Here is a 288,358-nt window from a genome sequence, read left to right as displayed (position 1 = left end):
GGCAAATCCTTCAGCAGCAGATCCTACCTCACTGTTCATAAGAGGATACATAATGGGGAAAAACCCTATGGATGCAACGACTGTGGGAAAACCTTCAATAATCCCTCAGACTGCATGTGAGAACTCACACTGGAGAAAACCCCTATTCATGTAACCAGTGTTTTCATGTTTTCCGCACCAGATGTATCCTCAAAAGGCACAAGAGAATTCATACAAGGGAGAATCATTATGAATGTAATCAGTGTGGAAAGCCTTCAGCATGAGGTCCTCCCTTACTGGGTACAATAGGATCCATATGGGGGAGAAATTTATGAATGCAGTGATTGTGGGAAAACTTTTAGGAAGAGCTCACATCTGACGCAGCATGTGAGAACTCATACTGGAGAAAAACCCTGTGAATTTAATGATTGTGGAAAATCCTGCAGCAGTAGCTTTTCTCTTACCGTGCACAAGAGAACACATAATAGAGAGAAACCCTATAAATATAGTGACTGTGGGAAAACCTTTAATAATCTCTCATCTGTTAAGAAACACATGAGAACTCGCACTGGAGAAAAACCCTATGGATGTAATCATTGTGGGAAATCTTTCAGTAGTAACTCCTACCTTTCTGTGCACAAGAGAATCCATAATAGGTAGATATGAATGCAGTGGCTCTGGGAAAGCGTTTGCTGACCTCTTATTCCTCAGACATCTTGGGAACTCTTGCTGGATGTGTAAATTATCTGTTGTGTAACAAATGAGCCCCCAAACTCATTGGTTTAAAACAACAGACATAATCTCACAATTTATGTAGGCCAGAAGTTCAGAAACAGATTAGCTATGTAGCTCTAGCTCAGGCTCCCTCATGAAGTTGCAGTCAAGATGCAGCCAGGGGACTTCCCTGGTGGCACAGTGGTTAAGAATCCTCCTGCCAATGCAGGGGATGTGGGTTTGATCCCTGGTCCGGGACAATCCTACATGCCGCGGAGCAACTAAGCCTGCACGCCACAACTACTGAAGCCCACGTGCCTAGAGCCTGTGCTCCACAACAAGAGAAGCCACCACAATGAGAAGCCCGCACACCACAACAAAGAGTAGTCTCTGCTCGCCACAACTAGAGAAAGCCCGCACGTATCAATGAAGACCCAACACAGCCATAAATAAATAAACAAACAAAAAGATACAGCCAGAACTAGAGAAAGCCCGCATGCATCAATGAAGACCCAACACAGCCATAAATAAATAAAACAAATAAAAAGATGCAGCCAGATGGAGGTCAGCAGGAAACATAAAACATGAGTAAATATAAATAAATATTGACCATATAAAACAACCCTGTGTGGTTTTATAACTTCTTTGGAAATCTAAAATTTTTTAAAAGAATGTTCTAAAAACTCATTGAACCGACCCCCCAAAACTAGGGGTGTTGGAGGAGACACAGCAAGTGACCCCCCAGCTCACCCTCTAAGACTAGAGCTTATAGGAAGCCCACAAGGTGATGCTCAAAGTCTGCATCCAACTCTGGAGCTGACAGAAGCCCTATGAAGTGACCACCCATCCCCTCCCAACACTAGAGGCAACAGGATCTCAGGTAGCAATCCCCCAGTCAACCCAAGCACAAAAGACAGGGTCCTAACAAGCAACACCTCTATTCCTTCAAAATGAGAGATGTTGGGAATTCCAACAAGCACCCCCTAGTCACTTCAAATTCTAGAAATGACAACAGCCCCAGAAGGGACTCCTTCAGCTTCCTGCATCACTAGAGAATGGGCAACTCACTCCAGTAACCCACCCAACCTATACCAACAATACAGACAAGGGGAGTCCCAGAGAGTGACTCTTTCAGCCCCCCAACCAGAGATAAGTGGAGCCCCATCTAATGCCCCCAAACCTGTCCCCAAACTAGAGACAAGAGAATCTCCAGCCAGTAACTGTGTCAAGTCCACCCAACACTAGAAAAGATAAGAGCACCAAGCAATAACCACCTCCCCCCCCCCAGATCTCCAGACCAGAAATGGCAGGAGCCTCAGCCTATGACACCCCACCCCCACTTATCCCAACATTAGAGACAGAAGAACTTCATCAAATGATCCATATCCATCCAAAGTAAATGATGATGGAAACCCCCAAAAGGAACAACCAACCCCCTACACACCAAAGAAAAAAGGACACCCAGGAAACACCACACCATCCTCACGCAACTCACACCCCAGCCTGCTTCTCTTGTCTTCCCAAGACAAGATATGAGTATCCCCAGCAATGATCAGAATCTCAACAAGTGTTCAAGAGGCAACCCACCAGGTTCTCCAACCTAAGTGACAAACAGAGTCCCAGAATACTTCCTCTCTTTGTCCCAAAATAAGAATTGGTAGAAACACCAGCAACCAACACCCTCAACCAAACAAGAAGCCACAAGTTAAAAAGTAATAAATTTGTGTTCATTAAAACAAACCAAAAAGACCCCACATGGCAAAGACAAAAGACAGAGGGAAATGCAACTCATCACAAAGGCTAATTTATTAATATTAAAGAACTCCTACCAAGCAATAAGAAAAAGACCAAGAATCCATGAGAGAAAAGGGCAAATTTTAAGAACACACAGTTCACCAAAAAATTCAAATGGCTCTCGTAAAAAGAAAACTATAAAGTGAAACACCAAAATTCCTTTCATCATTTATCAATGAGAATTTTTTTTAAGTTTAATAAGATCATGTAATGGCCAAGATGTGGGGAAAATGGCAATCACATACCATAATGAGGGGGAAGTGAATTAATCCAGTTCCCCTCCACATGGACCTTTCCCTGGGGCTGCTTGAGTATCTTCATGGTATGGTGGATGGCTTCGAGAAAGGCAGCAACTTAAGAGACCAAAGAGTAAGCTTCAGTGTTGTAATAGGGAAGAACCTTTGTATTCTATTACAAAGGGATGTTGCCTATAAGCTTAAATTATACATAATGGCCCATCTCTGGGAACCCTGCTTCCCAGGTGAAGAGCACGAAGCTAAACTATTATACCTCTTTTTTTAGCTCACAGGAAACCTCCTGACCAGTCCCACCTGTGAATGGCTGGAGGAAGGAAGAAATTAACACATCCCCTCAAGAATCTGGCCAGAACCAAGAAATATTGATATTTGCAACAACTTACTGCCTTTTTTACTTTACCTCCTCACCTCCCACTCTTTGTTCTATAAAACAAACTAGCATCCAAACCTGGGCAAGATGGTTCTTTGGGACCTAGTCCACCATCTTCTCGGTCTGCTGGCTTTCTGAATAAAGTCGCTATTCCTTGACCCAACAACTCATCTCTCGATATTTTGGCCTGCCGTGCAGCGAGCAGTACGAGCTTGGACTCGGTAACACAAGAAATGAGCCAGGGGAATAACTACCCCACCCTCCCTCTCCCCACTCTCCACCCTTCCAGGTCTCCACCTTGACAATGAAGAGCAATGTTACTGTCAGAACCCACTGAAGCCAGAGGGCAAGGGTGCCTGTTGCAGTCCACATAGGTCGGCCTTTGTGGGCAGAGAACATGGTGAAATAGCATGGAGAGTGGTCCTGGAGAGGGACGAACAGAAGCCATCAGCTTAGCATTTGATCCAAATCCAAACTCCCTTCCTGATAAACAGTGAATAAAATAGGAATTTGCACTACTTCCCCAATGTGATAGAAAAGCATATAAATTCACACTTCAATCACCAGGCATTGTGCTAAGGGCTTTCAGGTATTAACTCATTTAACCCTCTCAGCATCCCTATAAGGAAGATATCATTATCCCTGTTTTCAGCCGTCATGCGCTGCTCAGATCTCCCTTTTTGAGAACCTGTCATGGGGATACAATAACTTGACCACCTCCAGCTGCTGCACCTTCAGACTTGCTTCAGGGTTCACACCAAAGCCACGTTGTCCCTGGTCTGCTCCCAACTAATACCTGAGCCTGATGGATGGGAGGACCAGAGCCAGGTCATTTCTGCCCAATGCAGGACCCCTCTGACAGGCACTCTTTGCCCTGGGGCACCCCATTGGCCTTACAGAGACTTTCTCAGCACTGGGCTGAGAGCTCCTTTGCCCATTTATCCACACATCTGGGTCTGTTTTCGTGTCTGCTTTTCAGAGAACCTGAGTTATGATGCAATTTTTCAGATGAGGAAACTGAGACAGGGAGGCACAGAGGGATTAAATGACTTGCCCAAGGTCACGCAGCTCCTAAGAGATTAAAAATCTGACAATCTCACTCCAGAATCAGTACTCTTAAGCATTCTGCTACGAGAGACAGAGAGAGAAAGAGAAAGAGAGAGAGAAACAGAAGAGAAGCAAAACATCTGAAAGGATCCTTATCATCATGATTTTGTAATCTCTCTAGCCCATTTGAATTAGAATTTTCTGCTACTTTGATCCATTTTTCCAAAGGCTAAAAACAAAAACACCTGTAGAACCCCCTTCTTTTTAATTCCCAAATATGCCCTGAAGATGGCAGTGTTTCACCACTCTAAACCCACAAACCAAAATGTTTCTAGAACCAAGGGTAGTAACCAGTGAGGCAATACTTTGTTTTGTAAACTGTAGACACTGATTGTAGAGTACACATTGGTTAACTAATCCAGAAAGGAGTTTCTTTTTCTTTCAGCATATGTATCAACAAATCAGAGGACCCAAACCCAAAATAGCAACAAAGTAAAAGCAAGAAATGGGAATGCTCTCTATAGTCATCAGTATGAGAGACGTTAATTCACATTTGTTTTGGTAACAGGTGGTCCCCATGGACATGGGGTGACTAAAAAGAAACTGGGATCCTAGTATGGTGTCAAACAGCCTGGTTACAATGTATGAGAAGCATCTACATTTCAGGCTCATTTCTTTGTTCACAACCCAAATAACAGAGCAAAAACAGTTAATGATTGCAGTGAACTGTCTGTTGGCGCTGGCCAGCAGAATCATCTTTTCATCTCTTTGTGGCTTCAAGCTCTTGTTAAAATGCCTCCCCTGATGACTAACTAAAATGCCTCGCCTGATGACCATCCTCTGAAACCCACCATCACCAATTAGACATTTAAGTCAATTAGCGCTTGATTTCTCTCATCCTCCCATTAAGAACCATAAATCGATCTTCTAGAATCCAACTACAAAATGATTCACTCAGAACAAGGGAAGTTTCTTAAACATGATAGCCATGACATTTGTGAAAATCATGATCACTTGCCCAACAGTCACTGTTTCTGTGGTCATCTTATTTAAAACGGAAACCCCTCAGCCCCCCTGTGACGGACTGAATGTCTGTGTCCCCCCAGAATTCATATGTTGAAGCCCTAACCCCCAGTGTGGCTGTATTTGGAGATGGTGCTTCTAAGGAAGTAATTAAAGTTAAATGAAGTCAGCAGGGGCCAAATCCAGTAGGATTTGTTTCCTTATAAGAGGAGACACAAGATAGCTCACTCTCTTTCCCACTGAAAGGCCATGTGAGGATGCAACAAGAAAGCAGCCGTCTGCAAGCCAGAAAGAAAGCTCTCCCCAGGATCTGAATCAGCCAGCATCTGGATCTGGGACCTTCAGCCTCCAACACTGTGAGAAAAAAGATTTCTGTGGTTTAAACCACCCAGTCTGTGGTATTTTGTTACGGCAGCCCTAGCAAACTAATACACTCCATACCCACTTTCTCTGTATTTTCCTCCTAGAACAGATCACTTCTAACATACTGTATATAACTTTCTTATTTCTGTTTTCATAGTCAGAAATGTACAAACTGAGGTGCCTACAATTGAAAAGAAAAATAAAAGCTGAAAACAAATGAGACCAATATCCAGCTTAAGAAATTATAAACAGAACAACACAATAAACAAGTAGAATGAGGGCAATAATAAAGACGACAAAGCAAAAAATTTAAAACAGAGATACAGGGAGGGATAAATTAGGAGTTTGGGATTAACATATACACACCACTATATATAAAATAGGTAGACAACAAGGACCTACTGTAGAGCACAGTGGACTATATATATATATATATATATATATATATATATTTTTTTTTTTTTTTTTTTGGCGATTCACGGGCCTCTCACTGTTGTGGCCTCTCCCGTTGCGGCGCACAGGCTCCGGATGCACAGGCTCAGTGGCCATGGCTCACGGGCCCAGCCGCTCCGTGGCACGTGGGATCTTCCCGGACCGGGGCACTAACCCGTGTCCCCTACATCGGCAGGCGGACTCTCAACCACTGCGCCACCAGGGAAGCCCCTCAATATTTTTTAATAACCTATAAAGGGGTGGGGGTGGGTGAAATGAGTGAAGGGGGTCAAAAGGTACGGACTTATGGCTATAAAATAAATAATTCCTGGGGATGTAATGTACAGCATGGTGATACAGTTAATGATACTCTTGTATATTTGAACGTTGCTAAGACAGGAGATCTTAAAAGTCCTCATCACAAGAAAAAAAAATGTAACTATGTATGGTGACAGATGTTAACTAAATTTATCGTGGTGATAATTTCATAGTATATATAAACAAAGACTGACACATGAGGATGCCTTCTGCCAGGAGCATCTTGACAATATCAACGCTGGTGATGAGTATTAGCTAACACTTAGCAAGGACCCTCTATGCCCCATACACAAAATAACTCTTAATCTACACGATACCTCGAATCGGGTAACTCTGCTATTGTATTAGTTTTCTACTTTTTTTTCTCATGAAAAATTTTTAAAATTTTTATTGAAATAGAGTTGATTTACAATGTTGTGTCAGTTTCAGGTGTACAGCAAAGTAATTCAGATAGATAGATAATAGATAGATAGATTCTTTTTAGACTCTCTTTCACTATAGGTTATTAGAAGATATTGAGTATATTTCCCTGTGCTATACAGTAGGTCCTTGTTGGTTATCTATTTTATATAGAATAGTATGTATCTATGTATACACACTAGGAGTTAATCCCAAACTCCTAATTTGTATTAGTTTTCTATTGCTATGTAACAAATTTAACAACTTGAAACAACACACACATTTATTGTTACACAATTTCTGTGGACCAGGCAGGAGTCTGGGCACCCCTTAGCTAGGTCTCATTGTCTCTCAAAACTGCAATCAAGGTGTCCACCAGGCTGCATCCTCATATGGAGACTCGACTGGGGAAGAATGGGCTCCCAGGTGCATTCAGACTGTTGGTAGAGTTCATTACCTCCAGGTTTGGGGACAGATGACACCAGCTTTGTACCAGCTATTCGTTGGAGGCCACTCTAAGGTCCTGGGGCTGCCACAGTTCCTTACAAGTAGTCCTTTTCATAGCCTTTTCAAGGCCACCAGTAAAATCTCTCTCTCCGACTTGCTAAGATTGGACTCATACAATGTTCCATAAACATGAGAGAGACATCTCATCATTTTTCCCACAGTTAATTAGTCATATATCCTGCCCATCCTCAGTGGGAGGAGATTATACAAACTGTGGATACCAGAAAGTGGGAATTATTGATCAGAGGTCACCTTAAAGTGTGTCCATCACAGCTATAATCCCCAACGTGACAGGACACAGAAAAGGGGTGTCCTGGTGATGCTCCTTCAACTCTCTGAGGCTGGGGTCCCCCATCTGTGGAACACAGAGTTGTCCTGAGCATTCCACCATGGGCGGTTCATGCAATAACACCACACACCATGGTACTCGTTCCCTGAGGCTTGAAAGTGTGTATTTGTCAATGATAAAAATGTTCTTAAGGCCTTTTCAGTCTTATACAATTTAATCTCACAACAACCCTACAGTGGAGGTTCTATGATGACCTCCTTTTAAAACATGAGGAAACTGGGGCTGAGAGAGGTATAATGAGTTGTCTAAGATCACCTGGTGAAAAAACCAGGCAATTCACAGATCTCTAAGTTTAAAGACTTGTGGTGAACCAGTTCATACCCCTGTGATACCCTTAACCATGGGAACCCTTCCTTTCCCTTCCTCTACGGGTTACTGTTCAGCATTCTGGAATTTCCAGGACCTCCAGGGAGGGGTTATGTCAGAAATCTCACAAGGGTATCTCTTTGTCTCTCCCAATGCTGGAATGCCACGTTTACCCATAGGTGTATCAAACAGCCTAGTGTGAGACAGAGTAACTTGCTCTGTGACCTTTGGGAGTTCACTCTCCCTCTCTGTTTCAATTCCTGAATCTGCCAATGAGAAGAAGCTCCTTGAGGTCCCAACACCTCTGGTTGTGGTAGACTGGGTTCTCCGAGAAAAAGACTCTGAGATCTTTCAGCCTGCCATCATCTGACAGATGGGTGAACCAACTCAAATCATTCACCCAGCCAAGCCATCAGCTGACCCAAGAGATCACACACGGCAGCCTGGACTAAAAGAACTGCTTGGCTGGCTCATGGAGTAGTGATGAATAATCACTGTTGTTTGTTTTAAGTCACTAAGTATTGGAGTATTTGTTACACAGCAATAAACAGAGGTTTACATGGAGGTTTGTCTGGGATAACTTGGGATCAACATAAGTAAGGGGAGTAAGTCTGAATGAGGGAAAGATTAAACTTCAAAGCAGCTGCAACCAGCACCTTACCCGATCCCCTGCGGAGCATTAAAATGGCGGTGATTCATCACAGTCGTCCCACACTGTATTAGTTTACCAGAGCTGCTGTAACAAAGCTCCACAGACCGGGGGACTTAACAGACATTTATTCTCTCACAGTTCTGGAGGCAGGAAGTCCGAGATCAAGGTGTCTGCAGGGTTGGTCCCTTCTGAGGGCTGTGAGAGGGAATTTGTTCCTTGCTTCTCTCCTAGCTTGTGACTTTTTGCTGGCAATCTTTAGCATTCCTTGGCTTGCAGACCCATTACCCCAATCTCTGCCTTCATTTTCACATGGTGTTCTCCCCGTGTGCATGTCTGTGTCCAAATTCCCCCTTTCATAAGGACGCCACTAATATCAGATTAGGGGCCCAGCCCGCTCCAGGTCCACCTCACCTTAACCAAATGAATTACATCTGCAATGTAATTTCCCAATAAGGTCACATTCTTTTTTTTTAATTCATTTTTATTGGAGCATAGTTTCTTTACAATGTTGTGTTAGTTTCTACTGTACAGCAAAGTGAATCAGCTATACATATACATACACATGTATCCCCTCTTCTTTGGATTTCCTTCCCATTTAGGTCACACAGTGCATTTAGTTCCCTGTGCTATACAGTAGGTTCCCATCAGTTGTCTATTTTATACATAGTATCAGTAGTGTATATGTGTCAATCCCAATCTCCCAGTTCCTCCCACCTCTTTCCCCCTTGGTATCCATACATTTGTTCTCTACGTCTGTGTCTCTATTTCTGCTTTGTAGATAAGATCATCATTCTGAGGTACTAGGGATTAGGACTTAAATGTATCTTTTTTGTGGGGTGGGGGGAGCAATTGAACCCATAACATGCATTTAGGCACAGGGGTCAGGCATTTGTACCCCTGGCCGGTTGTCAGATGTGGCTGCCCCTAGGGAGGGGACATAACCTTGGACCAAGCAGCTCCCTTAAGCTGAGGAAAGTTCTGGCAAAAAGGACTCGGTTGTGAGCCCCCAGCAGACAACCTCCCTGGTAGCTGGAAGAGTGAGCCCCTGGGTTCCAAAGAGGTGGCATGGGTGGTACAGCATGGCATCAACTCCTGTGAGTCTCTGATCATAACGAGGACTCCTATTGAAGATTCTGGGTGAGTCACCTTGAGGACCCAATCCCAGGCAGAACAGTCAGCTTCATGGGGTGGGGGGCGGGGTGAAACCATGCCCCAGGGGTTTGGGTCACCAGCAGTCAAGGAGGTTGGAGATCAACAGCTAGAATACTTGGATCTCATCACATCTCAGAGTCTAGACCACCCGCCAACCCTGTTATCCCTGATAAGAGTATCACTTCTCTCTTCTGTTGAGTACTTCAGAGATACCAAAGCTTCCATGTGCTTCCTTTTGCTTGTATACTAAGCTGGTGACAACTGTCTCATCTGTCATGCTGCTCACACTTGAGTCGGAGCCAGGGCCAGGGCCCCAGGGACCCTAAGCTGCATTGTCATCACTTGGCCACAAGTTTGAGGAGTCTGCATGGCCCACCTGGGCAAAGAGACCACCCACCCACCTGCACACCTGAGGCTGAAGCATCCTTGAGATTCTTTCCTGAGGAGGAAAGCATTTTCCCTTTTCCACAAGGCTTCTATTGAATTTCACAAGCCCAGGGAGGCACAATTCAGGCTACCACCTAGCAGTGGCATCAATTTTTTGGAGGATGGGGAACCTGGAGGGATATGGGGGTGTGGGAAGGACACCCTGGAGGGAGCATTGAGGATAAACGTTACCTCACTTTATCCTCACTATGGTCATATGACGGAAGGTCTCTCATCCTCAATCATAGAAGGGTAAAGTGAGACATGTGGGCAATTGTTGCAGGATTGACTCAGTTCATTCAGGCTTCCCCCACCTCCCCGAATGTAAACCCTCAGGCAGTCCTCCACTCCCCCCATGCTGACTCTGGGGTCATCTACGTGACTTCCTTTGGGCAACGGGACAGTAGCAAACACTGCACTGACCACTCACCCTGGGGAGCAGGTCCATGTTCCCAGGATGACATATACAACGCCTTAGTATCTAAGTCTCCAGCATGGTGCAATGGAGCAGTGTCTTGGGGGTCCCCTTGTATTCTTGTAGTGAACTGCTTAGTATTTGGATCCTGGGGAGGTCTGGGGTCCTTGAGGTAGCAGTAACTTACCAAATAGTATAGAAATAGTTCAATATTTAAAGCATTGGTTCAGCTCTACGGGTATGTGTCAGTGGATCATCAGCCCTGCTGCTAACAATATTTAACCTCCTGCTTCACTGTTATGAAGAACCTGGAGGTTTGTTCCCTCTCAAAACAGATACCCACAACATCCCGGGAGATTTCCCTTCACCCGCCCCATAGTCACAACCCCACCCAGTTCATAGGTCCTCGCTTGGACACCACACAGAAACAAGAGTATTCTGAGATAATTTATTCTGAATTTTCATATAAACAGGTAATTATCCCATAGTTTACATGCAGAGCAATTTTGATATTCCAAGAAACAAACAAACAAAAAAAGGCAAATTCTGTACATGGTGCCACTTGGCTCTTGTAGGAAAACATTGAAAAAATAAGAATTGATCTCTTGGTGGGTTTTGCGTCTCCGAGTTGGTTTCTGCATAAGCCGAGGCACATTTGATCCTGCGTGGCTGACGTTGGATGGGAGGTGTCTGCCGCTCACACGCAGGGCCTGGGACCCCCAGGCCCACAAGGTAGAGAGTAAATAAGCCATTCCTGAATGTGTGTGTGGACACACACGCTTTGGGTTGGGGGAGGCAGTTCCTTTCTTCTCAAATGGGACCAAGAGCCCCAGATCCCTGGTCTGAGTTTGAACAAGGATTTTTAGGGCCCACATCCAGATTAAAACGTGGCTGGAGGCTGGTTCTGGACCTTGACTGGTATGAGAAGTTGACAGTGAGCTCAAAAAGTCATTGTTTCCCTCTGTTTCTGGGAGACCCCTAAGGAAACATTCACTTCCAGGCGCAGCCTCTGAATGTCCATTGCATTCTCTCATGTCTTTGAAAGAACAAATGCCCATCTGTTCTTTCTATCCAACCTCAACTCTGGTATAAATCAATATTCTGAAGAACATTCCAGAAGATTTTCTGAAGGGACACCATTCTACAGGTATCATTTATATACAATCAGCATGTCCATGTTCCCCACTCCCAACAAAACCATCATTTCTGAATCGCCTATGGTGCCAAGTGGCATCCGAACCTCAAACTTCCACCCACCACAAAGTAGGAAAAGATTGTCGTTTGGGGGACTACAGCACATCCCATCATGTACCCAGATGGCGAGCATGGGTTCCTGCCCACTGACCAATGTTATGACGGCTACAAATAAACACCTCCCAACCCAACAAACACATTCCATGGCAGACCATCCACTCTGGTTGGAGAGAGTGGAAGATCTGTCCATCAGTTAGAGGCAGTCTCCAATGGTCTCGGCGTTGTTGGTGCAGATCTTTGCACCAATTCCCACATTTTCTTTCAGTTGTGCTCAACGTCTATCCAGAGAACCAGCAGCATTTCTTGCTTCTTACTAGCTTAAAAGGACAGAAAATCACCCAGAACAGCTCCCAGAATACAAACATTTCCAGACGTGTGTTTGACATCACTGGTCCAGAGAGAAACAACTATGTGGATTTTGCCACATAAATAAAAAGGGGTCTTAAAATACTGAGACACCTTTCAAAACAAACAACAAAAAGTGTCATCCAAAGCTGGCTTTGTTGCTTTTTTTGTAACCCATCACTACAATCCTCCAGGACATCCATTTCTAGGACTAAAGTTCTGTTGTGACAGAGTCAACATTATCTGATGCAAAAGGAGGCTGTGACCCAAGCCTGCTTCCTCTTTCACTGCAGCAGCAGAGACAGCTAAATGAAGTTAGGGAACTCCAGTTTACAAAGGGCGGGGCCAGCACTCTACAGTACCTCTCCAGGGAAAGTGGAAGAAAGGAGACTCTGCAGGGGTGGTGCCTATATGTATGGGAAGGGCAGCGAGGTTTGGTGAGTGCGACACCACTCCTGCTGGCCCTGCCCAGACTTACACACGGGTTATCAAAGTGCCCCAAGGTCAAACAGCTTGAGGTCAACTGAACCAAGATACAGGGGGTCCAAGGTTTTGTTGCTAAAAGATGTGTTCAGCATCTTGGTGGGTTTGGGGTTGAGATTTCTCAACATGCTCCCTTCCCACTCAGGAAATAAAAAGAGACTCTGCATTGGGTGTTTGTGTGTGAGGTGCCCATGACAGTGTTTTTTTCCACCCCCAACCCCCCAAAAAAGCATCTCAATCTGAAAGGAGTGGAAATAAACCATGGAGAGCCCAGGGCACCTAGGTGCTCACACCAGGGGGATGCCATGGGACAATGGGGATGTTGGCTCTGTACCAAAGCCTGTCTTTGCCCCAACAGGGGAACTTCCCTCACCAAAGAAGGGTAACTCAGGACTGGATGCCCCCCATACATCAGATACATCGTGATGGCCTGAAACTTGGTTCATTTCAAGGGCCACGGTATCAATGGATGGAGGATCAAAAAAAAAAAAAAAAAAAGGAAGATTAAATTCAGAGGAGCATATTATCAGCCAGAAGAAGGATCTATGCTCACATGAAAGCCATACTTCAGCCCAACTCCCTCCCTCAAAATTCTTACTGGTCCCTGGCATTCAGAATCAGCTGATACAAATTTTCCCTGATTCAGATCGGATCCAGGAAGAATTCTGAAGTCTCAAAGATGTCCATTATTGAATCACATCCTAACAATACACTGAGGTAGATTGTGCTGGGAAAAAAAAAAATCATTACCCCACATTCACCTGTTTATTTTTCTTTGAAAAAAAAATTTACATGCACTCCATTTCTTATGAAAGTGATTTTTTACAGTGATTTTTATATATTAAAATAAATAATTTTCCCCTAATATAAGAAAACCTTTCTGAATTAGAAAAATGTGAAAATTGCTGCTAGCGTAGTATACGGCCACTACAAATTTACTACGAAAAGAACAAAATACCTAGATCTACGTGTTTTGTCTTTTTAATTTACGTACAGACCCTCTTTTATGTACAAAATAAATTTGGCGAAAATAATTTCTGTGCTCCTTGTACCCAATCACTGAGGCTCCCCAGAAATATTTTGACATGCTGTCATTTCTCAAATCATATAAATAAGATAGCCAGAGGCAACTAGGATGTGTGTCTACCTGTGTTCTTCATCAAGAATTGAGAAGGTTCGGAGGTCACCATGGCATCTCTATCCTGTTCTTAAGCCCACAACTCTTTAAGAGGAGAAGAGAAGAAGGAAGCAATCAAAAACTTGTGAGAAAATGCACTCAAGGGATAACCCATGAGTGATGATTTGGATGAACCAAAGTGATGAATTCACCGTGTTCTTTATTTGAGCAGCTGTAGTTCTTTCCCCAAAGGGAAGCAACTGTGGCATCATGCTCCTTCACAAGTTCTTGGTAGCGTGAAGGTCCTTAGCGGTTTCTCCTCCGGACTGTACTCTCTTAGGGACTGCAAGGTCGTGAAGTACCTGAGAACTCAGCTCAGGCCCCACACCTGGCCCAGCTGAGGTCACTGGGCGCAAAGCAGCTTCTGGGAAGTCAGCTCTGAGGACAGACGGATGCCCTGAGGGCGGAGGGGACCAACAGGCACGTCTTCATATGGCTAGTGTTCTCAAAGTCCACCTGTGCTGTCCCACTTTGGGATGTGATTGTGCTGTGTTTGTACAATCCCTGTAGGACGTGCGCACACAGCTGAGGAAGCTCCAGAGGTACATACAGGAGGGCCACAAGTGTGTTCGAAGGCAGGGCTCAGCTTACCAGAAACCAAACTATCCATCAAACACCATCACCCACATGCTCAGTGTGGCCTGATCACGACGTCCAGAAGGGTTAGCAGCTAACGTGGCTTTAGTCCCAGAAAAATGGATGCCTTGAAGACCAAGGAGAGAGGCCATTGGTGCCTGGGTCCCCCTCCCCACACACAGGCAGACAGACCCCCATGCCCTACCCGCCCCCCCGGGAAATGGTCAATAACTTATGAGGCTGACGCTGGAGATTTTTCTTTTAAATTAAATATGTTACAAATATATTCTCAAAACTCTTCATCGTCTCAGTTCTTCTTTTTTTTTTTTTTTTTTTTTTTTTTTAATGTCCTGGCTTTGTTTGGTCTTGAAAAGATCCATTATCACTCCAAACTACTCCCATGGCTCCTGGAAAACATTTTTCACCAAAGTTAAGGGAGAGAAGACTCCTGAGGCTAAACTTGGGACTGAAGGAGACTCTTGAGGGCACGGTGTCCCAGTAGATAAGAAGGAAGGGAGGTGGGGGGAGCAGATCAGGGGCTCACACACTCCAGAAGGGCAGAACCTTCATGGGCTGATCCCCAAAGCGACCACTCAGCACGCATGATTTGCACACACACACGCACGCACGAGTACACACGTGAGCCACACCCCAGGACTGCAAAACTATATCCCAAATGCAAAAGCAGCAGCCATTGGTCAATTTGAGGAACTGATTTTGTGAAGGAAAAAAAAAACATCCTTCTGGATGAAAAAAACTTTCCTGAAGCCCACTCTGCAAAGTTTGGAATTCTACTAGGACAAGATTTTGTTTTTTTCTTTCTTTCTAACTTTTGTTCCACAAACAAGATTTATGTTTTACACTGTAGCTCAGACACCAGCAAAAAAAAAAAAAAAAAAAAAAAAACAAACCACTTTGTAAAAACAGGTGCTTTCTTTCAATCTGCTAGGAAAAAAAACAAAAAGTAACATCCGGGCTTGAAACCTCGGTGGTCCAAAAGGACAGCAGCCGTGGAAACCCCTTTCCCATCTAGGTTCACAGTTAAGCTCTCAGATGACTAGTCAAATTGGCAATCAAACCAATGTGTTTTAAGTCAGAAGAGGAACAGAAATGGATAGTCATGATCTCTGAGCTCCATTTGACACTGTGGCTGAGTCGTGTGAAAATCCTGAGTTTTCTGAAGGCCTTCAAACCAGAGGAAAGCGAAGACAGGAACCATTCCCCCGAGCAGGGGCCGTTAGGAAGGATTAGACCGGGGCAGAGTCAGAATGCGTCCGTTTTTCTTGCCCCCGTTCATGTGGGTGTAGGGGATGTGTTCCTGATAGTTTCTCTTTAGCCCCAGTGCGGACCCTCCATCCCGGCCCCCGGCCTCCTCCCTCTGCACATGTGAGGACCGGTCCAGGGGGACACTCTCCATGTCCTCAAATTCCATCTCCAGCTCCTCGCTCTCGGGCACCTTGTTCTCCTCGCTGTGGAAGAAGGAAACTTCGGGAAAACTGGGGTGCAGCTCGTCCTTGAGCAGGTCGACAATTTCCAGGAAGGTCGGCCGCATCTTGGGGTTGAACTGCCAACACATGCGCATCAGGTCGGTGCTGCAGGACAGAGGGCACGTGGAGAGTGAGGCGCGTGCCGCCCCGCCAATCGGCCCCTCCCCACCCCTCGCCTGTGGCCCACACCCACGGGGACAAGTGCCGACACCGCAAAGGCGACAGTCAAGCAGAAACAGCGATTCTAGGGGCGCTGAAAGGTGGTTTTATAAAGAGCGTCAAGGGGGCTGTCTCCTCCCCAAACCAGATCCAGAAGGGCCTCTCCTGATGTTGCTACGTGCTGAAGACCATGGTTCACCGTTTTTTTTCTTTTAGCTCTTTAATTTGTATTATTTATTTATTTTTATGTTTTTGGTCGCGCCACCCGGCTTGCAGGATCTTTGTTCCCCAACCGGGAATCGAACCCATGCCGCCTGCAGTGGAAGCGTGGAGTCCTAACCACTGGACCGCCAGGGAAGTCCCCATCGTTTTTTAAAATATTGAAGTATGGTTGATTTACAATGATGTGTTAGTTTCAGGTGTACAGCAAAGTGATTCCGTTATATATATATATGTATATATATACACACACACACACACACATATATATATATTCTTTTATATATAAAAGAATATATATCTTCTTTTTAAGATTATTTTCCCTTATAGATTATTACAAAATATTGAGTATAGTTCCCTGTGCTATACAGTAGGTCCTTGTTGTTTATCTATTTTATATATGGTAGTGTGTGTCTGTTAATCCCAACCTCCTAATTTATCCCTCCTCCCCCTTTCCCCTTTGGTAACTGTAAGTTTGTTTTCTATGTCTGTGGTTCTATTTTCTCTCGGTTCCTCACTCTATATGTACATCCCTGCACCTGATGAGGGCAGCTGGGTGGACTGACCCTAGAGGGCTAGTTCTGAGTGGCTGTCCTGCAGGCCCAGCCCCCGCTCTCTGGAGGGTGCGGGGTGGCGGGCAGGTGGAGACTATGACTTTACCTAGGACAGGCCCAGAGGGCTTGGGATTTCCATTTTACCTCGTCCTTTCCCCACTGTAACTCTTCTAGGGCAGGGGTTGGCAAACTTCAGCCCTGGACCAAATATGGCCCCGAGTGTTTTTGTAAAAAAAGTTTTATTGGCACGCAGCCACACCCATCCAATTATGCGTCATCCACGGCTGCTTCCAGCTACACGGCAGAGAGCCACCCAGCCCACAAAGCTGAATATATCTACACTATGGCCCTTTAGAGAAAAAGTTTGCAGGCTCCCACGCTAGGGTCTACATTTAATTTCCCTGGTCCTGGAACTACACCTAGCTGCTAATTGGCTTGGCAAGGAAAGGCCCTTCATGAGGAGATGTTTAAAAATATTTTACTCAGAGTTTCTAAGTAACTCTGCTTCATATTTTTTTTTTTTTTTTTTGCATATGATGTTTCTTCAAACTACGTTTTCTAAAGAGCTACCTTATTCTTTTGAGGATGAAGCATCAAAATGGCCTCCCTCCATGGATTTTTTTTCAGGAGGGCAAAGTTTTTTCTTAAGAAACACTGATAAGGGAATTTATATGTAGTAAATGCTTATTGTAGAAAGTTAGAAAACACCCCAAAATATGGAGAAAATACAGCTTGCACACAACTCTCCTTCAGATATAACCTCTTGTCTTTTCTATCTGGATACATTTGGAAATGCAATTTACACACATTTATTACACTTATTTTAACATAAGCTAATCCATTGAGTTATAAAATATATCATAAGCATCATCTGAGATGTCAATTTCTGTTTCATATTATTTTATCAATTTACTTGGCAATTCTCATATTGGTGGGTGTTTTGATCATTTTCTTTTTTGAGATTTAAATAACATTGCTGTGAGTAGCTATGACAACAGGGTGATAAGAAAGATTATCTAACCATACCATTGACAGAATTGAATATTAAAACTCTCCCTTCTTTCCTCCCTCCCTCCCTCCCTCCCTCCTTCCCTTCCTTCCTTTCTTCCTTCCTTCTATTGCTAGTTTAGGAAGATAGTACTTTCTTTATTTTACTTTACATTTATTGGGCTATTATGACACTGGATAATTTGGTAAGTGTTTAATGATGTGCATTTGGTGTTTGTGTTGTCCAGTTGTTCCTACCACAAAAATTTAAGACAAATATTGGGAGAGGAATATGTCATACATACCCCTGACAATTTTTTTTTTTTAGTGTTTATGCTCAGCAATTTCTTTTTTCCACTTTTAATGAGATATAATTGACATATGCCATTGTATTATTTTCCTGACAAAAATGTTAAGTGTATAAAGAATAGATAGTTAAACCTAAGCCTCCACTCCAGCTCCCCAGTTTCCTTCCCAAAGTAACAGCTGCTGTGCAATTTCCTATACAACCTTCCAAAAATATGAAACGCAATAGAGCACACATCTAAAGATATAATACACAAACACAAGCATGTATGTAGACACAATATGCAAACACAAATGTGCATGCAAAGAAGAAATCTGCAAACACAAAGACATGTAGACATACGATACATACACAAACGTGAGTATCCCGGCAAAGGGCATAGACGTTTGAATGAGCACCTCACACACTGTACCCCGTTTCTACACTTACACTCTCTCAGGACAGTTGTCGGGTTGATCCAGAAACCCTCCATCCATGACAAATTTTAACACCTGCTCGTTTGATAGGCCTTGGTAAGGCTGTTCTGCCAAGCTGGTAATTTCCCAAAGGACCACGCCAAAGGACCTGCCAATGACAGTCGGGAATAGTAACAAAGAAGCCGTTAAAATACACACAACGCACACACACACACCCCTTCTTGTTTTACTAGAACCTGGTTGGCCAGTTCACTAAACAATTCATGCTGCATCTCAGAAATGCCTATAAGATTAGTGTCCATTGGAATGTCACAGTGGCTGTGCAAGGGTCCCCAGACATGCCATCCCTTCTTTTTCTAGATGGAGAAGCCCTGAGGAAGGCAGTTTTCAAGTGACCCCTCTCACACTGGTCATACTAGCAGAGCAACCTGGAATCCAAGTGCAGTGTTCTGTCCACCAACCCACACATGACTCACCACATGTCCGAAGAAGTGGTAAAGACCCCGTCCTTCAGCGATTCGGGTGCCATCCACCTCACGGGGAGCAGACCCTTTCCCCCTTTCCGGTAGTAATCCGTTTCGTAGATGTCTCTGGTCATTCCAAAGTCTGACAACAAACAGTAGTTCACATGCTCTTAGCCTTCAACCTGTGGCCAGCTGTCTGCCATCTTTTCTGCCCCACCCCTGGTAGAGCCCTCAGATGAAGGCACCTGCCCCAGGTGTGAGCTCACCTGCCTCAGGTGTGTGCTCACCTGGGTCACAGCCAAATCCAGTGAGAATGGATTCTGAGGGTACTCATGGGGATGTGGAGGGAGAGGATGGGCCACCATTTAAAGGGAAAGAAAAAGAACCACCAAGTAGCAAAGAAGTGATGTTCTGACCTGGAGCTTGGGAATCTCACCCTCAGCAATGCTTCCTTCCAACCCCTACCTCTCAGGCATCCCAAACTGAACTTTTCATGCTCTGCAACCAACCTACTATTTGCCACTGGATCTGGTCCCACCACCCACCCAGCTGCCCAGCCAGAAACCCAGTGCTGGGTCTTCCCTTGGCCACCCCCTTTCCTCACACCCCACAGAAAAGACAGTGGCGAGTCCTGCCCCCTCGACCTCCACATCCCTCTCTAGTCTGTTCCTCTCCACAGCCCTGGATGTCCCCAGGCCCGCCACCATCTCTCACCTACAGGACCCTCCCTCCGTCCTGACCCTGACAGCCCACTGCCCAAGAGAAGCTACATAAATAGGATCATGTCAATTCCTGCTTCACACTGGCTACGTAGAATAACATCGAGATGACCCACCATGACCGACAAGGACCTTCCCAGCCTGGTTCCTGCTTCTCTCCTCAACCTCACATCTCACACTGCTCTGCTCCCCTCTACGTTCACCTTATTCACACCACATCAGCCATCCTTCCAACCTCACAGCCTCTGCACGTGCTGTAGCTCCCCCTGAGACGCCATCTCTCAGGTCAACTTCTAACCCTGCAAGTCTTGGTTAAAACGTCGCCTCCTTATGGAGAGAGAGGCCTTTCCTCTCCATCATGGAACTGAACTCTTTACTTCCTTCAGCGCTCTCTTCCCAGTCTCCATCATCTTATTTACATGTCAACTATTTTACTGTTCATCTGGAACAGCTCTGCCCAGTAGAACTTTCTGTGATGATGAACGTGGTCTATACCACACTGTCTAATATTGTTCAAGGTTCCCAGTTCGACTGATGGACTTAATATTTTATTTTATTTTACTGAATTTATTTTATTTTATTTTACTGAATTTAAATTAATGTAAATTAGTTCACTGAATTTCAGTCATTTTATTTTACTTTACTGAATTTATTTATTTATTTTACTTAATTTCATTTTATTTTACTATGTATGGAATCTAAAAGAAAAAATTGTTCCGAAGAACCTAGGGGGCAGGAAAGGAATAAAGATGCAGACGTAAAGAATGGACTTGAGGACACGGGGAGGGGGAAGGTTAAGCTGGGACGAAGTGAGAAAGTGGCATGGACTTATATACACTACCAAATGTAAAATAGATAGCTAGTGGGAAGCAGCCACATAGCACAGGGAGATCGCTCGGTGCTTTGTGACCACCTAGAGGGGTGGGATAGGGAGGGTGGGAGGGAGACTCGAGAGGGAGGAGATATGGGGATATATGTATATGTATAGATGATTCACATTGTTATACAGCAGAAACTAACACACCATTATAAAGCAATTATGCTCCAATAAAGATGTTAAAAAAATTAATTTAAATTATTTTACTGAATTCAAATTAATCTAAATTAGTTTACTGAATTTAAATCATTTTATTTATTTTTACTTAATTTCATTTTATTTTACTGAATTTAAACTAATTTAAATTAGTTTACTACATTTTAATTATTTTATTTTACTGAATTTAAATTAGTTTAAATCAGTTTACTGAATTTATTTTATTTTATTTTACTGAATTTACATTAAACGCAGTGGCCAGTGGCTGCTGTGCTGGGTGGTGCAGATACAAATTGCAATGTGCAAATAATAACTGCAAGCTACACAAGAGCAGAAGAATCACGGCGACTCATTCAACCTCACCCCTGTAACACCTCCTGCAGCGGCCGGCACAAATACTACTTAAAGAAGTGAATGAGTGAATTAATGAACAAATGCAATTAAACTACAGCACAAGGACTAGGTCCCTGTCCAAACCCTGCCCCTTCCCAATATTAGAAAAGACTGAAGCACTTGCTATAGACAACTCCTTCTGAAATCAGAAGGCCTGGCCCATACATTTCAAAGCAGAAAGCCAGACGCACCTCCAATTTTGACGGTAAAATCGTGGGCGACCATGCAGTTTCGAGCTGCGAGGTCCCGGTGTACAAACTTCTTGGCGTTCAGGTATGCCATCCCGTCGGCTATCTCCGCAGCCATCTGAATCATCTCTTGCAGGGTAGGGGGAGGGCGGCCGGGGTTATTCTAAAGTCGAAACATGGGGTTGTGTTCAGCGACACCAGTGCCGGAGGCCGGGAGCGGGCACCCCACCGGGTACCTGGAGGCAGCTCACCTCGGCCTCAGGCCGCAGGGAACGGAGGTAGCTCTTCAAGTCCCCATGAGCCATCAACTCCATCACCACCAGCGTTGGCTGGCCTTTGGATACCACCCCCAGGAGGCGGACCTGTGGAACAAACATGGGGGAGGGGGCAGGGGGGCAGTTCTTGGATGAGGGTCTGTGGGAAGATGTCCACTCACCCGGGTCTCCCTGTCTGGTACCTACATCACACACAGCACCCTGCTCCTGACTGGACTGTGGAAAGCCCTGGTCTGCCTGGCTGAAACACCAAGGTCAATGTCTTGTTGGGTTGGGGAGTGGGAGAATTCAGAACTCACAGTCTGGTGGGAGGGGGGAAGCAGACAGACCTGCCCCCACACAGCAACATGTCAAGGCAAACCCTCGTATCTCTGAACACAAAGGCCCACTTCCAGGCCTCTGCATAGCTGTTCCCACTGCCTAACCCTCTGTCCCCTCGCCTGAGCTGACTGTCCTCAGCTGAGCTGTCCACACAGCTCGGTCCCTACACTCTGAAGTCTTTGCTCAAATGTACCTTTGCCACTGCTGCATTCCCAGTTCCCCAACTCTGCCCTCCTCTCCCTGTTGCCATAGCATCGTCTCCTTGTGGACAACATCATTAATCTACTGGGTTTAGATTCTGTCTCCACCCGCGGGATTGAGGGCTCCAGGAGGACAGACATCTGCTGCATCCCAGAGAGGAGAATGGAGCTCAGTACAGAGCACGTGCTCCTTGAATATGTGTGGGGCAAGGATGAAAGGACACAGGCTCAAGGAGAAATTAAGGGGCCATGGTGGGAACAGAAAGGCAGGGAGAGTCTGTGCTGACTTGGGGGAGCAGGGAAGGGGTGGACCACTGTGTTTAAAGGTTGCAAAGGAGCCAGGAAGAGGGAAGAGATGGAAGATTCTGGAAAGCAATGGTACAGTGAAAAGGGTATTGCTCTGAGTGAGGTGGGAGAGGATGGGATTTGAGAAATGAGAAGGGAAGGGCCACCTTTATTTGGATGTTCAGCAGAGTCGGGGCTGGGCAGGAGGTCCACACCCAGCATCCTCACTGCTCTATGCAATAGGAGGAAGGACAGGTATTACAGGAAGACTTTTTCTGCTCCTGGAGCCAACTCGGGACTCACCACGTGGTGGCAGGTGAAGCCCTTCATGACTGAGGCCTCGTTGAGAAATTCGATCCGCTCTCGCAGGCTGGCAGACTCGTTCACTGTCTTCACCGCCACTCGGGTCTCCGCCTCGCCCTTGACAATGTCCCTGGCGTTGCCCTCGTACACCATGCCGAAGGAGCCCTGCCCCAGTTCTCGCAGGAGTGTGATCTTCTCTCGAGGCACCTCCCACTCATCCGGCACGTACACAGAGCAGGGAAACACTACACCTCACTTATCTACACAGCACCCTTGGAGGATCCCTCAGGGGTCCCTGGCCATCTCCCACCTGAGCTCCCCCTCCCAAACGTTCACTGACTCCTGTGGTCCAGACCCTGTGCCAGGCAGTGGGCACAGAGCCAGGAACAGGACAGGCAGAGACTGGGGAAGGAGTCCAGGGTTCTGGCCAGTAAATGCTGAGCTGAGCCTGCATCCCCATCCTTTCTGTCTGATTTCAGAGCCCTGTTACCAAAGGATGCTAATTCCCAACTGAGCCTGTTATTTCTGCAAAGTACCAAGGGGGTAGGGGATGACCCTATCTGACAGGTGAGTGAGCTCACCCAAGAACACCCAGTGCCAGTGGATCTGCAGATGGGATGCAGCCACATAAGTGAGAACAGAAGAACCCAGGTGGCGAACCCACCAAATGGTGTTTGTTTTAAGCCACTAAGTTTGGGGTGGTTTGTTACGCAGCAAATAATCTGCAGACAAATACACATAGTCCTCATAAGAAAAGCCAAGATGTTTTCTGCCCTCCTCTGCACCTGTTATGGGCTGAATTGTGTCCTTAGCAAATTTATTTGTTGACATCCTAACCCTGGTATCTCAGAATGTGACTGTATTTGGAGATGGAGTCTTTACAGAGGTGATCAAGGTAAAATGAGGTCATTAGGGTGGCCCTAATCCAGTCTGACTGGTGTCCTTGAAGAGGAGATCAGGACACAGACACACACAGAGGGAAGACCATGTGAGGACACAGGGAGAAGATGGCTGTCTACAAGCCAAGGAGAGAGGCCTCAGGAGAAACCAACCCTGCTGACCCCTTGATCTCAGACTTCCAGCCTCCAGGACTGTGAAGAAATCAAACTGTTTACTAAGCCACCCAGTCTGATCACAGCAGTCTGAGCAACACGATACGGTCACCAATGGCTCTTTCAAGGACATTGGATCAGACAAGCGTTCTGCACCCAAATGAACTCACAGATGCTCACTGGGGGGCCCCTCAGGCTTCTGAGCTTGGATCTTTCCCTGTGTGTATCCCTTGGCCCAGAACTTCCTGGCCTTAAAGACCCATGAGCCCCAATTTCTAGCTTTCACTTAGTACCCCTGTGCTCTCAGCCATTGCTGCATCCCCGGAAGGAAACAGGACAGTAGGGTGGAGAGGTGGTCCTGAGGTTCAGCTTCCCCATCTCTGATACGGTTAACAATGCCATTCTCAAACAGGCAGAGGATGCTCTGGATTAACATTCACCCACTCCTGCTCCTGGGCTCTGTGTATATTCCCACTTGGAATAAACTCCTTGTCTAGCTTCTCTATTCTGATGCTTTGAGGTCTTGCTGAACCTGCCAGGACTGCCCACCCCAGGGGTGGCCAATTCCTACCGACAGTAAATGACGTGCCTGTGAGTCCGCTTTTCATATGCAGACCAACCAATCCACAGCCCACACCCCAATCCCCTCCGTGATCATGCTCTCACACTCTGGGCCACTATCCCCCTGCCCTGATCACCCCAGGGCCAGTTTGCAGACAACCAAGGACAGCCCCTATGCCCCAGACCCTGCTGAAACAGTTCAAACTAGCTCATCCTATGTCTTACCCTGCCTGACTTCTCCTTTCCCATGGAAAAGACAATAAAGCCTCTTGCCGACATTTTTCCATCACTCCCTCTGCCTCCTGGCCGACCCTGGTGCTTCCCCATGTGGCCCTGCCTCCTGTTTCTCCGGACTCTGTGAGTCTAAACTTCTTCCTCATGATAGTCACTTGCAGGTCTGCACGTCTCACCAGACTTATTTAAAACAAATCCCGGGTACCCTTAGAAACACCATCCCTGTACCCCAAGGCAGCATCCTGTCAGGCAACGGTGTGCATGCCTTGAAAGTCGCTTTCTGAATTTGCTGCACGAAGCATTTTAGAAACTTGTAAGTGCAACAGCTGCGTTCACATCTGAAGGAACAGCCACGCCTTTTCTTCAGGGGTCACTCACTGCCTTTTGGAACAATCCAGGGGAATATGGCCATTGATCCTGCCATATCAGCGTCAGCATCACACCCATGGTCAGCTGACAGCAATAGCAGATGTGCCCCTGGTACACACCCAGCTTCCCACCTTCCCCATCTTGTCCTTGCTTCTTGTCTGCCCCATCCCTGATCCCCAGTCTCTCACCTTGGCTTCTGATTCCCACCTCCGAGCCTGGATGGCCAGTTTGGTCACCACTTTCTGGCTCTGACCCTCGGCACTCTCTCTGGCACAGGATCCAAGCTCTATACCCCCACAGCTGGGGCACCAAGTTCATGGCCTCTCAGCCAAGCCCACGCATGGGTCCCAGACCAGCTAGATCAGCCCATTCCAACAAGTGCCAGACAGCAGGTGTCCGACTGCTCCCGGTAACAGGGTTTCTGCAGCAAGGGGCAGGTCTGCAGACTCAACTGAACGAAAGGACTCTTCTCAGCCCCCCAGGGTATCAACTCTTGACTGTCACTTGACAGTGATGGCAAAGGAAACTGAACAGCGGGATTCTGGTCACCCACAAGGGAGGGGATCATACTCACCATCGCTGGCACTGAGGTACTCGGGGTTTGAAGAAGCATACAGCGGTCCCAGTGGCCCATCCGGCTGCCTGGATGAGAAAAATGGAGACATTCCATCTTGATATCCTCACAGAACTCTGTGGGTCATTAGCGGGAGGTTACAGCCTCCCCAGTGCAAACAGCCACCCTTATTAGCGGCATGCACGTAATCCTGGATACAGTTTGGGGTGAGGATGGGGGACCCTTATTTTTTTAGCAGAAGCCCATCAGATGGCCACTTAAGTGCATCACCATGGAACCGCTCACTCATAAGCTACAATTTATGGTTGTCAATATAACATCTAAAAACTGCTCATCTACTCCTGCTCCGGAACCATCTCATTCCAGCTCATAAGAAACAACTGTTGAATTTTCAGGAAATTTGCAAGCCAGTTGTTAAATACAACCACCATTTAAAATTAAATTACACAGGCTTACAGCTAAATACATTAGATTCAAAGCAAAGGTAATGAATATTCAAAACCAATTATCATGCTACCTCTTACTTTGATGGACTGGACACTCTTCAGCCCTTCTGTATTGCCTTATTTATTTATATGATTGCATCCACATGGCAGAAATACTACATATCTGTGATTGACTGCATATCTCTTCCCAACTCTGCATTCAGTGACGTCGTGTCTGTAGCTTGAAACTGGCCACAGTGGGAATATTCACAGCGGGTGTAAATAGGCAGATGCTACATACCAAGACCGATTTATTGTTCTGTTGTACATCCAGGCTTGAGAAAGTGATGGCAAAAATGTCAGTAATGCGGATTAAGCTTAAATGTGTGTCATCTCTGTAGCCATGACATTGCCAATGGCAGAAAAATTGAGAAAATATGCTTTCAGTATTTAAAAATTATTATCTGATTCTGCAAAAGTCATTCCTATTGTCGATGAACATATATGCCTTATTTCATTTTTATCTTGCTCTTAAATGTAAACAAAATATCAATCAAGATTCATCTTGGAACTACAGCCGTTCTTCAGTTGCACTCATAGGTTGGTTATAGATACAAAGGTTCAGGGGAGAAAAAATTGACAAAAACATTTGGTGAGGATCAACTGGCTGTAGGGAATTTATGATAGCGAGTACTGTATATTGTATTATGATAATTATCTGTAAATTGCATGCTATGCATCCTTTAGATCAGTAAGATTTACAGTAAATTTATTTATTTTAAAAATATTTACTTATTTTGTTGCGCTGGGTCTTAGTTGAGGCAGGCAGGCTCCTTAGTTGTGGCATGTGAACGCTTAGTTGCGGCATGCATGTGGGATCTAGTTCCCTGACCAGGGATCGAACCGGGGCCCCCTGCATTGGGAGCATGGAGTCTTATCCGCTAGTGCCACCAGGGAAGTCCCTACAGGAAATTTAGATATAACGCTATCTACACGTAGGCATACTTTTCCCCGAGAGAGCTGGTTGTTAACCATTTACCAGAACACCTCTGTGCTCACCTCTTTCTCAGGAATAGATAAATACTTCCGATCACGACACTGAAGAGAAAGACAAAGATGAGGGGGCCGATGATAATTTTTGCAATATTTGACGGCACGTCTACTGAAATAGAATAAGAAAATATAAGTTTCACATCAAAATGTGTTCACATCAAAGGTCACACCGGAAAACACATCTACATGTCCAACGGGCCACACACACTTGTCCCCCTTCTCTAGTCCCTGAACCTCTCCTGCGGTGACCCCAGACTACTGCCCATCACCAGCTTTTCTCCCTTCACCATCGAAGGCCACCTTCACGGGCACGCAACCCAAGCCATCAGGCAGGTCCGCACACTCAGAAGGTTCTGCTCTCTTGTTTAACGCTCTATTGTCCCTGTCTGGAAAGTCTTAATAATTTTTAAAGAAGGAGCCCTGCATTTTCACTCTGCACTGGACCCTGCAAATTAAATAGCTTATTTTAATCCCAACAGCACCTCTGGCAGATGAAAAATTCACCAGAAGTGCCCTGTGTTTGCTGGGGGTCGCGTCCCAAAAAACGAAACCAACGGAAGACATGCTATGTAGCCTTAATTCTTTTTAATTCACACACAAGGCTGAGTTGTCTATAATTACAAATGCATCCACGTATTCAGATTCTTCCAAGCCAAGGAAGAAAGTGAGTTCTGGGAAGCCAGAGAAGGAACCTAGTCCTTCAGGTCTTTAATAATAGTAGCTTACTGAACACTTAGGAACACGCCAGGCACTGTTTGAAGTGCTTTGCCTGGGAGATCTTAATTAATCATCCCATAAGCCAAGGCGGGAGGTGCTATGATCAATGCCAGTTAACAGATTGGGAAACAGAGGCTCAGAGAGGTGAGGGGTCATGCCCAAGTCCAAGAGCTGATCCACGGTGGAGCAGGGATTTGAACTCGGGCCATCTGAGCAAGTTCTTGACCACCATTCCATGCTGCCTTTTGTGGCCATCTCTATCCAGAGACATCTCATCCTCCTGGACCTCCCTGAATTGACAGCAAACTTCCTCCTTCTACCTCTGGTGGCTCCTGGCATGGAGAAAGCCTCCCTAAATATTTGCTGATTGAATGGGACATGAAAAATGGAAACCGTCTGGTCACGTGCCGTGGTCGGCAATGTCTCTCTTCCCTATCCTTTGGCAGGGGAAGCTGGAGGCTACTGATTGCTCAGAACCCAACACATCTCACGGTAGAATCTGAGATCCATGCTGCCTGCCCCACCCCGTCTCTGTGTCCCAGATCCCACAGTCCTCAGATTCCAGTGGCCACCAGAACTAGGGTGTGGGAAGGGAAGCACCCAGAGTGCAAAATTTGAGAGGAACTCGTGCGCTTGGCCATGCCAGGGCAGAGTCAACCCCTGAGGGTGAGTCCCTCTTTAAATTTTGCACCCTAGGTGCCTTGCTTGCCTCCTCGTTATTTAAGAAAGAATTTTTTAAAGTAATCTAATGTGTCAAACATTTAATTCTCCAGCTGTTTTGCTATTGTTAGTAAGCAGTGCTGGATTTCCTTGAACATTTATCTTTTCTGGACATCTCTGGTCATTTCCTTAGGATGAATGTCTAGAGCCAGCACTGCTGGCTGAAACAGTAAAAGCCTTCGTAAGCTTTTTTGATACATACTATTAAAGGACTACATTTTAGGACTTGTCTACCATGAAACAGAATGTCCGTGTGTCTGCACTCTTGGACAACACTAAGTACATACTTAAAAAACAGAAACAAACAAAAACCTTGCAAATTTGATAAGTTAACAATTCTATCTCACTTTGACTCGCTTTTCTTTCTTTTGGTGTGGTTTTGAGTGAGGCTGGACCTTTTCTTCCTTACATATTCTATTTTTTCTATTTCTTTTTAAATAGGTTATTTATATCCTTTGCTTATTTTGTGTGAGGACATATGTCTTTAACTCATAGGAGACATATATACGTACTCATTTTGTATGAAAGATATAACTCTTTGTCAATGATGTTACAAATGTTTTTCCCACTTTGATATTTTCCTTTGAATTTTATTCATGGTGTCCCTCCAAATCCTTGAAAAATCCTGAGTCTTAGGAGTGTCTTTGTTATTGATGATCCCCTTGGAACATACCTGAGTTTATGCTAAGACATGAGATGGTTCGGGATGGGGGCTGGTCACCAGAAAACCAAGTGTGTGATTAGAGGGGTGGGGTGGCCTCCAGACAGGGGGAGGGGCTGGAGGTGGAGTTCAATCATGTGGGCAGTGCTTCAACCAATCACATCTGTGTAGTGAAACCCCAATAAAAACTCAGTTCACCAGAGCTCAGAGGAGCTTCCTGGCTGGTGAACACATCAGTATACCAGGAGGTGATGTGATGTGTCCTGATTCCATGGGGAGAAGACACAGGAGCCGTGTCCAGGACCCTCCTAGCCTCCACCTTATGTGGCTCTTCATTTGGGCGGTCCTGAATTACATCCTTTGTAATAAAACTGTCATTGTCATATAGCACTTTCCTGAGATCTGTGAGCCATTCTAGCAAATGATCAAATCTGATGGGGCTGTGATCACACCCAAATTTGTAGCCAGTCAATCAGAAGTGCAGGTGGCCTGGAGAACCCCCAAAACTTGCATCTGGCATCTGAGGTGAGGGCAGTCTTGGTGGGAACAATGCTCTTTTTAATTTGTAGAGTCTGTGCTAACTCCAGTGGAAAGCATCAGAATTGTGGTGCTATATGTCAGAACACTGACACCACCCAAGTTCCCACTCCTCCTGGGCTAGAATCTCCCTTCCTTCCAAGTGTCTGGGTTCCTACCACATGTCGGGCTGAACATCTTCTGCCCCAACTCATACATTCTTCCAGTTTCCGCCAAGATATCACCACTTCCAGGAAGCACTCCCTAACCAGCTCAGCTCTCCCCACCTGTCCTCACCCTACTGTCCACAGTGTATCCAGCTCACCCCATGGCAGCACTTCCTGCCTCCAGGCCAAGAGCACACCCAAGGCCGAGCAGATAAGCGCCCACATCCTCCCTTGGAGGGCATGGCCTATCTAAAAACAAAGATGAAGACACCAGTAACCGGAGCTAATGTGTTTATCGGATATGCCCTGTGCCAGCCACTTGACATTCGTGATGTCATTGAAACGTCCCTTCACCTCCAGGGGTGGTCCTAGTATTATATCCATGATCAGATGGAGAAGTGCAGGCTCAGAGAGGGCATGCCTCTTGCCCTGGTCACACAGCAGCAGCCGTTGGACCCAGGAGTCAAGACAGAGCCAGTACCCACAGCCTCCATGCTTCCCCAACCATCCTTTGAAACGTTCTGCTGTGTGCAGCACCAAGCACAGACCCTACCAGTCGAAGTGGCCGTGCAGACTTACAATAGTCTGTGACGTAGAAATAGGTAGCTTCCGTCCAGGAGCCATTGCCCGCCAGGGAGGTGGCCCGAACTCGCACACTGTAGTTCCCGGGTGGCAGACCACGCAGCCTGCAGCCCCGCTCCAGAGCAAAATGCCTGCGGGAGACGCAGAGGTGCAGCTCCTAGAAAACAAGGATCCCACTCAGAAATGACACGGACGGAGTTAGCCACAAACGCTGCAACGGGCAAGCGACTTTGAGACTCGAGGAATTACAGAACCTTAGCTCTATGGATAAGGCACAGACAGAGAGGTTATCATTGATACATGATAACAGCCAATCTTCCTAAACCACAGCCAAGCCTGTGGCTCAGATCACGTCATTTAATTCTTATAACCACCTCATGCTTAGCCTCATGTTAGAAACAGGAAAACTGAGGCTTGGGGTGGAGGTCTGGCAAACGTTTGCTGTAAAGGGCCAGAGAGTAAATATTTTTGGCTTCAAGGGGGCCAGACGGTCACTGTCACCGACTCAACCCGGCCATCATAGCTGAAAAGCAGCCAGAGATGGATCCTGAATCCTGAATCTATAACATCCGTAAACAACTGAACGTGGCTGTGTGCCCACAAAACACGGTGGATGCTGAAAGCTGAACTTCATAGAAATGTACACATGTCAAGAGATGCTATTCTCCTTTGGATTCTTTTCAAACATTTGAAGATGTGGAAGAGATTCTTAGCTCACGAGCTGCACAAAAACAGGTTTTACATAAACAGCTTGCCCTCCCCTGGTTGGGGAGCTGAAATGATTTGTCCCAGATCTCATAGCTGATAAGTGGCAGGGAAGCCCTTGAACCCAGAACTGTCTGGCTCCAAACCTCTCCTTGAAACCACCATGGGGCATTTTCACCAGGACTCCAGAAGGTCAGGAAAAAAGGGACCCAGATCACCTAAATCACCTAAGAACCAACCGGTTACATGGGCTTAATGTCTTAAGGACAAATTTTAAAACACCTTCCTTTCCTTTTGATTTATTTTACCACCATTAAAAGAGTTGCGATCTACTTAAACGTCTGGCAAGAAGAGAGGAGATAACTAAAGCATACATGCCCCAGCAATAAACATGTAAAAAGAAAGAAACCCAGAGCTTATTAGGAAAGGCGTGAGGCTTACTGGGAAATACGACCACGAAACTTGCAAACATCGGCCAAATTTTGAAAACTTTCCAAAACAGCTCCAGGCTAATAGTGCATGCAGAGAACTGGACTGGAAATTTTCAGGAAGGAGTGGAGAGAGAGAGAAACATAAAAACTCCCGTGCTTATCATGTGACAATAACAGCAAGAAAACAGATCGGGCTGGCGGCAGGGGTGGGGAAGTCTAGTCCAAAGGTTCTTCCAAGTAGGATGAGTCACCAAGTGGAAAGGGACAAATAAGCAAATATAGAAACCAAAGGTAGCTGCTATCCGGGATAAAGGGGAAATACATCCTACAGTGCTGGCCATGTACCTCGAGGGGTGGGGATGGAGAAGGGAGCATGTTGGAAGGAACTAGAGGCAGCTCTCTCCATAGACACCAAAAAAGCAAAACAAAAAAAAAGCAAACCTGATGAAGAGTGACGAAGCCAATTATAGAAGTTTGTGCAAACAAGAGAAAAAAAAAACAGCTAAAACTGCAAAAACGTACTGCAGCAAAGGATATAAGTGCACAAAAACTGAAAATCGATGCTCTTTTCAGGATGGGGTGGTCCCTGGTACCAGGGTCCCCCAAGGTGGGAAGGGAAGTGGTGAGGGGAAAAATGACTCTAATGCAACGTTCAAGGAGAGGCAGAATCAAAAACAATGCAGCTAGAGGTGATTTTGGCTGTTAAACTAGCAAATAAGGGGAAAAAATGACCTCCCACCAAATGCTGGAGAGAATTTTGTAAAACTAGCAAAATCATATCCCAACAGCACAAACGGTATAAAAATAGCTTTTTAATATTACTTTTTACTTTATCAAAGCGATACTAGACAATTATGGAAAATGGAGATAATCGCCCAGTTTTGCTTATAAGTTTTTTTTTCTTTTAACGTATTGTAACCTCTCACTCCTAATTTTCCCTCTATCCCTCAGTTCCCCTAAAGAGCAAATAGGGCTCGTCTGTCTAGGATCAGGGTCCATGCAGGTCCCAGGGCTATGCAGGGCAGAGGTTATGGTGGAGATTGGTGGTGAGAATTCCTACTGGCAACACCTGGGCTCCAGGAATGAGAGAGACAGGCCATTGAAGGCGGCTGCGAGAAGTTAGGGTTGGGTCCAATGCCAGTAGGGTAACAACTGTCCCAGTTTACCCAGATTATCTCGGGATGCAGGACTTCAATGCTCAAACCTGGGAAATTCCAGGCAAATGGGGATGAGTTGGCCTCAGTAGCAGAGACCTGTCTCCATGGAGACAGAAGGCAGATTAGCGATTGCCAGGGGCTGGAGGAGGAGGGAGCAGGGAAGATTGGGGGTTGATGGCTAAGGAGGTGGGCTTTCTTTGCTGGGTGACGAAAATATTCTGAAATTGTGGTGATGGTTGCACAGCTGTGACTATATTAAAAATCATTGAATTGTATGTGTTAAATGGGTATATTTTATGGTATGTGAAGGTACCTCAATTAAGCTGTTATTTTAAAACCCTCATGCCTGAGCCAATCAGCACACAGCACTGTCATGGTCATACGATTGGGTGTCACGTGACCTCAGCATGGCTGGAAATGCTGGGACACAGACTCTCTCTCCCTCTAGGCTTGGCACTGAGAGGATATGAAGATTGGAACCACTAAAATCACAGGACGATCAGGAGCTGCTGGGATCACTGCAAGGACCCCTTGAGGTGAAACAGATCCAAAGGAATTCTGGATCCAGATGCGCCTGATCTCCTTCGACTGTTCAGTTACGTCAGTCGTAAGCTACTGACTTTTGTCATAAGCTACTTTGGATGGGGTGGGGGGCGTGTTTCTTGGCTGCTGGTGGAAGATGAAGAATAACAGCTTGGAAGATCTGAAATCCAGAGCCTGTAATCTCAACCTCTACATTATACTGGACAGTGGTCACCCCCAACATCATTGTAAAGGGCTGTACATCCACGAGTTTTATGGATATACCATCCTCTATGTATCCATTCTCCAATGGACAGACATCTAGTGGCTTGTACTTTTTGCTAGTGGTGAAAATCTTATGCAGAAAGCTTTACCGCCACCCCAAATTTGAATTATTTCCTTAGAACAGGGATTGGGATAAGATATTAAATCAACTCTGCAATAACGGCTCCCTATGAATCATGCCTCTCTTTATACGCCCCTGAGGGCTCCCCTCCTATACTGATGCTGGGCTTGGCCCCTGGACTCACGCTGGTGCACAGTTTTCCTTGTTTCTTTTGACAATGCTCTGCAGGACATATAAAAACAGGCCGAGGGTCAGATTTGGCCCACAGACGATAGTTTGCAGATTTCAGTTCTAAATCATCATCAAAGCTGAATATTCGGACATCAAGAGATGTGGTCCCAGGAAGGATCAACAGAGAGAGGTCCATCTGTCCTCTCTGGCTTGCGGAAGCCAAGCTCTGCCCACCTGGTTACAGGATGACTCTCCCTCAAAGTTCCAAGAAGTCGGACAGTTTTGCTACAACTTCTGTTAGGGGTTGGCAAACTAGGGCCCGCAGGCTGAATCCGGTCCACTGCTTGATTTTGTAAATAAAGTTTTATTAGCACACAACTACTCCCATTCATTGTTGTATTGTCTGTGTCTGCTTTGGAGCTCTAACAGCAGAGTTGAGCAGTTGATCCAAGACTGTATGGTTCCCAAAGCTGAAAATATTAACTCCTTGGCCCCTTATAGAAAATGACCTCTGATCCACCTAATCACCCTTAATTGCCGATGTCAGGCGTCAGAGCCCAAGGATCTGGGTTTGAGTGTTGGGTGTATGACCTTGAGAAAGTCTATTCAGCTCCCCAAATTTCCATTCTCTCAGCCATAAATGGAGACACTAGCAGATTTTCCCTTAGAGGGTCATTGTGAGGTATAAATGGATCATTGCAAAGGGCTCAATTGATGGCAGGGTACACCCTCCGGGTCAAACTCAGGCAGGTAACTTGACATCTGCCTGAAGTCACCCAGTAAAGGGGAGAAATATCCTTAATCAGGTCCACACCCCAGCAGTGCCTCTCTTGACAGGTGTAGACCCCAAGCCCTTTCTGGGGATAGAGACCTGCCCCACAGTGGTTACAGGCTTAAGAGTAGGGACCAGCAAATCCCAGCCTGCTTGCTGCCTGTTTTTGCAAATAAAGTTTTATTGGCACACAACCATACCCCTTCATTTACGTATTGTCTACACGGCAGCTTACACGATGCAAAGGCAGAGTTGAGTATCAGACACCATCTCACCACAAAGCCAAACATGTTTCCTATCTGGCCCTTTACAGAAAAGAATTGCCAACCCCTGGATTAGAACATCAGATAGTCTTGGGTTTGAATCCTGACTCTATTCTTATAAACCTTGGATGCCTCATGTTTAAATTCTGGATGCTTCAGTCAGTACCAAGCTCATTTGGGTTATTCTGAGGATTTATTGCACGTCATTGGTCCCGAGAGACATATTATTTTCACATTTTGACACTTCTGAAATTGCAACGCATCTTACAATTAGAATTGGCAACGGCTCTTCCTCTCTTAGCGTTCTATAAGAATAACAGGGCCTCTTATCACGTCTTAGATATGGTGGAAATAGGATAAATGAGATACCGTGTGTTAAGCGTTTAGGATAAATGAGATACCATGTGTTAAGCATTTAGCATGCATAGGGCACACGGTAAGTCCTGGGGATAGTTTAGCTACAATAAAATTTGTAAGCTGGCATTTCTGACCCATCTCCCTGGAAAGTCATATATCAAGGCTTTGAGTCCTCATGACAAAGCACCCTAATGAGAGAAGCACTAGAGCCAGAATTTAAGAAGAAGAAGGAGGTACCAATGACAGCCTTGAAGGCACATCCCCAGGCGTCAAGGATCTTACCTCTTCGCCGTATCGTCGATAACTCACTTCGTACAGCACGATCAGACCGTTGGGTTCCTTGGGCTCCTGCCACATCAAGTGAACGACGTTGTTCTCGAAGATTTCGTGGGTCACGGGGCCAACGATATCATCTGCCTTGGCTGTAAGGGGCAGTGGTTAGAGGCAGGGACCCGGCCCCTGGATCACATCCCACCCCCACCACTTAGCAGCTGAGTGACCTTAAACTGGGCACGTAACTTTCTTGTGTTCCATTTCCCATATTGGAGAATGGACATATAGAGCTCGTCTCATGGGATTCTCTACATATTTATGTCTGTCTGTCTATCAATCGATTGATCTATGTCACCTCCTGTTGAAATGGAGCAGGTGCCCTATGGTCTGTGTCCCCCATGTCCTCCGCCTGCCTTTTGTCTGTGGAAAAACTGTAGCCAAAGAATAAGTTTAATCAGAGAAGGGAGAAAATGCAGAAACAAAGGAAAACAGTCAAAGGAGACCAAATAATAAGAATTTAGTCATTAAGCAAGGTCAAGGACCTTGAGTTCCTTCTCAAGGGCTACAGATAATATGCTGAGCCGTATCCTGTGAGCTGTCTTATAGATACTGAAACCCTCGCCAGGTGGACACGTTAACTACATGATGACCAGACTGTACCCATGACATAAGCCGCCACAATTCCAAGAATTGGCCTCAAAGTAATGGAAACAAACCAACCCTGGAACTAAAAACTAACCATACTTAAAACAATCTAGATGACGCTGGTCAGACCACTGATGACCAACTTCAAGATGACGGTCAGAGCTGGCTGTGCTGTTTCTGCATGTAGCCCCCTCCCTCCGTCTAGAAAAGCTCTTGCTTACTGACTGTCGTTGGGAGGGAGTTGGCCTTTGGACAAGTGTCCGCCCTCCCCTCACCCCCCAGTTGCCACCATCCAAAATAAAGCAAATTTTCCTTTCCACCAACCTTGCCCCTTTATTGGCTTTTGAGCAGCAAGCAGCCGGACCCCACTTTCAGTTACACTGTTGGTTCTGTTTCTCTGGAGAACCCTAATACACTGTATAAGTATTCCTTAATTTTACTTTATTTTTCTTATGGCTTGTGTGTACTTTCTAAAGTTTATATAATGGCTATGATGACTCATATAATTACAAAATAATATAGGTTAACATGGATGGACCTTGAGGGCATTATGTTAAGGGAAAAAAGCCAGACAGAGAAAGACTCATAGTGTATGATCTAACTTATATGTGGATGATAAAAAAGCTGAACTCATAGAAACAGAGAGTAGAATGGTGGTTCCCAGGGGCGGGGGGAGGGTGAGGGAAATGGGGGGATGTTGGTCAAAGGGTACAAACTTCCATTGATAAGCTGAATAAGTTCTGAGGATCTAATGTACAGCATGGTGGTTATAGTTAACAATATTCTGTTGTATACTTGAAAGCTGCTAAGAGAGTAGATCTTAAATGTTCTCACCACAAAAAAGAAATGGTAATTATGTGCCCTGACGGAGACGTTAGCTAACGCTACTGCGGTAATGCTTTTGCAATATGTGAGTGTAGCAAACCGACACATTGTACACCTTAAATTTACACAATGTTATACATCAATTACATCTCAATAAAGCTGGGGGAAAATGAAAAATGATTAAGGCAAATAAGTTAAAATCACATATACGCTGCCTAGAGGGTGGAAGGCTTTTCCTTGGTCAGCCTGGGGCTCTTGTCCCCATGATGTGAGCTGACCCACCTTCGGGCATGGTCCTGGCACTGACATATGCAGCCACACTGCACCTCTCCTCGGGGGAATCTTGGTTGCAAGCCTGCAGCTCAATGCGATAGCCAGTAAAGTGGCGCAGGCCAGAGATGACCAGAGACTCCTTGTTCACCACTTTCTCGAACGGTCTGTGCTCCTCTGAGCTCGTAGGTGCGCTGGTTGAGGACGTATTGGGGAATCCCGGAATGGTGGGCACGGCCGCTGTCACATTCCCCACATCACCAAGGGCCCTGCGTTTCCTCGACGGCCTGTCACGAGAGTAGGACACACCCGGTCAGGCAATCACCATCTTTTAAAAAACGTTGCCGGAGAATAAAAGGCTTGAAACCAAAGACTGCGGTGCAGTGAGATTCCAGGGGGAGTGTGGATTACAATGTTAATTTCCAGGAATTACAACCCAGAGCAGTTTTCAGGATGCCCTCATAGGCATCATGTCAGGCAGGTGCACCCCAAGAGGGGAGTAGGGGGGGAAAGGGCTCCAGGACCATCCATAGGAGACACACCAATATTCCCCTCAACATGCTTGATTTCAGATTATCATTTTGCAGGTTAATAGCCCAGCCAGGGTCAGTGTTAAAAATAAGATGCCGAAAGCGTGTAAGAGCCTAGCTTTTCAGGAAGCCCTGCCAAATCGTCCAAGCTACTTGACAACATCGCCAGTTTAATCAGGAGAAATGCTTCTGATCCTATGACCCTTTAGGACACCTGCATAATCTAAGTGATTATACTTCAGTTCTTGGTAAAAGAATCTTATCACTCAGGTTGCTAACGGTAGCTCAAAAAATGTCTATGCGATTGGCACATTTTCCCCCTTAAAAAGATAGATGAAGAGAAATGTTAATAGCCTAAAAAATATATAAATCCAAAAAAAACGGTATAAAGAAAGTTTGAATTTACTCATTATTCTGCTGGTCACTGTGTCCTTTGGGCAATTTTTTTTATTATGTATGGGTATGATGGGGACCAAGCTAGTTTTATAATCCACTTTGCTCACTTGTATTAGAAGCATTCTCAAATATTTCCCTGAAAACATAATGTTTGAAGTAGGACAGAATTTACATTTTTTCTTTTTCAATGTAAAGGTTTTCCCTCCTTGTTATGAAAGTACCACGTGCTCATTGCAGAAAACCTGGAAAACTGTAGAATATTCCATTTCATACGTGAGCCATAATTTACTTCGCCGTCGTCTTATTTTTTAATGTAAGCATATTCTTAATTTTTTGTTATGATAAATATTAATTTGATCACCATCTGATTGTCTGATTAGTTCCTAGAAGTAGATTCTGAGACGAGCAATTACTAGCTTATGCCTCTTTGCACGTACGGCTAAACTTCTATCCTCCAGACCCTTTGTACTGACTGTGGTCTCACCAGTGACGCACGAAACTACACATCAGGATGATCTCGGCAACGTTGAGGGTTAAAAGGAGTTTTTGTTTTGTTTTGATTTTTCTTTTTCATAGTTTCAACCTCAGGAGAGAAATTTTTTAAGCATTACTCTACTGCTTTATTTGCACCTCTGTGTCCTGCTGAGTGTAAAGTCTTCTGTCCTTCATTGATTCTTTTGTGTTTCACTAAGGATCTGTCCACCCTTTGCCCATCCTTTCTATGAAGTTCTAGGGCCTTCCTCATTCCTATTCCTGAGCTGTTCATTCACAAAGGACATTAATCCTTTATCGATTCACCCTGGTTTGCTGTGTGCCAGTGAGTTTTCTTGAAATGATTTGAAAGAATCTTTCACATTTATCTATGTAAGTTTATATCTCAGCAATTTAAATAATTTTTTTTTCCTTTACAGCTAATTTTAGATGGGATTACTAAGGTTTTAGGGCAATCATGAAAGGGACCTTTCCCCTGATTTATGTTTTAATTGTTGCTAGTATATCTACTGCGTTTTTGTTTCTTTCTATTGTACCTACTTTCCCAAACTCTCATTCTAAGAGTTTCAGGGTTGATTTTCTTAGGTTTTCAAGGAACATACTTGAAAAAGGGTCAGCAAACTTTTCCCATACGTGCTAGATAGTAAATATTTAGGGTTTTGCGGGACATGTGATTTTTGTCACAACTATTCAACTTCCAATGGCTTTCAAGCCATGGCAGCTTGAAAACAGCCATTGACACAATGTAGACAAATGGGCGTGGCTACATTCCGATAAAACTCATTGACAAAAACAGGTAGTCTGCTTACCCTTGCACTAGAATACCTGAAAATATCAATGATTTTATTTCCCACAATCCATTCCTTACAATTCTAATTTCTGTATTACTGCATTGGCTAGATACCCAGAGAAATGTTCCTTAGTAATGATGAGATTGGCTTCCTTCCAAAGCTAACAGGAATAGTTTTAAGAAAGATGTTAGCTCAGCTGTTGGTTTCATCTAGGTAATATTTATCTTGTTGCAGAAGTTTTCTATTCCTAGTTTTATAAAAGGCCTCTCCACCTCCCTTTCTCTAAATTAATAATTTTTAATAAATGTTATTGAATGATATTATTGTGATTTTCCTCACTGGACCTCTTAATGAATTAGATTCTATTAGCAGAATGCCTGATCTCGAACCATCCTTGCATTGTGAGATAAATGATATTGCCAGCACAGTGTTTTATTTAGGACATGTGGATCTAAAATCCCATATTAGCTGGTTCTGGGTTTTCTTTCAACATAGCATCTTTGTCAGGTTCTGCTAAGGGGTTCTATGTTAGTTTTATCAAATGAACTGGGAAGATTTTCCATAGATTTCTATGCTCTGGAAAAGTTTCTGTATTACAGAAAATAGTTGCTCTTTGAGAGTGTGAAAGAACTCAACTAGAAAACTCTCCAAGCCTGAGGTCTTGTTTTTTTTTTTTTTGAAGAAATTAATTGACACTTTTTTTTAAAGTCTTTTCCCAAGGTTATTAGGATATCTTTCTGCTGCTTCTTGCATTAGCTTGGACAAGTTAAAATTTCTCAACTCTCTGAAAGTTTCAAATCTAATAGCTCATGATTATCCATAGACTGCAACATAGTAAAATCTTTGTCAGACTTCAGTTTTACATCACCTTCTTCTAGTTATTTGTGGGTATCTCCCTTTGATTACATTTACCACAAGTTAAGCTATATTGATTTTCCCCTCCCTTCCTAATACATTATATCTTACATTTTAAAGCTTTTTCTTAATTTACCATTTAAGTCTACTAATTTGCAACAAAGTCCAGCTTTGGCAATATTCTACAAGTGAAGGTATGTGATGTTCACGTCTCCGTTATTTTCCAAACGGTTTTTAATGAAAGTTTCCATTTCGACTTTCACCCAGCAGAAGTCTAAGTGATCCACTTTTAATCACCAGGAAGTAGAGTTTTCTGTTCAATCTTTTGAAGTTTACCTTTAGTTTTTATTGCGCTGTAGTCAGAAATCAAACCCTACTTCGGGAGTACTCACTAAGGTTTTCTTTGTGGTCTTTTTTGTGTGAAAAGACCAATGACATTCTTGAACGGAAACCAAAGCTATTGAACCAAAGATGCACGCATATTAGCAAGGTTCAGAACATTTCTGTGCAAGCACAGATGGGCCTTCCAAATATGACAGAGACACTGGGGCCTCATGAATAACCACTGAGAAGTTGATATCTGAACAAAGGGAAACATAAATGGCCTCGAACAGGCTAAATATGCATACACTAGAAGGATTATACCCAAAAAGACCACGTGGTCATGGAAGACACCCCCATGACAAAGCATCAACTGACTTCTCTCTCTCCCTACATACACAGCACTTTATCATCCCACAATCTCACAGTAGACCAGTGGTTCCCAACCAGGAGTGACTCTGCTCATAGTCCTACCACCAAGGGGACATTTGGCCTGTCTGGAGACAGTTTTGGTTGTCACTGTTTGGGGTATGGTGTGACACTGGCTTCAAAGCGGTAGAGACCAAGGATACAGCTCATGATTCTACAATACACAGGGCAGTCCCCCCAACTGAGAATGATCTGGCCCCAAATGTCAAAAGGTCTGACACTGATAAACTCTCGTCTGGATCAAGGCCTCAAATTTCTAGACCTTTCTTTGCTACAGATTATATTCCTAATGACCACTAGAGGGCAGATCGGGACCGCACACGGCCTAAAAATAAATAAATAAACCCTCTGCTGGAAGAATAAAGTCCCTCCGCATGGCCCCTATCCTGCCTTTCCAGTCTCCCCTGTTCTTCCCAAGAGTCCAGGATTCTTTCCACCGACTTGCCTTTCCCCAAGTTCTCTCTGCCTGTACTCTCCTCCAGGACACGCCTCCTGCTTAATTCTTTTTTTCTTTTCTTTTCTTTTTTTTTTTAATATTGAAGCATAGTTGATTCTTTAAGACACACGTCAAAGGCGAGCATCCTTGACTATCCTCAGTGGAATTGAGGGACTCGGCACACCTCTGCTCACTCACACCTGTCATCCCGCACTTGTCACCCCCAATAAAAATGTTCCGCTCCCGGGTCAGCCTTCCCCACTACCTGTCGCTAAGTGGTTTCGACTCTGGGCACCGGGCACAGTTCTGCAGCTAGATAAATAAATGTGTAGTTAGTAAATGCATGGAGGAAAAAATGGGCGGCACCTAGGAGGTGCCCAGAAAGTACGCCCTCGATTCTATGTTTTAGTAAGAGTGTGTTAGTTAGGATTTTTCCCCCCACATTCACGCCCAGATCCCATTTCGGGGTGAAGGCACTTAACGTGTGAATTTGTGAAGCGCCTGGTCGCGGCAGAGCTGAGCGATGCATGCATCAAACCACAGAAGCCCCCTGGGGTCTCAAAGGGGCACAACATGATTCCTGACCCGTTGGCCCACTGGCCCCGCGCTGTGCAGCCACCACGGGCCACGCCTACGTCCCACAGGTGAGTCGTACCTAGTGTCCTCGGCAACAGGGCCTGAAGAGGATTTTCTGTGAAAACAAAACCAGCCGCTTTGAGGACAGCCCTGGACCATGGACCACTTGTTCCCATCACTTGAACCACACCTTCCCCAGCAGATGTGGAGAACACAGCTAGGGGCTGGGGGGCAGCGGGGAAGCAGAGAAAACACCCCCCCCCCCGAGACCTGGTCATCTGGGATTCCCATGGGATGTCAAACTTAACACCACTTTTAAACCTCACAACTGACTCAGCCATTATCCTAAAGTCTGGCAGTGTTTTAACAGGTAAAACAGTAACTGCCTCCAGGCCTGGGCTGTGCCATTTAGTGGTCTTTTGGACTCAGGGCCAGATAAGAATGCAAGAAAGAGAAAAGAAGAAATGTTATATATTGATGGTTCTGGGGAAACCTCTCCCAGGAGCATTGCTGGGCCTTTGAAGAGACGCATTTTAGAATCTTGTTTTATCCTGATGTAAATGTGGTGGTGGTGGGGGGTGTCGATATACTTTGGAAATGGCCAATTGTATTGGACATTTCTGAGTAGCCTTCTGGTGAAGTCCATGGCGGGAGGGGGAGGTCAAGTGTGGAGAGGGAGGGGCAGCTGAAAGCCCTCAGCACACATTTGATTAAAAACCTGGGCAGGGCTTCCCTGGTGGCGCAGTGGTTGGGAGTCCGCCTGCCGATGCAGGGGGCGCAGGTTCGTGCCCCGGTCCGGGAGGGTCCCACGTGCCGCGGGGCGGCTGGGCCAGTGAGCCATGGCTGCTGAGCCTGCGCGTCCGGAGCCTGTGCTCCGCAGCGGGAGAGGCCACAGCAGTGAGCGGCCCGCGTACCACAAAAAAACAAACAAACAAAAAAACCTGGGCAGAGTCATTCATAAGCAAAAAACAAACAAAACCACAGGCTTTGGACCCCTAAAAAGGAGATGGCAAGTGCTTCAGTGGGTTACTGTAAAAATTCATGAACTCATAAGATGCAGTGCTACTGCCATCTAGTGGGTGGAGGCCAGGGATGCTGCTCAACATCCTACAACGCACAGGATGGTCCCACCCCAGAGAATGATCTGGCTCCAAATGTCAATAGCGCCAAGGTTGAGAATCCCCATATCACTCGTATAATCTCACAATCCTAAAAAACAGGAACTACTTTTCTCTCCACTCCTCAGATGAATAAACTGAGGAACCGAGAGAGGTAAACTAACCCGTGACCCACAGAAATTTGCATTCTACCTAAGTGTCTCTGCTTGCAGGAAAGGTAAAGAAGTATGAAAAAAACAGAATCATTTTTAAGGCAAGCCCTCTCTGTAGATCAGAAGTACATCAGCAAGCAAGCCCCTTCACTCACTAAAGGAAAAATATTTAAATAGGAGAAGCTCCGGAGTTTTTAAGAGGTCATGGAAAGTTCTGGAAGGGTAAGAAGGTTACACAGATTTTAAAAAGAGAATGCACTGAGCTTGAGACTCATCCACAAATCAAGCATGGGGCCAGGCAGGCACTTCTCGGTCATATAATCTAATAATTGAATCTATCGATTATTGATTATTATCTATAATCATCTATTAGATAATAATCAATTGTTGGTAATCTAATGGAGATCGTTTCAGAACTCAGAATGAGGCCAGAGGCTGGGGTAAAGAGTTCATGAGACATCAGAAAGCAATGTCTTCAGGGACTTCCCTGGCGGTCCAGTGGTAAAGAATCCGCTTTACAATGCAGGGGACACGGGTTCGATCCCTAGTCAGGGAACTAAGATCCCACATGCCGTGGCACAACTAAGCCCGTGCACCACAACTACTGAGCTCACGCGCCTCAACTAGAGAGCCCGCTTGCCACAAACTACAGAGCCCACGTGCTCTGGACCCCGTGCACCATAACTGCAGAGCCCACACGCCCTGGAGCCTGCATGCTACAACTACAGAGAAGCCCGCATGCCTCAACAAAGATCCCATGTGCTGCAACTAAGACCCAACGCAGCCAAAAATAAATGAAAGAAAGCAAAGATTGAGTTTTTTAAAACACACCCCCCTCCACCTTTTTTGGCGATTATTCACTCTTCCTGGTACGGTAGCTGTTGAAATCGCAAGATCTCTCCCTCCCTCCAGGGAAGTGGCTCAGCGTGGACTCTGCCCACCCTCTGCGTCTGCACTTCATCTTGTTCCCTAAATAAGGACCCCAGACCCCAAGCCAATGACAAATGCTGACCTGGGGATGAAGACGACATTGTGCAGGTAATCTTCGAATGTTTTCCTGAATGAGGACTCCTCCAACTCCTTGAGGATCTGAGAGTCGGTCTTCGGGCAGGAACAGCATTCACCGGCAGACTCTTCGTACTCACTCTGATTGTGCTTCTGGGACCCCTCAGACTCGAACGGTGGAGACCAGGTCCGGGAGGGCAGCTTCAACCCTGGAGAAAGCCAGAGCGGGGCTCAAGTTCCACCCCACTACACACATACATACACGCAGAGCAAAGGGGGCCTTCTCAGAGCTGCTGGGCACAGGGGACAGAGCTCGGGGCCAGGGTCTTGGTTCAAGGTCTACTGGGAAAAATAAGATCTCTCACTGGAGGGTCCTGACAACTGAGAAGGTGCCTGTGGATGTGCAGCAGGAAAATGTCAGACACCACAACCCCATAGGGCTAGATGCTGAAGGTGACGAGGCATGTCCCTGCCCTCACAGAACCTACATTCCAGTGGATGAGGTACGTGGCGGTGGGAGGAATACACAATAAACTAATAAATACATATGCCATGGGTCCGATGGTGGGGTGAAAGGACAGAGGGTGTCGGGGGGGGGGGAATGTCTCCGAGAAAGTGACCACTAAGCAGTCCCCAAGGAAATAAAAGAATGAGCCATGCACATATCTTGGTGTAAAGCAATTCAGACAGCAAAGAGCGAGTGCAAAGGCCCCGAGGTAGGAATTTCCTTGGCATGCCAGAAGACGCCAAGGACCCAGTGTAGCTGGAAGGGGATAAGGGAGAGAATGATGGGAGGTGGCATTAGAAAAGGACTGGGGACCAAGTCACAGTTGAATGAATGAATCATCAATCAACCAGGTAACTATAAAGGGATAAGAGGACAGAGCAGAATTCCAATGGAATTCTAAGGGGTCAGACTTACAGACCCAGTGTTTATACTGAGCAACCAAACTTTGCAGCACAAATGAAAGAATCTACAATTCGTTCAGGAAAACGGAAGTCAGAGCAGAGCAGTGGTTCTCACCAGGGCAGGGGTGATTCAGCACTGCCCCCCACCCCCCTCTGCAGGACAACGGGCACGGTCTGGTGACATTTTGGTGTTCACCAGGGATGCCGCTCAACATCTTACCTGACACAAGACAGCCCCCACCTCAAAGAATTATCTGGCCCCCAATGTCAACAGTGATGGATGAAAGACATGAAAGGAAATTGGGGGAAGAACTTTTTCCAAGAAGCACAGAAAAGAGAATTTTTTAAAAAGGGAAAAAAGAACAACTTCTCAAGGTCATGCTCTTAAAAATACCACACTGTTTTTTTAAGTATCACAGCTGGTGTGTCTTGACCCCTGAGGTCCAGTCCCGGGGATGCCTGCTGCCTGTCACTTCTGGTACAACCTGGAGGATGTATGTTACTCCTTAAGGGCAAAAAGCATGCCCCTGATCCTGGGTGCCTACTCGTGTCTATTGAGCAAGGGAAATTCCATCTCTTCCTCTCCCTTTCAATGGCTCTGCTAGACAATGAGTTCAAAGTATCTTCCTGTGAATGGTGAGTACCTACTCGGAAGCTTTGCAAAATCCTTAAAAAATACTTCTTCTTAACGTTTATTAATAGACATGGAATAACCTGTGTGGGTTAGCTGTTAGAGGGGCTATTGATGGCAATATGGATAAAAAATTAAAAAAAAAAAAAACACTTCAGATTTCCTTAGTAAAAGGTTGGGGGGGGTCCTGATTTTTTTCTGGGGAGGAAGGGACTTTTGATCAGGCATGGACATAGCTCCTGACACCTGTCACCCCTTCTGCATGACACTTGGTGCCCCATGGATTTTCTGTGACTAAAGTACAGTGAGGTATCTAGGACAGTCAAATGCATAGAGACAAAGTAGAAAGGCGGGCACCAGGGGATGGGGGAGGGGGTGGGGAGTCAGTGTTTCATGGGGACAAAGTTTGCAGTTTGGGAAAACAAGAAAGTTCTGGAGACGGATGCTGGGGATGGTTGCACGACAGTGTGAATGTATTTAATGCCGCTGAACTGTGCACTTAAAAGTAGTTCAAATGGTATATTTTATGTTATATATATTCCACAATAAAAAGCCGTATAGTTGATAAGACTGTACTGTATAAATGAAATAAACAATTCGATATCAGAGGAGAAGCTAAAAATTCTCACCAAAAAAAGAGATAAATATGTCAGGTGATAGATGTATTAATTAACTAGATGGGAAGAATCCTTTCAAAATGTGTATGTATATAAAATCATCACAATTTACACTTTAAATACCTTGCCATTTACTTATCAAGTACACCTCAATAAAGCTGGAAAAAAAAAAACCACTTGTGATACTAAAGGAAGCTACTACTGAGCACGGTTAGTAAATTATTGATCTTGTGTGTGTTAGAAAGCTTATTAATTTGTGTGTGTATTTGGGTTTTTTAATTGTGGCAAAATATACATGACAAAAAAGTTACCATCCTAATCATTTTTAAGCGCACATCTCAGTGGCATTAAGGACATTCACATTCTTGTGCAACCATCCCCACCATCCATTTCCAGAACGTTCTCATCTTCCCAAACTGAAACTCTGTCCCCATGAAACACTCACTCCCCAACCCCTCCCCCAGCCCCTGGCACCCACCATCCGGCTTCCTGTCTCTGTGGATTTGACTCCTCTAGGGACCTCCTAAGAGTTGCATCATACGATATCCATCCTTGGTTAAGTTTATTTTTTAATTACATAAACTTTGGCATCATTACAAATAAAACCATGTCAAATTGTCATATTGTAATGAGAGATGCAGACTTCCAGAATAAAAGTTGTTGCTCTAAAAAAGAAAGAAAGAAAGAGAAAAAGAAAACATTGCCTATCCTGATGCTGCTGGCAGTTCTAGCTGGCGGTTTCTGTTACAGCTGACAGCTGAGCCAATGACTTTGCTTGCTCTCAAGTTATATAAAGCATCCAAGGAGATAAATCACGTTTGCAACCCTCTGCTCAGGCGGGGGATGAGGTCACAGGCATACATATAGCACATGATCTTAGAGCTGGGACAGCGTCCAGAGATTATCTGGCCTCCCGCCCCTTCTCCCCCAAAAGGAGGCAGCCAGTGACAAGCTCAGTGACTTGCCCAAAGCCCTACAGTAGGTCAGAGAAGACCTCAGGCTCCCGACCTCAGCCACGTCTCATCAGCGGCCCCAAGATCTGAGGATACCGGTAGCTCAAAACATCTAAAGAAAAATAAATACAGGCCAACCAATCAACAACAACAAGACAACTAAGGGATAAATCAGGAGCTTGGGATGAACATACACACACTATTGTATATAAGATCGATAACCAACAAGGATCTACCGTGTAGCACAGGGAATTGTACTCAGTACCCTCTGATAACCTATATGAGAAAAGACTCTGAGAAAGAATGAATCTAGGTGTACGTCTAACTAAATCCCTTTGCCGTACACCTGAAACTAACACAACATTGTAAATCAACTCTACTCCAATGAAATTTTTTAAAAATACAAAAGAGTCTAGGGATTGGGGGAAAAGTACTTTATATAGACTCAAACAAAACAAAATAACTAAAGAAAAAAAAAGACTTCAGTTTCTCCAGTTTGATGGGCTTTTTTAAAACCCACTTTTAAAATAATCTTAAACTAATTTATGCACACTAGTTTGAGGCTTCAAATATTTTTCCCTTTTCCTGTAGATGGATGGAAGCCCATTAAGTAAATGAGATTAAAGACTGGAAAAAAATGTGTCATTAGTATAAATTTTGAATGGAAAGCCCAGGAGGGAAGAGATGATCACTCTTTGCTTTCTCTGGTCCTTACAACTTAAGGGTCTAAAATTAGGGGCGAAAATTCTTCCCTGACTTTGCCAATCACCACTCCACACATCGGCTGTGTTTCTAGCTTCGGAGGGAAGTCTTGCGTGGGTTAACACAGCTACACCCCTACCAGGGGAGGTGGATAAGGAAGGGAAGGGGGAGAAAATTCCAGAGGGAAATGATGCCAAGACACGGGGAGTGTCTGTTTTTGACAGAAGTCTTCAGAGCGTGTCCTCACGCTGTGATGTTTAGAAATGCGAACAGGCAGGCAGACCTCCTCCTCTTATTGTGTTTTTCTTACAAATCGAAAGTTTGTGGCAACCCTGCGTTAAACAAGTCTATTAGTGCCATTTTCCCAACAGCGTTTGCTCACTTCGTATGTCTGTGTCACGCTTTGGTAATTCTCACAATATTCCAAACTTCTTCATTTTTATTATGTTTGTTATGGTGATCTGTGATCAGTGATCTTGGATGTTACTATTGTAATTGGGCTTTTTCTTTTTTAGCAATAAAGTATTCTTTAATTAAGGTATGTGCATTGTTTGGGTTTTTTTTTTTTTAGTCTAGATTTCTTCTTTGTTAAATTTTTATTGAAATAGAGTTGATTTACAATGTTGTGTCAGTTTCAGGTGTACAGCAAACTGATTCAGTATTTTCTTTTCAGATTCTTTTCCATTGTAGGTTATTACAAGATAATACTATATCTTGTAATAACTATACTCAGTTATAGTTATAGTATAGTTCCCTGTGCTATACACTAGGTCCTTGTTGGTTACGTTACCTATTTTATATACAGCAGTCTGTATATTTTTAATCATTTTTTAATTGGTGTATAATTGCTTTACAAAGTTGTGTTAGCTTCTGCTGTACAATTAAGTGAATCAGCTATATGTATATCTATATCCCCTCCCTCTTGGACCTCCCTCCCACCCTCCCCGCCATCCCACCCACCTAGGTCATCACAGGGCATGAGCTTCCTATGCTTCACAGCACGTTCCCACGAGCTATCTATTTCATGCATGGTAGTGTATATATGTCAATCTTAATCTCCCAATTCGTCCCACTCTCCGCTTCCCCTCTGTGTCCGCATGTCTGTTCTCTACGTCTACATCTCTATTCCTGCCCTGCAAATAGGTTCATCTGCATCATTTTTCTAGATTCCACATATAGGCCAGAAAGAGAAATACAGTAATATGTATATTTTAAGTATATTTTTTCTTAAACATTATGCTATCGCACACTTACAGTATAGTGTGGACATAACTTTTATAGGCACTGGAAACCGAAAAAAACCTCACGTGACTCAATTTATTGCAATATTCGCCTCCTTGCGGGAGTCTGGAACCGAACCCGCAGTATCTCTGAGGTCTGCCTGTATGTGTGTTTTCGTCAGAGATAAAATGGAGTGTGTGTACCCATATGCACATGCTGGGAAGCAGAAGGGGAGAGATGCTTCCCCAAAAGAAGAACAAAGTGGATCAGATGTTATACACACTACTATGTATAAAATAGATAACAAGAACCTACTGTAGAGCACAGGGAACTCCACTCAACATTTTGTAATAACCTATAAGGGAAAAGAATCTGAAAAAGAATATATATGTATAACGGAATCACTGCGTTATACACCTGAAACTAACACAACAGTTTAAATCAACTATACTTCAATTTAAAAAAATGTAAAAAAAAACTTGAAAAAGAAACAGGCCCCTCCCCCGCCTCTGCCTGCACTCACCTTTGAGGCAATAATCTAATTCATACAGTTCACCGTCTTCCTCCTGTCTCTCCCAGAATACCAAGTAGTGTGTGATGTTGCCATTGGGGTCAGAGGGAGGCTTCCACTTCAGAATAATCTGAGACGAAGAATTAGACACCGAGATGGGATCCAGGGGGACAGAAGGATCTGCCAAGGAGAAAGGAGACAGGTCCACTGTGAGGAGGAGGAGGAGGGTACAAGCCATCGGGTGGGCATGAGGGGGAAAACCCAAGTTCGAGAAATCATGAGGATGTTCTCTGCAGTGTTATTTAACATCAGAGAAAACTGGCAACACGTGGAATGCTTGCCCAGTGAAAGCATGGGTTACAAAATTACAATCCATGGGTAGCACAGACTATGTAGATTCCATGTTCCACCATTTTTGCAACAAACATTTACGGCAGCAGTCCCCCACCTTTTTGACACCAGGGATCAGTTTCATTGGAGACAATTTTTCCACGGACTGGAGGCGGGGATGGTTTCAGGATGATTCAAGCACATTACATTTATTGCGCACTTTATTTCTATTATTATTACATTGTAATATATAATGAAATAATTATACAACTCACCAGAATGCAGAAACAGTGGGAGCCCTGAGCTTGTTTTCCTGCAACTAGATGGTCCCATCTGGGGGTGATGGGAGACAGTGACACCCGACGTGTGTTGCTTATGTCCAGTCTACTCTGTAAAATGCAGCTTAAGTGTCACTTGCCACTCGCTGATAGAGTTTTGATAGGAGTCTGCAAGCAGTTGATTTATTATGGTCTCTGTGCAGTCAGACCTCTCTGCTAATGATAATCTGTATTTGCAGCTGCTCCCCAGCTCTAGCATCACCGCCTCAGCTCCACCTCAGATCATGAGGCATTAGATTCTCATAAGGAGCGTGCAACCCAGATCCCTCGAGTGCACAGTTCAGAGTAGGGCTCATGCTCGTATGAGAATCTAATGCCACCGCTGATCTGACAGGAGGCGGAGCTCAGGTGGTAATGTGAGGGATGGGGAGCGGCTGTAAATACAGATGAAGCTTTGCTCGCTTGCCGCTCACCTCCTGCTGTGAGGCCTGGTTCCTAACAGGTGGCAGACTGGTACCAGTCTGTGGCCCAGAGGTCGGGGACCCCTGATTTACAGAGCTCCAACGACGTGCCAAGCTTTCTCTGTTCTGGGCACTGAAAAGGCGCTGGGGAAAAGGAGGATCGTGGGAATAGACAAAGCCACATCTGCTGGTTAACATTAGCCCCAACTGAACCCAGTCCTGGGGCAAATTTCGGCAGTGGGATGCCATTCAATCTTATCCCTGAGCTGGCAGCCCATCTAACATTCCCCCCAAAGGCACCACCTTTGGGCTCCACAAAAGCTTCCCCTCGAGAACGGAGGTGGCTGAGGGAGTCGGTGAGGGGTGGGAGTGGGGTGTTTCAAGGCAGAGGACACAGTGTGTACAAAAGCCTGGAAGCTGGAAGTTTCCAGAAACTATAAGTCCTGCTGGAGGTATTGCTGGAGGATACAGGATGAGAGGGCAGTAGTCAATAAAGTTGGGGCTGGTTCATAAAGTTTGGACTCGATCCTACGGGACAGGATTTCTCAACTACTGACTTGCGGGGGCTAGATAATTCTTTGCCGGCGGGGGGGGCTGTCCTGTGCATGTGATACGTTGAGCAGCATCCCTGGTCCCCAACCCCACCTCCCCAGTCATGCCAACCAAAAATATCTCCAGGTATCACCAAATGTCTCCTATCCCAGTGGTTGGATAGGGCTTATGCTTTATGAAAATACAACTAAATTGCTATGAAATACTCGTCAAAAAATGGAGATGGGGGAAAAGGCATAGTGATGAAACAAAAATGGCAAAATATTGATCACTGTTGAAGCTGAGAGATGGTTACAAGGTGGCGGTGGGGGGAATCTTTTTTTTTTTTTTCCTACTTTTGTAAATATTTGAAAATTTTCCATAATGGGAAGAAGAAATGTATGTTCCCCTCCGATGTCTTGTTGCTACTGCCTGATCTTCTGAAATTATAAACCTCAGTGCCCGGCTCTTTTAGAAGCCAATAACCATGCAAAAAAAAAAAAAAAAAAAAAAAGGCATTTCATAGGACATCACCAGGTCAGCCTGTTAAATGCAAGACGTCTGATTCACGCACAAATTCATATCCACAAGAAATGCTTACTAGTGGCATCCGTCTGGACATAGATGATGTCGCTCTTGGCCCCGTATGTGCGGCGTTCATCAGAAAAGGTGACCAAGGTCTTGACAAAGATGGCGTACTGGGTCCAGGGCTTGAGACCACGCATTAGCCACCCGGGGTGGTTCTGTGACTTGGGGTCGTTGGACCTCATAGGCGGGTCAATATCCACCACGGTCCAGCTGTTGGAGCCACATGCATCCTGCCCATCAAACTCCGTCACGTTCTGATAAGGGCTTTCAAGACGAAATAGGAAAAGTTGATTACCATTTCTCAACTATAGCTCTAAAGACCAAAGAGATGTGGCTGGGCGAAGTTACCTCCTATAGGCTTGCACCCTGTTCACCAATAATCTTCTACCACAAGGAAAAAAAACACAGGAATAGCCAAAGAGAAAGGGGCCGCTTCCCTTATGCCTCAGTTTCCCAACAATAATAATAACAGTGATCAGGATGATGATACTAACTACCAGAGTTATTGATAAGATTACACAAGAGGATGTGTGTTGACTTCTCCACACACAGCCTGACACATAGCAAATTTTGAGGGATGGGGACTTCCCTGGTGGTCCAGTGGTTCAGAATCCTCCTTCCAATGCAGAGGACACGGGTTCAATCCCTGGTTGGGGAACTAAGATCCCACATGCCGCGGGGCAACTGAGCCCACACACTCTACAGCCTGTGGGCCACAACTAGGGAGCCTGGGCACCGCAACTAGAGAGAATCCCATGTGCCACAACTAAGACCCTATGTAGGCGAATAAATAAATAAGTAGATAAATATTTTTAAAAATCTTGAGGGATGGAACAATTATTCCTATTAACACAATCACCACTTCCATTGTCTTCCTTTTAAATTTCAGCACAGTCAGATACTCAAAACGACTAGGTGTTATTGAAAGGCGACAGAGTTTCAGTGTGAGACGATGAATAAACTGTGGAGAGGGATGGTGATGATGGTCACACAATGTCATGAATGTACTTAATGTCACTGAGCGGTACACTTAAACGTCATTAAGATGGTCAATTTCATGTATGTTTTACCACCATTCTTCAAATGTTGGAAAAAATACAAAATAGATAAAAAATAAACTTTAAGACGCCTACTAAGTAGACTAAGTGACTTTTTGTTGAGGATGTCTGGCGAGATGTACATATAAGAAGCAAAACGGAATATTGCCCAATCGGGACCTCCAAAAGAAACCTGCCTGCTTCGGTTTCTGGCTTTTGACAATAGGGAACGTTATTGACGTCATACACCATCAACTGGTGAGATCTGACCAAGGAACCTGTGATATTTATTCCACAAGTAAGGAGATAGACAGGAACCTCAGAGGGGAGCCTCTGAGAACATACACAACAAACACACCTCTTTATCCTTCTACTTACGCCTCTTTGTAGAAGAGCATGAATCCCAGAAGGTCTCGGAAGTCGGGGGGCCAATACGGCTCCCATTTCAGCAAGATCTTGTCATAAGATGTCCGAATGTAAGAAAATTTAAGTAATTCATTTTCACCTAGAAAGGTTAAAAAAAAAAAAAAAAACAGTATCAGAATTAAATAATGTATTTCAACCCAAAGCAAATGATCCCATATTTTCAAGAGTATCCACGAGAAGGAAGATGGCAACATGCTGTCCCTCTGAGAGGTCTTATTTCCGCATGCCTCTCCTGTGTTCAGAGTCAAGAACAGGTCATGCAAGTTGGCCCTGACCGCAAGTCAGGTACTTGGCCAGATGTGCTCAACCAAAGAACCACGGTCGGCACCAACAGAAGGACAAGTGGCTAATCGCTACTGGAAAAAGGGACTTTCAAGAATAGCATTTATCCTGACACAATTCTGCCTTGCATGTGGATTTTCATGCCCGACATGTCAGAACACATAACTCCAGTGCAAATGGACACATTTAAGCCAAGTGGGTTTAGGGAGCGTACAGATCGTTATACCTTGGAGTGACAATTCCTTGGAAGGGCAATGCCTTGGAGAGAGTAATTCCCTCTGCCTAGATTGCAAGCCCTCCTTAAGCTCCACCCCTTAAGTTCCAACCTTGCTCTCTCTCTCCCCTGAATTCTCACAGCTTCTGCCATGAGGAACCAACTTCGCATGAGGGCATTATGGAAGCCTTGACACCTCAATGCTTCAAGAGAAAACCTGTCAGAGGAGGGCAGTCAGCTGACAGTCTCCAGCTGTAGCAACTGTAGACTCTGCTAAAGCATTTGAGCCAAGGCCACATGTAAGAGAAGTGACATTCATTCATTCATTCATTCAATGTTTATGTGGCATCTTCCAGTATCAGGCACTGTGTTTAATATTTGGCAAAGAGATAACATGTACATTCTTCCTCAGTATTTCAGAGAGCCTATCACACACATTGTTGTTTTAGCTCATTGGGGGGAAGTGACACTCCCCCGGGGGCCAGTGTGGTGGGGGAGGGGGAGGGCAGCCACGTTATCTGGTCCGTGGAAGGACAAGGGCATCACCACTTACAGGACGCCTGGTCCCCATTGGTCTTCAGGGCAATGTCGTTTCTCTCCTGGCGCCCCTTGGTTCCTGAAACTTCCTCCATCTTGTGAATTTCTGACAAGCAGAGTTTGGGATTATAGTGGAAGAAGAGTTTCCCCTGAGTGATGGTGAGGTTGTGTTTGCTCCAGTCCCACAGCTGCCTTAGGTTCTGGTTGTCCAAGGCATAGAAAGAGTAGTTCCTATGGAAACACACACATGCCTAATCATTCATCAGCTTGTCGTCTCCAACTCCAAGATGGCGGGGCCATGGCTGGAGTTGATCTTGTTCAGTGCTCCGTCCCCAGTCCTAACCACTTGCTTGACACATACTCATTACATGTTGAAAGGAGGGTTAGAGGGACAGGGGAAGTTGAGGAAGTCTTCAGGGCCAGGAAAGTATGTGAGATCAGTCTTGTGGGGAAGGAGGGTAAGACTGTGATGGATTGAGATATGGGTTTTGAAAAGGGGAAAGACTGAAGACACAGAGGCACGTGAACTGGGCCCAGGGAAGAGCAAAGTGGCCTGTTCTGGCCAACAGGTGACGGGCAAGACCAAAGAGATGCCATGGGCCAAATCCTCTAGTATACTGCATACCAGACTGAGACCAAGAATATGTGACCTTCCTTGGTAGGCAGAGGGGGACCACTGAAGGTTTTATAACAACTCAGTAACTCAATTAGACCTGTGCCTTAGAACTATGAGTGGGCCACCAGTACATGATGAATGGGAAAAGGGCAGCACCTAGATCTGTGTTATCCAACACTGAAACAACCAGCCACATCTGGCTATTAAGCACCTGAAATTTGGCCATTCTGAACTGTACCAGAAGTAAAAAACCACAGATTTCAATGACTTTGCATTAAAAAAAAGGATGTAAAAGATCTTCTTTATAATTTTTTGTATTGAGTCCATGTCAAAATAACAGCTTCAATGTAATGGGTTCAGTAAAATACATTATTAAAATTCATTTCACCTATGTCTTTTAAAGTGTTTTAAATGTGGCTACTGGAACATTTTAAGTCTCATATGTGACCTGTATTATATTTCTGTTGGATGGCCCTGGTAGTTCTAGAACCAGCAAGAAAGTCACTGGAATAATCCAAATGAACAATCCAAATGAAAGATTCGGCAAAAAGATAGTTTTATGGCAAAATAATATTCCACTGTATATATATATGTATACACACACACACACACACACACACACACACACATATACACCACATTTCCTTTATCCATGCAACCATCAGTGGACACTTAAGTTGTTTTCATGTCTTGGCAAAAAAACCTAAGTTTCTCTACAATAACTCACAAACTTCCTAACGAGCCCACAGATACAGCAGCAGGCCCACATACCCGATTTCCAAGGTCTCCCCTCGAATCAGACGTAACTTCCGGAAGAAGGAAAGTGACACGAGGGCATATGATCGGCGGATTTTCAGATACCCTGAAATTTCTTCAATGAGTCCAAGGTTGGCCTCTAGCTCAGCTGCCAGGTTGTCTAAGGAAAGGAGAGAATGAATATCCAGTGGGCTTCTACCAAAATATTTTAACCTTTCCAGAATTCCCCAGAGTGAAGAGTTAACCTTCAGGCTGAAAATGATTTTCACGAGCCCTGCTCAAAATACATCTACAAGGCAGAGTAGTTATGACAGAGATTGTCCTGCCTGCAAATCTGAATATATTTATTACATTAAGATGCCAACCCTTGCTCCCTCCATCACCCTGCTTTGCTTGCCTTCATAGCAGGAACCCCTGCCTGGGTTTACATTATACGTTAATTTGTTTATTTGCAATATCCACCATGCACGGACTTTGCCTTGTTCACTGTGAGTATTCAATAAATGTTCGCTAAATAAGTAAACAGAGAAATGCCTTTTTGCCTGTGACAGAATTTCTGGAGACATGGTCCCCAGACCTGCAAAAGAGGGCATGTTGCCTGCTTGTTAAAAATGCAAATTCTTGATGTCCCAACTCCCAGCTTTGAAAATCAGAATCTCGGGGGGAGTGAGGCCAGGACTGAGCTGTGAACTCCACCAGGTTTGGAAACAGATTCCTTGCATGAGTCTCTGGACTGTTTTCCTTCTGTGCTCGCAGGGAGAGTGGATCCCAGCAGACAGCAACCCCTCCCCCCAGAGCACTCACTGCCCCCTCGAATGTTGATGATCAAGCTTCCGTTAATGATGGTGCAGCCTCGGAGCTCCTGGGCAGATGTCACTGAGTCAATGGTCTTCTCGCCTTCCAGGAGGTGGCACACCTTGGGACAGGGGCCCAGGCATGGAGTACACATCAAGCTGCAGAAAGAGTGGAGAGAGAGAGAGGTCAGGGCACACAGGAACACACACACACACACACACACACACACACACAGAGCAGACAGTGTGTTGCACAGGGTCCCAAGTGACCATAAGGCAGGATGCTTTATCCACAGAGCTGGTGACATTTGGGACCGGAGAACTCTCTGTTGTGGGAGGCTGTCCAAACATTGTCCCCTGGGGGATGGAAGGGCAAATCACCCCCAGGTAAGAACAACTGCCTAAAGTGATAGGCTTAGGGTGTTTCTCCAGGGTGGCAGGTCCTACAGCATTACCCCAAGGTCAGGAGACTCATGCTTTTACTCCAAAATGATGGGGCTCCTGCCTTACCCCAAAGTGATAGGATTCACACTGTACCCCATGGAGAATCACCTTCTACCCTGTGGAGACAGGACTCATGCCATTACATGGAACTGATGGGACTCCCGGCATTACCATGGTGACGGGAATGATGCAGAGCTGATGGGCCTTACGTAGGACTCATTTTGCCGCTATTCGAAAGTGGCTGAGCTGATGCTGCTACCCCAACTGGTGGAACTTAGGCTGCTACTGCAAGGTGATGGGATGTTTGCTGTTCTGTGTGGGGTCTGACGTGACCAGACAACTATATAGGACGTGACGACACAACCTACGGGCTACAGCACAACCTCACATTTGATAGTGGGTAACTGGAGGCAGACTTTGGTTTTGCCTTCCTGCAGCCTGATGTCCTCAAATTTATAGCCCCCAGGAGTCCTTTGGGAATCAGCCCTCCCTTACGCAGTGCCTCTGAGGTCAGTTCTTGGCTGGCACAGCCCTCCTAGGTCCAAGCAGGACACAGGATCCAGGGCAGGCTGAGCACAATCTTCCATCCCGCTGGGAATTCAGAGGTGGGCACACCCCCAAGCCAACCCAGTGAGGGTTTTGCTAGAACTTTCTGGAAGGAAAAATTGTCTTCCTTCTGCAGTATCTAAGAGGGTATGGCTATATTGCTAGCATGGAGCAAGGGACAAGGGAGAGGCTGCTGCCTGAGACCAAAACTAACAGAGACAGAAATAAAGCTGAGGATGGAAAGAAATAGATCATATACATCCCTTGAGCTCCTGGATACAGCTGTACCTAAAGCGATTCCCTGAACTTTTTGGTTACAGTCATCAATAAACTCCTTTAATCTTGCTTGAGCCAGTTTGAATTGGGGTTCTGTCGTATGAAACCTCAAGATTCCCAACTGTTACGTTCTCAAGATCTGTGTCCTCATCTGTGAAACGGAGGCAATCTTCACGGGGCAGGTAGTGATAAGGACTGAATGATATATACCACCTAAAGCACTCAGCACATAGAAACTAAAAATCGTTGGTCCATTGCTATGATGATCACTTTTTATTAGTGGTATCATTGTTGCTACTGTTGTAAATAACAACAGTAATTGTTGTTACCACACCCCTGCATATTTGATTCTTCAGAAAGATCTTGGTCACCGGTGACCACCTAGAGGGGTGGGATAGGGAGGGTGGGAGGGAGATGCAAGAGGGAGGAGATATGGGGATATATGTATATGTATAGCTGATTCACTTTGTTATACAGCAGAAAGTAACACACCATTGTAAAGCAATTATATTCCAATAAAGATGTTAAAAAAGAAAAAGAAAGAAAATTGAAAGGACAGAAAAAAAAAAAAAACAACACATCTGGTCTTTGTCCCAGGTCCTGGTGCAGAGCTTCAAAAGTCCTTGGAATTTCCTGAGTTATAGGAGCATCTTTGTTGTGCTAATGAGGTGACTTGGAGGGGCTGGTCACCAGAAAGACCAAATATGTGATTTGGAGGGTTGCATCAGCCACTTGACCTCCAGAGAGAGAAGCGGGGCTGGAGATGGAGTTCAAACCCACGGCCAATGATTCAACCAATCACACCTATGTAGTAAAACCCAAAGGAAAACTCTGGACACCAACTCAGTCCATTTTTCTGGCTGGTGAACACACAGCTATGCTGGAAGGGTGATATCTCTGATTCCATGAGGGGATAGGAGCCCTGCGTCTGGAACTCTCCCAGCCTCTGTTCATCCATAATAATAAAGCTGTAATTGTAATTGTAATTGCAATTGTAAGCCTGACATGAAGCTTTCTGACAGCTGAGGCATCTATTTCAAAAGACATCTGTCAGGCTTCCTTGGTGGCGCAGTGGTTAAGAATCTGCCTGCCGATGCAGGGGACACGGGTTCGTGCCCTGGTCCGGGAGGATCCCACATGCCGCAGAGCGGCTGGGCCCGTGAGCCATGGCCGCTGAGCCTGCGCGTCCGGAGCCTGTGCTCCGCAACGGGAGAGGCCACAACAGTGAGAGGCCCACGTACCGCAAAAAAAAAAAAAAAAAAAAGACATCTGTCTTGAGTAAATGTAACACCGGGTCTATGACCCAGCCACTAGCAAAACAACCAGATAAGGAATTAGGCTGCCCCCACCCATGAAGGGGGCTCTTTCAGAAAGCCTTGGGGAACCTAGATAACTGACCACTTGACTGACCCTGCTTCCCCCTTCCTGTGCCCTAATTCCTGCTCTTAAACTTTAAATTCACCATAGAGTGAACCCATAAAACCCTAGACACCCCACCCTCATACCCTAATAAAAGCAGAACCCCCCTCCTCTCTCTCTCTCCCTTCCTCCCTCCCACTCTTTTTCTCCCCTCTCTCCCTCTCCCCACCCCTGCTCCCCACGACTCTACTGTGTGGCCCTCCAGGACCTGTGAGTAAAAAATCTTGTTCTTTGAGGTTCCCTGATGGTTTCTCACTGAAGTGCATCCTGGGATCATAATAGGAACCTCAGAGCTGGTCCAGCCATAAATAGGGGCCCCCATGGGAGAGTGTCTGTAGAGCTCGCTATGAGTGATACATGCCCAGGTAAGCGCTGCAAGCATCCCTAACCCAAGGTGCTACCATCAATAGGCTTGGACCAACAGAATAGTATAGACTTTTTTTTTTTCAGCTCTGTGAGTTGTCCTAGCAAATTATTGAACCCAGGGGGTTTGTGGGAGCCTCAAAATTTATAGCCAGCCAATCAGAAGTGTGGGTGACCTGGGGACTCCCAAATTGTGGCTGGCATTGTGAAGTAAAGTTGGTCTGATGGAGAACCAAGGCTTTAACCTGTGGGTCTGATGCTAAGCCAGGTGGTTGAGGTTGAGCTCTACTGCAGTACACCCAGTTGGTGTCAGAGCAGATGGGGTGGAAACAGAATAATGACCAAATGTTTGGGTTCTTTTGTTGGTTCTACAAATATCCACTGAGCATTTATCATGTGATAGATGATGCTCTAAGCCAAAGGTAAGCAAACTACAGCCCACAGGTCAACTCCAGCTGGCCACTGGTTTTTGTAAATAGAGCTATATTGGAACACACCCACAGCCGCTGGGTTGAATATCATCAATGGCTGCTATCACTCTATAAGGCCGGAGTAGAGTAGCTGCAACCACACAGACCTCAGAGCTGAAAATAGTTACTATCCGGCCCCTTGCCAATGGCAGTTATAAACCACAGGCACACAGGCGTGAACAAACAACCTATTTTCCCTGTGGGAAATCCACACGATCTTTCCAGCCCTTCCCACCAAGAAGTGGAGTCTGCCTTCTCGCCCATGGAATCTGGGCTTGGCCATATGAATTGCTCTGGCCAATGGGAGGTTAGCAAACGTGATACAGCAGTGGCTTAAGAAGTACTTACCCAGTAAAGCATGCCCTTCCTGGCTACACATGGAGAGAGGTCCCAACTGCCCATGCAGGATATGAGAGGTTAGCTTGTACCATCTCATCAGAGCTGACCCAGCCCAAGCCAGACAAACCTCCAGTCAATGCACAGACTCATTAGAAATCATAAATGAGTGTTGTTTTAAGTCACTAAGTGCTGGGGTGGTTTGTTACACAGCATAAGCTAGCTGATACACTTGTGAAGCGTATGGTCTCGTTGGGGAAAATTAATAAATTGACAATTAAAATATCAGCTAGTGGTAAATAGCATGAAAAGAGTTAAAATGGAGTGTTGTGCCCAAGAGCAACCAGATGGCTAGTTCAGAAAGAAGGTCATACGGGGAAGGAGTCTCAAAAGAAGTGACGTTTAAGCCTGTGACCTGGATGACAACGAGAAACCAGCCATGCGAAGATCAAGAGGCAGAGAATTCTCCACACCCTTAACATGCACCCCAAATATCTAATCCTCCTCATCTCACTAAAGAGCACCCCACCAGGTATCTGGGAACGACCATAGACGGTGACGCCTCTTAATGAACCCACATGGGTTCCCAGACCTCTGCTCTAATAATATCAAGAACTACTTCCCAGGGACTTCCCTGGCAGTCCAGTGGTTGGGACTCCACGCTCCCAGTGCAGGGGGTCTGGGTTTGATCCCTCGCCAAGGAACTAGATCCCGCATGATGCAACTAAAAGAGCCGCATGCCACAGCGAAGATCCCGTGTGCCGCAACTGAAGGATCCCGCATGCCGCAACTAAGACCCAGTGCAGCCAAATAAGTAAATAAATAAATACATATTAAAAGAAAAAAAAAAAAAAGAACTAGTTCCCAGATAAGCCAAAAGAATGGAAGAAAACATATCTGGCCCTTTTTAATAACAAACCACATTAGAAAACACGACAGCACTGAAGTCTTTCACAAAATAAAATAAAAGCTTCAGAAGGAAAACAAAAATTTTTTTAGCCTACAAAGTAAAATACTGCCATGATGGGTCATAATTAACATCCCTCACTATCCCCTCTTTCACTCAGTAAACGTCCCAAGCATCACAGGACAAGCTGTCAATTTCCTGGGGCTTCAATCCTGGGGTCACCGGCATCAGCAAAACATCAAAGGAAGCTGTTCTATTTTTCAGATCTTTGTTATGATCAAAAAAAAAAAAAACAAAAAACTTTAAAGCCAGCGTCTTTAGTTTAGTGGAAGATGTTAATATCCATGCTTTATCTCAAACGTGAAAAAAAAAAAACCAAATAAATCAAGAGGAATATGATAATTTTCCCAATCTTACTGATAAACTGGCCCCAAAGAAGAAAAAATAGCTCTGTCTGGCATGCAAAGGTGATTTATAGAAGCCTATTTTTGGTCAACAAAGCCACTTGATAGGTTTTATCAAAAATGAGTAAAACAAAACATACTGTACTTGCAGGTTTCACAAACACTCAAAGAGAGGCTCCTAGGAACCGGAATAAAGATTGTTTTCCTTCCCACCCTCCCCACTCAGGGAAATAAAATTTCCCACCAGAACCTGCTCACTTGGCTCATTTTCAAGTCTCAAGAGGAAGGTTTTTTACGTATGCAGGTCAGCTCAAGGCCCTTAGACGTACGTCTGTTTCTGATTTGTTTTTGTGTTGTTTGGTTTGTTTTTTTCAGACCCTCAACATAAAAATCAGGAAACAGATTTTTAAAACTCAGTTACAGCCCTGAGACACCAAAATAGCTCATCTGAGAAGCTAACAGCATGAACAAAAAGTCTGAGATGTGGGTAGGAAATCTGACTCACCGTCGGGGAGAGAAAACCTTGCTTTTTCTCACCTAAATAGTAGGAAATGGTTTGATGGCATTGTCCTTCAAAAGACAACAAAGCCTTGAGAACAATCTAGAATTGAATCCTTCTTCCTGGCACTCCAGGTTAATCTCAGGACACCACCCAGATCCAGCTTGGAGAAAACATTTAAAATATCTGAGTTCTGATCTTGGTTGTGAGAGTCGGGCAGCTACATCAGTGGGAACAATCGGACCATCTAAAGGGCTGTATACAAAACCAAAACTTCTATTTTCTTTTTTTTTTTAATTGTATTTATTTGTTGTTTCTGGCTGCGTTAGGTCTTTGTTGCTGCACACGGGCTTTTCTCTGGTTGCGGTGAGCGGGCGCTACTCTTCGTTGTGGTGCGCGGGCTTCTCACTGCGGTGGCTTCTCTTGCTGCGGAGCACGGGCTCTAGGCACACGGGCTTCAGTAACTGTGGCACGCGGGCTTCAGTAGTTGTGGCTCGCGGGCTCAGTAGTGGTGGCTCACGGGCTCTAGAGCGCAGGCTCAGTAGTTGTGGCGCACGGGCTTAGCTGCTCCGCAGCCTGTGGGATCTTCCCGGACCGGGGCTCGAACCCGTGTCCCCTGCATTGGCAGGCGGATTCTCAACCACTGCGCCACCAGGGAAGCCCAAGACTTCTATTTTCAATGCTAAGCATAGAAAGCTTTACATTTTCGGTATGCAAGATGCAGAAAATATTTACCCTCTGGCCCTTTGCAAGAGAAAGTTTGTTGACTCCTGTTCCAAAGGCCAGCACCAAAACCAGGAAGCAGGGATGGCATCCGGGAGACCCACGCGTGTCACTGATCACCAGCAGCTTCCTCGCTCAGTCAGTTAACTCTAGTTTTCCACACAGTTTTAATAGGGCAGCATCACCAACGCCAACCCCCTGCCCCTTCCCCTCTTTACCGCCTGCCCCCAACCCCGGAACCCGTACCCAGGACTCACTCGCTGGAATTCATCGTGTACCCGGAGGGGCACTCAGGGATGCACTTGTTATTGTGAATGACATACTGGTGGCAGCCCTGCCTCCGAGAGTTCTTGCATTTGTTGTGCAGGTCCTGGCAGAAGCTGAAGTTCACACAGCGCCAGTCTTGGAAGTGGTAGTAGGGGGGCGGGCAGGTCTCCACGCACCTGCCATCCAGGTAGAAGTTGCGACAGGCCACACACTTGGTGGGGTCGTCAGGCTCAGAGCAGTTGCCCAAGCACTCACTGTGGCAACAGAGACCCTCAGCGGTGCAGCCGTGAGACTTACAGACGGTCGGACACACTGGAGAGAGAAAGAAAACAGCTGGTCAGTGGCTTTGCCCAATTCCTGTCTGCACAACAGCGAATCTGGATGAGGAAGTGTAAGCCAAACAAAATAATAACAGTAACAGCTCACTTCTACAGCATTTGCTACGTACCAGGCACAACTATTAACTCATTTCAGCCCCCAAGCCAGTGACGTGCTTGTAGATGCTTGACAGCTTCTTCAGGGAGCGGGGCAGAGATGCTCTGCTTTATAGCGTTTGCCAATTTCTATGGTGTAAATACTCCCACCATGGTTCTTTTCAAGCTACCCCACCTATAGTTACTGAACGTGGAGCCAGTAAGAGATACATAGTATCACAGCATTAAATAGTACATCTATTGTATACATCCAATAGTAGCAAATAACCTCAAAAGCATAAATCGTAGGAAAATGTAGTGAGATGATTAGGAAGTGGTGAGTTTGGAGTATTTATTACCTTTGTTTTAAACATAATTTGTTTAATTGTAAGTTGACGTCATTTAAATTTTAACAACAGCTTGTTTAAGAACCAGATTTCCTGAAAATCACACAATTGGCTTTAGCAAGCCAGCTCCGGCACACAGCTGCAGTACTGGTGTAAATAGATATATCTGGGGCTTCCCTGGTGGCGCAGTGGTTAAGAATCCGCCTGCCAATGCAGGGGACACGGGTTTGAGCCCTGGTCCGGGAAGATCCCACATGCCGCGGAGCAACTAAGCCCGTGAGCCACAACTACTGAGCCTGCGCTCTAGAGCCCGCGCTCCACAACAAGAGAAGCTGTGACAATGAGAAAACTGCGCACCGCAATGAAGAGTAGCCCTGGCTCGCCGCAACTAGAGAAAGCCCACGCACAGCAACGAAGACCCAATGCAGCCAAAAATGACTTAATTAAAAAAAAATTTTTTTAAGATAAGAACGCTTTAAAATAAATAAATAGATAATGATCTCCATTTTCTCCATTTTACAAATGGGGAAACTGAGGCGCAAGGTGGTTAAGCAAATGGCCCAAAGGTCATTCATTGCTTCAACACACATTTGCTTGCACTGATCTAGATATTACAGCTGCTGCAGGAACATGGTGGCCGCAGACCCTGCCTTTGGGACCACATGGTCCAATGGAGGAGACATATTCATTATTTAAAAGCATAACTGCATAAACAGCAAGCACCGTGCTGGAAGTAAGGGGAGGTGGCATTTCTGCTGTGACCTGCAGGAGATCATGAATGGGAAAGGAGGGGGCTCTGCGGATGGCGGGCAGAGGCTGTGCATGGATTTTGCGGCTGGAGTTTCTTATTTGATGCAACCGAACATGTCCACTGAAGACTGGACTCTTCCCTGGCTTCCTGCAGCAGCTTGGAACACATCCCCTCTCTCCCGATGTCTCACTACTCATGACTTCCTGATTCCCCTTAATATTGGTCCCTCAGCATCTGACCTGGGCTTCCATGACCAGCCCTCCCTTTCCAGGCTGCCAGCAAATTTGTCCCTGGACCGATGGCTTCCCTGAGGCTGGAAAGACCTCGGCCACAGCAGAGCCTGTTCCCTGGATGCCTTCTTTGCTCACTCCGTGCACACCTTGGAACGTGGTTTGGAAGCTGGGGAGTGTTCTTCACTCCAAATCCTCAGGCCCTTTGATTGCTGCAATGAACATTCCGGCCCACGTGGACCCCACCAACCAGACCCAGGGAACTGAAGGGGCTTCTGAAGCCACACTCCCACATGAGCATTGCTGTTGGATGGAACTTTCTGTGATGATGGAAATGGTCTCCACTGGCACTGTCCAACACGGTAGCCACTTCCCCGTGGAGTGTGGTTAGTGCAACAAGGAACCAATTACTTTTTAATTGCAGCAAAATAGGCGTAAAACTGACCATCTTAACCATTTTTAAGCGCACAGCTCAGTGGCATTAAGGACATTCACATTGTCGTGCAACCATGCCCACGGTCCATCTCCAGAACTTTCTCATCTTCCCAAACTGAAATTCTGTCCCCGTGAAACACTGACTCCCCAGCCCCTCCCCCAGCCCCTGGCCCCCACCATCTACTTCCTGTCTCTATGGATTTGACTCTTCTAGGGACCTGCTATGAGTGGAATCAGATCGTGTTTGTCCTTTCATGTCTGGCTTATTTCACTGAGCATCATGTCCTCAAGGTTCATCCATGTTGCAGCATGTGTCAGAAGTTCCTTCCTTTTTAACAAAGGCAGAATTCTTGTTGACAACATCACCAGTGGGTGCTCGACTATATCTTGATAAGGAGGAAAACATCTATACACAGTAAGATGAGCTAGCTTGAATAGCTGTAGCTGCTTACGTTTATACAATGAAAGTCAATCATGTATGTCAAAAAGGGGAGAATCCAAGCTTTGTATAGGTTCTTAGGCAAAATTTTCTGGAATTTTAATTCTCTCCAAGCTTGTCAGGATCCAAAGGTGCCGGGGGAAAAAAGAGTCATTGAATAAGAGATGTGGAATGTGCAAATCATGATTAATAAATAGAGCTGGTTTTGCCATAAAAAATAAAAGCTTCCTTCCTTTTTAAGGGTAATACTATTTCATTGTGTGTATATACCACATTTTGTTTATCCATTCATCTGTCAATTGACTCTAGGGTTACTTAGACCTTTTGCTCACTGTGAGTCATGCTGCTGTGATAATGGGTGTACAAATATCTCTTCAAGACTCTACTTTCAGTTCTTTTATGTATATACCCAGAAGTGAATTGTTGAATCATGTGGTACTTTTATTTTTAATGTTTTTATTGAAGTATAGTTGATTCACAATGTTGTGTTAGTTCCAGGTGTACAGCACAGTGATTCAGTTCTATATATATATATACTTCTATTCTTTTTCAGATACTTTTCCTTTTAGGTTATTACAAAATATTGACGTAAACCACAGCAATATCTTTTTGGATCCGTCTCCTAGAGTAATGAAACAAAAATAAACAAATGGGACCTAATTACACTTAAAAGCTTTTGCACAGCAAAGGAAACCATAAAGAAAATGAACACACAACCTACAGAATGGGAGAAAATATTTGCAAACAATGTGACTGACAAGGGATTAATTTCCAAAATACTTTTAATTTTTTGAGGAACCACCATACTACTTTGCACAGCGGCTGCACCATTTTACATTCCCACCAAGAGTACACAGTAGAAGGTTCCAGCTTCTACTGAGGAACCAAACTTTTCATTGCATTTCAATTTTAATTTTAAAATTGGGGGGGCTACTGGCTCTTGTATTGGACAGCAGAGGCTTAGCGAAAGAAACTCCTTGCCAAAGCATACGGGTCTCATGTGGTCTAGTGCCTGCAGTCTCTCTGAGTCCTTCTCCCAAACCCAGGCAGTCGCCACTCCAGCATCCTTCCTGCCCCTCACACACCCAGGCTCAGCCCTACCACAGGACCTTTGCATCTGCTGCTCTGGCTGCAGCATCCTCCCCTTATCCTCCCATAACTAGCTCCTTCTCAACCTTCAGGTCTCAACCCTTAGAAAGACCTTCCCTGACCTCCCCTCTGGAAGTCACTTTCTCCTTCTTGAACCACGCTCTAACACATGATCCTATGACATTTTTCTTACAGCACTTATCACTCTCGAAAATTATCTTGGGTGCTTGTTGACTGTCTGTCTGGAGGGGAGCTTAGGGGGCAGGGCCACTCCTGCTCCATTCAGTGCACTGGATCCCACGACACCCACTCCTAGGACAGGGCCTTGCACCCAACAGGAGCTCAGCAGACCCAGGTCTGAAAAGACAGAAAGGAGGCAAAAGAAAGGCCTTTGGAGCAGTTCTAAGCCCCCAGTTTTTAGCCAGTGGCTCAGGAATTCATCCAAGAACTCCGAGTTGCAGGAGCTTCACAAAACACCATGAAAAATTACATGGAAAATTTGAAGCATCCATGCCTAGGTGCATAGTCTGATTTTCTACATGGATCAAGAAACAATTAAGAAGCTGTAATAGGAACAGGATGGAGTTAACCCCACCACTGTCTGTGTAGGATTTTCGGCGTTTACATACACCCCCCCATTGGATTCTTACTTAATTCTAACAAAGACCCCGGGAGGGAGCGGGGTAAGTAACATTGTCTCCATCTCACAGAGGAGAGAAGACTTGCTCAGCTGAGATGCAGCATGAACCCGACATTCCTGGGTCTCAAGAAGGACACGGCCATCCACAGGGTCCACCCAGTCAGGGGGAGGAGTGACACGCATACGGCTCTCCACCCAGAGGCATGCCACAAAGCTTTCTCTAAAGAATCCATGACAGCCTCAGTTTTCTTGTCTGTCAAATGGGGATGATAAACCCTTAACTCCTTCTCACTCTTAAAAGAGGGGATGCAGGTAAGGAACTGGATTCTTTGATAGACACAGTGTAGGCTGGATATCAGTTAGCTACTCTGGGCATTATTATTATTTCCATTGTCATTAATAATCTGTCTACGAGGACCCAAGGAACTCCATGGCAGGAAGCAATATAGAAAGCAGACAACTATTTAGGACCCACAAAGACTCCACCCTCCGGGAAAGCACATGTGTGAGCAGGAAAGGGCCTGTTTCCTGGGCTGGGGCTGCATCTGAGGGTCAGCCCTTAAGTTCAAAAGAGGTGTCAGCAAAGACCTCACAAAAACTTCCCAAACACATAAGCTTTCCGGCCTAGACAATGCTAAGAAAAACGATCCAACACTCACAAACAAGGCCAGAGGGTAACCACAGGGCTATTCAATCTTCCTCTGGAGCCCTGCCTAAGAGGCCCATGTGAGAACAACTTCATTCTCCAGCAAAGGAGCTGGCAACATTTTCCCATGGAGGGTCACAAAGCATATGTTCGGGGCTTATGTTCGGTGTCACAGCTAGTCCACTCTGCCGCTGTGGCGTGAAAACGGCCCAAAGAAGGCTTATGGGGACAAATGCATTGTGTCCAATAAAACTTTATTTACAAAAGCAAGCAATGGGCTGGATCATTTGCCAACCCAGGCAAATGATCACAGGTAAGTTTCAATACAGTGAAACTTACCTGTGATTGATTTACTTTTTTTTTTTAAGTATTTATTTATTTATTTGGTTGTGCTGGGTCTTATTTGCAGCAGGCAGGCTCCTTAGTTGAAGCTCGAGGGCTCCTTAGTTGCAGCATGCAAACTCTTGTTGTGGCACGCATGTGGGATCTAGTTCCCTGACCAGGGATTGAACCTGGGCCCCCTGCCTTGGGAACGCGGAGTCTTAACCACTGCGCTACCAGGGAAGTCCCTGATTCACTATTTCTATTAGCGCCTCAACTCCAGGAAGCCAGATGTCAACTTATAGATGGATACGTTGTAAATCATTTTTTATCCCATAGAAGAAATAACCTCCAAAAATGACAGGTTTATTGCCCCTGGGACATTAAGTGTCCCCATATCTAACTTTGCAATCCTAGTTCAGTGACTATACATGCTTTGGCTTTACCATCCAGCCGGTGCCCTCACTAAAGGGTTAAAAGTGTTGACAGGTGCTTTTTTTGTGCTTTTTTTTTTTCTTTGCATACGAGTTGTGTATTTTAACTTTTGAAGACTATACTTCGATAATGATAAGTCTGCTCTGGGTGTCTCCCATTCCGTTTCCAAGTACTTTATCTTATTTAATAGAAATGCCACTGCGGGTGTCCCCCACCCAAGTTGAATTATGAAAACCACACATCTGGCAAGAAGAAAATGGAGGAGGCGTCTGACTCGCCTCTCCCTGTGCACCTTGCCCTGCCCTTTTATAGACACCAAATGAGCCACAGCCACAGTCCCAGCAGCCCTGTCTCAGAGGGCCACCACACCCAGGCTGTTTCTGCCAGAGACGATGGCAGCCTTCTCAAGAAAATGCCCAGCAGTCCGGGAGCTATGGACCTTCCCAGGACAGGTACATGATGTGTGTGTATGCCACATCCACACGCCCAGACCTCCCTCCTCCAAACACACAAGTTCCTTGTTCGTCCCTCTCCCATCCCCCACCCCCCACCCAAGCTGCCGTGGGCTGCTGGCCTCAATTTCCTTCCAATTCTCCCCTAAAGTTTCCAAAAGCCCCTGGTCTCCAGTTCCACTAGCAGAAGCAGCCACTACCCTCCTGAAACTCTCACCTCAAGTGGCTTTTTCACTACACCCCGCTGAGAAGATTGAAAACTGAACTCTAAGCAGACCGGCAGAGCGGGAAGGAGGGAGCAGAGTCAGCATCCTCTGGTTGGACCCTCTGAAATAAGTGGAAGGTTCTTCACCAAACGATGCTTTCCCCAGAGAGAGATCTACAGAAATGCCAACTGGTTTAAGAGATGTGGTATAAAGCAAAGGAGACAGGTGCTATTTGACCTTGGTATTTCTACTGCTACGAATTATCCTGCAGACAAGGACCATATGTGCACTTAGACACCTAGACAAGGATATTCTTTACCCTACAGGACATTAACCATTGGGGTTTATAACTGCAAAAGCCTGTAAACAATGTAAAAGTCCAAAGCAGGAGACTGTGTAAATAAATTAATGTGGATCAAGGAAGTAGAATAGTACGCAGCTGTGAAAATGGAAGTGGCTCTATGTATTTTGATGTTGGAGTCACTTCCAAGATAGCATTAAGGGGAAAAAAGTGTCTAAAGAACATAGCTCGTTCGTGGAAAAAGGAAAGAGATGTACATTGTGGGAATACAAAATGGACAGCTAGTGTGGGAGACAGTTTGGTCGTTTCTTATAACGTTAAACATATACTTCTGATCCTTACCACAGAACCTAGGGGTTTACCCGGGTGAAGTGAAGAACAAAACACTTATGTACACACAAAGACCTGTATTTGAATGTTTATAGTGGCTACATTTGTAATCACCCCAAACTAGAAACAAACTAAATATCCCTCAACTGGGGAATGGATAAACATTGTCTCTCCATGCAACAAACTCTAGGGAGCCGTCAAAATAGAATGAAGTGCCGATTTCCACAACACAGGGATGAATTTCAAATGCAGGGTATTGAGTGTAAGAAGCCGGTCTCCAAAGCTACACATTCTAGGATCCCATTTTATATGACATCCTGGAAAAAGCAAAACTATAGGGACAGTGAACACATTAGCGGTAACCAGGGGCTGGAACTGCAAATGACACACAGAAATTTGGAAGATGATGGAACGATTCCATATCTTGACTGTGGAAGTGGTTACATGACTATATAATCAGTCAAAACTCACAGAACATTACACCAAAACGGGTGAACTCTGCTGTACGGAAATTACATCTTAAAATGAGGGGGAAAGAAAAGGACAAATAGGTCATATGTCCGTCTGGAAGGGACACAAGAAATGTGCCCCGTGACTGCCTGTGGGGAGGGGAATGTGGATGAAGTGGAGGGTGGGTAGCAACATCCTTGCATATCAGCACAAGTTTTTTTATTTTTTCCTATGTATGTGTACGCCCTTCTAAAACTGACCTCTATTTAAAAATACATTTTTAATATAACTGAATCACTTTGCTGTACACTTGAAACTAACACAACACTGTAAATAACTATACTTCAATAAAAATTTGAAAACTAAAAATACATTTTCAGAAACTCTGCTAGATGATTAAGAAATATTTTTGATCCATTATACCATTCTACCCCCAAATATTCCTGTAGTGACTGTGTCAGAATAGCCACCAGGCATCAACGAGAGCTTTACAAAGTTTCTCTTAAGATCTTTTTTTGCCTTAGTACAAAATCAACAGTCAAAGCAACTAAACACCAAGTGTGCTCCGAGGTTGGAATCTGGACCAGGTAGAAGTATTATTGATGATAGACAACACTGGGACAACAGATGAGATTTATATAACAGACTGTGGATTCAAATACTGCGTCAGTGTTAATGCCCTGATTTTAAGTATCATACGGAGGTCGTGTAAGAGCATTTTCTTGTTCTTAGAAAATACCCCCGAAGAATTAAAGGCAAAGGAACATCAGATGCGTGCATCTGACTCTCCGATGATTCAGGGGGGAAAAATTAATATGTATATTATGTGTACATAAATATATCAGAGAGATAATAAAACAAATGGGGTAAAACTAGTGAATTTAGATACAATTCTTGCCAGTTTTCTGTCAACTTGCAAACTACATCAAAATTAAACGTTACCAATTTCTAACCAAGCAAGGTTAAAAGCTGCAATACTGGGAGAAAACAAAGGCCCTGCGGTAAATAACATGCTTATAAAAATACAGCCACTTTTGGTTTCTTTGCCTTTTTAAGTTCAAATCAATTTGGTTTTTCTCAGTTAAGTAGATATATGGTAAAAACAAAACAAAAACTTTTTTTTAAAAACCCCTTTTAAATGTTTCCATAGCACGACATATGTTAATAACATCTTGCTACATTCCTTTCCAAAGCCCGTGGTTAAAAAAAAAAAAGATTTATTATTCCAAAAATTACTGCTTTCCAGAAATTTCCAAACGGAACAGTTGCGTCATGGGCCTGCAGACACATTAACCACAGGGCCTCGTGGCTCTCCCTGAAAGTGTGAATATTATAAACTCCATAACGTAATTTACTTTGTTTCCATCCGAAGCCTTTCTCTCCCGCGCCCGCCCCAGACCGTGACAGACGAGGTTCGAATCCCCGGAGCCCCGGGGCGCGGGCAGCACTTAGTCGGGAAATTCCTCCCCTTGGAATCTAGTTGATTTAATGGTGGGATTGGGCGGGGGGAGCGCTAGGTGAACTTTTGACGGCTGGGTGGTCAACTAAACGCCCTTTCGGGTATGCGCTCACTGAGAAGCGGCGACCGCAGGAGGTCGCGTCCTTGAAGCTAGGAAGCTCCCCCTTTCCTCCCCAGACAATGCCACCCCCGCGGGCGCGAGTAGATTCGCTTCCCAGATGCGTTTGGACTCGAGTGGCGGAGCTCTTCGGAGAAATACGGCGTATGCAGGCCAGAAAGGAGGCGGAGCCCCGACGGGGTGGGGGCCTCCCCGCTAAGGCAGCCTCAGGATTGGTTGGTTCCAGGCATCTATGTGTGTGTTCAGGAGGGGCGGACGCTGGGCAGGAGAAGCCCCGCCCCCGCGAGCTAGTGGCGGCCGCGAAGCACAAAGCCCGAGGCGCACTCCGCTCCTGGGAATCCAGGCCAGGCAGTGACGGCGGCCGCAGCACCGCCCTCGCGCTCAACCAATGGGCGTGCGTGCTGCCGGGGCGCTGGCCCCGCCCCCGGGCGCTCGGGGCTCCGCTCGTCCGACTGGCGCTCCGGCAGGGACCGCCGCCGGGCGGTCCGCGCTGGGGGCTCCGGGAGGGCCTCTCGAGGGTGCAGACCTTGAAGGGCGGGTCTGCAGAGGATGGAACTTCGGATAAAGTTAAAGAAAAGGTGAAACAGAGTGTGCGGGCCGCCGCAAGCAGCCACCGGGTGGCTTGGGCTGCGCGCGGAGCTGGGCTTGTGCCCGGGAGATCGGGTCACCGCGTGGCAGGCAGCGCCTGGGATGGCCGAGGGGGGCCCTGGCCCCAGGCCTCACTCGAGTGGGGCCCAGAGAGGGGCAGCGGCTCGCCAGGGGTCGCACAGCACAGTCTCCCAAATTGGGGGTGAGGGGGGCGTGGCAAGGGGAGAGTCCCACTCTGTCGGACCCTACCCACAAGGTTTCGACCCCTCACTCGCCCAGAATACCAAGGACCATACTCATAAATCACATTCTTAATAAAACTTACAAGGTTTCTTTTCGGGGTGCCCTCCGGCCACTGTTCCCCCAGCATTTGAAGATGTCCACCTATACTTGCAATTCCAGGAGACCGAAGCAGCAAATGGGCATTCACGAACGCCCCCCAACCCATTCCACGTGAATACACTTTAAAATGTGTATTCCGTTTGCAGAATACAACATTCAACCCATATCGGTTAATAAGCTTTTATTAACCCTATTACTCAAACAACCATCTCCATTACAGACGGAGAAACTTAAGCACAGAAGGCGGCTTTGCTAATGCCAGCTCAGCTAGCAAGCAGCAGGGTCAAACTGGAACCCAGCTCTCTCTCCCAGGGAGACTGGGACGGCGTGTGGCATCAGGGACTTGTGACACTGGGGGTTTAATTCACAGTGTTTCCCACTCTGACCCACCTGGATTTGGCACCTTCCTGGCATTGGGATTCAGAAAGGGATGGTGACCTTGACTCTACTCTCCCAGGATGCACAAAAGAGACAGACAGGTAGGGCCCATGAAGGGGAGGCTTATTACTGCGTCTGTCTTCTTACTGCATCCCAGTGCCAGGCACACACAGCAGGAGCACAGTGAAGCCCATAGCCGGGGTGGGGGGGGGAGTGGAGGGAATCAGGTGACTGGCTTTATCCCAGCAGGAGAGGGACAGTACATGCAAATGTGTGAATCATCAGGGCTGCCTTTAACTATAAGCAGTTCAGAGTTGATGAAGGGCAAAGTACAGAGGAAAAGGTATGGGACATCAGGCCAGGCAGGACGGTTAGGGAGCCGAGGGGCTTGGACTTTGCATCACAGGAGGAGCCGAAGAAGGGCTTCAACCAGAAAAGACACCACCAGATCCACATTTGGGGCCAATTTTCTGGCTCTCTGGTGGGTGGCTGAAGAAGGCAAGAGGGAACAGGGAGGAATAGGCTGGCTTCTGAAGCCATCAGGGAGGTGGAGTCATCAGGACTTATCACATGGATGACTCCCAAGTTTCCACCTTGGGCAAGTGCACAAGACTCACAAGATGAACTAAGAAGAAAAACTAGGTGCTCAAACTTGGACCATCTGGGTTTGAGGTGTGGAGTCCAGGATGTCAGGGCTTCTGCAAATGATTGATTGTTTGCAGTTGCTAAGTCACACCTCAAACAACCCCAGCCTGCTCCTGAAAACCACTCTTGCTAAAGTGCCCGGGCCCTTGTTTGTTGTGGACATTTTAGAACTTCCCCCTCACTTATGTATGTAATACATACGCATTTTAGGCAATTAACTGTAGCAGTGACTTTTTAAAAGTTGTTGGGTTTTAAGGGCTTCCCTGGTGGCACAGTGGTTGGGAATCTGCCTGCCAATACAGGGGACACGGGTTCGAGCCCTGGTCCGGGAAGATCCCACATGCCACAGAGCAACAAGCCCATGCACCACAACTACTGAGCCTGCACTCTAGAGCCCACGAGCCACAACTACTGAGCCCACATGCCACAACTACTGAAGCCCACGTGCCTAGAGCTCATGCTCTGCAACAAAGAGAAGCCACCACAATGAGAAGCCTGCACACCGCAACAAAGAGTAGACCCCGCTCACCGCAACTAGAGAAAGCCCACGTGCAGCAATGAAGACCCAACGCAGCCAATAATTAATTAATTAATTTTTTTAAAAATTGCTAATTTTTTTTTAAAAGTTGTTAAGTTTTAGCCTACTTGTGTTTTCTACTTCTTGAGCCAATGTAACTTATACAGGATTTAGAAATTAATGGCAAGAGAGCACAACTTATGAGATGTGGGCATAGCTGTTCTCAGGGGCAAATTCAGAGCCTTAATTTCTTGCAAAAGGAAATGATTAACCTAAATAAAATAAGCACTTAAACCAGTAAATGAAGTTATTTTAATAATATTCCCCCAATTATTTATTACCAGAGCTGGCTTTATAATTTTTTCATGGATTTTAAATTCCATTTCCCTTCTTTATTTTATGTACTTGTTCTTCCCACATCCTATTTTTTTCTTAGTTACACTATATATATAGTATATTCAGAGTCTTCCTGCTAAAACAGCACTGTCCAATAAACAGTCTGCATTGACAGAAAAGTTCTGTATCTGTGCCGTGCAGATTGTAGTCGCTAGCCACATGAAGACACTGGGTGTCGGAAATTGGCTAGTGTGACTGAGAAACTGAATTAATTTTCCTGTGGCTAATGGCTACCCTATTGCACATTGCAGCTCTAAAAGATCCAGCTCTTGAACTTGTCAGTTCTGTTTGTTTTCTAATCAGTTAGTCCCTGCTAATTTATTATTTCCTTCTTCCTGTGTAGATTTGTTTCATGATTCGTAGTCTCATTTTTGTGATTTCTCTATATAATTATTTAAGTCTGCATTCACATCTCCCCAGTCTTCTGAAGCATCTATCCTTGCAGTGCTGAGATCCACCTTTGACCAAAGTTAAGAGTTGTGTTTTGTTTTTAATTATCACATGGTGGGAGTTTGTCTTGCATGCTTGTTTGGTTAAGCTTTTAAAAGTTAATTTCCAGTTACTTGCAGCCAGAGATTAGGCAGTTCAACGTCTGCTTTTTGGAATGCGTTGGGTTTCATTTTTTTTGTTTTTGTTTTTATTTGAGATTTAACAGATGACTAGTTTTTCTAAATATTCCAAGAGCACTTTAAAACGTGTATTGTTTGCAGAATACAAAGTTCAGCCCATATCTTTTACCACGATCTTATTAACTGTATTATTCAAACTCCTTGTTGCCTAATTGAGGTTTATCTACATAATCAAGGCTATGTTTGTGACTCCCCTGAGGTTTCTTTTTTTTTTTTTTTTTTTAATTTATTTTTGGTTGCATTGGGTCTTCGTTGCTGTGTGCGGGCTTTCTCTAGTTGTGGCGGGCAAGGTCTACTCTTCATTGCGGTGCGCAGTCTTCTCATTGTGGTGGCTTCTCTTCATTGCGGTGCGCGGGCTTCTCATGGTGGTGGCTTCTCTCTTGTGGAGCACAGGCTCTAGGCACACGGGCTCAGTAGTTGTGGCACATGGGCTCAGTAGTTGTGGCGCACGGGCTTAGTTGCTCCGCTGCATGTGGGATCTTCCCAGACCAGGGTTCGAACCTGTGTCCCCTGCATTGGCAGGCGGATTCTTAACCACTGCACCACCAGGGAAGTCCCTCCCCTGAGGTTTCTTAATTCTCCTTGTATTTCCTACAATTTGTTCTCTAAAGTTGGTTCTATGAATACTCTACCCTCATTAAAGACTGTCCCTTCACCAGTGGAAAACCTCTCTCCCCTTTCCTCCCGGATAATGCCTGCTGCCTTGAATTCTCTGCATATTTTCCTCATTCATATTTGCCCACAGGTTTAAATTTTCTGTGTCATTTTTGGAATTAGATATAACCATTTTCTTTTTTTCTTAATTGAAGTATAGTTGATTTACAATGTTGTGTTAATAGGTATAACCATATTCTAGTGGGGAGAGTTGAGAGAGAGAGAGAGAAAGAACCACAGCCTCCATGGGAACAAGGGAGTGGGAATGGGAAATGTCAGAGTCTGAAATCTGTCTCTGTGGAAGGTCTGAATTGCAAGAAGGGTTTCGCTGGGGACAATCTCAACCATAAAAAGGTCCACTCACATGACTGATGGCTTCTCATAACAAGTACACGGTGGTCTTGAACAGTGTACAGGTCGACAGAAGCCAGTTTCCCTGGAGCTGCTACACCCACGGGCTGGCAGAGTTTAGGCACAGTGACAGGGAATGGAGAAAATGTCCTCAACTCCTAAAGGACAAAAATAAACAGTAGAATATACTGCCTTTCTGTGGAGACACCATGAAATGGAATCATCAGGATGAAAAAAACACCTATTTTAAATTCCATCGTGACCAAAAAGAGACAACGTTCGGCTTATTTCCTTATTGAGTTGGTTCCTAAAGCCAGCCTGGCTGCTTTCTTTTTCCATCTAGGAGAAATGAGAAGCTTGGTGTGGCGTGTCCATTCCAGGAGCCCCGTGGCTGTTCTTGGGACACTCCAGTGTGTACACTTCAGACACTGCTATTCTACTAGAAAAAGATGGAGTTCTCTGATGGGGGTGGGGGTACCCATTTGCTGCCCATGTTTATTTCGACTTAAGAAAAGAATGTGTTTGTCCCTTTGCCACTGGATCCTCAGACTTTTACTGGGTCTTTGGCTCCACTTTGCAGCCCTCCGTCTACCTGAGTAAACACCCTGTACACCTGGAACTTCCTGGCTTTGCTTCTATCTACGATGCCAAGCCCCAGCACACACTTGGGAGAAATGCATGAAGGAAATTAAAGCTGTGCAAATGCTTTTCCCTCCGACTGAATGCAAGGTATCATCTAAGAAAGTTCTAAGAAAGATGGATAGCATTTCAACTCCCAAACCAAGTCACCTGATGGCGAGAAAGCTTACTGGTAAAAAACGCCTCTCTGGGCTTCCCTGGTGGCGCAGTGGTTGAGAGTCCGCCTGCCGATGCAGGGGACACGGGTTCGTGCCCCGGTCCGGGAGGATCCCACATGCCGCGGAGCGGCTGGCCCCGTGAGCCATGGCCGCTGAGCCTGCGCGTCCGGAGCCTGTGCTCCGCAACGGGAGAGGCCACAACAGTGAGAGGCCCGCGTACCGCAAAAAAAAAAAAAAAGCCTCTTTTACATGCATACTACGACCATGGAGGAATTTTCTTTCCCCACCGGGATCCACAATAGCCACTCCCTCACTCTCCCGTCAGTATTTATTCACAGGTGGATTGTCTTCTGCACCATGGAGGTGCCCTAGAAACCCTTTTGACCCCTACAGACAGGTTCTCTGACTACTAACTTTTAGTTTCTTAATTAAAACGTTGACTAGGCAGCAAAACACACCCTGTTGCCAATCCCATCACCATCTTCCTTCTATGTCCCTCAGTCAACAGCTCTGAGCTCCTACTGAGTGGCAGGCACCACCCTGGGTGCTGAACACAAACTGGTGAATAGAACAGACACAGTTCGACCGCCTCCTGGGGAGACAGAAATCAGTGCACCAGCACAAGAACATTTTGTTACAAATCATACTCCAAGCAAGTTCACAGGGGGGCTGTAACAGGCCTAACCTGTTCATTTCCTCAGATGGTTATTCTGTAAAAGCTAAAAGAGTTTCTTTCTAGCCTTGAACAGCCAGAGAGCCAAATGCCATCTACTGGCTGAACCCTCTGCCTTACCTTAGTCACGCCAGTTTCCCCCTCCATCTTTGCCGTGTGATCAAGTTGATGGACAGATGGACAGTCAACCATGCTTCCCAGTCCCTCGGCCTCCAGGCCTGGGATGGAGAAGGTGTGATGGGCTCAGATCGTCCAAATGGGCTCTCTCGAGGCTCACCCGTCACACCTGGGATCCACAGCTTCAAATCGCTCACGGGTGGAGCGCAAAGAATTATGAAGCCAGGCAGACCTGGGCTTGGAGTGGATGCAGCCATTTCCTCATCACATGACTCCACTTTTTGTGCCTTGGTTTCCCCACGTGTACACGGGGACAGTAATAGTACCTTGGGCTGTCCTGAGCATCAGATGGGATAATGCCTGAAATGTGCCCGGCACAGCATCTGGCCCCTTGCAGGGTTTGCAAAGGTGTCGTCAGCACCAGCAGCAATTTCAGACATCTCCTCTCTCAGTCTCCTCCATAAAACAGCGATAACAGTGTCCAACATCCTATGGGGAAGTGTGCGGTACGCGGGCCTCTCACTGCTGTGGCCTCTCCCGTTGCGGAGCACAGGCTCCGGACGCGCAGGCTCAGCGGCCATGGCTCACGGGCCCAGCCGCTCCGCGGCGTGTGGGATCTTCCCGGACCGGGGCACGAACCCGTGTCCCCTGCATCGGCAGGCGGACCCTCAACCACTGCACCACCACGGAAGCCCTAAATGACCAAATTTAAAGCGTGCCCCCAGAAACATTTGTTTCCTTCCCCTTGAGGCATTCTTGGGGAAAATGTGTTCATCCTCACTTTTGCATGTCGTTCCACAAATCTGCCAGGTATGGGAGGAGGGACAGACCGAGACATGGTTTCGCTGGTGACCCTGGACTGACGGCTGATCCTGCAAATCCAGCTCGTCGCTGTGCTCCATCCAATTCAACAAATGCAAATATATACCTGTTCTGTGCCAGGCATGGGAGGCAGCAACGAATGGGCTGTCCCTGCCCTCCAGGACTCCCACGACTGAGCACAGAAAGGTCCCAGCTGGACACTTCTGTATGTCCGTCGGGACCTGAACCCACAGTCTCTGCACATTCCCATCAACCCCACACCGCCCTCTTCCTCAAAAGGAAATAGCCTAAAAGAAGTGCACAGGGGGACTTCTCTGGTGGTGCAGTGGTTGAGAATCCGCCTGCCAATGCAGGGGACAGGGGTTCAAGCCCTGGTCAGGGAAGATCCCACATGCCGCGGAGCAACAAAGCCCGTGCGCCACAGCTACTGAGCCTGCGCTCTAGACCTAACGAGCCACAACTACTGAAGCCCACGTGCCACAACTACTGAGGCCCTCGCGCCTAGAGCCCGTGCTCGGCAACACGAGAAGCCACCGCAATGAGAAGCCCGCACACCTCAGCGAAGAGCAGCCCCCGCTCAGCACAACTAGAAGAAACCCGCGCGCAGCAGCGAAGACCCAACACAGCCAAAAATAAATAAATAAATACATGTTTTAAAAAAAGAAGTGCCCAGGGCTCTAAATAAAACACACTGCATGCTCTTTCTGAAGCCCAGCTATGCCGTAAAATAACTGCACTTCCCAATGATATCGCAATGGCCTCTGAAACCACTTGGAAGTTTCTAGAAGGGCTCTCCCACAGTAGCAGAACACTGGGACTGAAAGGGAAAACACAAGATGCCCAATTTTCCTCTCAGAAATCAAGATTTAATAGCCTCCTAAGGAAACCATAATTGGAGGGCTATGGGGTGCATTCCTCCCCGAGGCCTGTGATTATGGAATGCCAGGAAAGGTTGGGAATTTGGACCGAGAGCAACTTTGGGCTCAAACTAAAATGAGTCTGACCCAAAGCAAGAGGTGTAGCTAAGTCCCTTCACGCACACACACAGACACTGAAAGAGAGCTGGATGGGGCACAAAGAGATTGGAAAGAAATTCTCATGCAGAGAAACAAAGCTACAGTCAATTAAAATATGGGTCCGGGGTGGGGGATGGCCAAGATAAGGACTGATCCATTGGTGCCAGAGTCAGCCACCCCTCCAAGAGAAAGCCAGGAGGCAGATGCTAAGCTGAGGGAGGGTGGTCCCATGGAGGGATGTGAGACAGGTGGTCCTTACACCCCACTTGGTATTTTATTTAGGGTAGGGTGTGCCAGTGGTTAGAAACTAAGGCCAGAGAATAAGATCCAAGGTGGGCTCTGCCGTTCCCTGATTCTGGGCTCTTGGGTAAGTGTCTTAGCTTCTCCAAACCTTGTTTGCAACCTCAGGGCCTTTGCACATGCTGTCCTGACCACCTAGAATTCACTCTGCCCCCCCCACCCCACCCCGTGCCGCCCATGACAACTTCCCCTTCATCCTTCTGGTCTAAGCTCAAACCTTAGCCTCAGAGGGGCTCCCTCAACCTCTTTATCTAAAAGAGACCCCTCTCACCTCACCCCATCTTGTCACCCTGACGTAATTGCTTCCAGGATTTACTGCCACCTGAATATTGTCTTGTCCATCTCTCTGTGAACATGTTTACTGCTGCCCGGCCCACTGGAACCTGGGCTACAGGAGAGCAGACCCCCTTGCATTTTTTTAATTCACTGCCAGACCCCAGAGCCCAGCAGAGAGGGGGAGCCGCACAAACAGTAGCTGCTGCTTTTAATAACGTCCTCGTGTGGGCTAAGGATTCTGCCAGCCCACGGTAAACACGGGGGCCAGCCACAGACCTGAAGGGCGACAAAACCGAGGCTTCCCTAGCGATGGGTTGGGCCCCGGGACAATGCCACACCTCAGCTCCCTGTTACTATCTGAGAAGTGAACTACAGCCTTTTCTGCTCACCGTATTTATCGGGAAAATGGGGTTAGGTCCACAGCAGTCAAGCACATCGTCAGTGGCACGTAACAAAACAAGAATCTAATCTTAAAAAAAGAGTAACAGTTCTACACATGTTAAACGGTTAAGAAGTACACAATCACGGCAAGATATAAGACGCTTGATCTTGAAAGAGCCTGAAGTTTGCTTGTACGGAAGTGGGTGTCAGAGGGTTGTAGCCTGTGAGTGATGGTGAAAAGATGGAGAGGGAGGGTTGTCTGAAATCGGATGCAAAGTCAGAACCTCAGATGCAGATGGTGGCGGCTCGTAACCCATGAGGAGCGCTGAGGGGGCTGGTGGGTGTTTGAGGTGCGTGCCCGCGTTTTGTGTCACCTGGGTGGAGTTTTCAGAGTTCAGCTCCCCTGGTGTTTCTCGGAGATGAGATCGCACAGAAGCAAACTCAAAAAAAATTTTTTTGTTTTAATGTCTTTAATGGAGTATAATTGCTTTACAATGGTGTGTTAGTTTCTGCTGTACAACAAAGTGAATCAGCTATACATGTACATATGTCCTCGTATCTCTTCCCTCTTGCCTCTCCCTCCCTCCCACCCTCCCTATCCCACCCCTCCAGGCGGTCACAAAGCACCGAGCTGATCTCCCTGTGCTATGCGGCTGCTTCCCACTAGCTATCTACCTTACGTTTGGTAGTGTATATATGTCCATGCCACTCTCTCACTTTGTCCCAGCTTACCCTTCCCCCTCCCCGTATCCCAAGTCCATTCTCTAGTAGGTCTGTGTCTTTATTCCTGTCTTGCCCCTAGGTTCTTCATGACCTTTATTTTTTTTTTTAAGATTCCATATATATGTGTTAGCATATGGTATTTGTCTTTCTCTTTCTGACTTACTTCACTCTGTACGACAGACTCTAGGTCCATCCACCTCATTACAAATAGCTCAATTTCGTTTCTTTTTATGGCTGAGTAATATTCCATTGTATATATGTGCCACATCTTCTTTATCCATTCATCTGTTGATGGACACTTAGGTTGCTTCCTGTCCTGGCTATTGTAAATAGAGCTGCAATGAACATTGTGGTACATGACTCTTTTTGAATTATGGTTTTCTCAGGGTATATGCCCAGTAGTGGGATTGCTGGGTCATATGGTAGTTCTATTTGTAGTTTTTTAAGGAACCTCCATACTGTTCTCCATAGTGGCTGTATCAATTTACATTCCCACCAACAGTGCAGAAGGGTTCCCTTTTCTCCACACCCTCTCCAGCATTTATTGTTTGTAGATTTTTTGATGATGGCCATTCTGACCGGTGTGAGATGATACCTCATTGTAGTTTTGATTTGCATTTCTCTAATGATTAACGATGGCAAACTCAAAATTTGCATCACGCTCAAATTGGTCCTGTATAGTGTTGGAATAAATTCAAGTCTTCAAATCGAGCCTTAGAGCAGGGCTGACCGTACAGCCTTGGAAACAACACAGACCAGGTGGGAGCGTCCAGTGTAATGTCACCCACACTGGAGCCTGGATGCATGACCCACCTGAGGCCAGTGTGGGTCTCAGCACAAGCCTGGCATCGCCATCATAATTAAGGCTTAATTCCTCCAAGCACGCCTTGCAGAGAGCCGTGAATGTACAACACACCTCCCTCCCCTGGGCAGCCTGCAGAGGCTAGACATTTATTTGGAATCTCCAGCTTACGCTCTTAAATGTGTGCACACATTGAGATCGACTCTGCAGAAGTCATGCATTTGACGGCATAAAAGAGCTGTGTGGGTTTGAGGATAAAAATCACACGCGAATAATTTGCAGGTTAAAATCCAGACTGTTCTGCATCACCCCCATCTTTGAATACGAATTCACCTGCACACCTTCCAGTGCCAGAGCAAGGTCTGGGATGCCGTCAGCATCCCCCAAACAAAAAATGCTGTACCTTTCAAGGAGGAGGATACTCAGCAGCTTCACCATTGATAATAACAAAGGGCTGGAAATGTCCATGGATTGTGGGTTGATTAAATACATCACTAAGGACCGTGGTCACAGAAGAAAAAGATTCTGACAACTTCCAGGAACTGCTGTTAACGGAGAAAGCCGAGCCACAGAGCAACAGGGAAAAAAGGGTATTTGTGTAAAAGGGGGGCAGGCAGATGTGTGTAACAGCCACACACGTGTACACATAAAATTCCACGGGGTGAACAAGAAATGTCTGGGGAGAGAGTGGACGAGGAAAGGCCTTACTTACTTTTTCTTGTAAACCTCTTTAAAATGGGTTTGACCATTGCATTTTTAAAATTGAATGGAGGGAAGGGAAGGGGCAATATAGGGGTAGGGGATTAAGAGGTACAAAGTACTGTGTATAAACTAAGCTACAAGGATATATTGTACCACACGGGAAATATAGCCAATAGTTTATAATAACTATAAATGGAGTATGACCTTTAAAAATTGTGGATCACTATAATGTACACCAGTAACTTATGGAATATTGTACATCAACTATACTTCAATAAAATTTTAAAAAAGAAAAAAAATAGTGCATTAATATACTGAGGGGGGAGCTTCCCTGGTGGCGCAGTGGTTAAGAATCCGCCTGCCAGTGCAGGGGACACGGGTTGGAGCCCTGGTCCGGGAAGATCCCACATGCCGCGGAGCAACTAAGCCCGTGCGCCACAACTGCTGAGCCTGCGCTCTAGAGCCCCTGAGCCACAACTACTGAAGCCCGCACGCCTACAGCCCGTGCTCCGCAACAAGAGAAGCCACCACCATCATAAGCCTGTACACCACAACAAAGAGTAGCCCCCACTCGCCACAACTAGAGAAAGCCCGCGCACAGCAACGAAGATCCAACGCAGCCAAAAATAAAAAATATTTTTTTTAATTAAAAAAAAAAAATACTGAGGGGTTTGGTGTTTTTGTTTGTTTGTTTTGGTGCTGCTTTATGTTTTGTGCTCCACAGTCCTCATCCAGAGACTTCAGTCAAACTGCCCTTGAAACAACCAGGTAATTCTAGAAAAATTGACCCCTTTGGGGTCAAGTTGTTGCTTTATTTAGCAATAAGCTAAATTCCATTTTCAGGAGCTGATGCTGCCAGCCCTTCCATTCCAGGGAAGGATTTTATTCCACCCTCTGATTTTTCCAAAGCCAGCCTTTAAGAAGGATGTGCATGCCAAGCTTCCTCAATGAGCGACCTGGGGCATCAGGACCAGGTCAGTTCCGGGTTTTATTATTAGCAACAAATTAAATTAACTAACGACGAAAGCAAAGCACACAACCCAGTGACCCTCTGAACCAAAACATGCACAAGCACATTTACACAGGGGCCAGAGTTATAAGCGGAGCAGCTGTGTCCTCTCCCACGGATGGAGAGCTATGGGGTGGGCAGTCATGGGGTAGGACGCTGTGCCCATCGAAACAAACTGGACCAATCCACAGAGCTTATTGAGGGAGGTGGCCTGGGCAAGAGGCAGCAAACACACCTTCTGCCCAACAGGACTTTGGAGGGGATATTGGGTAATGGAGGCAGGGCAGGACGCCACTACCACCCCTTCCTTTATCCTTGCCAGTTTCACACCTGGTAACTCCGGGGTACTTTCCCAAGTCACCAACTTGGACCAAGAAAGATCTCAGACTGAGCATGCCATCTCTGTGGTCTTAGAGTACGGTTTCTCAACTGTTGACATCTGGGGCCAGAGCGTTCTCTGTGATGGGGGACTGTCCTGGGCACTACGGGGTGTGGGGCAGCATCCCCGGTCCCCACCTACTAGATGCCAGGAAACGCCGCGTCGCCCCCAGTTGTCACAACCACAGATGTCCCACAGATGCCAGAATCACCCTCGGGTGAGAACCACTGCCTTGGAGCGTCACCCGTGGCAAAGACAGAGGGTAATCATAAAAGCAGATGGGGCTGAAATGTCCACCTCGCCCTGACTTACAGCTTCAGAGGCTCCAGCACCCCTCCCCCAGGCCCCCCTGCAGGTCACTCCCCAGTTTCTGGTCATCCCCACACTCCACTTCTTGCAATGCCAGCTCAGCTCCCAACTTGCACACATGCGTGGAAGCACCATCCACCTGTCGGAATTTTGCTGAGAGCCAGCCAGGCGCCAGGCCATGGGTGTCCTGTGGCCACGGCCCTCGTGATGTTTCCAGCCTAGCAGGCAGCGAGGCAGAGTTAGAGAGAAGTTCCTACTTGCTTCTCGGCCGCCCGCTGCCAGCCTCCAGCAGCCCCAGTCCCTCAGTGACTTCCTACAGCAGAGGGGGACCCCAAGCCAGCAGTGAGGGTCCTTTCTCAGCTCCATTTAAAATATAAGCCTTGGAACTAATGCTGAGGATTTCCTCAAACCACTATAGGGCACTGCAAGAACCCACCCTCGATGAAGTATGCAAAGAATTATTACTAAAGATCCATTTTCCTTTTGTTTCTCTCACCGGGGAATACTCAGGCTAAATTCTCCTTTCTGGGTTTTTAATACCTGGAGACAAAGAGTGTCTCAGGACGATTTCAGAAGCAAAGGTTGCAAGTCATTTGCCCACCTTTAGAGTGGAGAAGATAATAAAGAAGAAGTAATAATAAAGAAGAAAAGGACACCATCCGCAACCCAACTCCAGCGGGGAAAGGCTTCTAACAGAAAAAGTTAAATAGAACCGCTCGATGTGAGAAGGAAGTAGACTCTTGGGGGTCCACGTTTGTTGGACATTTCTGAGCAATTCCGAGTGTCTTGTTTCATTCCATTCCCCAAGGTCATCTTGTAAAATGGGTTGGGTTTTCTCATTTCTCCTAGAGACTTGACTGAGGGCACACACAGCCAGGGGGTGGAAAAGCAGGGCTTTATCCTGTACTTACTTGCATGTGGTGGAAAATCCACTAGCCGCCCACAGCCTGGGTACACGTGTGCGAGATGTCAGTGCAGAGTTGGGTTTTAAAACCCAAGGAGCACCATTGACCCATGACTGGATAAACCCAGTGTGGTCCATCCATGCCATGGATTATTATTCAGCCTTAAAAAGGAGGGAGGTTCTGACATCTGCTCCAACATGGATGAACCCTGAGGACATGAAACTCAGTGAAAGAAGCCAATCACAAAAGGACAAGTACTGTCTGATTCTACTTATACGAGGTCCCTAGAGGACTCAGATCCATAAAGACATAAGGTAGGATGGCGGGTGCCAGGGGCTGGGGGAGGGGGTGGGGAGTCAGTGTTTCATGGGGACAGAGTTTCATTTTGGGGAGATGAGAAAGTTCTGGAGATGGATGGTGGGGATGTTTGCAAAACTGTGTAAATGGACTTAATGACAGTGAACTGTACACTTAAAAATGGTTAAAATGATAAATTTCACATTATGTATATATTACCACGAAAAAGGGGGGAAAAAAACAACTCAAGAAGCAATAATGGTAGGCAGCCCTATGCCAGGCATTGTAGTAGGGGACTCCGCATTCTCCCATTCACCAACCACATCAGGTCCAAAATTATCCTCATTTTGTAAATAAGGGAACAGAAGGTTCGGTCATTTGCTCAAGGTCACACATCAAAGTCGTGGTGGATATGGAGCCAGGATTTGAACCCAGGCAGTCTGGCTCCAGAGCTGTAACTTTTTTTTTTTTTTTTTTGCGTTACGCGGGCCTCTCACTGTTGTGGCCTCTCCCGTTGCGGAGCACAGGCTCCGGACGCGCAGGCTCAGCGGCCATGGCTCACGGGCCCAGCTGCTCCACGGCATGTGGAATCTTCCCGGACCGGGGCACGAACCCGCGTCCCCTGCATCGGCAGGCGGACTCTCAAACACTGCGCCACCAGGGAAGCCCCAGAGCTGTAACTTTTTAATGTCCACATTGTACAGTCTTCAAACTCAGGCTTTCTGACTCTTCACATCCACCAATACCCCCTGCCTTCCAGTAAATTCCTTGCACTTCCTCCCATGAATCTCCCATAGCTGCCTTTTTGCCCATGACCATCTCGACAACACGTGAGAATTGTGACGATCACAGGACCCCCAGCCAGACCACACTTGCTCTTTCTCTAGTTTGACTGGCCTTGAGCTGGGCCCTGGTGAAACACAGGGGGACAAGGGGCTCCCAGTCCAGTGGGGAGCAGGACAGAACTGATACCAAGTAGAGCTCGGAGCTCAGACTCTGAGGTCAGGCAGATACGTGTTCAATAACCAACTCTACCTGCCCGTATGTGAGGTCCTGCAAATTCTTGGGCCTCAGTTTCCCCATCTGTAAAACAGAGGTAATGAATAACCCTCCCTCCATAGCAACTGGTTAGAAAATGAAACACGTGTAACCACGGAAAGCCACTAGTCCAGGTCCTAGAAAAACCAGAAACCCGTGATCAACAGAAGATGCTACTGTTGTATATCATATTACAAAATTAAAAATCTCTAACGATCCTAGTTATGGTCAAACAGGACCCAGAGTAAAGAGACGGAATTCTCTATGTCTGAGAAGGCATCCTGGAGGAGATACATGGGAATACGGGTTTTTTAAGGAAACAATGGCTAATACATAGGACAGAGGCACTTGCACTTCCTAAGACCCAGGCCAGTCGGCTATTAACATCCTCGCCGAACATTCTACGAATCAGCTCCTTTTAAGGATGGTAACTTGGTGAAAGGGTTTTCTCACTGTGATTAAACTACGTGCTCATCCGAAGGGGGAAATTCAGTCTAAGGAGCAAACCAGGTAGGAGAGGAAACATTTTCCCTGAAGGGAGGAGGTGACCTCCTTTCCTACCGCAGCCCCTAAACTCATTCCTTCCAAGGCCTTGTCATTTACGTCCACCGCAGCGCCTGAGAAAGCAAGGCCTGGGTCAAATTTCCCCCTGTGCCCGCCTTCCATACACGTTTACTGAACAAATAAACAAATGGGTTGGAGGTGACAGAAACCTCAAGACGATGGGTCATCAGCTGTCTGACTGGAGGGAACCAGTTGTATGCACTCAAGTTAAAAGTTAAAAGACTTCCCCGAGGTCACGGAGCTGGGACTCTAACCTGGCCTGAGGTCTTTGTCCCTCTCTGCTGGGCTTACCCAGGTTAGACCATGACTTTCTTTGCAGGTGGGCAAACGTTTGGAGGTTTTAAACCTACCATAGCTAAAGCCCAGGGAGACAGAACAGAGGCCAGCTTCACGCCGGGCACTGTGTTAGGGAATTTGCAAACACTGTCTCATGAAATCCACCCAACAACCATACACATCACATGATATTATTTATCCCAATTTTTTTTTTTTTTTGCGGTACATGGGCCTCTCACTGTTGCGGCCTCTCCCGTTGCGGAGCACAGGCTCCGGATGCGCAGGCTCAGCGGCCATGGCTCACGGGCCCAGCCGCTCCACGGCATGTGGGATCTTCCCAGACCGGGGCACGAACCCATGTCCCCTGCATCGGCAGGCGGACTCTCAGCCACTGCGCCACCAGGGAAGCCCTATCCCAATTTTATAGATGCGGAAACAGAGGTGTTAAGGAAGTCCCAGGGTCACACAGCAAAGGAGTGGTCAAACCTGGATTTGAACCCAGGACTAGGGCTCCTGTCCACGTATGTTAATGTCATCACCAGTCAGCTCGGGCACCCTCTCTTCCAGAGTGTCGAAAGCTTCTAACCAGGATGCAAAGGAACCCGCTCCACGTCATCACGCCTCCAAAGACAGAGAAAAACTCAAAGCGCGACACTTTGCACAAATGGTCAGCAAGTCAGAAAATACTGAGCCTCCTTTGCTGAGGACATTTCCCCTTTCTGCTTCCCCGCTCTTCCTCCAATGCCACGTTCACACCACGAGACACAGCTCCGTTGGGAATTAGGATGCAAACTGAAAGAGGTTTTTTGAGCCTCATCTTAGGGGAACATGGTGAAGAAGAAAACATAGCCCTGTGCCGGCACGTGGTAAACACCCAAGAAAGAGTCATGGTTCTTCTGCATGACACCATTTGCGAGAGGCTGCATTGGAGTCTGGGTGGGTTGAAGGAGGGAGGACACACAGAGACCACGTCCTCAATAAGCCAGCAGCATGCCCGGTGGTCCACTGAACAGCACTGGGAAAGGAGGAAAGATGGCAGAGGCGCTAGGAAGGAGAAGGGACTCTTAACCAACATCTGACCCAGCTTGACCCTTTGGGCTGCAGCCTCCACGGAGATCCCTGGCCTCCGATGACCTTGAGCGGTCTTGGCCCTGAATCCTAGCCCTGAACCTGTTTCCTATTTACTCTGCTAAGTCCTGACACTTGACACAGGCGACTTCGCTAGTGGATGATGATTATGCCCTCCCCTCGCTCTTGCAGGGAGGCAGCTCCAATCCTTGGGGAGAGCCAGGCTGGAGGAATTGTGCTACAAGGAAACCTGACCACGCCAGGGACGTGGTGCCAGCTCCCACACAGGGCAAAGAGGAAGGTCAATGTACAACACTGACTAAAACCCCAGGGGTTACTGTGTGCCGGATGCTTTGCTTAGGTCATCGTAAGCATTAATTACCTCATTTAATTCTCACCCAAACCAAGGGATGGAACCGTCTAGAGAAAGAAGCCCAGCATGAAGATACGAGGGGGCCTTTGGGGTGATGACCATTGTTGGGGATGAGTCAAAGAGAATTCAACAGGTCTCCGGGCTCTGGTGTAAGAGTCTGCTGCTGGGTGAAACCTAGGGTGACCACCTATTCCGGTTTGCCTGGGATTGATGGGTTTCCCAAGAAGCAGGGCTCTTAGTACTAAAACTAAGAAAGTCCTAGGCAAACCAGGACAATTTGGTCACTCTAGTGACTTAATTCTGGCTTCTAGGTATTGGCCTCTGGCCAGCTTTAAGAGGAACAGGAGGCTGAAGTCAGTACAGGATGTGCTTCTTCTTCATCAAACTCCTATTCACCCTTCAAAACCCAGTGCAGAAGGACCCTTCCTCTATAAGGCAGAGTATAGCAGGAAAAGCTGAGGTTCTGAAGCCATACCCTCGGTTCAAATCCTAGGTCCATGAAAAGATCGTTATGAGGTCCGTGTACCTGGTAGATGGTGCTTAATAAATACTGGCTTGTGGATGTTCCCAGGTGCTTCAGAGCCCTTAATCCGCTGTATCTGTTTCCTGTCCTTGTCCTCCATTGGACCCAGAGTTCCCCATCTTCCCTTGCCTGAACCACCGGAACAAACTAGCACAGACACACACACACACACACACACACACACACACACACACACGCACACACAAGATAAAATCTCCTAACGTGCAAACCAGTTAATGCAAATCTCCACTGCAGTCTTTCCCCCTCACCCTCAAGCCCCGACACCAAGCAGGGCTGTTTTTCACTTGGTTTTTCCTCTCCCAGTGACTTCACAAGAGCCCACAGAGAGGCGTGCAGCGAAGTAAACAAGAGAAGCTCTGAAAACCCATTCATGGGCAGCTCAAAGGTGTCGGGCAGCCCAAGAGTGCCGCCGCCGAGTCTTCAGCTGTGGGGACAGAGGCTCCGTGAAGCTGAGGAGACTTGTCAACGGTCCCACCCCGGGCAACCAAGCCACATCGGGACCAGAGGAACAAGAATGCACAAAGAAAGACACTGTCGCGGCCGGAGGATACAGGTCTTAGGCAGTACCCAGGGAGGGGCAGAGAAAGCAGAAAGACGTGCAGTCCCAAGGAAACGCACTGTGGCTCGATATAGCGGGGAGTGTTTTGATGAAGATCATGTATGAAAGTGGAGATGGTCCGGGCTAACCAATCACCGGTGGGCTTTTGCACAAATAAACCAGGGCCTTTTACACAGGGGCCTGGGGACCGTGCAGAAGATTCTAAACTCCATGAAATATCCAGGTTACACTTATCTCTAAGTTGGCTGGCTGAAAAAGGTCTTCGGCCAAACTGCACCAGAGGAGTGGGGAGAGAAGGAGAAACAGCAAGGTTAAGGGGCAAAAGGGGGTGGTGGGGAGGTCACAGCTGACTGAGGAGAGACAAGAAGACCATGGAGAGACAGGTGACTGTCCCATCAGGGCAGCATGAGAAAGGAGAGTCTGCCTAACGCTCGGACAGCGCTTCCTACCTGCCAAGCACTGTTCCGATGGCTAACCATTTATTCCTCCCAACAACCTTAGGCACTACTGTTATCTCCATTTAACAGATGAGAAGAGAGGCACAGAGAGGTTAAGTCACTGCCCATGGTCACAAAGCTAGTGAGTGGCCGGGCCTGAGTCGGACAATCCAGTGTTGCCGTGAGCCAGTTGCCATCGTGGGTATGAGATGATTCTTTTGTGTTCCGCCCTACTGTGTGTGATGTACTCAGGGGAAAATGCTGAAAGTCCCCTTCCCTGACTCTTCCTCCAGATCAGTTTAGGGGTGCTCAAGTTCCCAGCAACCACCCTGAACCAAATAAACTTAACTGGCATCCTGGACTTTTCTAGTCTCCGATGTCACTGATCCAAGGCGGGGGGGGGGGGGCATCTGCCTGTTTGCTCCCCGCTTCTGTGTCCTCCTTGTCTCCTCGTACAGCACCTGGGAAATCCATAAACCCACCCGCACTGGATTGTAATCACATTTCCTCAGATTCCTTGGTCCCCCAAGGGTGGAGATGTGGTTTTTGTCAGCAGGCAGCACTGTGATGCCAAACCACTGATTCTACACACACGTGGCTGACAACTGGGCCCTGGTTTCCATTTTGCCGTGAAAAGGAATAGAAAACAACTGCAGAGTGCCCTCCCTCCCCCGCATTCCATCATCCTCGTCCAGTGGTCCTCAAACGGGGGTGAGTCTGCACCCCCCACAAGGGACATTGGTGATGTCTGGAGACGTTTGTGGTTTTCACAACTGGGGCGATGGGTGCTTCTGGCATCGAGAGGGTGGAAACAACCCGCACGCAGGGCACAGGACAGTCTCCAACATGGAGAATTATCCCTCCTTGAACGTCGTTAAGCGCCAAGGCAGAGAAATTCTGTCCCAGAGTGAGAAAATGCCCTCTCAATGGCATGAAAGCCAAGGTCTCGATGTTTCCAATTCTGAAACAAGCTAAGGGGAAAAGTATGTCTTTCAAATGGCTGGCTGCAACACTTTTTTTTAAAAATGCCCCAAAGCGGAGGTAAATCCCAGAAACCAGCCCAATTTTACCCCTGCTCCTAACAGGTTTCCAAATTGCAAAAACACTGATAAAAAAAAAAAATCCCTTAAGCTGACAGGATGCCGCCCCCCACCCCGCCTTCTGCTACTCTTAAGCAACATCTCAGCAATTCCACTAGGACACTGGAAATATATGCCAGAGGAGACTTATTACGCTAATTTCCTTTAGTAAACAGTTCAAATCTTACCTTGGAAACCCATGAAACAAGGAAAGCCAGCCCCAGGGCCATGCAGGATCCTTTCCTCTCAATGCTAAGCATCAGACTTTCTGTAACTTTTGCTCTTGAGGTGGTAAATATGGATGTTTCAAGAATGGCATGAGTTTCCCAGCATATGTATTTTTTTTTCATTTATTTTCAAGAGGCTTTGGTGTGAAAGATTAGATGACCAGGAAAAAAGTGACGGAGACAATTAGAAAATTAATACATTCACTGTTGGCTGCTGGAGAGCCCCTCTGGGACAAAGTGAGCTGCGTGTTAAATAACCACTTCAAAATCGAGGGAAAACTTGCATTCCTGCCTATGAATCGCTTGTGTTTTCCAAAGCACTTCGAGTTTACTATCGATTCTAGCTGGCTCAGAACCATTCCTGACATCAGTCTCCCCTTTCACCAAGAGGACTGCTGTTCTTACACGTTCTCTTGCAAGTTACACAACAGTTTCTCCACTGAGCCACACAGGATTATGGATTAGAAAAGCAGTCCACCTCCGTGATAACTGTACCAGCAGCATGACTGTTTCGGTTTTGTTGGGGTTTTTTTTTCCTGAAAACCATCATTTATCGCCAACTATTAACGTAACATCCTGAAAGGTGTTTTTCTGTTTCTTAATATACCTGGAACATGGTAGTCTGACACCTATACCTTCACACGAAGATCCTATTTCAACACAGGAATTAGGGTGGCATCACCTAGAAGAACCACTGGCAAACCTGGACCAGACTGTCCCAAAGCTGGGGCCTCTCTCAGGGCATAAGAAACAGCTACAAAAGGACCCAATAAGTCCTGCGCACAAAGGCAGTTTTTCTCTGACCACCACTGTGTAGGGCAGCTCAGAAACTTACCCATGGGGTCTCAAGAGTTCCCAGGTCTGGAGCCCACCAGGACCCCCACTCCATGGGAAGCTGCCCCAGAAATGATTTGGCCATTTGGACTCTACTTGAAAACCGGGCTTGGGTCTTAAAGGCTATTTTAACAGCTTAACGCATTGAATCTGCTGTCCTCACAAATGGACAAATGCCATCTGTATGTCTCGGATATATGAGACAGTCAAGAGTTCCTGATTGCATCCCATTTACTAAGAGAGGCTCAAAACAGGAAGGTCAAGAGTCTTAACCATTATATAATTATCCTCTGAAGTAAAACAATTGAAGCATTCCACTAAGGCTCCTGCCCTAACGAGGTTAATTAACATCCGTAAGCGACATAATTATTGGTAAAGGGCAGCAAATCGTCGCTATCTGCTATCTGCAGGTGCTATGATTATAGCGTTGGAAAATTGAAGGGAACCGACCGCACGGCTTTTAGAATTAGCAAGCACTTAATAAAGTAGCAGTGAAATGAGAAAACACAATCCCTGTCCCATATTCTGAAAAATTACCACTTTCGATGCTTTTTTGGGGGGATAGGGGGATGAAAACTGATTTTTTTAAGTACAGTTGAGTTACACTGCTGTGTGAGTTTCAGTACACAGCAAAGTGAATCAGTTATATATATTCTTTTTCAGATTCTTTTCCATTATAGGCTGTTCCAAGATATTGAGTAGAGCTCCCTGTGCTACACAGTAGGTCCTTGTTGTCTATCTACTTTATATAGAGTAGTGTGTATCTGTTAATCCCAAACTCCTAATTTATCCCTCTGCCCCCCATCCCCTTTTGTAACCATAAGTTCATTATCTATGTCTGTGAGTCTGTTTCTGTTTTGTAAATAGGTTCGTTTGTATCATTTTTATTAGATTCCACATATTAGTGATATATGAGATTTGTCTTTCTCTGTCTGACTTCATTTAGTGTGCTAATTTCTAGGTCCATCCATGTTGCTGCAAATGGCATTATTTCATTGAGTGCTTTTTTTAAAATCTCTGTCACATTAGATAGACAGAGAGAGAGAGAGAGAGATAATAGATGGATAGTTAGATAAATAGATGATAGATACATAGATACATAGATAATAGATAAAGTAGGTAGATGGATGTCTAGATGAAAGAATGGGCGGGTAACGGCTGGATGAGTAGGTGAGTCGATAGACAGATGGATGGGTAGGCAGAAAGCCAGCCAACCTACCATTCTATTCTATTCTAAGAATAGAATTATTTTATGATTTTTCTTCAGACAGAATCTAATTCTTATGTGCGTCATTTGTAGGTTGGCTGGCTTTCTACCTATCCATCCATCCGTCCATCGACACACCTACTCATCCACCAAAAGAACCCTTGGGAAACAGAGATACAAGAAAATATTATCAAGATGTCACTTCCCTCCAAATCAATTTATAGGTTTAACATCCCACAAGAAAACTCTCCAAGAGTCTCTGGGTTTTCTCTTTTTCTTTTACTTTCTCTCCTTTTTCTTTCTTGACGCTTGGCTACATTTTTTTACATTTTAAGAAGAATAAACAAAGCTAGGGTGCTTTCCAAAAATGGGAAGGAAGAATTACCTGGAAGATCCTTTTAGGATCATTTTACAGTCATTTCCATTAGGACATGAAGGCCAAAAGGAATGCGAAGATGGATGGTTTAGCATACATGGCTCTAAAAACAAATTTCTGCTATGTACGTACGCCACCCACCCCCAAAATAAATAAAGGAAATGTGAGTCACCTGCCCATGAGGTGGACCATAGCTGTACAAATTTATGTCACATTCTCACCTCTAAGCAAAGGTGTAATAGACCCCAGATGCTTCATATACAGGGTACAAGGAAAACTTTTCAGAATAGAAGCGATGGTGACATCACAGATTGGGGGGTTGACAGGAGTACCCAAGTCCAAATTTAGGAGACTTAAGAGATAGGAATGTAATGGAATATTACTTGGCCATAAAAAGAAAAAATAATGCCATTTGCAGCAACATGGACGTACCTAGAGGTTATCAGGCTGAGTGAAGTAAGTCAGACAGAGAAAGACAAATATCATATTGCTTATATGTGGAATTTTTTTTAAATGGTACGAATGAACTTAGTTACAAAATAGAAATACAGTCACAGATGTAGAAAACAAACTTATGGTTATGGGTTGGAGGGGGGAGGGATAAATTGGGAGACTGGGATTGACATATACACACTGCTATATATAAAATAGATAACTGGGGACTTCCCTGGCGGTCCGGCAGTAAAGACTCTGCCCTCCCAATGCAGGGGCACAGGTTCGATCCCTGGTCAGGGAACGAAGATCCCGCATGGCATGTGGCATGGCCAAAAAAATAATAAAAATAAAAAAGGAGGGACTTCACCTTCCAATGCAGGGGGTGCGGGTTTGATCCCTGGTCAGGGAGCTAAGATCCCACATGCCTCGTGGCCAAAAAACCAAAACATAAAACAGAAGCAGTATTGTAACAAATTCAATAAAGACTTTACAACTGGTCCACAACAAAAATAAATAAATAAATAAAAATTAAAAAAAAAATAAAAGAGCGGATATATGTACAACTGATTCACTTTGCTGTACAGCAGAAACTAATACAACATTGTGAACCAACTATACGTCAATAAAAATTAAACACACACACAAAAGAGACAGGAGTGTAAACCCCAGACCCTGATCGCATGAACTGTATTGAGGTTTCCAACCCACTTCTTCTCAGAGATAGAGCCTGTATCCATTTGCTAAGGCTACTGTAACAAAGTACCACAGATGAAGCGGGTCAAACATCATAAATTTACCATCTTATAGCTCTGGAGACCAGAAGTCCGAAATCAAGGTGTCAGCAGAGTTGGTTCCTATTGTGGGACTGAGGAAAGGATCTGTTCTAAGCCTCTGTCCTTCACTTAGAGATGACTGTCGTTCCTCTATCCCTTGTCACATCATCTTCCTGTACACGTTCGTCTCTGTGTCCAAATTTTCTTTTCTTATAAGGACAGCAGTCGTATTGGATTGGGGCCCACCCTAATGACCGCATTTTGACTTGGTTGCCTCTCTAAAGAATCTATTTCCAAATAAGGTCACACTCTGAGCTCCTGGGGGTTAGGAATCCAACATATCTTTTTGGGGGGCACACAATCCAACCCAGAACAGAGCCCTTCTGGGCCACAGTGGTGGGTGGGATCCCAGGATGTGGTGCACGCCCCCTCCAGACCACAGCAAGCCCACCAGGGATGGAACACAGAACCCACCTCTCTCCTCCACTTTCCAGTCCCCCCTTGCCCTGAACACACTTAACAGTGCCTACTTCTTTCCCCAAACAGACCCAAATTCCTCATTCCTTCATCCACTGAGTGTCACTGCTGATTGCCATGTTGCAGCCACCAAGGAAATGCCGGAGACGCAAAAGACGAAAAGGGCACAGAGCTCTCCAAGTGAGACAAGATACTTGCAAGCCTGCCACAGGCTTCCTGGGCTTCATGACCCACTGGAATGAAATCCCAGCTTTTCCCTGAGGCCTACGGCATTTTTTTTCTTTCTTTCTTTCCTTTTTCTTTCTTTCTTTCTTTCTTTCTTTCTTTCTTTCTTTCTTTCTTTTCTTTTCTTTTCTTCCTTTCTTCCTTTCTTAATTTATTTTTTAAACTGTGATGAAATATACAGAATGTAACATTGACCATTTCAACCTTTTTTTTTTTTTTTGCGGTACGCGAGCCTCTCACTGTTGTGGCCTCTCCCGTTGCGGAGCACAGGCTCCGGTCGCGCAGGCTCAGCGGCCATGGCTCACGGGCCCAGCCGCTCCACGGCATGTGGGATCTTCCCGGACCGGGGCACGAACCCGTGTCCCCTGCAATCGGCAGGCGGACTCTCAACCACTGTGCCTCCAGGGAAGCCCTCAACCATTTTTAAGTGTAGAGTTCCGTAGCATTAAGTACATTTATGAGGTTGGGCAACCATCACCACGTCCATTTCCAGAGCTTTTTCATCTTCCCAAACTGAAACTCTGTCCCCATTAAACACTCACTCCCCATCCCCTCCCCAAACCCTTGGAACCCACCATCCTACTTTCTGTCTCTATCAATGTGACTACTTATGAATGGAATCATACAGTATTTGTGTCTTTTTTGTGACGGGCTTATTAGCATGAAGTCCTCATTTGTACCATATGTCGCAATTTCCTTCCTTTTCAAGGCTAGATCATATTCTATTGTAAGGATATACCACATTTTCCTTATCCATTCATCCAACGATAGACATTTGGGTTGCCTCCACCTTTCAGCAATTGTGAATAATGCTGCTATGAACATGAGTGTACAAATGTCTTTCCAAGTCTCAGCTTTCAAAGGTTTGGGGTATATCCTCAGAAGTGAAATTGCTGGATCAGATGGTAAACCTATGTTTAATTATTTGAGGGACCACCATATTGTTTTCCACTGAGGCTGCATCGTTTTACATTCACGCCAGCAGCGCGCAAGGGTTCCAGTTTCTCCACACCCTCACCAACACTTGTTATGTTCTGTGTTTTTGATAGTAGCCATCCTAGTGGCTGTGAAGTGATAGCTCATTGGCCTACAGCTAATCAAGGGCATCTATCGCTTCCCCAAGGGAACGTCAGCCTCGTGAGGGCAGGAACTCTGATCTCTACTGTTTCCAGCTACACCCTCAGGGCCTAAAACAGTAACTGGCACTTGGTAGGTAGATTGAAAGCCAAAGTCAACTAAAGAGCCACTTGGACAGGGAAGACGGATTTGAAGGATATTTAAGGAGTTAAAGAGACAGGCTTCCCTGACTGATCAGGTAAAAGGATAAGGAGAGAAGGGTTTCCAGCTCCAGACCCAGGTTGGGCTGTGAAGGGGAGGGGCGGGGGGAGTGCGGTGGAGCTGTATCTTAGGGGCGGAGCTACCCATCTTGGTAGCAGCTGGGTCTCCTTAAGCGTGGTCCTGTTTTCTCTCTGAGCCTCAATTTCTTCCTCTATAAAAGGGGAATGATGATGGTGTCCACCTCACTGGGTCACCAAAGAGTTGGTGAGATAATTCACGCAAAGGGTTTGGCTTACAGCGGCACACTGCCTTCCATCCACGTTAGCTCATGGTCTCCCCTAGGAGAGATTAAATCAGGCCCTTCCTCACACAGTGAGCCTCTCCAGCACGCCCAAGAACCCCAGAGGTCTGTGCAGAAGAGAAACTATCTAGGGAATGTGTTTTCAACAAAGTGAACGCCAAAGGAACACGTGTCTATAGCCGGAGCTATGGCCTTTAAAAGCCTCCAGCTTCCCTGCCTGGCTCGGGGCACTCACTCCCTTGGCTGGTCCAAGACCTTGGGCGGCCTCCGGAACGAGAGCCAGGAGCCGCGAGGCGCACCAGCCTGCTGAATTGCAGAAACTCAGAATTGCCCACTTAATGTGCACAGCCTGCGCCCGAGGAAACTGAAGAATCTCCGTGGAACATTCTAGCTGTTCAGTTGTTTACGGTGGTGGTTACACTTGTTAAAATTCACTGAGCACTTAAGATCTGTGCATTTTATTATATGTTACATGTCTCGGCCGTTAAAATTAACTAAAAGGGATTACAAAACAGCAACAATATGACTACAGTTTATAAGTTCAATATGAGTGAAATGATAGCAACAAGGTAACTGCAGTTTATAATTACAATATAGTACAGTAATAACAATGTAACTATACTGTCTATCATTCCTGCACTATCTCATTTGGTCCTTACAACCACGTGATGTATTTCTGCAACAGTCCCCCCCTTACCCATGGGGGACACCTTCCAAGACCCCCAATGGATGCCTGAAACCAAGGAGAGTACCAAACCCTATACATACTATATTTTTCCTACACATACATACCTACGATAATGTTCAGCTTATTAATTAGGCACAGAAGAGAATATCCCAATGGCCAGCATCACTAATCTTATGCTTCGGACCCATTATTACATAAAATAAGAGTTACCTGACACAAGCACTGGGATACCATGACAGCCAATCTGATAGCTGAGATGGCTACTAGGTGACTCATGGGCAGGCAGTATATGTGGATATGCTGGACAAAGGGATGATTTCTGTCCTGGGTGGGACAGAGTGGCAAGATTTCATCACGCCAACTCAGAACTGCATGCACTTTAAAACTTATGTCACAGCAAGATCCTTTTTGACCCACCCCCTAGAGAAATGGAAATAAAAATAAACACATGGGACCTAATGAAACTTAAAAGCTTTTGCACAGCAAAGGAAACCATAAACAAGACGAAAAGACAACCCTCAGAATGGGAGAAAATCATTGTAAATGAAGCAACAGACGAAGGATTAATCTCCAAAATATATACGCAGCTCATGCAGCTCAATAACAAAAAAACAAACAACCCAATCCAAAAATGGGCAGAAGACCTAAACAGACATTTCTCCAAAGAAGATATACAGACTGCCAACAAACACATGAAAGAATTCTCAACGTCATTAATCATTAGAGAAAAGCAAATCAACACTACAATGAGATATCATCTCACACCAGTCAGAATGGCCATCATCACAAAATCTACAAAAAATAAATGCTGGAGAGGGTGTGGAGAAAAGGGAACACTTGTGCACTGTTGGTGGGAATGTAAATTGAAACAGCCACTATGGAGAACAGTATGGAGGTTCCTTAAAAAGCTAAAAATAGAACTACCATATGACCCAGCAATCCCACTACTGGGCATATACCCTGAGAAAACCATAATTCAAAAAGAGTCATGTACCACAATGTTCATTGCAGCTCTATTTACAACAGCCAGGACATGGAAGCAACCTAAGTGTCCATCAACAGATAGATGGATAAAGAAGATGTGGCACATATATACAAAGGAATATTACTCAGCCAGAAAAAGAAACGAAATTGAGTTATTTGTAGTGAGGTGGATGAACCTAGAGTCTGTCATACAGAGTGAAGTCAGAAAGAGAAAAACAAATACTGTATGCTAACACATATATATGGAATTTAAAAAAAAAAAAGGTCATGAAGAACCTAGGGGCAGGATGGGAATAAAGTCTCAGACCTACTAGAGAATGGACTTGAGGACACAGGGAGGGGGAAGGGTAAGTTGTGACAAAGTGAGAGAGTGGCATGGACATATATACACTAGCAAATGCAAAATAGATAGCTAGTGGGAAGCAGCCGCAAAGCACAGGGAGATCGGCTTGGTGCTTTGTGACCACCTAGAGGGGTGGGATAGGGAGGGTGGGAGGGAGGGAGACACAAGAGGGAAGAGATATGGGGATATATGTATATGTATAACTGATTCACTTTGTTATAAAGCAGAAACTAACACACCATCGTAAAGCAATTATACTCCAATAAAGATGTTTAAAAATAAATAAATAAATAAAACTTATGAATTGTTTATTCTGGAATTTTCCATTTACTATTTTCAGACCTCAGATGACCACAGATAACCAAAACCATGAGCTGTGAAACCACGGATTGGGGGGATGGGGGGGACTAGTGTATTCCCATTTTACAGATGAGAAAACTGAGGTACCCCCAAGAGAATTCCAGTAACTTGACTGGGATCCCACAGCTAGTAAGTGGCAGTCCCAGTTTACAAATCATAGTAGCTTCCTGTGTCCCCTGGCGTGTGCTAGGTAGGGGTATTAAAAAATTAAAACATGACTACACGTTTCAAGAAATGTCCCCACTAAAGCCCTGAAGCCAAGTGCTCTGAGCCACTGCCAATGACAGAACATCACCAACAAAGATAGAAACTCCATCTCACACACACACACACACACACACACACACACAGCCCACTGAACTTCCCTGTCATCCTTGACATTCAATACCTTCATACCAAGGCTGTCCAGTCCCTGCAAATTTGAACAGCCCAGGAAAGCTATCTTTTATTTTTTTTCTCCCAACTATTAAAAGATCTATTTATTCTGACTCTTAGCAAAGTGCACCGTTGGAAGGAATGTAAATTGATGCAGCCACTATGGAGAACAGTACGGAGGTTCCTCAAAAAACTAAAAGTAGAGTTACCATATGATCCAGCAATCCCACTCCTGGGCATAGATCCAGACAAAACTCTAATTCAAAAAGATACGTGTACCCCAATGTTCACTGCAGCACTATTTACGATAGCCAAGACATGGAAGCAACCTAAATGTCCATCGACAGAGGAATGGATACAGAGTATACATTTCTGTATGTGTGTACGTGGTGTTTTGTTTTTAACAAAACAAATTAGACAACCATTTTTTAAAGCATGGTTGATAGACGACTGCTTTCTCCTTCACACGCCTTAATCTGAACTGTGGTATCATAAATGACTGCTTACTATGTGCTACATATTTTATGCGTGTTACCATGCAACTCCATGAGGAGTTTTATCTTTTACAGGTGGGAAAGCAAAGGCCCCAAAAGGATAAACAGAGTTGTTGTCAGTTAACAATGGGCTGAGATTTAAACTCATCTGAGCCCTTCATCACAAGGACAAAGTATTTCCTTGAACCTGACATCTGAGTTGTTTTATCTAAAACAAATTAAATTTGACAATTTGATGTTTGTGGACACAACCCTGTTGATGGAAACTTCTGAACAGCTTTAAAAATACAGCCTGGGGTGGGAGGTAAACTGGGAGATTGGGATTGACATATACATACTGCTATAATATAAATAGATAACTATAATATACTATGGTATAAAATAGATAACTGATAAGAACCTACTGTATAGCACACGTAACTCTACTCAATACTCTGTAATGACCTATATGGGAAAAGAATCTAAAAAAGAGTGGATATATGTAAAATTGAATCACTTTGCTGTACACCTGAAACTAACACAACACTGTAAATCAACTATACTCCAATAAAAATTAATCTAAAAAAATGCAGCCTTGGGCTTCCCTGGTGGCGCAGTGGTTGAGAGTCCGCCTGCCGATGCAGGGGACACGGGTTCGTGCCCCGGTCCGGGAAGATCCCACATGCCGCGGAGCGGCTGGGCCCGTGAGCCATGGCCGCTGAGCCTGCGCGTCCGGAGCCTGTGCTCCGCAACGGGAGAGGCCACAGCAGTGAGAGGCCCGCGTATCACAAAAAAAAAAAAAAAAAAATGCAGCCTTGGATACATGAAAAGATGCTCAGTATCACTAATCATCAGATAAATGTAAGTTAAAACCACAATCGGACATCACCTCACACCTGTCAGAATGGCTATTATCAAGCACGGCACAGGGAGAGCAGCTCGGTGCTTTGTGACCACCTAGAGGGGCGGGATAGGGAGGCTGGGAGGGAGGGAGATGCAAGAGGGAAGAGATATGGGGATATATGTGTATGTATAGCTGATTCACTTTGTTATAAAGCAGAAACTAACACACCATGGTAAAGCAATTATACTCCAATAAAGATGTTAATAATAATAATAAACAGGAAAAAACAAAATGGTAGCTTCTTAAAAAAAATCGGATTTTGAATGAGATATTAAAAAATCATGCATCATTAAACATATGAAAAAAAAGAACACAAATAACAAATGTTGGCAAGGATGTGAAGACAAGGGAACCTTCGTGAACTGTTGGCAGGAATGTCAATTGGTGCAGCCACTGTGGAAAACAGTATGGAGGTTTCTCTAAAAATCAAAAATAGAGTTACCATATGATCCAGCAGTTCCACTCCTGGGCATTTACCCAAAGAAAATGAAAACACTAATTCAAAAAGATCCATGCACCCCAATGTTCATAGCAGCTCTATTTACAATAGCCAAGACATGGAAGCAACCTAAGTGTCCATTGACAGATGAATGGATAGAGAAGATGTTGTGTATAGACACAATGGAATACTACCAATGAAATAATGCCATTTGCAGAAACATGGATGGATGTAGAGCTTAACATACTAAGTGAAGTAAGTCAGACAGAGAAAGACAAACACCATGTGATATCACTTATTTGTGGAATCTAACAAAAAATTATACAAATGAGCTTATTTACAAAACAGAAACAGACTCACAGACATAGAAAATGAATTTATGGTTACCAAAGGGGAAAGGGAGGGATAAATTAAGAGTCTGAGACTAACAGATACACACTACTATGTATAAAATAGATAAACAACAAGGACCTACTGTAGAGCACAGGGAACTCTACTCAGTATCTTGTAATAACCTCTAGTGGAAAAGAATCTGAAAAAGAATGAATATATGTATAACTGAATCTCTTTGCTGTACACCTGAAACTAACACAATATTGTAAATGAACTATACTTCAATAAAAACAAATTTTGTTAAGAGCATGAGGGAACTTTTGAGGGTGATGGAAACATTCTGTATCTTGATTGTGGTGGTGGTTACATGGTGTGCACTTTTGTCAAAACTCATCCATGAAAACCAACTAGTGTGTGTGTGCGTGTGTGTGCGTGTGTGTGTGTGCGTGTGTGTGTGTGCGGTGTGTGTGTGTGTGCGTATGTGTGTGTGTATATGGTGTGCACTTTTGTCAAAACTCATCCATGAAAACCAACTAGTGTGCGTGTGTGTGTGTGTGTGTGTGTGTGTGTGTGTGTGTGTGTGTGTGTGTGTGTATTAGTTAGCTAGGGCTGCCATAACAGACTACCACAGATTGGGTGGCTTGAACAACAGAAATGTGTTTTCTTATGATTCTGGAGCCTATAAGTCCAAGCTCAAGGTGTTGGCAGGGTTAGCCTCTTTGCATGGCTTACAGATGGTCGTCTTCTCCCTCTGTCTTCACATGGCTATCTCTCCGTGCACACGCAGGTCTGTGTCCAAATTCCCTTTTCTTAGAAGGACACCAGTCATACTGGAATCCAAATGACCTCATTTTAACTTAATTACTTCTTCAAAGATCCCATCTCTAAATATGGTCATATTTTGAGATACTAGGTGGGGCTTGGGACTTGAACATATGAATTCTGGGAGGACACAATTCATCCCATAAACATAAAATATGTGTAATATTTTTCCAAATTAACTTTGAAAAACAAATATCCAAAATTTTAAAAACCAAGATCTAAATAAAGGTGAGCTTTATTTGCACCCCAAAATCACAGGTTCCAGAGGACAGTCAACCCACCTTCCACGTGTGTATCCCCTACCTCTCAGCCTTGGACTGGACACAGGGCAGGGCTGGAATAAAGACGTGTCTCTCGATTGTTCATCCTGATACCTTGGTATATGAGACTGTCACCTGCAACGTTATGAGCTGAATGCTTGTGTGCCCCCCAAATTCACATGTGGAAGCCATACCCCGCAACGTGACGGTATTTAGAGATGGGGCCTTTAGAAAGTAATAAGGGTTAGATGAGGCCATGAGGGTGGGGGGCTCATGATAGGATTAGTGGAAGAAGTGTGTGATCCGGAGCAAGCTACTTAATCTCTCTGTGCTCGGTTTTCCCATCTGTAGAATGTGGATAACAGCAGCATCGATTTGGGGTCATCGAGAAGATGAAATGTATCAATATGCATACAGGCATACCTTGTCTTATTGTTCTTTGCTTTCTTCCACTTTGCTTTATTGCGTTTTTTACGAATCGAAGGTTTGTGGCAACCCTGCCTCAAGCAAGTGTATTGGTGCCATTTTTCCAACAGCATTGGCTCACTTCGTGTCTCTGTGTCACATTCTGGTAATGCCTGCAATATTTCAAACTTTGTCATTTTCATTAAATTTATTAGGGTGACCTGTGATCAGTGATCTTTGATGTTGCTACTGCAAAAAGATTATGAAGGCTCAGATGATGGCTAGCATTTTGTAGCAATAAAGGATTCTTTAATTAAGTTATGTATGTTGTGGAAATTCCCTGGCGTTCCAGTGGCTAGGACTCGGTGCTTTCACTGCAGTGGCCGGGGTTCAATCCCTGATCGGGGAACTAAAATCCCGCAAGCCGAGGGGGATAGCCAAAAAAAAAGTTATGTGCATTTCTTTTTTTTAGACATAATGCTATTGCACGCTTAAGAGACTACAGTATAGAGCAAACATAACTTTTGTATGCACTGGGAAACCAAAAAATCCATGTGACTGGCTTTATTGGGATATTCACTTTATTGCAGGGGCCTGGAACTCGACCAACAGTATCTCCGAGGTCTGCCTGCAAAGCTCTAAGGATAGCGTCAGGCACAGAGTAAGCCCCCAGGAAATGTGGGCTGCAGAATGAGGCAGCTTTTGTATCCAGATCTGATTCCAACCGGAAGAAAATGAAAGCCTCTGAAAACCTATGTGGAGGGACCAACATGATGTGTCGTACATTGAGGAAGAGAGTCTGGAAATGTAGGTGATGCGTCAGAGGGAGAGTGGGGCCCACGTGAGTGATGAGGGGTGTCTGTGCACAGCAAGACTGCAGACAAGGGGTATGCTTGAGGACAAGCCAAGTTTGTCTGAAGTGGGGAACTGCCAGGGTGGGAGCACAAGAGAACTTCCAGGGGTGATGGGGAGAATCTCTCTTGAACAGGGTGGTAGTTACACGGGTATATAATTTTGTCAAAACTCTTTGAACAATACTCTTCAAATGTGTGCATCTTATTGTTTGTCAGTTATGTCTCAATCAAGCTGCGGAAAAACAGAACTTGAAAACAATCAGAAAAGTAGACGAAAATAAGTACACAAATCTTTGCCACAGCATTCTCCCATGCCAATGATAAACTGTAAACAACCTCAAAATGTCCACCAACGCAGGAATTAAAAGTGTGACATAGGGACTTCCCTGGTGGCACTGTGTTAAGAACCCAGTTAAGCCAATGCAGGGGACACGGGTTTGAGCCCCGGTCCGGGAAGATCCCACATGCCGCGGAGCCACAAAGCCCGTGAGCCATAACTACAGAGCCTGCGCTCTAGAGTCCGCGAGCCACAACTACCAAGCCCACGTGCCACAACTACTGAAGCCTGCGCGCCTAGAGCCCATGCTCCGCAACAAGAAAAGCCGCCGCAATGAGACGCCTGCGCACCACAACGAAGAGTAGCCCCCGCTCGCCACAACTAGAGAAAGCCCACGCGCAGCAACGAAGACTCAATGCAGCCAAAAATAAATAAATTTATTTTTAAAACATGTGGCATAGATTCATATTTACATGGAAAGAGCCTTAATAGATGTAAGAGGGGGAAAAAAACAGGCAACATTGGTATCATATGGCATCATATCATCTCATTTTCTTTAATGCATAATAGGATTCCAATTGACACATAAATGTTCGCAGAGAAAATTATGGAAAATCTTGCATCAAAATTAAGAAGTCATAGCTCTTGGACAGTGGATATTAGGGCAACCTGATACCTTTATCTATATTTTTCTGAAATAAACATAGATAACTTATGAAATACAGATTATGCATTTTAAAAAAGACATAATAAAAGGTTTTGAAACGGGCAAGAATAAACCATAGAATGTAGGGATGCCCTTCGGTTGGTACAACTATACAGAAATGCAAGGCAGTGCTTACTGTAAGTCAGGACACTTGTTGCTTTGGGAGACATGAAACGGACTGGGGTGGACATGGCCCATAGAGCGGATTAAGTGGGAACTGGCAAAAAGAAACAAGGTTCCTGAACTGGGTGAAGGTTATTTGCTTGAGAGCAGTAGTTCTCAACCAGGGGACATTCGGCAATGATGTCTGGAGACATTTTGGATTGTCACCACTTGGTGGGGTGCTACTGGCATCTAGTGGGTGGAGGCCAGGGATGCTGTTCACCATCCTACAATACACAGGATGGTCCCACCATGACAAAGAATTATTCAGGTCAAAACATCAGTAGTGTTGAGGTTGAAAAACCCTGCCTAAACTCATTACATTTAAAAAAGAAAAAATAGGGCTTCCCTGGTGGCTCAGTGGTTGAGAGTCCGCCTGCCGATGCAGGGGACACGGGTTCGTGCCCCGGTCCGGGAAGGTCCCACATGCCACGGAGCGGCTGGGCCTGTGAGCCATGGCCGCTGAGCCTGCGCGTCCGGATCCTGTGCTCCACAACGGGAGAGGCCACAACGGTGAGAGGCCCGCGTACCGCAAAAAAAAAATAATAAAATGTTTTGGTTTAAAAAGAAAAAGAAAATAAATACAAGGGAGGACTCCTTTAGGATCAGCAACCCACCCTCAGTCTCTGGCTGCAGCCAAGACAGAGAAAATGACGTTTTGGATAACAGACCTAATCCTCTGGGTGGATGTTAAGTCTATGGCCAAACCCACCCTCCCCAACACCACTCTTAGTCATGAACAATAAAAACGTGTAAGAAACACAGATTCCAGATGGCAGATTAAAACCTCTATTCGATTTCAAATGAAAACTCCTACTGTAATATTTTGAACGTGACACACAGTCCCATTAAAAATAAAGATGAATCACAAGCCATTTTAAAGGAAAGGTTTGACTGCATTACGTCACAGCAAGTCACACTGACTCTCAACGTCCTCACGCTGAGAGCAAGACCCAGAAATAGAAATGAGGGCCAAACGGCAGGTCAGCCCACAGGTCAGGTTCAGCCCTGGCCCAGCCCTCACACTTCTGAGCCAGCATCACAAAACCCTACGCACCTGATGAGGCAAGGAGAGAGAAAGCGTGTCTGGAAAAACTAGTTCCAGATGTCTTGAGAGGCAAGGCAGCTGGGATAACAGAGGGAGCATGGAATAAGAACTCTGCAGAAACAATTCCTAACTCTCGTAGGGCAGAGACATTTTGCCAGTGAAGTTAAGCCTCTATTTTCACACTCCACATGCACGTGGGTCCCAGGGGAATGTTTCCTTGTGGCATTGTAGATTCTGAGCTTTGATTCTAAGTTCACTGACTCTTCCAGTTTGTGTACAACAATTACAGAAGCCAGAGTAAACAGACACTCAGCTACCAAGAAGCCACAAGCAATTATAAAATGCAGAAACTCGACAGGTCACAACAAGTTAAATTTTTTTTTAAACCCTATCAACTGGAAATTGAGACAACCCATTAAAATGAACAGTTAATTGTTTTTAAAACCCTAACTCACTCAACTGGAGAGGCAGTGTAGCATAGTCAAAAAGGCCCGTGGTTTAGAAATAAGACCATGAACTAAATTCCAGTCCTACCCTACCCACATCCCATTATCTGTATGACCCTGGGCAAGTCACTTTACCACTTCTGGAGCTAAGCCAGGCTGTAAAACAAGGGCTATTCTTAGGATGCCTATGAAGACAGAATGAGATAATTTATATAAAGTGATTAAAAGATAGTAAACAGGGGCTTCCCTGGTGGCGCAGCGGTTGGGAGTCCGCCTGCCGATGCAGGGGACGTGGGTTCGTGCCCCCGGTCCGGGAGGATCCCGCATGCCGTGGAGCGGCTGGGCCCGTGGGCCGTGGCCGCTGGGCCTGCGTGTCCGGAGCCTGTGCTCCGCGACGGGAGAGGCCACAACAGTGAGAGGCTCGCGTACCGCAAAAAAAAAAAAAAAAAAAAAAAAAAAAAAAAGATAGTAAGCAGCTTTCATGATAATGATTATCAAAAATAACAAATCAAAATTAACTTCACAAACTCTTTCGAAAACAAAAATGTTATATAGCCAAAATCTGTGAAGGCAGCCAAAGCCATGTTCAGGGGTGGATTCATGGCCTTAAGAGCTTTAATTGTATTAAAAGTACTAGCTCTTTCCATGTGAAAGAATTCTCCTTATTTAAATAAAAAAAAGTATGGTATTAAATTCTTCACTCATTCATTCCCCAATTTATTCCAAAAAGGATTTAGGTGCCTGCTGAGTCATCTAAACATTTCACACCAGAGGGGAAAAAAGAAGCAAAATCATGACTCAGAATAATCTAAAAATGAAAAGAATTCAGATTATAACAGTAACTAATGAATGTGAGAAAAGAGAATTGATAAATAAATCCAAGATCTGCTTTGCTGAAGAAAAAAAAAAGAGCAAAACTGGCAAATCTAAATAGATGTAAAGGAGAATATGCCAACGAGATATTTAATAACATGCTATTAAATCTGAACATTTCAATGAAATGATCCCTAATAAAATACAAATCACAAAAGTTGACTCAAAAAGATCTCACCAGAGGTTAAAAAAAATTTTAGACTGAATTCTCTAACAAGCTGGTATACAAATTTTTTAAGTTACTAAAGAATTGTTTCCTCAAAAGTTTATTGCACCATGTGATTTCTCTAACAAATAATCGGTTTTTCAAGGAAGTGTTAGTCCTGATGCCATAATTCTAAAACATTTAAAATGGAAACTTGTCTCGTTCATTTTATGTGGCTAGGATATCAGATAACAAAACCTGATGAAGAGATTGCAGAATAAAACAGACCAAAAACATAACACAGTTTATCTCGTGATCACAGGTGGCAAAGATCCATAAAAACAAAACAAAGCAAACCTAGCAAATCAAATTCCACATTATATTAAAAGCATAATTCATCACAACCAAGTAGGGCTTACCACACAGGAAAGCAGGGGGTGATTTTATACTAGGAAATCTATTAAACATGATTGTCAGATAATACCATTGTTAAATATTTAATATTAGTCTTGAAGCCCTGGTCAGTAGAATAAGATTTAAAATGAAATGAGAGGTACAACATTTAGACGAGATTTTTTTTTTAATTGTAGAGAATAAAATTGCACACAATGAATAAAAATATTTAAAACCTACGAATCAATTTCACTAAAGGATCTGTATTCAGGAGAAATATGCTTATTCACAGTAGCAACAACTAACAACCAAAACTCCGTGTTACAGGAATCAGAAATCATCACAGCAAGAAATATATGGGATAAATATTTTTAAAAGCACCATATGAAAAGATTTGAAAAAACAGAGACACTGATCACATACCTGCATGGAAAGGAAAAATATTAAGGTATCAATTTCTCAAGTTAATTTATAGATTTACAGATTAATGCAATTTTTTAATCAAAATTTCGGTGGATTTCATGTGTACTGGAGGAGGTAGATTTGGAGATTCTTAAATTCAACAAGAAGAAGAAACACTTTGAAAAAGTGTAATAGGAAAGAAACCTGAATCTACCATCAATAAAACATGTTCTAAATCTAGAGTAATAAAACCAGCATATGGTACTGAAGAGGCACAGGTGAATGAAACAGAATTGATATCTCTGAAGCAGATCCTGGTTTTTTTATTGCACTTAATAAAAGATAAAGAAAACATCAAAAGTCTTTAGGAAAGGAATTGATTATTCAACAACTGGAATCCGGGAAATTAAATAACTACTAGGGAAAATCATTTTAGATTCTCAGTTATGCCATACGCAGTCTTGGGTGTTTGATCAAGCTCTAAGTCCTGGCTAAAATGTTTCATGAGTCCCATTGTTGTTTCCCACCCTGGGATTTTGTGGCCAAAAAAAAAAAAAAAAAAAAAGGTCACAAATGCTTCCCCTCCAATCCACAGGTGCCATCTATATCCACCCTCTTCCTTCAAGCTTGTCTTAGCCATGTTACTTGCTGTGACCAACGGAACATTAGCATACGTGATGCAAAAAGAGATTTGAAAAGCACTTGAGGGCTGGGCATTGATCTCTTGCTGCTCTTGGAAGCTGGAGACCATCATAGGATCCAAACCCAAGCTAGGGAGGGAGAAAACATTGATGTCTTTTCTGCAGGGAGAAAAAACAAAGCATCCCAGCTGACAGCCAGCCCTGAATTTGGTGCTCAATGCTGAGCCAGGAAGACAAACTCAGGGTGAGGTTCCCTCCCTCATTCCCTTATCCATCCTGAGTCTACTTCCTCTCTACCCACACCCATTCTATTCTGCTTACACCGAAAGCACTCTGTTCCCTGCTCCCCAGAGAAAGAGGAGAAGCCGAGAAGGAGCTGACACATTCCTCACTCTTGGTGACCCATAGACATGATGACACTCTCACCCCCAGTCGACACACCTAACCCTTCCTTGTTCCTTTTGCTCAGATGTCCCTATAATGGCCTCTTTGTTACGTTCAACTTTCCTAAGACACTCCTTCCTCTATTCCAGAGACTCTCAAGGGCTTACAAAGGTCGAAAAAAAATTCATTGTTATACCTTATCTTTAAGGGGGAAAAAAAATCAAACTCAAAGTAGAGAAGAGGAATGGGATTTTTAAATTTTTATCAAAAGAAGAGGTATCAGAGCTTCCCTGGTGGTGCAGTGGTTGAGAGTCCGCCTGCCGATGCAAGGGACACGGGTTCGTGCCCCGGTCCGGGAAGATCCCACGTACCGCGGAGTGGCTGGGCCCGTGAGCCACGGCCGCTGAGCCTGCGCATCCGGAGCCTGTGCTCCGCAACGGGAGAGGCCACAACAGTGAGAGGACCACGTACCGCAAAAAAAAAAAAAGAAGAGGTATCAGTTAAAAGTAAGGAAAAAACTTTGAGGCCGGTTCCCTTACCATTTCCTCATTACAGATGAGGAAACAGAGGCTGAGAAGAGCAAGTCCAAGGTCACACAATAGACTCAAGATTCAAAACCAGGTTTGTCTGACTCTGGAGCTATCTTTAACCATGAAATGAAATGCTTCAGAGCAGTGCTACCCAATAGAACTCTCTGTGGTGATGGAAATGTCCTACGTCTGTGTTGTCCAAATGTGGTGAGTATCACCAAGGGAGAAATGCTTCATTTTTATTTCATTTTAATTCATTTTCACTTAGCCACGTGTGGCTATTGGGGCTACCTTATTGGACAGCACAGCTCTAGAATGCCACCAAGTTGGTTCCACGCCACCATCAAAGGTGGGACCCTCAACATCCTTACCCTCCCTGAATCCCATTCACCCACCCAGGAGCAGTGGCAACTGAAAGATGATAAGACCTTAAGGGGAAAAGAGCATGAGGGTTATGACCAAGCCTAGCAAAGCCCTCCAAACTGGAATGCCCAGTCAAACGTCCTCTAAAATAAAACAAATAGACAATTTGTTACCCGAAAACTGGGTTCCCCTCTGGGTAGGTGTTGAACCAATGGACACAACCAAGCCAAAGATCGGGAGAAGAAAGAATTTATTATTACTTGCTCCAAGTAAGGAGAACACCGGGGATCTTTCCCAAAGCAGTGTCTCCCCAAACAGCAAAATTGGGGAAGTTTTAAGCTAAGGGTACATGCATATCTATGAGGGGACTTGAGCAGAGGAGAATTCAGGATAGAATTGGGCCAAAGGTTGACAGAGTCCAAGCTTTAGTTGGCTGAAGTCGGGACATCATCCTTCCATCCTCCACCTGGGTGGGGGCTTTAGTTCCTGCAGAACTCTAAGGTATATTATTATGTATATAATACATATACGTATGTATATTATGAGGAACCAGGACCCTGCCCTAAGGCTGCACTATTGTTTCTTGACTGTTCCTCCCTTGTTTCTGCATTCCCTCCCTTAAGATCATTAATTGCTGGGTGTTCCCTGGTGGTCTAGTGACTAGGATTCCAGGCTTTCACTGCTGTGGCCCGGGTTCAATCCCCGGTCGGGGGAACTGAGATACCGCAAGCTGAGCGGCCAAAAAAAAAAAATTATTAATTACTGAGACCTATTCAAGGTAAGCATTACAGCTGGGCTTAAATCCAAAAGGGCTTAGGCCAAAATGGGTTCTCTTGTGTCAAGAGAGCCATCCCTGGCTCTCTTTGTCCAGGGACCCCCTACCCTATCTGCTTACAAAACAATGCCATGCTACACTTATTCAGTTAGCAAGAACATGTTCTGAAGAACTGACTAACATTGTCCACTCCCGGCTGGCTAGACCCCTTCCTAGAGCTACTTCATGGAGTCAGGAAAAACTTAGACATTCGTTTACCTCTGTATAGGCAACATTTGCATTTTTCATCAAGAGGGAAAGAATTGATGTCATTTTCGGACTTCTTTGATTCTGAATTTGTAACTCTTATGAACTGGGTCTATGTTAGCTTCCTTCCTCCTTCCTTCCAAGACCTTGGGGCCAACATATCCTTCACTTTAGGTCCCGCATCTCCTATTTTTCATTCTACCAAATGCCCACTGCTGTTATTAGCATTCCCCAATAGGAGACACTATCGCATAAATATAACCCTCCCAATGGCCAGGAGTCCTCAAATCAAGTCAGGCAGTGCACCAGGCTTGTGGGTCACAAAGACATCCTTTCGAAACTGTGAAAATCCGTGAAGAATTACGCCCTCACCTGAACCACACGGGCCTCTTTAAGACAATTCTCCAGCTTTTTCTCCATCAAACTCATCCCTACATGGGACATCTTTCCTTTCGCAGATTCACCTACTGCTTTACTTCTGACATGTCTCTCAAGGTCTTCTGACTATGCTGTCTTCTGTACAACCACGAATTCTGAGGTCAACTTCTTGGGTTTTTTTTTTTTTCTCGCCCTTGTAAAATTCCTCTGCAAATAACCTTCATACCTCCCTCGCTTATAAAAATAATTTTCTTAGCAAAACTTGCCTTGGTAAAGAACACAGAGTTTTGTTACAAAGTTCAGTCTGTGCCTTGTTTATCACAAACTGAAAAAGGGAGGCCAGTGAGTACTATTCGACTACATAACAAGATTTTCAGATTTTTGAAAAAGAAAAAAATAATGATTGAAGAGCACACCATCACCCATAGCCATGCTCCAGAGAAGAAGTGGCCGAAATGATCACCTCTCAAAATGGTCTGTCGCAAATAGTGCTGGGGTGGGGGTGGGGCAGGTGTTAAATAAAGTCCACTGAAGGAATAGAACCTGAGTCTGACCCTGGTTCTGGGTCCAGAGGACAGAGGACCATGCCGAACTCTGCCATGAGAGAGCAGTCAGCAACATTCGCACTGGGGGACATGCCCCAGATGGAACGCCCAGTTCTCCAACAGGAAGAAGGGAAAGAAAAGAAAGGGATGGAGGGGGAACCTGTAGACAAGGGTTTTCACCCTCAGCACTAAGACATTTGGCCCTGGATCATTCTAGGTGGTGAGGGCTTTCTCTGCATTGTAGGGTTTGAGCGGCATCCCTGGCCTCCACCCACTCGATGCCAGTAGTACCCAACCCCCAAAACTTGCGACATCCAAAAATATCTCTAGACATTGCAAATGTCCCCTGGGGTGGGGGTGGGGGGCAAAATCACCAAGGGAATCACTGCTGTAGGCCCAAAGAGATATATCCGTTTTTTTTAATGGTGAAGACTAAACTATATTGTCTAGAGAGTCACACTCGAGTGATAAAACTATACAGAAAGAAAGAAATGACCAGTAGAAAAGACAGGACAGTGACCATTTTAGGGAGAGAGAGGGGGCTGTGTCTGGGATGGGAACCATGGTAGGGCCTCTGGAGACAGGATTGCTGGCAAAGTACTACTGCTCAGCTGGGGGAGGTGAGTTATAAGGTTGTTTGCTTTAAAGAAATTCATTAGGCTGTACATTTGGTTTGTGCGGTTTTCTGAATCTGTGTGTTCTTTGATAATCAAATGTTTATTTATTTATTTAGTTGCACCGGGTCTTAGTTGCAGCACGTGGGATCTTGGTTGCCGAGTGCAGGATCTTTAGTTGCGGCATGCAAACTCTTAGTTGTGGCATGCAGGATCTAGTTCCCTGACCAGGGATTGAACCCGGGCCCCCTGCATTGGGAGCATGGACCACCAGGGAAGTCCCTAAAATGATTTTTTTAAAAAAAATAAAACCAAAAGAAAAAAAAAAAAGGAAGAAAGGAAAAGAAAGAAACCTTGACTCTATACAAGGACATAGAACATACTTAAACATAGCACTACCAAATGACCCAGAAATTCTGCTCCTAAATATATCCCCCCAAGAGAATTGAAAAGAAGTATTCAAACAAAAGCTTGTACACAAATGTTCGTAGCAGCCCTATTCACAATAGCCAAAAGGTGGAAATAACTCAAATGTCTGTCAGTCGGTAAATGGATAAACAAGACATGGTTTATCCATACAGTAGAGTATTGCTCAGCAAGAAAAAGGCATAAAGTCCTGGTATATGCTACAATGTGGCAAAAGCTCCAAACCACAGGTAGTGAAAGACACAAGATGTAAAAGGCCACATGTTGTATGATTCCATTTATATGAAACATGCAGAACAGGTAAATCCACAGAGACAGAAAGAAGATTAACGGTTGCCAGGGGCTGGTGGGAGGGGGAATGGGGGTGACTGCTAAAAGCACAGAGTTTCTTTGTGGGGGTGATGGAAAGTTCTGGAACTAGATAGTGGTGATGATTGCACAGCACGGCTTATGTGCTAAATGTCACTAATACTAAATCTTATGTGTATTTTACTACAGTGAAAAAGATTGTTTTTAAAGAAAAGAAATCTTGAATGCTTCAGGTCAAGCCTGCTTTGCACATCTCCTGCTATGATATCCGATTTCTCTGCACACATGAAAACCTTAACCTTGTCACCACTAATGAGATACCTGTGTCAAGAGTCCTGTTTGCTTGCGGACAAGCGTTGCAAGTAGTCGATAAACAATGCTGGTGCTTCACACACTGGGTGCCAATGTGACTAGGTGCCAGGGCTTGAAACCCTGTCCTTATAAGATCTTCCAAAGAAAACAGTTTCTTCCACAGGCGAGCACTTGGAAACACTCCATAGGTATAGCCTGTCCATCAAACCCCCTTCCTAGACTGCAGCCATCATTCAAGACCCAAGACCCTCCTTGATGGGACAAAAAAGAAGCAAAAAAAATTGTATAATATAAAGGTCAAATGATCCTTTACCCAAAACCCTCCAGGCATTTGACAGCTGTGGGTTTTATCGACCAGCTGCCCCTCCAGAGCCAATTTGATGACCATACTTCAACCTGTGCCTCTGTGTCCTGTGACTCGAGTCTGGGTTGGGAGACCTCAATCCACTTTCCTAAACCTGGAATTGGAGGAAAGTGGCCCAATGTACTGCTACTCAGATGGCCCCACCCATGACAGACAGCAGGGTCCCAGAGGAAAGCAATTATTTTTGTTTGTTTGTTTCCCACTCTTGACATTATTTATCTCTAAGTGTAAGCAGACCTTTAGCCTGAGCTAGCAAAGACTCTAAGTCCAAGACAAAGAGAGGGGAGAGGGGGAAGGGGAGGTGGGGAGATTGAGTGGAGAGGGGAGATGGAGACAGGGGAGAGGAGATAAAGGATACAATTTTCAAACCCCACCACCCACATCAGTTCTCTTTTACTGGGAAAGGGAATGTTCTATCAGGCACAGATGTGTGGAGAGAGAAGTACTGACCACAAAGAGCATCTGGGCTCCCAGCCTGACAGGAGCTGAGGTCCACAGGACCTCCCTGGGGCATTTCAGGTGTTCAGCCACAAAGAACAGATTTTAATTCTGACAAAGGGTCTGGTGTCACAGTGGGAAATAACTGGTCAATGAATTTCATCAAGTAGGAGGGAGAAAAAGAAAAACTCGTCAGACCAGTTACCAAGTTACCAGACAGCCACATTTCCATAATTATTTAACCCCACCCTACCTTCTTCCAAAGGATTGGGTCGATTTATTTCTCTAAGTGAAAAGGTAGCTAAATGGGTATCCCTATGCCTCCTCCAGGAAGCCAAGCACTTGTTAGAATTGTAAGTCTGTACCTTCACTAATAAATTGTAGGATAGTACTGTCCCCAAGATGCCAGGTGACTATGAGTCTAACTGGTCTACCATTCTTCAGCGCATTCATGAGCCTACTGAAACACTTTCTGCCTACCTAGCTTATCTCCTTGTAGTTATTTCTTTGACTTTGTCCCAGGCTCAGCGAGGACTCTGGGGTCCCAGCAACATACCTGGCTCAGCACGGCTGTCCACTCAATATCAGTGGAAACAACACATCCTGAATATAGCCCCAAATGTAACCTCTGTGATCACTCCATCACACCTGCAGGTAAACTTCTGGCACTCAGAGCACACGAGGGCACAAGCCTCTCTTCACAGCATGAGGCCACCTCCTTACTCTTGCCCACAAGACCTCTGTGCTTTTGTCACCGCCCTTCCACCCATCTGGAACGCCCTTCCACCCATCTGGAACACCCTTCCCCCTTACCCTCTTTCTAAGCATCATTTACCACCCAAACCAAACCACGTCTCTTCAACCACTCCAATCTGAGACAATCTCTCTCCTTCTACAGATGCCCGTGACAACTTACCATCAATCTCGGGGAAGGTAGGGGAGGCTCAGAAACATAGTCTCTAGAGCTCTTGTTCTTTCCTGCTATACAAAATCTAATCATCTCCAAAAATAAAGTTCATTTAAAAACTTCCAGGGACTTCCCTGGTGGCGCAGTGGTTGAGAATCCGCCTGCCAATGCAGGGGACACAGGTTCGAGCCCTGGTCCGGGAAGATCCCGCGTGCCGCGGAGCAACTAAGCCCGTGTGCCACAACTACTGAGCCCACGTGCCGCAACTACTGAAGCCCGCGCGCCTAGAGCCTGTGCTCCGCAACAAGAGAAGCCACCACAATGAGAAGCCCGCGCACCGCAATGAAGAGTAGCCCCCGCTCACCGCAACTAGAGAAAGCCCACGCACAGCAACGAAGACCCAATGCAGCCAAAAATAAATAAATAAATTTTAAAAATATATATTATATGATATTGCTTATATGTGGAATCTAAAAAAATGCTACAAATGAACCTATTTACAAAACAGAAATAGAGTCACAAATGTAGAAAACTTAAGTTTACCAAGGGGTAGGGGTGGGAGGGATAAATTGGGAGATTAGGATTGACATATACACACTACTATATATAAAACAGATAACTAATAAGAACTACTGTGTAGCCCAGGGAACTCCACTCAGTACTCTGTAATGACCTCTATGGGAATAGAATCTAGAAAAGAGTGGATATACGTGGATATCGTATCGTATAAGTGGATATATGTATAACTGATTCACTTTGCTATACAGCAAATAGAATAGAATAGAATCTAGAAAAGAGTGGATATACGTGGATATCGTATCGTATAAGTGGATATATGTATAACTGATTCACTTTGCTGTACAGCAGAAACTAACACAACATGGTAAATCAACTAGACTCCAATAAAAATTAATTTTAAAAAAAGAAAAGAAAAAGAGGGGATGAGAAGGGCTATAGGAAAAAGCAGCCAGAATGTCGGCAGGGGCAAATTCTAGGGCATCTCCCCACCCCAGCTTTCTTTGTTCTCTGCAGTTCCCCAACTTTTCACAATGAGCTAGGAAAGCACAACGGTTAAGGGCTCAGATTCTGAGCCAGAATACCTGGGTTTTGGGTTCAAATCCCAGCTCTACTACTTACTAGCGATGTGACCCTGGGCAAGTGGCTTAATCTCCTGGGGCCTCCAGGACCTCATCTGTAAGGAGGAATTGCTGGGAGAACTTGCTGCAGTATGGTAAGCAAAGCGCTTAGAACAGTGTCTGGCACAAAACAAGCCTTCACTGTCGAGAAGATTCCGATTATTACAGTACCAAAGGCAAAGTTAAAAAAAAGAAAAATGGAAGAAGGGGAGAACAGTTGTAAGCTGAAGCTCAAACCTCTGTCTAAAAGCAAACCCTTCGGGCTTCCCTGGTGGCGCAGTGGTTAAGAATCCGCCTGCCAACGCAGGGTACACGGGTTCGAGCTCTGGTCCGGGAAGATCCCACGTGCCGTGGAGCAACTAAGCCCGTGCGCCACAACTGCTGAGCCTGCGCTCTGGAGCCCGTGAGCCACAACTACTGAGCCCGTGTGCCACAACTACTGAAGCCCACATACCTAAAACCCGTGCTCCGCAACAAGAGAAGCCACCGCAATGAGAAGCCCGCGCACCACAATGAAGAGTAGCCCCCGCTCGCCGCAACTAGAGAAAGCCCCGCACAGCAACGAAGACCCAACGCAGCCAAAAATAAATAATAAATAAAATTAATTTTAAAAATAAATAAACAAATAAAAGCAAACCGTTCAAGAGAGAATGTACATGCACTTAAATAGGTAGTGTTTAATATAAATAGAGCACCTCAGCTTTCAGAGACTCTGAAACATGGATGGAAACTCAAACTCAGGAAGGAGAGACTCGCCTCCCTTTGCCTCCTGCTCCTGCCGTATGTGGCATCGACGCCCAGTTTCCTGGCATCCATCGTGCCCCAGACTCACCCACCCCTCTAACTGGCAGCAAGCAGCTGGGGTGGCCTTCCAGGAAAAAAAAAAAAAATGCCAGTGGGTTTTCCTGGGGCAGCTGGTCAAGCAAGTCCTGTGGTTTCTGTTCCCCGCCCCCCCACCGAAAGCCCAGAGCTTGGGGTCCCCAGAGCCTCAGAAGCTGAGGCACCAGGTAAGCACAGTGATCTTCCCTCTGGGGCCACAGGTCCGAGCACCCAGCTCGCATCAGCAGGTCACACGGTGGGCTTTCCTCTGCCTGCCCCAAGACCAAAGTCAGAAATGGAGCCAAGCTTTGGCAGACACTTACCCAGTGGCTGGTCTGCCCAGAAAGGGTAGTGGACTCATGGCGTCTAGGAGAAGCTTCCAGAAAATTCACAAAGTGTCAAGGGCTGGGATAAGTGTACCCCGTGCATCATTTCATTTAGCCCCCAAAACTGCAACCCTGACAAGCAGGTGCCATAATTATCCTCACTCTTCAGATGGGGAAACACTGGTTTGGTCCAGCTCATGAGCCATGACCGGCAAAATAGGACTCCAAACAATTCTCGTAACCACTTGGAAACGGGTCCAGTGAGGCTGACCTTCGGGTCTTTATGACACACCTATGTGGGGGGAGGGGAGATATTTTCTGAAGACTAGTTTAGGGCTCCATCCCATGCTTTCACCCACAGATCCCCCTCTTGTAACTCTTCCTACAAGTGCATTCAGTCACATATTCAGTGTCTATATTTGCCATCAGAAGGTCCTCTCCAAGGATGCAGGGGCTTGTCCCTACTGTGGCCCTGAGGACCCCAATACCTGGCACATAGTAGGTTCACAATAAACATTTTGTGACCCAGCTCAAAAGACTCCATCTCCACTCTGCCCATCCAAGGCTCCTTGCATTTGGCCTCCGTTGGCATCTCCACCCCAAATATGTAGACAGAGTGATGGAGAAGAAGCATCTCAAGACATACACCACGGTGACTTTCCTTTTAAATACTTTCACCACTGAGAACCTTCTTTTTCTCTCTCTGCCAAAAGTAGCATTGTTTTGGGATCAGGTGGAAAAAGGGACATTTTAGAGAATGTTTAAACTGGGTTCAGAGGACAACCCAACACCTTCATCCCAAATGCTGACCAGACCTTAGATGTTTCCAGAACCTGGCAATCATGCAAGAAAATGGCTCAAGGAGGTGTTGGAGAGGATTCTAGGGAAATTGAGGACTTGCCAGATAGTTTTCACAGGTCTGTGTCTGTTGCCTAAGACAGGGAGGTATCTTCTAAAGGCTCATTTCGGTCCATTTAGATTTCAAAAATCCCATGAAATGGTGTGTAAGCCACAGCAACAAAGAAACAAGCATTTAAAGAAACATAAGCATTTTAAAAGCCAGAAATGTACTCCCAGGTTCATAGCAGCATTATTCACGATAACCAAAATGGGGAAACAACCCAAGTGTCCGTTGATAGAAGAATGGATAAACAAAATGTGGTCCATCCATACAATGGCATATTATTCGGCCCTAAAAAGGAAGGAAATTCTGACACCTGCTACGACATGGATGAACCATGAGAACATTATATTCAGTGAAATAAGCCAGACACAAAAGGACAAATACTACATGATTCCACTTATACGAGGTCCCTAGAGAAGTCAAATCCATAGAGACGGGAAGTAGATGGTGGGGGCCAGGGGCTGGGGGAGGAGATGGGGAGTCAGTGTTTCATGGGGACAGAGTTTCAGTTTGGGAAGATGAGAAAGTTCTGGAGATGATGGTGGGGATGGTTGCACGACAGTATGAATGTACTTAATACCACTGAGCTGTGTATTTCAAATGGTTAAGATGGTAAACGATATGTTATGTGTATTTTACCACAATTAAAGAAATTGAAAGGGAAAAAAGCCTGAGCTGAGTTATACTTGATAGACAAGAGTGTAGGTTCAAAAAACAATCATTTCTTGACATCTGTGACCAGGACAGGACAACGCTTCCCCTAGGGGACACCACCACTGATTACAAACCAGGAGCAAACATCGATGCCAGATGCCAGGAACAGGTATCTGGCAGGTCTCCGCCACAGCCGTACGTGCAGAACCACACCTTCTTCAGTGATGAAACCCCCAGTGCTGGCAAAACAAGTCCTGCTCTCAAAAGCACAAGATAAAAAATTTTTAAACCAAAAAAACCTGCTCAAAACATCAGGGACATTTTTGCAGATAATACCATCCTGGATATTTTGACTAAAATGAGTACAGAAATAAATCCACAGAGGAATGTCTTAAATTATATCTCAAGATATGTAAGCCTGGAGCATTTCAAACAAGCACCTGAATTTGGAAAACGGAGCATTGAGATAAAAGACTATTCACTGTTTTCCCTGGTACCCCAGCTAGAAGTAGCTCACCCGTCTTTAAACAGAGGGGGCCACCCACTCACACAACACCACACACCCACACACACACACACACACACACACACAATTTTTGTGTCTCAGATGCGGTGCAAACCCCAGCCATCTTTTGTTAGCTGTGTGGCCTTAGGCAAGTTAAGTAACCTCTCTGGTCTCTAAAACAAAGATAACGGGGCTCCCCTTGCAGCTGTGTGTCCTTGTAACATGGTAGGTCCTACACAGTCTCTCCTCCCCTCACCATCAGAGAACACCACCCCCTCACCTCCAAATTCATCTGAATGGTCTCTCCCACCCAACTTATTCACCCACACCCCGACCCCCACCCCCACCTCGAAGTCTCCCTGTTCTATGAAATTCCAAACCCACGGGTGGTCCTCTACTTCAGCCAAGACTCTGCCCCAGCTTTGATCCTTCTTCTTGGTCATAGCTTGGCTTCTCTGCGTCCCTGACCTACCGACGTTCTCAAGATTTTTCCACAATATAATAATCATCGTTCCCTCCTATATCTACAAACCACCAGATTCTCTTTTCCTTCACCAACCGCCCTCTCAAAAGAGAGGTCTCCACTCTCTCACCTCCTGTTTCCTCCCTTCCAGCATTCACAGAATGGAAGGACTCCCTGGGGCTCGAAGGAGTCCTCCCTGCTGAGTCTATAGATTCTACTCAGGACTCACCCTGTGTGGCTTCCCCATAGCTTTGGGCTCAGGTGAGAAGACCCTCCTTTCTCCCTTCCCTTATCTTTTGTGATACAACCCTTAAGCCCCGCCCCTCCCTCCCCTCCCCCCCCCCCCCCCCCCCCCCGCTCACTTTCTCCATCTCACATTTGCTAAGTCTTCCCAGGGAATTTCACAACGTGTGAAAAGAGTCAATAAAACAATAAACAAGTAACGAGTGTGTGTGTGGAACTAGACTTCCTGGATATCAAAACATTATAAAACTATACGTATTAGAAAAGTAACAGCCACGGTGCAAGGAAGGGCAGACATATTTATGGATACCCAGAAACAGACCCCAAATCGATGACGAACAGGTAAATTTCTGCAATACCTGGGGTTGAGACCCCAACTAGTTATTTTGGGGGAAATGGATACCCTTTTGAATCATGCACACAAAAAGGTCCCAAATGCCCAGGACAAAAAATTTTTTTAATGATAATATTAAAGTTAAGATAGAAAATTTGGAGGAAAAAAGCATTCATTTTATGGATAGAAAGGGACTTTCTAAGCATAAAATAATGAGAGGCATGCAAAAACCCAGCTCTGAACTCCATAAACATTTTAAGCTTCTCTGGCAACTGACAGCCAGAGTATATTCGTCAAAAACACCTGAACAGAAACACCTGAAAACATAACTGGTAAAGAGTTAAGAGTCTTCGCTGTGAAAACAACATGCAGATTAACACTTCAAAAACCACTAAGGTACTAAAAGATAAATGGACAAAGGATATGAACAGGAAGAGAAAACCCAAATGATAAATAAACATGTTTTAAAAGGTTCAACCCTGATAGCAATCAAAGAAATGCAAATAGAAACAATGACAACACACCAGCTCCTCCTTCCAGTAAATTATGAAAGATTTTTCAAACAACACTCAAAGCTAGCCAAGGTGTTCCCTCTCAGCCAGTGCTAGGAGGAGTGCCCATTGGTACGTTTCCGGAAAGCCATTTGGCAATCGGTATCAAGAAACTTTGACCCAGAAATTTCACTTCTGGAAGAGCAAAACCCGAAGAAAAAAAAAAAATGTTCGATAAAGCTTCGACACCAAAACGTTCATCCCTCTTTGTGGAAACTAGAAATAATCTAAATGCCCAACGACAGAGAAAGTTAACTAAATTCAGACACAACAGAGCCACTAGCAGGAAGTATCCCCCCAAAACTGTGAAATAACGGTGTTTTGCTTTTATCCTTTACACAGTTCTTTTTCCAAATGTCTACCCCAAGCAGTCATACTTCTAGAATCAGATAAGAAATACATTTGTTTTTGTTTTGTTTTGTTTTTGACAGTAAAGCCCATTCTCATCTGGTCTCTCAAGCAAGAGGAACATTCAACCATCTAGCTCAGGAGTTGGCAAAATCCGGCCCAACAATTGGTTTTGTAAATAAAGTTTTATTGAAACAGCCACTCCCACTTGTTTATTGCGCCTCCTTGCAGGGTGGCTACTTTCCCGCTCCAATGACAGGGCTGAGTAGTTGCAACAGAGACCATACAGACCGCAAAGTTTAAAGTATTTAACATCTGAGTCTTTGCAAAAACGGTTTGCCACCACCTGAGCTAGTGAATGTCTCCAGCTTCTTTCTAATGAACAAGCCACGAGAAATGGCTTAGAACCCCCAAAACCTCAACGTACCTTTCTGGCAGTGGCTGTGCGTCCAACACCGCTCCACAAATTGCCCATTGATGACGGTGGCAGGGCAGTTGGTCTTGCCCTTCGCAGCGCCTGGACAAATGTCCCCACACTCCTCATTGTCGTCTTTGTTCAGCACGATGTAATTATCCTCCACGGAATCCAGGATGCGAGACCAGTCGATAGTGGCCAGGTAGCAGAGTTCATTGTTCTTCTCGATGCGAACGGAGCCCCGGGTAATGTTCATCAAGTTGTAGAGGCCAAGCTCCTTCAGGTGAACCATCTCGAAGATGACCAGCGCGTAGTTAAAGAAGAGGCGGGAGCCCCGGATGACCGTGAGGTTGGGGAACAGGTCCTTCAGGCTCTCCAGCCCATAGACCCGGAAGAGCAGCAAGTAATCAGTGATCATGATGAGCTTGGGGAAACTGAGGTCTCGGAAGTCCTCAGGTCTCGTTTTGAACATCAATAGGATCTGCAAATGTCCTTCGATGACCGAGCAGTTGGCCAGCTCGTGCAGCCGGGTGAGGTTATTCCGGATATCCATGCCGGGGCACACTAGAAGGGCAAACAAGCAGAGAGCAAGACAGGTGAACAAACACCCCACGGATGGTTTATAAGAATTAGTGGCAGGGCCAGCCACATGGGCATGTGACCTGGGTCCCACACCCGCTCAGAAGGGCCCTGCCCTTGGCTTAATGCTCTTCCGTCTTGAAATCCTTAATTATTTTTGAGTGAGGGGTCCCAAGGTTTCATTCTGAACTGCACCCTGTAAATTCTACAGCCAGCCCAGTTCAGTGGCTTTCTCTGTAAGGTGTCTGTGCCTAAGTGATTACTCCTGAAAGGCAGATCATCATCATCATAATTCCTTTGGCAGTACCCATTAGAAGCCTTAAAAGCGTCGCATCAAATATGATGCAATGAAGACATTGGGATTACAGGGGATTGAGTAATGCAGCAGGTGTGGAAGGGGAAAGGGGAGCCGTCCCCAGTGAGTTGGTGTGGAAGATCTTCAGGAAATGGATTTATGGGGATAAAGGTGCCCACATCAGAAATGGGGCAAGGAGGGCTTCCCTGGTGGCGCAGTGGTTGAGAGTCCGCCTGCCGATGCAGGGGACGCGGGTTCGTGCCCCGGTCCGGGAAGATCCCACATGCCGCGGAGCAGCTGGGCCCGTGAGCCATGGCCGCTGAGCCTGCGAGTCCGGAGCCTGTGCTCCACAGCGGGAGAGGCCACAATAGTGAGAGGCCCAAGTACCGCAAAAAAAAAAAAAACAGAAATGGGGCAAGGAGAGCTGACTTTGTTTTGTCAATTCTCCCACTTTCCTAACACTCCTTCCCAACCCGCCCTCCTGGCAGGCAGCCAAGGTCTAATTACCTTTTACCTGGGTGTGGCAAGGGCTTCCCAGAGACTCTGATCTCCCCTGCACAAACACCCTGCACACCCATTCTCCTGCAGGTGGTCCCTCCCTTGCTCTGACACCCTCTATGTCTCCCCATGACCCTGCACTTTCCCCTCGCGGCCCTCAAGGTTCTGCCCCACCACCCCCTGCACCATGTGAAACAGGCCTGCCCACTACTCTCCAATTCCAAGGGGGCCTTCCCAAGTCTTCCCTATAACATGACCTATGAAGAGGAATAAGTGAAATAATGCAGGCACCCAAGCAGTGGCTGGCACACAGTACGTGCTCAATTAATGTCAGCTATTTTGTTGTTGTTTATTTCTCCCAAACATATCACGGTGTCACCTCTAGGCTCCGTGCCTTCATTCCCCTAGACCAGGGTGGGAAAATATTTTCTATAAGGGCTCAGAGAGTGAATATGTTCAGCTTTGCAGTCAGTCTCTGTGTAGACTACTCCACTCCGCCATTATAGCTCAAAAGCAGCCAGAGACAGTGAGTGGATATGGCTGTGTTCCAATAAAACTTTATTATAAAAGCAGGCTGTGGGTTGGTGTTTCCCCCTGGGGTGGTAGTTTGGTGACCCTTGCCTTAGTCCGACAAAGTCCAACAGAACTTCTGCAATGATAGAGATGTTCTATATATGCACTGGCCACTATGGAAGCCACCAGCCATTTGCGGCTGTCTAGCACTTGAAATGCGACTGATATAAGACTGAGGAACTGAATATTTGATTTTACTTTAGATAGTGTAAACAGAAATAGACACATGTAGCTAGTGGCTACTGGACTAAACAGGGTAGCCCTAGCCCCTTTGACTGTCAAAGTCCTTTATACCTTAGCTCCCTATTTGGAAATCCAGCTCATCATCCTTCAAGATCCAGTTCAAATGTCACCTCCTCCAGGAAGTCTTCTCTGATTTCCTTTCCTCCATATACTTATTTGGATCTTTCCCTCCTCCTGTGTTCCTTATATTGGAGTTAACATTCAGTAGAACTGAATTCTTTAGACAGCCTCTCCTTGCCAAAACGCAAACACACACACATACACTCACTCACTCAGAAATTGGGAGGCAGCTTCAAGGGGACCAGGACGGCAGTTCCAGCCCCACACACTCATGCCACCCAAGGCTGAGGCTCCCAGCTTCAGTCACATCAACAGCATCTACATACAGAGGTCTGGACAGGTACCACACCACTGACACCTCCCAACAAGCTTCATCCGCACCCCACAGAAGGGAAAACTGGATCTCTAGGAGGCAAAGCCAATCAGCCAAGGACATACGACCCACCAGTAACATTCAGGGTTGCCAGATTTAGCAAATAAAAAAGCAGGACGCCCAGTTAACCATGAATTTCAGATGAGCAGCAAGTACATTTTAGGATAAGTATATCCCATGCAATGTTTGAGACATACTTATCCTTAAAAATTACTCATTGTTTATGTTAAATTCAAATTTAACTTGGTGTCCTGTATTATATCTGGCAGTATACAGCTTAGACTCAGCCACAGGTCTGGGCTTCTCAAGCCTGAGCCTCACACTCTATGTTTTACACACACACGCACACGAAATTTTGAAATTGATACAGCTACAAAGAACACCAGCCCACCATCCTCCCCAAGTTGTGTCAGAACCAAAATCAGATATGAATATGCATTCAAAGATTAACCAGCTGTTGGACATCCAGGAAATGTAAATCCAAACCACAATGATACCACTTCACTCCTACCAGGATGGCTAAAATTAAAAAGACAGACAATAACAAGTGTTGACGAGGATGTGGAGAAATCAGAACCCTCCTACATTACTGGTGGGAATGGAAAATGGTACAGCTGCTGTTGTGGAAAATAGACTAGCAGTCCCTCAAAAGGTTAAGCAAAGAGTTACCATATAACCCAGCAACTTCACTCCCAGGTAGATACCCAAGAGAAATGAAACCATAGGTCCACACAGAAATGTGTGTACAAATGCCCAGAGCATCATTATTCATGATAGCCAAAAAGTGGAAACAAGCCAAATGTCCATGAACTGACAAATGAATAAACAAAATGTGGCATGTCCATACAAAGGAAGATAATTCAGCAATAACAGGGGAGAAGCACTGACACCTGCTACAACAGGGATGAACCTTGAAAACATCAGGCTCAGTAAAAGAAGCCAGTCACAAAAGACCACCTGTGGCATGATTCCATTTACATGAAATGTCCAGAATAGGCAAATCCCTAGAAAGTAGATTAGTGGTTTCAAGGGGCTTTGAGAGGGGAAAATGAGGAGTGACAGCTAAGGAGTATGTGATTTCTCTGGGGGGTGATGAAAATGTTCTAAAATTGATTGTAGTGATGGTTACCCAACTCTGTGAATGTACTAAGAACCACTAAATTTAAACTTTAAATGGGTGAATTGTATGGTATTGAATTAGATCTCAATAAAGTTGTTATTAAAAAATTAAACAACTATAACTGTAGTGGACAACAAAGAACTGCTTTTTTTTTTTAAATCTCCAATGACTCTAACTCAACTCATTAAAGCTGTATGTGTCCCTATTAGTCTAAGACAACAGAGCAATTTACTGCGTGAACAGAAAATACCCAGAGGATGTTAGAGATGGTGCCAGCAATAGATGTCAGACCTTGTACTGGCTTTTAATAACTCTGGGTGGGAACTGAAAGATGCTTCAGGTCCTCAGTAAGTGACACCTGGTTAATCACCACTCTACACACAGGAAGGGAAGGACTCTGAGGACCGGGGGAGGATGGGGGGGTCCTGGTGACAGCTAATAACAATTACCATGTAAAGCACTTGGCCATGTTCAGGCAGGCACATTCTCTTGATGAATTCTCAGAATAATCCCAGAGGAGGTGGGTAAACGAAACGTGGTCCATGCCCATTTTTGTGATGAGCAAATCGAACTCACACAGGCTGAGTTTTAAGGGGTAATGCTAGGATTTCAACCCAGCAATTAAATGCAAAGTTTATGCTTGAACTATGTTACAGTTTCTCCGTCTTTGTTCTTTAAAAACATACCAAATTAAGAAGCAGGTGAATCCGACTTAAATAAGGAAACAATGAAATGATGTTCATGCAGTGACAACCTGGAGGAAGCTTGTTAAAGACAGTTTCTTTCGTTCACTCCTTCAGCAACCATCTGCTGAGGACCTGTTTCTGCTGTTCCAAGGACTGGAAGTGCTTCAAGGAATAGGACAAGAGGGATAGGACGATAGGATAGGGAGATACATGTATACATATAGCTGATTCACTTTGTTATACAGCAGAAACTAACACAACATTGTAAAGCAATCATACTCCAATAAAGATGTTAAAAAAAATAAATAAAAGGAATAAGACAGAGTCTGCCCTGGATCTCACAGACTACTAGTTGCTCTTAACTACCCAAATCAACTGAAAGTATAACTGAGGAGGAGATCTCAGTTATTCAAGGACAGCTTCAGGAGCTAGAAGAGATAATGAAAATGAGCTATTTGACTAAGTCCAGGACAATCAAGGAGGGCTTCCCGGAGGAGGTAACACCAGAACTAAAACCTACACAAGCAGTGCAATAAGTTCTGCCTACTTCACTGGAAGGTCAAGAGCTGTAGCCTGTCGCTGTAGGTCACAAGGGTGTATAGGGCCTAGAGCAGCCTTATCCAATAGAAACATGATGCGAGCCACACAGAATTTAAAATTTTCTCTATAAAGGTAAAAAAGAAACAGTGAAATTAAATATTCTTAATTTAACCCAATGTATCCCAAAACTTCACTTCATCATGTAAGCAATACAAAAAAAAATCTATGGGATTTTTTTCACACTATGCCTCCCCAGCGCCACATGTTTTATACACTTGCACCAGGTCTCAATTCAGATGCTACATTTTTATCAGAAATACTCAATCTGTATATGCAGATTTCACAAAATGAATCACTGAAAAGGTAGGTTCTTTGTATCCCCAAGTTGTTCCAAGCAAAAGAGTTGTTCAATAACAGAATCAAGCATTGATTTTTTTGACATTTCAATCAACTAATGTTAAATGAGACTTTACATTCACATTTTTTACATTTAAATGAATTAAAGTTAAATAAAAGTAAAAATTTAGCTGCCCTGGCCACAATTTCAAGAGCACCATGTAGATAGTGGCCGCCATATTGGATGGCACAGCTATAGACCATTTCCATCAAAGCAGACTGTTCTGTTGGACAGCGCTGGTCTAGAAGTTCACCCTCGGCCAGAAGAATCTAAAAATTTTCCAGAAGGAGAGAAGACTGACATGAGAGCCATCTTGGAAAGTGTCCCCTCTCCCCTGGTTTTCTCTCTATCATGAAAACAGCAAAGAGGTGCTAAGAATCTGGGAGAGAGGTATCTAGAAGGTTCTGAAACTCCTTTACAATGCTAAGACTTAGTTATACTTTCTGCTTTCAAGCCTGAATGTACTCATTCCTTAGTCTCGACATTCTTCAAACGCTCCCTGGTGACGTATCTGGGGCCACACGTTCCTCCCTGCATTACTTCCAGTCTTAACAGGGTTTCTTCCAAAATTCAGGCATGCTAGCCAACAAGCCTTGGGTTCAGGGGTCTGGCCACCACCCACACCAGTTTCAGGGCATGCCAGAAACCCAACAGATCTGGCTTCCCACTCCAGCATGGGCACCTGTCAGCTGTATAATCCTGAGCCATAAACTCAATTTCTGTGTGCCTCAGTTTCCTCACCTGTAAATGATGACGATCGCATGATGAAAGGTATGAAGAACAGATGAGAACTGGGGTCTGGCCACGTGTATATATTAGTTCTCCACTCTAAGATACATGGAACCAATTCCCAGATTTATTCCCTTCATAAATTAGAACTTGGGCACACCGAGGTACCAGATACCCTTAAGGTTCTCCACCTGCCTGAAAGACTGGCTCTTTAAAATTGACTTCAGCCAAGAAATCCCCTGGTGGTTCAGTGGTTAAGACTCTGTGCTCCCAATGCAGGGGGCACGGGTTCGATCCTTGGTCGGGGAACTAAGATCCCACATGCCATGGGTTACAGCCAAAACTAAAAAATAAAAATTGACTTCAGCCAGAGTGTGTGAGATGGATTCTGTTGCAAATTGCTGGAAACGGAAGGGCAGTAAATATCCCGAGGGTGCAGTCAACAGGCAAACTGTCGCCCAGATAGATTTTCTAGAAGAGGAAAGAAATTGAGGCTCAGAGAGGAACATGTCCTCCTCAAGGTCACAAAGCAAGGAGGAGACAGACCTGGGATTTAAACCCAGTATATGAGTCTACTGGGGCCACCCTAACAAAGGACCACAGACCAGGTGGCTTAAACAAGATAAATTTATTTTCTCCCAATTCTGGAGGCTAGAAGTCTAAGAACAAGGTGTCAGCAGGATTGATTCCTTCTAAGGCCTCTCTCCTTGGCTTGTAGATGGCCGTCTTCTCCTTGTGTCCTCACAAGGTCGTCCCTCTGTGTGTGTCTGTGTCCTAATCTCCTCTTATAAGGACATCAGTCTTATTAGAGGCCACCCTAATTATCTCATTTTTACCTTGATTACCTCTTTAAAGACCCTATCTCCAAAGATGGTCACATTCTGAGGTGTTAGGGTTAGGACTTCAACACGTTAATTTGGCGGGGGGCGGTGGGGGGGGACACATTTCAGTCCATCACATAGGTCCCCAGGGCACCAGCACCTGTGCCCTTAGCCATCACACAGGGTTCCTCAAAGTGTGTTCTGTGGACCGACAGCATCAGAATCACCTGGGGCGGCAGGTGTATGTTAAAATGCAGATCCCTAGGCCCAGCTCTAGACCAAATGAATCAATATCTCTGGGAGCCAGGCCCAAGAATCTGCATTTTAAAGAAGGTCCCCAAGGATATGATAGGGCCTCAAGTAGGACAGACGTACTGTCTACCCAACCTGGGCCACCTCTCCAGCAGGGGCTCTTTCCAGCTCCCATTCTTCTGCCCCACCCATTCCTCTGAGCACTTTGCCCCAGGATCAATGCCATCACATGCCTTCTTTGGGGCTGTTGATTGTTGCTAGAGGGAACCGCATAAGGACGGTGGACTGGCCCCCACGAATTTCAAAGAAAGCTAGACCCACACCCATTTATTCTACCTGAGTTCCTAGAGCCACTTCTGACCTCAGTTCTTGTCTTGGTCAGCTTGGGCTCCAATAGCCAGATGCCATAGACTGGTGGGGTTAAACAACAGACATTTATTTCTCACAGCTCTGAGGCTGGAAGTCCAAGATCAAGGTAGCTAGCATGGTCAATTTCTGGTGAGAGCTCTCTTCCTGGCTTGCAGACGGCCGACTTCTCACTGTGTCCTCACATGGTCTCCCCTTGGTGCATGCGTGCAGAAAGGGAGAGATCTTTCTCTGTCTCCTTCTTCTTTTAAGGTCACCAGTCCTATCAGTTTAGGGCCGTCCTCTTATGACCTCGTTTAACCTTAATTACCTTCTAAAAGCTCTCTCTCCAAATACAGTCACGTTGGGGGTTAAGGTTGCAACCCATGAATGGGGAGGAGGGAGGTGGCCATTCAGACCATAGCAGTTCTTTTTCAGCCAGACCTTTTGCTCCTAACTTCAAGCCATCCTATCCTCTCCAGGACCTGCCCGCTCTGGGCTAGACTTTGCTTCCTGCTTTGGACAAACATGTATCAATTCCTTCTGCAACCCATACTTACGAGTATGGTTTCATTTCCCATGCAGTCAGTGTTTCACTAGAATGCACCTCCAATGTGCAGACCAATGTCTATGGGGACCCAGACAGATATACCCAGTCTGTACTGAAAGGGAAGGAGAATGGGGTGGGTGATGAAGCCAGAGAGGGGAGGAAGGAGGCCTCTGAGCCAGTTCCATAAGGAGGAAGCAGGCATCCATGGGTGAAAAGGGGGAAGAAGGGTGGTTGGGGCACAGGAAGCAAATGCAAGCACATGGAAGAAGAGGGAGCCCCAAGGAACTGCAGTCATGAGCCTGGCGAAGTGAGATTGCACACCACACAGCTGAGGCTAGGGCTCCACTGCCAGGGGAATGGACTGAGCTGGCAGCTATAGAAGGACCAAAGCAGGAAGTAGAAAAATCTCTCTGGCAGCAGGGAAGAGAAGGTACTGGACGAGGCACTCTGGAACCACATCTATGGCATGGCCTAGGGGGCCTATTCTGGGGGTGGGTACCAGGGATTAGCATCAATGGGACTTGGTCCCCAGGGAGGTGGAAGAGAGGGGGAAGAAGTGAGGGTCCTCTCTTAGTGAACCTGGAGAGGACCAGATAGGACCAGTTTAGGGTGGCAAGGACAACAGGCTCCGTTTGGGGCATGTTGAGTCTGTAGGGGCTTTGGGATGCTCCCAGATGTGGGTCCAGTGGGCACTGGGAAGATGTGGACCTGGAGCTTGGGAAAAGGGGTGGATGCAGGCAGAAAGGATGAGAGTAGGTGATAAAACCAGGAGGAGAAAAGGATGGAAGGGGGGCGTGCCTCTGGCAAGCACAATATTTAAGGCCAGGGAACCAGAGAGGGGACCAAAGACCCATAGTCATCCTGACACCAACACCTTCTACAAGCCTGTCTGAAAGCTCTGGAACATCTAGGCTAATTCCTCCAGTCAGTTCCACAGTTCTGTTATCCCAAGGACATCACACATCAAACCACAAGATGATAAGGGGCTTCCATGACATTTCAGGAGTCCTACCTCCTCGTGTATACAAATAAGGATGGATACTGCCCACAGAAGACACCAGAAAGAAAACCAAGAGAAGTCTTGCAAGAACAAAAAAGTAGCAGATGTCTTCGATACAATGTAACTGGGTATAATTAGGAAGGAACAGCTCAGTGAGAATTCACCCCTTTTCTGATCTTCTGTAAGGAAACAGGATACATCTTTGAAAACAGATTAGCAACAAGAAATCAAGAAAGGCCATCAGAAAACAGGTGGAGCCCTGCCCTCTATCCCTTTGTGTCCAACCACTACCTTTTTCCGCACTGTTAACAAACACAGTTTTTGGAAAGTACCTATGTTTTCCACATTACCACAAGGGCATAGGAGAGAAGCAAGAACCTCCTGGTAACAGGCTGCTCTTCCTGAACACAAAACAGAAGCTAACCTATAAACCCGACGGGACACCACACCCTTAAGGAACTGAAAGAAAAACTCAGATTTGACATCAAATTTTAATCCTCATCCATCTGCCGTGAACTCCAACTGGAACTCATATCCAGTCTGCACTGGGCAACACAGAACAGCAAACCTCGCTCTGCCAGAAACGAAATATGTTTCTAAACCCCTGAAAGCCACTGGGGCGCTCCCTGGCACCAGGGTCAGCAGAACACGGGAGACCCCTCCTCAAGACACAGGCCAGGGGTTTTGTGCCATCTCATGAACTTTCCGAGAGGTAACCAAGGATTTGTGCCCAGACGAAAATACGACAAAAAGGGCGGATGCATTCAAAAAGGATTCTACACGGATGCTGACAAACGCAGTTTCACAAATTTTAAACCCCAGTGATAGGAAACCACCTACAGCAGATTCTCTTTGTTTATGGAAGCTATTTTCTACAGTGTTCTCAAGGACGCTAATTTGCAACTCCATCAATACCATAACCTTGTTGCATGTGTGTTTCTGTTTAAAAACACCTTATTTAATATACATTGTTGATTCACTAAACACTGTATAGTTCACGCCTGAGAAAAGCTTATCCAGCAAATGTACTTTCTCCGGAAGGTACATCACAGCCTTCTAGTGCTTGGGACCCTAGACAGCACTTCAGAACGATGCATGCGGACCATGGTAAACCACAAAATCACCAACAAAAAGCACAAGAAAGTGTGAAAAACATGGCACTAAATACATCACAAAAAAGGACATTTTTGGGGAACCTTCCTACACTGTTGGTGGGAATGTAAATTGGTGCAGCCACTATGGAGAACAGTGTGGAGGTTCCTTAAAAAACTAAAAATAGAGTTGCCATATGACCCAGCAATCCCACTCCTGGGCATATACCTGGAGAAAACGCTGATAAATGCACCCCAATGTTCATCGCAGCACTATTTACAATAGCCAAGACATGGAAACAACCTAAATGTCCAGCAACAGACGAATAGATAAAGAAGATGTGGTGCTTATACGCAACGGAATATATTACTCAGCCATAAAAAATAATGAAGTAATGCCATTTGCAGAAACATGGATGCACCTAGAGATTATCATACTAAGTGAAGTAAGTCAAAGACAGATATCATGTGATATCGCTTATATGTGGAATCTTAAAAAATGATACAAGTGAACTTATATGCAAAACAGAAACTGACTCACAGACATCAAAAACAAAGTTATGATTACCAAAGGGAAGGGGGTGGCATAAATTAAGAGTTTGGGATTAACAGATACACACTACTATATATAAAATACATAAACAACAGGGACCTACTGTATAGCTCAGGGAACTATATTCAATATCTTGCAATAATTTATAATGGGAAAGAATCTGAAAAAGAATATATACACATACGTATAACTGAATTACTTTGCTGTACACCAAAAACTAACACAAAATTGTAAACCAGCTATACTTCAATTAAAAAAATTTTTTTAAAGGACATTTGTTTTAATCCTTGGGGATTTATGAATTCACAAGGGGAGAGATGCAACAGGAAGGGAAGATGTCACCTTGTTTGATCTGAGCTGGAACATGCATGTCAGATGATTCCAATTTTTTGCCACTTGGTGCATGTCCAGGAATAACCACTAAAGCGCTATTTATTTTGGAGTTACAAATAAATTTTAGTGAATAGGGGAATTCACAAATATGGAATCCAGGAATAATGAGAATCTTATGAGTACTTGGGTTTTCAATTTTAAGAAGATTGATCCAATTATAAGATACTTTAAAAAATATTTTAAGTTAATTTTTACTGGGGTATAGTTGATTTACAGTATTGTGTTAATTTCTGCTCTACAGCAAAATGAATTGGTTATACATATACGTATATCCACTCTTTTTTAGATTCTGTTCCCATACAGGTCATTACAGAGTACTGAGTAGAGTTCCCTGTGCTCTACAGGAAGTTATTCTTAGCTATCTATTTTATATATAGTAGTGTGTATATGTCAATCCCAATTTATCCCTCCCCTACTTCCCCCTTGGTAACCATAAGTTTGTTTTCTGCATCTGGGACTCTATTTCTGTTTTGTAAATAGGTTCATTTGTACCATTTTTTTAGAGGTATCACCTCACACCACTTAGAATGGCCATCATCAAAAAATCTACAAACAATAAATGCTGGAGAGGGTATGGAGAAAAAGGAATCCTCCTACACTGTTGGTGGGAATGTAAATTGGTGCAGCCACTATGGAGAACAGTATGGAGGTTTCTTAGAAAACTAAAAATAGAACTACCATATGATCCAGCAATCCCACTCCTGGGCACATATCCAGAGAAAACCATAATTTGAAAAGATACATGTACCCCAATGTTCATTGCAACACTATTTACAATAGCCAGGACATGGAAGCAACCTAAATGTCCACGGACAGAGGAATGAATAAAGAAGATGTTGTATATATATATACAATGGAATAGTATTCAGCCATAAAAAAGGACAAAATAATGCCATTTGCAGCGACATGGAGGGATCTACAGATTGTCATACTTAGTGAAGTAAGTCAGAAAGAGAAAGACAAACATAAGATACTTTTTAAAGTCTAGAGAAAACTATAGGGATGGAGAAGGATCAGTGTTGCCAGGGGTTTGAGGTAGGGATGGCATAACGATAAAGGGATGGCCGGAAGGAGTCTGGGTGGTGATGGATGGGACACTTCTGTATCCCGACTGTGGGGACAGCCACACAACTCTATGTGGGGGCTAAAATGCAAAAACTGTGCACCAAAAAAAAAAAGTCAGTTTTACTGTATGACCATTTTAAAAATAAAAATGTTTAAAGATACGCACCGGGCTTCCCTGGTTGGCGCAGTGGTTAAGAATCCGCCTGCCGATACAGGGGACATGGGTTCGAGCCCTGGTCTGGGAAGATCCCACATGCCGCGGAGCAACTAAGCCCGTGCGCCACAACTACTGAGCCTGCGCTCTAGAGCCCGACAGCCACAACTACTGAGCCCACGTGCCACAACTACTGAAGCTCGCGTGCCTGGAGCCCATGCTCCACAACTAAAGAAGCCACCGCAATGAGAGGCCCGCACACTGCGACAAAGAGTAGCCCCCGCTGGCCGCAACTAGAGAAAGCCCATGCACAGCAACAAAGACCCAACACAGCCAAAAATAAATAAAATAAAAATAAACAAATTTATTTTTTTAAAAAGTCACACAAGAAAAAATAAACTTTAAAAAAAAAGGAAAAAAAATTCATTGGCCAGTACTTATGTTAAAAAAAATTTTTTTTAATAAATAAATAAAGATATACACCAAACTGATAGCATGGTCATTTCCCAGGACAGAAATGCAATGGTTTTAGGGACAAAGGGGGACTCTGGTTTTTTCCTCTCTATACTTTCATAATTTTTTTTGCAATGAGAATGCACTACCTGTTATTATTTTAATTTGAAAATCATAAATACGGCTTTTTTAAGATTTTTTTTGACGTGGACCATTTTTAAAGCCTTTACTGAATTTTTTACAATATTGCTTCTGTTTTATGTTTTGCTTTTTTGGCCGGGAGGCATGTGGGACCTTAGCTCCCCTACCAGGGATCGAACCCGCATGCCCTGCATTGGAAGGGGAAGTCTTAACCACTAGACCACCAGGGAAGTCCCATAAATATGGTTTTTAAGTTGCAAAACATAACCCAAGCCACCCCGATGTGTTCTTAATAGAAATTAACATAAGGGCGGGTCTCAAGAGAACATCTCATAGCAGATACCACTTTCTTTTGGTACTAGAGACAGGGCCAGGAGCACGGAATCCTCATTCAATGCCAAGAAGACTGTTTAAACAAATAAATCCAAAGATCGTACACACACAAACACACACACAAGGAGGGAACATCACGGTTATTTTCTCACCATCGGAACCCCTACATTCAGCACAGCAAATGGTATAAATTTCTTTAATACAGCTTGCTCTGTAAAGGGGAAAACACAGCATCCCTGGGCGTTTCATTTAACTTGATTCATTCAAAGTTGTATCAGGGACCACACAAGCTATGAGGTATGTCATCATGATTCTCAAGGAGTTTGCTCTAAATCAGGAGTTGGCAAACTTTGGAAAGGGCCCAAGTGTAAATATTGTTGGGAGCCACGCGATCACAACTATTCAACTCTGCCTGGAGAGCACAAAAGCAGCCACAGAGGATGCATGAACGAATGGGCATGGCTGCGTGCCAGTAAAACTTTATTTACAAAAAAACTGGCGTGGGTGGGCAGGATTTGGCCCCTGTTCTAGATAAAGGCTTTGACCATATATAAATTAAAAACTGAGTGAGACAGAGAGAGTCAAGGGTAGAGAATGGCCCTCTATGAAGAAGGGCCTAATATCTTAGTCTAGGAAAGGAGCAGAGGAAAGGAAGAAAGAGGATGGGAGAAGTCAGACACAGGTGAAAACTAACCAGGAGACGGTGCCTTCCAGTGGAAGGCAAAACCCAGAGAAGTCAACTGGGGTGAGGCTACAATTGGGAGGTGAGGGATGACCTTCTCTAGTGCCATGGGCAAAGCGATGGAGACACAAGCCAGATGCCGTGGGCAGAGCAGTGGGTGAAAGGTGAGAGAGCGAGGGCGGTGGGGACCCATTGGAGGGGAGGCTTGGCAGGGGAAGGCGAGAGGTAAGTGGTGAGTAATGGGGCCCAGGGGAGTATTGAGTGTTTATAGGCTGACAAGAGAAAGGCTCCTGGGTAGATGGAGATCCCTGAATAAACAGAGGGGAGAGAGCAGGGGACCCAGGTGGGTAAGTGTCCTAGAGAAGGAAAAAGTTATCTCCCCAAATGCAGTGATTCTTAACTCAGGACAGTTGGCAATGTCTGGAGACACTTTTGGTGGTCATGACTTGGAGAAGGGAATTGCTACTGGCGTCTAGAGATGAGGGATGGCGCTCAACATCTTAAAATACACAGGACAGCCCCCTGCAGCCAAGAGCTATCCAACCCCGTATGTCGAGAGCAGAGAAGTCAAGAGGTTCTGCTCTAATCAAAAAAGAAAGGAAGTCAACGATGGAGTGGAGTGAGGTGGGGACCCCAGGGGGCTCACCCCAATGACCTCTATGAGTAAGTGGGGCAGGGGCGAGGGGTGGGTCACCAGGAGGGAAGCAAAGCCTGGGAAGAACCCCGGGGAGGTGACCCGGCGAGCAGAAGTTCTGCTCTAAGGGTCCCGGAGCACACAAGAGAACACACAGGAGAAGGAGAAACATCCGGTGGGATCTGAAAGCAACATCTCACACCTCAACTATACAACTCACTGCCCACCCCTCCACCCCCGCCGAAACTCTGTGGGTTTTCACTGTAATTAATCCCACTTTGCCTTCATTCTCTGACTTTGCAATGCCTCGGGTCATCTCGGGCCAGAGCGGATCAACCCGAGGAGAAATGGAGGGGAAAGCCATTGCCCAGTTCAGCCAAGCCACAGAGACTCCATGGGGGGACGAAGTGGGATGGCACATACCATGTGACATCTCTGAGTCCTCAGTCCTTAAAAATCCCATTGATTTCCCTCTACCCCACCCTCACCCACCCCAGCCAAAATGCCATATTGGTTGCTGTTGGAATTAAGCCATCTGTAAAGTTTCACGCCCCTCCCTAAACCTCCAAAGGGCATCACATGTCATCTATTCAGTAGTATTTTGTTAACCTTTACCACGGGGGTGGGGAGGTTCAGACTCCAAAGAAGAACCTTTTATTAAGAAACCTTTTATTAACAGACTGGGGTTCTAATCACAGCTCTGCCATCTCGCCAAAGTTCCTCACCTTCCAAAAGGACAATAAGCCTTACCTCCAAGCACTGCGGTGAGGATTAACTGAGATTACCTATGCAAAGTGTATAGAACCGCACCCGCTGAGTGTTTGCTTATATTCTCGTTAGTTAGGAGTTATTTGGAGAATAAAGCAGCTGTGACTTGGACTCCTGGGGAGGACAGGAAGGATAGGAGTTGAATCTAGAACAAATATTTATCAAATACCTACTAGGTGCCAGGGACTGCTCTAGGCTCTGGAAATGCAGCAGTGAACGAAAGAAACATAAATCTCTGCTCCTGTGGAAACTGTAAACAAGTAAGAAGCAGAAAACTCCATCTACAGACCCCTGAAAGCCCAGGCACAAATCCACCGTTAATTACCAAAGCTACCAGGAACAGAGAAGCAAGGAAACATACAGGGGTGAGCCCACACACACATACGCAAAGCCTAACAACTGGTCTCGGACTTTTTTAACAAGACCCTAAACCACTTGCCACCCTCCTTCATGGAGCACCTACTGTATACCAGGGTGCTTGGAGACAGTCCCTAACTGGCAAAGGTGCTCAGCAAACCCGGTTTGTCAGCTCCAGAGCCTGCGTGTGCTTTCTCACGCCCCTCGCTCACCGTCAGGGAACTGAGGAGCTTCGGTTTCTTCCCTCCTTGACCCCTTCCTCCTCATGACTGATCTCCTTTTATGGCGAAATCTGAAGAAGTAACCCAACAGATATTTTGAAAGCAGGGCCTCAGCCATCATGGTGGGAAACCCCAGCTATATTCTCTTAAACGATTCTTCCGTCCTTGACCTGCAGCCGGGAAGACCTGCTGTGAAGCCCAAGAAGGATGCTGGGATTTGCCCCTGGTGGCTGCCAGCACAGGGACACTCAGGAGGGAGGCTTTGAGGGCTGGAATGACCACAGGTTAGAGACCTCCCGGAGCTGACAGGTAAAAGGGCAGAGGAGGGAGTTTATTAGGGGGCACATGGGCCATGGGCAGCAGTCCAGAGCCTTGGGCCCTGGCACCACTGGAGAGGTTCGTTTTTCCCTCTGGCACTGGCTTTGGGGCAAGTGAGTTATGTGTCCTTCCTGAGCCTCAGTTTACTCCCTACGAAATGGACCACCAACGGTATAAGCCTCAAGAGGCCGCCGCAAAGGTCCAGAAAGAGGGACTTCCCTGGCGGTCCACTGGTTAAGACTACCCCTTCCAATGCAGGGGGTGCGGGTTCGATCCCTGGTCGGGGAGCTAATATCCCACATTCCCAGCGGCCAAAAAACCAAAACGTGAAACTGAAGCAACATTGTAACAAATTCAATACAGACTTCAAAATGGTGCACATCAAAAAAAAAAGGTCCAGAGAGATAAGACCGACCAGCCCGTGGCATTTGGTGACACTAACTACAATAATCATTAAAGCCGACACTACCTCTGCTACTACAACTGCGCTGTTGCCAAGGCGCTAGAGTTTGCCTCCCGATATCTGGAAACAGAACCCAAGAGTGTAAACATGGACCTGAAGTCGGGGTAGCCATGGGTCTAGATACGAGGAAGAGAGGGGGTGGATTCTACAGTTCCCCGCCCCAGGCAGCGTCACCTACCAGCAGGGACCCTCGAGGGACCCCCCTCCCCAGTCCGTCACCCTCGACTCTGGCTCCAAACCGTCTGTGCCCCAGGAACTTGGCTGTCCGAGAGTGTCCAATAACCCCACTTCTCGGAGGCGACTCAGGACGCGTGTCCCGTCTCCGGAGCCAGTTGGGCTCGGGGAGGTCCAGGCACGGCACAGGTCCGAGGAGCGCTCGGGGGAGGCGCCCGTGGAGGGGCGAGCACTGGGGCAAGGTTCCTCCAGCCCGGGGCCCGCACGCGGAGCGTGGAGCCGCGAGCCCAGGCGGGCAAAGGCCAAGGTCAGCGGCTTCCCGCCCCCCACGAGGCTGGAGCTACAGTCCCGGCCACCCGCCCTCCGGCGGAGGAGGGCTCTCAGTCCACAGCAGGGGTTCCATTTTGGCAAAGGGTCCCTCCCCACCGCGCTGGTCCCCGCCCACTCCCGGACCCCCAGACTCACCCTCTCCAGTGTACAGGTGGCCCGCGGCGCCCACCAGCAGCGCGGCAACGGCCACCAGCAGTGGCACGGCCGCCGCCCCCCGCCCGCCCCCGGCGCCCATGGCTACGGGAGCGCGGGGTCCGGATGGATCAGAGCGCGCGGCGCCGGCCCGAGGGGTGCATGCTCCAAAGCAGCCGCCCGAGAGGCGCTGGGGGCCGCGCGTCCTTCTCTTCCACGCGGGCGGCCCAGGGGCCGCAGCCTCCGCCCGGGAGGGTCCTTGAAACAGCCCCAGGAGGGGCGCGCGGCCTCCGCCGCTGCAAATCCGGCAGCGCGGCCCGGTGGAGGCGGCCCCGACTCCGGGCCACCGCGGACCGGGCCCCGTCCCGCGATCTCAGGGCCCCGAGCCCGGCGCTGCGCCCCTGCCTCCTGGCTCTCGGCCCCGAGCGCTCGGGGGCTCAGATCTTCGGACGCGCGGACAAACGGACGCGCGGACAGGCGGGCGGGCACCTGGGCAGGCGGGTGGCGAGCGGGCGGCGGGAGCGAGGGCTGCTCGGCCCGTAAACAACGCGGCCCGTCAGCTGGGCCCCGTGCGGGCCGCGGGAAAAGGCGGCGCGGATCCGGATTCGGAAGGGACTCGGCGCCCGGGAGAGGCCCGAGAGGGGTAGAGGGAGGACCGGCAGGGGGGAGGCGCCGCCCCGCCCCACCCGCCAGCGTCCCTATCCCGGGCCCCGCGCTGGAGGCCCCCGGCGCGCCCTAGCCGAGGGGGCGCCACAGATCCCTGCCCAGCCGGAGCGCCCCTTCCAGCCCCGTGACTGCCGTCTCAGAGCCTGGGGGCGCCCCAGATGCCCGACCCAGCGAGACGGATCCTGTTTAACGTTTTGCTATTTTGTTCATCATGGGACTTTGGAAAATTCATTTTGATTTTTTAAAAATATTGCATTAAAATATTGTTTATCTAGGTTACTCGGTTTTTTGTTACTCCCTTAAATGTTGTGCTCGCCTCCCCCTCGTCCCAGTCCCGCCAGCGCCCTGTCCTACCCCGAGTACTCCCCAGCCCAGCGCAGGCCCCTGGGGACAGCCACGTGCACGCGCGCCCCGTGCGCTCAATGTACTGGTGGCCTGGGCCCCTCCGCGCGGTCTGTGGTTCAAGTTGGAGAAATGACCCCTTGGAGAACGTGCAGAACCTCGCAAAAGTGCAAACGGGGCGGTGGAGATCTTGGATATGACACAAATGGACACACGCAGTTTTTCAATACTGCAGACCCAGAGTCCTCTCTCTGGATCAGCCTCACCTGTATGATGCATGTGAACAATACCTGCGGGTCAGATTTGGGGAGTTGCAGGAGAAATAAAGTATGACAAAGCACCCAGCACAACTCTTGTCTGAGGGCATTCGTTCTTTCTCTCATCTATTAAACAAATATTAATTTGCCAGGAGGTGGGCCCACTGTCCTTTTAACTCAAACCTATTCCTGCCTTCCTGTCCCTCCAGTGTCTGGCTTCACCTCTCTGTCCCAATGAGCCTTCCCTGACCACACTTTGCAAACGCTCCCCAGCCCTTCCTCCCTTTGTTCCCCTCCCTGTTCTTGACAGCACGCCAGTACCCCTACCTGTGTCTTCGCCCCACCCCAGGAAGGCAGAAATCTTGTCTGTCTTGTTCACAATTTTATACCCGGTGCCTGACATATCCATTGCTTAATAAATATTTGTTAAATGGAAGAATCAACATGCAGTAAGTAATGGGGATTTGCAGGGAGCAAAATAAACACCATCCATTTCCTTGTAGACCTCACAATCCAGTGGGGGAGAAGGCCATTAATTATACATCAGATGTGTTATAAGGTGGGGTGGGGAGACACTGAAGGATCCTCCGAAGAAGTGATTTTTGAACTGAAATCTGAGGTTGAGGAGAAACCAGCCCAGGGAAGTGTTCCAGGTAGAGGGAACAGCATGTGCAAAGGCCCAGAGGAGGACAGGTTGGTGTTCTCACAGCTGAACCAGGCATTGTAGCTGGAGCACAGAAAGAAAAGAGGGGAAACTGAGCTAGACAGGGTAGAATCTTGATATGCCATGTGAAGGTCTGTCCCCACCACCACCTTTATCCTGAAAGCAACGGGGATGCATTAGAGGGTTTACACCGAAAGGTTAACACAATCAGATTTTCTTTCCAATAATATCTCACTGTGGACAATGGGGCAAGAATGGACCCACGGAGAACAGACAAGAGGCAACTGCAGTCCCAGAGTACCAAGAATTGTGGGTCTGATCAATGTTGTTCCCCTTCCTTGAGGGGCTTCCCTCTGATACACAGGGGCCCCCAAAAGCCACCAACAATTCCAGGCCAGTGGCATTTGCTGAAATTCCAGGGGACGTGATGCTCTCTGGAAATCTTTCAGGACGCAAGACTTCCATGTTGTGTATAAAGTCAAGAGAATCATTGTAGTTGTGACTTGCTGGATGGAAATGAAGACACACCCACTTCCCGAAAAAAACTCATTGTTTCTTTTGTAAACCACCGTGCCCCCCCCCAAAAAATACAATCATCTAAAAGTTGAAAGTCAACCTCTGCCTTTTATTAAAATCAATAGAATGGAAGTAGAAAATCACCATTTGCTAATCTCCAAAATAACTGGTTCTGGCAAGAGCCATCCACGAATGCTAAGTGATGGTTGGAAGTCTGAAAAGTAACAGGGTATTTCCGCGGTCTGCCAGTATCTCGCTGCAGGACGCTTGTCAATAATAAAAGAAAGGAAAAATAGAAGCTTCATGGAGGAGAAAGCTGGCTTAACTAAATGATCAAAGTTGCTCTTGGATTTTCTTCTGTAATAAAACATATTACTGGAGCAATTGGGGAAGACTGAAAAGGGTGTGTCAATCTGACAATGGTATTGTATCAATATTAATTTTGATCATTGTACTGAAGTGACGTAACAGAATGTCCCCGGCTTTAGGAAATACACACTGAATGAAGTACGCAGGGGTTAGGGAGTATAATATCTGCAACTTACTCTCAAATGGTTCAGAAAACAAAAATGAGACAGAGACTGAACAAAGCAGATGTGATAGAAAGTGTGATAAAATTGGTAAATCTGGCTAAAAGTGTGCATATAAGGATTGATTGTACTATTCGTGCAGCTTTTCTGGAAGTCTGACATCATGTCAAAATTAAAAGTTTTCAAAGTTTTGAAAAACCATTTGGGACTTTTTGTTTGGCTTTGTTTCTCTTAGATTGGCTTTGGTCTGACATTTAAGCACACCATACTTTGAAGGCATGATGTAATGAGAGAGATCTTTTCATCGTTCATGAATATAAACACCAAATACTCTACTTTTGTTGTCCATCAAGGAGGGCTAAGGGAAGCCCACCACCACCCTGCTGGGGTCTTCCTTTAGCCGGTCCCTCTGGGACAATCTCCCTCAATCTAGCAGTTTTCCGTTACATTAAAGCAGGAAAACAAATGTAAATCCTGACTCCTGTGTTGTCATGGAAACCTGCTTTAATACATTACATTTAGGAGTAGGGGGGGAAAACTGCAAACTGATTTCATTTGTGAACAACAGGGCAAAAACACAGCAGTGAGAATTTACCAACAGAATCAGGCTGAAGATTGAAAGAACACAACACCTATACCAGGATTAAGTGGACTTTGGGCCAGGAGGGCAAAGATGGTTCAATGCTAGGAAGTCTAGTCATCAAGATCACAGTATTCGCAGGTCCAAGAAGAGAAGGTACAAGAACATCTCCATGCTACTAAAAATGTATTTGATGAATTCCATAGCCATTCAAAAATGAAACCATAAGACTCTGCAATTTGGAAATTTTGTTTTATAATTGCAAAGTAAGGAAAATCTCTTTAAGCAAGATGCAAATCCCAAATCTAAAAATAGGGACTTCCCTGGTGGCACAGTGGTTAAAAATCCACCTGCCAATGCAGGGGACATGGGTTCGAGCCCTGGTCCGGAAAGATCCCACATGCCGCGGAGCAACTAAGCCTGTGCACCGCAACTACTGAGCTCGAGTGCTGCAACTACTGAGCTCGAGTGCTGCAATTACTGAAGCCCGCGTACCTAGAACCCGTGCTCTGCAACAAGAGAAGCCACTGCAATGAGAAGCCTGCGCACCACAACGAAGAGTAGCCCCCGCTCCCCTCAACTAGAGAAAGCCCACGTGCAGCAGCAAAGACCCAACGCAGCCAAAAATAAAATTTAAATAAATAAAATAAAATCTAAACACAACAAATCTGGCTATGAAAAAATTAAGTTATATGAATAGTAAAATAAAAAAATCCATGCATAAAGTTGAACGTCAGATTTTTAAAAGTGAGAAAAATATATGCAACTTAAGTGACAGATAAAGGGTATGCATTATAAGATCTTACATAATATATAATACATAATACTAATTTTTTCAGTGAGAAAAAAAAAGCCCAAACTCTTATTTGCCAAAATAAAAATGGCAAAGGACATGAATAGGCAGCTCACAGAAACAGACCCACTGAAAAGAAAAAAAGAAGGAATACCAAAGGTATTCAAACATATAAAAGGATGTTCAGCCTTCTTCATAGTTAGAGATATGCCCATGTCATCTTCACTGAGTTTGCCAACTGTCAGGAAAATGGGCAACACAATGTGAAGATTTGTGAGAATCCATTCTCATCAACACTGGTATAAATGAGTTCAACTAAGGGGTGTGGCAGGGGGGAGATTTGGCAAAGACTTTCAACATGTAAATTGCATTGATGCTTTTTCCCACTGGTCGCACTTCTAGGAAATTATATGCTGCACAAATATCCTCCCATGGGTGTAGAAAGAAGTATTCTCAAAGATAATCACTGCAGCACAACCTGGAATCACCCTAAATTAATTTTCCCCCCAAGAAACAGGGAGACCTCTACTTTCTCCAAAAATGCCTCATCAATTCAAATATTTCAAATTTTCCTTTTTCTCTCTCTCTCTTTTCTTTCTCCTCTGATACCACTCACATATGATTTGCATTGACAAGTTATAGTAATTCGTAATATTCTCATGTTTTTTCCTGGGTTTTATTTTTCCTTTGGGGGAACTTTGAGGATATAAAGGCAGGGTGTGAAATTGGTATAAGAAAACAGACATCCTGTACTTACACAGCTTGGTGTCTACCCATCCTGGTCTCATGGGGGTTTATTTCAACACTTCCACATAGCTCTGTTATTCGTAAAGTCTTCATTTCTGACCCTTATTCAAATACACTGGGCTATCGTTTTTGGTTGCTTTTTCTTATTATGGTAAAATACACATAACATAGAATCTACCATTGAAACCATCTTAAAGTGTACAATTCAGTGACATTCAGTACAATTTGTGCAACTTTTACCACTATCTTGTTCCAAATTTCATCACCCCGAACAGAAACTCCATACCCATTAAGCAATCACTTTTCAGTCTCCCTCCCCTCAGCCCCTGGCAACTGCTAATCTACTTTCTGTCTATACGGATTTGCCTATCCTGGACATTTCCTATAAGTGGGATCGTATATTATGTGACCTTGTGACTCTCACTACTTAGCATAATAGTTTTCAAGGTTCATCCATATTGTAGCATGAATTAGTGCCTCATTCTTTTTTTATAGCTGAATGACATTCCATTATCAATAGATGTAGATATGGATTTTGAATCCTCAGGCCCATTCCATGATCCCATTTTGCACCTACACTTGAAACCACACCTTCTGAAATGTGCAGCATGGCTGAGCTGCAACCCATGAGAATTTTTGGGTGTTGGGCTTCCCTGGTTTCTGATGCTACTGAGGCCATCGTCCAAACTGAGGCTTCATCTTAACCAGTTTCAGAGAGAATTTAGATTGTGACTAGACCTGACAAATAAAATGCTTAGGAGATGGATAAGCTTCCGAGACGAACTATTTGTACCCGAATAAGACAAAAATATTAAGGAAGTGCTGCCAACTAAATCTAAAAGGATTAACACTGTGGTGTTTGCCTCTCCTTCTGCCTCCTTCCCTCCTCCCAATGTAGTTTTCAAGAGAGATGAAAGACGGGATGAAACTCATGTAAAATGTTTTTATTTCTCAGAAACATTTCCTTTCATTGTTGCAATGTCCAGGAATCTTTTCTACTGGTTTAGAGTGACAATTACCCAAATCTAGATGGAAAAATATATACATAAAAATTATAATTGAGAGAAAACTGTTTCCCAGGCTCACAGACATAGAGAACAGACATGTGGTTGGCAAGGGGGAGGGATAGAGTGGGAGTTTGGGGTTAGGAGATGCAAGCTATTATATAGAGAATGGGTAAACAACAAGGTCCTACTGTATAGCACAAGGAACAATATTCAATACCCTGTGATAAACCATAATGGAAAAGAATATGAAAAAGAATGTATATATACGTTTAACTGAATCACTGTGCTGTACAGCAGAAAGGAACACAACATTGTAAATCAACTCTACTTCCATTAAAAATAAATTAAAATAAAATAACTGTTTTCTAACATAAATATAATAATGGAAAAATATTCAGTGGGGTTCTGTGACCTTTTTAGAAAACAATGAGTTAAATCCACAGGTACAGAGATGACAAAATCTCCAAGATACATATTATTACACAAAAAGAATTAAGTGAAGAATAGTGTAAATAGAGTGCTATCATTTGCATTTTAAAAGGGGAGTAGACTACAGCAACACAAATTAGCATATACACGTTCACAGATGTGAATGATCTCTCAGGAAATATCCCTCAAAGAAGGCACAGGAGCTGGTAATCCTTTTTTATCTGTTTGGATTGTTTTAACCATGTATGTGCATTCCCTTTTCAAAAATCAGCACAAGACAGAGACTTTTTTCAGAATAGCATCGTCATATCTACGAAGTGAAAGAAAATAAAATACAGAGGAAAAATTTTAACAGCAATAGCTCTGACCCATATCTTTAAAAAAAACTACAGTACTTTTTAAGGGGACATAAAATAGGACTTGAATAAATAAATAAATATGCCTTATTTCTGGATAAGAAAACGGAGTGTTGTCTAAGGGCCACCCACCCCCAAGAAAATAATTTACAGATCCAATTTAAATCAAAATCTGTATCTAAAAGAATATAGGGGGATGGACTTCCCTGGTGGCACAGTGGTTAAGAATCCACCTGCCAATGCAGGGGACACGGGTTCGAGCCCTGGTCTGGGAAGATCCCACATGCCGCGGAGCAACTAAGCCCGTGGGCCACAACTACTGAGCCTCCGCTCCAGAGCCCGCAAGCCACAACTACTGAAGCCCACGCGCCTAAAGCCAGTGCTCAGCAAGAGAATCCACCGCAATGAGAGGCCCCCGCTCACTGCAACTAGAGAAAACCCTTGGGCAGCAACAAAGATACAACGCAGCCAAAAAATAAATAAAATAAAATAAATTTACTTTAAAAAATGCAATAATGCCATTTGCAGCAACATGGATGGACCTAGAGATTATCATACTAAGTGAAGTAAGCCAGAAAGAGAAAGACAAACACCATATGATATCACTTACATGTGCAATCTAAAATATGACACAAGTGAACGTACCTACAAAACAGAAACAGACTCCCAGGCATAGAGAACAGACTTGTGGTTGCCAAGGTGGAGGGGGGTGGGGGAGGGATGGATTGGGAATTTGAAATTAGCAAATGTAAAGTATTATATATAGGATGGATAAACAGCAACGTCACACTGTGTAGCACAGGGAACTATATTCAATACCCTGTGATAAACCATAATGGAAAAGAACATGAAAAAGGATGAATATATGTTTATGTATAACTGAATCACTTCGCTGTACAGCAGAAATTAACACGACATTGTGGATCAACTATACTTAAATAAAATAAATTTTTAAAAATAAATAAAATAAAATGGAAAGCATGGGGGAGGGATGTTTTGAGGGCACCGTTCAAGTCCACTGTGCCACTTATTTGAGTGCAATCTTGGCCAAGTCCTTCATGTCTCTGGACCTCAACTGTGCAAGAGCCTCATCTTTAAAACGGCACCTACCTTGTACCTTCATTCTGCAAATATTGAGCTCCTACCGTGGACTGAGACTGGGGATCTAGAGGTGAAATTAGAGCCATTTAAACTCCCTTTTTCTCATACAGCAGTGCAGGGAGACACACAATAAGCAAAATATGTGACTGACATATACAGACTCAGTCGGACTGGGATGTATGCTGTGGAGAAAAATGAAAATGGGATAGAAGTTACCAGTGGGTGAGAAAGAGGTGAAATTTTAAATAGGAGGCCTTCTCTGGTATGACAACATTTGAGCAAAGATCAGAAGGGAGTGGTGGCAGATCTCGTGTGGGTATGTGGAGGAAAGGCATACGAGGTAGAGGGCACAGCCTGTGCAATGGCCCTGAGGCAGGATGATGACTCGCATGTTGGAGGAACAGAGGGAGGCTGGTGGGGCTGAAGCTGAGTGAGCAAGTGAGCAGAGATATCAGACAGGTAAGGAGGGATACTCATATACCCCAGAGTCTCACAGCTCATCATGAGGATTTCAGATCCAACTCCTAGGTCATCATGGGGATTAAATGAGTTGGTACAGGCCATGCACTTCACACAGAGCCTGGCATATAGCAAATGTTCAGCCAACACCAGCCAAGGATTCTTTCTCGAGACCATCAGCAGAAAACAAAACGGAGCCTTCTGTAAATTGCATTGGAAAATGGACCATCATAAACGGTCCCAGTAATAAAATAACCATCTCCCACCAGCGCGTATCAGATTACCAACAGCCAAGAAAATTCCTAGAACTCAGCCTCAGCTGTTCTCCAAGTGGCCCGACCTCTGAGTCCAAGGAGTGGGTCCATCTGAGACCTCAAGGCATGTTCCCATCCCAGGAGAGCCCAAAGGTCAGTTTTGAAGTCACATCCTCCTTCTATCCAACAGGCAAAGCCCCAAACAAGCAGAGGCTGAAAACCCAACTCCATTCTGAGTAAGTTCCCACACACCCAGACTGCCCTGCCCTAAATGGAAAGACACTTCTCTCTCCTTGGCTGAGAAATGTGACTATATTCAAGGGCACAGGAAAAAAAAAAGAAATAAAATGATTCCAAGTGGGGTGTTCATTCAGTTAGGAGAGGTTTTCTGTTGACATTTTGGGCAGGATAATTCCTTGCATAGGGGCTGTCCTGTGCACTGTAGGATGTTTAGCAGCATCCCTGGCCTCCACCCACCAGAGGTCAGTAGCACTCTCCTTTCCAGTTGTCAAAAATGTCACCAGACACGGCCAAATGTTCCCTGGGAGGCAAAATGACCACCAGGTGAGAACCACTGTATTAGGATAGTGCCAGCTGCTATAAGAAATAAACCCCAATGTTTTCGTTCTTCCTTGCTCATGTATGTGACTGTTTATTTCTAGACCTCAGTTTCTGCATCTGTAAAATGGGTATTCTGGGTTGATGGATGATGATTCAGGGATGTAACCCCCTTCCATCTTGTGCCATCCCTAGGATCTCTGCACATGTTTGCAGTAGCATCCCTTGAAAGGCAGGGGGAGGGAAGGAACAACCCAACTGTCCATCAGCAGGGGACTAGGTAAATAAACACTAAACAAGATTCAAGTCATAGAACAAGGGTTGGTTTTTGTACAAGGCTTTATGGGCACACAGTCATGCTCATTCATCTTTTATACTGTCTGTGATTGCTTTTGTGCTAAAGCAGAAGGGTTTTAATTGCAACAGAGACCATTTGTTCCATAAGGCCTTAATATTTACTCTCCTTCCCTTAAAGAAAAATTTGCAAAGTCCTGCTGTGGAATATACCCTCTTTAAAAGTAGTGGAATCTGGGACGAAGTGAGAGTGTGGCATTGACATATATACATTACTAAATGTAAAATAGATAGCTAGTGGGAAGCAGTCGCACAGCACAGGGAGATCAGCTCAGTGCTTTGTGACCACCTAGAGGGGTGGGATAGGGAGGGTGGGAGGGAGACACAAGAGGGAGGGGTTATGGGGATATATGTATACGTATAGCTGATTCACTTTGTTATACAGCAGAAACTAACACAACAATGTAAAGCAGTTATACTCCAATAAAGATGTTAAAAAAAAAAAAAGTAGTGGGACTTCCCTGGTGGTCCAGTGGGTAAGACTCAGGGGGCCCGGGTTCGATCCATGATCAGGGAAATAGATCCCACATGCATGCCGCAACTAAGACCCGGTGCAGCCTAAATAAATAAATAAATAATAAAAGTAGCATGATAAATCTTGTTTTCCAGGTAATGACATGGAAAGACGAACGCTATTACTTTTTTTTTTAAGTTGCAAAAATTATGCATCGTACAATTCCATTTTAGCAAAATGTATGGGTATTATTTATTCATTTGAGTCTATGTATGCTCATTATCTTCATTATGATGATGGCTGTATGTCAGAACTCATCAATTTTTTTACTTTAAATCTGTGCAGTTTATTGTTTGCCAGTTATACGTCAACAAAGCAACTAAAGGTAAAAACAATGAGATGCATTTAGTCCAAAGTAGTTCTCCTGCACACACAGCTGGCAAAGAGGGTCACTACTTTCCGTATCCTTTATCTTCTTCCGTACTATCTAAGCGCTCCCTTCCTGAACTCCGAGCTTCCACTTCTGCCCCCTAGAGGCCTTTCTCAGCACTGCAGTCATGGGACTTTTCTTTATGTGGTGTCCCTCCCAGGGCTCCATAGGGCCCGCAAGGCCACTCGTGGGCCTCCCTGCTGACCTCCCATCACACTCACTCTGGCTCCCTATGTTCCAGCCATCGGAGGTCTTTCGGCACCATCCATCAGCTACAGGTAGGCTGTGTTCACTGCTGTGTCCCCCACATCTGGACCGAGGTTTGGCACACAGCAAGCATCCTAGGAATTGTTTCCTCCATAAATATTTGTGGATGCCCACGTTGGACCAGTTCCTTAAGTTGGTACTAGAAAACAGTGGTCTCTGCCTTCGTGGAGCTTCCAGTTGAATCAAATAATCACACAAATAAATATATTAATATATTATAGTATATCATAAATATATTAATTCATTGTTTTATATGATAAACTTAACAAATAAATTATTGCAGATGCCATTTATTTGTCCATTCAACTGCACCTTGCCAATGATCAATTCTAGAACACAACTGGTCTTTCATTCGTCTGTAGCTGGTGTCTCAACTGGAAAGAACCTCTTCTTCTTCTAGAAAACTCCTATTCATCCATCAAAGCCCAACTTAAAGTATACTTTCCCTGACTCTCCTCTCTCCTCCACAACATGAGATGAATACCTCCCTCCACTGTGCTACTGTGGAAATAAATGAACTGCTGAAGCATTTAATTCAATAAGTCAGAAAGAGAGAAACAAAACAAGCAAGGAAGGAATTTGTAATGAGTGACAGAGTAGATCTTCATCAGTGAGAACACATAAAAACACTAGAATAAAGAAAGGAATTCAGGAACTGAAGAACCGTATCTCTAGCCCATTTATTCAAGAAACAGAAAAAGAAAACAAATACAATTATCTAAAACCAGATATAGAGGGGGTTTTTTAGTAAAAGAATATGACATATAACTCTAAGCTGAGAAATTTGAAGATCTCAGTGAAACTGAGCTTTCTACAAATATATACATTACCAGCATTAACTCAAGAAGGAGTAAAACACCTGAATGAATAAATAAAAAATGATAGGAATAAAACCTAAAGATATTATCAAAAATAAACCCTCCCCAAAAGGTCAAATCTCAAATGCTTTCACCATTCAACCTTCAAAAGTTCAATCTTCAAAAGGCCAAGAAATAGATAAAGATTTCTAAGCTAGATGGAAAATTTCCTAATCATTCTGTAAACAGCCCAACCCTGATACAAAACCTGACAACCTAGGAAAAAATGTTTAAAGACTAAGCTCATCAAAAAAGTAAAATAAAAATAAAGAGGAAAAGTACTAAATACGACCCAGGTTCACAGACTCTTATCCATAATTCTGAAAAACTAAAAAGTTCTGCAAAGTTCATTTTTTCTTCGTAAGTTTGGCATCAAAACTAAGTTGATAGCCAACTTGACCCAGAGAGATGTGAGCCCCTTTATAGTATTTATGACACAGAATGTGAATATTCATGCATCTTTGCTGCTGAAATATTAATGTGCTTGATTACAAGGTCTCCTACAACCCACGAGGGGTGTCAAGTGACAGTTTAGTATATGCACTCTGTTGCATACGTGTGTGTGTGTAAAAACAGTAATTTGCCATGACCTTAGAGGCTTATGCAGGAATGCAAGGATGAATCTATGTTGGCAGTTGGGTCTCAGGAAGCATCAGGGTGCATTTCTCCATCTCCTCATTCAGCGATATCACGTTGGTAGTTTGAAATCATCCGTGGGAAGAGTCTTTACACCACATAAATTGGCAAGTGCTTCTGAAATTTTGCCCCCATTTACCAGCACTCTACCGAACATTGAAAAGTCTTCTAAATAAAATTCAGTATCGGTAAGTGAAAGAAACGATAGTAGATGTTCATTTCCAGAGAAATCAGAAAGTTATTTGGTAAAATCTTGATCCATTCCTCATATAAAAGTTTACTAATGCAAGGACATTTTTATTGTCCAGGAAGGCATTTTAGCATACAATGAAACACACGGCCTCAGAAGTTCTATTCCCTGTTTTTAAACCTTGATTCTTCCATTAGCTGTTTTTTCTCGGGTTCTCTGAACCTAAGTTTCCTCCTGTGAAAATGGGAATAAGAATAGTACCTACCTCTGAGGATTGAAAGGATTAAATGAAACCATCCTATAAAACACATAGGAAAGTGATAAGCAAATAGTAAGAATAGTAAATGGTAGTTATTGCTATTGTGTTTTTGTGTATGAAAGTTGTTTTTTTTTTTTCCGTTGGAGTATAGTTGATTTACAATGTTGTGTTAGTTTCAGGGGTACAGCAAAGTGAGTCAGTTATACTATTAGTTATACATATACCTATTCTTTTTCAGATTCTTTTCCCATTTAGGTTATTACAGAATATTGAGTAGAGTTCCCTGTGCTCTACAGTAGGTCCTTGTTGATTATCTATTTTATATATAGTAGTGTATATATGTCAATCCCAACCTCCTAATTTATCCTCCCCCCCCAACCTTTCCCCTTTGGTAACCATAAGCTATTAATTGTTAAATATGAAAAAAATAACACTTTCCTAATAACACATTATTTTATCTCAACCAGTCTATTATGTTTAACAGAGAAACACGAGCTTTCTTGTCACGATTAAGGAAAGACTATGTTGCCATTATTAGTTAATATTTAGATGTTCTAACCATCACAATAAAACAAGAAAAAATAAATATCAAGAGAAAAGGCGATTAAATCATCTTTATTTACAGGTAATAGCCTTATTTGCCCTAGAAAATCTAGCTGAAAAACTATTCGAGTTAACAGGAAGTCGGGAAGGCAACAGGGTAGAAAAAGATACACAAATACTAATCACTTTCCTATAGACCAGCAATTATCAAATAATATAATGGGGAAATGACTCATTTTATAATAGCAACCCAATATATGTATAAAATGTGAATGAAATCATTAAAAATTTAATGTGAATAAATGTGAGTGAAATCATTAAAATCTTAAGGAATATAAAAAATGAATCAAATAAATATTCCTGAATGGGAAGAATATTATGAAGAACTACTATGGTACAGAAAACAAAAAATACAGATTTATAGAAAAAAAACAGAAGATCCTTAAACAGACCCAAATATAGATAATTATTTCGTATTTATAAATGAGGAACTTCAAATCAGAAGGCAAACAGCTACTTATTCAATAAAATGGATCTGGGACAACTGACTAAACTTTTGGAAAAAAAAGTTACATTTGACCTTCATTTCAACCCTCACAAGCAAATAAATTCCAGATGGATAGAGAAGTAAAATGTAAAAAAAAAAAAAAAATTGCAGTAACACACCACTAGAAGAAAATACAAGATGGAATATTTACCAAAGGTATCAAGAATAAAGAAAAAGACTGAGAAATTTGACTAGATACAATTTTTTTTTAATTCTGGGGGCCAAAACCATCTTCAAAAATTTAAAAAAGAAAGGAAAAACTAGAAAAGGCTATCTGAAACCTATTTGCCAGTGGATTATTTTATACGTAAGAAATCTTAGAAATCAATAAGGAATAGATGAAAGACTCATGGCCAAGAGACACATAAAAAATGCTCAACTTCGTTAGATATCAAAATTTTACAAATTAAAATGAGATGCGGTATTTGCCAATCAGTTTGGCAAGACAAAAAAAAAAAAAAAACCCTTATGTATTCTACTGTGTATACAGAGTATACACTGTATACTATAGTAGCTTTATTTATAGTTGCTAGAAACTGGAAACAACACAAATGTCCCCCCACAGGATAAACAAACTGTGGCATAATCCATACGCTAGACTACTTCTCAACAACAAAAAGGAACAAATGACAAACACACGCAACTAGAGGAATGAATCTCAGATACATTCTTCTGAGTGAAAGACTCCAGGCTCAAAAAGCTAAATATTGCATACTTCCATTTATACAACATTTTGGAAAAAGCACAACTGTAGTAACAGACATCAGAGCAGTGGTTTCCTGGGACATGGGTGGAGGGAAGAAGTTGAATACAAAAGAGCCTGCAGGAATCTGGGCAGATGACAGAAAATTCTGCAGGTATTTGTCAAAACCTATAAAATTATAGACTGAACTGGGAGAATCTTACTGTATGTAAACAATACCTCAATAAACCTAAAATTTTAAAAAGAATTCTCTTAAGGAAGAGTATATGCAAAGAATTGTATATACGGATGGTTGTCATAGCATAATACATAAAAATGAACCATTTCGAAAAATCTAACTGTATAATAACAGAGGACTGACACAGTAGACTGTGGAATATCCATATGGGGTCCTGGATTGATTCCTGGAACAGAAAAGGGACATTAGTGGAAAAACTGATGAAATCCAAATAACGTTTGTAGTTTAGTTAATAGGAATGTACCAATGCCAATTTCTTGGTTTTGATAGAAGTACCATAGCTGTATAAGATGGTAACTTTAGGGGAAGCTGGGTACAGGATATATGGAAACTCTCTGTATTGCTTTTACCATTTTTCTGTAAATTCAAAATGATTTAAAAAATGAGTTTTTTAAGACTGTGTAAACATTCATTATACAGACATAGATAAGAACTCTGGACATGTATGCCAAAATGTTAACATAAAATCACAACTGGCTTTTATGTTATTCCTTCTATCTGCACTTGGATTTTTTCACAATAAATATACATGTATAATTTTTTTTACAGTGTTACAATAAAAAATAAGAAGCCAGGGACTTGCCTGTGATTTGCCATATATTGAAAAACAAACAAGCAAATAAACAAACAAAAAAACAAGAAGCCAGTATGACTTTCCATGAAGCTTGGTCTCGTAAGCTCACCTTGTGAGTTTTTTATTCATAAATCACCTACTATGTGTCAGATACAGAGTCAACCTTTGGACATATGTTGTCGTCACAAAAAATCCAAAGTGATAGATGGTATGTTTTCTGCCCCAAGTCATCAATTTCATGAGACAAGTCCATCTGAGCCCATGCTCTAAGAATTGCATTGGTGAGCTGTGAATAAACAATAATTTCCTTAAAAAACAAGTGGGCACAAGTTTTCGATAGCTTTCCTTCTCCCCCACCCTCACCATCTCCATGGACAATAGCCTCCAAGCCCCTAAAATTTGTTCAGATTGTTGGAATAATTGACTCCGTTTCTTGCTGGCTGTTGGACAGGGGACATTTTCAGTTTCGTGCCATATGTTCCTAGGGCAGCTCACAACTTGGCAGCTTGTTTATTCAAAGCCATCAAGGTCGAGAGAGAGAGAGAGAGAGAGAGAGAGAGAGAGAGAGAGAGACTGCTAGCAGAAGACAGTATCATATCATCCTAACATCACATAATCCTGAGCACATAATCACAAGCATCCCGTCACTTTTGCAATGTTCTATTGGTAAGAAGCAAGTCACAGACCCAGCTCCCACTCAAAGGAGAGGCTTACACAAAGATGTGAATCCCAGAAGGTAGTCACTTCGGTGGGGTGGAGGCGTGGCAACGTAAAATCCGCTTGCCTCTATAAATCAGATCACTGCTTCAACCCCATCTTAGCTAAGAATCTCAAACACAGCAGCCAAGAGATTCCATCAGGGATTAAGGCTGGGAACATCAGAACATTATGAGCTGCCTGAGAGCACACAGCTCACAAGTATAGTCAAAGCTGATATATACATAGGTATGATTCTGACACTTATCCCAAAGATGTTTCTGCGAGCAATTCTCACACAGCAGCTGGGTGTCCTAAATTCAGGTCAATTCTGTCTACCTGGAGATGGCGTCAGATTCCATAGGTTAATGGCTCAGTCCCACAGAACTGGCCCCGCCCCCAACTTCAGATGCCAATTGCAGGTCCAGGCTGTCACTTGTGCTTCTGACCCATCAGTGTATAAATAGGAGGTTCCCACGACCCCCTCCTTAGGTTCGATTAATTTGCTGGAGCCCCTCACAGAACTCAGGGAAACAGTTTACTTACTAGATTACTAGTTTATTATAAAAGGAGATAACTCGGGGGTGGGGGGCGGGTGATGAATTGGGAGATTGGGACTGACACATACACACTACTATATATAAAATAGGTAACTAATGAGAACCTACTGTATAGCACAGGGAACTCTACATAATGCTCTGTGGTGATCTAAATGGGAAGGAAATCCAAAAATGAGGGGATCTATGTATATGTATAGCTGATTCACTTTGCTGTACGGCAGAAACTAACACAACATTGTAAAGCAACTATACTCCAATAAAAATTAATTTTAAAAAGAAACAGAAAAAAAAGAAAAGTTAGAACAGGATTAATATAGGGGTGTAAGTTTTCTTCTTGTGTCTTGCCTACCCAGTCAAAATGTGAAATTTATATAATTACCTGAATACATTTTAGTTTTCTTTCTTTGGGAAAAAAAAATATAATGAATTCTAGATAATTCTCTCTTAACCATTCTAAAACTTTCTTCATTGAACTTTAGCCTACCAACATTCATAACAAAGGCAAGTTTTATGTCAACTCACAATATGTCTCAGAATAGGGCCAAAGTTATTTTTTATTTTTAAGATTTGAAACTGTGCACTGAGAAAATTTTTTTTAATATATCTATTACTGAATACAGAAAAAATAAAAAGTAACTTAGGAGCAGCCGGATGGAAGAGATGCACAGGGCAAGCCATGGGGGAGGGGGCGGAACTTCCATGACCTCTCCAGGAGCACCACCCTCCCAGCACCTCCACGCGTTCACCAACTCGGAAGCTCTCTGAACCCCATCCTTTTCGGTGTCTGTGGAGGCGTCATTACATAGGCATGGTTGATTACATTATTGCCCACTGGTGACTGACTCAACCTCCAGCCTGTCTTTCCACCCCAGAGGTCAGCGGGTGAAAGTTCCAAACTTCTCATCACAGAATTGGTTCCCCTGGTGATCAGCCCCATCCTTAGGTAACCTGGCAGGCTTTCCAAAAAGCACTTCATTAACATAACAAAAGACACCTTTGTCACTCTCAGCACTTGAGAAATTCCAGGCATTCTAGGAGCTCTGTGCCAGAACAAGGGATGAAGACCAAATATATATTTCTTTTTTTTTTTTGGCTGCCCCACTCGGCTTGCGGGATCTTAGTTCCCCGACCAGGGGTTGAACCCGGGCCCTCGGCAGTGAGAGCGCGGAGTCCTAACCACTGGACCGCCAGGGAAGTCCCCCAAATATATATGTCTTATTATATCACAATATGCTACACCAAGCTGGTCCAGTTGTAGCTTCCTCCTCCAAGAAGACTTCCCTGATGTCCAGTGCCCCTCCCAACCGTGGTGGGAAGAAGTGTCAATTAGCATTTTCTGAGCTGGTCTCAGACGCTCCTCAGAGGGGCTAAAAGCCTTTTCCTCTCTGCACTTGCCCTGCCCCTACTCTGTCCACGCAATGACCCTGTTGGGACCCTCCGTCAGAACCATTTTCCTAAGCTCACCCCCAGCTCCCAGACCTGGGAGTTTTGATTTGGCCTCCAGCCCTGGCCCAGCTGACTCACTCAGCCTTGCGGTCATGGGGGTCAATATGAAATTAGCTGTAACCTTACACATCCAGCAAAGCCATGGGTGTACAGCTCTGGACCACACCCCCAGACTCAAGTCACATCCCAGAATGAGATATCAAAGAAGCTTCCTGAAGGGGCAGACCCAGGAACCTGGGCCAGAACACCTCCCCATTCTGATTTGCTCTGTTTTTTTAATTCTGGGAAAATAAATACACATGAAGTGAAATTTACCATTACAGCCATTTTTAAGTGCACAGCTCAGTGGCATTAAGTTACATTCACATTGTTGAGTAACCATCCCCACCATCATCTCCAGAGCTATCTCATCTCCCCAAACTGAAACTCTGTCCCCATGAAACACTAACACCCCCCTCCCAGCCCTTGGTACCCACCATGAAACCTTCTGTCTCTATGAATTTGGTTCTTCTCGGGACCTCACATAAGTGGAATCACACAGTATTTTTCGTTTTTGTTTTTTTTTTTTTGCTTGTTTTTGTTTTTGTTTTTGCGGTACGCGGGCCTCTCACTGTTGTGGCCTCTCCCGTTGCGGAGCACAGGCTCCGGACGCGCAGGCTCAGCGGCCATGGCTCACGGGCCCAGCCGCTCCGTGGCATGTGGGATCTTCCCGGACCGGGGCACGAACCCGTGTCCCCTGCATCGGCAGGCGGACTCTCAACCACTGCACCACCAGGGAAGTCCTATTTTTCTTTTTTGTGTCTGGCTTATTTCACTGAGCATGATGTCTTCGAGATTCATCCATGTTATAGCAGGTGTCAGAATTTCCCTCCTTTTTAATACGGAATAATATTCCATTGTATGTGTATCACATTTCGTTTATCCACTCACCCATCAATGGCCATTTGAATTGCTTCCAATTTTTGGCTATGGTGAATATGTAAATCTACATATTTTTAATGATTATAATATATTTGTCTATATTCACTATACCATGCATTAGGGTCCTAGGAATTTTACTTACTACTTGTTGCAAGTTTTTTGTTGTTGTTGTTGTTGTTGCAAGTTTTTACCCTTGAACAACATCTGTCCTATCCTCCCACCCCCCCCATCCCCTGGTAACCACCATTCTACTCTCTGTTTTTTACAAATTTGGCTTTTTTATTTACGATTTATTTTTTAATTAAATTTTTTTTGGCTGCGTTGCATGGCATGTGGGATCTTAGTTCCCCAACCAGGGATCGAACCCATGCCCCCTACAGTGGAAGCATGGAGTCTTAACCACTGGACCACCAGGGAAGTTCCAGTTTGGCTTTTTTTAATATTTTTTTTTATTTTTATTTTTGGCTGTGTTGGGTCTTCGTTTCTGTGCGAGGGCTTTCTCTAGTTGCAGCAAGCGGGGGCCACTCTTCATCGCGGTGCACGGGCCTCTCACTGTCACGGCTTCTCTTGTTGGGGAGCACAGGCTCCAGACGCGCAGGCTCAGTAGTTGTGGCTCACGGGCCCAGTTGCCCCGCGGCATGTGGGATCTTCCCAGACCAGGGCCCGAACCCGTGTCCCCTGCATTGGCAGGCGGATTCTTAACCACTGCGCCACCAGGGAAGCCCCAGTTTGGCTTTTTAAGATTCCACATATAAGTGATATTATATAGTACTTGTCTTTCTCTGATTTATCTCACTTAGCATAATGTATTCAAGGTCCATGCATGTTGCGGTACATGAGAAGATGTCCTTCTTTCTCACGGATGAATAGCGTATTTTTATTCCACATATTTTTTATCCGTTCATCCATTGATGGGTACTTAGGTTTTCCATATCTTGACTATTGTGAATAGTGCTGCAATAAACAGGGGAGTGCAGATACCTCTTTTATATTTTGTTTTTATTTCCTTTGGGTATATACCCAGGAGTGGAATTGCTGGATCATATGGTAGTTCTACTTTTACTTTTTGAGGAATCTCCATACATTTTTCCATAGTGGCTGTACCAATTTGATTTCCCACCAACAGTGCAGGAAGGGTCCCTTTTCTCCACATCCTGGTCAACACTTGCTATCTCTTATCTTTTTGATAACAGCCATTCTGACAGGTGTGAGATGATCTCATTGTGGTTTTGTTTTGCATTTCCCTGATGATTAACTCTGCTGAGCACATTTTCCTGCACCTGCTGGCCATCTATATGTCTTCTTTGGAAAACTGTCTAGTTAGTTCCTCTACCCATTTTTTTATATCAGATTGTTTTGATTCAGTTTTTGTTTTTGTTTTTGTTTTACAAACCTCAGTTTTGACAAGGGAAAACAGCACGTTGAAAGGGAGTTAAATAGAGAGGGTCTGAGCCAGCTACGGACTGTATGATAGGGGGAAATACCTACCTTCTCTGAGCCTCGGCAACCTGACCTGGAAAATGAAAATACCTCCCAAAGAGGGAATGAAAGTTCAATGAGACAGGCATATAGTATGTGCTCAGCAAATATTCACTGGTATCATGATTACTATTATTTTTTAACTTCAGCCTCTACGGTGTGAGCTTACTGGTTTGTGCCTCTCTTTTATAGTTGACACATAGCAGGTTCTCAACTAACATTTGTTGAATGAATGAATCTTTGCATTAATGGAGCTGTATGCCTAGGGAATCTTCCTTCCTTCCCTCCTTCCTTCCTTCCTTCTAGTAAGATTTTTTTGAGCACTTGATAATAATAATGGATAACTTTTGAGCCCACATGTGCCAGACACCATATTCTAAGCACTTCCCATGGCTTTACTCTGAATTAAGAAATATTATCATACCCATTTTATAGACCAGAAAATGGAGGCACAGAGATGTTAAAGTGCTTGCCCACATGGAAGGTAAGTAGTGGAGTATGAGATTCAGTTGGAAATAGACCAGATAGGACCCTGACCACACAAGTTTCCATTCTCTAATTGCAGAGAGAGAAAAAATAAGCCCAGTAACAAGAAAGAAACTCAAAGAGTGTCATAAACATAATAAAGAAAATAAAGTCAAGTGATGTGATAGTGAGTGATGGGGTGGTGGTGGGGGATTCACTTTGGAAGGGAGGTAGCATTTGACCTAAGACACAGAGAATGAGAAGGGACCAGCCATGAAGATCTAGGAGGGAAGAGAGTACCAGGGAGCAAAAACAGCAAGTGCAAAGGCCCTGAGGCTGGAGAAAGGTCCGTGCAAAGGACAAAAATGTAGCTGGTGTGTCTGGAGGGCTGTGAGCAAGAGGAGAGGGGTCCAAGTTATTGGGAGGAAAATAAAAAACAGCATTTATAGCATCTCAGCCCTGGGCCTGACACACAGCCCACACTCAATAAATGTCATGATTGTTCTGACTGCATTCAAAGAGGTATGAGCTGCCTTTGTTGCCTCAGAGGCTGAACTTTGGGAAGTTCCCTGGCCTTTAGGTGTGGCTGAGGCACAAGTGTCAGCCATGGGAACCTCTCCAAGGCCTAGCTCAGGAACACCCTGCCTGGGAAGCCCTGACCAGTCGGTGCATCATTCTTCCCAAGTCCTCAAACACTGCCCTGAGGTCACCCACACCCACCTGCCAGGAACAGGGCTGGTCAGCACCACCTTCTTACTCTCCCAAGACGCCTCCGTCAGAGGTCAGTGACTCTTTTTCACACAATAGTGAAACTGAGGAAAGGAACGACCAAAAAGAAGAAGACGGAGAAGAAGGAGGGGGAAGGGGAGAGGGTGGGAGAAGAAGAAGAGGAAGAAGAAAGAAAGAAAGAAAGAAAGAGAGTGAGAGAGAAAGAAAGAAAAGAAAGAAAGAAAGAAAGAAAGAAAAAGAAAGGAAGGAAGGGAGGAAGAAAGGAAAAAGGAAAGAAAGAAGGAAGGAAAGAAAGAGGGACTTCCCTGGCGATCCAGTGGTTGAGGCTCCACGTTCCCAATGCAGGGGGCATGGGTTCAATGGGGTCGGACAGCTAAGACCCCACATGCTATGTGGTGTGGCCGAAATATTAAAAAATGAAAAAAAGAAAGAAAGAGAGGAAGAGAGGAAGCAAGGAAGGAAGGAAGGAAGGGAGGGAAGGAGGGAGGGAGGGAGGGAGGGGGGAGGGAGGCAGCTTTGTTCAAAATTCATCTTTACTCAAAATGCTTGTAGGTATTAACTGTATTTAAAGCACACTGCGATGACTGATGATCAGGGCAGGGTTTTCATGGATGCTTGTGTCTACCAGGGACTTAAAATCCTGAATCGTGGCCTTTGAGCTGGGTTCCTCCTTCCAGTGGGAAGCACCATGAACCCTAAGCCCCTGGTCTTGAGGCTGCACAGGGCTACTCGGCTTGATCAGAAAATATGACTGTAATTCTTTGCAAGTCTGTTAGGAAGCCCAGACCTGGAATCTGGGCTGGTTGTGTGACGTTATGACTTGGTCTGACCAATAGAATGTGGTTGTACCATCTAATGTTCCACTAGCAAAAGTACGGAGAGTTCCAGTTGCTCCATGATTCTGTCAACATTTGGTATCGTCGGAAATTTCCACTTTGGCCATTCTGGTGGGTGTGTTGTGGAACCTCATGGTGGTTCTAATCTGTGATGGCTGAGGACACTGCGCATCTTTTCATGGGCTCACTGGCTATTCATCTGTTCTTTTGTTCTTAAGCATCTGATCACTGAGGATGCTGGGCATATTTTCATGGGCTCTCGGCTATTCATCTGTTCTTTTGCTCTGAAGCATCTGTCAAGTCTTTTGCACCTGAGATACCTTTTATGTCTCTAAGTTCAGCCCATGCTTCAGGATCCTGTCTGTCCCCAGAAAGACTTACAGGAGAGTTTCTCAGCCTCAGCACTACTGATATTAGGGGCTGGCTCATGCTTTGCCATGGGGAAGGCGGTGTGCTGTCTTGTGCCTTGTAGGACGTTTAGCAGCATCTCTGGCCTCTACTCACTAGATGAGGGTAGCACCCCACTCCACAGGAGTGACAATCAAAAACACCCCTAGATATTGAACAATGTCCCCTGGGGGCAAAGTCACTCAACAGTTAAGGACCTCTGGCTCAGAGTGACCCATGCTTGAATTAAATCCCTCTGGGTCTCCCTAGCTCTGAAATTTGGACACTACTGACAATGCCCCTCAGGGTGTGCTGAGGGTTTGGCACCATAGCCTCCCAGGTGCACCGTCCAGGTACCCACTGGCCGCCCAATAGATCACCTCTGTTTTGTTAAGTATCATCTAGTTCCACATGTGAACTCAGCAGTGAATTCATGAAGCTGGATCCTGCCAGCAGAATCAGACCCTGAACATCCCAGAATTTGTGGTCCCAGCTCTTGCCCCCTGGGAGCCGGGGCCCCCGTCCAAGAAGATTGTTACCGCTCCAGACAGCTCTGGATCCCTCCATGGGAACCACAGGGAGGCCCGGAAGCTGCAGGGAGGAATTTCCTCCACTGCATCCTGGTTCTCTGAAGGCGAGTTTGGCTTGGGGGATAGCCAGAAGGTTCAGAGTCAAGGCTGGGGGACTTGAGAGAGGCTCTTCTCTCAATCTGAGGGCGTCGGGAGATCCCTTAGCTCAGGACAGGCTAGTTCTGAAGGCTCATGGGCACCATGCATGGACACACTCAGACCTGGGTACACACGCAGGCATGTTGGGGACACATGTGTGTTCGTGTGGGCGCATGCGCAGACATGCTCAAGCATACGTCTGTGCATTAGTAAGCACATAGGCAAGAATATGCTCCAAAACACCCATGCAAACACACACACCCACGTGCTCAGGGGCATGTGGACACCCGTGTAATCACACACTCACAGATATGTTCCAACACACCGACATGGGTGCACACACAGGTGTGATCAGGTATGTGCATGTGCCTGTTGGGCAGATGTGCACAGATTCCTATGTGCAAGGTACACCCGTGTGGGATGGCACACAGGGACTTGTGTGGGCATGCACCTTAGACAGCCTCGGGCACACATACAGATGTGCTCAGCACACACAGGTACATACGTGGCACATGCAAATACATGCGTGACACATGCAGAGATGTGTTCAGACCCATGCACAGACCAGCACAGTGTCACCCACATCCTGTTTGCACATGCCACTACCCCCAGTGCCCAGCTGCATATACACTTGTCAGATTCAATCAACAAATGTCTACTGAGTACCTTGTGTATGGAGGGGGGGGGCGCGGTCTGTGCTCTGCTCTTGGGATCCAGTGGGGACTTTAAAAAAACAAACTGGTCTTACTATTTGCAAAAGTCAAGACATGGAAGCAACCTAAAAGTCCATCAACAGATGAATAGCTAAAGAAGATGTGGGACATATATACAATGGAATACTACTCAGCCATAAAAAAGAATGAAATAATGCCATTTGCAGCAACATGGATGGACCTAGAGATTATCATACTAAGTGATGTAAGTCAGAAAGAGAAAGACAAACACCATATGATATCACTTATACGTGGAATCTAAAAAATAATACAAATAAACTTATATACAAAACAGAAACAGGGCTCCTCTGGTGGTGCAATGGTTAAGAATCCGCCTGCCAATGCAGGGGACATGGGTTCAAGCCCTGGTCCGGGAAGATCCCACATGCCGCAGAGCAACTAAGGCCGTGCACAACTACTGAGCCTGCGCTCTAGAGCCCGCGAGCCGCAACAAGAGAGGCCACCACAATGGGAAGCCCGTGCACCGCAACAAAGAGCAGCCCCCGCTGGCCGCAACTAGAGAAAGCCTGCACGAAGCAATGGAGACCCAGTACAGCCAAAAATAAGTACATTTATTAAAAAAAACAGAAACAGACTCATAGACGTAGAAAACAAACTTATGGTCACCAAAGGGGAAAAGGAGGAAGGATAAATTAGGAGTATGGGATTAACAGATACTACTATATATAAAATAACTAAGCAACAAGTATTTACTAGATAGCACAGGGAACTATACTCAATATCTTGGAATAACCCATAATGAAAAAGAATCAGAAAAAAATATATATATATATATCTGAATATATATATGAATCGCTTTGCTCCACACCTGAAACTAACACAATATTGTAAGTCAACTACATGTCAGTAAAAAAGAAAGAAAAACAAACAAACAAGCGGGTCTTGCCCTGCAGGAGTAGAGAGACCAGAGGGGAGCCCAAAGCTCAAATCCAGCCACCTGCCAAAACAGACTTGAAGCGGGGAGAAATGTCTGGGGGACATGTGGGTTCCCAGAGTTCCTGGGTTCCCAGAGTTCCACAGAGGTAGCAGGGTCAGGGCATGGCAGGAGACCCAAACTCGATTTGGGAGTCAGGAAAGGTGATGCGGGAGCAAGACTTTGACAGATGGTGTGTTTTGCTGACACACTCACACATGCCACACCGGGGACACGTGCTTACACTGGAGGGCACACACAAGCTTGCATCCCCACCTCCCTCGCGCCCCTGCATTCCCCCAGGCCCACCCCACACGATATTTATCCCCAAAGTAAAGAGAAGCAGCCCGGAGGACTCACGTGGGGCGGGGGGTGGGGGTGGGGGGGACGACTCACAGGGAAGCAACTCCAGGCCTCTCTCCAGCCTCCATCTCGTGGGATCTCCCGCCTCCTCGGCACCCCGAAGTCGGGGTCTCGGGAGTGTCTGGCACCCAACACGCTCACACTCAGGATCTGACATTCCTCGCAGCCAAAACTCTCAGGTTCATCCTTGCCTCCACCAAACGTTCTTTCGCCCCCCAACTGTCTGCCCTCCATCTTGAACTGTAGCCGACCTCAAATCTCACCACCTGCTCAGTCTTCAAAATATACCCAGAATCCAACCACTTCCTTTTCCCACGCTCCCTCACCCGGTCTGACCCCAGCATCGCTCACCTGGACCCCTGCAGTCCCCTCAGCCCTCGACCCCGGCTCCCACTCTCGCCCGCGCAGTCTGTCCTCTCCGTAGCCGCCACCAGAGGGCGCCTGTGAGCCCCCGACTCAGGTCGCGTCCCTCCTCTGCCCACAGCCCACCAGGGCTCCCACCTCCCTGGGGTAAAAGCCCAAGTCCTCCCCGTGGCCCACAAGGCCCTGCACGGCCTGCTCCTGTCTCCTCCCTGACCTCACCTCCTTCCTCTCTCCGCCTCGCTCACTCTGCTGCAGCCACACAGGCCTCCTTGTTGTTCATCCAACAAGGTGGGCACAGCACTGCCCCAGGGCCTTTGCACGGGCTGTGCCCTCTGCCCAGACAGCTCTTCTCCCTGATATTCAGTCTCACTCCCTTAACCTCCTTCGGTCTTCATGTCTGTTCTCTGTCCCCTGCCACTTGAAAGGTCACTCCAGACAAGGATGTCTGTGGGCTTCATGCTCTGCTGGTGTCTCCGTTCCAAATGGTGCGGGTGCACAGTATGTATTCCATAAATATCCCTTAAAGCTGCGTAAGCGTTAGAGATCATTGTTGCTGTTATTAACCTATCTACTATCTGTCTTTCACTCCCCTGGGGATGAGGGCTTTCTCCTCCTTTCTTTTAATAAGTGTTTATTGAGCACCTACTATGTGCCTAGCGGGCAAAGGAAATAGACGAAAATCCCTGCTCCCAAAAAACTTGCATTCAAGAAGGCAGGTCAATGTGTGCAGAGCAAGAAATGATTTCAGATACAGCAGAAACTAACACAACTTTGTAAATCAACATTTATATATATATATAAAATAGATAACTAATAAGAACCTGCTGTATAGCACAGGGAACTCTACTCAATACTCTGTAATGGGAAAAGAATCTAAAAAACAAAAGAGTGGATATATGTATGTGTATAACTGATTCACTTTGGGGTTTTTTGTTTGTTTTGTTTTTGTTTTGTTAATGTTTTCAATTTATTTTTTGGCTGAAGGAACTAAGTCATGCCGTCATAAAATGTAATAAAGCACCCAGTGAAGGTACAGAAGAGTATCTGCCAGCCTTAGAGCTGTGATCATCTGAATCACTTTGTTGTACACCTGGAACTAACACAACATTGTAAATCAACTATATACCAATAAAAAATTTTTAATTAAAAAAAATTAAGTCCAATCTAAAGAGTGCAAAAAATATGATTTCAGAAAGTGGCAAGAAAATGCAGACAATCGAGAAAATAAAACAGGGAGTGAGTCTGGAGACTGGGAGGGGGAGAGGCAGAGTAGCGGAAAGATGGGGAGGCGACCACTTTAAGTCAGGCTGGCGCTGTCATTTCAATTCCAGCTGTGATGGGCGAATGAAGGAAGGAAGGAATGCACACAGCAGAAACACGTGCTCCAGCACGCAAGACACACCCCCAGGGCAACATGCACACACACGTGTCCAGATAACCAGCTCCCCGGCCCCTCACCGCAGACCTGGGCTTCTTTGACCCCTAAGTCCTTGAGGGCGTGAGAAGAGAGGTCCCCATGGCTGGGATGCCCCGCCCTTCCTCCAGGTTCCAAGACGCCCTGCCAGTGGGCTCCCCAGGAAGGAAAAGGAAGAGCGTCAGCCCGGGGCAGCCTCTCCCTTGTCGGGTGGGCCAGCCACTGGGGTGGGGGAACTTCTTCCCAGCACTCTCCCTTCCAGGGTGGCCAGAGGGGTTGCTGGAAAATTCCAAGCATGGGAACTAGAAACGGACAAATGGCGGGAAGCAGGCAGGGACGTTACACCCATAGACTGGTGGGAAGTGAAGCCATGCGTCCCAAGTGCGGAGTCCCGGGGCCTCTCCCAGGGCCTGTCTGCTAGGGAACCAGGCTGATATCCAGGAGGCATCCTCACTCCATACCCTCCCTCCATATCTACATCCAATCCAGCTCATTCTGCTTCCTGAATCCCCCTCAAAGCCACCCGTTTCTCTCCCTCCTGTGCCCTGGCCAAGCAACCACCCTCTCCCCACCCCGCCACCGACCTGCTTTCCATCCTGCTGGTTGCACCCTCTCTCCATTCTGCCCCCACCCAGCCCCAGCCAAAGGGATTTCTTTCTAAAACAAACCCCAGACCTTGCCACCTGCCCCCAGCATAAATCCTCCCATGGCTCCCCATTGCCCTTGGAGCCAAGCCTAAACTCTTTCCAAACCCACGACCTCCAACCCAGCACACCATGGCCTCTGTCTCTAGCATCCTTCGTTATAGCCTCTCCCCTTCGTGGTTCTGCTTGCAGCAGACAGGTGGAATCACTTTGGGCTCCCCTGCAGCTTTGTCACTGGGTCCCCCAGCCTCCCCCATCCTTCAAGGGTCTGCTGAACATCGCTTCCTGAGGATGGCTTCCTGGACTCCCAAGTCCAAGTCCACCTGGGCTCCCGCTAGAGCACAGGCCATATTGCTTTGTTCTTACCTGTATCTCTGTCTCCCCAGCAGACTTGAGCTCTGCAGGGGCCTCCCACACCTGGCACGATGTCTGGTTCAAAATAGATGCCTAACAGATAACACAAGATGTCCTGTACAGGAAGGTGGGTTTCAGGAGACTGGGCCAGGCAGGGGGCAGCCTGCTGCTGTCCTAACCACTGTTCCATGGTTGAGATGGATGAGTGGTTACCAGGCACTTACTAGTAATTCTTCATGGTTCACACGGAGGGTGGACATAGGTGATCATTTTCTCTGCTCTCTTAGCCAAGACGAGCTTCATGGGCCAAAAAAAGAAACTTTCTCAGTGATGCCCAGGGCAGAATCAGCATCTAAAAGTTCAAAGCTTAACTTTCCCTAGCAGGGGGGGCTTGATTAACCCTGGTGTTGGGGTGCTCACTACCTCTCACCATTGATGATCCTAACCATGAGAAGGCAGGTTCTGGCACCATCTCTCCCGAGCCTCTGTGCACCCCACCCAGCAGTGGAGGATGCAGTGGAGGATGACCCCTGCCCCACCATAGACACACCTCAAGAGGGAGCTTGGGCTGGAAGAAGCCACAGGACTCATGTGTCCAGGTAACTAGCAGAGACAGGCAGGGCTATCCATTTCAGGACTCATCTTACAATTGGAAGTATGTAAGGAAATGATGCTGTGCTTCTGTGGGCATCTCGTTGTGAGAACGTTGGGTTCTTGGGTTATATTAAGATGTGGTTTTCCTGTTGGAGCCTCTCATGTCCTCTGCGGTTTCTCCGGGGGTTCAACAGGAGGGGAAGGAGAAGGTCCTCAGTAAGGAGTGGGCATGAGAAGGGGCCCAGCCTCTCCCTACCTCGTGTTGCTGTCTGAACTCAGAATTCAGCCCCCAGGGGGACCCCAAGTGGTCCCTGAATAGGGTTGCCACAATTCACAAATAAAAATATAAGATGTCCGGGGACTTCCCTGGCCGTCCGGTGGTTAAGACTCCGCGCTTCCAATGCAGGAGGTGGGGGTTCGATCTCTGGCCGGGGAGCTATTGTATAAGATCCCACATGCCACGCTGTGTGGTCAAAACTAAATAAATATTTTATATATATATATATATATATATATATATATATATATATATATATATATATAAAATGTCCAGTGGCCTCTATTTTATTTGGCAAGCCTGAGTATACAGGTATGCTAGGGAGCCTCTCCTGCCTGAATAAACTATGTGCCCTGCATATAGGTAGGTCTCTTTGTAAAGGGGGCAGGTACGGTTTTGCTTTAAAAATACAAATGGATTAAAGGCATTAATGAAATAATCATAGCTTTTTGCCTACACACACACACACACACACACACACACACACACACACACAGGGTTATGTAGTTAAAAGGGCACCAGAAGAGGACTATTCCAACAGAGGGATCTGCAGGTGCAAAGGCCCTGAGGCTGGAAAGCTATTGGTAGAAGTGGAGAGAAAACCTACCTGGTGCCTACGGTGTATGATATCCTGTTCTGAGTCCTTTACCTGCATCACCTCATCTAAACCTCTGTTACAGAGGCGGGATTGTAGCACAGACAGATGTAGGTGCTTGTTCACACAGCAAGTCATTGGCAGAATCAGGAATTGAATCTAGATCCCACACTTTTAGCCCCTGCAGATCCTATCACCTCCACTTTCCATCCAGGGATAGTAAAAGCCCCAAGAGCAATCATCCAAATTTTCTGATGTTACAAATATAGACAACAAACTAGTGGTTACCAGTTGGGGAAGGGAAGGGGGAAGGGCAAGATAGTGGTAAGGGATTAAGAGGTACAAACTACTATGTATAAAATAAATAACCTGGGGTTTCCCTGGTGGGTCATTGGTTAAGAATCCGCCTGCCAATGCAGGGAACATGGGTTTGAGCCCTGGTCCAGGAAGATCCCACATGCCACGGAGCAACTAAGCCTGTGCGCCACAACTACTGAGCCTGCGCTCTAGAGCCCGTGAGCCACAACTACTGAGCCCACGTGCCACAACTACTGAAGCCCGCAAGCCTGGAGCCCATGCTCCGCAACGGGAGGGGCCACCGTAGTGAGGGGCCTGCACACCACTGCAAAGAGTGTCCCCCGCTCGCCGCAGCTGGAGAGGGCCCTCGCGCAGCAACTAAGACCCAATGCAGCCAAAGATAAATAACTAAATAAATATTTTTAAAAATAAATAAATAAAATAGTCTACAAGGATACATTGTACAGCACAGGGAATATAGCCAATATTTTATAATGACTTTAAGTGGAGTATAATCTATAAAAATGTTGGATCCCTATGTTGTACACCTGAAACTAATATAATATTGTAAGTCAACTATACCTCAATAAAAAAGGAAGGAAATCAACATTGGTAACAATGTAGCTATTAAAATTTTTTCTGATGTTATAAAGGGGCCCTAACACAATGAGAGACCACTACACACCAACCGGAATGGCTAAAATTAGTAAATGACAACACTAAGTGTTGACAAGGGCTTGGAGCAACCAGAACTCTCAAATGTTGCTGGTGGGAATGCAAAATGGTGTATTATTAACACTATTTTGTAAAACAATTTACATCTTTCTTATGGAGGTAAATACACATTTACCATATGACTCCCAGCAATGCCATGTCTAGATATTGTCCTAAGAGAAATGAAAACTTGTCTTCACACAGAAACTTTGACATAAATGTTTATTGTGGCATTATTCATAATTGCCAACAACTAGATACAATTTAAATGACCTTCAGTGGGTGAATGGATAAACAAACAGTGGTATATATCATACAATGGAGTACTTCTCAGAGACAGAAAGGAATCACTGATACAACAATCTGGATGAATCTTGAATGCATGAGTGGAAAAGGTCAGACTCAAGGCTAAAAAGCTGAATGATTCCATTTATTTAATAGTCTGGAAAAGACAAAACTATAGGGACAGAGAAGAAATCAGTGACTTTCAGGGCTAGAGAAAGAGGGTGCCTACCAAACTCCCAATCCATCCCTCTCCCACACCCACCCACCCTTGGCAACCACACATCTGTTCTCTATCTGACTCCATTTTTAATGAGACTTCTGTTTATTAATTTTCAAACGGGCAGCCTCAGCTGTGATTGTTTATGGTCTATACATGTTAGAGGAAGAGTAACTAAACATATGATAGATGTGCCAGTACCCTTTTCTCTGCATCTCTGTCCGCAGTAGGTGTTATCACTTTTTAATGTTTTTTTATCACTTTTTAAATATTTTAGGACAATTGCTTGAAAATTTTTTGTTCAGTTTTAGAAAATTTTGGATTTTCCATAACATGGACAAGTTAAACCTGTAGAATTTCACAAATTTTCTGATTTCCACCACAATTTAACTACAATAAGATGATAATCAAATACATGTTTTTCCCTCTTTTTGGTTGTTGTTTTTGCCCCTCACTTGGGTGTGAAGTGATAGCTCATTGTTACTGAAATTTGCACTCTCTGGGCTCCCAGGGATTATATTTTCTCATATACTTTGGCTCTTGGGTCTGAGAAGTACCTGTTCACATCCTTTCTAAATTTTCTGTTTACGTTCTTTGTCTTTTTCTTATCAATGTGTAGAAACTCTTTATATTTATATATGAAAGTCTAACCCTTCTCAGACGACTAATTGATTTTTACTTATTGGTTTTGTTTATAATATCAATTCCCTAAAATTTTGTAGGTTTATATATAATCATATATTTCTTTCATTTATGCCTTCCAAGTTTCCTGTCTTAGTTTAAAAAACAAAACAAAACAAAAAAACAGTTTTTAACCCTAAGTTGTAAAAGTAGCTTTGAAATTCATTCTACCACATTTGTTGGGTTTCTCGTTTGTGGTTTTTTTGTTTGTTTGTTTGTTTGTTTAATATTTATTTATTTGGCTGCGCCAGGTCCTAGTTGTGGCTCAAAGGATCTTCTTTGCTGCCTGTGGGATCTTTAGTTTCGGTGTGCATGTAGGATCTAGTTCCCAGACCAGGGATCGAACCTGGGCCCCCTGCATTGGGAGCGTGGAGCCTTAACCACTGAACCACCAGGGAAGTCCCTCGGTTTTGTTTTGTTTTTACATTTTATCTTTAGCCCTTCTGGATTTTTCTGCAGCCCAGAAGTATTTCACTCAATCACATTTCTATGAACAGTGGAGGAAAGAAAGGTAAACCTAAGGTCCACGTGTGTTCCACACCCATGTCCCTCACTAACTCAGCCATGGTCTGGCCCCTCGGCCTCGGGTGTTCTATCCCTGGTCTGGTTTTTCCTTTTTCATCTCTCTGTGGTCTTAGCTCAGCCAGAAAAGCCCCGGGGAAGCACTGCCTTCTATTGGCTATCAAAGTGATAGCACCCACATCCTGAAGAAAAAGCCATCTCTTAAAGCTAAAAGCAGGATCTATTCACATGCCTGGGCTTAAAACTCTCCAGCAGCAGATACCAAAAGGATTGAAATTAAGGACTCAGACAGGTATTTGTACACCCGTGTTCACAGCAGCATTATCACAGTAGCCAAAAGGTGGAAACTACTCAAGCGTCCATTGACAGACGAATGAATAAACAAAATGTTCTCCATACACACATGGAATATTATTCATCCTTCAAAAGGAAGGAAATCCTGGCACAGGCTACGACAGGATGAAACTTTTTCTTTTGGCTGAGTTGGGTCTTCATTGCTGTGCGCGGGCTTTCTCTAGTTGTGGCGAGCGGGGGCTACTCTTTGTTGCAGTGCATGGGCTTCTCATTGTGGTGGCTTCTCTTGTTGCAGAGCATGGGCTCTAGGCACGCGGGCTTCAGTAGTTGTGGCCCGCGGGCTCAGTATTTGTGATACACGGGCTTAGTTGCTCCGTGGCATGTGGGATCTTCCCGGACCAGAGATCAGACCTGTGTCCTCTGCATTGGCAGGCAGATTCTCAACCACTGCACCACCAGGGAAGTCCCAACGTGATGATACTTGAGGACATGAAACTCAGTGAAATAAACCAGACACAAAAGGACGAATTCCACTTATATGAGGTACCTAGAGGAGTCAAATCTATAGAGACAGAGAGTAGGATGGTGGGGGACTTCCCCTTCCAATGCAGGGGGTATGGGTTCGATCCCTGGTTGGGGAGCTAAGATCCCACACGCCTCATGGCCAAAAAACCAAACCATAAAACAGAAGCAATATTGTAACAAATTCAATGAAGACTTTTTAAAAAAATGGTCCACATCAAAAAAAATCTTAAAAAAAAAAATAAGAGGGGCTTCCCTGGTGGCGCAGCGGTTAAGAGTCCGCCTGCCGATGCAGGGGACACGGGTTCGTGCCCCGGTCCAGGAGGATCCCACATGCCACGGAGCGGCTGGGCCCGTGAGCCATGGCCGCTGAGCCTGCGCGTCCGGAGCCTGTGCTCCGCAACGGGAGAGGCCACAACAGTGAGAGGCCCGCGTACCGCAAAAAAAAAAGAAAGAAAGTAGAATGGTGGGTTCCAGGGCTGGGGGAGGGGATGGAGAGTCAGTGTTTCATGGGGACAGAGTTTCAGTTTGGGAAGATGAGAAAGTTCTGGAGGTGTCTGGTGGGGATGGTTGCCCAACAATGGGAAGGAACTTGATGCCACTGAGCTGTGCACTTAAAAATGGTTGGCATGGTAAATCTTACGTTATGTATATTTCACCACCAAGGAAAGCAGGAAAGGGTAGCACAGGCGGGGGGGCGGGGCGGGGGAAGCCTCGTGGAGGTGAGACGGGGTAGTGGGTGGGGAGAGGGGAGCCAGGGGCACACGGCTGAGAGGTCAGCATCCAGGAGGTCAGTGGGGACCTCAGCAGGGAGGACATGGGGCCATGAGGATGGAGACTGAGAGTCTACAACCTTCTCAAGCACTTGGGCCATAAGAGGGGGCAGCAGGGCAGGGTGGCAGGGAGAGGGCAGTGGAGTCAGGGGACAAGCCTGAGAGAGTTTAAACTCTGGAGGAGGGGGAGCCCAGGAAGAGAAGAGTAAGAAGAGAGATGGAGAGAAAATCAAGGTACAGGAGACAGAGACAGCAAGAGAACGAAAGAGGAGGGAATTCCTGCCACCCAGAATGCCCTTTCCCCAGACCTTCATTTATACGCCTGGCTCCTGGGCACTCAGGTCTCAGCTCCCATGGCCTTCCCTGATGCCCTTCCCCCTGTGCCCAGCTAAAGCAGCCACCACCCCCACCCAATCTCTGTCACATCACGATGTTTACTTCCTGTCACAGCAGTTAACAACATCTGAAGTTACCTTGTGGGTCTGTTTCCTGGTTCACAGTTTGCTTTCCCCAATGAACCGTGAGCTTCCCCAGAACAGGGGGCTGCTTCTGTCTTTTTCACCATAATCCCACGCCTACAAAAGTGCCCAGCATACAGTAGGTGCTCAATCAGTGCATGCTGCATTAAACAAATAATCAACTGGTTGCAGGATGTGTCGTGCACGTGAATCTGTATGCCTTCGTGTCTCCTTTTTTCCAGGTGTATCTTGCATTTGCACGTTTCTGTGGACCGTCGTGTGTGGGTCCCAGAGGACAAGCACGGGGTTCTCAGTCAGCAAGGGTTTGTGTTGAAGGCCCCTGGGTCTGTGTACTTGTGGCTTTTGTGGGGGGGGGGGTTGTGTCACAAGACAACCAGTGTGTCCGTGTCTCCACGTGTGTTCTCACAGGTGCCCAGCATCTGCCCTTGTGTGCATGTATGTGTTTGTGAGTCATTATGTGGTCCCATGTACGTCCAGGGGTGTGCACTCTGTGTGTATGTGCTCATGTCCATCCTGAGTGTCCGCGTGATGGCACGTGCTCATGTGTGACCATGTGTGCATGAGCACAGTGGTCTATGTTAGTATCTCCTTGCCTGCCCCCCTCTGGATGCATCTCTGCAGGTTCATGTTTCCAGGAGTCCAGGGGCCTGCTGTGCCTGTGTGTGTCTCTGGTGTCCTGTGGGGGGAGGGGGGGCTCCTGCATTCATGTATGAGGTGTCACACGTGCAGGTGCAGTGGTGTGCTAGTAAATGGCGAACAGCTGGCTCTCAAGCGGAGGACGCTGATTTGCCCATTTGCATGGTGTAAATACCCTCACCATGATCAACTTCAAAGTACCAATGTGATGTCACCAAATACAGAATTGCAAACATACAGTCCAGTATGCAAATGTATATCTTGATAGATAGATGATAGATCTATATAGATATATAGATATGGAATATTATATAACGCCTTTATATACTATTTCCATCAAGCAGTTTCAGTAGATATAAATAACCTCAAGAGCATGAGTAAGACAACATAATAAAGGCTATATATAACGAACCCACAGCCAACATCATTCTCGATGGTGAAAAACTGAAACCATTTCCTCTGAGACCAGGACCAAGACAAGGCTGTCCACTCTCACCACTATTATTCAACATAGTTTTGGAAGTTTTAGCTACAACAGTCAGAGAGGAAAAAGAAATAAAAGGACTCCAAATCAGAAAAGAAGAAGTAAAGCTGTCACTGTTTGCAGATGACATGATGCTATACATAGAGAATCCTAAAGGTGCTACCAGAAAACTACTAGAGCTAATCAGCGAATTTGGTAAAGTAGCAGGATACAAAATTAATGCACAGAAATCCCTTGCATTCCTATACACTAATGATGAAAAATCTGAAAGAGAAATTAAGGAAACACTCCCATTTACCATTGCAGCAAACAGAATAAAATACCTAGGAATAAACCTACCTAAGGAGACAAAAGACATGTATGCAGAAAACTATGACACTGAGGAAAGAAATTAAAGATGATGCAAACAGATGGAAAGATATACCATGTTCTTGGACTGGAAGAATCAACATTGTGAAAATGACTGTACTACCCAAAGCAATCTACAGATTCAATGCAATCCCTATCAAACTACCAATGGCATTTTTCACAGAACTAGAACAAAAAATTTCACAATTTGTATGGAAACACAAAAGCCCCCGAATAGCCAAAGCAATCCTGAGGAAGAAAAACAGAGCTGGAGGAATCAGGCTCCTGGACTTCAGACTATACTACAAAGCTACAGTAATTAAGACAGTATGGTACTGGCACAAAAACAGAAATATAGATCAATGGAACAGGATAGAAAGCCCAGAGATAAACCCACACGCAAATTGTCACCTTATTTTTGATAAAGGAGAAAAGAATATACAATGGAGAAAAGACAGCCTCTTCAATAAGTGGTGCTGGGAAAACTGGAGAGCTATATGTAAAAGAATGACATTAGAACACTCCCTAACACCATACACAAAAGTAAACTCAAAATGGATTAAAGACCTAAATGTAAGGCCAGACACTATAAAACTCTCAGAGGAAAACATAGGCAGAACACTCTACGACATCAATCACAGCAAGATCCTTTTTGACCCACCTCCTAGAGAAATGGAAATAAAAACAAAAATAAACAAATGGGACCTAATGAAATTTAAAACTTCTGCACAGCAGAGGAAAACATAAACCAGACGAAAAGACAACCCTCAGAATGGGAGAAAATATTTGCAAATGAAGCAAATGACAGAGGATTAATCTCCAAAATTTACAAGCAGCTCATGCAGCTCATTATCAAAAAAACAAGCAATCCAATCCAAAAATGGGCAGATGACCTAGATAGACATTTCTCCAAAGAAGATATACAGATTGCCAACGAACATATGAAAGGATGCTCAACATCACTAATCATTAAAGAAATGCAAATCAAAACTACAATGCGGTATCATCTCACACTGGTCAGAATGGCCATCATCAAAAAATCTAAAACAATAAATGATGGAGAGGGCATGGAGAAAAGGGAACCCTCTTGCACTGTTTGTGGGAATGTAAATTGATACAGCCACTATGGAGAACAGTATGGAGGTTCCTTAAAAAACTACAAATAGAACTACCATATGACCCAGTAACCCCACTACTGGGAATATACCCTGAGAAAACCATAATTCAAAAAGAGTCATGTACCACAATGTTCATTGCAGCTCTATTTACAATAGCCAGGACATGGAAGCAACCTATGTGTCCATCGACAGATGAATGGATGAAGAAGATGTGGTACATATGTACAATGTAATATTACTCAGCCATAAAAAGAAACAAAATTGAGTTATTTGTAGTGAGGTGGATGGACCTAGAGTCTGTCATACAGAGTGAAGTAAGTCAGAAAGAGAAAAACAAGTACCGTATGCTAACACATATATATGGAATCTTAAAAAAAAAAAAAAAGGTTCTGAAGAACCTAGGGGCAGGACAGGAATAAAGATGCAGACGTAAAGAATGGACTTGAGGACACAGGGAGGGGGAAGGGTAAGCTGGGATGAAGTGAGAGAGTGGCATGGCCATATAAACACTACCAGATAGCTAGTGGGAAGCAGCCGCATAGCACAGGGAGATCAACTCAGTGCTTTGTGTCCACCTAGAGGGGTGGGATAGGGAGGGTTGGAGGGAGACGCAAGAGGGAGGGGATATGGGGATATATGTGTACATATAGCTGATCACTTTGTTGTACAGCAGAAACTAACACACCATTGTAAAGCGATTATACTCCAATAAAGATGTTTAAAAAAAAAAGAGAGCATAAGTAAGAGAAAAATGCAGCGAAATAATTAGGAAGTGATGAGTTTTTATTTTATTGCGGTAAAACGGCGTGACACAAAATGTACCACTTTAACCATTTTGAAGCGTGCAGTTCAGTGGCATTAAGTACGAGGTGATGGACTTAGTGGTTATTACTTTTGTTCTGAACAGAATTTATTTAACCATAAATTCATATCATTAAATTTTTATGATGCCTGTCTTTAACAACTAGCTGGCAAAATTCCTAAACATTTAAGAACAGGCTCCTGTGAGCCAGGACAGCTGGCCCAGCATGTCCCGTCACAGGCTCCTTCTAGCCTCAGCATCCAGGTGTGTGTCCCCACGTGAGTGGTTCCCGGACTCTCCATGACTATGTTGTGTGAGCCTATGCACCCACATGTCTCTGAGTGCAAAAGAGCCTAGGTGTGCCTTGCACTCACCCAGGTGTGTCTGCAGACAGACCGCTCTGTCTGCACACCCCCATGTCTTCGAGACCCACAGTTATCTACGCACCTGCGAGTTTGGGGGCCCGTGTCTCTCCAAGAGAATCCACTTGCCTGGGTACCCACTCCAGTGGCGTGCGGGAGGCAAGTCTGAGCATCTCTTCGTAACCCCACACCAAACAACATCAGGTTGGCAGTTGAAATCAGCCACGATGGGAGTATTTACACCACAGGGATCTGTAAATGCTCACATCATGGCTCTTTTTTTGTGTGTGGTCAAGAGAGGTGGTTGTTAACCCTTTACCAACACACCATGGGGACCCATGTGCCCCATGGAACCTTGTGTGTGCCCACACGCCAGTGCCTGTTCATGGGTGTGCACGAGTGCCTGTGTCTCCGTGAATCCACATGATTGGTGTGTCCCCGTGCATCTCTGTGTGTGTACCCACGTGCTCGGGTGAGGCCCCAGCACCCCGTACCTCTTCGGCAGTTGGTTCCGCAGGAAGTTGTCTGGGTGGGGGGAGGGTTCTGAGGTTCCCACCCCCCCCCCCCGCCCCGTCCCCTACCCCAGCTCCTCGAGACACCTGCATGCACAGGTCTGGGCGAAAGAGGAGGGCTCCCTCTTCTAAAACCAGTCCTGTGCTGTACGCAGACTCTGGCCTCAGCCCCCGGCTGGGAGTGGAGGCGCCCGCCAGGCAGGCGGCAATTGTGGAAGAGGAAGTTAGGGCAGAGTTGGGTCACCCTGCGGTTTACCCTGGGCTCTGGCCCACAGATGCTCCCCCCCAGGATCAAAGCCCAAGCCATGGGTCCTGGAGGATGCAGGAGCTTGTAGCCAAGCTGGATACCCACAGCAGTGAGGGCAAGGCTCCATCTGGTGAGTGACCATCACTGGGGAGTGGGGGACAGGTGGACCAACGGGGACAGAGCGGCAGTGGGGTCTGCGGGGGAGGCCTGAGGGGCCGCAGACAGACCATCCACGATTTCTGTCCACCTTCCGGTCAGCCCACTTCCCGAGTGGGTAGGGGGAGGCTGCTTTCTCTTCTGCAAAAGTCTGTGGTCGTAAGAACTTATACCTCAGGGGGGTGGGGTCCATGATGGGCAACAAAGCCAGACAGAAAGATGGGGCCCCTTGTAACCAAAGTCTGCACAGGGAACAAGGGACAGGGGATGAATGGTGGGTGGGTGGGGTGGGGAGGTTGGTGGATTAGGCTCCCTGTGGCAGAGTCGCCAGGGGCGCTTTGCTTCTTAAGCTAGAGATTTGGCGTGAAGAGAGAGGTCACAGATCTCCCTGAAACAGAATCCGAAGAGTGGCGCTGGGGAGTTTGACATTCAAAACAAATTCCCGCTTAAGACTGAGGTCTGAGAGCCAGTCCTGAGGAGAGCCTCACCCTGATCTTCCAAGGTCATCCAAGAAGGAGGACCCTCCCCCCGGGCAGCCCTCCTGGTTGGAGCCCTCCCGGTGGCCCACCGAGGGGAGTCTCACTCACCCGGCTGCCTGGGGTGGGGCGAGGTGGAGTGGGGAAGGCTGTGGTTTCTGCAGGGCACACCCAGGCCTGCAGCTTCCTCCCTGCCCTGGTTGCCAACAAGGCCATCAGGCGGGTTTCAGGCACTCTGGGGTCAGGGAAGGTGGCCCAGGAACAGCCAGGAGAGGGTGAATTGGACTGGACGGCTGGGGGCAGGGACAATGGAGCTGGTGGGGTTAGGCTAGGGGGCACATCGGGGAAGGCCCTGAAGCCCGCACTCAGAGAGTGGACTCTCCACGGAGAATTCCACTGGCTGGGTCACCCGCGGTTCTAAGGAAAGGGTTTGACAATCAGTGACAGCCAAGGGAATGCCGTCCCTACTCCCAGCCACCTTTGAGCTCTCTGGCCACCACCGCAAGTGAGTCCCTGTGGGAAGGCTTCCTGGCAGAGGCAGGCTTTTCACTGGACCTTGAAGCACCAGTGGAATGTCAACTGCAAACCCATCAGTGTATCTAGTCTGGGACATCCCCCGCATGCGCCCTGGCCCCCCAGCCCCTGACACAGCGCTCAATACTGACTTAAACGGCAGAGGCGCTCCATCACAAAATCGAATCTTTCTTTGCCTTTAACAGTGAATTAAAATCCTCCCTGGAGCTCCACTTTTCCCACCAGTTATAGTCTGGGGCAGGTCTCTGACATGCGAGTTTCACATCCCAGGGAGGGGTGTCGGGCACTACATCACTGTCGCCACTCTGGGCTTCCGTTCGTTCCTCTGTAAAAGGGTCGTCGTAGACCTTGCATGTGAAATCATGGCACAGTGCCTGGCATGCAGTAGGTGCTCTGAGACATTGTCAGCCTTGCCTGTTCTCTCTTATTCTGTCTCTGTCCCCAAACCTGGCTTCCCTGAGCAATCCCTGCCCATGCCACAAGTGTGCAACCTCAGGAACTTTCTGTGCCACACCTAGAAAGAGGGACTAATGGTGGGTCTCAATCTCTATCAAGTATGTGGGGGAGACTTGTAAAAAACATGGCAACCACCTCCTTGGACTCTGCTTGAGGTGGGCTCTTCCTCAAGAAGGGTGGGGTTTTAGCATCCACAGAAGCATCGGAACACAGCAGTGAGGTTCATTTTAGAAGATCCCTTGGGACCACACCTCCATGGAGAAGCAACTGAGTGGAAGGGGATATACTGGGGGTAGGGAGACCCTCTCAGAGATGAAGGTGGCTGGACCAGGTCAGGGCCAGAAGGATACAGATGCAGGAGGAGGACCAGGGACAGGACTTGGAGACCATTTGGTGGCTCTAGATGGGGTTCAGGCTAAGAGGGAATCCAGGACAAAGTGCTGATTTCCACTCGAATGAGGGGATGGAGGTGCTTTGAGAAGAAGCTGTGTTTAAGATGTTTGTTACTTACCCTCCTTGTGTCTCGGTTTCCTCATGTGGACAATGGGAGTGATGGAAGTGTCACTACCGTCATCCCATCATATAGTGGCTGAGAAGACTAAATGAGCTATCGATGTAAAACCTTTGGACTGGAGCCTGGCACAACACAAGCTCTTGTTAAATGTTGGCTTGGGTTGCTGTTACTTCAGCCCTGGCCTTTAGACTGGCATGACCCACACAGCTGGCCCCCTAGTTGGCACCCCCTCCCAATACCCATCATCTTAACCTGTCCCTACACCTGCCCACATGGACTCCAGGCCCACATGCTCTTCCAGAATCTCGCCTCTCCACATCAAGAGGTGGAATCAAGGTGGAGTCCCTTGTGCCTGGACTTGGGCAGACCTTCATGGGTCCCTCAACTAATAAAGTCTAGCAGAAGCAATGTGAGATCGTAAAAGACAAGGCCACTTATAACTGGCTATAGCTCTCTCTCTCTCTCTCTCTCTCTCTCTCTCTGTCTCTCTGTCTCTGTCTCTGTCTCTCTCTCTCTCTCTCCCCTTGGGAGCCCTGAGCCTCCAAGTGAGAAATCTGGCTTCCCTGAGGATGACATGCAGAAGAGACTATGAGAAAAGACCACATAGAGACGAAAAGAGATGCCTATGGAACCCCAGCTCTTTGAGTTTTCTCAACTGTGTGAGCAAAGATGCCTTCTTGATGGCCTAGCCCCAGCCCATGTCTGGCTAGGATCTCATGGGTGACCCCACACCAAAAACCACCCAGTCAGGCCACTTACTTCTAAATTCCTGTTCCATGGCAACCTTGAGAATTAATAAATGATTGTTGTTGTTTTAATCCACTAGGTTTGGGGGTGATTGGTTATGCAACAGGGAATAACCACAGCACCCTGCATGGCACCCCCAAAACATAGTAGCGTCAAACAATAGCGACTTATTTAGCTCATGGGTTTTTTTTTGGTTTTTTGGTTTCTTGCCATGCCATGCAGCTTGTGAGATCTCAGTTCCCCGACCAGGGATTGAACCCTGGACCACTGCAGTGAAAGCCCGGAATCCTAACCAGTAAACCACGAGGGAACTCCCAAGTTCCTGACTTTTTTTCTTCCAGTTTTATTGAGATATAATTAACATACAGCCCTGTCTATGTTTAAGATGTACAGCATAATGATTTGACTTACGTACATTATGAAATGATTTTCACAATACGTTTAGTGAGCATCCATCATCTCATACAAATACAAAGTTAAAGAAATAGAAAAATAAGGGGCTTCCCTGGTGGCGCAGTGGTTGAGAGTCCGCCTGCCGATGCAGGGGACACGGGTTCGTGCCCCGGTTCTGGGGAGATCCCACATGCCGCGGAGCGGCCGGGCCCGTGAGCCATGGCCGCTGAGCCTGCGCGTCCGTGAGCCTGTGCCCCGCAACGGGAGAGGCCACAGCGGTGAGAGGCCCGCGTACCGCAAAAAAAAAAAAAAAAAGAAATAGAAAAATAATTTTTTTGTGATGAGAATGCTTAGGATTTACTCTCTTGACAGCTTCCATGTATAACATACAACAGTGTTCATTATATTTATCATGTTGTACATTACATCCCTAGTAATACTGATTCATCTTACAGCTGAAGTTTGTATCTTTTGACTGATTTCATCCAATTGTTTAGCTCATGATTTGTTGGGTCAGCTGGGTGGTTCTTCTTGCCTCAGCCAATCTCTGCTGGGTTCACTAATGGATTCATGGGACACTGTCATGGAGGCTTCCCTGGAATCTGCCCTTTCTAGGGGTCAGGACACCGTTATGTCAAGAGAGTACTCTTACCAAGGGTACCCTTACCAAGATGGCAGTCCCCATCAACAAGATGGTAAAAGACCTCACTAAAATGGCGGAGACTCTCACCAATATGACAGATGCCCTCACCAATATGGAGGCTATCCTTGCCAAGATGGCAGATACTTCGATAAAGATAGAATACATTCTGGGACTTCCCTGGTGGTCTAGTGGTTAAGACTTCGCCTTCCGATGCAGGGGGGGTATGGGTTCTAGTCCCTGGTCAGGAGCTGAGATCCCACATACCTCGTGGCCAAAAAGCCAAAAACATAGAACAGAAGCAATATTGTAGCAAATTCAATAAAGACTTAAAAAAAAAATGGTCCAGGGACTTCCCTGGTGGTGCAGTGGTTAATGGTCCACCTGCCAATGCAGAGGACACGGGTTTGGTCCAGGAAGATCCCACATGCCGCAGAGCAGCTAAGCCCGTGCGCCACAACTACTGAAGCCCACACACCTAGAGCCCGTGCTCCTCAACAAGAGAAGCCACTGCAATAAGAAGTCCGCGCACCACAACAAAGAGTAGCCCTCGCTCGCCGCAACTAGAGAAAGCCCGCACGCAGCAACGAAGACCCAATGCGGCCAAATGTAAATAAAATAAATTTTAAAATAATAATAATAGGGCTTCCCTGGTGGCGCAGTGGTTGAGAGTCCGCCTGCCGATGCAGGGGACACGGGTTCGTGCCCCGGTCCGGGAAGATCCCACATACCGCGGAGTGGCTGGGCCCGTGAGCCATGGCCGCTGAGCCTGCGCATCTGGAGCCTGTGATCTGCAACAGGAGAGGCCACAACAGTGAGAGGCCCGCGTACCGCAAAAAAAAAAAAAAAAAGAAATAATAATAAAATTTAAAAAAATTAGAAAATTGTCCACATCAAAAAGAGAATCTTTAAGAAAAAAGATGGAACACATTCCATACCCTGCACCTCCATTCAAACTCTCCACCAGCTCTTTCTACTATTACCATCCAGGACCAGAAGACCACCCTTTGGCAGGCCAAGGGGCTATTTACAACTCACAGGAACTAGCGTCAGGTTAGAGGAGGCAATCCAAGTGGTAAATGCCATCAGAGCCTCCTTCTGGCACAGACACACAATAAAATCAGAACACTTTAACCTGAGACATTCAAGGTCACTTGGCCCTCTGCCTCTAATGACTCCCACACATGCAAATCCACCCAGCCTTCCTCCCCTCCCCACAACATCACAATCAGCTCGACAGCTCAAGGTGGGAACCACTGGTTCCTAACCTAGGACTCAAGCAACACCGTGGTCAACTCTGGCCCTGGTGAAATAAGAGAAATTGGGGGGTTAACCACAGTAGAAGTCACCTCCCACTTCTACTCGCTACATAGTCAACCCTCCGTATCTACAGGTTCTGCACCTGTGGATTCAATTAACTGCGGATCATGTGCTATGTTTATGATCTGCGGTTGGTTGAATCCGTAGATGCGGAGGGCCAGCTATGGGACTTGAAATCTGAGGATTTTGGCATTCACCGCAGGTCCTGGAACCAATCCCATGCAGGTACCGAGGGATGGTTGTATATCAGAACTTTCCCCTAAGTGGGTACCCTTGATACTGCCCGTGGAGAGGATACTTGGAAATATCCCTTCCCCGTGATGTTTTACACCAGACCAACCCATCCCTGTGCCACATTCTGCTGTACTTTTCACTGCAGTATCTGTATCTTCTATGGGTCTGTTGCTATTGTCGGTTTTTCTTCTGATTTTAGGTCACGAGATTCTATCTTCTGTTGCGCTTCAATCTTGATTGAATGCCTGATAATGTTTATGAAAAACTGTAGATATCATTGGTGGTTCTTCATGGTGTTATTTCCCTCCAGAGAGGTTTTACTTTTTGCTTCTGGAAGGGAGTGAAAGTAAAGGCAGGTGACTTTAATCAGGGATTAAACTGACTTGAAGCTATTTTGGTCTGGGTGAAGGTTGATCCATTTCTGGTCTCCCCTTGCTCCTAGGGTATAGTCTTTGGTGACCCCAGCTCTCTCCTCTTTGTGAGCCCTGACTTCCAATGTCCATTTCTCCAGCCCCAGAAGATTGCCAGAAGCTACACTCAGTTTCTCAGCCCCTTTCTGGTCTGCTTCACACTTAAGAACTGCATTTATATCAACAATTCGCTTGTAAGGAAAAAAAAAAACACCCAGCATTGCATTATGTCTACCTCACCTCTCTAGGATTCTGACACCTCAAACCTTGGCTGCCAACGCCTTCAAATTGAGGGTGTTTTTTTTTTTCTTCTTCTGATTTTATCCAGATTTTTAAGCTGGATTTACCCTGGTGGAAAGGTAAATCTGCAATAAGGTAGCCTGCCATCGTTAGAAATAGGTATCCCTGTTGTATTTTTAACACAAGATTTTTATCAAGCCTCCATTGCTAACTGTGCTTGACTCACTGTGTTTCTCTGTTCCTGGGCTCCTGGGTCCCTGTCTTTGTTGCCATCAGTTTGATGGAGGTCCCTCCTGGCTTCTCACTGCTTTTAATTTCCCTGAAGTTCTCATATCTGCTCTCCACCCAAAGGTCTGGAAGATCCAAGAGGCATTTGTAGTCTGTCCAGGGAAAAGTATGTGGTGGGAGATGAGGAATTAAACCCTGGAGCACAGCAGAGTAGGTGATTTTTTAACTCTCCCTGAGCTGGTATCTGGATTTCTATGTATGTATGTGGCTGTTTGTGTATAATTGTGTGTGTGTGAACATATGTCTGACTATTTGAGTGTGTATGTTTGCCATTGTCTACATGCACTGGGAAGTGTATTGGATGGTGTTGGTGTATAGAGTGTGTGTTTTTATGTCTTTTTGTGAGTGAAAGATGTGGAGGCCACCTACTCATAATAGGATAGCGGAAGTGATGAGAGAGGTGCAGATGGGGTCACCAAGGCCAGTGGGGAGACCATGAAGTGGCTAAGGACAGAGCCCTGGGAACACAGAGTTTAAAGGTCAGGCAGAGAAAGGAAGAGGAGCCGAGTCAGGAAGGGATACTGAGAAGGAGCAGACAGAAGAAGAAAAGGCATGAGAGGAATGGATTTCAAGAAGAAAGTGGTCATACTTGTCCAGTAAAGGGGAAACTGAAAAGCGCCCATTAGATTTAGCCCCAGAGGGAGCTAAAAGACTGGAGGGGATGGAAATAAGACTTCAGTGGGGCTTCGCTGGTGGCGCAGTGGTTGGGAGTCCGCCTGCCGATGCAGGGGACACGGGTTCGTGCCCCGGTCCGGGAAGATCCCACACGCCGCGGAGCGGCTGGGCCCGTGAGCCATGGCCGCTGAGCCTGTGCGTCCGGAGCCTGTGCTCCGCAACGGGAGAGACCACAAAAGTGAGAGGCCCGCGTACCGCAAAAAAAAAAAAAAAAAAAAAAAGACTTCAGTGGATGATGAAGTCGAGTAGGTATGTATAGGTAAAGACAGACTTGTGGCTAACCCTTTGAGAAGGGAGGGTGGAGGCTGAGAGGTCACTGATGAGAGAAGGGACAGCCAGGAATTTTTCAGACATTAGTGAAAATGCAAGTAAGGAGGCTTCCACCACCAGGCGGCAGCACTTGTACAGACAGGCGCTGGCTGGCCCCACACAGATGCACACAGAGATAAAGACACAAAAGTAGACACAAAGAAACCCAGGCAGATACAAAAACCCCCACAAATACCGGATTCAGATCTCCCCAAGTCCCAGATGAGTCATGTGGATCCAACCCCACAGATACTGATGGGCATTCAGATACACACACACACAGACACACACACACACACACACACACACACACACGATCACAGAGATTTTTTAAACTGCGTGGATAATATTATTCAGCCATAAAAAAAGGAAGGGAATCTTGCCATTTGTAACAACATGGATAGACTTTGAGGGCATTATGCTAAGTGAAATAAGTCAGACAGAGAAAGACAAATACTGTGTGATCTCATTTAGATGTGGAATCTAAAAAAAAACACCACCACCAGGGACTTCCCTGGTGGCACAGTGGTTAAGAATCCACCTGCCAATGCAGGGGACACGGGTTCGAGCCCTGATCTGGGAAGATCCCACATGCCACGGAGCAACCAAGCCCGTGGGCCACAACTACTGAGCCTGCACTCTAGAGCTCACGAGCCACAACTACTGAGCCCATGCGCCACAACTACTGAAGCCCACGCACCTACAGCCCATGCTCCGCAACAAGAGAAGCCACCGCAATGAGAAGCCCGCGCACCGCAACCAAGAGTAGCCCCCGCTCGCCACTAGAGAAAGCCCGCACACAGCAACGAAGACCCAACACAGCCAAAAATAAATAAATAAACTAATTAATTAATTAAATTAAAGAAAAACACCACCACCAAACTCATAGAAAAAGAGATCAGATTTGTGGTTATCAGAGGCAGGGGGTGGGGGTGGGGGTGGGGGAATTGGATAAAGAGGGTCAAAATGTATCAACTTCTAGTTATAAGATAAATAAGTCCTGGGGATGTAATGTACAGCATAGTGACTATAGTTAACACTGCTGCATGGCGTGTTTGAAAGTTGCTAAGACAGTAAATCCTAAGAGTTCTCCTCAGAACAACAACAACAAAACATTATTTTCTCTTTTTTTTTTTTTGGTATCTGTATGAGATGATAGAAGTTAACTACACTTACTGCCGTAATCATTTCACCATATATGTAAGTCAAGTCATTATGCTCTACACCTTCAACTTACACGGTGCTGTATGCCAATTATATCGCAATGAAACCGGGGGGAAAACCCCTAAAATGCTTATATACACACCCCCCCATAGACAAGTTGACACTCAAGACTTGAAAACACACACTCTGTGCTAACACACAAATACACTGTCAAAAGCACAGAGACAATGAAACACACACACACACACACAAACACTCAGACATTCACGCATACCCAGGTCCACCTCAGGACCCAGTCTATACTTGTTTTCTGAGGACCCCTCACTGCACCCTGCAGCTCCTCCTGGGAATGTCTTGTCCAGCCAGGGTGAAAAGCCTATAGGGCAGGGGAGGTGGGGGTTAGTACTAAGGACTTGGCCTCCTCCAAGGCTGGAGTCGCTGGGGCCCCCCCCCCCCTGCCCCAGCCCCAAGCTCCCATCAGCTGATATATCTGGCAGCCCCTGCAGACAGGCTCCGCCCCTCTTGCTGGCAGCCCCGTCCTGGCAGATATTCCCAGCCGATCGCCTTCTTCATCCTGCTGTTCACTCACATGCTCGCATACACGGCCCCCATGGCTAGCTCAGCGCTCAACCACTCCTGGCCGGCCCTCTCCAAGCTCTGGCTGAAGCGGTGGGCCTTCAAGAGAGGTAAGGGGGCAGGCAGTGAGCAGTGGGTACCGGCCACCCAGGCAGGGCTCCCTGGACAGCCTGCCCAACCATCCCACCCCAAGCCTTTCCTCAGCCCAGGGGCACAGAGTCTGCCTGAACCAGCCCCAAATTTCATGATCTCTGGTTCCCTGGGACCCCAAAAGAACATCACAGACTTGTGGGGTCCCTCTTGTCTCAGAGGAAGCATGTCCCCAGGCTCAGCCAGGAACGTGTCTTGAGAGGTAAATCTGTAGAAGGAGAATCCAGCCTAGAACTGGGGTAGCCTGGTGGCTTCCTGGGGGTTCCTGACGCGATATGTTCCCGGATGGCTGCAGGACAGAGGTTCAGAGAGGCAGCAAAAGGAAGGAGGTTTGAGACTTCCAGAAATTCTGGTTGACACCTCCCTAGAACACACACACAAACACACATTGGCTGGTAGCCCCCTGGGTCCCAGGACTTCAGTTTACTACGTGGCGGCTGGAGAGACCCTTGTATCATATTCCCCAAGGTCTGGGTGAATTGCTTTTGCAAAAAGGCATTTCTTAAATCTCGGCAGGAGTTTAGTCCTGGAAGATAGCCAGATGGTGTCCAAGGCCATGGGGCACGGGGGATAGTGTGACAGGAGCCCCCTGTACCCCCTGCATAAGCTGAGTACTTGTTCATGAATGAGTTTCCATGCAGGAGAGCAGTCAATAAGAAGATTCATTAGCTTGTTCATTACATACGCTCTGGTTGAGGACCTGTCGTGCGCCAGGCAGTGTGCTGGAGGAGACTGGACTATCGAGAATATCCGGGGACCTGGAGGCTGGGGCTGGGGAGGGAGACGGTGGCGTGCGGACTGAGATGCAATGGAAGAGCAGTCATAATGGTGGAAATTGCTGTCAGTTACTGAGCCCTTGTGAGGTTCAGCTCAGAAGGGAGGAGTGATGATCTCAGGGTCACACAGCAAGTACATGCTGAGGGAGCCAGGATTTGAAACCAGGTGTGTCTCAAGGCTACCTCTGTGGTGTGTTCTGACCAGTGAACAAAGCTACCAGTGTGGGCAGCTGGAGGGCTTGGGGAGGGTTTTTTAATCCACCAGTGGATGGTAATGTTAGAGAATTAGGGTATCAGCCACGGATCCCACCTGGGACCCAGATCCTTACGAAGGTCTACCCACTCTTGGCCGCCCAGCCCACCCTGTCTCCCTGCCCGGGAACGTTGAAGCTGTGACTTATAGGCCGACAGGTTGGGGAGTGAGCTGTGGGAACCAGTGGTAACTCTTAAACCCTTTTATGGCTGACGCTGCAGGGGCTGCTGTTGGAAGAGGCTGCCTAGAACTTGAATACAGGCTGAGAGGCGGCTCCTAGGCGAGAAGCATGGGGGTGGGGCGCAGAGAGGGACTCCCTAACCGAGTCCTTCCATTCTTTTGCCTTTCTGTGCCCTTCTTAACCTCTGTAACTGGCTGTCTGGGCACCAGATGGGACCTCCTGGGAAAATAATGGAGTGGATTTGGAGAGGCAGACAAGACTATGGAAGGGGGGTTGAGACCTGCAGGAAGTTCCCTGGGGCAGAGCCCCACTGGCCCTTCCTCTCAGTTGCTCAATTACCCATTTCGGCCATACTTTTTCACTCGTTCCCTAGTACGTAATAAGTGTATATATATTGTGTGCATTCTGTGTCTCAACTTGGTTTCCTTCTTGCCTGGCTTCTCTGCCACAATTCTGCCTCTTTCTATCTACGTTTCTCCCCTCTTCATCCCCTCAGAATACCAAGTAATGCATCACTGCCACTGGACACTGACACACCACTTATCCCAACCATCCACCCATTCATCCATCCCTGCATCCACACATACATACATCCATTCGTCCATCTACTCGTCCATCCATCCAACCACCTACCCATTCATCCGTTCAACCAGACAGACAGTCAACTATCCATCCATGCATCCACATATCCATCCATCTAACCATCCATCCATCTAACCACCCAACTATTCATCCATCTAAATATCTACTCATCCATCCATCCACCCATCCATCCATCTAACCGTCCATCCATCTAACCACCCACCTATTCATCCACCTAAATATCTACTCATCCATCCATCCACCCATCCATCCATCTAACCATCCATCCATCTAACCACCCACCTATTCATCCATCTAAATATCTACTCATCCATCCATCCAACCAGCCAGCCACCCAACTATCCATCCACGCATCGATGCATCCACCCCTCCATCTAACCACCCATCCATCCATTTATTTAACCATCCATTCATCCAACCACCCAGCCAGATAACTTTCCCTTCAGCCAGGCAGCCAGCTAGCCAACTATCCAACCACTCGTCCATCTATTCAACAATTCATTCATTCATCCATACAACCATCCACGCTTCCATCCAACCATATATTCACCCATCTATCCATTCATCTGCTCACCACAGGATAGCTTTGTGGTTGTGAGCCCTTGCTTTGGAGCAAGAAATACCTGGGTTCACATCCCATCTCTGCCTCTTGCCAGTCCAGTATGACCTTGGATGAGTCAGTACATCTCTCTGAGCCTCAGTTTCCCCTTCCATAATGTGGGGACTCAGAGGGTTGTTGTGAGGATAGAAGAATGCAAAGAACATGACAGGCTTAGCACAAGGCAAGGCATATTGGAACTGATCCACACACGTAAGATTTTACCACTTGGGACTTGGGGGTGTACAAGTGGGTTGGATACAGAACTTGCCTCACGATCTGGAGCGGGGGACAGCAAACCTTTTCTGTAAAAGGCCAGAGAGTAAGTGTCTTCAGATTTGCAGGTCATATGGTCTCTGATACAACTACTGAACTCGGTAGTTGTAGCATGAAAGCAGTCAGACGATATGGACACGAATGGGTGTGGCCGTGTGCTACTAAAACCTTATTTACAAAATCAGGTGTTGAGTCAGATTTGGCCTGTGAAACTCCTGGTCTAGAAGCGAACAAGTAAGCCAGTTAAAGCACAACAGGGAGTAGAAAAGGGGTGTGGACGAATCCAAGGTCCTCTGGCTAAGACGGTCTGCAGAGGATCAGAGAAAAAGTCCTCGGCTGCCAAGGCAGGAAGAGTGGAAAAGGGTGGTGGGAACAGCACAGAGGCACACAGGAGAATACTGAGTTAGGGGCTCAGGTGTGTGGGGGGAGTTGAGAGGGTAGACCGAAAAGGGCTCGAATGTCATTCTAAGGGGAGTCCAGGGGTAAGGACCAGAGGAAGGGGGGTGACTCTCTGAAATGTCATGCCAAGAAGACATACCAGCTACTGCGACAGAAGAAGCCAATTGTGGTTGGCAATTGTTTGTGCAGGAAAATCCCAACAAGAGTTGTGGTTGTGTAGAAAGAGCTATAATGGAGGCTGACATTAAGATAGTAGCAGAGGCAAAAAGAAAAGAGGATGAAGTAGAGAAATGTCGTGGAGGTGAAATTGACAGGGCTTGGTGTCCTGCAGGGTAGTAAGGAGGCAAGGCTCATCTCCGGGTCTCTGGCAGGGTCACTGGGAAGACGGTGCAGTCACACTGATATGGGGACACAGAAGGAGGAAGGAAAACAAGGAGTTTGGCCTTGACGACTTGAGATTGGAGCGCGGGTGGGAATATCAGACAGTCACCACTGGAGACAAAGGCAGAGGCCATTGGAGACAAAGTCTGGAGCTTGGAGGAGATAATCTGTCACCAGAACTAAGGCTCAGTCTGTACCTGGGGTCAGGGTTCAGCACATGGTGAGGGTTGGGGTTCAGATTGTGGCTCTAGGATGGGAACTCAGTCTATGACACCAGGATCAGGGCTCAGTCCATGACACCAGGATCAGGAGTCAGTCCATGACACCAGGATCAGGGCTCAGTCCGTGACACCAGGATCAGGAGTCAGTCCATGACACCAGGATCAGGAGTCAGTCCATGATACCAGGATCAGGGCTCAACCCATGACACCAGGATCAGGAGTCAGTACATGACACCAGGATCAGGAGTCAGTACATGACACCAAAGTCAGGGCTCCGTCAGTGACACCAGGTTGAGGTTCAGTCTATGACACTGGGTTAGGGGCTCAGTCTGTGACACAAAGTTTGAGGCTCAACATGTGACACTGGGATCAGAATGGAGTCTGTCATCAGGGTCAAGCCAGGCCTGTTCCTGGGTCAGAAACTTCCATGCAAAGAATAAACTCAGCCCTGGCCTTTCACCTTTAGCCTTTGGATCCCAGACTCTTAGGGTCACAGATGCAAGGCATAAGGTTCTGCCTTTGGCCTCTACAGGCTGCAGGAGGCCTCAGGCCTCTGTGAGGTCCCTGCCCAGGGAAGCAGGCAGACCCTGCATCCTCTCCTGAGGCCCCCTGGGGCCTTGGCTGAGGGATGGGATGGCTCCTCCAGGCGGCTCCCCCTCCCCTTCCAAGCTCCCATCAGCCTCCAGGACCCAACCCCGCATCTGGCTTTTCTCGTCCTTCACAGCCTGCTTGTCGTGTCCTATATTTCCCTGAGTCATAGAAGCTGCCTCACGGGAGATGCAAGTTTGAATGAGGGCAGCAGAACAGAGGCCCTCAACCAGGTTGGGAGAGTAGCTGGGGAAGTAGTGATGGTTTCTAGAATATTCGCAGTGATGGGAATTCCCTGGCGGTTCGGTGGTTAGGACTTGGTGCTTTCGCTTTCGCTTTCACTGCCAGGTCCGGGTTCCATCCCTGATCAGGGAACTGAGATCCCACAAGCCGTGAGCTGTGCAACCACCACCACAATCCATTTTAGAACATTTTCATCACCCCCAAAAGAAATCTGTATCCTTTAGGCATACCCCAAAGTTTCCCATTTCTCCCCAGCCTTAGACAATCATTAATCTATTTTCTACCTCTATGGATTCACCCATTCTGAACATTTCATATAAATGGAATCACATAGCATGTGGTCTTTGGTGGCTGACTTCTGTGATGTCACATCATGTCTTTAAGGTTCATTCATGGTATAGCAGGTGTCAGAACTCCATTCCTTCTTTTTTTTTTGCTGTGCTGTGCGGCTTGTGGGATCTTTGTTCCCCAACCAGGGATTGAACCCCAGGTCTTTGGCAGCGAAAGCGCAAGTCCTAACCACTGGACCGCCAGGGAACTCCCAGGACTCCATTCCTTATTATGACTGAATAATATTCCACTGTATGGATGGACCACATTTTGTGTATCCATTCATCTGTTTACCGACATTTGGGTTGTTTCCACCTTTTGGCTATTGAGAATAATACTGCCGTGAACCGTCATGTACAAGTTTTGGGGTGGATCTATGTTTTCCATTCTCTTGGGTATAGACCTAGGAGTGGAATGGCTGGGTCGTATGGCAACTCTATGCTTAATTTTTTGAAGAATTGCCAAAATGTTTTCTAGACTCCTTGAGTTTTTTATGCCCATGTGATACCTTTTCATTCATCTGTTTATGAAATGTGTTTATTTCTGCCTTGGCTATTTTCTGCTGTCCTTTTTACCTTCCAAAAGCCCCAGCAAGTTTGCATTCACAATTTTGTATTCGTTTTCTTAAAGAAGGCTCCCCAAATTATACAACTGTCAGCACCCCCAAAACTTGGAGCAGTGTTTGTATTTACACAGCTGGGAGGAGAGGGAACATAAGTGGGTACAGACAGCTCACCCCATGTTGGGATAGAAAAGGACAGCGTCACCCCCTTCCCCTCTGCCAGCTGCAATGGTTATAGGCAGAGTGGCCACAAAATAGATCGCCCCACCTGTACCCTTTGGAGGGTGAAAGTGGGCTACTGTTAATCATTACTTGACTCAAAAGCATAAACCAGGACTGTCCCCAGCAAGCTGAGACATGGGGTCACCCAGCCACAGGGGACCCAAGCTAAGGACTGGATGAGGACCTAACTGCCACTGTCCAAAGGCATCGCCATCCCTCTCCCCACCCCCACCTTGGCCTTTTCTGAAGCTGCTATCGCTCTTACCGCAAACGTGCTGGTCAGTCTCTCTGGGTATCACCTCCGTTGGATTCCTCGCCTCCACCTTCACTCATATCCTCCAGCTTCACCTCCAGGCACTCTCCCCTCAGCTCCCTGGTTGCAGCAGGACCCAGGATGTTTTTGCAGGGGGTGTGGAGGAGTGAAGGGGGTCCAGATGCCAAGGCAATGCTGTGCAGTGCAGTACAACACAATGCAATGCACAGGAGACAGGCACCGTAGATGGGGGCGTGGACGAAGGTTTCTGGAGTGAATAGGATGAGGTCTTTAGGCAGGCCCCCCAACAGGAATGGGGGGCTCTTAGGCAGTGGGTCCTGCAGCGGCAGGGACAAGGCACAGGAGGAAGATCCTGGTGGACACCAGTGGCTGGACCAAGACATTTGACCTTCTTCCTGCAGGCGGTGGGTAACCTCCGTGGGGATTCGGATACGCAGGGGTGATGCACTCTAGCTGCAGTGTAAGGGGCAGCGGGAGAGAGTCGGGGGTGCCTGTTTCTCCCTCGGCAAAAGGCTCCATCCAACACCCAAGATCAAACCAGGGCACCCTCCTGACCTGGAGGACAAGGAAGGTGACCAAGCACCCCAGGATCGGGCCCTGAAATGTGGGCACCATCACACCTACCTTCCAGGCGAAGAAACTGAGGCTCAGAGAGGTGACTTCCCCAAAGGTCTGCAGCCATTAGGGGCAGGTCCAGGCAAGGACACAGTCTGGTTGACCCCAAACCCCTTGTTTTCTCCTCTATACCATGCCACCCAGGGGTCCCTGGAACTCAAAGTACAATATAGGGACAGAGACAGCCTGAAGTTCTACCATTAGAGACCCTCTAAATGTGGGCACTGAGTACTTGTATTTGGTCTTAGGGACCCATTCTAGCAAATGAGGGCTTTTTGCTAGAGCAGGCATGACAAATCGATTTCATCTCATGAGCTAACTCAGATCAGCTGGAGATGGCTTCCAAAAATGATGCAGTGGGAAGCATTCCAAGGGGACCATGGCTCAGGAAGAAAGAGCCCTGGGATTGAACAGAAATATCTGTCCCAGGTTCAGCATGAGTGGTGTCGAGTGGTGTCGTGTATGTTGGCTTAAAAAGGGAATTCCCTGGCGGTCCAGTGGTTAGGACTCACTCTTTCACTGCCGAGGGCCTGGATTCGATCCCCAATCAGGGAACTAAGAGCCCACAAGCCACAGGGTGTGGCCAAAAAAAAAAAAAGATCATTGGGACCATCCTCCCCTGCCATCCCATTTTACAGATGAGAAAACTGAGGCCCAGATGCAGCACTCAGGCCCTGACTCTTCAGGCCTCCCACTCAGCCGTGACACCTTGTCCCTCCTTTCCCCACAGGCTCTGAGCCCAAGCCATATGTCCAGCCCTTTGACTCTGGAGCTGCAGACTCAGCCACCAAGAGCAGCGCTGGACCCTGGAGGCCTGAGGACCCAGACTTCCCCGCCATGGAGGATGAGCAGGCACGTGTCTGACTGCTGAGACGGGCAGGAGCTGATGACGCCTGTGGCAGCAAGTACACATTTTTAGCACCTGCAGGAACATTGTGTGCATAATTTCAGGGAATTCTCCTCAAAACATGGCAGAGTAGTTATTATCCCATTCTACAGATGAGGAAATGAATCCTTTCTGGAACAAGAAGAGGGAGGGTGGGATGAGTAGAGGGGAGGGTTGATGGATGGATGGAAGGAAGGAAGGATTGACAAAAGAGATGGATGGATGAAAGAATGGAGGGAAGGGAGGGAGGGAGGAGGGAAGGGTGGCTAGATGGGTGCATGGGTGGGTAGAACAATCAATGAAAAAGGAAGAAAAAGCTCCCATGGGCACCTCTGAGCTAGAACAGCCCTGCAGAGTGGTCCTAAATCAGGCTGAGATGGCCAAGCCATTACATCCCCACATCAATCAGTAGTGGCCTGTGGACTGCCCAGGAAGGGACATGACTTCCCAGAAGGAGACTGACAGCTGACAGCCATCTGCTGGCAGCCCTCATCCAGCATCTGGGGCAGCCCATCCTCACTGAAGCGGGGGTCTGGGTGGCATTTTATAACACCCACCACACTAAGGAAGGAGGGTCCATTACAGTCAAACCATATGTAGGAAATTCTGTGTATCTGCCCCTATCATTTTACGGAAGAGCATACTGGGATCCAAGCAGGGAAAGAATTGGCCTAGGTGTCAGGGAGAATTCAGGGTAAATGAAGACAAGACCAGGACTTAAGTTCAGCTCTGGACCTTCCAGGGCTCTGGACCTCTTGGAATGGGAACCCTGGGCTGCAGGCAATTGGGCAGATAGGATGGCAATGGAGGAAGCGTGTACCTGGAGAAGCAGGGAGCCCTGGGTATATACGGGGAGGCTCTACCCCACCACCACCAAATAAGCCCCGCCACTCACATCCGTGTCCTTATCTAGCTGGTCACCAGAGCTGGAAGCAGCAGAAGGCAACATCCTTGCCTTGCCCCTCCCTCCCCAAGCCCTGTGAACACTTCACCTGTACAACCCTCAACTCTGTCCATGTCTCTCCTTCCTTCTCCACTGCCCTGGTGGAGGCCACTGTAATTGCTCACCCAGGTGATTTGCACAAGTGTCTTCACTGCTCCAACAGCCCTGCCCCTGTCCAAGCCTATCTGTGCTCTGCATCTTGCATGATCTTTCTGAAGGCAAATCACAGCTCCCTGGCCTCCATACCACCATTGTTTGGAACTTAGAGATTAAATCCTTCCTTGGCCTACCAGGCCTGCTGATCCAACCCCATCCCCTCCCCAACACAAACCCCTTCAGCCATAAGGAAATCTTGCCAGTTTGTGGGGGAAGCACCGTGAGCTCTCAAGCCAGTAGGCTTCTGAACATCCTGTTCTCTTAATGCCTGGAATGCCCTCACCCAGAGCCTCTACCTAGCTAACTCCTACTCATTCCTCAGGGCTTCCCTCACTGTCACTTCCTCCAGGAAACCCTCCCTGATTTCTTCCTTCCTTCCTTTCTTTCTTCCCTTCTTCTTCCTTTCTTTCTTTCTTTCCTTCTTTCTGTCTTTTTGTTTTTAAAACATTCAGTAGGACTTTTCATTGAAAAAGATATATATAAGATATATATACTGATAAGATGTAAATTATTTTAAAATATATGCAACTTGACCAGCTCAAGAAATCATTTACATGTCACATAGACACTATTTTATGTGGTTGGAAGTAGGGTTTTGGGGTTTTATTTTGTTACGGAAACTGTCTAAAGATGGTCTAACCTGTCCTAGTTGAGTTGTCCTTAGTAGATTTTGCACACCAATGATTACCCCAGGGTTTGTCCTTTTTCTAAAAAGGGATTTTCTATATGATCTGGCTTAGAATAAATCTTATTTTTCAAACTTAAAAAAAATTAAATTTAAGTTTAAAATAATAATAACAAAAAAGGGATTTTCTAAGGATAACTCCAAACCAGAATTCCTGTCCCTTCAAACAGGGTCAGCTGGCCCCCCTTCAGTTCTTCTCCAGCCCATTTTCTAGAACATTCACTAATCCTTGATTATAATCGCTGGACCTAGTTGTCAGTCTACTCCACTTAGCTCCATCTGGCAGGGTCATCAATTTGCCCAGAGGAAGGGCCCTGACTCCTGAAGTATAAAAACAATAACCATGGTTGCAACAACCAATATCTACTTCCATTGATCGAGGGCTTGCAACGTGCAAGCATCATCTCATTCTACCCGCCCAGCAATCCTACAAGAAGGCAGCATCACACCCATTTTAGAGGTGAGAAGACTGAGGCCCAGAGAGGTTTAGAAACTTGCCTGAGGTCACACTGAGCTAATAAAAGACACGCGAGGGATGCAAACCTTGACTAAGGCCTTTCTATCATTCCAGCCATCCGAAAACTGTCTGTCCCTGTTATTTATTTGCTCTTTTGTTTGAAAACAATTCCCTTTTTACACGATGAAATGGAACCAGAGAAATGATATGCTTGAAGTTGCTTTGGTGTGCTATTTTTTCTTAATATACAAGGAGATAAATAACTATTTACATTTTTTAAAAACGTGGATCCATGTACTATCTCAATCTGCACGCAGCAAGCCCTTTGGTAGAGTGGGATTCCTGGGACATCTCGTCTCTGCGTCTGCCATTGAGGGGGGACCCATCCCTCAAGGTTCTCCAGGGTTCCGGGAGTGGGAACCTGGATTTACTGTAACCTCTCTGGGGCATCAGGGCCAGCATACAAATGTTTAGGGAGATGCCTGGGAAGGCCCTCAGTGGGCCAGCTCCCATTTCTGACCCAGGAAATGTTGGAGGAAAGATACAAGTTCCCCAGCAAAGGACAAAGCCCCCTCCCTCCCCCCTCCATCTCTGTACCTGCCACAGCTGCCCACCATTCCCTTCCACCCAAAGCTCTGGCGGGTTTCCCACTTCTGCCTCCTGTGAGGGAGGCCAGATAGGAGAGGGAGTGGGGAGGGCCCGGCCCAGGCCAAGAGGCTGTCCTGATGTATTTATATTTATAGGAGGATGAAAACCAGAGAGGCAAGGAAACTTTTGGGGCCGTGGCAGAGGAGACAGGAGTTGGCAGAGGTTACCAAGGCACCAGGGATGTGATTGGAGTGATCTCGGGAAGGCTGCCGCTGAAGTCATAGGAGAACCAGGGGAACCTGGACCAGCCAGGGCCAGAGGTGTGGGTTTTTTGGACGGAGACTGAAGAAGAGGGACCCTGGTATATGAAAGATACAGGGAGGAAGCAGCAGGCAGAGAAGAAGCAGCCAGGGAGGTTGGGAGGAGAAAGATCAGGGGGTGCAGGCACTTCCCTGGCAGTCCAGTGGTTAAGACTCTGCACTTCCATTGCAGGGGACATGGGTTCGATCCCTGGTCGGGGAACTAAGATCCCACATGCCACGCAGTGCAGCCTCCCCCCATGGCCGGGGTTCAAAAAGCCAATCAGAGAATTGCCGTACGATCCAGCAACCCCAATTCTGCAGATCTACCCAAAAGAGATGAAAGCAGGGACTCAGACAGACATTGTACATCCCATATTCATAGCAGCATAATCCAGAAGAACCAAAAGGTGGAAGCAACCCAAATGTCCATCAAATACTGAATGGATAAACAAAATGTAGTTTTGTTTATATCCATACAATATGGTCCATCCATACAATGGAACGTTAGCCTTTAAAAGGAAGGAAATTCTGACCCATGCTAAAATATGGATGAACTTGAAAACATTATGCTAAGTGAAATAAACTAGACACAAGAGGACAAAGATTGTATGATTCCACTTATACGAAGTCCCTAGAATAGGCAAATTCAATAAGACACAGTAGAGTCGAGGTGACCAGGGGCTCAAGGAGGTGAGAATAGGGAGTTACTGTTTAATGGGTACAAACCTTCTTTGGAAGAAGATGAAAAAAAGTTCTGGAGATGGACAGTGGTGACGATTGCACAATAGTGTAAATGTGCTTAATGCCACTGAGTTGTATACTTAAAAATGCTTAAAATGGTGAATTCTATGTTACTGCGATTTTAAAAAAGAAGGAAGGTGTCAAAACTGTAGAAAGCTCCAAGTGGGGGAGGTGAGAGAAAAAGCCAGACCCTGCATAGCTCTTGCACCCTCATTCCACGGCAGGTGTGGACACTGCCACCTGTGTCCTGCCAGCCAAGATCTGCAGCCGACAAAGAGCGTGGCTCTTGGCTGGCAGGTGTTTTCCACTTTCAATTGGCCGCTTCTCTGAAAATTCCCCACACCAAGTGTTAGCAGGGACCTTCCTGTTACCCCTCCCCTAGTAAAGACTGGCCATGGCCGGCCAAATGGTCCAGGGATAAATAGGGTTGCAATACTGAGCAGATAAAATTAAAGGATGCGCAGTTAGACTTGAATATTGTAATGTTTGGAATCTACTTACACTAGAAAAAAAATTTGTTGTTTATATGAAATTGGAATTTCACTGGGCGTCCTGCATTTTATCTGGCAGTCCTATCCTGGGGCCTCTTATAGAGCTCATGAAGGGGGCCAGGTCTGCTCAGTGGGCCCTTCAGGCCACCAATTGGGACAGTCCATCAAGGGCTGCCTGAGCTCACATAGATGTCTGGGGTCACATCTCAGGGTTGGTTTTGCCTGGGGCACTTGTAGAGGACTTCCCACCTACCCACAAAACCCTGTCTGAGGACAGTGCTAACAAAGGCCTGGAAAAGGACAGTCCCTGTCCTGCAGATCCTGACAGCCCAAAGGAGGGACACCTTATTTAGACTGGAGGAGTCAGGAAGGCAGCCTGGAGGGCATGCCCAAGCTGGGTTTTGACGGGTAAATAGGAGTTCACCAGGCTGCCTCTGGGTGGCTTGGGAGAAGAGGTTCTCCAAGGAAAGGAAAAAGCAGGTGCTCTGTCTGGGGGGTAAATAAATGACAAATAGAATGACTGGGAGGGAGAGAGAGGAAAAAGAAATAGAAGAGTAACAAGGGTAAGAAAGAGGATAGAGCTTTGGATCCAGACAGATCTGAGTTTGGGTCTGGCTCTGCGGTTTACTGGCTGTGTGGCCCAGGGCTGTGTGGTCCTTTCTCCTCCCTGAGCCTGTCTCCTGATCTGGAAAGTGGGACAACAGCGCCCCCTGGTGGAGCTTCTGTGGGATTAGGGCTAACACCCGTGTAGTTCTGGGTGCAGATTGGTTGCTGCTTTGGTGGATGTGGCAATTATCGTCCACCCCTGTGTATCTTCCGTGTCTAACAGCGCCTGGCACATCGATGCCTCGTGGGTGGGTTGCAACGTGAGGCTGCAGACGGGCCAGAAGCGGGAGGCAGCCTACCCTGGAGCCCTTTGCACTGTGCTCACGAGCTCAGGCTTCTGCTGTCCGGGAGCGGAAGTTATTGCAGGGGATTTAGGAGCGCAGAGGTTCCAGGCTACCCTCTGGTAGGACGGAGCAGGGCCGGAAATAGGGGGAGGCAAGCGAGGTGCGGGGTCCGAAGCTGCCATGTCTTAACATTTTTATAATTTGCTCATCACGGAACTCTTTGCACTGTATTGAGTTCTTTTTTTAAATATTATATTGAAGTATGATTTTCTTTATTCCTGAGTTTTGGGGCACCCCCTACAATTTTGTGTCCGAGGTGAGTGCCTCACTTGCCTCACCCTAGGCCTGGGAGGGAGACTTAGGGTACAGGAGACCCATGAGTACACACCCTAAGCAGCCCCGGGAAAAGACTAGGAGCCCCTTGGGACTTCCCTGGTAGTTCAGTGGTTAAGACTCCGCGCTTCCACTGCAGGGGGTGCGGGTCCGATCCCGGGTGGGGGAATGAAGATAGCGCATGCCGCGCAGTGCGGCCAAAAAAAAAAAAAAAAAAGACTACGAGCCCTGACACTGCCTGAAATTCCACCAGTAGCAGTAGTACCAAGGATAATTTACCTCCGTGCAGCGCTTTTACAAATTGCGCTCACAGGCATGATCTTACGTGGGGCTTAAAACAAGCTGGGTGAGCAGACAGGACAGAGGTTATTTTGTCTGTTTCATAAAACCATCAGACAGAAATTCAGTAAGGGAGGTGGAATCAGGTCTGCCAGCCCAGATTTCTGGCCCCTTTTGGGGGGATAAAGCCTTGAAGGCCTGGGTTAGACATTACACCGAGGGGACCACCCCCATTCTACCCCACCCACCACTAGATGGGCGCTGAACCCAGGTTGGATGGGAGGGGGATAGGCAGGGTCTGCGAGTTGGGGGCCTCTGCTGCCCTCGGGTCAATGCCTTTTCCCCATTCATCTCCAGAAGGATGGAATTCCAGGGCTGCTCGGCAATGGCGAGAGCTCGGAGGACTTCAGCCTGGACTTGGGGGACCTTCAGGGCAGTGAGTATATCCAGGACCTGGGCCTTGAGGTCTCTTCACAAAACCAGCCTAGGGGGGCCAGGGGCAGTGGGCCCCCTAGCGAAGAAGCCGGAGAAGACTCGCCCTTCTCCAGCCTGGCAGGGTCCCAGGGCCTGCCTCGAAGACGCAGCTGGGAGAGGTCGCGGAGCTGCTCTGAGACCTGGCAGAGGTCAGTCCCGCCCCACCGCCCCCCAACGCCTTCCAGGACACACCCCCAGGGCGGCCAGGCTACGCTGCCCCCCTGCCTCTCAGTCATCTAGCTCAAGGGCCACCAGAGGTGTCTGCACTGTCAGAAGGCAGCCCCAAAGGCCCTCTCCGGAGATGCAGGCCTGCACACAGAGCTCACGTGGGCACATGAATCCGTGTGCATGGGTAAGCACGCACACGCTGAAGGAGCGTGCACCAGCCCAAACTGGAACTGTGTGAACCCGGCCGGCAGGCTCACATCTAGATGTGCACACCCGCCCGTGCACCCTGGGTGTACACGCCCACGCTCAACACGCAGGCATGCATCCTCTCCCTGCTCAAACCCAGGGACGCGTAAACATGTCACTTGCACATGCGTGCACAAAGCCACAGATGCACTTGTGATCAAAACACAGATGCGTGCTCAGTGCCACCCACAAACCACAGTGGCAGCCCCAAACAGTAGAGAGGGGTGCTTTAGCTGCCCCCTCCACCCCTCACAGGTCCCCCCAGATAGAAATCCAGTCTGTGTAAAAAAAAACAGTGGGAGGGAGGACTTCCCTGGTGGTCCAGCGGTTAAGACTCCGAGCTTCCAATCCAGGGGCATGGGTTTGATCGCTGGTCGGGGAACTAAGTTAATACCACATGCCGCTGGGCCAAAAAAAGGTAAAAAAACCCAAAACACAAAAAACAGTGGGCCCGCGATGCAAATGGAACTTCAGCATCAAATCCCCCAGCTAGGCTCCCCACCCGCCTCTCTGGTACTGGGAGAGCTGGACCCCTCTCTGTGCCCTGTCCCCCCAGAGGGCTACCCACGGGTTCCCTCCAGGCCCCCATGCTTCACATGCTGGACCTGGGTGGGGCAGCAACCAGGTGGAACAGACCCGACTCCCTCCCTTCCTCCACCAGGCTCAGCCTCGAAGCCTCAGCTGTAAATGAGGGGCCCTGTCTCCCTCGGACACTGGCCAGCCTTGCTCTGAACTTGCCAGGAGAGGGCCTGCAGGCCTGGACCAAAGGGTGTCTGTCTGGGGGCGGAACCCCCCCAGAGGCACCAAACAAGGTGGGTGCAACCTGCAGCCACCCCGGATGATAACACACCTGTGGGCCCAGGCACTGTCTCTGCAGGTTCCAAGGAGTGCCTCGCCCATAGCTGGGGGGACTGCTTTATCATGGCAGGTATAGCCCGTGACTGGGGAGGCTCTGGGTCCTGAGATTGAAGCCCAGACCTGAAGGTCCTTTGCTGGGCTGGGATCCTTGGCCATAATTTCACCTCTGGGCTGGGGAGCAGAGGCACGTCTCCGCATCTTTGCAGCTGGAAGGAGGTGCTGCCTGTGACTGGAGTTTGGAAGTAGGGAGGGCTCGTCTGAGGTCTGGGATTTTAGCCCAAAACTGGGGAATGCATGCTCGGAGCTGTTGCCTCTGCCTGGGGCATCATTGCCCATGACCATGACCTGGGGGGAAATTACTGGCCACGGCTGGAATTTGTGGCTCAGAATTCCAGAGCTGCAGCCCACAGCTGGGGTGGGGAGCTGGTGGTCCTTGGCAGGATTGCAGCCCATGGCTGGGGAGGGTATGGCTCCAGCCCTCAGCTGCTATGGAGTCCCAACGCTGTGCTCATGCCCCATGGCTGGGGGCAGCCCCTGTCTGCAGCTGAAGGCTGGGGACCCTCGACCCGGCGAGCCTGCCTGCAGCCTGGGCTGTCTCCAGGCTTAGCGAGATGCTTATTCCCTGCAGGAATGTGACAGCCCCGAAAAAAGAGTGAGGTCACGGTCGGTTCCCGTGTCCTTCGATGAGATCAGCTCCCTGGAAATCTTTCCGGATTTGGAAGTGCCCGCTCCAGCGGTTCAAGGTAGCCCAGGCTGGGGGTTTCCTTCATTCAAACCAAGTGGAGTAGGGGGTTTCTGCTGGAGGGTCCCCTGGGCGGGGCTGGTGGAGGGGGCTTAGGGTCCCCTGGACAGGAACTGGGCAGAATGCTGAGGGGGTGGGGGGGATTCCTGCATCATCTGCCCTTCCCCCACCCCTACCCCCACCCCCAGGATCCTCCAGCCAAGGTGGACACAACACTGCAATGACCCGCAGGGCTCCCTCTTCTCCCTCTGGCTCTGTCTCTTTCTTTATCTCCTTCTTTGTCTCTGAATCTCTATCCGAAGAGCTTGTGTCCTTCTGGTGTCAGACAGACCTACAGGCCAAACCAGAATCTACCACTTTCTAGCAAGTCTCTAAGCCTTCTTAACCTTCTCACGGAGAATGGGACAATTACTGTATCTCCTTAGGGTCGCTTGGAGGGTTCACTGACCGCATATGTGTAAAGCGTTTAGCCAGTCGTAAGCACTCATGACACGCCGGGGACACTTTCATCCCTGGCTCTCTGCCCTCTTTTCACCTCTCCTCCCCGAGAGTGGCAAGCCACATCTGGACAGTCTCCATTTCTGCAGGGGTGGGTTCAGGGGGCGCCATGCAGGCCTGGTCCTGTCCGAGGGCCCCCTTCACGCCTGTGCCTCTTGGGGTGGGGGCTGATTCCAGGCCTGGATCCACCGGTGCTGGAGTGCATGGAAAAGGACCACGTGGAGCCAGATCATGTGTGAGTGTCCGCCTCTGGGTCAGGGAGGGACCCCCTGGACAGCCAAGGAGTCAAGGCTTGGGGAGGAGGGAGGCAGGGTGTAGCATCACTGTCTGTAAGTGACCAGCCACTGTCCCCCTATAATAATCTCGATCTTCTCTACCACACCATCCTTCTCCCCGGAGAGGGACCCAGACCCCTCAGAAAGGTTCTCGACAGCATGGGGAGGGGCTGGGGACCCAGTTTAGGGGCTGCATCAGGACCCGGGACCAGGTCGGGCAATCACAGCTCGCCTTGGGGAATATCTGTCATGTGGGGCAGCTGTGGGCTGTTTTTATCTGCCATTGCAGGCTAATTGTCCAGCAGGTGCTTCAAGAACTCCGACAGTACCATGGGTAAGTGGAAAGGGGGCTAGGTGTGAGGCAACAGGTATGTGAGGACAGATGCGGAGGACAGGTGTAGGGGGAAAGTGTAGGGGGACAGGTATAGGAGTGAACAGGCATGGTGTGAAGACAAGGAGAAATGGGAGGAAAACGGTGACAGGAGAGGTGGGAGGACGCCCAGGTGTGGGAAAGGGCAGGATGCAGAAGCAAGCCGCCACCAGTCCATGCACTACCTTTGTCCAAATGGGAAAAGGTACCTCTTTCCCAAAATACTGCCATCTGTTAGGAAAACGTCCTGACATGCAGATGTTGTTTGACCAAGACCTGTTATCACCCTCTGCTGGAAAACCCATCGCAATGACCATGTATACAAGCCCACATGTGGAGGGATGGTGGGATCTCAGACATGGCACGGGTGGCACACCTATCCACAGGAGCCCAGAGGGAGAGGGGCACTAGAGGGGGCATCTGCGGGAGGAAGGAAGGGCTGTTGTGTCTGTCCCCTCTGATCCTGCAGGGCCCGGGAGAGGGCTCGCTTGTCCATCAGCCCCGGAGGAGCCCACTCAAACCTCACCTGGTTTGAGTTCCTGTCCGAGTGAGTACGCAGAGCTGCTGGCGGGCTGCCACTGGATTCCCACAAGAGGTTACTGTGGGCCCTGAGCTGGGGGCCCCGTCCTCTCACTGGAACCGCCAGGGCAACGGTAGGGGTGGTAGGGGGGCTCCTCATATGCCCTGGGAGGGCAGAGGAGGGCTTCTTGGAGGAGGTGACAGCTTGAGCTGGATTCCGATGGAACAGTAGGAGTTCACCAATACGAAGAAATGAGGATGGGGAAAAGAAATCAGTGCCTTCCTCAGGAACAGTGTCGGGGTGGGGCTGGGAGGAGGGGAGGGAGGGGGGTAGTCAGCAGAGGCCAGATCACACCTGGGAAGCAAAGGAGCACAGCTCTGTGGTGAGCGATGATGGTGAGCACTGAGGGGTACAGACTGGAGGTATGGAATCTCCCTCCAGGGACTAGATTCTGCGGGGGCTGGGTTTCTTTGTCAATGACTTAATACATATTTATTAAATGAGGGTGTGCCAGCCATCCAGGAGAGGCACGATCTGGGGCTGGAGCATTGGATGGGAAGAGGGAAGCCGGGTTTGACAGATATCCCACAGGAAGAATGGGCAGGATTTTAGGCTGATGGAGATAGGAAGGGGGCATGAATCAGAGGGAGGAGACTGAGATGGACAGGGCCCATCAAGGGACCTCAAGTTGGAGACCATGTCACCTTCCCCTCTGCAAACCTGGTCCCCAAGGTTCCTGAAATTTGCAAACCTCTGTAAATGTTTGTTCAGTGAATGAGTGAGTGAGAGAAGGAGGGAGAGAGTTAGGGACCACAGCAGGGGTGAAACAGGATGAAGGGACCTCAGGGAGACAGATTCCAGGTGGATCCCAGAAGCGACCTGCAGGACTGGCTCAGAAGGGCCTTCTGGGTCTGCTGCGCTCTCCTCACCAAATTTTCTGCCCCTCAGGAGCGAGGACAGAGCGGGGAAGATGGAGAGAAGTGACAGGAGTGCCAGGGTGAAGCGCAGACTGAGTTCCCTCCGATGTCGAGTCACCAGGCAGAAGGAGAAGGTCAGGGGGCCGGGCCGGAGGTGGGGGGGGAATCCCCCTCTGCCTTCTGCTGCTTGTCAGGGTGCCCCTGGCTCCAGATCTCTATGATTCGAGGCGAGACTGGATGCACAGGGCATTCTAAGGCCCACCTCTGTCCCCAACAGGGGAAGAGCCCAGTGCTTCTGAAAGACAAAGGACAGGATGCTCGAGAGCGGAAGGAATGTGTCAACGGGCACCAGCTGGCTCAAGGAACCTTCTCTGGCCACTCCAGCTGCCCGCTGTGTGGCAAACCTTTTCTGAACTCTGGTAAGTCTGGTGGCCCAGCCCATCCCCCTGGATGGCAGCCACTTCCTCTCCTTCACTTCCCCTAAATCATTCTCATGGTTTCCTTCTCTCTTTGCATCCTCGTCCTATTTCACCCTTTCTAAGCTCGAACCAACCCTGGCTTCCTGGATGTTCACCAGGAATCCATCCCTAAGAGCAGGGACCATTTGGTTAGCTTGGGCCCCCCCCACCGCCGCCGCCAAATTCCCTTTGAGTCTCAGCTTTCGTCGTTGCAAAAATCCTTTGGCAAAATCCAGACTCGGGCAGTATATTAGTTAGCTAGGGCTGCGTAACAAAGTAACACCATCTGGTTGGCTTAAACCACAGAAATGCATTGTCTCACAGTTCTGAAGAAGTTCGACATCAAGGTGTCAGCAGGGCCAGGCTCCCTCTGAAGGTGCTAGGGAAGGGTCCACCCCAGGTGTCTCTCCTGGCTTCTGGGATTCTGGTGGCTTGTGCCAGCAGAACTATAATCTTCACATGGCATTGTCCCTGTATGCCTGCATTGTCCCTGTATGCCTGTCTACGTCTGAAATTCCCCCTTTCCTAAGGACGTCAGTCACATTGTATTAGGGGCTGACCCTACAGTAGTATGATCTCATTGAACTAAATAAAATGGCAATGACCCTATTTCCAAATAAGACCACCTTCTGATGTACTGAGGGGGGTTAGGACTATAACATATGAATTGGGGTCGGTTGGGGGAGGCACGATCAGCCCATAACAGGCAATTTTCTGCCTCCCGGGGCTGTCTGGGGAGTAATGGTGTCTGCTCAGGAAAAAGTACTGGGATCCAGAGGCCTTGGAGGGAGATGACTCTGGCCTTCTCTGAGATTTAGCGTATCACCTTTTTGAAAACAAATCGGGCTTTGTAAGGGAGAGAGAAGAGGCACCAGCAACTGCTTGTTAGTTGCAAATTCAGGCTAGTGCAGGGTTCCTCAACCTTGGCCCAATTGCTATTTGAGGCCTAGTAATTCTTTGTTGGGGGAAGGGGGAGCTATTTTGTGCATTGGAGGATGTTGACCGGCATCCCTGGTCTCCACCTACTAGATACCTATTACCCCCCCATCCCATGAGTCATGACAACCAAAAATGTCTCTAGATGTGGCCAAGTGTCCCCTGGGGGCTAGGATTGTCCCCAGTGAGAATCACTGCGGAGTGCAGTAGAGAACTGGCCCCAGGATGGGCTGTGCCATGAGAGCTGTCCCTCCACCTGCAGGGCAGGTGCCTCCCTGTGACCTGAGCCACAGGTTTTGCATTTCCTCCTTGCCCGGCCCCACACATGGGCATCTTCCTTCTTCCTGATTCCTCCCTCTTTCCGGAGCACTGTTTTTGCTGGTGGTGGGACTGTTGCCTGCTCTTCTCAGGTGTGTCCCCTTCGGAGCTTTCTCTGCATTGGAAGATTTCCAACCTGCTTTCTGACACATGGCCTCAGTTTTCAGCTGAGGCCACCTGGGCTTTGCCAAGTCTTCAGCATCTTAAAGTCCTTTTAAGCAGCAGGTGACTTCCTGTTTCTGTTGACTTCCTAATCTCTTCTTCTGGGGGTCGGGGGTGAGGTCTGCTGGATACAGGGACTTCCCTGGGGGGCCAGGATCAAGCCCCCACGGAGCTGTATCTGAGGCATCAAATTCAAGGGGCAAGTGGGAGGTTGGCAGGAGGAAGAATGAGGTCAAAGGTCTGGGACTGGGCCATGGACAGTACAGAAATGCATCCACGCTATAATGGCAGGGTTGAGTATTTTGCAGCATGTTCTCAAAGCTGAAAATATTTACCTTACGGCTCTTTATAGCCAAAGTTTGCCAATCCCCGAGCTAGCTTTCCCAGCAGCAAGGAAGGCCCAGGGAAGTGACTTACAGTAGCCAACAGATCAATGAACCCCTTACACATCTGACCTTGAAGATGAGGGTTCCAACAGGGACTCATTTCCTGAAGGTCACTTTACAATCACAGAAGACTTTGTACAAATAGAGAGTAACATTACTATACTGAGCAGATACAATATCCCAAACACCAAGTCCTTTAAACAGATTTCCTCATTAATCTTCACAAGTCTGTAAGATAGGCACTAGTATTCCCCCTTTCCACAGATGAGGAATCTGAGGCCCAGAGGAGTTAAGTTCTTGCCAAAGGTCACACAGCAGGGTCTGAACTCAGAGCCTGAGCCCCTGATCACCAATCCACTGCCACATGACGCCATTTAATATTTTTTTAACTTTTTTTTTTTGATGTGGACCGTTTTTAAAGTTTTTATTGAATTTGTTACAATGTTGCTTCTGTTTTATGTTTCGGTTTTTTGGCCGCGAGGCATGTGGGATCTTAGCTCCCCGACCAGGGATCAACCCCGCGCCCCCTGCAATGGAAGAGGAAGTCTTAACCACTGGAGCGCCAGAGAAGTCCCTATTTTTTGTTTAATAAAATTAATTTTTAATTCTTTTAGTTGTACCAAAGGCAAAATTTTATAGTTTAAAGGAAAATTAAATTACAGATACATGAAAACCAAAAGTTTAATATACCAAAGACACTCTGTTGTTTGACGCGCTTAATGTCAATATTTGGGGCAATTTTTAAGGTTTTCCCACCAAAAAATGGCATTAATAATAGCTCTGTACAATAATATTTAGAGTAATAGGAAGATGAAAACACTTTCATACCATATTTTTGCCAGCTGTTCTAAAGACAGCAAACACGTGCTCAGTTGGTTTTCCTTCGCTTTGAAATAAGCTACCGGTAATTCTAAACCAGGCAAAAATGTATTGTTGCTGGATGGAATACAAGCGGTCATCCTTGCAAAAATGTTTTGCAATGAGTCCTTGGCTTCTATGAAAGCCCTAAAATAGTAAACGAGAGACTAGAGTTTATTTTCAGATTCTGTGACTGGCTTCCAATAATCTTTTATCAGTAGACTTACAGGCAAAATACCAGGTACTAAGGATCAGATTCCATTCTTTGGTATAAGCATGAAACTTGTGGATTGCTGTCCGTGGCTAGCATAAAGCAACGAATTACCACACGTAGAATGCAATGCAAGGCAGGCAGGAAGGATAACTTAAATGTTTTGTTACTTCAAAAAGACCAGACCTGGGACTTGTAAGTGGAATCTTTTGCTGCATTTTGGCATTATACCCTAACTTAGAGTATACAACTATCTATCTGAGGACTCCCCTAACCCTCCAGTGGGCGGCAGATCCCTTTTCTCCCCGAAACTTTTCATTTTATTTTTTTAACTTTTTAACTTTTTCTTAATTTTTTTTTTTTTTTGGCTGCGCTGGGTCTTCATTGCTGCATGAGGGGTTTCTCTAGTTGCAGTGCGCGGGGGCTACTCTTCGTTGCGGTGCGCGGGCTTCATTGCGGTGGCTTCTCTTGTTGCGGAGCACGGGCTCTAGAGCACGTGGGCTTCCGTAGTTGTGGCTCGTGGGCTCTACAGCGCAGGCTCAGTAGTTGTGGCGCTCGGGCTTAGTTGCTCTGCAGCATGTGGGATCTTCCCGGACCACGGCTCGAACCCGTGTCCCCAGCATTGGCAGGCGGATTCTTAACCACTGCGCCACCAGGGAAGTATTTTCGCTTTAGATTTACAGAAAAGTGCAGAGAGAGCCCCCTTACGTGGTTCACCTAGCTTCCCCTCATGTTAATATCTTATATGACCACAATATGTTTGTCACAATTTAGGAACCAACATTGGTACAGTACTATTAACCAAACTCCAGACTTAATTCAGATTTCACCAGTTTGGGTTTTTTTTTTTCCATTAGTGTTCTCCTTCTGTTTCAGGATCCAATTCAGATACTACATTATCTTCAATCACCCTGTCTTCCCAGTCTCTCTGGTCTTTGAGGATTTCTCCGTCTCTTCTTATTGTTCATGACCTTGACAGTCTTGAGAAATGTTACCCAGGTGTCTTGTACGATGTCCTTTAATCTGGGTTTGTCTCATGTTTTCTTATAATTAGAAAGGGGTTATGGATTTGGGGAACCTTCCTGGCTGATCAGATCTGGGGAACGTGCTATTGACATGACATCCGTGAACACCTGGTTAAGGTAACATCTGCCGGGTTACTATTCTTCCCGTTTCCCTACTTTCTTCTTTGGAAGCGAGTCCCTCAATTCAGCCTACTCTCAGGATGGCAGGAGTCAAGTTCCACCTCCTGGAAACATCATTTGACTTTCGGGACAACCCTTTGAGGTCAGGGAAGATTGGAGCTCGTGTCACAGAAATGATGTGGCTAGCACTCAGCGTGGCGCCTGGTACTTACAGGCAATGGTAGCACCCACTGACATCATCATTATTTCTTGTTGTTGAGGAGGCAAAGCTAGCATCTAAATCACAGACCCTAACCCTGGGCTCTGACCACAGCCCCACACCTGTCTAAGGAAGCATGTGAGGCCAGAACAGCTGTGTCTCGCTCCCAGCAGGCGGAGAGCAGGCACTGCCCAGGTATAACTCGTCACAAGCCTACCTCCCATCGCAGGTATTCAAAGCCAGATGTTACTGACTTAAGGAAACAGCCCCACAGTAAGTTAAACAGAACAGTGAATGAGTCACGCTCCAGGTAATTATGGAAGGTGTGTCTCCAGGGTAAAGCTGAGATGCTTTCCTAGAGACCAGCCCCGCTGATGGAACACAATTCCAGACAGTCCTGTTCCTAGCCTTGACCTCTGAGGTCCCTCCGTGGTCTGACCCCGCCTACCCCTCCACCCTTCTCTCCCACTACTCAGCCACCGGGATTGCCCGCCACAGCCACCCTGAAGTCTTGTGGCTGCCTGTGCCCATCACCTGCACCTTGCTCATTCAGCGCTGTTCCTGGAACTCCCTCTGCCACACAACTCTTACTCACTCTCTAAAACAAAGTGAAGGGCCACCTCCCCAGGAAGCTGGCATTAGGTGACTGTAGGTTCTGAGCGTCTCTGAGGCCAACTGCTGTCAGCCAAGGGCCATTTTGTCCCCCTAAAGAACATTTGGCAATATCTGGAGACATTTTTGGCTGTCAGGATTAGGAGTGCTACTTGCATCTAATGGGAAGAGACCAGGGATGTTCAATATCCTCTGATGCACAGAAGCCCCTGACGACAGAGAATTATCCAGCCCCCATTGTCATTAGTACCAAGACTGGGAAATGCAGCTATAGACATATAGCTCCTTAGCTCTTAGCAGAGTCCCTGGCCCATGATAAGGACTCCAAAAAATGCAGAAAATGGTTGGATGGATAAAAGGAAGACAAGAGATACCTCTCCTTCCTGATAGGCCCCTTGGAAAGGTTTTAGGGGAGAACTTTGTCAACCTGAAGGTTTCTATAACCCAGGGGGCTATAGAAATAAGGTTCGTGCCATTCTTCCTGCTTAGAATCGTCAGTGGCTCCCCATTGCCTTTGGGATAAAGTCCAAAAGTCATAGCAATTCAGAGAGTGAACATTTACAGATCCATCGAGACCTCGAAATACCTGTGTCTGGGCTTCTGACCTCAGTTGGGGTGGGGTATCTGATGGCCTCAACTGGGGTGGGGTTCTTGCACTTCTGGGCTCCCCAACTCCCTGGACATGCTCCCTCTCTTGATCATGAAGCCTAAGCTTAAAGTGAAGGCAGGTCACTTGGGAACTTTGCCACCCAGTTTCTGAACTGAGAGCTCTCAACCACAGATTGTGTGTGTTTTGAGGTGAGTTTGGTTTGACCTGGTTGAACAACTTGGGCCTTAGGTGAAAGGTGCTTGGCTTCTCTCCTGGTTCCTGCCCACCCCCTCCACTTATGGGGGACCTGGGTTAGACAAGAAGCCTCAGGACCCGGATGGCTGATGGCACCTGAGGGGTGCTGACACTTGGAGAGACATCTGGCGTGGCTACAGGTGTCTAAAAACATCTGTGTGGGGGTGTTTGGCATGTTTCAGACTCTGAACACCTGTTTGGGGGCATCTGATAGCATCTGTGTTGGAGGGTGTCTGAAAGTGTCCATGTGGGGTCTCTGGTATGTTTCTGGGTGTCTGAAAGCCTGTTTGGGGGTGTCTGATGGCTCCTGGATGAAGGTGTCCGGTACTTTTGAGATATTTGGCACGTTTTTCAGATTTTGAATAGTTTGGGGGCATTTAACAGACCTACGTGGGTGTCTGACCTATTTGAGGGTGCCTGAAAGCGAGTATCTGATGACATCTGCCTGGGTGTCTGGTATGTGTTTGGGGTATCTGGTGGTACCTATACTGGGGTGTCTGGGACCACTTGAGAGATATATGACTCATTTTTCCAGGACCTGTAATCTTCATTTCCTGTAATCTATGCTACCATTTCTTCACAAGAGACAGACCTGTTCTCTCCATTTCTTGTACTCTCCCCTCTCAAACTTCTCGCCCCCGGACTCATCCCCCTTAGATGTCCCCAGGCTTCCACTGTACCCCAACTCCCGCATCCAGACACCCCCAATTCCCCAAGCCGCACCCCACCCCAGTACTGCTATCTTCTCCCAGGAATCCCCTCCCGGTCCCGCTAATCACCCAGGCCCCCGTTGACCCCACAAAACGCCCCCCAACCCCACTGATCTCTCCTTAAGATCCCCTCTAAGCGCCCCCCAGTCCCACAGATACCCCAGCGCCCCACTGACCCCCTCCCCCAAAAAGCCCCCCACCCCGCGGATTTCCCCTCAGGATCGCCCGTAGCCCCCCTGCTCCACTAACCCGCCCCTCAAGGATCACTCTCACCCTCCTCGCAAATACTCTTCAGTCCCCTCGCCCCGCGTAAACCCGAGCGAACGACCCCTGCCTGAGGCCCCAGCTACAGCTTCAACCCAAGTCCTTAGTTACCCGGACCCACCGATCCTCGCGGCCACGCCCCCTTCCGGGCCCACACCCTCTAGTCCGCCCTCCGGGGCGGAGCGCCGCGTGCGCACCTCGCCCGCGCGGCTTCCCGCTTCCGGCTCCGGGCTGAGGGCGGCAGTGGATCCCGGGAGGCCGGGCGGCAGAGGCGGCCGGGACGCTAACGAAGCTGCGGGCGGTGAGTGACCAGCGGGGGACCGAGGTGAGGCCGGCGGGGCGGGGCTGAGGAGAATGGGGTTCGGGCCCCGAGGAGGCGCCGTCGGGGCCCGGGGGCGGCGTCGGGCGCTGGACCCCTGGGGCTGCCTGGGCTTCGGGCCCGGCCCCCATGGGCTCGTCCAAACTGGCGGGCGGGTCCTGCAGTGCAGGCTGCCCCTTTCGTGCATGTGGGCTGTGTTTGGCGAATGCAGAGTGCAGACGATGCCCGCCGGTTCTGTCCGACCCCCAGCGCTTGGGCGGTGCAACCTCCGTGGTTCAGCCGGGAAAGGACACGGGTTCCAGGTTCTGGAGCTCCCCGGGGCAGGACCTGGGATGTGGCGATAACCATAAAAATACCCAGCACCGGGGGGACTTGAAGCCTCCAAGCAGCACTTATTCCGCGGAGCAGACGTCCTCCTGACAATTGATCGTTGGGGTAACAAAAACATACGAAGTGTGTGTGCTTTGGGTCTTTCTTACTTCTCTCTCCAGTTTCTCTCTTGTGGGAGAATTTAGATGGTGCGGTGCAGGAATGAGAGGCCCTTGGTCCTTGCACGGTTTGTTGTAGCTTGTCTTTTCTACCTGGTGCTCTGTTGAGGTCGAAGCGGTAGAAGAGATGGCTGGCCCAAGGGGTCAAAAGTGTTCGCGAAGTTTTACCACAGAAGCGGAGAACACAGCTTTTCCCCCTTTTGCCTCCGTTCGGGGAGAGTGGAACTCCAGCCAGGAGCGAGGAAGGGCGGGTCCCTTCTTGTTGACCAGAGAGAGTTCAGGACAGGTGAACAGCCCTATGGCCAAGGGCGATCTGGGGATGATTTTGCAGGTATCCGGGTGAATGAGTAATTCTGGAGCTGTACGGAGAAGTGTCCAGAGCCCAGGCTTGAGTGTCAAATCAGATCTGGGTTCTGGTGCCAGTTTCCACCACTAAGTCTCAGTCTCCCCACCTTTAAACCGGGAATAAGGATTGGTTGGGGATTTGATGGGATCATATGTGTAAGGTGCATGGCCCAGAGCCTAGCATATGGTGAATGCTCAGTAAATGTTATATACTCCGTGCATATGGTATGCCTGTATTTTAATTTTAATTTTTTTTGAAGTACAGTTGATTTACAAAGTTGTGTTAGTTTCAAGTGTACAGCAGAGTGATTCAGTTATATATACTCTTTTTCAGATTCTTTTCCATTATAGGTTATTACAAGATATTGAGTATAGTTCCCTGTGCTATACAGTAAGTCCTTGTTGTTTTTACCTGCTTCATATATAAACAGGTAAACAACAGGTGTGTATATGTTAATCCCGAATTCCTGGCTTATCCCCCACCCCCGCCATCCCCTTTGGTAACCATAAGTTTGTTTCCTATGTCTGTGAGTCTATTTCTGCCTTGTAGATAAGTTCATTTGTATCATTTTTTTTAGATTCCACATATAAATGATATGCGATATTTGTCTTTTTTTATAGATAAGTTTTTTTAATGTTTATTTTATTTATTATCATTTATTTTTGGCTGTGTTGGGTCTTCGTTGCTGCGCACGGGCTTTCTCTAGTTGCGGCGAGCGGGCGCTACTCGTCATTGCAGTGCGCGGGCTTCATTGTGGTGGCTTCTCTTGTTGCAGAGCATGGACTCTAGGCGCACGGGCTCAGTAGTTGTGGCGTACGGGCTCAGTAGTTGTGGCGCACGGGCTTAGTTGCTCAGCGGCATGTGGGATCTTCCCGGACCAGGGTTCGAACCCGTGTCCCGTGCATTGGCAGGCGGATTCTTAACCACTGCGCCACCAGGGAAGCCCTGTCTTTCTCTTTCTGAGTTACTTCACTTAAATATGATATTCTCTAGGTCTATCCCTGTTGCTGCAAATGGCATTATTTCTTTCTTCCTTCCTTCCTTCCTTCCTTCCTTCCATCCCAGGCCTGTATTTTTAAGTTGACATTCCAAGTAATAAAGAGTCTGGAAAGTTTGAGCATCTCGGTTGTTTGGACTGGGTCAGAGTTTTATGCTTTATCAGTAGCTTGCTAGCTCTATGGGTCAAGCCCTTTTGAGTGGGAAAGAAAAAAAAAAAAGGTTGCTCTAAATCCAGTAAGAGCATACAGCCGGCGGGCATACTAAATTTAATTCTTGTAAATTTAACTTGTTTGGGGTTTGTATCGCTTATGTCCCTTTTCAATGGCATACCTGAGAGAAAGGAGAAAGGGATTCTTTGATTCCTTTCTTTCTCTTTTTTCCTTCAGTCGACTTGAGAATGCCCCCACGCTGAAAGTTGTGGTGGCATGTACGTTTTTCCTGGCAGAAACTGTGGTATAATTTTCATTCTTGTCACACAGTAACGATTACAGCTGGCTGCAGGGCCCGTTGCCCATGTCACCAGCGCCCAGGGAGGCTGTGGTCACCAGCTGTGCCTCCCTGGGTGTTTACCTTCCACGTGTTTAGCATATTTCTGATCCTTGTGTCAAGGTCTCCTTCATTTTTCTTCACTCATCCTGGGTCCTGTTTCCATTTCCTCAAATTCCATCGATGACTTTTTAAACACTTTCATCTAAACATTTTCATCAGGACTCTCTTAAGTCATTTTAAGCCCAGAGGTCTTTGTTACGTCCAGCCCAATCACTGTTTCTTTGTTAGTTAAACTTTACTTTTCCCCTGAAAGTGGCGAAGAGCCGCTCTGTTTTGAAAACCCTCTCTCCAGGTGCAAAACAATTCCAGTCACAGTTCTGGAGCAGCCGGTGGGAATTTTTTTGGAGGAGGAATGTGGCTGACGGGGGAGGGGCAGAGTGATTAAAATAATGTCCTTGTGGAGGTCTCAGGGAAAGGACCCCTGCAGCTATGCTCATTTTTTGTGTGTTTAAAATTGCCTTGGGTGTAAACTAAATTCTACTGGCGTTTCTTTGCTTTTGTTCTTAGGTAGATTCATAGTTTCCACCGAGATTAAAGTAGTGTTTGGTTACGTTCAAAGTAGCAAATACACAGCCGACTTCCCGTCGTATCTTGAAAAAATAATGTTCTAAAGGTTTAATTTAGAGTATTTACGGTTAACGCATTGTGGGTGGTTACATTTTATTTTATTTTGTTTTTATTTTTTTTTAATGGCTGCGTTTGTTGTTGCACGGGAGCTTTCTCTAGTTGCAGCAAGCAGGGGCTACTCATTGCGATGGCTTCTCGTGTTACGGATCACGGACTCTAGGCGCACCGGCTTCAGTAGTTGAAGCATGCAGGCTCAGTAGTTGTGCTGCATGGGCTCAGTAGTTGTGGTGCATGGGCTCAGTAGTTGTGGCGCACGGGCCTAGTTGCTTCGTGGCATGTGAGATTTTCCCGGAGCAGGGATCAAACCCGTGTCCCCTGCATTGGCAGGCGGATTCTTGTTGCTTCGCGGCATGTGAGATTTTCCCAGAGCAGGGATCAAACCCGTGTCCCCTGCATTGGCAGGCGGATTCTTAACCACTGTGCCACCAGGGAAACCCTTGACCTGTTTTAGACTTCAGACCTCCAGAACTGAAAGAGAATAGATTTCTGTTGTTCTCAGCCAGCGTTTGTGGTAGTTTGTTACAGAAGCAATAGGAAACTCGTGCACCTGGTTTTCCTGCTCATTTGACTTGGGAGCCTCCTATGCACACCCCTGCGCCATCTCATTTCCCTTTCCGTCTGTCCTTCTACCATGGAAGCTTCTAACATTCCAGGCTTTTTAACATTCCCCAGCAAGCCGCTGTCACCCCACCTTCGCTGGCCTGCCCTGCAGCCCCTTCTCTGCACAAATAGCCGTGAGCACCGTGAACACAGAGGTGGCAGCAGGGAGCTCAGTTCTGCTTCCGTGATATTGGAGGTGCAACTAAAACTCTCTAATCCTCAGTTTCCTGTCTATCAAATTAGAAACATAATACCACTCCTTATTTCCTAGGGTTGTCATTGCGTGTGGAGTGCTTCTGCAGTGTTTGCGTGTGTTCGTTCATTCCTTTATTAATTCATTCAGCAGATTATTACCTGGCACCCTCTGTGAACCAGGTCCTAGGGTTACAACAGTGAACACAACTTTGCTTTTTTTTTTTTTAAATAACTTCTTTCATAACAAATATACATCTACATACATATATATATATATATATATATATATATATATATATATATAGCATTTTTCTTAAACGAAGTACAACCACAGTGGTCTCCTCCAGAAATCCGAGGCCCAATTATAAATCACACCTGGTCAATCAGTGCTTCTAAATTTGTCACCAGGTTCCCCCTGCGCCCCCTCCCCGCTTATGATCAGGAAGCTAAAACCTTCCTTGTGGTGTTTCTCCCTCTTCTAGAATATTCCCAGAGCTCTGATCCAAGGGGAAGGCCCCCAGCTTCCCCACCTGCTGGGGAGAGCTCTGCCATCCACAGGGTCAGCCGTTCTGCTGCTGCTTTTTTAAATTGGGATATTATAATTCATATACCATAGCATCCACCCTTCTAAAGTGTATGAGTCAGTGGTTTTTAATATAGTCACAGGGTTGTGTAACCGTCACCACTAATTCCAAAACATTCTCGTCACTGGAAACGGAAATCTCCTACTCAGGAGCAGTCACCCCCCATTTCCCTGTCCCCAGGCACACATCTGTTTCCTGTCTCTATGGATTTTGCCTGGACAACTGATCTCTAGTCAGTAAGCAGAGGGAATTCTCTGGCGGTCCAGTGGTTAAGACTCCGCGCTGGGGCGCAGGTTCCATCCCTGGTCGGGGAACTTAAGATCCCACATGCCGCAAGGCAAGGCCAAAAGATAAACAAACAAACAAACAAAAAGCAGAAACGGAGTTAAGGTGAAATCTGAAGGCCTTCTAGATGGTAAAACTAAACACTGTCCCCGGAGATTTTTAAAAACTGGGGTTGCTTTCCATTGGTCTGGAAGGTTCGCCTTGTAGATGGGCCTGGATATGGGGGCTTCTGGGACACTGTTGTGCGTTTGGTTTTGACCACGATCATAATGAAAACTACCATTTTACACAGTGATGCCATAAGCATGCGCACACGTGCATAGACACACACACACGCACACACACACACACACACACACACACACACACACACACACCCATGGGATCCAAAGTTTTACTCTGGTAGTTTCTGTTCTATTTTATTATAAGCTGTCTTCCCAACTCATGAATGGGCCTGGTCCTCAACTGGTCCTCAATGTCAGAATGCCACACCGGGGTCCCAGTGCACCAGACGGTAAAAAAATGTTTAGAAAAGGAAGAAGCACTTGGTGACACAATAACTCTGACTTTTGAGGAACTGTATTAGTTTCCTAGGGTTACTGTAACAAATGACTACAAAATGGGTGGTTTAAAATGACAGAAATATATTCTTTCGTGGTTCTGAAGGCCAGAAGTCTGAAATCAAGGTGTGTGCAGGGCCATTCTTCTTCAGAAGGCTTTAGGGAAGGATCCTTCCTTTTGATGGACTCTTTCAGCTTCTAGAGGTGGCCAGAGGCGATCTTTGGCTTTGGCCATCTTTTTTTTTTTTTTTAATTGAAATATAGTTGATTTACAATGTTGTATTAATTTCTACTGTACAGGAAAGTGATTCAGTTATACATATACATACATTCTTTTTCATATTCTTTTCCATATAGTTTATCACAGGATATTGGATATAGTTCCCTGTGCTCTACAGTAGGACCTTGTTGTTTATCCATCCTTCTGCCTCCATCTTTTTTTTAAAAATAAATTTATTTTATTTATTTTTATTTTTGGCTGTGTTGGGTCTTCATTGCTGTGTGCGGTTTTTCTCTAGTTGTGGCGAGCAGGGGCTACTTTTCGTTGCAGTGCGCAGGCTTCTCATTGTGGTGGCTTCTCTTTTTTTTTTTTTTTTGAGGTACGCGGGCCTCTCAATGTTGTGGCCTCTCCCGTTGTGGAGCACAGGCTCCAGAAGCGCAGGCTCAGCAGCCATAGCGCGCAGGCTCAGCAGCCATGGCGCGCAGGCTCAGTGGCCATGGCTCACAGGCCTAGCTGCTCCGCAGCATGTGGGATCTTCCTGGACCAGGGCACGAACCCGTGTCCCCTGCATTGGCAGGCGGACTCTCAACCACTGTGCCACCAGGGAAGCCCCGCGGTAGCTTCTCTTGTTGCAGAGCACAGGCTCTAGGCACATGGGCTCAGTAGTTGTGAAACGCAGGCTCAGTAGTTGTGGCACGTGGGCTCAGTAGTTGTGACTCGCAGGCTCAGTAGTTGTGGCACGTGGGCTCAGTAGTTGTGAAACGCAGGCTCAGTAGTTGTGGCACGTGGGCTCAGTAGTTGTGACTCGCAGGCTCAGTAGTTGTGGCGCCCGGGCTTATTTGCTCCGCAGCATATGGAATCTTCCCGGACCAGGGCTCGAACCCGTGTCCCCTGCATTGGCAGGCGGATTCTTAACCACTGCGCCACCAGGGAAGCCCCTGCCTCCATCTTCACATGGCCTTCTCCTCTCTGTGTGTCTGTCTGTCTCTGTATCAGTGTGTCTCTCTGCGTCCAAATCTCCTTCTTCTTTCCCTTATAAAGACACCATCCTTTGGATCTTGGAGGGCCCACCCTAAATCCAGGATGATCTCATCTTGAGATCCTTGACTTGATTACATCTGCAAAGACCCCGTTTCCAAATAAGGCCACATTCTGAGGTTACGGGTGGGCATGAATCTGGGGGGGACCCTATTCCACGCCCCTCAGGAACTTTCTATTTCCAGTGACGTGTAAATGAGAACAAGTTTACAGGGGTTATTAGTACTTCATTCTTACATTCTTTAGAACACGTTGTAAATTTCAGGTATTTTAAAGCTAAGTGTTGAACTTCGGCTCACTCTCAGGAACCCAGTAAGTAAGAAGAGGAAAGAGGAGATCTTCAGGAAAACTAGTTCCTTGCTTGGCAGCTTCTAAATCTGAATCTGCTGTGAATATAATTTGCTACAAAGTATAAATAGGTGCCTGATATGTTACAGTGGGTCAAAATGTTTGGCTAGTTGCCTGTACTCTGAATAACTCCTCCTTCTCCGTGCGTTCAAATACCACCCTCATCAAATACACAACTCTTGTACCTTAGAGAGGGAAAAGAATGTTCCGTCTGCCTAGCCCTGCACCTAGCTTACATAAGTACATGAAAGTGTTTTCTTCCTGACCTTGAGACATGAGATATATTCAAATATATTCTAGCTCACACCGTTGCAGCACTAAAAGGAATACTAATGAAGGTTTTGCAAGGCTCTGGAATTTTCCTAATATAGGAGCTGGTTAGAGCTGGCATTCTTAGGACGGTGAGGATCTTGAGATGCTCAGAAACCCACCTCATACCTGTTTGCTGCCAGCATGGGCTATTTCAGGGCTCTGGAATTCAGTAATGACTCCAAACAGTTAAGCCACTTTGCTGCTTCCTTTATTCCATTCCCTTGTGTGTGTCGGGGATTAAAAATGGGAGCTTCCCATGCCCCATGAGCCCTGCTGGGTGCATCTTGATTGTTGGGAATAGGCCCTCGTTTCCAAAACAAACCAATTAGATACAGTAGACCAGGGCTCAGCAGACTTTTTCTGTAAAGAGCCCGATAGTATATACTATAGTCTCTGCAGGTCACACAGCCTCGGTCACAGCTACCCAACTTGCTAAGGCAGCCCCAGACTACGCGGAAAAAAGTGGGCATGGCTGGGAGTCAGTAAAACTTTACTTACAAAAACAGGTGGCTGGCCCACAGGCCAGAGTCTGCCACCCACTACAATAGACTCATGACTTTTCCTGTTCTCTTTCTAGGCCCATGACTCTGATCTTGTAAATTTGGTGAGGGACACAGGTGCAGGGGGGACAGGAGTTCCTCGCAGGTGTGAGTTTACACTGAGAACTCCCCATGGAGGGTCTTGCTAAGCCTCACCTACCCCTCACACCATTTTGGTTGTCCCGTGACAGAAATGCAGCGCCCTTGAATAATTTCCCAGGCCATTGCAAGCAAACAGGTTTTGTTTTTTTTTTTTTCCTGGCATTGTAGGTGCAAGTTTTTCTTTCCTCCCTTCCGCCTTTAACAGAATGCTTTTTATCTGCTGAAAGAGAAACCCACTGGCCTCTGTCAAGTGTTTGATTTCCTCTGCCCTCCTTCCAGCCACCTCTGCTAACATTTGCTCTGTGTTTCCTGCATTGAAGGTTTTGAAAATAGTAATAATATATAATAAGGCCAGTTGGGGTTTTCTGGAAGATTTCAGATGTGTAGTAGCTACACCTGAATTAATCTTTTCAAAATCATCTGTTTTCATTGACATGTTTTTCAGTCATGTCATTTTGATTTCTGGACAGTCAGTTGAATTAACATAATTGTTTAAAACACGCCAGTGATGAAAAGCCGGCTGCCCTTCCCGGTGGGGCCTAAGGGGATGGAATGGTTTTGCTGGGGCCGGTACAAGCATCTGGCCTTGTACTCAGAGGGACGAGAAATACTTACCCACCAGGCATATGCTTTCTTAGGGTCTGAACTCCCTGTGGATGAGACTGAAGGTGCCTCCTTCCTGACACCAGAAAGTAGTGTGAAATGGAGCAAAGGGGAGCGGATAAGCTCTGGGACAAGCCTGGACAGCGCAGGGGTGTCTTCCTCATGTTCTTTCCCAGCTGTGTTCCTACCAAAGTGTCAAGGTCATACCTCTGTCCTCCCGACCAGATTTGCCCTTTTTCAACCTCATGTTGGAAGGCCATTTCCGTTGGTGGTCAATGTCATCCTTTAGGTGTGATTCTTACTAGTTTACTCTTTTTTTTTTTTTTTAATCACTATAGAATTTCTTTTTAATTGAAGTATAGTTAATTTACAATATTCTGTTAGCTCCAGGTGTACAGCAAAGTGATTCAGAAATATATGTGTGTGTGTGTGTGTGTGTGTGTGTGTGTGTGTGTGTATTCTTTTTCAGATTCTTTTCCATTATGGATTATTACAAGATATCGAGTGTAGTTCCCGGTGCTATACAGGAGGTCCTTGTTGTTTACCTGTTTTACATATAGTAGTGTGTATATGTTAATCCCAAACTCCTAATTTATCTCTCCTTCCCCCCCACTCTCCCCTTTGGTAACCATAAGTTTGTTTTCTATGTCTGTGAGTCTGTTTCTGTTTTGTAAATTAGATCACTTGTATCATTTTTTTAGATTCCCCATATAAGCGATATCATATGGTGTTTGTCTTTCTCTGTCTGGCTTACTTCACTTAGTATGATAATCTCCAGGTCCATTCATGTTGCTGCAAATGACATTATTTCATTCTTTTTTATGACTGAGTAATATTCCATTTCGTGTGTGTGTGTGTGTGTGTGTGTGTGTGTGTGTGTGTGTATCTCACATCTTCTTTATCCATTCATCTCTCGATGGGCACTTGGGTTGCTTCCATGTCCTGGCTATTGTAAATAGTGCTGCTGTGAACATAGGGGTGCATGCATCTTTTCGAATTAGACTTTTCTCTGGATATATGCCCAGGAGTGGGATTGCTGGATCATATGGTAACTACTAGTTTACTCTTGGTGAAAAGTTCCAGGGACACCCCCGCCTCCCCACTCCCCCCCATGCAGTGGTTAAACTTGTTCATCAGAATGTCTCACAACACTAAATGGAGCGATTTTTTCCCCTTATTTCCATGAACCATCCTTGCCAAATGCTAAGGGAGCTCCGAGGAGTGAGCACCACAGGGTGCCTTCCAGGCCACTTACAGAACACTATGGGGGTCCCTGGGTGTCGGAACCGGTTCCTCGACGAAGCTCTCAGGGTCCCAACCATCACGCAGGACAGCTGTCAGTACAGAAGGAGGAATGAAGCCCTTAAGTGCTGTTTGAGTGTCTCCTGCAGCTCTAGTTGTGCTTTTTTTTTTTTTAAGAAAATGTTTTAACCATTTTTAAGTATAGATTCACATTGCTGTACATCCATCCCCTCCACCCATCTCCTGGACTTTCTCATCTTCCCAAATTCTGTCCCCATTAAACACTGACTCCCCAGCCCCCTGTCCCCCACCATTCTACTTTCTGCCTCTAAGAATTTGACGACACTAAGTCCCTCGTATACATAAAATCATGCAGTATTTGTCCTTTTGGTGACCGGCTCATTTCACGGAGCATGATGTCCTCACCCAGGTGTAGCAGGTGTGAGAATTTCCTTCCTTTTTAAGGCTGGATAATATTACATTTTATGGATATATCACATTTTGTTTATCCATTCATCTGTCAACGGACACTTGGGTCGCTTCCACCTTTTGAGTATTGTGAATCATGCTGCTATGAACATGGGTGTGCAAGTATCTATTTGAGTCTCTGCTTTCAGTTCTTTCGGGTCCATACCCAGAAGTGGAATTGTTGGATCATATGGTAATTCTATGTTTGACTTTTCTGAGGAACTGCCACACTTTTCCATAGCAGCCGCACCATTTTGCATTCCCACCGTCAACACATGAGGATTCTAGTTCCTCTACATCCTCACCAACCCTTGTTACTTTCCATTGTACCATCCTAGTGGGTTTGAAGTGGCATCTCATTGTGGTTTTGATTTGCATTTTCCTAGCAGTAAGGATGTTGAGCATCTTTGCACGTGCTTATGGGCCATGTCTGTATCTTCTTTAGAGAAATGTCTATTTGCGCCCTTTACCCATTTCTGAATCAGATTGTTTGTTTTTTAATCGTTAAATGGTAAGACTTCTCTACACTCATTGCATCTGACACCAGAGGGTTGTACCCATTTCTGAATCAGATTGTTTTTTAATCGTTAAATGGTAAGACTTCTCTACACTCATTGCATCTGACACCAGAGGGTTGTAAGAACTTAAAAGCAAGTCTTAGATACCCATGACCTCTGACATCTCCAGGCATTCCACCAGAAGACTGGTGTCTGGTAAGTATGGTCCCAGGCCTGGGAAGGAAGCAGAAGAATTGGCCCAGGGCAGTCGCCCAACTAGAGACCAGCCAACCCGCTGTCATCCCCCTGTCCCCCAGAAGAGTAGGTTATCAGAGCTGAAGTCATGAGCCTGAAAGCCAGCATGAATCATTAGGAAGAAATGGTGTCACATCAGCCTCATTTCCTCTTCTGGCAGGTGACCGTCTAGTCAGTAGACCAGGAAAATGGGGTGAAACGTGGGGAGATGGGAAGCGTCAGATCGGGTCCTGGACATCATTCTTGGGGGCAGAAGTGAGAAGCACACAGAGATGTTAAGATAATTCTGAGCTAATCACCATTTAGCCAGGCTTATAACTAGTTGGATGAAAGTTCCCAAACGGCGTTAATTAGTGAGTTAATTAGAGGGAGATGGCCCCCCGGGTTCCATCCTCTGCTCTGTCCACCAGTCATTTACCATGTAATTTTTTTTTTTTTAATTTATTTTGGCTGTGTCTGGTCTTCGTTGTGGCATGCGGGCTTTTAGTTCCCTGACCAGGGATCGACCCCACGTCCCCTGCATTGGAAGGCAGATTCTTTACCACTGGACCACCAGGGAAGTCCTTACCATGTCATTTAGAAAAGCAAAGATGTGGAAAGTTTGCTTATCAAAGCTGGAGGGGTGGCCTCCATCTCTGTGTCATAGAATCGGGGCCCCCAAATCTCAGCGACTGAAATAGTTAGCTGAAGCCAGCAAGGTGGGCTTCGGGGCAAGGAATGTTTCGATTCCCATGCCTGGATCTAACTCGGCATTTCCTGGCCTGGGCGCCATGGACATTGGGGGCCAGCTGATTCTCCGTGGTTGGGATGCTGAACAGCATCCTTGGTGGTGACCCACTCGATGTCAGGAGCACCCCCCATAACCCCTGGTAGTAATGATCAAAAATGTGTCCAGATGCTGCCAAATGTCTCCCAGGGATCTGAATCAACCACTGGTCTCAATAAGCAACTATGGAAATATAGGATGGGAAAATAGGACTGAATGACAGCCTGTGAGAAAACAACCTAGAGATTTCAGTTGATAATAATAATAATAGTTTGAACCAGTGGTTCTGAGATGAACTACTCCTCACCCCCCTTTCCTGTTCCGGTACTACTTGCAACAAAGCAGGGCCCCTCAGGGCTGTAATTTCCGTGTCCTGTCCCATTCAGTCCCCAGGCAGCTCTGCAAAGCAGTCTCCCTAGCCCTGGAATCTCGTAAACTCCTTGGCTTCGGGTACCGTCCTCTGCCCAAATCTCCATCCCTCTTCTAGACCTGTCTCCTGAGCGCCCCACTCCTGTGTCTAGCTGCCACCTGCCATCACCCCGAGTCCTCCCAAGGAGCTTGGGTCAAACCCGCCACTGCTCCCCCCCCACCCCGGCCCCAAGTCTGCCCTGCCTGTCCCCCACCCCCAGGTCAGTGGTCCTGGCACCCTCCACCCTCGGCCCCTTCCAGTCTGCTGCCCGGTTGCATCCGCTACTTCCAGAGGCAAATCTGAACTAATAACCTCATGCATAAACCTTTCTGTAGCTTCAGTTTCAAGGATAAAGTATAACCCCCAGGGGCCCCCTAAGGCCCACCACAGAACCGTTGCGCACAAGGCATCCCCTCCCCGCCTGCCCCTCCACCTCACTTTGTTTCTCCTCGTTTCTCCTCTTCTAAACCTCAGACCAGGTATCTCCCTTACTTGCCTGCCTCTCTCTCTCCCTCCCTCGAACAAATATTTATTGGGCATCCACCCTGCACCAGGCCCTGTGCCCGTAACCGACAACACAGAGATCCCCACCTGCGTGGAGTTTCCTAAGTAAAACATGAAAATGCAGTACCCTCCTCATTATTTGTGGATTCTGTATTCACGAATTCGCCTGCTGGCTAAAGTTTGTCTGTAATCCCCCCAAGTCAGTGCTCACAGAGCTTTCTCCGCCACTCAGCAGCGCTCCGGGCTGAGGTTGGACTGCACACTCCGCCTTGCCGACTTCCCCTTCCCGCCTTCTGCCTTCTCAGCTTGTTCTGTAAACAAGCATCCTTTTTGTGGTGTATTTAGTGCCACATTTTCTGCATTCTTGTGCTTTCTGTTGGCAATTGCGCTGTTTTGAAAATGGCCCCCAAGCCTAGGGCTGAAGCGCTGTCTAGTGTCCTAAGCCCAGGGAGGCCGCGACGCTCCCTCTTGGGGAAAACACGTGTGTCCCACGAGCTCTGTGAGTTACAGAGCTGTTGGCCACGAGTTCAGTGTTAATGAGTCAGAGATATATATTCAGTAAGTCGCCTTTCAACAGAAACACGCATCACACAAGGCTCTGTATTAATGGCTTGATGAAAATATGACCAGAGGCTCTTGGAATCTAACCCCAGATTTGCCCTAGAAGCAACGGCTCGGTAACCACTAACTCAGTGTTCGCAACAATTTTATAGACGTAACCAGTGCACGAGTGGGTGCAGAAACCTCCCAGATTGGGCCTCCTTGACCTTCCCCTTCACTTCTGCCCTGCAGGTGTGTCTTCTCTCCAACCACGTTTGTCCCCTGCACCCCAGGGGCATCTGCAGCCTGGGATCCCCAGCCACTGTACAGGGAACTCCTCATCCCCAGCCTGTCTCGGGAGCACACCCTTGCCCTGAATTGGAGGCCCTGCCATGCCTGCTGCAGGACAGGCATCTGTCTCCGTGTCTTACTCTCCTGACCCTTGCTCCTCCAAGCCCCTTTTCACTCAGGACTCCTCATTTCAAGGAGCCACCCCAGCTTTTCCCCATGCTCTGGACCAGCCAGCTGGGGTGTACAGGTGTGGGACATGAATGAGTCACACGGGAGATCTGGGGCAGAGCCTGCCCTCGTGGTCCTTACCTTGTCAGTACGGGTTTTCTGAACTCCACACACTGCACGATAGGTGGCTGCCCGCGGGAGGACCGAGCCCAGCCCAAGGCCTCACCTCCAGCCTGTGAGCACTCAGAGATGATCAACTCATGACAAAAGGCCAGCATTTATTTCTAAAAGTCATATGCCTTCAGTAGTTAGCTTAAAGTAGATAAATGTACTTTTATTTGCCTGTCTTTTGGTGTAGATCCAACAGCCTTTCCACCGATGGAAATTTGTCATGTTTCTTGAAACCAGACCTATGGTAGAGACTCTGCTCTCTAATTTCCATTTAATCAGAAATTTAAAGAAACCTCCGGCCATCCAACTGCTGAATCCTTTGAAATAATTTTAGATTTACGAAGGGTTAAAAAAAAAGATCATGCAGGTATTCCCTGGCAGTCCAGTGGTTGGGACTTGATGCTTTCACTGCTGGGACCCAGGTTCGATCCCTGGTCAGGGAACTAGGATCCTGTAAGCCATGTGGCACAGCCAAAAAGAAAAAAGATGGTGCAGAGAGTTCCCATATACCCTGCACCCAGCTTCCTAGCGTTAACTTTTTTTGTTTTAATTATAAATGTCATATGACCATTGCAGAAAATTTGGAAAATAGAAAAATGGGGGAAAACGCCCAAAATCCCTTGCAGCTACAGTTAATTTTCATTTTGTTGTATCACCTCCCAGGATTTTCTTTCTTTACCCCTGTTTTCCTGCAGGGTTGTCCTTGTCGGTACAATCATTTGAAAAAGCAATTTGGTGATGCATATCTAAAATCATAAAGCATTTCTAACCTTTGCCTCCGCAATTCTGTCCCTTTGAGACGTGTGTGTGATTGGAATGCATACATCTGACATCTGACAACAGGGAAATGATTAAAGCAATACTTACAAAGACCATAGCAGCATGCAAAACGTGGAACGTTGGTATATTCACCGTGATGACAACTGTCATCGTATACACCCAGGCAAATAAAGATCGGGGCACAGTGACATTTGTAAACGATGGCAAGAATATTGGCCAATTTTCCTTTTCTTTTAATTTTTCCTTTAAAAAAATTTTTAAGTTCACTCCTGTACTAATAATTGAGGGATCAAATTCAGGTAACAGTGACATAGGTGACATTTTTTCATGAGCCCTTACTAGTGTTTCATAAGGGCCGTTTCTTATCAGCCAGGACTCTTTGCAGGTGAAGAGTTTGTACCACATTTGTTCTTCAGGACCATAACATGCAGCTGGCTGGATTTATGCCCAAGAATGTTCCGCTTTGTTCTTTTTTTTTTTTGCCCCTCAGATGACTCACCACTAGCAGTTTGCCTCAGTTAGTTCTTACCTTTATTAAAGAAGAATAATTTAAAAAAACACCATCTTGGCATTAGATATTAATCAGAGATGTGCCTTATTTATCGATGGACTAGTTAAGCCAGTGCCCACCCGCCCGCTCCCCCCCAAAAAGACCTTTGAGGTTAAGGTTTATTAAGAACGCTCGCTAAGGGCTTCCCTGGTGGCGCAGTGGTTGGGAGTCCGCCTGCCAGTGTGGGGGACATGGGTTCGAGCCCTGGTCCGGGAAGATCCCACATGCCGCGGAGCGGCTGGGCCCGTGCGCCACTACTGAGCCTGCGCTCTACAGCCCTCAGGCCACAGCTACTGAGGCCCGTGCGGCTGGAGCCCAAGCTCTGCAGCGGGAGAGGCCACCGCAGTGAGAGGCCCATGCACTGCGGTGAGGAGTGGCCCCTGCTCACCGCAGCTAGAGAAAGCCGCACGCAGCAGCGAAGACCCAATGCAGCCAAAAATAATAAATAAATAAATAAATAAATTTATTTTTAAAAAAAGAACACTCACTAAGAATTCACTCCTAGGCAGTACACCAGCTACTTAATTGACATCTAGTGATTTGGGCACTAAAATCTAGCTCTCTGCCTGACTGTCCCATGCCAACCTCATTTTTTCCCTTATGCAAAATCAGAGTAATATTTTCCTACACATCTTGTCACCGAAATTATGCTAGACTGCTTGAGGTATCATGGGGACGGATTGGCCCATTTCTGCCGGGATAAAGGTCTCACATGAATAGTTCCAGTTAGCGTATATTTTGTGCCGTGAAGTGTCCCTGACTCTTAGATGTCCTGGAAGCAAAAGCAGCTTCGAACAGTTTTCATGGAGGGGTGTGGTTTCTCCCCACGCATCTGAGTTTTTCCGTAGTGTGCCATCAGAACTTTTTAATCAGAGGTCACCTCGCAGTGTGGAAAGGTTCTGAAGAGCCTTCTGCGTCTCTCAGGATTCTGGGGCTGGAGGAGCCCGAGGGAGACCGGGTCCTGATCTGGGCGGTTAGAGATGAGACCACTCACGGCCCCGCCCTCATCTTTCCCCTGACAAGCTAGAGGCCACCTGGCCCATCTCCCCGCTTCCAGTCGGGTAGTGGGGTTCCGTCTGGCCTGCTTGCAGACACAGAACTTTAAAACCTGCCAGGAGGGAATTCCCTGGCGGTCCAGTGGTTAGGACTCTGAGCTTTCACTGCCGAAGGCCCGGGGTCGATCCCTGTTCGGGGAACTAAGATCCCACAAGCCACACAGTGTGGCCTAAATAAATAAATAGATAAAAATAAAAATAAATAAACTCTGCTAGGAAAGCCCACCCTCTGGGGCCAAGGGCAGTTGTGTCTGCCCAGTTCCCAAGGGTGGGAATGTCTCTGGGCACCGTGCAGAGGAGGAGAGCTGTCCTCATGAAGTCAGCCAGGGTAGCAAGAGGGCCACGGAGACCCCAGGAGAAGAGTGGGCTTGGGCAGGGGGAGGTCAACTTTCAGGGCGCACAGGACGGGACAGGTCCTGTCGGGGTGATGCTGGCTCAGTAAACGACAGGTCTGGGGGTGAGAAAGTGCACCTGGGGTGGGGGGCGCGGTGGACAGGGAGTTCATCAAGAGAGGAGCCGTGAGGGTTGACAGACCCTCATTTCATTCCCCCACCTTCCAGCAGAGCCCAGTCTGTTCCGTGGAGATTTTTTTGTTTCTTAAGTGGAAAGGTGACAAGTTGTCTTTAAAGTGAAATAGCCAAGGACGGGCTCGCACCCGACCCCTGCAGGCCTCACCCTTGGGTGTCTGCCCTTGACCTTCCTGGCAGGGACCAAGTCTTCCTGTGTACCTGTGCCATGCGCACAGAGATGGCCGGTGATGTCACTCAGAGATGAGTGACACCCGACCCTCACCCTGACGAGGTCAAGGTTTGATGGGGCCTGAGGCAATGAGATGAAAGCAGGGTGTGTAGGGGGGTGGGGGGCAGGTAATGGAAGCGCAATGGAAGGCCTAGACCACGGGGGTGGGGAGCAGGGCAGGGCAACCCAGAGGGACTCTGACCTGGCCCCAAAGCTGGCCGAGCAAAGGGGTACCTGGGCCAGGGCCTCCAGGGCGCCCCAGTGCTGCATGACAGCACAGTTGGGATACAGGGTGCAATTGGTGGCAAGAGGTGAGGCCTGGGAGGGGCCTGAACCCTGGAGAGTCCGGCACAAGCAGTCCAGGGAGCTAGGACTTTATACCGAAGCCATGGGGACGCCGATCAGGTGTGTGGGAAGCTGCACAGGCAGCAGGTGGGGAGGGACCGGGGTGGCAAGTCTGGATGGGCAGTCAGCCAAGGAGGTCACAGCCTTGGCTCAACGGCCAGGACTTGTCCCGCTGGCACAGAGGGAGGGCCCTGCACAGAGGGGAGGAGGCTCCCACGGGGGAGGAGCCCCGGGGACAATGCAGGGAGAGAATGAGTGTGGGCAGAGGGGAAGCCACCTCTCCTGGGAAGTGTGTCAAGTCCAAGTTCCCTGGTGGGGGGAGGCCACGTGCTCCCAGCTCACCACAGTGCTCAGCAGAGCTCTTTTTTTTTTTTTTTTTTAATTATTTTTTGGAGTAGAGTTGATTTACAGCATTGTGTTAGTTTCTGCTCTACAGCAAAGTGAATCAGTTATACATATACCTATATCCACTCTTTTTTAGATTGTTTTCCCACATGGGTCATTACAGAGTACTGAGTAGAGTTCCCTGTGCTATACAGTAGGTCCTTATTAGTTATCTATTTTATATATAGTAGTGCGTCTGTGTCAATCCCAATCTCCCAATTTATCCCTTTCCCCTGCCGCCAGAAGAGCTCTTTTGAGTGGATCTAAAGTACCTGAGAATCCAGACCCTCGACCCTGCTTGCAGAGTGCGACCCACTAAGCTCCCCAGCAGCTGGGGATAGAGTGGTCGACCAGACAGTGGCCTGCTCTCAGGAAGCTTCCAGACAGTCTGTGCTATGGGGGGGGAAGATGGACTGTGGAAACGAGGGGTGGGGGACCCAGCTGCTAAGAATTTATCCCAGGAGAGTATCCATTGCTGATGAAGTATGTCACGCAGATGTCCATCACAGTTTAATTTACAACCACGGGAAACGTTGGAAATACCCCAAGAACACGATATTAGAGGAACGGTCGTGTTTAATAAGTGATTTTACAGCCATTGCAAAAGATTTCCATAAGAAAGCTGTTGTAAAGGCTTTACACAATATATTTGACAGGCTGGCAGAATGTTTATGACACATCTTAAGCAGAAAGGCAGGATGTAAAATTAAGTTTGGGCAGGAGCTCACCCATGTATTAGGTCAAACCGTGGGAAATACTCATTTTTGTAGGTCAGAAATGGTTGATGGTTGGCGACCGTGTGACCTCATTGAAATGAACAGAAATAAGAATGGAAAGGAATGTGCTAAAACAGGAGCAGTGGTTCTGTCTGGTTTGTGAAATCCGAGGCGGTTGCTATTTAATTATTATGGAAAACTAGAAATCCCTCGTCTGTGTTAACGTCACCTGTTACATAGGGGACCCCCCAGGAGAGCCCACTTCCACACCCGCCCATGAGCCAGCCGTTCATGGGGACCGCCATCCTGGACTTCCTTTCCTCCAAGCATCACCCCCATCCTTCGGCCCCTTCCTCTCAAGTCACGGCTGGGACCCCTGGGTAGTTCTATAAACTCTCCAGGGCATACCCCACTCAGCCCGAGTTGGCCCTGATGGGGGCCTCAGTCCGCCTACATCCGACCCTCCATGGTAGTTATTAGAACACAGCTTTCTAGGTGCCGCTTCCAGCCAATGAACTCACTGAACTTGGCCCAGGCCCTAGATAAACTCCAGGGCAGGCTTGGCCGGCCAGCAGTTTGGCCCTCCTAGCTCTGGTTATCGCACTGATACTGCTGTGACCTAAGATGACCCAGCCCTGTGTGCACCACACTGTTGGTTTATTGAGCCTGCCTGCAGGCACCAAAAACCCCTTTGGCTTTCTCACCTGTGCTGCTGCTACAGGTGGGAACCTCCCATGCCCCCCATCTTTGCTGAATCTCTTGATATTTCCTCCATAGTAGCCTATCAAGATGATTTTGTGTTTGGGAACTCCCTGGCGGTCCAGCGGTCAGGACTCAGCACTTCCACCGCAGGGGGCCCAGGTTCCATCAGCGGTCGGGGATCCCGCATGCCACGTGGGGCGACCCCCCCCCCAAAAAAAAGCTTTGTGTTAATTCATCTCTCTGTCTTTATTTCCAAACAAAATCTGGGGCAGCTTCTCTGCTCCATGTCATCTGTGAATTTGATAAGCGAGCCTCCTATGGTCTCATCTCAGGCAAGACCAAGGACAGAGCCCTTTGGCATTCCACTAGAGACCCTCTTTCTACGTAACAAGCTTGAGTGTGGATGCGCAGTAAATTTTAAAGTCGCCCAACCTGCACCCATCAGTTCCTAATACCCCCTGGAATTTACAAGGATGTCATGAGGGACTCAGCCAGCACCTAGCTGATACCCCAGGGGCCCATATCCACTCTGTCTCCCCACTGTGCCCAGAGCCACGAGGATTAGCGACCCATTTGCTGTAGTGGCTGTAAACACCTTCACTCTGTCTACTCTCCTGCAGGGCTGCAAAGCACACCTCTCAGAGTTCAGTCTTGATTTGTTCCAGGAAACGGGAAACCCAGGATTCACGGCCTATTTCCCATTCCCACAGCCCATAAGCCATTTTTTGCCAGAGATTAACATCGAGTTTGTACAATTAACTTCCTTCCTCTTTTCCAATCAGGATCGCTTTGCCCTTCTGTTGTTTTCTGTCACTCTGCGCTCCCCGGCTCCCCAAAGGCACTCCACACAGGCTCAGCCAGCTGTCTCCGTGTCTGACGCAAATGTTGTCCGATCTGGCGACTTTAGTTGGTGCCATCTGTGTCCCTGGACAGCCGTGTGCCAGGTACTGAGGAGTTGAGGTCAGCTACATGTCCCTCGTCCTGCACTGAGCTTCGACGCCATTCTCAACGTGTTTTCTCTGATCCTTCTTGGTCCAAGTGCCATCTCACCAACAGAGGAGACAGAAGGAAACCATGGTTAAGCAGTCTCGTTTTAGGGAGTTCCCTGGTGGCCTAGTGGCTAGGATCCCAGGCTTTCACTGCTGTGGCCCGGGTTCAATCCCTGAACTGAGATCCCACAAGCCACGCGGTGTGGCCCAAAAAAATGGGGGGGAGGGGGGAGTCATTTGTGTCATATTTTAGATTCCACATGAAAGTGATATCACATGGTGTTTGTCTTTCTCTGTCTGACTTACTTCACTTAGTATGATAATCTCTAGGTCCATCCATGTTGCTGCAAATGGCATTATTTCATTATTTTTAAATGACTGAGAAATAGTCTGTATATGTATACCACATCTTCTTTATCCATTCATCTGTCGATGTACATTTAGGTTGTTTCCATGTCTTGGCTATTGTGAATAGTGCTGCTATCAACCTAGGGGCGCATGTATATTTCCAAATTATAGTTTTGTCTGTGTATATGCCCAGGACTGTAATTGTTGGATCATATGACAACTCTGTTTTTAGTTTTTTGAGGAACCTCCACACTGTTTTCCATAGTGGCTGCACCAATTTACATTCCCACCAACAGTGTAAGAAGGTTCCCTTTTCTGTACACCCTCTCCAGCATTTATTATTTGTAGACTTTTTAATGATGGCTATTCTGAACTGTGTGAGGTGGTACCCCATTGTAGTTTTGATTTGCATTTCGCTAATAATGAGCAATGTCGAGCATCTTTCCATGTGCCTGTTGACCATCTGTATGTCTTTGGAGAAATGTTTATTTTGGTCTTCTGCCCATTTTTTGATTGGGTTTTTTGGGGGGTTTGTTATTGAATTGTGTGAGCTGTTTGTATATTTTGGAAATTAAGCCCTTATCAGTCACATCATTTGCAAATATTTTCTCGCACTTCGTAGGCTGTCTTTTCGTTTTCTTTATGGTTTCCTTTGCTGTGCAAAAGCTTTATCATCTTAACCATCGTAAGTGCACAGCCCGGTGGCATTAAGCACATTCACATTGTTGTGCAAGCATCCCCACCATCCATCTCCAGAACTTTCTCATCTTCCCAAACTGAAACGCTGTCCCCATGAAACACTGACTCCTCATACCCCACCCTCAGCCCCTGACACTCACCATTTACTTCCTGTCTCTGTGGATGTGACTCATTTAGGGACCTTACATGAGTGGAATCACACAGTATTTGTGCTTTTGTGTCTGACTTATTTCACTGAGGATAATGTCCTCAAGGTTCATCCATGTTGTAGCAGGTGTCAGAATCTCCTTCCTTTTTAGGGCTGAATAATATTCCAGTGTTACGAAAGGACCACATTTTGTTTATCCATTCATCCATTGAAGGGCACTTGGGTTGCTTCCACCTCAGCATTATTGTGAATAATGCTGCTGTGAACATGGGTGTCCCTAAATATTTTCGATTATTTGTCACTTCCCTCCCTCTGTCCCAAGAGGGGCCTGGCCCATTCCTGCCCTTTTGAAACATAACTCGGAGCACCCGCACACACATACCTTTTCAAATGTTATTCTTTTGTTTTTAACAAGGCTCAGTTCCTCCCGAACTTAACTTTTTTTAAAAAAAAGGAAACTTTCATTTGAGAATAGTTTTCAGTTTATAAAAAACTTGCAAAGAGAGTACGGAGTTTCCTTATACCCCCACCCCCGCCACGTAGTTTCCCCTGATGTTCACATTACTGTTGACTAAACTCTGTACTTTATTCAGGTTTCACCAGGTTTTCTGTGCCAAGGTCCAGCCCAGGAGCCCACATTGCGCTTAGCGGATTTCACTTTTGAGCTACTTCCCTGATGTTGTCATCCTTTGCAGTTAAGCATCGTCCAATTCTAATAACCAGCCTCTGAAAATCTGAACTTGGTGGTCTTCCATGGCAGCCCCTCATCCTCCTCCTTCAGATCCTGCCCCCTTTCCTTACTCCTCATGATTCTTCATCAAATCATGTTCCAAATTTTTTATTTTATTGAAGTGTAGTTGATTTACAATGTTGTGTTAATTTTTGCTGTACAGCAAAGTGACTCAGTTATTTTTATATATATATATATATATTCTTTTTATATTCTTTTTTTTTTTTGTTGTGGTACGCGGGCCTCTCCCATTGCGGAGCACAGGCTCCAGACGCACAGGCTCAGCGGCCATGGCTCACGGGCCCAGCCGCTCTGCGGCATGTGGGATCTTCCCGGACCGGGGCACAACCCGTGTCCCCTGCATCGGCAGGTGGACTCTCAACCACTGCGCCACCAGGGAAGCCCTTCCTTTTATATTCTTTTCCATTATGGTTTATTAGGGTATTGAATATAGTTCCCTGTGCTGCACAGTAGGACCTTGTTGTTTATCCATCCTGTATATACTAGTTTGCATCTGCTAATCCCAAACTCCCAATCCATCCCTCCCCCACCCCCACCCCCCCATTCTGTTCTCTATGTCTGTGAGTCTGTTTTTGTTTTGTAGGTATGTTCATTTACGTCGTATTTTAGATTCCGCCTGTAAGTGATATCACATGGTGTTTGTCTTTCTCTGTCTGACTTGCTTCACTTAGTGTGATAATCTCTAGGTCCATCCATGTTGCTGCAAATGGCATTATGTCATTCTTTTTTATGGCTGAGTAATATTCCATTGTGTATATGTACCACATCTTCTTTATCCATTCCTCTGTCAATGGACATATTGGTTGCTTCCATGTCTTGGCTATTGTGAACAGTGCTGCTACGAACATTGGGGTGCATGTATCTTTTTGAATTATAGTTTTGTCTGGGTTCATTTTCCAAATTTTTAAGACCCCCCCCTTCCCCCTTTAATCTCAGATATCAGGTCTTTGAAATAAACCCCTCTTTGCTTCTTCTCAAAAGTAAACTCTTAACACAAAACCAAACAAAGGAGGAATTATCTATAATCACAATAGGTAGGCATCTACTCATTATAAAACATTACTGCATTTTGGTACCAACATATTCATTGATGTCATTGGAGAAAAGGAAAATGCCATTCAGGTGATGAACCTCCAGGTTATCTGCCAACCAACCCATTTCAGAGAGAGGAAGCTCCTTGGCCATTCATTTTTGTTATTGTTTTTGTTTTAATTTTAAGGTACATATGCTTCCTAAGTTGCAGGCCCCGTTCAGTAACGTAACATTCACAAATGTCAGGTGTACCCAGCGAAATGTCATTTCAGCCCTGAGCTTTCCAAAAATCTTTTACTCAGATTAATTTTCAGCAAGATACACACGCATAAAAGATCACGCAGTTCCCTTTCCTCTAGACACAGGCAGACAGTGAGTTGGGCACAGTTTCTTAGCTAAGCAGACAAGGTACAGTTGCGCCCCCCCATATCCACAGGTTCCACATCCTTGATTCAGCCAACCAAGGATCAAAAATACTCCAGAAACTTCCAGAAAGCAAAACTTGAATTTGCTGTGCTCACAGCCAACTATTTACCTAGCATTTACATTGTATTAGGTATGATAAGTAACCTTGAGATGATTTAAAGTATACCTGAGGGTGTGCATAGGTTCTATGCAGATTCAGCTGACCCCTGAACAGTGCGGGGGGTGGGGGGGGGTAGGGGCGCTGACCCTCTGTGCAGTCGAAAATCTGAGTATAACTTTATAGTTGGCCCTTTATATCTGTGGCTCCACATCCTCAGATTCAACCAACCACGGATTGTATAGAACTATAGCACATATTTAGTGGGAAAAAAAAATCCGCTATAAGTGGACCTGCACAGTTCAAACCCGTGTTGTTCAAGGGTCAACTGTATTGATACTTTGCCATTTCATGTGAGGGACTTGAGCATCCTGGGATTTGGAATTTTGGCATCCTTAGAGGCCCTGGAACCAATCCCCTCCGGATACCGAGGGCTGACTGTATTTAGCATTCATGCTAATAACAAAGTAAATTTTTCTTTTTTAAAAAATTTATTTGTTTATTTTTTTAAATTTATTTTTGGCTGCGTTGGGTCTTCGTTGCTGCATGCAGGCTTTCTCTAGTTGCGGCGAGCAGGGGCTACTCTTCGTTGCAGAGTACAGGCTTCTCATTATGGTGGCTTCTCTTGTTGCGGAGCACAGGCTCTAGGTGTGCGGACTTCAGTACTTGTGGCACGTGGGCGCAATAGTTGTGGCTTGCGGGCTCAGTAGTTGTGGCTCGCGGGCTCTAGAGCACAGGCTCAGTAGTTATGGTGCACAGGCTTAGTTACTCCACGGCATGTGGGAACTTCCCAGACCAGGGCTTGAATCCATGTCCCCTGCATTGGCAGGCAGATTCTTAACCACTGCGCCACCAGGGAAGTCCCCAAAGTGAATTTTTTCTATGCCTTGCGGTGATGTTGGGGATTTACTCAATAAGGGCAGATTCTCCCATGAGGTCAGGGACAGGCAGGGATGGCTGGCCTAGGGCTGTCTGGCAGCTCTCTCAGCCAGGTATAATTTCTTACCATCCACACCTTTGTGCATTTCTCTTTTACATGGTGGCCCCTGGCAGAGGCTTCTGCATGAAGTCCGCAGGTTTCCAGCCAGGACAAAGTCTTGCGTTTGGCCACTCTCAGTGGAGCAGCCCCACATCCTGTTGGGTGGCTCTTTTTTTTTTTTTTTTGGCCACACTGCGAAGCTTGTGGGATCTTAGTTCCCCAACCAGGCATCAAGCCCATGCCCCCTGCAGTGGAAGCACCAAGTCCTCCCCGCTGGACCGCCAGGGAAGTCCCTCTCATTACTTTTTATACTCTCACAGTCTCTTCTCCCAAATTATGGTGACTCGCCATGAGGTCGTCGGGCATTTCTCGTTTTCATTGTAACCCTCTCTGAATGTCTCCAAGCCTGCTTTCTTATAAAGCACTATTCCCAGACCCTCCTCCTTGACCATCAGAACTGCTCTCTGAGGTCTCGGTTGAGTGTCCATCACCTTCTGCAGGAATTCTGCTTAAGAGGCTGTGCCCTTTGGCCTTCCCTCTAAGAGATGAAGGGAGGGAAGAAAAAGGAAGTCTGCTTGTTCTTTCTGCTGAGGTGTCCAGTGAGTGATAAGAGAAGCTCTGGAATTAAATGAGTTCGCAGGAAACACGGCTTTATTCACTGTGTTCTGGTCTGAATTGTGTTCCCCCCAAATTCCCATGTTGCATCCCTAACCCCCCAGCGTGATGGTAATAGGAGGTGGGGCCTTTGCAAGGTGATTGGAGTAGATGAGGTCATGAGGTTGGGGCCCCCATGATGGGATTAGTGCCCTTATAAGAAAAAACCTTAGATAGCTTGTTCGCACTCTCTCTACCACGTAAGGACCCAGCAAGAAGGTGGCCATCTGAAGCCAGGAAGCAAGCCCTCAGCAAAGGCCGAAACTACTGGCACCTTAGTCTTGGACTTCCCAGCCTCCAGGACTGTAAGACATAAATTTCTATTGTTTAAGCCACCCAATCTGTTATTTTATTATGGCAGCCGGAGCTGTTTACGACTTTGGGCATGAGTGTTCTTTCTTTTTTTGTTGGTGGTGGTGATGCTTTTGTTTGTTTCACACTTTTTCTTTTGAAATCATTACAAATTCACAGGAAATTGCAAAGGTGGTACAGAGAGGTCACGTGTACCCCTCACGCAGTTTCCCCCACTGGTTACTTCTTTGTAACTACAATATAATAGGATGTCAAAACGAGGAAATTGTTATCTGGACAATATGTGAGTCTGGTCCAATGCCATTTTATTACATGTGTAGATTCCCACAGCCACCACTTCCCTCAAGATCCAGGACTGTTCCATCACCACAGATTGCCCTTGAACTTCTGCATTATATTCTCACCCACTCTTCATGCACCCGCCCGCCCCCCACTGATAACTCCAGCAACCACAAATCCTTTCTCTATCTCTATAATTTTGTCATTTCAAGAATGCTACAGGGCTTCCCTGGTGGCGCAGTGGTTGAGAGTCCGCCTGCCGATGCAGGGGACATGGGTTCGTGCCCCGGTCCGGGAAGGTCCCACATGCTGTGGAGCGGCTAGTGCTGTGAGCCATGGCTGCTGAGCCTGCGCGTCTGGAGCCTGTGCTCCGCAACGGGAGAGGCCACAGCAGTGAGAGGCCTGCGTACCAAAAAAAAAAAAAAAAAAAAAAAAATGCTACATAGGGAATTCCCTGGTGGTCCAGTGGTTAGGACTCCGCACTTCCCTTGCTGGGGGCCTGGATTTGATCCCTGGTCGGGGAACTAAGATCCCGCAAGCCACTCGGTGCAGCCAAAAAAAAAAGAAATGTTACATAAATGGAATCATATGGTGACCTTTTGAGGTTGTATTTTATCTCAGTATAACGCCCATGAGATCTACCCAGGTTGCTGTGTGTTATCAACAGTTCCTTTTCCTTGCCGAGTAGTATTCCGTGGCATGGGTGGACCGCAGTCTGTCTGACCATTTACTCAGTGAAGGACATCTGTGTTGTTTCCTGTTTTGGCCTCAAAGCAGCTGTGAACAGTCATGTAAAGGTTTTTGTCTGGACCTGAGTTTTGCATTTCTCTGAGATAAATACACAAGAATGCAGTTGTTTAGTTTTCTTTACAAACCACCCAACTGTTTTCCAGAGCGGCTGCACCCTTTTACATTCCCATCAGCAATGTATGAGTGATCCAGTTTCTCCACATCCTCACCAGCATTTAGCATCATCACCGTTTTTTATTTTAGCCGTTCTGGTAGTGACGGCTCACGGTGGTTTTGCATTTCTCTGATGGCTAAATGATGTTGAACATCATTTCACGTGCTTTTTTACCATATGTATATCTTATTCGGTGAAATGTAGTCTTCATCTCTTATGCTCATTTTCTGAATGGGTTATTTGTATTTTTACTGTTGGATTTTGAGAGCACGTCATACATTCTAAATGCTAGTCTTTCATCAGATAGGCAGTTTGCAAAATATTTCCTCCCACTCTGTAGCCTATCTTTTCATCCTTTTAACAGATCTTCCACAAGCAAATGTTTTTAATTATGATGAAGTCAATTTAAAGATATATTTTTCTTTTGTGGATCAGGCTTCTGGTGTCATAGCAAAGAACTCTTTCACCCATCCAAGCCCCAGTTCCTGAAGATTTTTCTCCTATGTTAGCTCTGAAAAGTCTTATAGTTCTACATTTTCTGTTTAAATCTGTGGTCCATTTTGAATTCTTGTTTGTGAAAAGCATGAAGTTTAGGTTGAGGTTCATTTTTATGCCCACAGACATGGCCATTGGTTCTTTCTGCGTTAACTTCCGGAATTATCCATAGAATAATACAAACTATTTTGTAGAATAGTGATTTGCAAGCATATCGCTTGATGGTATAACCCACATGTCCTGCATGATATTTATGCCAAAAATATATATTTACTACTATATTATCCTTTTGCTATACATGAGGGATTTTTCAACACAGATCTCTAGATCACTCATTATTAAACATTAATTCTCAACGTATAAATCTTCATTCCAGAAGCAATTAACTGTGGGTGGTAGCAGTACAGGTTATTTCTACTTTTATACTGTTTTGTGATTTTTAAGTCTTCTGCACACACAGTCAGGAAGATCCCAGAATTCTTTTTTAAGTGGTGTTTGCTGGGTTTGACGTAATTTGGGAGTGGGCGGGGGGCTTGTGTATTTTTTTAATTTCAGGTTCACAAAGAATATTCTTTCTGGCTCACACTTCTAAGCCCCAATATGCCTTTTTTTTTTCTTTTCTTCTTTTTTTTTTTTCTCTCTTTGTCCTCTGAGGCATGGGGTTAAGGTTTGGGGTTTGGGGGTTTTTTTTCCCCCTCCTGTATTTTTCTTTTTTTTCTTTTTTATGCTGTCTTGCTTTTGTAACATCCAACTGAAGCAGGGCAGAGAAATCAATGAGTTGTCTTGGCATTGATTTAGTCTATTCCCAGGTGGCTGCCAAGCTGGGAACTGTGAACTGAAAACTTCATTTGGTATCAGATTTTCTTAATTGTCTCTCGAACACTCGCCCGCAGCCCATGCTTGCTAGAACTCTCCAGAGACAGGTGGCACTCGCAGCCTGAGAGAAAAGTCTTCGAAGACACAAATAATGGGGGCAGGGAGGGGGGCCTAGGACCTCACCAAATATGAGAAAAGGGGCAGCTGTTTCGAAGCCAAGCCTTTGAAACTGCCAGGCGGCTGGTGGTTTTTTCGTTTGTTTTTTTGTTTTTAATATTTATTTATTTGTTTGTTTGTTTATTCTGGCTGCTCCGGGTCTTAGTTGCGGCATGCGGACTTCTTAGTTGTGGCATGCGGGATCTTTAGTTGTGGCACGCAGGATCTAGTTCCCCAACCAGGGATCGAACCCAGGCCGCCTGCATTGGGAGCACTGGACCGCCAGGGAAGTCCCCTGCGTGGCCTTTTGCAGAAAACTGCAGGGACCTCTGTGCCCGGGCCCAGCTGCCTCCCAAAGATGTTTCCAGTTACTTTTCCCATCGAGCAGCAGGAGGAATCTGCCATTTAGAATATAGAATTCTTTTTTTTAAAATTGAAATACAGTTGATTGACAGTGTTGTGTTAGTCTCAGGTGTATAGCAAAGTGATTCGGTTATACGTATATATATCTATATGTTCTTTTTCAGATTTTTTTTCCATTACTGGCTATTATAAGATATTGAGTATAGTTCCCTGTGCTATACAGTAGGTCCTTGTTGGTTAGAATATAAAATTCTTGCTTGGAAGTTGGTGTTTCTAGAAGCCAGTATGCTTCTAGATTATAAAGGACAGTTTAAGCCCAATTAAGATGGTCACTTGATATGTCATAATGAGTTTCCTTGAAAAATGACTTTCAACAGGTTCTTAACTATCAAGTCTTGTTCATGGACTTCCCTCGTGGGTCCTTAGGTTCCCCCAAGGGCTGATGGGGTTGTGCTTGTGTATCAGAGGATTTATAGACTGCAGGTCACTCGGGAGCCTAAGTACGCTAGAAATTAGCCTCTATTAACCTGAACTTTGTGGCGTGGGGTCTGTTGTCCAAGTAAAATCCCAAAGTGGGATCATTGTAGCTGTCACACCAGCTTAGTCATCTGATTTGCTCACAGAGACCCCTCTTCAAGAAACCGAGGCAAAACAGGTTTAAAAAAAAAAAAAATCATGAGAACAGGCTGCTGTCTGTTTGTGGCTGAGAACGGGTGTGTTTTTTCCTCTGGGCCAAGAACTTTTTCCATTTTCACCGTTCACTTCTCATTGTCATTCCTGGCTCTCCTCTGGGTCCCCTCTGTGGTGGACCGGTTGCCGCAGCGGGCCAGGAGCATGCCGATCGATGGCACCTCTCAGCGGTGGGCAGACGGTGCTAATTAAGCTCCGAATCGGGTTCGATGGCTGTGCACACAGCACAGCCCAGATCCCAGCGACCCACCACCCACTGTCTGCCCCACCATGGCTGTCTGGTTTAGGAAAACACGAGAGCAGGATAAATACAGATTCCTGTCTGCCTCAGAGCCAGGGGCAGCATGACTAAGTCATACTGGGTGTGAAACCTACAAATCACTGGGCTTGTTCTCCTGCAGAAAGGTAGCCCTTCTTCACAGGAGTTTATCCGCTGAACAGCTTTAACTGAGTTATAATTCACATATCATACAATGCACCCATTTCAGTGTACAGTGCAGTGGCTTTTAGTGTATTCAGAGTCACTGCAATCAATTTATTTTATTTATTTTTGGCCATGCTGCACAGCTTGGGGGATCTTAGTTCCCCAACCAGGGGGTCGCACCCAGGCCCTCAGCAGTGAGAGCACCGAATTGTAACCACTGGACTGCCAGGGAATTCCCCCCCTTTTTTTTTTTCTGCAATCAATCTTAGAACCCCCAAGAGAAACCCCATACCCATTAGCTGTCACCCTCCAATCTTCCCAAGTCCTAGGCACCTACCTATTGATCTACTTTCCGTCATTGTGGATTTACCTATTCTGCATGTTTCCTATAGATGGACTCCTACACTGCATGGTCTTGTGTGCCTGACCACTTTCACTCAGCAGGATATTTCCCGGGTCCATCCACATGGGAGCGTGTTTCAGCATCTCATTTCTTCTTTAGATGAGCGCTATTCCATTGTATGGATGCAGGATTCTGTCTCTGCAAGTTCACCTACTGGCTAAAATGTATTTGTAACCCTCCAATCAGTACTTGTGGGGTGTTTTCACAGTCACGTGCAGAGACACTTGCGGTGAAAAATGTGAATCACTAAGGCGCACGTTCCCAGCTGAGGTTGGACAGGCCATGCCCTGCATTCTTGCTTCAGTTCATACTGCAAACATGTGTCCTTTTTGCAGTGTATTTGGTGCCACATGTTTTGCCCTTTTTTTTGGTGGGGAGGGGAGCTTTTTGTTGGTGATTTGGCAAAGGGGCCCCCAAGCATAGCGCTGAAGTGCTGTCTAGTGGTCTTAAGCACGAGAAGGCTACAGTGGGCCTTACAGAGAAAATCTGTGTTAGACCAGCTTCGTTCAGACACACGTTCAATGTTAATGAATCAACAGTATATGTTAACTAACGCGTTTTTCAATAGAAACACACATAAAACAAGGTTACAGGATGAATGGTTGGCAAAAGTGCAGCCAGAAGCTCCCATAGGAGCCGTGGTTCCGTATTAGCTAATTCAGTCCCTACCACGAATAACAAGAATTGACTGTAACTTTTTATTCCGGAGTGGTTCAAGACTTACAAGAAGTTGTAAAAACAGACTTCCTGTGTACCCTCCACCAGGCATCCCCCACTCCTGACATCTCACGTAACCATAGTCCAGTGGCAAAACCAAGACATTGATACAATGTTATCAGCTCAGGGACAGACCCTATTCGGGTTTTGCTCATTGTTACCTGCACTCTTGTGAGGGAAAGGGGAGTGTATATATCTATGAAATGTTTTCCAGGTGTAGATGTGAGGAACCAGTACCACAGTCAAGAGGCAGGACTATTCCATCACCCTAAATAAACAATGATTTCTTTTTTAAAAAACGGTGGTAGGGCTTCCCTGGTGGTGCAGTGGTTGAGAATCTGCCTGCTAGTGCAGGGGACACGGGTTCGAGCCCTGGTCTGGGAGGATCCCACATGCCGCGGGGCAACTGGGCCCGTGAGCCACAACTACTGAGCCTGCGCGTCTAGAGCCTGTGCTCCTCAACAAGAGAGGCCGCGACAGTGAGAGGCCCGCGCGCCACGATGAAGAGCGGCCCCCGCTTGCCACAACTAGAGAAAGCCCTCGCACAGGAATGAAGACCCGACACAGCCAAAAATAAATAACTAAACAAATGTGGGGTTTTGATTCAGCAAAAAAAAGATGGTAAAATAGACATAAACATAAAACTGACCAGTTTAACCAGAGTACAATCCAGTGGCATTAAGTACATTCACAGTGTTGGGCAACCACTACCACCATCCAGCTTCAAAACTCTCTTCATTTTCCCCAATTGATACTCTGTCCATGTTAAACAAAACTCCCCATTCCCCTTCCTCAGCCCCTGGGAGCCCCCCATTCTAATTTTTCTCTCTATGAACCTGACTCCTTTTGGGACCTCCTAGAAGTGGAATCCGAGGGTATTTGTCTTTTTTGTGTCTGACTTGTTTCACTGAGCACCATGTCCTCACATTCCGTGCATGTTGTAGCAAGTGTCAGAATTTCGTTCCTTTTTATGGCTAAATAAAATCCCGTGAAACAGTGATTTCTTGGCACGTGTTTTGTGGGAGGCACTGTCCTCTATTCTACTGGGGAGGCAGACAGTGATCAGAATAAGTAAATTATATCATACGTTTAGTTCATCATTCTTTTAGCTGGAATTCTACCCCTTGTACCCTTTTGAGTCCAGTTGTACCTGGGGCCCCTAATCATGACCCCCAAGACATGAAAACCTCAAAGTGTCTTAATCACCCAAGGAAAATCTAATTCCATTTATCGTAGATTTAGCATTACCGATCATTTTCGAAAAATTCTCTGGAACCAGTGATTCTTAGAGGGTGTTTAGGGTGACTTTTCCTCCCGTTGGCTGTTTGATTAAAGCAGAATCCATCCGACTTCAGGCAGGACCTCGGATCACAGGAACAATCTGTCAGCCGCGCCAGGATGCCGGGCAAAGTCTTCATTTTAGCATTTGTCCCATATTTGTACCTCCAGATCGTAATTGCCTGGGTGGAGTTCACTGGGCGTAGAAATGCCAGGAAGTGCCTGCCCTGGACCGTGGAGGCCTCGATTTATGATTTTCACCATTGCAAACGAGTGTTGGTATGTGAACGAACAGCCTTGTCACCTTTGTCTACTATGATAATAGCCGTTGTTAGCTATTTATGATCATGACGTCAGGATGTTTGAGGTCACTGACCAAATGGCATCACGTAGTCTCTGTGCTGCTCAGAACCAGAGTCCCAACTACTTTCCTTGTGTGACATAGAGAAACTGGTGGGTGGGTGCATTGGGGACCCAGGAGCCGGGTCAGGAAGGCCACTGGACAGATTTCTTCTTTTTTTTTTTTTTTTTTTGGCCATGCTGCTCAGCATGCAGGATCTTAGTTCCCTGACCAGGGATGGAACCCATGTCCTCTTCATTGGGAGCGCGGAGTCTTAACCACTGGACCACCAGGGAAGTCCCCAGATTTCTTTTCAAGGTTGCTGTTTGTCTTAGAGCAAAGCTTTCAGATGTGGCTTTCACCCTGAGAATAAATAAATTAGCCAAGCGGCCCGTCGCAACCAGGCTTGACTTAAATGGTTGACTTGTCAAATAGGAGGAGGAAAAAAAAAAACAGCTTCATTAATGACAGCCTGGCTTTCAAAGAGCTGCATCTTTCCATCGATGGGGAAGGATCAGTGGGTACAATACATCTGAACATTCCAACTCTTTTTTTTCTTTTCAATACATATTTTTTAATTTAAAAAGGTAAAAATTACATTCACATTCTTTAAACACTTATTCTAATATCACATTATTTTTTAAAATAATTTGACTCTTTGTCTCTTACTTGTGTTCAACATCCTTTCTATTCAATATCCAATCTGATGCTAGATTTCTGTTTTTGTTGTTGTTTGTTTTTGTTATGTGTGTGTATGTATGTGTTTGGTTGTATGTGTCCAAAATCCAGTACAGTCATGTACTTCAAGTATAATTATAATAGATGAATACTTGTCTGTAGATTATGACCTTAATAGAACATACAAATTCTTGCTAGTACCGAGTATGAAAAAAATTGCAGATTTGAATCAGGTAGTCCTGTGAGTGATGTCATGGGCTTTCATTTATCAAATACAAGTGGCACTGGACATTGTACATATCTTAATTCTCACTGTCCTTATTTATCAAGGTGAAGATAAGATTGCATACCTTGATATTTATTGAGAGGATCGAATGAATTAACATATAACATATGGGAAGAACATATTCAAGTATATGATCTACTGGAGGTAGTTGGCATCAACAGTAATATCCCAGCTCTTAACTAGCAGATGAGGGCAGACAACCCTTCGGGGCTCCTGTTGTGTGTTAGGTTGGTTTACGATCACCTTATAATATAGGATCAGGGCCTCTCATCAACCTTGGGAGTCAAATTCTATCAGAGCAATTAGGAACAGCGGCGCGTGTGGCCAAACACCAGAGACCCCACGGTCTCAGCATCTCAGAATCATCCTGACAGCCGGTCTCAGATTAATTACAATCTGAGATGTGTGTGATGTCGGCACAAGCTCCCAATCCGTGATCTTAAGACTCTTTGCGGTGGATGTAAACCGCTCTTTGCTTTCTACCCCCTACCAAGATGGAGGGGTACAGGGTGGAGGAGTTGTCGTGTTGTTCCTTTTTTACCTGAGGAGAAAATACTGTGCGATTTCCACACTAAACGGTCACAGCGGGGACCAACTTCCTGCCGTCCATACCCGAGGCTTCAGCCAATACAGTACGAGAAGCAGCTTTCCATTTCTAGAAGGATCACCCCCGGGGCTATAAAAACGGCAAAGCCCGGCCGGGTCTGGGCGCCCCCAGCGTGACCATGGGGAACGCACACTCCAAGAGCAGCGACGGGGCCAGCTCGCTCCACGGCCGCCCCGAGCTCTCGTTCTACAGCTCTTTTCCCAGGAAGTGGAGCGAGAACGTCTTTCTGGATAACGAGCTGCTGACCTCCAAGATTCTGTCCGTGCTGCGGCCCCAGTCAGAGCGGGGCCTCCGGACGGGCCACCTCCGCTACCCTGCCCACTTCCTCAGCACCAACTCTGTCTTTGCCTCCGTCGCAGCATCCCTGAAGGAGCACCCGAGGGCCACCCTCCTGTCCGATGGCAGCCCGGGCCTGGCCAGGAATGTCGGCATGACGGTCTCGCAGAAGGGGGGTCCACAGTCAGCACCCAGCCCGGCGGGAACGGGGACGAGACTTGGGTGAGTCGGGTAGCCCCTCTGCCACAGGGGCTGGCGAAGGGAGGGAGCAGAGGTGGCGTTCCTCAGGGACCCCGAGGGTAGCCTCTCCGGAAGGAGACCCTCAGTGGCGGGGGTGGGGGGTGTGTTGGGGAGAGCCCCACCAAGCGGCAAGATTGCTGTTAACACCTGCTTTGGAGATTCACTCCTTTTCCTTTTTCAAAAATGATGTGTTCTGGGGGTCCTCGGCCATTTGGAGCCAGTTTGCTTCCTGCTCTTGAAGGACCCTTGGACAGGGCTCCTCTGTGTCCTCCAGACGAGGCTGGAAGTCCACTGAGGTTGCTGTGAAGTTTGTGTCCTGTTATTCATGGCTTAATCCGATTTTCCTAGGACTTTGAGGTGGTTCTTGTAATATTGCATTCAACAGCGTTCAGGTAGAAAACCTCGTGTAAAAAAGAAAAACAAATGTCACTGCAGTGATCCTTGGATGAGTCGGTGGGGAAAGGAGCTGATTTTCTTTTTCCTCTAGAAAGGATTCTCCCTCCAGTCTCAAGTGGGAATGAGGCTGTGTCCACCCTACTCTGGCCAGAAAGAATTCCAGGGGTTCCTGAGGGCTCCGGTGGCCAGGAAAGGAAGCATATAATGAATGCATCCTTAGAATGTACTTGAACATTAGATTAAAGTTAGTTTTGATGGCAGATATAGGGAACAAACTAGTGGTTGCCAGTGGGGAGAGGGAAGGGGAGAGGGGCAAGATAGTGGCAGGGGATTAAGAGGCACAAACTACTATGTATAAAATAGATAGGGATTCCCTGGTGGCACAGTGGTTAAGAATCTGCCTGCCAGTGCAGGGGACATGGGTTCGAGCCCTGGTCCGGGAACATCCCTCATGCTGTGGAGCAACTGAGCCCGTGTGCCACAACTACTGAGCCTGCGCTCTAGAGCCCATGAGCCACAACTGCTGAGCCCGCGTGCCACAACTACTGGAGCCCTCATGTCTAGAGCCCGTGCTTCGCAACAGAGAAGCCACCACAATGAGAAGCCCAAGCACTGCAACGAAGAGTAGCCCCTGCTTGCCGCAACTAGAGAAAGCCCATGCACAGCAACAGACTCAACGCAGCCAAAAATAAATAAATAAAATAAATAAATTTATTTTAAAAAATAAAATAGATAAACTACACGGGTATATTATACAACACAGGGAATATCGCCAGTGTTTTTTAATAAGTGTAAATGGAGTATAACCTTTAAAAATTGTGAATCACTATGTTATACACCTGTAACTAATATAACATTGTACATCAACTGTACTCCCCCCAAAAACAGGCAGTTTTGATGGAAGACCTGATGTCACATTGACAGATAGTCTCCTAATTTTCAGAATGATCTGTGAGTTAAGGCTTACGTTGATAGCCAGAAAGTTCTCAAATAGTATCTAATCAGATTGAGTAATAACGTGAGTTGCCTTTGTAGAATGTGTGTGTGTGTGTGTGTGTGTGTAATGCAGTTTTTTAAAATGAGTGGTTTTATGATTTCCATTTAGACCAGTCACAGGAGAGATGGATGAAACCGACACAGTGTCTCTGAAGTTCAAGCAGGCAGCCGATGACTCTCTTTCACTTACATCTTTGAACGCTGACTCCATCTTTATAGAAGGTACCGTCACCTCGATTCTTTCTCGGGTGTCAGGTGGTCTCCATTCACTGGGAGGCGCCGGGACCCACATCGGGGCGTCCAGGCGGCACGGGCAGGGGCAGCCCCAAGCCTGCCAAGGCCCTGGGCCCCTGAGCGGCGGCCTCCTATCCTTCCCTCAGACCCCTACACTGCCTCGCTGAGGCGTGAGATCGAAGCAGATGCCCACGAGTTCGAGGCTGAGTCCTGGAGCCTCTCCGTGGACCCCGCATATGTGAAGAAACAGAAGAGGGAGGTGGTGAAAAGGCAGGATGTGCTCTATGGTAAGGAGGCCTGCCACGCCAGCCCTTCACTTCCTACCCCTCCTCCCTCTTCTTCTTCTTGATTTTTTTTTTTTTTAATTTATTAATTCCATCTGGGAGCCAGGGCTCCACTGCTGACCCTCCCTGAGACTGTGTGGCCCACTCCACCTACTGCCCCAGGGTAGCCCTGCCTTCCGGGCCGGGAAGGAGGTGGCCAGACGGGGCTTTGTGAGAACCAGTCCCCGAGGACAGGAATGGCCGAATGCCCAGTCCTGACTCGTCCTTACCTTGCTGGTGACCCCGGGAGAGAAGACCTCCTGGGCCCATCCCAGCCATCCCTGGTGACCACAGACAGGCCCGGGTGTGGTGGAGGTTTTGGAGGCAGGTCCCTCTCTGCATGTGACTGTAGCACTGCTCCGGGGTGGGCGCCCCTTCCCACCGGCTGTTGGAAAACCTGGCCGTGGGCAGCCGCTGTCCTTAGATGGGATGTTGCAGTCACCATGGAAACCACATCTCCCAGGCACTGCCCATCCCTGGGCTGGGTGCCCCCCTTGGGTCCCTCCAGGCCCCCAGCACTGCTCAGTGGTGTCCACTCACCAGTGGACACTCAACTGCCTTCCATGTTTTGCACACTGAGCTCCCTGCCAGGGCCAGAGCAGGTTGGGGTGTGGGTGGAGAGGAGAGCCTGAGCCCAGCCAGGAGTCCTGCCTAGAAGGTGGGGGGGGGGGGTGGGCAGTGCAGTCCATCGCTTCCCTCTGGGCAGCCCTGTGTCATGCTATCTCCGCTGCTGGGCAAGTGCAGAGTCCTTCCAGCCCTGTGGCTGGCGACCCTGGCCCCGGCCGGCGCCACTGACTTCTGTTTCATCTCTAGCAACTTCAAGGCCTTGACTTAAACGGCAGAGGAGCTCCATCACAAAATCGAATCTTTCTTTGCCTTTAACAGTGAATTAAAATCCTCCCTGGAGCTCCACTTTTCCCATCAGTTATAGTCTGGGGCAGGTCTCTGACATGCAAGTTTCACATCCCAGGGAGGGGTGTTGGTCAGAACAGCCTCCTTGTTTCAAACAGCCTGGAAACATCTTCGGTTAATATTAGGCAGGAACCCCTCCTGTGCGTTTGAGGTCCCAGCGCACATCCGGGTCCTCTCTTTCCTGATATCCTTCCACCCCTCGCTGTCCCCTTAAGCTGGGCCCCCAGCACTGCTGGGTCGGGGAGGACAGGAAGCCTGGCCCCTGGGCTGTGAGACCACCAGGGCGAGGGCTTCGCGGAAACCTGAGAAGCCGGCCTGGCCCATCACGGGACAAGGGAGAGCCGAGCCGGGGCGTTGGCCCCGCACCACTAAGTCCCGCGTCCGTATCCCTGCAGAGCTGATGCAGACGGAGGCCCACCACGTGCGGACGCTCAAGATCATGCTGAAGGTCTACTCCAGGGCCCTGCGGGAGGAGCTGCAGTTCAGCCCCAAGGCCGTCAGCCTCCTCTTCCCGGGCGCAGACGACCTGCTGGAGGTGCACGGCCACTTCCTTTCTCGGCTGAAGGAGCGCCGTCAGGAGTCCCTGGAGGAGGGCAGTGACCGCAACTACATCGTCCAGAAGATCGGGGACCTCCTGGTACAGCAGGTGGGCGCGGCCAGGGCGGCTCAGGGCCTGGACCAGCCCCTGCCCCGTCTCTTTCCTTCCAATGCAGAAAGAACATGCCCCCCACTTACTGGGAGCCCCAGCGCCCGAGGACTTCAGTCCCGGCCCCTTAACAGCCACGCGTCCTGCCACCAGCCTAGAAACAAAGAGACCTAAACGGTGAACACACTCGTCTAGACACTATCCAGTGGGTGTTCTGGGCTTTTGATTGGTTGGTTGGCTGGCTTTCATTTTTTTTGGTCTCGACGGCTGTTTGGTTTTTGGACCAGAGCCATCCATGGTAGGGCCGTTGACCCTGAGCTGACTTCTGAGTGGACTTCTGGGCCGAGACCGAGATTGACAGAGGGGACGCAAGACCCCTCGTCTGCCCTCGGAGTGCCCGGAGCATCCCAAGTCAGCTAACTAGGATTCATGAGAAGAAGACGCCGTTCGCTTTTGAATTTTTCTAACATACTTCCACTTAAATTTCTTTTTTCTTCTCGGATTTCGGGATGTTTTACAAGCACCTGTGACGTGTAGACGTTTTCTCCTTTTCCCTCTCGGTACCTTGTGCCGAGACACCACGTACTGAAGCATTTCTCTGTTTGGGTGCCAGCGAGCCAGACAAGAAAGTGAAATCCCAAGTCAAGTCAATCTGCGTTTTAGCAGAGTCAGGCGAATGAGGTGAAAACATTCCCTGGTAGTTTTTGTGTTTCCTTCTGGTAACGCCTCCACGGCCTCTCTTCAGTTTTCAGGTGAAAACGGGGAGAGAATGAAAGAAAAATACGGCGTCTTCTGTAGCGGCCACAACGAAGCCGTCAGTCGCTACAAGTTGCTGCTGCAGCAAAACAAGAAATTTCAAAACTTGATCAAGGTAAAAAAAAAAAAAAGGTATTTATTTTTAATTAAAAACATATCCTCCGGACTTCCCCAGCAGTCCAGTGGTTAAGCATCCACGCTTCCAATGCAGGGGGCATGGATTTGATCCCTGATCAGGGAACTGAGATACTGCGTGCTGCACGGTACGGCCAAAAAATTTTTTAATTTAAAAAAAAAGAAGTATCCTCTTTGCAATAGGTTGTTCCCTTCCCCCTCCTCCCCCTCCCCCCCCCCCGGAACTGTAGGCTTTTGGAGAGGTTGGGATTATAAACAACTTGTTATGAGGCAGTGATTTTTCAAGGTTCTGTCTCATTTTTAACCACAAACTCAATTCAGAACACAGTGGTGAAAGCTCTGGAGAGTCCCCGGGTGTAAAGCAAAGCAGGCCTAGGGTTTTGTTCCTGCCGCAGCAGGGTGGCCCCTGAGATGCCCCTCAATGGATGACCATGGGTCCTCAGACCGTTGAGCGGACACGAGCGTCCTCGCAAGGGGCCGCCCTGCCCCGGGAACCGGCCCTCCAGAGCCACCCGCTCTGCCTCGGATTCTCCAGCAGATGCAAGGCCTGCCTTCTTCTAAGCCTGTGTCCTTTCATCACCTCCTCCCCTGTCTGGTCCCCGTGCATCCCCCGCAGCCCGTGGAATGACCCACACCTGTCTTCTTTCTGCCCAGCAGTGTGCAAGTGCTCAGGGCCCAGGATCTGAGTCAGTAGTCGGGCAAGACCCCGTCCCCCCGCATCCTGGGAGGCACTCCTGGGTCAAGGCTGCCGGGCGCCTGCACCCCACAACAGCTCCACACCTGCAGCCTGTACCCCAACGACTCTACCCTGAAGTGATATCCAGCAACTAAAGGTCTAGAGTTAAGGATGCAGGGTTGTTAAATTTCACCCCAGGGAACTTCCCTGGCGGTCCAGTGGTTAAGACCCCGCGCTTCCACTGCAGGGGGCACGGGTTCGATCCCTGGTCGGGGAACTAAGATCCTGCACGCCACGAGGTGTGGCCAAGAAAAAAAAAATTTTTTTTTAAACTTTCACTGCATTATCCTGGCAGTGGATAGATGTGAAAAGGAGAGGGTCGTTTGGGGGCCTGAGTCCAGTGGTTAGGACTTGGCACTTTCACTGCCACGGGCCCAGGTTCAATCCCTGGTCAGGGAACTAAGATCCCACAAGCCACATGACGTGGCTGGGAAAAAAAAGTGACTTCAGGTGACCACTTCGTAGGCTCTTAGCCAGAAGCGTGCACCAGCAGCCACCAGGGAGCCAGTTCAGAGAGCACCGGCCCAGCCGCGTCTGGAGGGTCCCGACGGCCGTCAGCAGGGTTAGGGTCTGCGCATGTGCATGTGCACATGGACAGCTCTCCAGGCAATTCCCACAACCACCCCCCCACTCACTCCCCCGCCCCCCGGCTGGTTTCTTCCTAATGGGTTCTGTGGGGGCCCACATTTTATAGCAGGTGAGGCTGCCTCTGCCTTTGTGGCCTTTCTGTATACAGCAGGCCGTCCCTGCTTTCAAGTACCTGCAAAGCGGCAAGGAAAAGGTCCCCGTAAGCCGAAAAGGGACCGTGAACTGGATATCACTCGATATCCGACCATGAACTGATGTGGCGGGAGATTAGACGCCCACGCAGCATGCCTTTGTTTTCTCCGTTTCATAGAGAATCGGCAACTTCTCCATCGTGAGGCGGCTCGGCGTGCAGGAGTGTATCCTTCTGGTCACGCAGCGTATAACTAAGTACCCCGTGCTGGTGGAGCGTATTATTCAGAACACGGAAGGTACGGTAGTTCTCCTGTCTTGCCCTTAGGTGCTTGGTGGGGAGGAGGGTCTGTGTCTCCCCACCACCTATTCTAATAGTGGGTTAGATAATCCACTCTGCGATCTGTCCCTGGTTCTCCGGATTCTCCGGGCTCAGCAGTCACTAACTGAGCTGCCACCTTGCAGAATCCACTGTGCTGGGTGCTAGGGTGCCTGGTCTCGCCTGCCGTTACCCCCCCAGTCCCCGCACAGTCTGGGCTGGAGCAGCCCTCAGTCATTATTGGAGAGTGGATGAAAAGACACAGGCAGTGCCCTTGCTAAGGTCACCCCTGGGTGACCCACACAGGCCCAGAGGTGACCTCCGTGTCACGTGCCTGGTGCCATGGAGGGCAGAGAGGAAGGGCATGTAGCCCAGCCGGGGGTTCCCGGAGGCCAGGGCAGTGCTGACCGCACCTCCCTTATCTCCAGGGGATTTGGGTGGTGGGAGAATGCACAAAGTTCCCCTGCCGTGAAAGCAGAGCCCCTGGAGTGGGAGGAGCCAGCCCTTGGTAATGGCCAGAGGTGGAGGGAGTCTTTTATGGAGAGCTGGAGGGCAGGGGGGAGTCTGTTTACCGAGGAATGGCCGGCGGAGTTATGCAGGGGCTGTTCTTGCCACTTGATTTGCACCTCAGCTTCTGCATTCGACAGAAGCTCTATCTTGGTGAAAACCAAACGCTGGGCTGTCACGTTTACTTTGGAGAAGCGTTTACATCTCAGGAAATTCGAGTTGGAAGGTGATTCTCGAGGGTCTTCTGAGTAGTGGCCTCGGGACACACCTCCTCGACCCCATAGCCTGTCCGCCTCCATCGTGTTCATGGACACAGACCAAGAAAAGCGCTAATTCTGCTGTGTGTGGCAGCTGACTCCGAGGACCACAAAGACCTGACCCAGGCCCTGAACCTCATCAAAGGCATCATCTCGCAAGTGGACGCCAGGGTCAGCGAGTGTGAGAAAGGCCAGCGCCTCAGGGAGATCGCGGGGAAGATGGACCTCAAGTCCTCCAGCAAGCTCAAGAACGGGCTGACCTTCCGCAAGGAGGACATGCTACAGCGGCAGCTCCACCTGGAGGGCACGCTGTGCTGGAAGACCACGTCCGGGCGCCTAAAAGGTAAAGTCCCTCTCCAGTCACCTCTGCTGGATGCCATCCTGGGTTGATGGGTGCCATCTTGGATCAGTGGCACCATCTTGGAGTGGTAGACACCATTTGGGATTGGTAGCACCATCTTGGAGTGGTGGACGCCATCTTGGATCAGTGGCACCACCTTGGGGTGATGGACACCATCCTGGGTCGGTGGCACCACCTTGGAGTCTTGGGCACCTTCTTGGATGAGTGAGCACCATTTTGGATTGATGGGCACCAGCTGGCACAGAGCCACTGCAGCCTGGCTGCTTCGCGGCTGAAGGGAGGTTACCTGCTGAGTCAGGCCGAGCACAGAAGTAGAGCAGGAACGAGGTGGAGGTGGTCCTACCAGCACGCTCTGTGTCCGGTGGTTGAGATGGTGTGGTGCACACAGGGAAGGCCACCGGGTGAAGAGGGCACATTGAGTCCTTGACTCCTGAACAGAAAGCCGGGGTATCAGGACACCCCAGATTTAGCAGAGACCCCAGGGTTCTAAACAACAGTCACAGGCCCCAGTCGGGGTAGAGGATGCCACCTGGGCCACGGACCTCTGTGGCCCCCAGCGTCCCACCCGCTGTTCGGGATGAGCTCCACGCCCTACTTTCAAGATCCGTGGTGTGGTTCCAGACCAGAGAGCGCCCGGTGCTCATCCCTGAGTTTCCTGTCCGTTTCATGAGCCTCCAGAAACATCCTAACCTGTCCACTGGCATCAGCCTCTTTAAAGATCTTTGGGGGGTGTCGCAGGTAGCCACACGACTACCTAGCACATCCACACGACTAGGATGTGCTTGTTCTTAATTTGAGCTGGCGAGCAGCCAAAAGATAGTCTACAGTTGAGCACCCCCTGCGTGCCAGGCACCGAGGCGGGTGGCAGAGGCCCCTGCCCACGTGGGGCTCCAGTCGGTGGGCAGAAGGAGAGAAGTAAACACAAAAACAGTGAAGAGCACAGTAAGTGCTTTAGAGGATCCCAGCAGGCTGCAGCGCGAGAGAGTTCCGTGAGGAGAGGTTGTCTCGTTGGGATGGGGTGTCTGAACAAGCTCCCCGAGGAGGAGGTATTTTCGTTTCCCGCAGCGCGAGCGCTCCTGTTGGAAACACAGCTCAGGATTTGCACCCACGTGCACCAGCTCTGCCGGGCGGGTCACCGCACCATGTCCCTACAGGGACAAGGCTCCGAGCCTGCCGCCACCAGGAAGCTCGGGCATGCGGGCACGAGAGTTTTGCTATGGCAGGGAGCAGGACACGAGCGTCCAGGGGCTCGGCGTTAAAAGCTGAAACCAGGAGGGTGATGGGGTGGGGTCAGGTTGAAGGGCGCCCGCGGGCTGTGGCGCCGGCCTGGGATTCCACGTCTGCCCGGCGGGACCCTGTAAGATGTGTCCTTCTGCGTTCTCCCCTTAGATGTCCTTGCTGTCCTGTTGACGGACGTGCTTCTCCTGCTACAAGAAAAGGATCAAAAATACGTCTTTGCTTCCGTGGTACGTGTCCCGTCCCTTCGCAGAAAGGGCTGCTCGAAAGCTGCCTGCACGGGCTGGGGACGGGGGTACTGAATGGGCTCCTGTCCAGTGGCCTGAGGCGGCTTCAGGGTCATGCCAAAATCTTGCCCAGTTCCGCCCGGGCTCTGTGCTTCCGTGGCCCTTCCCCTCGCAGGCGCCTGGGCTCTCACAGGCCCGGGCAACCTCTCCGGAAGAGCCTGTCCCTCCTTCCCGGGGAGCTAGCGCATCGCTGAGGATGCACACGCAGGCAGCCACTGCCCTGGGAGCTATGACCACGTCGGCCCCACGGCATGCTGGTCCCAGCACAGCCGCGTCACGGGAGCCAAGCTGGCCGGGAGCTCCGTGCGGACGGAGGGCTCGGAGTCAGGCTGGGATTCCGCGCATCTCACCCGGCCCACGTCCACCGGGGACACGGCCTCCGCCCCTGCTCGCCTGGGTGACCCGTGGGTGCCTGCTGTGGGGGGGGCTCAGCGAACCCATTTGCCTCTGGGTTCACCTGGAGAGGAAGGTGGCCTTTGTCACTCAACTCCAGAGTCTCGCCCCTTTCCCAGGGACTTAAACTAGCTTCTCAAGAAGTTTCCAGAAATAGGTCACGCTGTCTTGCCAAACGGTGGTCTCGCCCTGACGCCAGCCCACCTCGTGTGTGCTGTGTTCGCTCACGAGGGTGATGCGACATCTATGACCTGCTGTGCCATCTGCTCCCCATGGCCTCCCCTGCTCGCCCTCTGTGTGTGTGTCTGTGTGTCTGTGTCCTGACTGCCTCTCCTCAGAAAGACACCAGTCCTTTTGGGTCAGGGCCCACCCTCATGACCTCGCTTTAACTTAATCACCTTTTTAAAGACCCTGTCTCCAAATACCGTCACATTAGGACCTCGGCATCTGGATTTAGTGGGGAATGGGGGGAAATGCAGTATAGCCCATAACAACCAGTTAAAATAGCGCATTTTACGGGTCGGTCAGAGCATTATCTCTTGTCGGACACACCACAGATTGGGAATGCTGGCTGGCTCTGGGTGCTTGGGGCACACGGTTGGGAGGAAGGTTTATTTGTCGTCACAGACTGCCTGCTCTTGTATCTCCTGAGGTTTATGCAGTGTGCGCGCGTTAGCGATTATAAAACATCTTTTAAGCACGTTGAACAAGCTCATGAGAAGGATGTGAGGATATCATCGCGATAGTGTCCGTTTCCCCCAGGCGGCAAAATCTTTCTGCTTTGAATTGTTGGAGGATAAGCAGGGTGCACGCCTCCCCCGTGCCCCCCCAAGTCCCCTTCCCCGCCGACTCATGGCTCCACGGCTGTAGGCCAGGTACAGAGTGACCCTCCCCGCCCCTTCCCACCTGTGCAGGACTCCAAGCGCCCCATCATCTCGCTGCAAAAGCTCATCGTGAGGGAGGTGGCCAACGAGGAGAAAGCCATGTTCCTGATCAGCGCCTCCCTGCACGGGCCCGAGATGTACGAGATCTACACCAGCTCCAAGGAGGACAGGAACACCTGGATGGCTCACATCCGAAGGGCCGTGGAGAGGTGAGAGGGGCCTGGGTGGGCCTTCCCTCCACTGACGGCTGTGCCCCTGGCTTTGGTGGCTGGCTTAATCGGCAGAGACCTTGGAGCGCCTGCGAGGGTGCCGGGGGTCGCGGGCGGACGACCCCTTCGCTTTTCCCTCCCTGTCATTCCACCTCGGTGCTCTGTCCGTCCCCTCATCTAAGGGCAGACAGAAGACGCCATTCAGCCCCTTCCGACAACGGCTAAAAAGGCCCAGATGTCTGTGGCTGGAGGATGCGGGGCCCGCAGCTCTGTATTGGTGGGCTGTCCACCTGACACGGGGGGCTGTCCTTCCTCCTCAGGCCAGGGGACCCCTCAGGACCCCAGCCCTGTGGCTTTGAGTGATGCCTGGCTCCTGCCACCGACAGACGGTGGTCTGGCCCCCACCCCCAGCCTGCTGCTCCCTCCCTTTATGCCCAGAAGCTTCTCAAAGCTTTCGTCTTCTTCGAGCCCCCTCAGTCCTCAACTTCGGCTCTGCTGGCCTTGCAGCGTCCTGTAGCTGGGAGGTCCCCAGGGAAGGAACTGCTCTGTCTCCTCCACCCCCCACACCCCGCAAGACATTTGAAACCTGTGGCCGGTTACGTCCTGACACTTTGAGACTGGATGCTTGCCGACGGCTGTGTTTCTGTCCTGCACGGTTGACCATTAACAAACTAAATCTCTCAGCACATCAGAGATGCTCTTTGCAGCCGGGCCTGCAGGCAGACCTCGGTGCTGTTTCAGAGGCAGCCAGTCCATGGAGCGTGCTTGCCCATCTGTCCCCTCTCCCTGCAGCTGCCCGGACGAGGAGGAGGGCCCCTACAGCGAGGCCGAGGAGGAGAGGAAGGTGGTTGAGGCCCGCGCCGTGAGGCTGAGGGACTTCCAAGGTAAGGGCGGGGCGGGGGGGATGGGGTCAGTGTGACATCGTCTGGTGACTTGGCCCCGAGAGCCCTCCTGGGCCCGGCAGTGGCCTTTCTGTTCTATCCCGTCAGAACTGGCCATGGAGCGAACCACCGCCCAAGTGACCAGGAGTTTGGCTGTGGGCTATCCCATGTCCTGCGGTTCTCTGGGCCGTTTGCCCTGGGGTAGCGCTCTTCCAGAAGGCGTGTGGGAAAGGGGAGTGGGGCGCTAGGGTTGCTCCCTCGGTCCTCGCTCAAGAAGGGCTCAATAATTCACATACCTTACCAGTCACCCATTTAAAGTGTGCCATGCAGTGGACTTCAGTGTATACCAGAAGGGTGTGCAACCATCACAGTCAATTTTAGGCTGCTTTCATCACTCCAGAAAGAAACGCCATCCCCATTAGCAGTCACTCCCGTTCTTTCCCCATCTCCAGCAGCTGGGAACTTCTGTCCTACTGTCTTCCTGTCTATGAGCTTACTTATTCCAGACACCTCGTATAAATGGGGATAGTTGTCGCTTTGTGACTGTCTTAGTTTACCAAGCGTGATGTTTTCAAGGTTCATCCCTGTGGCAGAATCTCTTTCCTTTTTAAGGCTGAATAATATTCCATTGTATGGATGGACCACATCGTGCTTATTCTGCTCCCCGGTTTTAACAGATTCCTGTGAGATTTCAGTGAGGTCATTGCCAAGAATCCATCTCAGTACTTTGTGGTCTCAGGCAACTCCCCTCGTCTCTCTCACTCACTGTGATATTTATGTTTAACATAGGTAACATTTGAGCAGTAAGCGCATAAAATTAGGCAGTATGTATTTTGTTTCTTTTTGTGGGGAGAGGTGCAAGTTTGAAGGTATTAAGGAATAAAAATGTCCAAAAGAAATCAGAGAAATCCCACTGACCCCTGAAAGTATAACGTTAACATAGTATTCATTTCATCCTGTTCCAAATTTGTTTTTTAACATCTTCATTGGAGTATAATTGCTTTACAATGTTGTGTTAGTTTCTGCTGTACAACAAAGTGAATCAGCTCTGTGTATACATATATCCCCATATCCCCTCCCTCTTGCGTCTCCCTCCCACCCTCCCTATCCCAGCCCTCTAGGTGGTCACAAAGCACCGAGCTAATCTCCCTGTGCTATGCACCTGCTTCCCACTAGCTATCGATTTTACATTTGGTAGTTTTATATATGTCAATGCCACTCTCTGACTTCGTCCCAGCTTACCCTTCCCCCTCCCCATGTCCTCAAGTCCATTCTGTGCGTCTGCGTCTTTATTCCTGTCCTGCCCCTAGGTTCTTCATGACCTTTTTTTTTTTTTAGATTCCATATATATGTGTTAGCATACGGTATTTGTTTTTCTCTTTCTGACTTACTTCACTCTGTACGACAGACTCTAGGTCCATCCACCTCACTACAAATAACTCAATTTCGTTTCTTTTTCTGGCTGAGTAATATTCCATTGTGTATATGTGCCAATCTTCTTTATCCATTCATCTGTCAGTGGACACTTAGGTTGCTTCCATGTCCTGGCTATTGTAAATAGAGCTGCAATGAACATTGTGGTACATGACTCTTTTTGAATTATGGTTTTCTCAGGGTATATGCCCAGTAGTGGGATTGCAGGGTTGTATGGTAGTTCTATTTTTAGCTTTTTAAGGAACCTCCATACTGTTCTCCATAGTGACTCTATCAATTTACATTCCCATCAACAGTGCAAGAGGGTTCCCTTTTCTGCACAGCCTCTCCAGCATTTATTGTTTGTAGATTTTTTGATGATGGCCATTCTGACAGGTGTGAGGTGATACCTCATTGTAGTTTCGATTTGCATTTCTTTAATGATTAGTGATGTTGAGCATCCTTTCATGTGTTTGTTGGCAATCTGTATATCTTCTTTGGAGAAATGTCTGTTTAGGTCTTCTGCCCATTTTTGGATTGGGTTGTTTGGGTTTTTTTTGATATTGAGCTGCACAACCTGCTTGTATATTTTGGAGATTAATTCTTTGTCATTTGCTTCGTTTGCAAATATTTTCTCCCATTCTGAGGGTTGTCTTTTCACCTTGTTTATGGTTTCCTTTGCTGTGCAAAAGCTTTTAAGTTTCATTAGGTCCCATTTGTTTATTTTTGTTTTTGTTTCCATTACTCTAGGAGGTGGGTCAAAAAGGATCTTGCTGTGATTTATGTCATAGAGTGTTCTGCTTATGTTTTCCTCTAAGAGTTTTATAGTGTCTGGCCTTACATTTAGGTCTGTAATCCATTTTGTGTTTATTTTTGTGTATGGTGTTAGGAGGTGTTCTAATTTCATTCTTTTACATGTAGCTGTCCAGTTTTCCCAGCACCACTTATTGAAGAGGCTGTCTTTTCTCCACTGTATATTCTTATCACCTTATCACCTTATCAAAGATAAGGTGACCATTTGTGTGTGGGTTTATCTCTGGGCTTTCTATCCTGTTCCATTGATCTGTAGTTCTGTTTTTGTGCCAGTACCATACTGTCTTGATTACTGTAGCTTTGTAGTATAGTCTGAAGTCAGGGAGCCTGATTCCTCTATCTCCATTTTTCTTTCTCAAGATTACTTTGGCTATTCGGGGTCTTTTGTGTTTCCATACAAATTGTGAAATTTTTTGTTCTAGTTCTGTGAAAAATGCCATTGGTAGTTTGATAGGGATTTCATTGAATCTGTAGATTGCTTTGGGTAGTATAGTCATTTTCACAATGTTGATTCTTCCAGTCCAAGAATATGGTGTGTCTCTCCATCCGTTTGTATCATCTTTAATTTCTTTCATCAGTATCGTATAGTTTACTGCATACAGGCCTTTTGTCTCCTTAGGTAGGTTTATTCCTAGGTATTTTATTCTGTTTGCTGCAATGGTAAATGGGAGTGTTTCCTTAATTTCTCTTTCGGATTTTTCATCATTAGTGTATAGGAATGCAAGAGATTTCTGTGCGTTAATTTTGTATCCTGCTACTTTACCAAATTCATTGATTAGCTCTAGTAGTTTTCTAGTAGCATCTTTAGGACTCTCTATGTATAGTATCATGTCAGCGGCAAACAGTGACAGTTTTACTTCTTCTTTTCGATTTGGATTCTTTTTATTTCTTTTTCTTTGATTGCTGTGGCCAAAACTTCCAAAACTACATTGAATAATCGTCATGAAAGTGGGCAACCTTGTCTTGTTCCTGATCTTAGAGGAAATGGTTTCAGTTTTTCACCATTGAGAATGATGTTGGCTGTGGGTTTGTCATATATAGCCTTTATTATGTTGAGGTAGGTTCCCTCTGTGCCTACTTTATGGAGAGTTTTTATCATAAATGGGTACTGAATTCTGTCGAAAGCTTTTTCTGCATCCATTGAGATGATCATATGATTTTTATCCTTCAGTTTGTTAATATGGTGTATCACAATGATTGTTTTGCATATATTGAAGAATCCTTGCATTCCTGGGATAAACCCCACTTGATCATGATTTAATGTGCTGTTGGATTCTGTTTGCTAGTATTTTGTTGAGGATTTTTGCATCTATGTTCATCAGTGATATTGGCCTGTAGTTTTCTTTTTTTGTGACATCTTTGTCTGGTTTTGGTGTCAGGGTGATGGTGGCCTCGTAGAATGAGATTGGGAGTGTTCCTCCCTCTGCTATATTTTGGAAGAGTTTGAGAAGGACAGGCGTTAGCTCTTCTCTATATGTTTGATAGAATCTGCCTGTGAAGCCATCTGGTCCTGGGCTTTTGTTTGTTGGAAGATTTTTAATCACAGTTTCAATTTCAGCGCTTGTGATTGGTCTGTTCATATTTTCTGTTTCTTCCTGGTTCGGTCTGGAAGGTTGTGCTTTTCTAAGAATTTTCCGTTTCTTCCAGGTTGTGCATTTTATTTGCATATAGTTGCTTGTAGTAATCTCTCATGATCCTTTGTATTTCTGCAATGTCAGTTGTTACATGTCCTTTTTCATTTCTAATTCTGTTGATTTGAGTCTTCTCTTTTTTCTTGATGAATATGGCTAATGGTTTGTCAATTTTGTTTATCTTCTCAATGAACCAGGTTTTAGTTTTATTGATCTTTGCTATTGTTTCCTTAATTTCTTTTTCATTTATTTCCTATCTGATCTTTATGATTTCTTTCCTTCTGCTAACTTTGGGGGTTTTTTGTTCTTCTTTGTCTAATTGCTTTAGGTGTAAGGTTAGGTTGTTTATCTGAGATTTTTCTTGTTTCTTGACGTAGGATTGTACTGCTATAAACTTCCCTCTTAGAACTGCTTTTGCTGTGTCCCATAGGTTTTGGGTCATCATGTTTTCATTGTCATTTGTTTCTAGGTATTTTTTGATTTCCTCTTTGATTTCTTCAGTGATCTCTTGGTTATTATTTTTTTTTCTCTTGGTTATTTAGTAGTGTATTGTTTAGCCTCCATGTGTTTGTATTTTTTTTTAGAGTTTTTTTCCTGTAATTGATATCTAGTCTCATAGCATTGTGGTTGGAAAAGATACCTAATACAATTTCAATTTTCTTAAATTTACCAAGGCTTGATTTGTGACCCAAGATATGATCTATCCTGGAGAATGTTCCATGAGCACTTGAGAAGAAAGTGTATTCTGTTGTTTTTGGATGGAATGCCCTATAAATATCAATTAAGTCCATCTTGTCTAATGTTTCATTATTAAAACATCTTGTGTTTCCTTATTTATTTTCATTTTGGATGATCTGTCCATTGGTGAAAGTGGGGTGCTAAAGTCCTCTACTATGATTGTGTTACTGTCAATTTCCCTTTTTATGGCTGTTAGCATTGTCCTTATGTATTGACGTGCTCCTATGTTGGGTGCCTAAGTATTTATAATTGTTATACCTTCTTCTTGGATTGATCCCTTGATCATTATGTAGTGTCCTTCTTTGTCTCTTGTAATAGTCCTTATTTTAAAGTCTATTTTGTCTGACATGAGAATTGCTACTCCAGCTTTCTTTTGGTTTCCATTTGCGTGGAATATCTTTTTCCATCCCCTCACTTTCAGTCTGTATGTGTCCCTAGGTCTGAAGTGGGTCTCTTCTGGACAGCATATATACAGGTCTTGTTTTTGTATCCATTCAGCCAGTCTGTGTCTTTTGGTTGGCACATTTAATCCATTTACATTTAAGGTGATTATCGATATGTATGTTCCTATTACCATTTTCTTAATTGTTTTGGGTTTGTTTTTGTAGGTCTTTTCCTTCTCTTATGTTTCCTGCCTAGAGAAGTTCCTTTAGCATTTGTTGTAAAGCTGGTTTGGTGGTGCTGAATTCTCTTAACTTTTGCTTGTCTGTAAAGGTTTTAATTTCTCCGTCGAACCTGAATGAGATCCTTGTTGGGTAGAGTAATCTTGGTTGCAGGTTTTTCCCTTTCGTCACTTTAAATATGTCCTGCCACTCCCTTTTGGCTTGCAGAGTTTCTCCTGAAAGATCAGCTGTTAACCTTATGGGGATTCCCTTGTATGTTGTTGCTTTTCCCTTGCTGCTTTTAATATTTTTTCTTTGTATTTAATTTTTGATAGTTTGATTAATATGTGTCTTGGCATGTTTCTCCTTGGATTTATCCTGTATGGGACTCTCTGTGCTTCCTGGACTTGATGGACTATTTCCTTTCCCATGTTAGGGAAGTTTTCAACTATAATCTCTTCAAATATTTTCTCAGTCCCTTTTTTTTCTCTTCTTCTTCTGGGACCCCTATAATTCGAATGTTGTTGTGTTTAATGTTGTCCCAGAGGTCTCTGAGACTGTCCTCAATTCTTTTCATTCTTTTTTGTTTATTCTGCTGTGTGGTAGTTATTTCCACTGTTTTATCTTCCAGGTCACTTATCCGTTCTTCTGCCTCAGTTATTCTGCTATTGAACCCTTCTACAGTATTTTTAATTTCATTTATTGTGTTGTTCATCATTGTTTGTTTGCTCTTTGGTTCTTCTAGCTTCTTGTTAAACGTTTCTTGTATTTTTTCCATTCTATTTCCACGATTTTGGATCATCTTTACTATCATTACTCTGAATTCTTTTTCAAGTAGACTGCCTATTTCCTCTTCATTTGTTTCGTCTGGTGCATTTTTACCTTGCTCCTTCATCTGCTGTGTGTTTCTCTGTCTTCTCATTTTGTTTAACTTACTGTGTTTGGGGTCTCCTTTTCACAGGCTGCAGGTTCGTAGTTCCCGTTGTTTTTGGTGTCTGCCCCCAGTGGGTGAGGTTGGTTCACTGGCTTGTGTAGGCTTCCTGGTGGAGGGGACTGGTGCCTACCTGTGTTCTGGTGGGTGGGGCTGGATCTTGTCTTTCTGGTGGGCAGGGCCGCATCTGGTGGTGTGTGTTGGGGTGTCTGGGAACTCAGTATGATCTTAGGCAGCTTCTCTGCTAATGGGTGGCATTGTGTTCCTGTCTTGCTAGTTGATTGGCATGGGGCGCCCAGCGCTAGAGCTTGCTGGCCATTGGGTGGAGCTGGGTCTTAGCGTTGAGACAGAAATCTCTGGGAGAGCTCTCGCCAATTGATATTACATGGAGCCGGGAGGTCTCTGGTGGTCCAATGTCCTGAACTCGACTCTCCCACCTCGGAGGCTCAGGCCTGACACCAGGCTGGAACACCAAGACCCTGTCAGCCACACGGCAAATAGTGGTAGAAGACCAACATCTAGAAAGTAGGGGCCCATCCACTCAGCCTCAGGGCTGTTCCAGTGTTGTCAGGGCTCCGCCGGTCCCTCGGCGCTGGTTCACCTCCTCCCCAGTGTGTCCCGTTCTAACTCTTATTTCTGTCGGAGGGTAATAAAATACATGCCCTGCACAGATGCATCTCCATGGATACCACAGAATCATACAGGAACGTCTCCTCATCACCCACTCCTGACAAGAGTCTTAGTGAATTAGAAATAGATGTTTCCTTCACCAAGATCTCCTTTATTATCTTGGACCAAAAGCCAATCTCATCCTTTACACTGGACCATCAGGGACACTCCCATCAAAGTCAGGAGCAAGGCAGGGCCCCCCACCCCCCCACTCTCACCATTAGTATCTTCCTCCTGGACATTCCAGCCAGGGTAGTAAGGGAAGAAGCAGAAGTAAGAGATCACGATTGGTAGGGAGGTGGCAGAATTATTTTTTGTAGGTGACATGATTATCTGCCTAGGAAATCCTGTAGAATCAACTGGAAAACTATTTGAAATGTAAGAGAGCTCAGTAATTTAGCTGAACGGGATGTGTATATTTATACTAGCAATCACCAGTGAGAAAGTCTAGTAAAATAAGTTGTAGTCGTGGCAGCAAAAAAGAGGTATAGGGACTTCCCTGGTGGTCCAGTGGTTAAGACTCCATGCTTCCATTTCAGGGGGCCCGGGTTCAACCCCTGGTCAGGGAACTAAGATCCCTCATGCCTCATGGTGCGGCCAAAAAAAAAAGTATAAAACCCAGAGACTTGTAAGAAGATTAGAAAACTAAGTCTCATAAGGCTCTCAATTTGTCCCAAACTAATAAAAATCAGCCCGTTATGGTCCTCCCCCATACCCCCACCGTGTTTGATTTTTATAATTGAGGGAAATAAGCTGGAGACAGGGCCACACCCTTGCCTGCTGGTCAGGAATGTTGGACGAAGGGAGAGGTCCAGCTCCGGACAGGGCGTGGATCAGCAGGGTTCCCAGAGGCCCGCCTGGCCCTGTGAGGCATCCTTATACCAGCTCCTGGGGGAAACTACCCCAGAGGAGGCCGAACCCCACACCCATTGCCACTTTGCAGAGCGACTTAACATTAAAGACCAGCAGATCGCCCAGAGCCTCAGCGAGAAGCAGCACATCTACCTGGAGATGGCTGAGATGAGCGGCCTCGAGGACCTCGCCCCGGCTCGGCTCCTCTTCCGGGGAGGGGACCCCCCCGAGAACCTGCAGGGGGAGCTGATTCTCAAGTCGGCCATGAGTGAGAGTAAGTAGCCACCAGCCCTCGCTGAGTGCCGGCCCGCCCTCCCCGTGCTGCCTGGTGGGCTCCTGGGAGACCCCAGGCTGGGCACACAGCCCCGTGGGGCCCACAGGCCACCCTGTCCGGGCACGATTCTGTCTGCCTCTATTCTGCTTAGAGCTGGAAGGCCCTTGGACCCAGTCGGGTGCAGACCCCTCACTGCAGGTTTACAGTACCATCTCCTATTCACTCAACAAACACTCCCAGTGCTGGACCCGGGGGTCTCAAATTGACTGAGACGGTTCCTCTTTTCTGATGAGTGGGTCACTGATGCTGTCCCCAGAAAAATACACACATACACATTTGGTGGGTTGTTTCAGGGGCTCCTGGCCGCACAGCCACGGGAGGGCACTGGCCGGTAAGCAGCCTGCTTCCAGGAGCTGACAGGGTCCTTGCGGAGCTCCTAGAAACTTCCACGCAGCTGCTGAGCCCCATGCTAGGCCAGGGCATGTGCTCCTGCTGGGCAGTCAGGCAGGAGGGCCAGCACTGTTCTTTCAACGGCAGGTGAGACAGACACAGCCCTGCCCTCCAGAATTTTCCATCGGAGTGAAAAGGCCAGAGGGGTCCCGCTTGGACTGTGCCCCTGCTCAGCCTTGCTCCCTCCGGCCATGCCTCCCATGTCTCCAGTCACCACTGTTCTTGGGCTCCCGAGGCCCTCTCATGTCCTGTGCCTTGGCCTAGAATAGTCTCCCCACCTCCTCACCTGGCCAAAGCCCGTCTGTCCTCGAGCACCTTATGTGACCAGCCCTGCTCCCCCAAGGCCACCTCCTGTGGCCCCTGACCTTCTGTATGACCGTCAGCACACAGGCAGTGGCCACACCAAGTTCCCTCCTAGGCCCAGTGCAGCCCCAGGCTCAGGGCCCAGAGCGCCCCAAGGTCCGGCCTCGTGTAGATACAGATTGGCACATCCTGGTTGCAGTACCTGTGTAGGGGGTGCGCAGAGTCAGAGGGGGTAACTGACACCCTGCGAAGCCGTGGCCCGGGTCCCTGCACCCTGCTCTGATGCCCACGGCAGGGCCGCGGGTGACTTGGTTCCCCTCCATCTCCTTCCACAGTCGAGGACATCCAGAGCCTCATCTGCAGGCGGCTGGGCAGCACCAACGGCCAGGTGGATGACGGGGGTGGCTTCTCGTCCCCAGCTCGGAGAGTGGAGGCCTCCGGGGGCTACGACAGCGCCGGCAGCCCCGGCAAGAGTGAGTGGCGCCGCCTCCTCTCGGGGCTGGGGCTTCTCGGGACCCCAGGAGGTCGGCGGGTGCGGGAGGATGTGCAGTTTCTTAAAACGTTCCCTTCACAAAGCATCCTTGGCAAAGCCCAGGCGTTTGCTGTTCAGCATCTCTGCTGCTGATTCCTCTCAACCTTCTATAAACTCTCCGGGGTCAGGGTTCTGGAACTTTCCAGGGGTGGTGAGTCACATTCTGACAGCAGCACCCAGGCCAGTTCCTGCTGCTGGTCTCTGAACCCCAGATGCCGCCCTTTCTGCCCAGGTTGGAAGGCAGCAGCCCGGCCACGATTCCTGCCCAGGCTGGGGGCGGGGTGGGGAACAGGGCATGCAGAACCCTCGGGACCCGCGGCATCTCATGCTCTTGACTTGGGGTTTCAGATGGCAGTTTTCAGAAGAACGTCTGCAGCAGCAACCCCAGCCTCCGAGACTGGCAGGGCGCCGCGGGCAGCCCGGACTCGAGGCTCAGCGACACCCCGGGGGCCTCCGAGGAAGCACCGCAGGCGGTACGCTGCCTCCTTGGGATGTTCCCGAGCTCCATACAGAGTCGGCCCCAGTGCTTTTAATTATCGTCAGTGAGGGTGAACAGCCTGTGCTTGGCTTGTCTGGTTTTTCCGTCTCAGGGCAAATAGTGAGCAGCGTCGTCCTGGTTGACGGTGACTAATAGTTAATGTGCAGATTGACATGTGGCCAGGTGACCCTCCTGGTTCCTCCTGCAGGCCCCGGCAAGGGCGGGGTGGGAGGCAGGGGAGGGGCGGGCTCAGGGCGGCGGCCTCAGCAACAGGTGAGCGCCACCGTACAGGGACCACGAGCTTTCAGTCTGCACAGGTGTCCTGCCCCCCCCCCGCCCCCGGCCGGATGCCAAGGTCACTGGCTGTTCCCTCCTCTTTGACTCAGAAGGCCCACCCTTGCCAAGCGCTGGGGTCAGAGTTGGAGGCTGGCTGCCTCTGGCCACCTCTGAGGTCTGAGGCCTGGGCTTTTCTGACAACCACCCCCTGCCAGCCCACCCCCGCGGCCAGGCTAAGAGCCTCCCACACGGCGGGCCCAGCCCGCCCGCCGCCCTCGCACCTCCCGGAGGCCACCCTGCACCCACCCTGCGCCCTCAGTTTCCAGACACCAAGGCTGGCACACGTCAGACGATCAGGCGGGGGCCTGTCCCATGCTACGGGGTTACCTCAGCGATAATACGCGTGTCCCGCTCGAGTTGGATTGGCCCTTAGAAGCTCTCTGAGCTGTGATGCCGTGTTTCCACAGGCGGAGGCACCAGGTGCTGAGCCCAGCCCCCGGCTGCCCGCCCTCCTGGAGTCGGAGGTAAGCGCGGGCTTGTGCGTCCCCCCAGGGCCGGCACGCACACCCGGCGGGGCTTCCTGCAGAGCGCCAACGTCCCTCTCCCTTTCTCAGCAGCTTGTCCGGCGGATCCAGACACTGTCCCAGCTGCTCCTCAGCCTCCAGGTACGCGGCTTTCGGGGAGCGTGGCAGGCTGCACGTGCCCTTCTCCGGGTTGAGGCTGTGGTCTGGGGGAAGGCCGGGCTCTTCCTGAAGCCGGCCGCTCACCGGCCCTCCCCTCCCCCAGGCAGTCATCGCCCAGCAGGACAGCTATGTGGAGACGCAGAGGGCGGCCCTCCAGGAGCGGGAGAAGCAGTTCCGGCTGCAGTCGACGCGCGGGAACCTGCTGCTGGAGCAGGAGCGGCAGCGCAACTTCGAGAAGCAGCGGGAGGAGCTGGCGGGCGTGCAGAAGCTGCAGGGCCAGCTGCGGCTGGAGCAGCAGCGCTGGGAGCGCGAGCGGGAGCGCCAGCGCCAGGAGCTGGGCTTGGCCTCGGCGCGGCTGCAGCAGCGCGAGACCGAGGCGCTGCGGCTGCAGGAGCAGCTGAGCCAGGAGCGCGAGGAGCTGGAGCGCCAGCGCCAGGCCTACCAGCACGACCTGGAGCGGCTGCGCGAAGCCCAGCGCGCCGTGGAGCGGGAGCGCGAGCGGCTGGAGCTGCTGCGCAGGGTGAAGAAGCAGAACACGGTGCCCGGGGCGGCCGGGGCGCTGCCGCCCGAGGTGCTTGCGGAGGTGAGCGCCGGGGGTGCGCCCTGGGCCCGCGCAGGCGCGGGCGTGTCTGAGTTGTGAGTGCATGAGCACATGCGTGGGTGTGTATTTTGGGGGCAGGCGGTAAATGGCAGCTCCGTCGGACCAGCGTCAGTCTCTACCCAGATCCGACCCTCCCAGCTAAGAAGCTTCCGTTAAGCCACCCCTCACCCGGGAGTTGGGCGGGCAGGCAGGCCAGGTCCATCCATCTCCAAAAACCCCGCCCCACCCGGGAGCCGGCAGAGTGCGGGCGAGGCTGGCCCTGCAGCGCCATGCAAATCTGCGGGGCGTGGCTCCTTGTCGGGACACGGAAGGGCTGCCCGAAGGAACCAGCGTTGGTGTCTTCTGGCGCTCTTTCAGGCCCAGCCCCCCAGCCACACTCCCAGCTTCAACGGGGAAGGGCTGGAAGGGTCCGCGGCCCTGACTAAAGCGCCACGGCCCCGGGTGAGCTCGCTGCTGTCTGGTGCCGGGCCTGAGTACACAGAGCGCCCCGAGGTGACCCGCAGGGACAGCACCCCGGCTGAGGGTCGGCCAGCCAAGAGCGACGTGCCCATCCAGCTGCTCAGCGCCACTAACCAGATCCAGAGGCAGGCGGCCGTGCAGCAGCAGATCCCCACCAAGCTGGCCGCCTCCACCAAGGGCGGCAAGGACAAGGGCAGCAAGAGCCGGGGCTCCCACCGTTCAGAGAGCTCAGGTGAGTCGGGGCCTCCTGGCAGCCCCCTCCCTACCTTGCTCAGGGCCCGCCTGGCCCCTCACCTTTGGAGGGGGCATCGGGAGGAAACCCCAAGGCACAACTGGTGAGGCAGCTGAGGCTGCCCCCTCCGCCCCAACACGTGGAGGTCTTTCATCTCAAAGAGCAAAAAAATGGAAACATCAAACCTCAGCTCTGTTCCCGCCTTGGCCCTCAAACTGGGATCAGGGACAAGGGAACGCCCTGGTGACTCAGAAACGAGCCTTGGAAACCTTTGCGCAGTTAGTCACCCCGGGCGGAAGTCGGGCAGGAATTTGCACAGTGATCAATGCTACCGCTCCCCCACCGAGCCCCGCCCTGCGCTGGTCCAGGTGCTGCCAGCTCTGCTGGTGTCCTTGCTCCACCGATGGCACGCTCAGCCCTTGCACCAGAGCACCCTGCAGCCAGTTGGCCCTGGTAGGGAAGGCCCAGGGGGAGAGTCCCTGGGACATTCCTGGGGAGCAGGGCCTGTGTCCCAGGACCACTGAGCGGCAGGGTCACAGGGCCTCTCGTCCAAAGGTTGAATGACTCCAGGGCCTTCTGTGGTCGGGCAGGGGTGTCTGCCCTGGATTTTGTCACTGAATTTGGGGCCTAACGTCTGAGTGGGGTCTATTCCTGGGAACGGGCGCTGGGGAAAGTGTGGGCGAGAAGTGGGATGAGGCCCTGGCCCAGGTCCGCAGAGCGCTCCTGTGCCTGGAGCGAGGCCGAGCACCCCAGCCGGCACCTTCCTCCCACTTCCAGCCTCATTTGACCTGAAGCAGCCACTGCTTCTCAACAAGTTCATGGGCAAAGAGGAGAACGCCTCTCGGAGCCGCCGCTCGCTGAGTCCCGTCCTGCGCAGCTCCACACCGCCCCCAGGTGAGCCGGCCTGCACCCCACCCCCACCCCCTGGCACCCACAGTGCCTGGCAGCTCCTGACACCCACAACCCCCTCTCTCTTCCAGACTCCTGCCTCCCAGCCCCATCCCCGGTCCCGGCTGATGTCCCCAACGAGTACTTCACCCTCAAGGCCTGGGGGGCATCCTTCCCACCCGTAGCCCTGTTCTCCACACCACTCGACAAGGAAGAAGCCAGCAAGGAAGATGTCATCTTCTTCTAGGGGGCGTGGCTCAGGGTGCAGACCCCTTCCTGTGCCGCCACCATCCTCTCTGGGGACGCGCCCCGCGGCCCTCTCCCCTTCCCAAGTAGGCCTCTGCCAACCACCACCAGGCCGGGGCAGCGTTGGCCTGCCATCTTGAGGTTCTCTGTAGGATTAGCAGTGGTGCCTGGGCAACTTTGTAAACTTATTTTTTCTAATACAAAAAGGAGAGTTTTTAACGGAAGGTTGAACCAAAGCTAACCCATGGAGCTGTCATCGTAGCGCCCCAGTTGGGTAGAGGAGAGACCAACTCCAGGCTGTGTTTGCAAGGTAGTGACCAACTGTGGTGGTTCCACCTAGAGCATGACAACAGGCCAGACCCTGGCCTGAGGAGATGCTGGCCCAGGCTGGGCTCCATGGCCACCAGGAGACCCTGGAACGAGTCATTATGGCACCAGAAGGGGCCCAGTGGTGTTGGCTCTGTCCGCAGAATCAGGCAGAATTGACTTCCAGGAGTGGGTTCATGGTGAACCTCCAGGCCAAGACATGAGCCCAGCCAGGGGTGGCACACAGCTCTCCCGGGACAGGGCCACAGGGCTGGGCAGCCAGAGAGGTTGGCTGATGGCTTGCCTGGCGGGTCCTACAGGTGCAGAAACTCGTCCTGAAAGGGGCTGACCTGGAAGGGACTGAGCGTAGCTCATTTTAATGTGGTGGAGGTTTTTAAAACCTGCTCTTGTCAAACTCGGTGCTTTCCCAAGGCGCCTCACCAAGGCAGCGTGGTTCTGTGGGCCTCTCGAACACCAGGCGCCCAGGAAGCCAAGTCCAGAGCTTCAGCCAGGGCTGGCACACACCTGAGGGTCCCAGCCCCGGGTGGAGGGTCCTCCATCCCCATGAGATGGGCCAGTTGTTCCAGGGCTGCCAGGGGGTAGCCCCTAGGGCTGGTGTCCCGAGCCGATGGGCAGATAGATGCTGGGACAAAGGGCAGTGGGGTGGAACGCTGGAGGGACCCATGTGGCCTGGGTGGTGACTGTTGCCAGCAAGTGCACAGACGGCCGCCTCGCGGGCACCTCAAGTCCAGTGAGCTGTTGCAGCTTATTGTCAACAAACACCCAGGAGGAGGGAGAAAGCCGCTGGTCCAGCCTCGAGGCGAGGCTGTAGGTGTCGGGGATGGCGTCGCATGTCCATGAACAGTCCCAGGGTGATAACTGGGTCAGACCCACATTCCAGCTCTGGCCAAGTGTGGGCTTGGGTGCCAGGCGGGAGGGTGGGGCATTCCAACCTTTTCCTGCACCCCAGGCTCCCCAGTGGAACCCACGGCCCGAAGCATTGGCGGGAAGACTGAGTCCTGGTGGAACAGGAGCCCGGGCACCCGGGGCGAGGTGACACAGCCAGCAGTGACAAGGAACTGACAGTGGTTCCGGACCTCTCCAGAGCTGTTTCCTGCCCCTCTGGGGACCTCCCCCACCTCGCCCTTGCCCGAGGGCCTGCGGCACCAGCGAGCAGCAAAGAGCAGCAGCCTCCCTGCCCCAGGACACGTGCCACGTCTGTAATCAGTGTTTGTGTTTTGTACTGAGACGCATCAGAGCACTTTAGAAAAGTTGACTTTTAAGTTCCTGTCCTGTTGTGAAGAGGACATTGCTGGGCCGCAAGCCCCACCCACAGATCCGCTGTGACGCTGTGACCCTCCCAGAGGATTCCTCGGGGCGATCAGCAGCTCGAGGCCTCGTGGATATCAGCAGAGGAGATTTCCGGGTGGTGCCAGCAGCTGGGCAGCACCGTGGGCACATCTCACCAGGACCCCGAGGTCACTCCCGGGTAGAGTCCAGTCTTATTTGTAAAGTTAGGGGTCGAGCAGATGTTCCTATTTCTGTGGGATCTGTGCACGTTAATCGTGACCATGACCTTAGTTCACCCGACAATTATTTTTACAATGATGGCAGCATTTCCTCACTGTGATATATGTCGGAACCGCCCTAGAACTTAAGACCTGATTCTAGCAATAAACGTGTCTGAGGTGAGCTGACCGGAGTGGCGGTTCTTTGGAGTTTTGTTTTAGGATCACCTGCCCAAAGGTTGGTGCTGCAGTGTGCTTTCGGGGCGGGGGGGGCGGGGAGGAGAGGAGCCTCGGACCCTCTGCTGCACCAGGAGGCCTGAACGCCAGGCCCAGGGCCTGCCTGTGATGCCCTGTCCCTCCCCTGTGGGCCCAGGACGCCACAGCAGTGCTGTCTGCCGCTGTCACCTCTCCTGCCGGCTGCACTGCTCCCCCTGCCCCGAGGCTGGGGTGGGGAATGTAGGGGTGGAGACACCTGCCAGCAAGTGACAGCACCTTCCCCCCCGCTGGCCGCCAGCTCAGACCAGTGGTTGGAGGGACTGCACAGAGAGAGCCCAGGCCAGGTAGCCTGCTCTGTTCCCGGTGAGGAAGCCCCAGACAGTGATTCCATCTTGACAAAGTTGGAGGCAGTGCCAGTGCCAAGGTGGCTACAGTGGCCCCCAGGGGGAGCGCTGATGAAGCCAGGGTGCAGAGAATGCCGCCGGGTCCTCCAGCCCTGGCCGGTCCCCTCCCACTTAGGCCGCCCCTGTGGTCCTGGGGCGTCAGCCTCCTCGACAAGGCGGGGCCCCTCAGCCTCCCTGCTCCCTGACGGAGCACGCGCTCCCTGAGTCCCGCGCCGGGGCCGGTCCCCTGGAATTGTCTGGCTTCACCCCAACCTGCAGCTGAGCTGCCAGCCCAGGGAAGGGCACGGGGCAGGGTGTGGCCACACGACAGTTGGAGCCGGCTCCTGGTCACCAGCCCACCCAGCTGTGCCTGAGGCCGTCAGCTGCATCCCCGCCCCGCTGCCCAGGCTGCCCAGGCCCGAGGGGGACGCCAGCCTCCTGGGGCACCTGTGACCTGCCGTGTTACACGTCCAGGTGTTCACGTGGTCCCCTGACAAGCACGCTGCCTTCCAGGTGTTAACTCACTGAGTCTCCCGACAGGTAGGCAGGTGCCGCTCTGACCCCCACCCTAATGTCGCTGGTGCCTCTGGGTGCTGGGAAGGCAGAGCGTGCCCCCCCTTTACCAGAGGGAAGAGGGACCCCCTCCCTCCTCCTCCTCCCTCCCCTAGCCCAGAGGGAGCCCCCCCGTTGGATGGGGCCAGGTGAGGTCCCTGCAGCCACCCCAGCTCTTCCCGGCCACGTACCTTCTTTGTAAAAGAACAAAATGTGGTTGAAATCACATGAGACTTTAGGGACTGTAAACGCCGCCGGTGCGTTGGCTCTCCCCGGTGCTTCTGAGTTGTGAGGGAGGGCGCCGTTTCCTCCGCTTTCCCGCCAGGACTCAGATGTGGAGGGTCACAGGCAAGAGCCAGGGGCAGATGTGGGCCACCCACCACCCGCCGAGGCCACCAGAGGCCACATGCGTGTGGCCTCTCAAACGTCAGACTGGAAAACAAGCTCGTCCTGTCCTGCCTGTCGTGATCTCCACGAGCTGGGAGACAGGAGCCTCGGGCATCTCCAGAGATGCTCAGAGCCCACGAAATGCTCAGACCAGCCCTGAACGGACAACGGCAGCTCTGGGTCCAAGCGGTGGCTGTGAGATGCTTCGGCCATGACAGGCACCCCGTGATGCCCAGGAGCACGAGACCCAGGCACAGCCCGGTGGAGGCAGCATCCATGGCCGGGGTGCCCGAGCCCACGGGGAGGGAGGACCGCCCTCATGGCTGAGGGCCGCTTAGGGTTGGCGGGCCGCGCTTGGCAGCGTCGGAGGGGACCACCGGCCAAGGATGCTCCAAAGGCGGGCGGGGAATTGTGGTTTCCCACTGCGGCTCCAGCCTGCAGGAGGCTGAACCCGGGCCCACAGGGGCACCTGCACACCCTCCCTAAAATAAGGCCCAGGGGCACCCCCGCCTGCCCGGGAGAGAGGGCATGTGAGTGAGCGGACAGGAGGGACCGGGGCGTTAGGAATAAGCTCTCACATCTGGCCTCGCACCAGCACCACCGCCTTTAATTGATTCTCATTTCACTTTCTTCAGGCCCACCTGGCGCTCGCCATCCCAACCCGGCTCCCCCGCTCGCCTTTTGGGTACAGGACTCTGGCCTGCGGGGTGCCTGTTCCACTGCACCGAGTCTCGGGGTCTACCCACTCCGCCCACACACACCCGCCCCTCTGGGGGCTCGTGCCCCAGGCTGCTCTGCGCATCCTCTGGCCGCGCCTCCCCACACCTGGCCTTGATCTGCTCAATTAAAGACCTGGCCCCTCACGGGCGATTGCTGCTCCGTGGGAAGGGCCGCCGTCAGGGTTCCGGCTCCCCGGTCCGTCAGGGGCGGCGTAGGCCTGGCCGCCGGCCCCGACTGCCTGGTACATGCTGAGGAGCGAGGAGATGGTGCCCAGGAGGCCCACCAGCCACGGGGGGAAGCGGCCGGCCCACAGGATGCCCGGGGGCAGCCAGTGCACCGCGTTGGCCAGGTCAGCCAGGTTGCTCAGGAAGGTCAGCGCCTCCGACCGGATCTGGGCCTCCATGTCCCTCCGCTTGCCCTGGGGCAGCTGGCTGTGGGAGCAGAGTCGGGGGGTGCTCAGGGAAGGCCCGGGCGCCCCCCGCCCACCCACAAGGGCAGAGCAAGGCGTGCTGGGGAGGGAGGAGGACTGGCAGGGCTGCGTCCAGGTCACACTCGCCAGAGGTTGCCCACGGCGGGAGCGAGAGTCTCAGGTCCACACCTCTGTCCTCCTGAACCCGTGGAGCTGGGCAGGGGTGTGGGCAGCTTCTGGGCCTGTGCTGGGAGTGGCCCTACCCCATGTTCTCTCCCAGGATGAGATAGTGACTGACCTTGGTCCTCAGCAAACGGACTCCATCTCCCATCATCCTCCCTGATGGGGGCACGGCCGTGAAGGCTCAGCCCTGGAGTCCTGGCTCTGCCACTTCCTGCCTAGGGGGCCTGCAGCTAGCCTCAGTTTCCCCATCTGTAAAAGTGCTACATCCACCCGGAGGCAGCAGCGAGGCCCCTCGATGTGGCACACATCATGCCCCCCCAACAACGGGGCCTGCACTGGGCGGGGCTGATTGCTGGTGACTCTGAGCACCTCCCTGGCTTGGGGAGACCCTCTGGGGTACCCAGCCTGCAGGAAGAAGTCGGCCTGTCTCCTGGGCAGAACCCCGGACATCGTACCTGGTGAGGGCTGCCAGGGGGCTCCTCAGCCTCTGTCTCAGCTTCAGGACCATCCACAGGGACCTGCAACACCACAGAGGATGGGGTTGGAGAAGCCGGGTGGGGTGCGCAAGGGCCTGAGGGGAGGCTCCCGCCTGCCACTGTGGCCACAGGTTCCCTGTAAAGTTTGCCAGCCTCGCCAGTGGGTGGCTCCATCTGTCCTGCGCCCTTCTGGAGCCCCAGAGCAGCCGTGCCTCGGAAGCTCCTGGGGACTCATCCCTAAGGCAGGCCCCCCACCTACTTGGGCTGCAGGTTTGGGAGTGTCCAGTGCTTCTGACCTGGCCAGTCAGGCTCCAGCCCGGCCTCTGTGAACCACTGGCCCCAGGACCACAGCTCCAAAGAACATTGTGCCACGTGCAGGGTTGATGGCCCAGCTGGGAAGCCACCCCTCTGTGGATGAGGATACCGAGGCTGGCCCACAGCCGGCCTGGGAAAGCTGTTCCCCTCCCTGCGCCTCGGCTGGCTCACCAGGGAAATGGGGTCCAGATGGGCGCCAGGCCTGTCCCCTCCCCTCCCACACACACCCTGGACACTGGCCAGACCTGTCTGAGGTGAAACTAGATGACCTTTTGGGCCCCGAGGGCTGGTGTCTGCAGACTGAGGAAGCGGCCATCAGATGGGCATCCTCTAGAGCTCCCTGGGGACTCTGGGGCCCTGGTGGTGTCCAACCAGGCTGCTCTGCACAGCCCTTGCACCCTGCAGCCTGGGCGGTGGGGCGTGCAGGGACGTGAATGTGCCGAGTCCCACCAGTTGGAAGGCTGACCTCAGCCAGGCTTCCTGACTCAGAGGTCCGTCCAGGGCCTGATCACATCTTCCCAGCCACTGTGTACCCATCCAGTTGACATGTTCCCTGAGGGGACAGGACAGAGGGCACCACCTGCAGTGAGGTCAGTGGCTCTGCATCAGAGCCACCAGGGGGGACTCAGGCAAAATGATGCTTCCTGGGTCCCCAGACCTGAAGAATCAGAACCTCTGGGAGCCTGGGCCAGGCACCTACATTTCAACAACCTCCCACATGACTCTCCGGCACCCTGGGGTCTTAGGAACCCCCGGTCATGACAAGCACCCACTAAATGCTTCCCAAGCCCTACACCCTTGCTCACATCACATACAGAGAAATGGGGGGGAAACTAGAAGCTCTAAAACTGAATGGACTAACAGGCAGAGCATATTCATCCTAAAAATGGGATTTTTAGGGCAGTGACAATATTCTGTATGATACGTCACTGGTGGATACATGTCATTATACCTTTGTCCACACTCACAGGACGGGCAACACAGGGCGTGAACCCTGATGTAAACCATGGACGTGGGGTGATTACGCTGTGCCAGCGTCGGTTCATCGATTGTAACAAATGCCATGCTCTGGTGCCGTGTGGATGGTAGGGGAGGCTGTGTGTGTGTAGGGGGTACGTACATGGGAACTCTCTACTTCCGGCTCCGTTCTGCTGTGAACCTAAAACTGCCCCCAAGAAAAAGTCTATTTAAAAACATTAAGGGAACCAAGGCTGCCCTTTAAGTCTCTTGGGGCCGGAGGTCACAAGGCAGCCTGTGGAGACGCTGCAGCCTCAGAGCAGCCATAGCCCAGCCCAGGCTGCCCAATCACGTGAGGAAGGCCAATGCCCAGAGAGACGGGCCAGCTCCACGACAGCCACTGTGGCTGTGAGGGGAGCTTACATCAAAAAGGAGCCACAGGCCTCCCTGGTGGCGCAGTGGTTAAGAATCCACCTGCCAATGCAGGGGGCACGGGTTCAAGCCCTGGTCCGGGAAGATCCCACAGGCCCCGAGGCAACTAAGCCCATGCGCCACAACTGCTGAGCCTGTGCTCTAGAGCCCGCAAGCCACAACTACTGAAGCCTGCATGCCTAGAGCCCAAGTTCCGCAACAAGAGAAGCCACCGCAATGAGAAGCCCACGCACTGCAACGAAGAGTAGCCCCCGCTCGCCGCAACTAGAGAAAGCCCGTGCACAGCAACAAAGACCCAACGCAGCCAAATAAATAAATAGAATTTTTAAAAATCAAAAAACAAAATACAGATGGAGGATGGGGCCACAAGCCGAGGAATGCAGGCAGCCTCTAGAAGCTGGAAAAGGCCAGGAAACAGGTTCCCCCCTGGAGCCTCCAGAAAGGAACTCAGCCCTGCCCACACCTTGATTTTAGCCCAGTGAGACCCATTTTGGACTTCCGACCTCCAGAACTGTTAAGATGATCAATTTGTGTTGCCTGAAGCCGCCGAGTTTGTGGAAATCTGTTTCAGCGGCAATAGGGGACGGATACAGTGAGGTGGTGAGGAGGAAAAGCAGAGGAGGCAAAGACCCCCGCGCCTCCAGTCTGTCTTTCCGTCAGCCTGGGGATCTCGGGTGTTCCCTTCCAGCCCCCTGGCGGGCGGCCCCGCTGCTTACCTAGCAATCCCCAGGAGCAGGGAGAGGCCCCAGAGGGCTGTGCTCAGTGTTAACCACGGCGCAGACTCCACGTGGAGGATTTTGGCGTCGGCAGCCCAGGCGATGTGCTCACAGGGGTAGTAGAGCTGGTCAGCCAGGTTGCCCAGGACAGACACGCAGCGGACAAAGATGGCCTCCTCCTGCAGGACCGGGAGAGATGGGGGGATGGGCCTGGGATCAGACTTACCCACTGCCCATGTTAGGCGCCCCGGCCATGCCAGGTGGCAGTCACAGGGCAATGTCCAGGCCTGGCAGGCTGGCCTATAGCTGGCACTGCAGGAGAACAAAGGCCTGATTTCTCAGCAGTGTGGTCAACATTGCCCAGCGGAGTGGCGGGTCTGAACTCAGCCACTCAGTGGAATCCCCCAGGGAGTTTCGAAAACGCCACACCCAGCCCCCAGCCCCAGGGATTCTGCCTCACCAAGGCTGGGGTGGGCCCCAGCACCAGGAAATTTTTTTAAGTCCCCGGGTGATTCCCGTGTAGGACAACTTGGGACACCCTGCATCAGAGCCTTCCTAGCTCCTGTGCGTGGGTGTCTGGTACAGGACCCTGCGAGGGGAGCAGGGGAGGCAGCCCCACAGGGAGCCCTGAGCAGGCAGATCAGGGTGGCCAGGTGGGCTGCCACACACCCGGTGCCCACTTCCAGCAGGCACTACGCTGCAAGGCTTGGGTCAGCTCCCCCAAAGCAGAAAGGGGTCACCACCCCTGCAAACAGGCAAACTGAGGCTCTTAGAGGAAGCTGCCAGCTACCCCATCTCATACAGGGATGGGCCTCAGGCTGTTGAGCTGCAGATCCCATGCCCTCCAGCCCTGAGTCCTGAACCCCTGCCTGCACCCAGCGACACAGGGCCAGTTGAGGCTGCCGGAGCCCCTACCCTGGGCTCCGCCTCTCAGGGTCCGGCCCCCTCAAGGCCTCCAAGCTGGCCGGGTCGCCAGCCAAGTCCTTCCACTTCTCTACCTTCAACCTCGTCATCCTCACTGCCTGCCATACCCTCCGCCTCTTCTCCGTCGTCCCAGGAACCCCGCCCTCCCAGCCAAGGCCCCACCAACGCTCGCTGCTCGCCTCCTTCCTACTGGCCAGCTGTGATCCTGCCTCCTCCCTCTGGGCTCTGAATCCCACTCCAGCTCCGCCATCCTGTCTGGGGCCTTCTGGGGTGTTCTGGCACACTTCACCCCTCCGTGAGGACGGGGCCTCCCACCCCCACCCCAACGTGCTCATTCCGCTGGTGTTTCCTGAGAAGCAGCAAGGTCTGGGCCCTACGCTGGGGAGGAGATTCTCACTGGGGCGGGAGGTGGGAGCGGGGGTGGGGACCAACAAAAGAGGTTCTTGTTCTGGCCAAGGGACATAGGAGATGCAGGGAGCCCCCCACCCCTTGCCTGGGGACTCAGGGGAGTCCTCACAGAGGAGATGGGGGGGATGCACAGGAAGCTGAAGAGATGGGTGTCAAAGCAGGAGGAAAGTCCAGGGAAACACTTGAGATTGGGGATGATCAGGCCACGGGCACTGGGGCAGAATGGGGGAGCATCTGAGTAAGTGAGTCAGAGAGGAGACCCTTGGAGAGCAGTGAGGAGGGGCAGGGCAGCCCAGGAAGGGGGCATGACTCAGCCAGGCTGGCCCAGGGCAGCTTCTCAGCCCATCCCCTGGGGGGCACAAGATCGTACCACCACCCAGATGAGGAACACTGCTCTAGATCCACTGGTGAAATGATGCGGTTCTGTTGTAGTAACGGCAAGATGTAACTAATCTACATGTCCAACAGGGGATCAGTTCAATAAATCACCATCTGGCTATATATGTGTACTATGTGGCCATAACGAAGGAAGAGGCTTCTTTTTTTGTTTTTTGTTTTTTTTTGTTTTTGGCGGCACCACGTGGCTTGCTAGGATCTCAGTTCCCCGACCAGGGATGGAACCTGGGCCCTCGGCAGTGAAGGCATGGAGTCCTAACCACTGGACTGCCAGGGAATTCCTGGAAGGAGCTTCTTTTGGATTGATACGGAATGACCTCCAAGTTGTACTGTTACGTGAAAAAAGCAAGTGGTAGAAGAGTGTAAATGGCATGCAACTATTGATGTAAGCGATGTGTTTTTGCCTGTGCAGGTGCAGGAGATCTCATAAAGGAAACACAAGAAGCTGACAACAGTGGCTGCCTCTGAGGAGGAAAATTGGCGGCCAGAGGGTCAGGAAGGAGAGAGACTTTTTAATCATGTAGTCTTTAGGGATGTGCAAACGTATGAGCTAACTTTTTTAATTAAAATTGAAATGAGAACATCTGATGGTGTCTCCAAAAGAACTAACACTGGGGACTTCCCTGGAGGTCCAGTGGTCAAGACTCCACACTTCCAATGCAGGGGGCGCAGGTTCCATCCCTGGTCAGGGAGCTAAGATCCCACATGCTGTGCAGTGTGGCCAAAAAAAAAAAAAAAAAAAAGTAAAATTGAAAAAAGTAATAAACTGCCCACATGATTGCCTTTATAAAGACCAGTCCATAAGACGCTGACTTCCCCGGGGTCCACACCCCCTCCCTTCAGCCCAATGCGCCCTGTTACCTCTGCCCCCAGGCCGTACTGCTTGGTGTAGACGAACATGGCCACGTCATCAAAGAGTCGCAGGACGGTCCTGCAGTGGCTGAGTTGGGAGGACAGTGCCAGCAGGCGTGTCCCCACTTCTGACCTGGCAGGACATTGTTCCACCAGGACCCCGCCCACCAGCTGGCAGCAGTACCCCAGCGTTCGCATCTGTGGGAAACCAGAAGCAGTCAGCATGGCCCTGGGGCAGGACTGAGCTGGATCACCCCTGACCTGGCCGTGGACCCCATAAGATCAAGTGGGAGGACGAGTCTCCATCAACAAACTTCCAGTAAAAGCCAAAAGTTGAAAAGGATACTTGTAGGTGGGATAAATGGAGACACATGACATCATTGTCCAAAAGGCACTGGGAAACTAACAGAGTATTGGCTCATGTCACTGAATGGCACAGTCTTTGGAGACATATGTGATGGGGACAAGAAAAAGAACCCCCCCATTTCCCACCTCCTGGATCCTCCTTTTCCCAGCATGTAGGAGGGCTAGGTGGAAATGTATTGAATATATTTGCATCTACCTGGTTGCACGAAATTCTGTGGCTGGGCTGTGGATTGGGAAGGTGGCCAGGCCTCAACCCAGTGGACAAAAGGATAATTTGTTTTTATTACTTTAGTGAAAAGGAACCCAGTGGTGATTTGGGAATCAGTGGGTGATTTGGGGCATGGTGAACTGGGTCGGCATCACCACCCTTATATCTTTACTACATCTGCTTTTCAGAAGATACTTTTTCCTGTTGTTTTATATACTATTTTTACTTGTCATTCCTTTTCAGCACCTTTGTAATGGCAAAAACGCTGCAATTTAAATGTCCAGCTTGGGGGCATTTGTTAAAACCTGAACACCCAATCATACGGGATTTGATTGGAACCTGAATGCCCAGCTACTGGTACACTCCCTCGTACAACCTGAATGCCTACCTGTAAAAGACTGACTGGGACAAGCTCAGAGTCTGACCTCAGGGGCCTGGAAGGAACAATCTAAGTACCCAACCAGAGGGGATGTGGTGAGATCCTAAACATCCAGCCATAGGGAAAGCCCTGCAAAATCTTAAATCCCCGTATGAGATTGTTTGGGACAACTCAGGGACCAACTACAGTGGCCTAGTCCGATCCTACATGTCCAGACATGGATTTGTTTGGCATGGAAATGTCCAGCCAGGTTGAATTGGCCAGAACAACCTAGGTGCCCCACTATAGGGGATTTATCAGGATCCAAATGTCCAGCCAGAGGGGACCCTGCAACATCCTAAATCCTCATACGATATTGTTTGGGACCCAACGACTAGCTACAGTGATCCGGCCGGATCCCAATGCGCAAACGTGAGGATTTGGTTGGTACTGTAAATGTCCGGTCACGATGGGGTGGCCGGAACAAACTACATGTCCACTACTCGGGGACAGGGCCTCTGCCCTGGGGGATCGTGAGTGACCCCGCTCCCTCTCTGGCCTCAGTGTCCGGGTCTCGGGGCTTTGGCCCGACTCCGAGACCTCTGGCCGCGCTCCACCCCAGCCTCACCAGGCGGTCGCGGCCCCTATACGACTCCAGCGCCGACGCCAGACCGCTCAGGGCCACCATGGTGATCCGCCGTGACGTCACCTCGACGTCAGCGCGCCGCGCCAGGGGGCGGGCCCGGCACCAGGCTGCGCGCTCCCGGGAACGTTCTGCGCAGGCGCGGCTGCGACTGTTTGTGGGGCACCTGACCGTTTGTCTGCTGCTGGGAGGGACAGAGTTTGCAGCCTTGGGGCCGCCACGTGTGCGCTCCCCAGGGCCTGTGCACCCAGGTGGATCCTCGGAGTTAGCTACCCGTGTTTTCAAAGGTAACCAACTGCCCACACACAAAAAAATATTCCAAGCAAAAGCACCAACCTGTTTGCCGTGGTCCAAGAAGGGAGTTCTCTAATTTTCCTGCGTCACCCTTTCTGTATTGTCTTCTTGTCTGTAGGGAGCATGGATGGCTGTTGTCATATCATGTACGGCATTTTTAGAAAGTCAAGGAAACTTGGGGGAATTCCCTGGCGGTCCAGTGGTTAGGACGCTGTGCTTCCACTGCAGGGGGCGAAGGTTCAGTCCCTGGGACTAAGATCATGCATGCATGAATGCATAAATAAATAAACTCTTCCCCTTTAAAAAGAAAAAAGTCAAGGAAACGCATAGAACCGTTCTAGAAGAATAGATGAGAATCTGATAACTGGAATTGCACCAGAGAGGATAACTGGGTGGCTGGTATTGACAAATAAAAACGCACACCGTGAGAGCTGTGAGTTTCGGGGTTTTTTTGTTTTGTTATTTATTTATTTATTTTTGGCTGTGTTGGGTCTTCGTTTCTGCGCGAGGGCTTTCTCTAGCCGCGGCGAGTGGGGGCCACTCTTCATCGCGGTGCGCAGGCCTCTCACTCTCGCGGCCTCTCTTGTTGGGGAGCATAGGCTCCAGACGCGCAGGCTCAGTAGTTGTGGCTCACGGGCCTAGTTGCTCCGCGGCATGTGGGATGTTCCCAGACCAGGGCTCGAACCCATGTCCCCTGCATTGGCAGGCAGATTCTCAACCACTGCGCCACCAGGACAGCCCGAGTTTCCATTTTATTGAAGGATTTACTGAGGACAGTAGCCCTAGACACAGCCTCAGACAGCTCTGAGGAAAAGGTGGGGGTAAGGTCAGTATATGTGTGATTTTGGAGAAGGGTATGTGTAATCACACATCTCAGGAGAAGGTAGCTTCTGGTCACAAGGAACAAATACCGCAGTTAATGATTTTAGTGCTTTTCTTAGTTTGGAAAGATGCAAGAATCCAGGCTCATAAAAAATTTGTCCTGAAAATATCTGTCTGAAGTCCTGCCAGTTTTCCCCGAGCAGAAAGAGCCTCATTCCTGATCTTCGGCCCTGAACTCCTGTCAGGGTTTGATGAAGGTCAGTGACTGCAGTTGCCAATGACTCAGTCCTTGTAGAGCCAGACAGTGAGCAACATTCTTTGGTTGTCACTGAGAAGAGATTAAGATGTTCACCTTTGCACTGTTTTGTAGCTTTTGAATTTTGTGCAGTCTCTATGGACTAGCCGGTCAAAAAAAATCAAAGACATTTTCTCAAAAAGTTAGCATAGACTGTTTCCTATTTTTTTTTTTTTTTTTGTTAAATTGAGGTGAAATTCACATAACAAAAAGTTCACCATTTTAAGATATACAATTCAGTGACTTCCCTGGTGGCATTGTGGTTAAGACTCTGCACTCCCGGGCCTTCCCTGGTGGTGCAGTGGTTAAGAATCCGCCTGCCAATGCAGGGGACACGGGTTCGAGCCCTGGTCCGGGAAGATCCCACATGCTGCAGAGCAACTAAACCCATACGCCACAACTACTGAGCCTGTGCTTTACAGCCCGCAAGCCACAACTACTGAAGCCCGCGCGCCTAGAGCCCATGCTCTGCAACAAGAGAAGCCACCACAATGAGAAGCCTGCGCACCACAACAAAGAGCAGCCCCGGCTCTCAGCAACTAGAGAAAACCCGCGTGCAGCAGCAAAGACCCAATGCAGCCAAAAATTAAATAAATGAATAAATAAATAAATTTATTAAAAATAATTTAAAAAAAGACTCTGCACTCCCAATGCAGGGGGCCCAGTTTCAATCCCTGGTCAGGGAACTAGATCCCATAAGCGTGCTGCAACTAGGAGTTCACATGCCACAACTAAGGAGCCTGCAAGCAACGACTAAGGAGCCCGCAAGCCACAACTAAGGAGCCCGCCTGCTGCAACTAAGACCCAGAGCCACCAAATAAAAATAAATAAATAAACATTAAAAAAAAAAGATGTACAATTCAGTGGCATTTAGTACACTCACGTGTTGTACAGACATCCCACCTTTAGAGTTTTAAAATGTTTTCATCACCCTCAAAGGAAACTCTGTCACTCTTTCGAGCAGTCACTCTATTCCTCCTCTCCCTAACCCCTAGCAACCACCATCTGCTTTCTGTGTCTACGTACTTACCTATTCTGGATATTTCATATAAATAGAATCATACCACATGTGAACATTTGTGTCTGGCTTCTTTCACTGACCCTGTTTTCGAGGTTCATCCACGTTGTGCATGTCTCAGTACTTCATTCCTTTTGTGGCTGAATAATATTCCATGCTCTGGCTCTGTCACATTTTGTTTATCTGCTCATCGGTTGATGGACACTTGGGTTGTCTCTACCTTTTGACTCTTGTGAATAGTGCTGCTATGAACATGG

General features: G+C 47.5%; 4 protein-coding genes across 20 annotated transcripts in view; 2 read left to right on the top strand and 2 right to left on the bottom strand.

The window, feature by feature from the left end:
- ZNF557 (zinc finger protein 557) overlaps positions 1-3,002 on the top strand; it is a 13,974-nt gene extending 10,972 nt beyond the window's left edge. Inside the window, 4 exon segments of the mRNA XM_089905561.1 lie at positions 1-97; positions 100-249; positions 252-305; positions 308-3,002. The exon segment at positions 1-97 is cut by the window's left edge and continues 129 nt beyond it. Coding sequence (XP_089761687.1) covers positions 1-97; positions 100-249; positions 252-305; positions 308-639 — 633 coding nt within the window. The 3' untranslated portion in view covers positions 640-3,002.
- A 7,935-nt stretch (positions 3,003-10,937) lies between these two features.
- INSR (insulin receptor) lies at positions 10,938-141,871 on the bottom strand. Of its 11 annotated transcripts, none has more exons than XM_089905549.1 (22): positions 141,255-141,871; positions 123,941-124,492; positions 63,156-63,477; positions 56,522-56,670; positions 55,733-55,877; positions 54,362-54,576; positions 53,265-53,391; positions 51,863-52,113; positions 49,674-49,841; positions 44,125-44,326; positions 41,922-41,957; positions 37,029-37,303; positions 35,286-35,425; positions 30,277-30,436; positions 26,923-27,025; positions 25,439-25,506; positions 22,649-22,893; positions 21,516-21,626; positions 21,268-21,427; positions 18,944-19,073; positions 18,481-18,615; positions 10,938-15,930 (listed from the first exon to the last, which is right to left on the bottom strand). In XM_089905549.1, exons 1-22 carry the CDS (start codon positions 141,352-141,354, stop codon positions 15,576-15,578), a joined length of 4,149 nt encoding a protein of 1,382 aa, XP_089761675.1. In that variant the 5' UTR covers positions 141,355-141,871; the 3' UTR covers positions 10,938-15,575. The 11 variants fall into 11 exon arrangements, 10 of the variants coding, with proteins under 10 accessions (XP_089761675.1, XP_089761680.1, XP_089761674.1 ...); XM_089905554.1 differs by lacking the exon at positions 141,255-141,871 and adding an exon at positions 140,794-141,216; XM_089905548.1 differs by lacking the exon at positions 141,255-141,871 and adding an exon at positions 139,826-140,764 and having other exon boundaries at positions 26,923-27,022.
- Positions 141,872-180,185: 38,314 nt separating this feature from the next.
- Positions 180,186-275,960, top strand: ARHGEF18 (Rho/Rac guanine nucleotide exchange factor 18). 7 transcript variants are annotated; one of them, XM_022557639.2, is made up of 29 exons: positions 180,186-180,423; positions 196,828-196,949; positions 203,206-203,471; positions 204,398-204,548; positions 205,223-205,337; positions 206,012-206,069; positions 206,399-206,443; positions 206,949-207,026; positions 207,948-208,050; positions 208,194-208,335; positions 249,545-249,683; positions 251,203-251,315; positions 251,474-251,614; positions 252,958-253,208; positions 253,954-254,079; positions 255,734-255,851; positions 256,730-256,978; positions 258,386-258,462; positions 259,827-260,005; positions 260,798-260,889; positions 268,627-268,809; positions 269,898-270,035; positions 270,443-270,567; positions 271,316-271,372; positions 271,466-271,513; positions 271,635-272,114; positions 272,490-272,823; positions 273,601-273,717; positions 273,804-275,960. In XM_022557639.2, the coding sequence occupies exons 1-29, from the start codon at positions 180,366-180,368 to the stop codon at positions 273,956-273,958; spliced, it is 4,260 nt and encodes a 1,419-aa protein (XP_022413347.2). In that variant the 5' UTR covers positions 180,186-180,365; the 3' UTR covers positions 273,959-275,960. The 7 variants fall into 7 exon arrangements, with proteins under 7 accessions (XP_022413347.2, XP_089761664.1, XP_022413346.2 ...); XM_022557638.3 differs by having other exon boundaries at positions 180,199-180,423; positions 271,463-271,513; XM_089905538.1 differs by lacking the exon at positions 251,474-251,614 and having other exon boundaries at positions 180,197-180,423; positions 271,463-271,513.
- Positions 275,961-277,898: 1,938 nt separating this feature from the next.
- Positions 277,899-285,768, bottom strand: PEX11G (peroxisomal biogenesis factor 11 gamma). The gene is made up of 5 exons (XM_022557640.3): positions 285,658-285,768; positions 284,107-284,295; positions 281,518-281,696; positions 279,077-279,139; positions 277,899-278,460 (listed from the first exon to the last, which is right to left on the bottom strand). Exons 1-5 carry the CDS (start codon positions 285,715-285,717, stop codon positions 278,154-278,156), a joined length of 798 nt encoding a protein of 265 aa, XP_022413348.1. The 5' UTR covers positions 285,718-285,768; the 3' UTR covers positions 277,899-278,153.
- Positions 285,769-288,358: the final 2,590 nt, after the last annotated feature.

The sequence above is a fragment of the Delphinapterus leucas genome, unplaced genomic scaffold (genome assembly GCF_059928025.1).
Source record: "Delphinapterus leucas isolate spDelLeu-1000000601 "Yukka" unplaced genomic scaffold, BTC_Dleu_Yukka2 spDelLeu_asBTCV2_sq25, whole genome shotgun sequence".
Taxonomy (NCBI): Eukaryota; Metazoa; Chordata; class Mammalia; order Artiodactyla; family Monodontidae; genus Delphinapterus; species Delphinapterus leucas.
Note: the sequence above shows the minus strand (reverse complement) of the source record. Positions and strands in the feature narration are given on the sequence as shown.

What these genes read in the sequence shown, in the direction of transcription:
- INSR (XM_089905547.1), bottom strand. Translation starts at nt 139,955, where the DNA reads ATGATGGCTGAGGCCCTGCTTTCAAAATATCTGTTGGGTTACTTCTTC. An exon ending in AGCTCCTCAGTTCCCTGACG is followed by an intron (nt 124,493 to 139,825) that starts GTGAGCGAGGGG and finishes TTGCCCTTCTAG; the next exon opens with TGTGCCCCGGCATGGATATC. An exon ending in TGCCAGGACCATGCCCGAAG is followed by an intron (nt 35,426 to 37,028) that starts GTGGGTCAGCTC and finishes TGCCCCTTACAG; the next exon opens with CCAAGGCAGATGATATCGTT.
- ARHGEF18 (XM_022557638.3), top strand. Translation starts at nt 180,366, where the DNA reads ATGCAGGAGCTTGTAGCCAAGCTGGATACCCACAGCAGTGAGGGCAAG. An exon ending in CACGTGGAGCCAGATCATGT is followed by an intron (nt 206,070 to 206,398) that starts GTGAGTGTCCGC and finishes CTGCCATTGCAG; the next exon opens with GCTAATTGTCCAGCAGGTGC. An exon ending in CACGTCCGGGCGCCTAAAAG is followed by an intron (nt 256,979 to 258,385) that starts GTAAAGTCCCTC and finishes TTCTCCCCTTAG; the next exon opens with ATGTCCTTGCTGTCCTGTTG.
- PEX11G (XM_022557640.3), bottom strand. Translation starts at nt 285,717, where the DNA reads ATGGTGGCCCTGAGCGGTCTGGCGTCGGCGCTGGAGTCGTATAGGGGC. An exon ending in ATAGGGGCCGCGACCGCCTG is followed by an intron (nt 284,296 to 285,657) that starts GTGAGGCTGGGG and finishes GGTTTCCCACAG; the next exon opens with ATGCGAACGCTGGGGTACTG. An exon ending in CTGCTCCTGGGGATTGCTAG is followed by an intron (nt 279,140 to 281,517) that starts GTAAGCAGCGGG and finishes GTGGTGTTGCAG; the next exon opens with GTCCCTGTGGATGGTCCTGA.